The sequence below is a fragment of the Sparus aurata genome, chromosome 19, assembly GCF_900880675.1.
Source record: "Sparus aurata chromosome 19, fSpaAur1.1, whole genome shotgun sequence".
NCBI classification, from domain to species: domain Eukaryota; kingdom Metazoa; phylum Chordata; class Actinopteri; order Spariformes; family Sparidae; genus Sparus; species Sparus aurata.
The window spans coordinates 23,648,504-23,911,431 of record NC_044205.1 but is presented as its reverse complement, the minus strand read 5'-3'; the positions used below and the strand labels follow the sequence as shown (position 1 = coordinate 23,911,431).

Genomic DNA, 262,928 nt, shown 5'->3' with positions numbered 1-262,928 from the left:
GCAACAAACAAATAGAAGCAATGAAGGACGGAGGAGAAAAACATCACATGGGAGGATGAAGAACAGATGAAGAGCAGTAAAAGAAGGCAAGTCTGTAAAAGTGGGTTTTAAGAAGTGATTCAAACGAATATAACTAACTTTTAGAGACCGACAGCCGACTGATTGAGCGCTCCAGGGAACTCATTCTTTATGGTGATGTTACGCCATTAATTTCATGGGACAGCTGGAAATGGTTGTGTGATTACAGAGTTGGTCTTTTGGAGATTAAGAATAATTTATTACATCCATTACATTTGGATTCAATTCACTGACTATAAAATATGAGGCAAAGAATACACTTCCAGTCTCCTAAACCTGTATACTTTCTAATGGCCAGCAGGGGAGCGACTACTGGTTTCAAAAAGAAGTAAGATTGCATGTAAGCTTATGAGAGGAGGACTCTACTTCTCACTTGATTTATTACCTCAGTAAGCAGATTTCTAAATAGTTTATGATCTCAATCTCCAGTTTCAAGTCTTCCTCCACACAGCGTGATGTTCATTTAGTAAATTATGGTTCAATCCAGAGTAAAATAGACGATAGAAACGGGTATGCTTTAGGGCGTACCTCCTTGATAAGTTGCTACAGAGGCGTGTTCTAGTGTTGTCAGTAAGATCCAATCAGGATAACCTCCCCAGCGCCACCATCTTGTCCAAATATGGTCACTTCTAACTCCGAAAATCAATGGCGGTGGCTTTAATGCCAAACTTGTAGCTTCAAAAGTCCTCAAACCAATGGGTGACGCTTACCTTTTGAAAACAGAGTTAAAAACCTATATTTAAAAAGATCAACAGTAGGCCTTCAAAGCTGTATATGACCCATCCAACCACCTGACTCGGGGCAGCTGTAGCTCAGGAGGTAGAGCGTATTGTCCAGTACTTGGAGGGCTGCTGGTTCGATTCTCCTGGATCCCCTGGCTGCAAGTTGAGGTATCCTTGAGCAAGACGCTGAACCCCAAATTGCACCTCACATGGCAGCCTCTGCTGTGAATGGGTGAGTGTAACAAGTATTGTAAAGTTCATTGAGCTGTAGAAATTTAAGTCCATTAACCACAACTCAGTCACTATTAAATACCGCACTAGAGAAGCGCTTTAAGTAGTGACGCTAGAGGCTACTTATTTATTCATTATTTGCTCGTTATTTGAGTGAAATGGCCTTATATTCGTACTTCTGAGACATTTTATTCCAACTTTTTTTCATGCAAACTCTCAGCCTTTTCCACCACGAGTATAATCCCTAAGAATAGGGCTGCTTTGTGCATGTGTGAGTGTGTGAGTGTGTGTGCGTGTTTGGGTCTGTCTGTCTGGGCTGTAATTATAAACACTAAGGAGTGAAGCAGCCGCGCTCTTATCACTTGCCGAGACACAGATTGTGTCATCAAACAGATTAAATGTGGACTGATTATCAGCTCCAGACATCCAAACCAACAGCAACAACCTTTATGTTATATTGTCTTCGAAATTGTTACTGTGTCGTGATGGAAGTTCACATTTTTAATCGAATTACACAGGAAATAAACTCTGCACATCTGCGACTGCTTATACACTGTTTTGTTTTTTTAAGTGGAGAAATGAAGAAAAAAAAAGTGAGCCTATCAGATCTGATCTCACCACGTAAACTCCTGGAATCACATTTCTGCCATCTGTGTGAATATTTGTGGTTTGTTAAGCTCAAAATTGTTCCGTATGTACGCGACTGTTGACAAGTTTTTGCGCTTTTGACACGCGGCCAAGTTTAATTTTTGTTGAAAATGATTTGCCACCCATCCTTGGACCCCTTTTTCCGCCTGAGAGATCCAGATAATGAAGTAACATATGATATGTTCGGAGCCAGATAATTATCTCCATGGAAATGAAAGTTTTTTTTATTGTACTGAGGGGAAACTTCACAGCTGGATACTTTTTACACAGGGCTGTGTTATTTAATGCATGATGTCCCCGTTTTTACTCTTACCTGCACTCGGCTGCAGCTCACACCTGCAAATTGTAAAAACTTTGTGTGAAAGTTGGTCGGTAGGGACCCGAATCAGATTAAAAGTTCCACGATTTCCACCCACTCTTCTTCTTCTACCTAATAATTATCTCAGTGTAACATCAGTTTGTCAAATGTCATCAACAGCTTCCCAGAATCTGCATAAAAGAGAGAGAAAAAGTACAAGTAAAACCGTTTTTATGATGGCACAGTGCTAAAGTTTGTCAGTTTGTACAGTCAGTGGCACTTACGGGACACCCTTGAGACATCAGGATGATAAAGAAGCCCAGATTTGATGTTGATGTTCATCGTGAACATTGCAAATGAGATGCAGCTCTCCACGGACTATTAATTTTATCACTGTGATTACAACAAATGTAGATAAACATTGATCCAAACACCGAAGATGAGTCGGAAAAGATAAATGAGCTCATTTTCCGGTGTCCCTTTGTCGCCAGAAACCACTTAGCAGAGCCTAAAAACTAGGAAAACACCTCCATTATTAACAATTTATTGTTTGACATGTCCTCAGCGTGTCCCTGCTATGACTCCGTTGTTATTGGACTGAGCAGAAAAGCTCTCATCACGTCGTCAAGTCATTTATAACTGGACCAAGTCCAATCCTAGCGGGAGTCTATCGGAGAAGTGACTGTGTATCTCCACTAAATCGTTTCATGCATCCTCATTAGTGGACTGATAAAGAGAGGGAGGTTAAAATTGGTTTTATAATCGCCGCATTTTCAGGATGAATGTCCACGTCAGGTCGAGTGAGTGAAGCAGTTTGTAGGGAGATGATGCCAAAAGGACCCAGAGACATACGTTATAATGGACTGAATCCTCTTCTGTACGAAATGTAATGTAATGATCTTTAGTTTCAATCAAAGGATTCTGCATAATGGATTTAGAAAATTCCTTTTAATGCATACATACATTTTAGAAACAAACCTCATAAAATCTGAAAGCCTGAGAAATATAATCTGTATTCCAAATACTTTTTAAGTTATGAATTTTTCAAGTCTGGCCCTCAAAATCGTTCTTAGCATTTGTAAATGTACTTGTTATTTGTTGTTTGTTCCAACAGCATAATTTAAAGATGTATTTGTGCCACGGACTCCAGTCTCATAACTGTATAAAACCCATTCCTCTCTTGTCAAGACGTTCATAGTTTTATTTTCAGCTTTCAGTTTCCCCCAAATGTCAGCAGTGTTTTAACAGTTCAAACTTTTGCTAAGTGAATCATTTAATTTTAATGAGACCTTTTGAATGCTTTTCAATATTTAAACTGGGTCATTCCTTTGAGGGTCACTGATTAATTGAGGCCAGGTGCTGCTTGTTGAACTGACAGGACTCCATCAAGTGGTTGGATAAGGAAAGGGGAGTTACAGAAGCTTTTTGAACGTTTTTCTTTCTTTCTTTTATCTTCTGCCACAATCAGGGATGCTGGTTGATAAAATGCTCAATTTCTAAAAGAGATGTAATCTGTAGAAAGATGAATTCAATCAGCTGTTGATGAAATTACTTTTTTCATGTACCTGTTGTTGGCTGAGTCCACCCCGTGCGTATTGCTAGTGGTACATTCCAAAAGGTATTTAAACTCAGTGTGTCTGCAGTAGTTTTGACTGTGGGTAGGGAGAATCTCAGCGCCTCTATCTGTGAGTTTTGTTTCATTTTTTTGTATTAATCTGTGGTTTCTCACACAGATTTGACTTTTAGTGACAAAGAAATCTCTTGAAACTTAATTAAAGTCATCATCTGTTCCAGAGAATAAACTTTATTTGGACTACTGAGACTCATTACGCAACAGTCAGAGAAGAAGAATTAAAATGTGCCTCCCTCAGGAGCCCACAATAACAACTCGGTTTGAAGATTGGAAGATCTGCATGTGATGGAAATTACACATTAGTGCACCGTTTCCTTTTTAATTTAAGAAATTTGGGATAATTAGCCTAATGCTGTCTATTTAGAGTATTCACTGTGCAGCTCTTTTAATGTAAAAAAAGAAGGATTTCATACATTATGCTCTTGGTCTTGTTGCAGCACTTTATCTTGCAGAATTTTTCCCTTTTTTATTGTCACTTTATGGTTGTTATGCCCCAAAATACTCCTGCAAACGCCTTCTATATGAAAACTTCCTGGCATTAACTTGATTTTGATTCCTTTTGTAACATCCATACAGATGAGCCCTATAGTTCACATATGTGATGGATCAATGAGGAGATTGTTGTTTAAACATGCAAATATGAACCAGGAACGTTGACTGTTAATGTATCCCAGTGACAACGCTGTGTTATATAGACTTTAATGGGCATAAGAGCATAATTAAAATGACAACTACTGGAGTGGGAGTACAAAATGAATGGACTGAATTGATCAGTCTGATTTATTAACTTTGAATGGGATCTGGGTATTTCTGTGACTCCCTGTACAGACTGAGGGCTGTTAAAAACTACTCTCGTTGACTGCAGCTGTTTTTTTACTGTCGCCGTCTGCTCTCATTCACTTTCGAGGCGAGGTTCAAGTTCATCTCAAAGGCTGTTGTCTGATGCCAAGAAACATTTTCACAGTCCATTAAAAATGAAGGTCTACAATTCTAGATCATAGATTGGCAGCCTTTCAATCCCATTGTAAGTTAAGGTTGCTGAGGTAGACGCATTCTCACTCCCAACACTTCAAATACAACCTAGTCAGTGGTCCTGTGCTTTCAATTTTGACGACGTAGTTTCCCCTCTACTGTAGTAGAATAAAGAGCAAGAAAAGTTCATGATACAGGGGCAGCTGGGGTTGTGCTACCTAAGAACTTAACCATAACGTACATAAATGATGTTTGACAGGTTGCATCGCAAGTTAGGAGACTAAAAGTTGGTGTTTTAAACCCCAAGTATGATCTCTCCTAAACCCAACTAAGTAGTTCTTGGAACCCAAACCAAACCAACAAAGTACTTTTGAGTCCAAACCAACTCAACGAGGTGGCGTTTGGAGCCCGAACCAGCCCAACGAGGTGGCGTTTGTAGCCCGAACCAGCCCAACGAGGTAGTGTTTGGAGCCCGAACCAGCCCAACGAGGTAGTGTTTGGAGCCCGAACCAACTCAACGAGGTGGCGTTTGGAGCCCGAACCAACCCAACGAGGTAGTGTTTGGAGCCCGAACCAACTCAACGAGGTGGCGTTTGGAGCCCGAACCAGCCCAACGAGGTAGTGTTTGGAGCCCGAACCAGCCCAACGAGGTAGTGTTTGGAGCCCGAACCAACTCAACGAGGTGGCGTTTGGAGCCCGAACCAGCCCAACGAGGTAGTGTTTGGAGCCCGAACCAACTCAACGAGGTAGTGTTTGGAGCCCGAACCAACTCAACGAGGTGGCGTTTGGAGCCCGAACCAACCCAACGAGGTAGTGTTTGGAGCCCGAACCAACTCAACGAGGTGGCGTTTGGAGCCCGAACCAGCCCAACGAGGTAGTGTTTGGAGCCCGAACCAACTCAACAAGGTGGCGTTTGGAGCCCGAACCAGCCCAACGAGGTAGTGTTTGGAGCCCAAACCAACTCAACGAGGTGGCGTTTGGAGCCCAAACCAACCCAACGAGGTAGAGTTAGCAGCCCAAACCATGAACATTTGTCAATGTTGGTTAGAGTCCAAAAGTCTCAACGTATGTGAACTGTTTGGCAGCAAGCTTTATTTTGAAATTCTAACCCTCATTTTTCCGCGAGGGTCACCGGATGTTGCCGCTTTTTATCCCCCTGAGGGGTTGCATGGCTTACTGGGGCCAAATCGCCAAATTCAGTATCTTGCTCAAGGATACTTAGGACATGTAACTCAGTCCCGCCCCAGGGGAGCCAGGGATTTGAACCAGCGACCTTCTGATCACTGGTCCACCAGCTCTACCCACTGAGCTACAGCCGCCCCATTCAAATTCTTTTTTTTTTAAATATTTTTTTGGCCTTTTATGGCTTTATTGATAGAACAGCTAAAGATATGACAGGAAACAGGGAGAGAGAAAGGGGGAGTGACACGCAGCAGCAAAGGGACCCAGGCCGGGAGTCAAACCCGGGTCCGCTGCAGAGCCTCGGCACATGGGACGCGCGCTCTACCCACTGAGCTAAACGGCGCCCTCACCCCCCATTGAATTTCTAACCCAATGTTGAATATTACGTATTATTGCTCACTTGACCTTTCACATGCAAATGAGTTGGGAATGAGAATCTGTTGGAAGTACCCTGTACCGTTATGCTAAGGAGAGTCAGAAAACGCCTGTCAGCTTCAAGGACTCGGAGGGGTTTTCACTGGAGGTTGCTGATTGGCCCACAGGACACAAGGGTAGAGACCTTCTGACAAATAACCCTCACTCAGCTCAACACTCCTGGTCAATATGATGAGACTGTGGTTACAACATCAGGTCAAACACTGATCACTCTCTTCTCCGATAGCTGCTGATGAGAAATCCATCACAAAGCCACTGTTCACTCACTCAGCAGGAACCGCAATTAAAATTAGTGGTTTATGTCGTCAGGGTAGAGCATTGATTCCTTCTTCCTCCCTGAGCGCATTAGCTCTTGATAGGGAAGTGGGATTAGGGATGCTTTAAATCTGCCAAAGTAAGTGATAAATTTGGCTATTTGTGGTACGATAATTATTTTTGCTAAGACAAATGAACACACATCAAACCGGGTTGTCTGTGAGCGGGAGAGATAGAGAACTGATGAGTGAGAGATGACGGAGATGAGAACAGAGATAAACAAACATGGGAAATCAGTTAATTAAGCTTTGATTATTCAGGAAGATCTCCCTTGCAAAACGGAACCAATTACATTAATTCAAGAGTGCATTAGCTGTCTTGAGTAATGAATGAAATGGCTTTGATAAATGGCATCCTACAGGTAACAGGTAGCGGCAGCAGCACGAGCATATACAGGAGACCGACTTCTGTTCTGAGAGTCCAATTAGTCTCTAGTTTAACTTAAAGTTTTTCAGTCTTCTAGTATTTATAGTCAGATGTTATGAGAGGAGACAAACGACCTGAAGCATTTTGGATATAAAAGGTCCATAAAGGTTTTTTTTCTTACTTTAGAGCAAAAAAACAACTTCTAAGCTTTTTTATTTAAAAAAAAAGAAACAAACAGACTTGACCAGATGATTCTATACATGCAGATTTTATGACCCAGTGACCACTTAAAGTGAACTTATGACTCTTGACCCATTCATTTAGATGTGGCCTGGTCTCATCAGCCTGAAACAGCTGCCTAGGGGTGATGCCAAGATGGCCTCTGAGTGGCAAAACTCGCCTAAAAACTTTGTTATAATGTTTTACCATACTAATAAATCTTTCTTGAGTATAGCATGGGATCAAAGGCTGGTTACATATGAGGTTTGTCCTGTTTGAACTTAATTTAAAGGATATCTGGAGTGAATATGGCATCATTAGCAGTAAAGTGGGCATTACAGCTCTGAACTGGAAAATATGAATAAAGGGTACTAAACAGGGTGTATTGATCCAGTAAAGGGCCATGTGGCTGCAGGTTTTCATTCCAACCAAGCAAGAACACACCTGATCCAAATGAGGTGTGTTCTTGCTTGGTTGGAATGAAAACCTGCAGCCACATGGCCCTTTACTGGATCAGTTTGACACCACTGCTTTAAGGGCATTGTTTCAGCATGGTCTATTCCCAAACTCCAATTTGAGTTTTTGGTTTAGTGGAGGGATTCAACGTGAGTTTTGTTTGACACTTGACAAGTATTTATAATACTGTACTGTGGGAACACTCTTAGTTAAAAATCTTGACGATCTTGATCTGTTTGTTGGCGTTAACATTGAAAGATCTGGAGGTTGTCAAAAGCAGATGGTGACCTGGAAAAGTAGTGATTTGCAGCAGGAATGATTGCAGACAAGATGGTATCATCAGCATAAAAGTTGATATTGCAGTACTGGAAAAGGAGCTGAGTGTTTGCGATTGATCTTTGTTGACACCTTTATCATCCCTTAAGATACTTGATATGAAACCATCCATTAAACGGTTTCAGTTCCAATGCTGATTTCTCCCGAGTTAGCCTACAACAGCTGTTCCTCTTCAGCCTCCAAACAAACACACACAATAGCATTTCAATATGTGTCTGTGCATTAATTATCTGGCCAATTAATTCTCGACAGTGACTGACTGTATAACACATGGAGTAAAAGCATTCCAGACATGAACTGATGAGTTCTGCTAATTGATGTGAATTATATCTGATGACCGATGAAACTCTCAGATGTGGCTGAGTGCTGTTTTTGATATTAATCACTACGTTGCTTTAGATTGTAAAGCCTCACTTTCCATCTCTTATGTCTGCCTCATTATACTTCATCATTAACATGATGAACTGGTGCAAATCTGCCTTTGACTCGCTTTGATGTACTTTTTTTTAAAATCTTTTTTGTTTGACCACTTTGCTGACCAAAACATCCGCGGCCACCACACATTCTCCCAACATGCAAAGCAGTCTTTTTTTTCTAACTCTCACCTCATGTAACCCCTCTCTCCTCAGTGCTTAAGCTCACTGTTTATTTCTCACCTCCCAGTGTGATCATTAGCACTTAACACGCTCCATTGATTCTTACACTTTTACCCTCTCATGACCACATCTGTCTCTTTTGTGATAAATACTCCTGTGTCCTCACATCCCCTCCTCTTTTGTGTTCTCTCAATCACTCCATCCTGCCACTTCCACCACGTCCACACCGAGAGCCGGCTAAATCTGATGATACATGCGTACGTTTGCGGACACACGAACAGGAGAAGTGCTAATGATCAGGGTATACTTGAATTAAATAGGTTTGAACAATGTGTCATCTGACATCATCTGAAGGCTAAAGATGGGCTCTTATCCCCACCCTGATTGAGAGGGAATTTAGTCTTTGTTTACAGCTCTACTTACGTCAGGTCACATCTGACATTAAAATGCATCATGACATGCATCCTGAGTGACGGCTTACTCACTTCCCCGCTCTATAAGCAAATAAATACATATATTAGTGGGACATGATACGTTTTTCACAAAGAAAGAAATATCTTTGTTTGCTGAATTTACAAGAAGGCCCAAATAGTTATAACCGTGGTGACAACAAACTTCTACAACAAATTAACGTTTCTGTTAACACACCAACTCATAAAATGTAGTGTTTTTTTAAGGGAGTCTGGTGACTTTCTCCACGGGGCATCTGTTCTGCTGCTGTGGCCTCTTCTCTGAATGTGGTCCGGGGAATCCAACTGTACAAAAGTGGCCGAGCTTGTCAGTTTTTGGAAAGTAACAGAGCTCCCACACAAGAGATGCTATAAAAGAGTTTGGATAGGAGGTTTCAGATGTTCCTTAATAATCCATCAGGCGCTTCACTTGAAGTATACTCAGCCACTGAGCCTCTCATTTGCTTGTTGAGAAATCTGTTCCCTCCAGCCAACATCTGGTGAGACTGAGTGTCAGCTGGTTAAGTCTCTCTTCTGCACCTCAAATGCTGTGTTTTCAGTAGCCAAACTCGTGTTGTATACATATTTTTTCCCAATTCTGTTGTCAGACAGCTGAATTGTGCACAAAGTAATTTGTATGCTGATGACAATGCCAATCAAATAACTACTTTTACTTTACAAAGTTTGCAAAATGAATGCAAAGGTTAATGACAGATTGGCATAAGGAAAAGTGTGGTCACAGAGAAAGCTACACACAACAGGAAGCTATTTGTCTGGCTGTCAATCAGCTCCCAGCCATGTCTGTCAACTCTCACATTGTCTAAAACATGGTGTTTTCAGATTAATCCACCGTGAAAAAACGTCTTGAAAATGTTGTGTATGTTGGGTTTGCTGCATTACCAGAGTGGAGAAAATGTTATGTCACACAGATTGCACCACAGTCGGTCTGGCTGCAGCGAAACCATTAATTAGTGCATCTGTTGACAAGTGCGATTTCTAGGACCACCATTATCAGATTGTTTACCAGAGATTTTACATTTCTCCCTGAACTCATTTTCAATGGGAGTGCTTGAGGCAAATTAGCGATAGCATCAAATCTCTATTTTTATAACACTAAGAAGGCTCGACACAACATGAAACTTTGCTCGTAGTATCACCAGGGTCTCTACACATGAACATGTGCATTGAGAACATTGTTTGTGTACACAGAGTTTACTAAAAAGAGGGTTTTTGAACAACTCACGTTAGCAGTAGCTTGTTCTGCTAGGCGCCATCATGGCAGCCGAGAAGTGTCGATCTCAGAATGTGGCGTAACCTTGAGGACAGTTAAGGTGGAAATACTGTCTTCCAGCAACAACTACCCACGATAGCTCAAGTGACTTTTCCGGCTTTTCATTTTAGTATTGTTTCTTATATGAGGCTCCTTTTTCAACTTCAAGGTCAATATTGTTTTTCGCTAACGACAAAACAATGAATTATCCGTTCATTTATATGGAACTAAGCTTTAGGAGCGTTCCACCTTAACTCACCTCCAGGTTACGTCGCATTCAGAGATCGATTCTTCTCCACTGGCAGGACGGCGGCGAGCGGAACAAGCTACTGCTAACGTGAGTTGTTCAAAAACTTTCTTTTTAGTAAACTCTGTGTACACAAACAATGGGCCTCATTCACCAATATCTTCTTAAGAATCTTCTTAGATTATTTCTTAAGTTGTTCTTAAGAGGTTCCTTAAGAAAACCCTACGTCAGAATCACCAACTCGTTCGTAAGCCTCAGAATTGTTCGCAGCTGTGTTCTTACATTTATGAAAGCCGCAGGAGCAATATATATGACATTGTTTTGTGGGCCTTGGATGGAGAAATGCCACGTATAAATAGGGTGGGGGGGTTACTAATTGATGGCATGTTTCCAGTTTACTTGATTTATCTTAAATCATTGGCACATTTAATTTATTTAAAAATTGTAATTCTTTGTAAATTACCAAAAATATGAAATGAATAAATAAATGAATAAATATGACAGAATTATCACTGTAATATTGCATTTTATTGAACTACACAAGAGAAGAAAACACAACCATGCCAACATTTCAGCACTGAAATGTGCGTAAGAGTACTCCTGAGTGTTCGTAGGATTTGTTCTTGCCTAAGAAAAAATCCATGATTCATGAATGCCACAATCTTCGTAAAATCTTCGTAAGTGGGACTTAAGAACAAATTTGTTCGTAAGAACAGTTCATGAATGAGGCCCAATGTTCTCAATGCTCGTGTTCATGTGTAGAGACCTCGGTGATACTACGAGCAAAGTTTCATGTTGCGTCAAGCCTTCTTAGTGTTTTAAAAATAGCTGATGTCGCTAATTTGCCCCAAGAACTCCCATTGAAAATGAGTTTGACCTGAAAACGAAAATACGGTAAATCTTAAAAGTGCCTCTTTCGTCGTAATTATGCTTTTACACAAGGGTTTGACTCATACACATTCACAAAAAAAGCCTAGGTTGCATTTTGGTGAGAGTTTCACTTTAAGTCATCCAGGGAGAAATGTAAAATCTCTGGTAAACAATCTGAAAATGGTGGTCCTAGAAATCGCACTTGTCAAAGACAGACTAATTTAGTTTCGCTTTAATTGCTCTTATGTCTTTCATTGAGTTGAGGGGATTTATCAGGCTGAAAGTGAAATGCGCTTACTGTAACGAGCTCATGACATCACTCATTACAGTAAGTGCTTTAAAACCGTCATAAGTAAAATAACAATACTGGATCAATACACCTGTTCAGCAAGCATAATGCTGCTCATCTGTAACCACAGCCGTGAGCTAATCTGGTTTTTGCTGTAAATAGACTTTGAACACACACATTCACTCACTCATCAACTTTTTTTCTTCTTTGCTCTCAATGAGCTCCCAAAAGAAAATGTCAAAGGGGGCGAGTGGATGACTGACGATGTTCATCTCGACACATTACTCTTAGCTTCACGCTCTGATCTCCACCTGGGCGCGTTCACGCACACGCAACGCGAGCATGGAGCCACGTGACGACTTGTTTACCATCCTGCCGTCCTCTTCCATCCATCATCTCTCACCTCTGTCCTTCTCTCCCTCCTGAGGCTGATCACAACGATAAAGACAAATGCTGCTGCTCATCCTCACCTCGTAAAAACGTCTCCCCGATATCCTTGACCTCTCGGGGTCCCGCCAAGACGTCGACATTCCCACTCTTTGCTTTTTCCTCTTCCTCATCGTCTGTTTGTTCACCTTGTAAAGAGTCACAACAACACTCTGTGGCCTGGACATGCGGGAATAGTGTGGGAACAAAGAGACAATATATAAAGGAATAAAATTACAAAAGCTTTAGTGCTGCTCAAGAGTCAGGACATGATTAACTAAAGGTAGAAAAGCTTCCAGCAGTGTTTTGCATTTCACATGTTTTGTTTAGCTGTCCAGGTGACATTATCATGTGATTTAGGGCCACTCATGGCGCCGCTGCATACAATGCTAATTTTCTCATCGATGGCGAGGTTTGATTGCTAGTTAGATGCTTACCAGCTGTGAACATCTTTGCAAACAAAAACAATGAACAAGACCAGGCTAGCCGAGCTCAGCGGGAGTGTGATGGATCCTGCGGGGAAAATTGTCAGAGACTAATTACGCCACTTCTCCTGTAGATTGAAAAATGTATTTATGGTGTTCGGCATCTTCTTCTGCTCTGAGAAGTTGCTTTTATTTATTTATTATGCTTTGAATTTGGATTCTTATGCCCTCATATCCACATGAAGAACAAATCCAGTTCAACTGCTGCCAGCTGTCCGAGAAGGAAAAACCCCCAAAAAAGATTGTTTAACGTTTTCCTGCAAAGAAATTATGACTCTGCTCGATTCACAACATGTGGATAAAAAGTCTGAAAAGCAGGTAAACAGTGGCTACCTCAAACGTCGATGCATCCGGGGCACAAAATCCGGGGTACAAACACGCATGGAGAGTCCTGCCAAAACATTTTCAGACTCTCATTCCACTCTTCAAACAACCGAAGCAAACAAGAACACTGTCATTGTCGAATTTGTGTACAAGGAAGAGAATGTGAGTTTGGACAAACCAGGCAGCAGCACTGAGCTGGGATTTATTAGAAAAATGGTGGATAAGCATGTCAGGGAAGAAAGTCAGAGAAGATGTAGCGGAGAATCAACAGGTAAACAGGGATGAGGAGGTAAAAGCTACAGGCCAAGTACGTACGGATTAGGTTGTTGGCCTTCTGGTGCACAAGCAACTCAATATAACACTCCTGTTAAAAAACCTTCTTATAAATATAAACACCATTAAGAATTTAAAAGATACTGATGGGGGAATAAACATCGGTACCAGCCTATCATTCTCAATATGGATCATTTCATGCCAGCTCAGAATTCAGAACTTTTCCCAGTTCTTGTCATGGGTTTTCTAGAAATATGTACACAAGTTATATTAAATCCATATGTTTTAAATTCTCTGTATTTATTTTATTTGTATTTGATCAAACATCTTTGATTCCTTAATTCCACTGAACTCCTTCTCATTGAGTTTTTTTTTTTTTAGATTCTATTTTCGTGTCTTCATGTTACTGTATGTTTTAGCACAGATATGACAAGCAGTTCAAACTGATTGTCCCTGTTGGGATTAATAAAGTTGTCTGAATCTGAATTGATAAATTGTTTAAAATCTAAAACATTCTACAACAGCAAATAGTTTTTTGTTTATTTTGATAAATGCAGCCTGTCCTCATCAGAAAAACACTGTGAAGCAGCACATTACGACTAGGGGTGTGATATTTCGTCTCGAGGTATGTTATTGATACACTGGCGCCAAATATTGATATATAATAATATTTATATTGTTGTCAGTGTGTGTGTGTGTGTGTGTGTGTGTATTAAGAAGAGGCACTGTGCAGTATACACTGTTTTATTTGGCTGTCATTCATGTGAAATTGGTTGACAGTGTTTTGTAATTCCTGTGAAATGGATTCAGTGTAGTCAATAAATTCTGAATTTCTTCAGTGACACAGATATCGTGATGTATCGTGGATGAAATTTCTTGCAATATATCGATTCTCGCAGAGTTGCTGCATCGTGATATTATCGTTATCGTGGGCAAAATATCATGATAGTATCGTATCGCGAGGTACCTGGTGATACCCAGCCCTAGTTATGACCCATATTTAATTATTTTCCTTTTTTTTGTTATGGGGCTGCGACATCTAGTGGCTGTAGTAATTATGACAACAGCCTAAGGAGGAAGTCAGGTGAAGTTGTATCTGTGTAATTTAATAAAGGGAGGAGACAATCACAGGACTGTCCAGTTTGACAGCAAAACTAAAGTTAGATAACGTTATTTAATGTCTATGTATTTCGTATTACGTATTTCACAATGCTTTCCTGAAAGAAGTAGTTTGTCTTTTTTCTGGAGTACAGCTTGAATTTTGCAAAGTATCAATAGATTTCGTGATTGTTTTCAATAAAAAAAAAAGACATCATACATGATCATCATCCAGACTTTGATCAAGTCTAACTCAGTTCCAGCTAAGATCATGGACAGGTGTGTGTTTTGGGTTGAGAATTAGTCTCTTTACACATTGTTTGTATAGGAAGTTAGTTATGTTGTAGACAACAGCATCCCTGGTGTTAAGCTGCCTAATTATTTAGTCGTCGTTGTGAAGGAAGAGCAGCTGTAAAATATCATTCATACCAGTTTCCCAGCATTTTTATTCCTGTTGTGTGATTGGCAAAACCGTCTTCTTTTGGCTGCAGCTATTCAAGCGTAACTTCCTTCAAGCGTACATCCGTTTTAGATGTTTCCTGTGTTCAAAGTGTCACAGAAAAGTTCCAAAAATTGCTGTTGTGACTGTTATTTTTTGCAACAAAAGTCACGTTTGGATGAGTTTTTATCAGATATTCGATGACAGTGTCTGAAGAAAGCATGACTGAATTCAGGATTTGCTCTACGGATGTGAGAGAACAACTCTCTCTCTCTGTGGAAAATTCAGATTGAACAGATGATCATAGTCACTCAAGTGTTCAGTAGAAAATCTCACAAGAGCTGTTGCGAAGGATTATTGAATACACATTTCTTTTTACTGTCCCGAATACCAAACACTATAGCTGCCAAAAAAAGTCTAATTACCTATCTCATACTTCTCTAAAGTGATGCAGTGATGTCGTGTACGTTCTTCTAAAGTTGTGACTGGAATAACAATTCTGCACTTAAGACTAGTTTAAAGATTTACAGAGACGCATAGGCAAAGCGAGGCTGCCGTGGGGACAAGCCAGGCCTGAAGCATCATTGGAAACATCTTCAAGGACCTCAAATAGCAGGTCACAGATGCACTCCATCTGATGTGAACAGAGCTTGAGAGAATCTGCATGGAGGACGAGAGACACTGTCAAAATCCAGATGTGCAAAGCTGGAAGAAGCTGCAGTTAATACAAATCGTGATCAAGGCTGTGAGTGCTCATGTACTGAGACCTATTTAACCAAATTTAAACACTCTGTGAACACACTATGTAATGAGGCCACTTCTCCATTTCAAGAGGGAAACATGAGGACATATATCAGGACAGTTTGTCATGCATTCCTGCCTCTAATCCAATACACTCTTCAGCTTGAAGTGTGCACGTTTCACTGAAGGTCACGTCCAACAAACTGATAAAAACTGAGAAAATGAAACAACCAAATGGTTTTCTAATTATTGGAGATTGTGAGGGGTTTTTGTCGCCTGAGCCAAACCGAGGCTTTTTACGGTCGCCGGAACCCAACCAAGGCTTTTTACAGTCGCCGGAACCCAACAGAGGGTTTTTACTGTCACCGGAACCCAACAGAGGGTCTCCACCGCTGCCGGAACCCAACGGAAGGTCTTCACTGCCGCCAAAACCCAACAGAGGGTTTTTACTGTCACCGCAACCCAACGGAGGGTCTTCACCGTCGCCGGAACCCAACAGAGGGTTTTTACTGTCACCGGAACCCAACAGAGGGTTTTTACTGTCACCGCAACCCAATGGAGGGTCTTCACCGCCGCCGGAACCCAACAGAGGGTTTTTACTGTCACCAGAACCCAACAGAGGGTTTTTACTGTCACCGCAACCCAATGGAGGGTCTTCACCGCCGCCGGAACCCAACGGAGGGTCTTCGCCGCCGCCGGAACCCAACGGAGTGTTGCCTCAACCTAACCAAACAGCAACAGACAACGGTAAAGATACAGGAAAAAGTCAATAGTATAAATTGTTTAAAACAGGACTACCTAACTCCTATACGTGACCCTCGCTACCATGATGGCTTACTCCAGGTTTTTTTGTTGTTGAGTAACTTGAAATGATGGGCCCGGAATAGCATTTATTATGTTCTAGGAACACCAAAACGGGGGCGGTATAAAATAATCCCTGAACGACAGCGAGTATATCTGTCGTCCTTTCTCATAAGTCAAGTGACAGTGTGTAACTGGTCCCCAACATGAGTTAACTCTTTATTTGTATAAAGCAACAGATTTGAATCTACGTTTGATGCTTAAACGGAAAGCGCCTGGAGAACGATTCCAGGAACAGATTAATTGATTCCTTGAAAAGCTGATCGGATAAAATCTGGACCGCTGATGTAAAGGTTTAAATAACAGTCTGCTTTTCTTTGATCTTGATCTCCGTTGAGGGTTAAATGTGAAAGGCCTCAGGAGAAAGTAGGAGGAGCCATCTGTTGCCATTTTAAACAGCTGCTGTTCAGATGCACACACACACACACACACACCAGAGGCATCGTCGCTCCAGATGGCACGGCTTCATCAAACATGGGAAGTTTGCAAAGAGACACACTAACATAATTCGGAGACACACACGCTTATATATTCAGACACATTTTATTAGAATGGACTTTGTCACGGCAGGCAAACGGCTGCTCCACTTTCACGTCCCTTCAGATATAATTTTCAGAGCGCTCCATTACTTTGCTTTAATTAAATGTGGAAGATGGAAGCGAAGCAACGGCTGCTTCTGTTCAGTGTGGAGGCCAGTTCACAAAACTGTCACACAAACACGTCTACACGAACACACACACACCTGAAAGCGTTTTAAGATGTGATTAATAACTAATCAGACATGCTGTTTGCGAAGAATGTGCCTCCTTTTGAGCGGTGGGATGATGAATGAGAGCTCACGGTGAAGGATAGCAAGATAAACACCGGAGCATAGGCAAGACGACAGCGGGAGGCGGGGGACATCTATCACACCAAGGTTGCCACGACGACCTGTCGCCGGTTGTCGCCAGGCGACCGCTCCACGCAGCTCACCTCCAAGAGCCCCTCGAGAAACACATGGCACCGGATCCAACTAATCACCAAGTTATACAATGACGAGAGGAGACAAAACGGAAACACACACACACACACACAGTGTGAGTTTGAGACATCTGGCCTTCAAAAACTCTTTTATTGGTTTGTTTTCCAGGACCCAACAACCAGATGAAGCGTGGCCTCACATGGGGAGCAGAAACAAAATTACATTAACATAATAATGTCTGCATGTGGATCGTATAATTGTTTCCAACATACCAAATATCTCCCAGTAATTAATAGTAATTTTCATGTAAATTTGGTATGAAATTAGCTCGTAGGTTTTTTTTTCTCTCAGCGACCCTGTTTCACAATGATAAGAAAGCCGCCACCCCACGTCTCTTTCTGTTGCTCTCTGTCTCCACAGTTTTCTGTTCCTTGTCCTTGTTAACAGTTTCGCTGTTTCCCCGGGGAACGAGAGGAACCTTAATGACTGAACTAGAAAGAGAAAAGATCCCGCAGCATGTCTCCAGTAAGAAAAGCCCACTCTCTAAAAAAAATATTCTTTCAAATGTAGAGAAATGTTTCATTCAGTTTATTTGGCGTGTTCTTTGTTTTATTACTCAACTGCAGTGGGAACAAGATCTAAATGTCATAGGAGCACCCCTTCAAACCAACAACTAAGGCTGTGCTCAGCACTTCCATGGTTGTTGCTGTTGCTGTATTGGTTTGCTCACTCTCTGAAACTTATTTCTCATATCCTACGAGTTTGCAGTTGGATGGGTTTTCAGCCTGCAGTTACTTTGCTGTCCTCCTTTTTTTAATCCACCAGAACAGAGAAGAGGTTTTGAACGATATGGGCAACCACATGGTGGTGATGAAGGGGGAGAATAGACCAAAAGGAGGAGAAGTGCAGTGGGTACACAAGCCCTCAAAGAGAAAGCTACACTTTAGTCAGTGATCCACCTGCGTCGACACAGGAAGCTTTCAGGGGTGGTACTGAGGGTAGGTTACCTGTGTTTTGGCAGTGCTCTGAGCCTAATATCAAGATAATCCCGAGGGTTTAAACATGACACAAACACATCTGAGAAAACACAACAACTTTACCAAAACGTGATGTCTCATGGGATTGAGTGCCGCATGAAAACACAAAGATGTTTCACAAAGCGCAAAGACATTTCAGAGGGCGAAACATTCCCTAAAAGGAAAATGGGGTCTACCTGGATACACGCCTCATACAACCCCACAAAACCTGAGCTGTCCCTTTTTTTTTTTTTTTTTTTTTTTTTATATGTTTCATGAACCCTAAAAGCACACTTGAAAGGATTATGGCTGAAGCTTAGAAAAATACACAATAGAGACAGAAAATTGCACTGGGACATTCACCAGGGACTGAGTTGTCCCAACTTGTATCTAAAATACTGTGTTTTCCAAGATATCAGTGTTTTCTGATGTGTTTTCACCCTCGGAGCCAAGGTACATAAAACAATCAATCAGTCTACTCGGCTGAGTCAAACAAAAGTCATTATGCAAACAGCTGCATTGAAATTAAATAGAAGTTTTAATGTCCGTCTGACATGCGTGAGACAGACGACTCGAAGATGTGGCTGAAATTCCCCCTGTGAGGATGTGACGTATGTACACATGAGGTTCTCGCACCTCAGCAATTACCTGCAGTAATGGCAGCTGGCAGATGCCCAGCATGTGCTTTTCAAAATCTGGAACATCACAATCAACACTGAGCAGCTCCTTGTAGATTAGTTTGTTTGTCTGTGGGGACCCTTACACCACTTCCTCTTCTTCCTCTTCTACAACACAGTGGCAGCAGGCACTGCAAAACACTCCGAACAAAAAGATGCCACGTGCAGCTCTCCTTGATACTGTCAAATTCAAGAGTGACCGGCTGTACGATGATTTCTCCACAGCGCCCACACTCCGTCGAGCAGCTCTGTGGTAATTGGCCACACACTGGGTGGAACAACGCCGGGACCCCTTAAGGTTTGACCGCTCTCTGCCCTGTAGGCTACGATGGCACCAGAGGTTTGAATTGGATTCAAGCTGTGACAGGAGGTGAGTGTAGTGAAAGGATAAGTGGAGTGATGGAAGCAAACCTGGGAAGCTTGAACATCGGACAGGATATAAACATTGTTGGTGAGCTGCAGCGCTGTGATGGCAAAGAGTGTGAAGGACATGCTTTAAAGTAGAGCTTGAAAATTCATTGTTAACCAAGAATCAATCTCAGCGCTCAACTAATGTTGTGTTGTACAACTTCATGTTAGGAAAGCATCTTCTTCTGGCTTGAAATACCCGGTTTGGCACCACAAACTCAACTGGAAAATGTTGCGATGCCTGAATGTTTTTGGGGTTTTTTTGCAACCAGTGTTAATTTCGTTGACGAAGACTATGACGAAAAATATTTGTCAACGAACCTTTTTCACGGACGAAAACTGAATGAAAACTAAATAAAAAGTCAGGTATAATGACGAAGATTGACGAAATATAACTGACACTTTAGTCAATGAATAAAAACTATACGAAAATGTTAGGGTGGGACGAATGGAGAAGAGATCCAATCAGAGCGAATCTCTTGAGGGTAGGTTGACTGATGCAGATTGCAGATTACAGCAGAGCCATTCTAAAAAGCTGCAGCAAGCTAAACAGGCAGCAGCATCTACACAGAAGGAGAACAAAGACGAGTTTGCAGAACTTCGCACAGTTTTGTGGATGTTTTCACAAGAGTTAGATTGTTTACATGATATTTAGTTGCACAGCTTTGGCGGATTTCCGCTGACTTTGCTCGTTTTGCAAGACGGTAGCGTTAACGGTTTGCAGTGCACCCGGTCCGAGTGCAACAGCATGCCTCATGAACAACCGAAATGTCAGAGCTAGGTCCAGGACGAAAACGAATAATTGACATCTGGGCACACCTCACATATGACAGCCAGACCGTCTGCAAACCGTGTGCAGCAAAATCACCACCAAACTGAAGCGACATTTACACAGAGAGAGAGAGAGACATGACATTTCCAGTTGACACAAACTGATTGATTCATTGTTGTTAATTACTTATTGACTGAGATTAATTGATTGTTAATATGATTGAGTCAATCATAGTTACAGTATTACCAACAGTATAGATTATAAGTAATTTGTTGTAAATATAGTTTTCCTTTATTGATGTTATTTATTATTTCCAAACCCTTGCTTTGGCAATATGTACAGTGTTACCTCATGCCAATAAAGCCATTTGAAATTAAATGAATTGAGAGGGAGAGAGATTTACCACTCACTAAGACTAAAAGACTTAAGACTAGACTAAGACTAAAATATTTCAGATGAATAAAATATGACTAAAACTAAATGGTGTGTTATTCAAAAGACTAAGACTAAATCAGAATTTGCTGTCAAAATTAACACTGTTTGCAACCCAATCACCAGAACAAATGTTAGCTAAGTACATTTCAAGCTGAACATTTCTTGACGTGGCAAATTTAGGCTTGTTTCGGTTGTTCTATTTCCCTCTTGCCACAACGCTGTACTTAATATCTGGTTGGGTTAAGGCACAAAAACCCCTTGGTTATGGTTGGGAAAACATCATGGTTTGGCTTAAAATACCTCTTTTGGTCCCCATAAACACAGCTAGAGATGTCACGACGTCTCCTTTTTAAAGATTTCTGGTTTTGTCGAAACAAAAATGGTGGAATGGAGTCCTGAGGTCACGGCAAAAGACTGGCTGACTGTCTAACAGGACTCAAACTCTTGGAAAGTGCAGGTCTCTGATGTCCTTGACAACGAGCGAAGGCAAAGTCAGGGCTCCTGGAAAGTTGACGAGGGGGAGGGGAAAGATATGAATAAGAATAATGAATAATACGTGAGGTAAAAGTTTCTCTTTTTAAATCCCTTCATATTAATATTGTGGACTCTTCTTCAGTCTAATCCTGCAGATATAGAGCCGGTGTAAATCTGCCTGTGAAAAACCGCTGACTCCGTCTTTCTCTGACCTCTCTTTCTCTGATTGTGAAACTACGTACGGTGATGATGCATGAGGCTCTCTCACATATCCATGAATCTTAAAGTAATACACCTACACACCACTAAACAACACCACGACATTTTTATTTTCATGTTTCTGGTGTCAAACCTGGAACAACGGACTTGATTCTAAAATAAAACTTTTCAGTAAGTCTCAAGATATTTAAGGGGTAACTAGGGGTGATACATTTATGTTTTAGAGATCTAAACTTGAGCTCTGTAAAAAAATAAAAATAAAAAAAAGTTTTACCCCAAATATGTTGAATAATTATAAGGTACCGTACAAACAGGAGACTAACTTTATGTCCTTTTACAACAGCTTTGTCATGAACAGGAGTCGAAGCCTGCACCCAAACACAAATTCAGGGTTGGCCGAGCTCACAATTTACCAAATCTCTTGGTTGTTGCTGCAAAGTTGGACAAGCATGACAATAAGAAACATGGAGACGCAGAGCCCGTTCAGCCAGGTGCCGCAATGTTCCTGAGGGAAAAAAAATGATTGAATGAGACTTTTTTTTTTTTTTTCCCTTTTGTGAAAATTTATTTTTTTTATCTGTTTTATCATATTTTTCATTTGTAAAGTGAGACATATAGTTATGAGGAGTGAGGAAAAAGTCTTTTCAAAAATGAAAAAGACAAGTCTCCCGAATTTCTTTTTTTTATTCTAAAAAACGCATTGAAATAAGAATTTTCTCAAAAGAAAAAAAGAAATCTCTGAATTTCTTTTTTTTTTTTTCATGTTTGAAACTGATATACAACAGATTTTTTTCTATAGTGGGCTAATAATTTTCAAGAAATTTTTTTTCATATTTGAAACATTGTGACAAAAACAATTATTAGGGGGGAAAAAATTCTCCCTTTTTTTCTTGTTTGATAACCGAGGTACAAAATATTTTTCAGAAGAAGAAAAGAATCCTGCAGGGAAGAATTTTTTAAACTGAGTGAAAAGAAAATTCAGGAGAATTTCTTTTGTGAAATTCAGGAGAATTTTCTTTTTTATTTTTGAAAATGCATTTAAAAGAAAATTTTAGAAAAAGAATTCCCCTGGAATTTTTTTTTTTCCAAAGTGATAATCTAAAATGGAGTAAGAAAAAAATCTTTGCAGGAAAAAACTTCTCAGAAAAAAATCCTGAAAACCTTTTTTTTTTGTTTTCATTTTTGAGACTGGGTGAAAAGAAAACTTCTCCCAAGAAAACATTTTAGAAGATTTTTTTGTCTGAAACCAAGGTACACAATATTCTGAAAAACAAACTTACAGATTGGCAACAGACTTACAACAAAGTTTTGGTTTGGTTTTTTTTCCCACTCTGTCTCAAACATGATATAAAAATTCTCATGAAAATTTCTTTAGAAAAACTACAATAAAATTTTCATTTTTAAGGGACATTTTTTCATATTTGAAACAGAGTAAGAAGAACATTCTGTGGGGGAGAACAATTAAAAAAAAATAATAATGTGTTGAAACCTGCAGCTAAGAACTTTTTAAACTGAGTGAAAATAACTTCTCCTAGTAGAAAACATTCCACTGAATTTTTTTTTCATGTTTGAAACCAATAAACAGATATTTTTTTCATTTTGGAAAACGCATTGAAACGAAGAAAAAGGAAAAAGAATTACGACATACAACAGATTTTTTTTCTAAAGAAAACATTTTCACAAGAATTTTTTTTGGTTTGAAACAGAGTGAGAAAAAATATCGGCACCTATAAAAAGAAAAAATTCAGAAGAAGATAAAGACATTCCTGCAGTTTTGTTTAGTTTTGTTGTTTGTGAGAGAGAGACCGAGAGACCCCGAGACCTCAAGGCTCTCGTACTGTAGATATAATCAAGAGGTATTTGTTATTATTATGACCTCTTGGCCCGTCCATCAGGGGCTTATATCGCCCTGCAGTCTCGAGTCCTTGCAGACAGCGAATACGTCACAGTATGTCTGACTGACGTTCATGAGGGCTCAGCTCACAAGGGAGGTCATCTTGATTCAGCCAAACGAACACCTAAATATAAACTTTATCAGTGTTCGCTGCACCTACACTGTAATTATATCACTTCTTCTCTGACACACAGGTTTCACAGTACAGTATGTTTCTGTATGACAAACAAACCCCTCTGGCTGTGATAGAAGAGAGAGAGAGAGAGGAGGGACTGATAACTTCACATCATGACGTCTTCAATGCTGAAATTTTTCATTCTTGCTCGGTGAACGCAGCCTTTTCTTAACAAGACGCCTGCTGTGTGTCTGTTGTCCACTGCTCTCACCCTCTTTTTCAAATCTTTTAGAAATCTGGTAACCTACTCTCCACCAGCGTCTCCTTTGCACTTTCTTTTTAGATCAGCTACTGGAAGAAAGAACAGAGGTGTGTCACCCCGGAGATGTGTTAATGTCTTTTCCGGCTCTGAACACAATGTGACTGAAGAAACACCGTCTTTCATTTTCAGTGATGCATCATGCGGACATACTGTCCTGACAGCCTGTGAGTCATTTCCTGCTGTCCATCATGTGGAGGATCTGATGTTATGGCTCAGAATTCATTTCATTTGTTTGTCATCATCTTATCAGATTTATATGAGTTTGTGTGGGAAAGGCCAATGAGAGGGAATACATTTTTCCCCTTTGTGATTTTTCTTCTTTTTTCCTTTTTCATTCTTCCTTTCATGGTGTTCATTCTTTTCTTTTTTCTTTCTTTCTTCTTCTTCCGTTTCATTTTAATTCTTCTTTGATTCATTTTTATTTTCTTCTTTCCTTTCATGATTTTTTTTTTTTTTTAAGCTGTTTTTTCATTTTTTTTTCCTTATTTTTTTCCTTTTTCCCTTTCATTAATTTCTTTTTCATTTTTTTGTAGCTTTCTGTTTCTCTTTTATTTAGTTTTTCTTTTTCCATTAATTTTGTTGTTTTTCCTTTTTGTTTTTAGCTTAATTCTTTCCCATTTTAGTTTTCATTATTTATTTCTCATTTTTTATTCTTTCATGGTTTTTTCTTTTCCTTTTTTACTTTTCCATTAATTAATTTTTAGCTTCAGCTTCTTTTCTTCTTTCATTTCCTTTAATTCTTTCATGATTTTTTTTCTTTTTTTCTGTTTTCTTTTATTTTCATGATTTTTTTCTTTTTCATTGTTCTTCTTTTTGTGTCTAATATACATATTAACAAAGGAAGACATGAACATAAAATCTGTCTTAATCTGTTTTAGTTCTGTCTGAAAAAGCCTTAACATCAAACTTCTTCACCTTTTTTTTGCTCTTCAAAAAGAAATTTCCATCTGCGATCTTTACAACACTCTTCTGTCATATTTCTGTTGGTACAGTCTATTTTTAATCCATTGCTGTATTATGAGGACCGTCTCCCCCCATTTCCCCAAGTAAAATTCTGATTTCAGTTTGATCTCTTGCAGGAAACTTTATTCTCAACAGCAGAGAAAGCTGAACTTATCAAATCCAAAATCTTCCACCACTTGTTCCTTTTGACATTTTCAGAATCGTTAGATCAAACCGTTTGGAGGATTAACATAAACTCTTTTCTATATCAAACTGTAAAGTTTTGAAATATGATAATTAGGAAGCAAGAATTTATTTAGATACTAAATTGTTCTGATAGAAGCGACGCCAAGACACAAACAATCCATACAATTCACTAATAAAGGCATCTTACAAAAAAAGGTGAAATGCACCTAATGGTTGTCGTTTTTAGCCAGGTTAGGTCAATATTTCAGGTGAAGGAAGGCAGTATTTCATGTCCACTGTGAAAATAATTTAACAGCTAATGACAGAGGCGTTAAAGATGTGCAGTAATTAGTCTGACAGTGTGAGCTATTGTTAGTCACTGCTGCTGTCAGGGCTGATTATTCCTTGATGACTGACGTCCACCTTGTCTCCTGTACATCTGCAGCCACAAGAGGGAGTCCTGATTCAGGGTGTGTGTGTGTGTGTGTGTGTCTGTCTGTCTGTGTGTGTGTGTGTGTGTGTGTCTGTGTGTGTGTGTGTTGCTGTGCAGGGGGTATGACTTTGTGTCAGCAGCTGGAAGGCAGACTGACTCAGAGCCTAAATTTAGGAGTGATGATCTCCTCCCCCCGTTACACAAACAGATGAGACTCACGCCATCGTTCACTTCTTCCCACACTTGCATCGAGTTTGTCTCCCGCCGTCTTCTCTTTGATTAGTTCCTCTTTAGTGTCTTTTACCCTGCAGGAGTCCACACACACAGAGGTAAAAGATGGAGGCTCTTGATCTCAACTTCTCTTTGTATTTCATCGTTTTTCTTTCATTTGTACAGGAAACACATGCTCCACTGACCTCCGACTGACACGGTCCATTTAATGTTGTGACTGCCACAGAATCTATGTTTATCATCTTTCATGTTTCCAAAGGGGAGCCACCGACATCTGGTCTAATTACAGCTCTTATTGAAGACTCTGTGCTGCCCCTCAGTGTTGAATACAGATCTTAACAACAGGTGACAGGGTCACATCTCACTCATCAGCCCTGTTTTTTAATTGGCAGATTACATTGGCAATATTTATGTTTGCTTTTGTTTGAATAGGTAATTAAAAGTTGGTTTGACATAGTTCCTCGTAAGTGTGCGGTAGCCCAGCTTGAAGCCAACATTTCCCAAATATCTGAGTAATAAATACTTTTATGGGTGAAGTGACTTGTTTTCTTGGAGATTTACTTGTTTCAGGTACCTGCCTTGAAAAAACATTGCACCTTATACAGAAAAATGGATGCTAATAAGATGTATTTCTAATAATTAGGATATTGTGTCTTTATGAAATTAACCTTCTGATAATATCCAAAAATGTCTTTTTTAAAACGCTAAGGCGCAAAATCAGATAAAAGGGGAGAAAACCAGCCAAATCAATGGGTGCCATCATAACCTCACCGGCAGCGGAAACTTTATCAGCATCAATTAATGAAAACTCATAACGGGGTTTTCCTGCCGCCCCAAGAAAAAAATCTCAAATCAAAGGGGCATCAGTCCAATTCAGGATGATAGTCAAAGACATAATTAAAGGGCTCAGGTTTAGTCTAAAAGCATATCTCTGTTTCTGCCCCAGGAGGCGTACGGCACTAAAGTTACATGATATCAACAATGACTCCACATTTTATGGGCTTCCTGGTGGAGCCACACCTGTCGACGACCCACCGACCATAAATCTTTCGACTCCAACCCAGACCCACTCCACTTGGAACCTCTTGCCTCTATTTGAAAAAGCAATATGTTATTTTTTCTAACAAGGAATCAAGAGTGCAGTATTTTGGTTTTCTAATCCAACCAAGTGGTTTTTGTGCTTAACCGGACAACATAAAGTTTCAACATATCCAAGGTTTGAAGAAACGTATATTGCCAATATCTATTTTGGTGTCCAATAATCCTTTTCCTATAAATTCCTCAGAATAGTTTTTTTTTTACCATTTTACCCACCTTCTTTCCAGCTCTTAGTGCACGCTGGTTCAAGATATTGAGGCACTGATTAAAAGTTAGGGACATGTTTATCTTTCAGTTGTTTTTAGAAGGTCTTTCTGTCAGATTTGACATTTTTTGGATGTCACAACATCCTGAAAGATCGCGTTGGCATTTTCTGAACTGCAGAACCGCCATTTCGGATAATTTAACAGAAGACTTACCTTCTTCAAATACGTTAGACTGCCTCCTCATACATTACATGTTCGATTTTAAAAAGTTCAGTCCAGCCTGAAAGCTGTAAAACAATTTGTAGCTGCCAATCTGATTATTAACTGCCTCCTTCTACATAGTTTACAGTAAAGTTGTACTCCAATGAAAAGGAAACATCTCTCTCTCTAGATGGAGCCACAGTGACGGTGGTGAATTATTTTCAAAGGTAACACAAGTCCGAAGTTTTCTACAACAGTCTCAGCACCACAACAGCTTAACCCCCTTGAGGCTTCTGAATGGCCGCTGCTGTTAATGTGTTTGAGAGCTGTCCGATCAATGGAGTCAAGCCTCTGCTGTCTGTGACAGCCTCTGACTCATGCTTTGTGTATTTGGAGCAGGAGAAAACCTGCACGGCAAAAGAATGATGTCAGAAAAACGGTAAAATGACAGCAGAGGGGCGGAGAAATCTTCCACAGACGAGCCCACAGAATGTTTTTTTAAGTGTTGTTTGACTTTGCTGACAAGTCAACCTGAAAATCAACTTGTTCCCGTCTCAATGTTTTGGGAAACCTACGAATGAACGGAGAGTCAAGGTTTAGATCAAGGAAATCCTTTTTAAAGGTGAAGAAACTCCATACTCATCCTGCAACTAACTTCTTTATTAAAATGCTAGACCACCTAAAAGTTAGCCTGTTGTACAAAATGGCAACTATGGAAACCCATTTCTTCCAGACACTTTCTTGGTAGACACTTCAATAGGAATGTTTGTACACCTCCTCTAGTCACCGACTTTGTTAACGTGTTCCCTGGTGCTCCTTTGCTGCTGTAATAATAACTATGGCCACTAGAGGTCCCTGCTAACAAAGGACATAAATATGGGTCGTAATAAGCTGCTTGCACAGTCAACCTATATTTATCTTTTAAAGATGGGCTCTGTTAGAGTAGTGTCTCTGGCTGCTTTGACACTTCAGGATTCATTAAACATCAGGAGAACAGGGAGTTTAAGACTGAGCTTTATTTGGACTGAAATTTAAAGTCTACGTCAACCTAAACATCTAGAATTGTAAACTGTCCAATGACCAGTGAATATTATGGCTGTGTCAAGAAAATTAGGTTTAGTCAAATGTCAAGATTCGTTAAATAAAATGCAGAAAAACAGCTTTCTAGAGCTTTTTATTAGAACATTCAAAATGAAAAAAATCTTTACATAATCCATCACTGACAAAAAGCAACAAACAAATATAAAAAAAAGTGAGATGCGTAGAAACAGAAGCGAAGCTGAGCACTGAGAAGTCATTACACATTCCAATGATTTGAGGAGCTGGAAAGTGGAAAGCAGTAGGCCAAAGCAACAGGTCTAAAGCTGCGAAAGAGCAGAAGAGTAGAAAACATTTCTGGAACACCCTCGGCTTTCTGAGCATGTGGATGTACGTTTGTGTACTTGCTCACTGGGTCCATAGACTTCTCTCGAGTCCCATATCTGGTCCACGTAGGACTTACTGCGTGAGGCGATCAAGGGCTAAGCTGCAAGAACGCGTGGGACTGTGTATTCATGTCCATCAGCATGCATGTGTGTGTTGGCATGTTTATTTCTTGCGGTAGTCGTCTGCGTAGGCTCTGTGATCGTACTGGTCAGGGACCTGGTCTCCGTAGCGCCTCAGTATGTCCTGGAGGCTGGGCATACCCTGTGAGAGTTGCTGGAAGGGCATGAAAGGCTCCTCCTGGCCGCTCTGGTAGGGCTCCGCCTCGTACTGGTCCTGCTCTGGCTGCTCGCTCTCTGCTGCCCCCTGGCTGTGATTCTCCTCGACCTGACGCTCCGGCTGGACCTCAGGCTGGGTCTGCTCGGGCTCGTAGCGACGCAGGCGGCAGTCACGGTCGTACTCAGGGTCGCAGTCTTGGTTGGCAGGCTCCAGGACGCCTTTTCGGGTGCCGTCAGAGTTCAGGTGGGGCTCGTAGGCTTCAGCGGGATAGGGGATGCGACGGTGAAGTCCAGAGCGTGGCTTAACGGGGAAGCATTCACGATCGTAGCCAATGAAGCAGTCGTAGCCTTCCTTGGTTTTACCTGGGGGACCCAGAGGGTGGCGCTCCTCCTTGGGAGGCTCTTCATGATTGGGGTTAGAAAAAGGGTACTGTTGCCTGGGAGTGGGAGGTCCGCGGCGATGCATGGCAGCAGCTGCCTCACGGATTGCATGGAAAGGATCATTGGGGTTGGACTCTGGTGCAGCTTCCATGCGTGGTGTATATGGGTCATTCACTTGAGCCTGGGACATGTATCTGCGCAGCATGGCGTACGGATCTGCTGCTGGAGGAGAAGCTGGGGCGCTAGCCTGGCGGTACATAGCATAGGGATCAGTAACCCTGTTAGCGTTAGCATTAGCATTAGCATAAGCATCCCTGAACATGGCGTAGGGGTCGTTGTTCTGCTCAGCAGGAGGAGGAGCACGAATGGCAGCAGCCTCTTCTTTGTCCTCGCTTCCATAGGACTCAGGGGGAGTGGCAAATTTGGTGGCGGTAAGAGGGTTGCAGCCTTCTTCGAAAAGAGGGTTGCAGGATCCAGGGCCAGCAGGGGCAGGAGGGTTAGGAGCACGGGGTGCCTAGAGGAACACATAAAAAGTAATGAGTGATAATCAAGGCATGAACGCAAATGAAAACAACACAAAAAAATGCAAGCAGCTGTTAAAATCAAACTGACCACAAGGGAGGCAGCATAGGCACAGAGCGGATCCCGAATTGGATCACAGTTGGGGTACTGCACGTAGAGACCAGAGGGGCCTTTCTGCACCAGTTTGGGTTTGCAGTTGGGGTCTTTCTTGGGGTCACAGCCGAGGTGAGCGTAGGAAGGCAGAGGTCCGGCAGAAGGTGCGTACCCGTGTGCTGCTCTCAGGTGGTATTGCAGACACTCCACGTCGTCGGAGGCGCAGATACGCAGCAGTTCAGCCTTCTGCTCCTGAAACATGAGGAACAGAAGCAGATATAACCTTGGTGTTGAAGAAACTACTCTATCCTGCAGTTAAAAGAGACACTGAATGTCAAGAAAATCTGCAAATCCAGGTGAAAATTAAAGCAGATAAGTGTTGTTTCCAGCCATTTATTGTCAAAATCCCTACACTGAATTGATTGGATGAGGTACACTGGGATATTGTCTAAACTACCACTACGGGGCAACAACGTCCAATATTTTCTGAAAATACTGGATATGGTGGCTTTTAGATACGATCTCCTACTACTAAATATACTTTGTATACTTTCATTACATCATATCCTCCAAAAAAAGGTGATATCAGACTAATATCTCAAATAAATTGCAGTATAATGACTGTCTGAAGTCATACCTTGGAGAGGAATGACGTTGCTGAGGGGGCATAGTAGTGATACCCTGACTGCGGGTCCTTGGCTGGAGCAGCCGAGCGAACGTAAAGAGGTGCTGGAGCCTTCACCGGTGCTGGTGCAGGGGCGGCAGCCGGGAGCACCAGGGGCTGGTAGGGACTCTTTCCCTGAACCAAAGCAGCATACAGGCAGTAGGCGTCCTTGGTGGGGTCGCAGGTTTTCACTGGTGCAGGCTTTGGGGGCTCTGGTTTGGGCCTGGTGGTGTGGGTAGCCACGCAGTTGGGGTCGTCAGAATCGGCGCAGGTCTTGTAGATTTCGCCCAGGTGGCGCAGGTAGGCCTTGTAGGAGCGACGTCCTTCAGCGCGGTTCTTGTTCTGGAGGTAGGCCAGGTAGATGCGGTCCATCTCCTGAACCTGAGAGGGGAGGAGGAGATTACTGATGAGCTTATTCAGATGACAGATTAGAAACAAAGAAAATACTTCCATCCATCCATTCAGAGACAACGACAATCTTTTTTGGGGGGGTTTTGTGGGTCTCTGTGTGTGTGTGTGTATACTTACTGCCTCAGCGTTGCCGTTTTCGGTGAAGTACTTGTACCAGCCCCAGAAGTCAGAGTTCTGTTTGTACCAGCTGATGTTCCTGCGGTTGCGGATCAGCCTCCGGTGTGACTCTGCAACAGCCGCCATCTCTCTGATACTTTCTCCCCCTGAGGCATTAAAAGGAGAGAGAAAAAGACACTTCTGATCCCGAGGCTTCTGTACTCAGACATCAAATTCAAGGACTTTCTTGTGACTTTAAAAGTTTATAGCGAGACATTCAAGGCCCGAAACTTGACATCATTAAGCCCTAATTGTTTTAAGGATATTGCTGTTGTGTCCGAAAGATATCGATCACAGGGTGAAGTGTTGATGCTGCTGCACTGGAACGAGGTAAGGTGATGAATTTGGCCATTAATCTTTAATCAGAAAGCGGTTGCATGGACTCATTTTTCTTTCATGGTCTTTCACCTCTGGCAAACTACCACGGAGTACTTTCTAGAAACAAACACCAGAGTGTTTAAAGGTGTAGTGTGTAGATCTTAGTGGAATCTAGGTAACCACTAAATAACTACTGATATTATTATAGTAATGTGATGATTTTTATGGCTGTTTTTTTACATTTTAAAACAAGTCCCCAACTACTTCAGTTGTTTAGCAGAAGTCTGAAAACTGTTTTCCTGAAGCTTCAGAAATGATTACGAAACGTCACCTGACTTTTCGTCAGCTTGAAGTTGAGTGGATAATGACTGAGAGGTAAAATTAAGATATTTACCATCTCCTTTCGACTTTTGCACAATGGGTCCGGCAGACAAGAACGCTGCAAAAACAGATGGAAAAACAAAAACCAGATGTCAAAACCAGAAGCTGCTGAGGTGAGGATTAAAAGTCAGTTACAGTAAGCAATTTCCAGGAGCTAAACACGTCCGTAAAAAACGTAAACGATATAAGTGACATTAAACCTCAAACACCTTCCAGCCAGATATTATTCAGTAAACAGGACAGGGGTAATTGGCTGAGCCCGAGGCGCTGGCGACTGCAGCTCTTTGTAGATTTTATAGGTGAGCCTGGAACATCAAACCTCACGCTGTGTTTTCAAAGAGCTGCGTGTGCACTCTCGCAGGTGTGTGCGTACGTGCACTGCTTGACCCCATGCGGCTGAGAGAAACGGCGGATTCAGCTCTGCTACGCGTCGCTTTCATCTCCGCGGGGAAAAGGTGTTAATGCCTCACAGAAGGAGAGGAAGAGGAAGAGGAAGAGGCGGAGGAGGAAGAGGAGCAGATGACAGGTTTAAAAAGAGAGATCCAGAGGGGATAATTCAGGGTTATGTGACGCGTGCCGGCAGCGGGGGGGAAAAACCATCAATCTCCTGATTAAAAAACGAGTTTTCATAAGCTTTGATGGACTAATCAGGAAGATGTGAAGCGCACTGTAGCGTGTAAGGTCACAGATGAAGAAGCAGAGGCATGAGTGTGCAGAGAAATCAAAGAAAGGAGGTGAAGGTGACCCGAGGTGATGGAGCGATATGCTGGAGGTGGAGGAGGAGGAGGAGGTGGAGGAGGGTGGGCTAAATGATGCTGTCTCAGTGTATCCGCCGTGTTGTGCTTTACGAGCCTGTAAAAGAAAAAAAAAAAAAAAACTGGCTGGCACATCTGGAAACAGCCGAGCTTTAAGAGGGCAGAGGAGGAGGTGATGCTGACAGCTAGTAATTTTTTAACAGGAGCAGAAATGATGAAAGAAGCTGTGCCTCCTTCTCTTTCTTCTACACACTTTCCCTCCCTTTTAACCATCACACGGTGCAGTTTTAAAAAAACATTTTTTTTTAAGGGAAGATGAGACCGCGGCCCCGTGTTAATATCATGTGTCATGTGGAGAGCAGAGTGGAAACAGGTGGCGGAGGAGCAACCTGTGTTCATGTGGAGGGATTACAGGTGATATATGAACTCTACGTTCCGCGGGACGTACTGTATGATGAGGTACGTCTGTGTCCGTGACCTGGTGAAGGACTGAAACCCTCCGCAGCAAAACTAACCCCTCACCTTCACAAACCTTGAGATGTAGAGTATGAATCAATAAATCAAATATAATTTATTTATAAGGGTTCTGAAGGAGCAGGATCAAAACAGGCCGTAAACCAGGAGGTGAAATATGAATGTTAAGCAAATCGTTTTGCGGATGATGAGAAAGAAAAGTGACGAAGGAGGGAACATTATTAGAGATACTGAAGGAGAGGGAGGAGGAGGAGAAGGTGATGAAGAGGGAGAAGGAAAGGACGTAAAGGAGGAGAGGAAGCAGGAAGAGAAGGAGAAATGGAAGAGGAGAAGAAGAAGTAAAAAAGGGGGAGGTGAGGAAACATGAGGAGAAGAAGGAGAATAAAGAGGAGATAAAAGGGGGAGAGGGGGAAGAAAAGGGAGAAAAGGGAGGAGGAAAGGAAGCAGAGGAAGAAGTGGGAGGAAAAGAAAAAGGAGGAGAAGGACAGGAGGGAAAAGAGGGTCAGAGGGAGGAGGGGAAGAAGAACAAGGAGGAGGAGAGGGAGAATAAAGAGGAAAGAAAGGAGGAGAGAGTGGAATAAGGAGAAGAAAAAAGGAGGAGGAGAGGAAGTAGAAAGGGTAAAAAAGAATAGGGAGGAGAAGGACAGGAAGAAAGTTGGTCAGAGGGAGGAGGTGAAGAAGAACAAGAAGGGGGAGAAGGAGAATAAAGAGGAAAGAAAGGAGGATACGGAGTACAAGAAGGAGAAGAAAAAAGGAGGAGGAAAGGAAGCAGAAGGGGTAAAAAGAAAAGGGAAGAGAAGGAAAGGAAGAAGGAGGAGAAGACAAAGGAGGAGAGGGAAGGGATGGAGGAGGAGGAGAAGGAGGAGGAGAAGAAGAAGGAACCATAGAAGAAGGAGGAGAAGAAGAACCAAACAAATGTGTGAATTGACTGTATGTGATGTTGCATGTATGGAAGTACAAAAGTTCAAAATTACACACACTCGTCAAAATCCCCTTTTCATTTTAAGACTGTCTTGATGTGCAAGCTCTAAATTATGGCACCGCTGTGTAATCAGAACCTGACTGATTCACGCTCGACCCAGAACCCACAGCGCAGTCATCTAAAAGACATTCGTCCACGTCGCCTCGGACTCTCTGAGGGACTTTTTATTGGGTAAGTCAGGGATTTTTCAAAGTCTGAGACAACTCTTCAACCTCACTCAGTTCTCGGACGCCTACGGGGTCATTTGGAAGCAAATATAATACTTTTATAGTTATTGGATGACTTAAGTTACGAGTTACTTTGCAGATTTCATGTTGACTCAGAACCAAAGGAGAACATCTTTGAATTAACTTATTTAACTTCATGTAAACTGAGGTTAGTTGAGTTCCTTTTACATTCCAGTCAGTACAGTTGAAGCCACAAATGCAGCCAAACAATTACATTGATTTCACGTAACTTTAGTATACATTTTAAGTGTGTATTACTTTTGTACATGTATGAAGAAGATGGGCTGTCATGGCTGGATCAGATTAAGAAAACAAAACTGATACTGATAATAACAAATGCTGAATATCGGATCTGATAATCAGCCAACATATGTATCATTTATTGCCAGAATTTGTATTTGATAGTTAAATAAAAGTCTTGAAGAATCTGTTATTAAATGTATTGGAGTAGTATTCATGTGTGACTGAAGTTTGACTTTTGGGTACTTTTAAAAAAAACTGTTTAAATGAAAGATCGTGAAAATAATATTTTGTTGCAGTGTTAAATTAAAGGTGCTTTACGTAGTTTTGGAAAAGAAATTCAAACTCGGAAAGAACATTTGTACGTTATTAATGAGGTAATTATTCAAACTCACATAAATATTTACAGTATTTGATATTTTACAACTGAATAAACACGACGTCCTCAGTTGGAGATGAGGTCCCCAGAAGGAAGGTTACTTTTGCAGGACGCTTCTAAGTTGCCATGTTTGTTGCTTCAAAGTAAAACAGTTAAAGAAAGTGTGTTATTTCCAATCCAAAACTAACAGGGAACCTTTAAATCACCCAACAGTATATTAAACACTTTTCTGCACTGATTACTTTTACAGAGTGGTTTTGCAGAGGATCTCAGTACTTCTACATCATGAAATCCAAGTATTCAGATACTTTAAACTGCAACCTCGACTGTCCGGATGGTGACGGATATCTGACACGTGCACTCACCAGGCAGCAGCATCACAGCCAGCACAGTCGTGACGAACACGCCGGAGAAACTGGTTCTCCTCCTTCCAGCCATGACTTCACCTCCTCCTCTACCTGCAAAAACAGAAGCACACAAACATTCAAAATGATGCTTTTTACTCCCAAAACTACACCACTTTCATCACTTTTATGACTTTAAAATCTTGGTGCACAGCAAATGTCTGCAGCTTGGCATGACTTGTACGCTGCAGCTGCACATTTAGAGGCAGATCTTCTTTGCCACAGAGCTCCAAGCTCGGCTGACGCTGCGGCTTTGCCGCCATAAAAACAGAACCAGGTGTTGTTCAGCGGTAAAACTTGACTTCGACCTGAACTTGAATCCCTGGAAAGTACCAAAGAATCATCACCGAGTCTCTTACCTGTCGTTATCTTTTCGGCGTGGCTGTGTGTGGATCCAGATGTGGACTCAAACGAAGCCTCACAGTCCACCTGGGCTCAGACACTTGTGAGTGTTTGTGGGTGTGTTGGAGGCTCCTGGTGCACCCGGTCCCTGCGGCCCCTTCAGACTGACTGCCCTGACGGAGGGTTTCGAAACACGGTTTTAAACCCGACACAAACGCAACAAGCACTCATTAACGCTCGCACACAAAAACACACACAGGGACCACCTGAGGGGGTCAAGGGCCACCTCAACAAGATGCCTGATTGGTCCGATCTGCCGGAAAGTTTCAGCCAATCGGAGGCACCGTAATTAAAGACAGGAGAAGGGAGAAGGTGGGAGGGCTCGGAGCGGAGATGGAGACGTGGAGAGATGGTAGAGAAGTAGACTCAGTGAGTATTTTTTGATTGATTCATTTATTCCTGTTTATTGGTTCAGTTAGTCACATTCAAGGTTCGAGATCAGAATCTGGATTATTGTTTCTGGGTCGTAGAAGCCGTAAAAACAAAAGGCAGAAAGGGAAAGAAAAAGAGAGAGAAAACCTCAGGGAATAATGACGGAGCTGAGGTGCCACATAAGCAACTTCTCAGAGACCCTCAAACCACAGCTTCTGTCTCAACACACACACACACACACACACACACACACACACACACACACACACACAGGGACAGCTGGTCTACACATGAGGAATTTGATAATCTACAGTTTCCTCCTCAGTTTAACTGTGTTCGGGCATGCCAGCCTTGTAACACACACACACACACACAGTAATCTTAGATGGTCTCTGAAAAAGTCCCTATGATGGACGATGCAAACATCAGCACGTCTGACTGGAGAAGACGTTAAGACCTTTATGACACTCAGCAGTCTTATCATGTCCAAATAAATCATGTTAATGTGGAAAGAAGACACGTTTCTCTGTTGTGTTTCTGGCTCCTGTGGGGATTTCCTTTAAAGCACAAAGACTAAACTTTATTATTCCCTGTTTTATATACACTGAGTCATATAGCTAAAGTACAGTTATTGTGTTTCTTTTTTTATAGTCTGAGGTTTAATTCCAATTAAGGGACATCTTGAAGCCCCTGAACATTTAGATTCAAATCTTCAGTTTATCTCATTTAACATTAAATATTCAAAACAGTTTGAATTGATCCAAAACATTTCACTTTGCTGCATACCGTGTAGTTAAATGTAAAGAGTTTAGCACACTTTGCTTCTCTGCTTCATCAGGACTGTGTGGGTTCAGGTTTTTTGAGTTCTGATTGGTGCTCTGAGGCGTGTGACATCACGGTTTGCCCAACTGAGCCGCGCCCGTTTCAAACCTACGGGACGAGCAGAGAAAAACGGAAATGCAGGAATCTGTCGCGAGACCAAAACTGTCCCTTATTTTGTCGGAAAAAAATCTTCGTGTCGGCTCGCTGCTGCAAGTAAAAAGTTTGCTGGGAAAGTATGGTTTCATTTGTTGCACAAAATATATCAATTCAAGCACTTTCACTGATTCCCATCTATTTCGATCCGTTTTCAAAAACTCCCAAGGCCTCGATTTTCTTGAATCTTTACAATTTGAAAACTTTATAAAGATTTCAAGGACTGGTGGAAACTTTGGCCTTTCCTTATGAAAAGGAAACACAAAAATCAGGTGCCAGATGAGGATTCAAAAAATTTATATAGCGCAAAAAAGGCTCTCTGGCAGCAATTCTTCAAAATAAAAGTCCTCTCTATGTTGAGGGGGACCTTCCTCCTCCACCATCTGAAACCTACATCAGTCTGCATCATCTAAGGGAAAATAAAGATTCAATACATTAAAATTTAGCTCCAGTCAGGTCTATACAAATAGCTGAAGACCGTTGAGGCACATAAATTGATTTAATCTGAAAGCAAAGTCAAAGCTTTTCCATTTTCCCCCTTTTGACTCCTGACTGCGTCTCCGGCAGCAACACCATTTTACTGCTCTTCATTTCTTTTTTTTTTTTTAGCATTTCCACATTTTTCTGCAGCCCCCTTTTCCTGTCCCGTCCCGTCGTGTCCAAACTGAACATTTAGCGGTCATGTTAACACTGTATCTCGTATGTAATTAACATTTGCTAACAGGTGTTTCGCAGAGACCACAAACCTACAATCCAGCCGGGGAGCAGATTCAAACACGACGACGCCAAAACTATACTCATAATTTTCTCCAGAGCAGGAATGTGAGGGATTCTCAGAATTCACAGACACCTGGTTCACACCAAGACAGCTTCTTTTTTTTGTGTAAAAACAAAAAGACTTTATTTCAGTTTCATGGTGAGTGACATGGAGGAGGAGGAGGAGGAGGAGGAGGCGGGCTGTACAAGAGAACTTCAGGATAAGCTGTTTTCATTTTCTTATCTACAAGTTCACAGAAACACGCAGACGCTGTCGTCACTGCAGGTCATCGTCGTCGAAAAGATCCTCGAAGTCTGCGGAGAAAAGAGACAAAAAAGACAATTAGCCGTTTCCCAGAACTCCTACATTCTTCAGCTAATTACGCTATACACAATGATTCGATTTATTCATGAGTTTAGAGCGGCTAAAACTTCTAAAGTTTAACTTGTGTTCAACTTTGTTTGAATTTAAAATGCAGCAAAACACATGGAACCGTTTCCTCGAAAGACAGAGGTCCCTATGGTGGAAAATCCCCTAATAAACCCTCTTTATGACCCAGTTCTCATGGCGTTAACGAAGCTAGTAAAGAGGGCCGGCTGACAATGAGCCGCTTCTGATGCCTCCAACGATTATAAAAAAACACATTTATTCAAGGAACGGGGTTGAAAACAGGAGCCCAGCTGAGGAAATCCCCCACATCAGGTGAGGAAAAATAATCATAAAAAGAGAAAATAAACAGATAATAGCTTGCTGATCCCTCCAGCAGCACGTCCACGCAGTCAAACACGGCAATTTCAAGGTCAGGCGATTAGAGCTGAAACCGATTAGAGCCGGTTAATAGATAAATACGTTTAAATGATGAATAGATTCCCCCCGCGGCTTTCATCTCTGAATTGTTTAGGTTATGATTTTTGTTGGTTTTTCTTCATCTGATCGCCGAAGGAGAATAACATGAAAGCACAGTCCGCGTTCTCTTGACATTTTTGCAATTTGTAGTTGCCACAGTCCAAACGGAAACTGAGGGAAAAAAGGTTTTAACTGCCACGAACAATCACCAGACTGAAATTAAACTTCAGATTATTGCACCACTGAACAACTTTAAACCTGTGGTCTGTGTGAAGATGTTTCATCTGCAGAGTTTGGTTTGTTTTTCTGTTAGTTTACTGCTGTGGCTCTGTGTTGGCCAGGTATTCCTAGTAAAGAGGTCCGTGATCTAAATGGAACTAAACTGGTTAAATAAAGGATAATCTAAAAAAGAAAAAAGGAAAAAAGGTTGCCTCTGGGCGTCGTCTTCCCTTTAATCAATGGGGAGTTTCCCCAAAATTCATGGGTGAACGATGGCTGTCGAACCCCTTTTCATTTGACATCAACTGCTGTAATTGTAAGTCCAGAATCTTTCTTTTCAGAGTTGCTTGTTATCTTTGGTCACCGACTGTTCGTCTCTGTTCTGTGTGACGTCTTTGCAACAGCAGTGAAACCATCTGTGTTCAATCCAGACTCTCCTCAAAGCCACACACTCTCATTTCTTTCACCACTAATGTTGTTGTATGAAAACGTGTGAGTTTGTGCTTGATTTAGGTCTTCAACATCTACTCAGACCTGTTGAGCTGTCTTGCTAAATCATTTGTCACAGGCTGTATCCACCAGGCTCTAACTGTATATACTGTAATATTTCTGGAGGATGTGTTTTGTTGCCACAGATAGACGATATACAGCAGTAATCACGTATAATTTGCTCATATATATTCACATTAATCTGCTGAATGTCCACAGGCTGAAACTGATTCAGTACATCAGGCTTCACGACGCTGTGGTTTCCCGAAACAGGACATTCCTGTTTCACCTAATGAGGGACAGCCTGAAAGTCAAACAGATTGCCCCTCGGCTACCCATAACCCCTTGCAACTTTGAACACAACGCACTCCAGCATCATTAGGGAATCGGAGGCTTCTTTAACACACTATATATATATCACAACACGGTCTAAAAAGAGTGACGTTTCCCACTGTTCAGCTGACCTATTAACGTGACTTAACATCACCTCACCGTCAGCCTGCAGAGCCACGGTAAAGAGCATTTCCTCTTTGAAATCAACGGTTCTAACATGTATCGTGATGAGACGTAGAAGATTTTCTTTGGCCTCTGCTGGACAATAAAGTTTTAAAGTCACGCTGCTCTCTTGCCATGAACATTTCTTAAAGTTTCCTCTAAAGTCACCAAACTTTTTAGGCAGTATTCATCAGATTTGTCTGGTGATTTTACAGGGTGCTCACTGTTTTCTACAGACATCTTCAGTGATGATGTCACTGGTTCGACAGACAGAGAGCGCCGCTCATGCTAATATGTTCCTTAATTTATTAATTTATAACCCCAGTGCCCTTTTCTCTTGTGAAGTACTGTGTGTTGTCCATGGCTGCCCATAGTGAACACTGTAACTGAAGTTCTGACTCTCTCCCCATTCATTTAGATTTTGGCCTTGTGTTGTTCGACTGAACTCACTGCCTGTAGGCTTCGCCAAGATGGCTGCCGAGTGGCAAGTCTTGCCTAAAAAGACTCCGAGCTTCGTTTGATGATTTTAGTGTGTGCCTGTGTCCTGGCACTGTTGTAAAATAAGTGTTCTCCCTCAAATAAAAATGAATGAAACAGTGACTGCATTCAATATTTGTATTTGCCTTGTTAGCGCCATGAGCTACAACGTTATACACACACGAGAATTCACTGAATGGCAGTTTTAGGTGTTTACAACCAAAATGATCTAAAGGAGTGCATGTACGAGTGTGTGTGTGTGTGTGTGTGTGTGTGTGTGTGTGTGTGTTTAAAGCAGCTGACTGGCGAGGTGTCCCGCTGAGTTTCAGTCTGACAGCAGCTATAAACTCACTTTACCATCCTCCTCTTCTCTCCTCCTTTCCTCTCCTTTTTAACAATCAGCTCTTTTCTTTCTAGGTCATGAGCTGCTGTGCCAAAATTGTTTTTTGCCTGCAGCCGACGCTGCAAGACGGAAAACTGATTAGCGGCGTAGTGTGTTTTTTTTTTATGTGTGTGTGTGTCCTTCGTGTGCGCCTGCTCACACATAAACTGCTGTTTACAGGAGAACAACAGGATTTCAGAGGGTTAATTTGAGAGGACAATGTGGTTGAGGCAGGAAACTGGATAATGTGCTTACAATGAAACTCCAGCCTCCACGCTTTAAGGCCTCATCACTGGAGAACAATCTTAAGTTTATTTGAGTAAATATGTTCCATAAGCCTTTTTTTACTAACAAATAAGACTTTACGTGGCCCAGATGTGCAGGTTTTTCTAAGAGAGATACACATTTGTTGCCCAGGTTTCTGTTGATCATTAAAGGGAACTGGGTTTTTAAATTTACATGATGTTACAGATGTCCAATTAATTAGGGCTGGGTATCGCCAGGTACCTCGCGATACGATACTATCACGATATTTTGCTCACAATAACGATAATATCACGATACAGCGATTCTGCGATAAGCGATATATTGCAAGAAATTTCATCCATGATACATCACGATATCTGTGTCACTGAAGAAATTCAGAATTTATTGACTGCACTGAATCCATTTCACAGGAATTACAAAACATTGTCAATCAATTTCACATGAATGACAGCCAAGTAAACAAAGAGTATACTGCACAGTGTCTCTTCTTAACACACACACTGACTACAACTATCATTAAATATCTATATGTGTGGGTTTCAGAGCTACTTAAACCATTTTTTAAAATTTCATTTGGTTGTATACCTATGTTTGAATAAAGATAAAGCTGTCCTCCGAAGAGGGGTTGTGGTGGTGGGCCAAAAAAAAAGAAAAAAATTATTATTATTTTTTTTTACATTTTTAAATATCGATATTTGGCACCAGTGTATCGATAACGTACCTCAAGACGAAATATCGCGATATATCGTAGTATCGATATTTTGGCACACCCCTACAATTAATACCAAAAACCAGGAATGTTCTGATAACTCTAATTCATGTGAGTCTTGTAGCAGTCTCATTGTGTGTCACCTGCTATCTTGTCTGGTTTTAGCTGGAGTGACTGCAGTGGATTCAGACAACATGTGTGCAGGTTGTGAACACTGGCTCCTAATTAATGAGTGGAAGCAGTTTCAGGAGGCTTCCTGCATCAGGGCTTTGCTTATTTGTGCATGATTGTTGCTTGACTTTTAATAGTCTGGCATCTGCAGGTTTCTTTTTTTGCTTTCTTAACTGAACCCCTAGATATCCCTCCATTCCCCCCCCCCCCCCCCATTTCATTTTGTTTAAAGAAGTATATTTCAGCTTCATTCTTCTGTAATCAATGTATTTGTGCCATTTTGCATTCTCCATAAATATGTATAATTTTGTTGGTATCTCTATGTGGCTCGGGGCTGCCACAGTCTACTGACGAACGTGCTAATGAGGAAACAAATGATGTTTTGTGTTTGTCACGCCATGTGGTTCTGATCACTTTAATCTCTGGTTTTCACACTGGATAGAAGTGTTACATAAAACATAAAAAGTGCTGCTATGTTTCTGCTCAACTGTGAAAGCTTCCCTCTAGTTAAACCTTGTCCTGCTAACACACTCTGCTACTATTTTAAAATGACAAATTACTTCAGTGGTGCAGATCCAATAATTAGCAGATGAATGCAGATAAAACTGTGGTTTACCGTTAAAGAAATCAGAGTGCACTGCTTTTTCATTGGCTGCCAGGTCCATTAGCAGGCCGCTGCTGCCTCCTGCCTGTTAACGCACAGAAGTACAACCAGTTTACGGCAGCAAATCTCACACACACACACACACACACACACACGAATAACACTAAATGTCTAGTCATAGAGTGTTTGGACATTGTAATATGGCATTAGTGTCATCTTTTCTTGGTTTTAAAGGCTGAATTAGTCATTATATCCACAACACTGATGATTTTATTAATGACTCACGGTTAACATTTAGTGAAAGTACCAGTTGTCATGTCTACACGGCTGTCATAATGTCGATACTGAGGCAAAAGAAACAGACTTTGATGGAAGATGTGTTTAACTTAGGCCCTAATATGTGTATTGAAATCAGTGATCTAATGTAACAAAGTATTTAAGTACAATTTTCAGGTATTTGTATTTGAATATTTCCATTTTCTGCAACTTTATACTTCCACTACATCTTAGAGGGACATATTGATCTTTTTACTCCACCATTTATTTGATGACTTTAGTTACTAGTTACTTTGCAGATTACCTTCTGCATTAGAGTCAAAGTACAACATTAACATTATGAATTTATTAATTCATAAATCATATAAAAAGAACACTGATCCTGATCCATAGCATACAGTATATACATACACGTAAATATATGTATAATTTATCTGTACTTTTAATACCTAAGTACATTTAAAAGCAGATCATGTAAGTGCTATTCATATGTGTGACTTTCACTTCTACCAAAGTCATACTTAACGTGATATCTTTACTTTTACTCTAGTTTGACTTCTGGTCATTTTAATAAGACTAATTAAAATAAGCACGAACCTAACAACGTTGTAATAATGATAATAATAATAATGTTATTCAGTAACTTCGCTAACTGCCACGTAAACGGCTGCAGGTCTTTTCAGCCAGAGAACTATTTTCTAGCTAGCATTAAAACTCTACACGGCTATCTAACGTTAGCATTAGCCGGTTTTTGACCGATTGTTTGGCCGTTTACTGTTTAAATCTTTAAACTCACCTCTTCCAGATCCACATACGGCCCAGCTCCTTCAGGAAACATCTCATCCACCGCAGGTTTCATTATGTTTCACTTCAGCAGCAGTTCAGTAGTTAAAATGTATTGTTTGTTTGTAGCTTGCTATGCTAGCTTCTCAGGGCACGTAAACAAAACAATCATGTGCAACACTCAATTGTGCTCGGGTGGGTGCAAGCTTGACGCGATGTGTCCGCTCTGGCCGTTAAAATTAATTATAAAATAAAATACGATAAAATAAAACAAAATTAAATTAAATTAAGACATTTATGATCAAAAAATAAAGATGAAGACAAAATGAATGAAAATTAAAAAAAAAAAATGGAAATGAAAATGTATGACAAGAAGCAGTTTTCGAGTTTTTCCCGTAACAATTAAGGAAATTAATTATAGGACCATAAACCATGGAAATGTATGCATATTTTACTATATTATTGGTGAAAGACGTATTAGGTAAAAACAAGTAAAAATAAACGTTTAAAAACGTGTCTGCTACTGTAAAAGTTCAGCAAAATAATTTGCAACAAAACAACTAACAACAAATACATATTTTGTAAAAATCTTGACAAAATATAAAACTGCCAGACACTAGTGACACAGTGAGACTTTTAATAGTGGTTCATTTTGAGGAACAAGTGTTATTTACACTTCAATCACACTGGAATTTAGCATTTCAACCTAATCTTTATAGTTTAATTTCAGAAAGATTAAGGAAAAGAGACATTTTGTGATTGAGAAGAATTTGAGTAAAAAGGGAGGAAAATTAAATAATTCTGCCGACACAACGTATTTGTAAAATGTTTTATTTATGCCACACTGCATGAAGATATAATACAATCCTACAAAAGATCTACATACATTACATGAGTAGGTTTATTCTATATGTACGGCTACGCTACAAACTGTTACATACTTGTTATGCATTACTTTCCCTTCCCCTTATTTAATTTCTGTATTAATTTCTGTCTTCTGTATTAATTTCAACTCCTTTGAATCGGTTATCTCAACAGCTCCATCCAGCTCCCCTCTCAGTGTTCGTGCCCCTGATTGGACTCATATCCCAGAGTGTCTCCGAGGGGCTGGTGGGCGAAGAAGGCCCGGGCCATCTCGTTGATGTGGTTGTAGGCGCCGATGGATCTGAAGTACTCGACGTAGTTCCAGAAGTCAGAGGTGGAGTAGGGCCAGTAGGGGACAGCTGGTGGTTCGTCATACGGCACTAAAAGACACACAGGAGGCAACTTAAATAAGATAATTAATGATGATGTGGTTCCACCTTCTCTACATCAGATCATCTTTCGGTTTTAAGTTTCCCCTTTTTTTTCCCATTTAAGTAAAAATAAGCTTCAAGTCTCTTCATTTAAAAGAAAGGTGGCAGTTTTAACACAAATTCTTTGAGTGCCTGAAATACTGACACCAATACTTGACATTTGTGGCTGTGAGTGTTTGCTGTTTGTTTTTTTGGGTTTTTTTTTTTGCTCTCACGACTTAAAAATAAGCGTGATTCAGATTTTTGCCAATAAGAAAAAGTAAACCATCAGTCAAGAAAATGTGCACAGAAAGTTTCCCTTCCGAAAAACAGATATTTTCACAGTATTATTCAGAATAATGTAAAACATAATGACTTTTTAACCAGCATTTGGAAACGATTTTGATTTCGTGTCATGATTGCAAAACATACTTAATGATGCAGCTACTTTCACCATCACTTCGAGGCATTAGATTATTTATCTGTGCTGTATTTTTGTGTCGGCGTCAGAACATCTGCTGTTTGTAGCTCCTTGTTCATTGCATTAAAGACAAATCGTATTCCTTTCTGGATTAAGAGAAGAGCAGTGGTGGAATGTAACTCAGTACTTTTCCTCAGGCACTTGCAATGTCTTTCTAAACTTTTCCTATAAGGATCCAAGGCTGCAGAAGAGCAAAATAAACGGAAAACTCTCACTAAAATCTGAGCTATTTTGAGTTTGAAGGCATCTTAAAGAAAAAGTGTTATTTATACACATTACCTCCTTCTGGGATGACTCTGGCCTCTGTGAAGGAGAGAGGGAGAGAAAAAATTAACATTCCCAAACATTCCAAGACTTCCTAAATACAAAGACGGGATTCAAGTGAGGAAAACTGAGCTTTTTTTCCCAGAGGGCTGCAGGATAACCTGCTCCCTCCTCAAATATTATGACTAACCGTTTCACACACACACACACACAACACACACGCAGAGTCTGAAGCGTTAGGAATTCATCGTGGCACAGAGTCGCCTTTGTTCACACGCAGTCGCTAAAAAACAAATGCTCTGCTGTGGATGCATCGGCGTCACGTCTGGGAGAATCACACATGATTCACTCACAGCTGCTCTGATGATAAGCGTCTGTGCATCCACACATCAAACTTTTATAACGCCATCATCACACGTTCTGGATGTAGAGGCTGAACTTCATTTGCAGCATATCACCTGTTGCCTCTATGAGAATGTTAAAGCATAATTCACAGATTTTAAAAAGGAGAAACTCACCGGTGAGATGACAGACGAAGAGGCCGAGGAGAACACCGATCGAGACCAACAGCTTCATCTCGTCCTCCTGTGGGAACACAAACGTCAGCGAGGTCCAGCGATCAGTCTGCCATTAAACACAACGATCCCTAAATCCTGAGAAACGTTGTCCTACCCTCAAAAAAACGAGACGCAACTACAACGCGTCTCATTATTTGAGAGTTAAATGAGAGTTAAGATGAGAGAAAAGTGTCCAGATGTTTACCTGTAGATAGTTTGTGAAGCCGTGCAGAGAGATGCTGCCTGTTCATCTGCTGGTTCGCTGTGGTCTGAGGGGCTGAGTGCAGGAAGAGCCTCCAACACACACATGCAAACGCACACACACACACACACACAAGCAAACACACACACACACACACACAAGCAAACACACACACACACACACACACACAAGCAAACACACACACACAAGCAAACACAGCCAAGCCATGCCCAGATTATTCTGTATTTACACAGCGAAGTCCTTCCCTCACTTTTCCAGGTGGTATAAAAATCTGTCCACGTTTTTTTTTTTTTTTATTAGAACTTATTTGTTGGTGAGTATTTGTCATATTTTACCCACTAATTGTTTGGTACTTACAACCAAACACATATTATGAACTCTTCATATATCTTGTGTGCAGAGATCTTATGTGGTGAAGTAACTGTTAACTTAAGATGTCAAATAACTGCTGTAAAAAGTGCAGTTTCCTCATGAACTGTAGTGGAGGAGAAATGTTCAGTAGCATGAAAAGAAGAGACAAAATCTCTGCATGTTACTGCTTGAAGGAAACTCTGCTGTCATTTAAAAAAAAATATCTCTTGGAGTCGGCACAACGCTCACCAGATAAATGACGAGTGACCAAACAGCTGATTAATGAATACAGCTTTAATAGACAAAGAACTCATTCCCAGGCTTGTTTACATAATCTAACAAAAATCAACACAGTGATGAACGATGAATACAATGATGTAACTTCCTGGAACGTTGACGTAACGTAGATTTCACTCCCCTAAATCTTTATACCCTGTTGTATCTGTTACACTCTAAATGAAACCAGTGTTTGTCAGCTACACCTGCAGGACAGTCCCGGAAAAATAACGGAAATTAAACCAATAATTGCAATACGAATGTTTCCAGTAGGTAACATTTTAATTAAACTATGTTGATGATATAAACGATGGATTTAAGTGCAGTCATCGTACGGTCAACAAAAATATGAACGCAGCACTTTTGTTTTTCGGTCCCATTGTGACCAGTTCTACTAATGTGCAAAAATCATAGTGTTTTATAGGATTTTTAAGTAGATGGATCATCTTGGGAATGGAGAAGTGCTCGCTAACACAGATTTTTAACAAATTTGTGCTCAAAATTTGAGTGAAATTAGCCGTTGGTGTGCGCAGAAAAGGTCTGAAAACTATCTTTCGCTTCAGTTTGTGAAGCATGGGAACCCAAAAACGTCAGTGTTGTGTTTAAATCTTTACGATTATTCAAAAAATATAAGGCAGCAACAGTAAGATTTAGATATATTATCAAAAACTGCATTCTCTTGTAACTAGCAGTGAAAAGATCGTCAGACTTGAGGACTCGACCGTGCCTCGGTGCCGGTTCACAAGTCTCCGTGGATCCCTAGTTGTCCTTGCAGCCCGTCTGATCCGTGTTCTTCATCTTGGACAGGTCGATTCCTTCGTTCATCAGCAGCTCTTTGGCGTAACTCACGGTCTCTGGAGGCAGGAAGCGAGACCGCCCGAGGATCCAGGCGAACTCGATGTGGAACAAGCGGAGGATGTCCGTGCAAGAGTACACGACGGTCAGGCTGGTGTAGTCGGTGGTCAGGACCCAGTACGGGCCGTAGGGAGTAACTGGGAGCAAAGGTCACGGAGGGGAAAGTAAAAAACTGAAGACAAGAAGAAGACGATAAAGATGACAAGGACGAAGAACTCACAATACGAGAAGCTGACTCCCAGTTTGGCGGCCTCTCTCGGGTCGTGAATCACCGCCGTCCCCTCTGCTGTCCTCACTTTGTCCTTACTGAGGGACAGAAACAGGTTTGAAATTCAGCGAACTCATGTGAAATCAGCAGAACAAACGACAAACAAGCTCAGCAACTCAAGTCAACCGTCTCCCGACAGTCCTCCAGTCGTCCCTCTGTTTAATAACACATTCTCCATCTGAGGTGTGAAAAAAAAAAAAAGTCCCGTCAGTACTCACTAGAACTGAGAGTTGAGCACCTGAATGCTGCCGTCTTTCCTCACAGCGTAGTTGGCCTCGATGCACTTTCCTCTCTCGAAGGACGCGGGGAGCTTGGCGATCTCATACCACCGGCCGAGATACTGTCAACACACACACACACACACACACACACACACACACACAGAGAGGCTCCATCAGCTCTGTGCGGTTTAGACGACAGCGTTCGCGATTGTTCCTTTAAACTGTGTTCACCTGCTGGAGGTTGAAGCCCGGCTGCACCTGAGGAGTGGGACATGGACCCCAGCGATAGGTCTGTGCCGACACCAGAGGGAGCAGCAGGAGGAGGAGGTAGACGGAGGACATGACTCCTGCGAGAGAGGAAGGAAGATCAGAGAGTCTGTTTACAATCGTCGACGAAGCACTCAGAGCTTTGACTCGAGATACAGTAGCGATCTAAAGTCTGAATCATTACAGTCTCCCATCAGGATGTTGCAAACTGTACAGTTTAAGTCCACTGAGGCAGTTATTTACACTATTGATATAAATGGGTTCAAAGAAATGTGTGGTGTGCACTGTCACACCTTTACATAAATGCATTAACTGTTGTAGTGATCTGCTTTACACAACTGTTGCCTAAAGTCAAAAACAGGGATCACGTAAACAAGTGAGTCACTAGTAGCAGCAATATCCCGGACTCCCTTACGAATCTTGTGATTTTAAGAGTTGTTGCATCATGACGAGAAACTTAACGAACTTTGTGAAACAGCTACGGCACATTTTAAATCTCTGGTCTCATGTTGTGAATTCAGCATTAAAATGCACTTCGTTAGGATGTTTCCTTCCTTGTAAAAGCAGTCTGAAAAGTGCATCCAGTCTGCTTCCGTGTCCGAGCTGCGTCTTGCCTCACATCACTTCGACATTCACACCAAATTTATTATTAACATATTGACGGCAAACATGTCAAATTACAGTAATCCAGTAAACACTATCTAGTACATACTTCTTTGGGGGGGGAAATAAAGTGGAAAAATTCACCAAACTCCCTTTACAAAACGCTCAACTTTAAGACTTGTTCATGAGAAGGAGCTGTTGAAACTTTGTAAAACACTATCCACAACACGTTCTTATCTATTACCACTTACTTCTTCATTCTGCAAATGTTTAACATGAATTTATTTATTTCAAAGTGTAAAAGAATATCCGTTTGTCTCAGTGATGTAGGAGTATACTCTCTGGCCTCCTATTTTAATGCAACAATTCATGTCTAACAGGGTTGTTTCTCAGTACGATATAAATTTTATTCATATTCCTGTCTTGTGTTTTATATTTACAGGCGTAGCTGAGTGCATTTGTCTGTGATCATTTCATGTTTAATCGCCCACATCATCGCCACAGTGTGACTCTGCGGAGGGTGTTGGCCTGCTGCATTCACATACCTCAAGTATCTACATGTACTTTCTATTGTTCCCTACAGACGTATAGAATGGTTGAGTATGAGTTCAGTGTCTTGTGAAATAAGATAAAGAGCTCTCTGGTATGTTTTTTCACTCATATATCTGAGAGGAAAGCTGACAATGTCCTCTCCTCTTTTGTCTGTACACAGTATATGTTGCCACACCTGTTCTGCTGGTTTCACATGACAGCCTCTGTACAGGACACCACCTTCGCTGTTACATGTAACAACTAAACACCTTTTATTTAATGTTTTTTTTCAAAGATTTCAGGCTAATTCTGCTTAAATCAAAGCTGTAGTTGTGAGATAAAATACCAGAATACATATTCAGGAGCACAGAGTGTAAAACAAAGAGGAAAACAAGCTCTGCAGGAAACAATCAGTGTTCAAAAAGAGTTTAAATCAAGTCAATTAATGTTAATTAGACTTTAATTCATATCAGCTCATTATAACATAAAGGTGTCTTACCTCAGGTGTGGAGCTGACAGGTGGAGGTCTGAGGCTGCTGCTGCTGCTGCTGCTGAGGATGACGATGGTGGTGAGAAGTGTCTCGAGCTCTCCGGACAAAACACACGAGCGTGTGTTCACCTTCACGTTACGTCAGCACGAGGCAGCTCATTAGCTAAATTGTCATCACGCGCACATTCCCACGTTGTGACAATGCAGACGCCGCGAGAAGAGGCTGACGTCCCACCGTGCTTTTATTTTGAAACTCACCTTTATTTACTTCTTCGGGGGGGAAATGGACATCATTTTTTGTGTTTAAAGCAATTTTGTTTAATTAAAAAATTATTTAAAGCAACTTTTGATTTATTTATCAGTTATATGTATGTTTGTATGTAATCTGATGGCATAAGAAGCCTAATTAAGAACGTAATAAATAACGTAATGAGGCTATTTTATCATATTTTGGGTATTTCATTGCGTCTCTAGTCTAGTCTCTAAACCTGTTTTCATACCTTGTTTTGATTTTTGCCAAGTTTCTACCAGTGTCTTTTCAAAACTGCCACCAGATGGCGCCAAATTAAGAACAAATCTAATTCAACACAGAAAAAGTTGTATGTTATAAATGTGCAGTAGTTTACATTTATTTCAACTGATGTTCATACAATAAACATGCTGATTAATGAGTGCTATTGTAAAAATGTTAAAAAGTCTTCATCATGTACTGACACTGAGCACAAAGACAGAAATACAAAAAATCATTTAGTATTTATTAATTCAGCTGAGCGATCACGTTTGATGTCATGACATTTTTTTATCCCCATATATGATGATCTCTCTGAAAAGGAAACCTGTAAATAAGTAATAAGTTAAGTTAATAAGTAATTTAATTATTGACATTCAGTGAAAATAATGTAATTAAACAAAAACTATTTTCAACTCAATCAAAAGATGCATAACAAACAAGACAGTTGAGTCACAAGTATCTGATTTATTTACCATTTATTCTCTGTTAAGTCATTTTTTAAGTCATCAGAACATTTACTGTTGCTGCGACTTCAACTCGAGTCACTGAGCCCACATGTCTGATAGTCAGAGTTAACCATCAGAATCTCCTGAACAGCACCAGGACGTGACCTCAGTGTCCTCCGTCCTGCTGACACACAGAGGCTCATTCATACGTTCATCTGCTCTCATTTGGTACTGCAGCTCCCTTCGCTCCAACGGAAACCTTAATTCAATTTTACTCTAAAATATGTTCAACGTTCTGTCAGCAGGCCACGATCCAACAGACAAAGCTGAGTTATATTTCAGACATTTGAGCCTCACACACTGATCAGAAACAGAATCTTAAATCTCTTGAATGACAAGTCTTTTACGTCTTCCTTTTACAGCTGATTGTCAAGTTTACAAGTTTATGTGTTTAAAGTGCATACTATACTAAACTAAACCATTATTACATGAGTACAACATCATGTCATGGTCTCCTGAAGTCTCCTTTTTCTATATCAGCCATGAAACTTCCCCAGTTGGGTGCTTGCATTAATAAAAAAAAATATTTTTTGCGTTACAAGTGTCCTGAATCTGCATATTAAAATTAAATCTTATTTAACTTGCAGATTTTTGTGCAACTTTGCAGAGCAGAAATCTGAAAATTGGATAAAGCCAGGTTTTGTTTTTTTTTAAAACAGTGGGAGTTTGCGATCTTTTTGTCACTCAATAAATCTGAAAATATAGTCAATGGCCATTATTTTTTTGCTGTTTTTTTAGGAAGAAAATGTCAGCATATGAATGATAAATGCACAATCACACCTGAAAAACCCTCATAACACAGATACAAGTCAAACCTGCAAGTTGGGTATATGTATGTGCAACTGAAGACAAGATTTTTGAGAAAAGTATTGTAAAATTTCATATATTTTTTGAATAGAGTACACATTTTGCTCTGTCATATCAACAAAACTTCCCACATAAATACTTAAAATAATTTTTTTGTATCACAAGTTTAGTGATATTTTGTTTAGATCGCCTCATTTCCATATTTAATCAAATACATACTTATTGTCGAACATTTCCAGAACAGAAATCTGCACCAAAACACAACCCAGATATTTTTCTCCACGAGCACGAAAGAAGAAACATTATGGAAGCAAAATGTCCCAAAATCTTAAATCAACTTTCACTAAATTAACAGTAAATACTTTTGCAATCTCTCAGAGGATTGTTGAGTATAAAACAAGGAGACCAAACAGACAGGAGGATCTAATAAAGATTATTTATTTCCAGTGTTTGTTGAGGGAGGGCGTCACACCCATGTTTTGCTGTACACAGGCAACGAGATGTTCACTGTTCAGAAAACATTGTCTCATGCAGTTTGAAAGATAAGCTTGTCGTGTTTTTTTTTGTTTGTTTTTTTTTTTTCCTTTCTCCCAGGTTTTAAGCGCCCATGCATTTTACTGCACTTTGAAAAATACAGAGGGGGGGGAAAGAAAAACAAGAAGTAAAACCATAATGAAACATAAACACGGACATAAATCTGAATGATGTCGCTGTGGGTCGAAACTAAAATCAGGAAAAAAAAAGCACAAAACAAAACAAAACGTCTCTGGAATGCCTGTGAGGTTTGTTTCTTCTAAAAATGTTTTTAAAAATTTCTTTGACAACTGTTTATAAAAACAGTTTTGAAAAAAAGAAAAAAAAAAAAGAGGCACTTTTTCTTCTCGAGAATAAAACAATTATATGTAAAAACTTATTGTTTTTGGACAATAACTGGACAAAGTTTGGAAATAAAAACTACTGTACCAAGCATTACATACTATAGTATCAGCACTTCATCATTAACATTTGCTTTTTTCAGTCTTTATTTGATAAAACTATAATAATTCCTCCAGTTCATCGAGCTAATATCTGGCTGTTGTGAGTGTGCTGTGAAAAAATAAAGTTCCCACAGCACGCAGCTCAGAAAGCAGCCGTCAGTTACATCCACATACTTCAAGTACAGGCAACAAAAAAAACAAAAAAAAACATGTACATATTGTTTTGAAAATGACAATATTGTCATAAGCATCTAGTGTTAGTCCAAGGAGAGTAATACATTCTTCATACCGCTTATAATAGGAAGAACTTTTAAAAAGGTTTTTTTTTTCCTCCTGCGTTCAACCCTTTCGAGTCCGTTTCAGTAAAGTCACATTCTTGCGCTGGCAGGGTTTTCGATGGCGCAGGAGGAAGTTTTCTCCGCGTCTGTTCCAGTACGGCCGCCGAGTCAGAGGAATTAAAACACGTAAACTCTTCAGCATTATTCCAGTAACAATCAGCCTATACACAGTATGTACAGTAGATACATAAAGTATACTTTGTAGAAAAAATATTGTGCAGTAACCTTCGCTGAAATAAACCCACATTCGTACATTTTAAAACGCATTCATTCATTCAAAAAGACAAGAGCTCGACGCTTGTCGTTTCACAGATACTGGTAGAACCGTGAGCGGACGACTTGTGCTCCAGACAGTTTGTGCGGGTGAGCGTCCGCCCCGAGGCTCGCTTTGTTTTTGCCTTGCAGCCCGCCGCCGTTGACGTGCTCTTGAGCGGCAGAAGGAGGAGGTCTTTCTGGAGCTGCGTCCTGCACGTCCGGATCCTCAGGGACGGCTTTGGGCGCCACCTCGACGCTCGAATCGGAGCCTCTGCACCGCTCCCTCGCGATCCAGTCCCGGATGGAGAAGTCCTGAGAGGAACATCTGGGCTTGAGGCGATCCAGGGCGGACAGCTCGGCCGCCTGGTCCACGCCGCCCTGCTCCCTCCAGTCGTTAATGACCGCCAGTTCTGGGAAGTCTCTCTGCCCGCCCATGGTGTGCCTCCGCCGGATGTTCTTCTTCTTCCCTCTTGCGTCTGGGGTTCGGTTCTTCTGCGTGAACATGTCGTCAGCAGACGTGCGTAACCTGAATTTGAGCCGCTCCGTGATCTTGAGGTGCCACGCCGGTTCAGAACGCTCCGACTCGCTGCGTGAGGACGAGCTCAGGCTGCTGGTGGACCGCCCTTTCTTCATCACCTCCAGGACTCGAGAGAGCCGCGTGGAAGACTCCGCCCGACCCTCGCTGCGCTCGCCACTCATGGCTACACCCTCCACTGATGACTCGCTGTCTGTTTTCTGTCTCAAGGACCATCTTCTGGAGAGGGTGTCGCCCTCGATCATCCTGTGTGACGGGAAAAGGCGACGCGCTTCCATTTTCGGAGTGGTGCTCCCCTCAGCTGCTCCACCACCTCTTTGTTCGATCTTTTCCTGATTCTGTTCTGGGCAGGGCGTAGACTGGCTGCTGCCACCGCCTGGAGCAAAAACCGGGAAGTCGCTTTCGCTGTCCGTCTCCATCGGCCGTCCCTCGCTGATGAGCTCGCTCCGCTCGTCGTCCGCTTCCTCTCCGCCCTGCAGCTCCGGACTGAGAGCGCTGGAGTCCGCTCCAGTCAAGAATGTGATGGAAGAAGTGGTGGAGTAGTCTGAGGTGATGGAGCTCACCTCTGCACCGGCGGACGCCCCTAAACCTGGTCCCATTCCGACACCAGCAGGAAGATCAGCGGACGCTCCTGCGGTCCATTTTTTCGGTCTGGACCGCGGCACTGACGCTCCAGAGCTCATGGTCCCGAGGTCGGAGGTGTTTTCATCGAGTTGAGACGGAGGATCAGACAGGGAGGATTTCCCCTGAGGAGCGATGATCGGGGACGGGGAGGGCGAAGGTGACGGGTGTCTGGGTGGAGCCTTGTCCTTCAGGAATAAGGAGTTTCTATGCTCTCTCTTGACTTTAGGCGTGAGATCCACAGCTCTCCCGTTCTCTTTCCTCTCCTCGACTCGTGCTGGCTGCTTGGCGTTGGGTTTGGCGTTGGGGCTTGGACGAGTCTCGCTCTGCACCTCGGTCTGGAGGCCGTGGTGGTTCGGCTTCTGGCCAGGGATTTCCTTTTTGGGGAACACAGCGTCCAGATCGTCGTCTGAGCTGCTAGGCTGCGGCTTCTCCTTTGACTTCTTTCTTTTGCGGCTGGCTGCAGCAAAGATGGAGGAGACCAGGAGCTCTCGGCTGCACTGGTCCTTCCCTGAGCCCCAGGAACCCTGCGAGGAAGAGAGAGCAGAGGAAACCAAAATGAGTCTCTCTGATGCCGAGAAACACAAGGAAGGAGCACAGCATAGAGACCACCTGTCTGGAAACTGAAACCTGTACTTCACCTGCTCCCGTGACGCACCACAAACCAGAGAAGTGGACAGAGAGAGGAACATTAACAGACGACATTAACAGGGAGCACATAGTTGTGTTCATGCCGGCTTTTAAAGCGGAAGCAGGAGAAGCAGCAGCACAAACGTGGACTGAAGCGTCCCTGCGCGAGCTGAAGGAAAGCAGCCACATGACAGCAGTGCAGTGATGAGAAGCACCTGCCTCTGCTGGAGAATCGTTTTTATAACTTATAAGAAGCAACTGCAGAATCCTGAGCATCGTCACGAAGCAGGGGTCTTATGAAAAGCGGCTGTGGGTCAATGGATGTCTGGTACTGACAGAGAACTCACTGCAGTAACTTCAACAGTCGTTTCACCCAAATAAACAAAACACATTTTATTAATCAGCCCAGCTGGATCTCATAATCATGTGTATAATCACCTGGACTAAGAATTGCCCGGTGTTTGTTACCTTAGTATGAGTCTTTTACATCTGCAGAGGGAGCCATGTTTCTACAGAAGCCCAGAATGGACAAACTGAACAGTGGCTCTACAGAGAGACTTCTTAATGTTTAAGCAGCCACAGTAGGACAGCGTGAAGCAAACATCGTTCAGCTGGTTGCCATCTGCAACTTCACTGCTAGACGTCACTAAAACCTAGATGCTGCGCAATTTCATGATTAAATACTGAGTTTCACTGAAGATGTGCGCTGTAGCATCAATCAAACTGAGATGGAAGATTTTTCTTCATGATTGACAAGCAAAGATTTTACCATCTTTATGAAGCCGACAGAGTAAAAAGATTATTTTTCGGCACTGTAAGAAACACAAATTCCATTTGTTTGATTGAAAAGGAGAAATTAAAAGAATTAAAACCCTGCTACCCTCTTTGTCAATATCCACATCTCCATCTTCTGGATTAAGATATTCTTATTCCCTTATAAACACATGGCCTCGTATTTCATTGCCTTTTTGTTTTCTATTTGCTTTTTTCTTTCTTTATAATGTGTAAAAAGCTTTTTTTTTTTTTAAAGATTTTTTATGGCATAGACACCTTTATTAAGCAGCAGACAGATAGGAAATATGGGAGAGAGAGAGGGGGATGTGACATGCAGCAAAGGACCTCCGGCCGGAATCGAACCGGGGTCGGCTGCTTTATATGGCATGCGCTCTAACCACTCGACCACCTGCGCGCCATAATGTGCAAAAAGCTCATGAACAAAAATGGGCACATGTAACCGAGACCACCTGCACGGCTGGATACAACAAGGTGAGTAAGAAAATGCAGTTTTCTGGTGATTTGGGTGAAACAGATCTTTAATTGTAGGTTGAGGTAAGTCTATCTGATGGCCGGAGGCGATCTCTCCCGCTCGTCACCTACCTCCTGTCATCCTACACTACCAGCGGCCTGAGAGGGGTTAACGCCGGGCTCACACTCACCTTTGATTTAGCTGAGTCACTAGTCGGTGAATCTGTGCGGGAAAGAGAGAAGAGAGGGACGAGTCAGATCGTTTACAAGCAGATTAACACATCAAGGAGGTGCAGCATGGGAAAATAAATCGGGGGAGGGGGAGAAAAAAAAAGGGAGAAGAGACCCATGTCGATGAGAGTGAAGAACACAGAACAGACGAGACTGATGACAACAGCAGACAACAGGCCATGCGTCACACAGCGACAGATGAGCTCTATGTTACACTCAGGTCCACGTCCACATGGCGTGTGATGTTCTTTCTCCGACATCGAGTCCACGTTCGAGTACAGATACAACTCTGCTCTTTCCTCCAGTTACTGAGTGATTCTGAGTGCAACGTTAGCGATGAACACGACAACATTCAACAGCAGCAGAACAGTGAGGCAGAAGATGTGCCATGCAACACATGGATGGACGGATGATATCCAAACAGACGTGAACCCTATCGTAAAAACACCTGGAACAACAAATACAAAAAGTTGGGTATTATTTCCTTTTTTTAATGCCTAGTGCTGATATGAAAACAATACTGTTGCTTTAAAGGTTCCTCTACAAAACCCTTTTTTCCCCTGTTCTCAAATGTTCAAAGAGGTCTTGACTAGCGGTTTGCAAGATAATAAATAAATAGTAACTATCTAGTTTGAGAAATATAACTATATAAGGGCACTACAAAGGACATTCACAGGTGGTGGAATCCATGGACTCCAAGACATTTATACCTGGACTGAACTTGATAAAAGAAAATACAGTTAAAAAAAACAAACAAAAGAAAAAGAAATAGCTACTTTCAAAGCGTCTCACTAAAACCACGTCGATCTCCAAAGTAGAAACTCTTCGTGAGCTCGTATAAACAGCTTTATAACAAAGCCTTTTTCTCTGATCTGCTCTGGACTTTTATTACTCTAAAGTGCTACAGAAAAGAAAAGAAAAAAACTCTTGAAGTTTGGCTCCAAACCTGGAGTTTGACACCTCGAGTTTGACTACGCTGAATTCTAGATTTAAAGCCGAACTGACGAAGCAACGTGGGATGACGTGAGCTGCCATGACAACAGTGACACGGGTGATGACAAGAGACGGCTATGGAGGAAAAACCAAAATAATAACAGAGAGGTGACAGGGGGGTCACAGAGGGGCTAGCTATATGAGAAGAGAGGACACTACATGAGAAAGAGAGTGTCGGCAAGGAAAACCTATGATCAGTCCTCACCTGCTCTGTAATCACATCTAACTCATATCATCCGTCGATTCTAGCTAAAATTTGTTTCTGTTTGTTTGTGTGACATAGCCGAGCCCCCCTATACACCCCTTAACAATACACATGATGGCACGATATGCAAGTGCACACTGACCGGGGACGTAGAAACCATACCATGCTATCTCTCCTGTTGGCAAGCTTGCGAGACAGTGAGGAGAGACAGCGGAGAGCCTTTCAGACAGTAGCACCGGCCTCATCAGGTATACTCTGATAGAAAACCTACAACACCGGACTCCGTACCGTACCGTGTAGCCGCTTCGCTTCCACTTTTCCTCACGGTTTTTCTTTGTTTAATGCTTTTCGATTCTCTTTGGCTTAAAAGAACTGCGGGTTCCTGCAGACTAGGCAGCTACACTGCGGGCAACAATCCTCCTTCTTCCTACAGTTCCAGCTGTCCATCACGGACATTATAGAGTCCATCAGTGTCATCATGGTGTGATAGACTCCTCCCACTTGGCCTGTGTCAAGATCAGTATGTGTGAATGCTGGGAAAGCCTTTAGGACACCCGACAGAGCCTCACTAGAGACAAAGGAATCAGAGGTCGCCTTTCACTGTAAAAACATCTATTTCTGACGTGGGAAAGAACATGCCGTGTTAGTGCAACAGTAGGCAGGAGAAGGGAGGGGGGAGTCTGACCAAAACGAGGAGATAACGGGTAGAGGGATTCAAAAACGGAAAAAGGACATCTAAATCTATCAAAAACCGAGGAGGAGCTTTAAAAGCAAATGAGGAAGCCTGACAATTTATTGCATCCTCAGTGCAATTAAATTGCCCACTGGACTCAAGGTTAGCCATAGACATTTCTATCTAGTGGCAACAGCCGAAGAAGCAAAAAGGGGGGAGAAGCTTTGGCCTACAGGAAAAAGCAGCAGTGTTATCATCAACATTTTGTCACTAGATCACACACACCGGTCCCTGTTCGACCACAGCAGAGAGAGGCAGGAGAAAGGTCAACCCACCAAAGAGTCGGTCAGCAGATGTGTTACCTGATACTTCACCCTGCGACGTGCCCGTACGGCCGATGTTGGTGAGCAGGTGGTCGATGTTGGGGACGGGCTGAGACTCCACCGCGCTCTCCTCCTTGGACATGGTCTGAAAGTAGCAAACGTGACAGTGAGGAGCAGATTCATTCGGAGGTTTCAGAGAAATCTGCAGTCCTGAGAGGTTAAAACACCAAGATGGATTTTGGATTTCGTCTTTGCCGCACTGATTTGCATTTCCATTAAAAGTTTAATCATTGCATCTCCAGAAAGCCCTCAAGCTCCAGGCTTCTGTGATGCTTAGCTGCCTCAGTCAGACAACCCTCCTTCTCCACTTCTAAATAGGCTGTGATACTCAACTCTTGTTTATGCAGGAGACCTGAAAAAAGACCTTCTAAAAATGTCTGTGTTCAGCTCTCAGTACTTCTGTAGTTTCTAGCTGAATCTTTAGTTTCTCTGCTGCGTCCTCATTTGTACTTTATTTTACGGTTTCATCATGTTCCCTTTCAGCTGATGTGTTCAGTTACCTCTGGTGAAAACCAAACCTTTTTTTCGATTTTGCAGCTTCATAATAAAAGCTATTAAGTGAAAAAAATAACAAGACTTTCATTGTGAAGAATTTATAGGAAATATAACGATTTTATGAACACATTAGCAAAGGTTTGTTTTTCAACAATACTGCAGGGAGAACGAGTATTTACAGCCACTCGTTTGATGAATAGCAAGAGTCAAAGATCAGCCCGCTGCTTTTAAATGAAGCGCGTCCTCAGTTGAAGCCAAACTTCAAGTCAAACCAGGTCAAACCGAGCTAGCGCGGGTGTTTGGAAAAGCCCCGTGTGTAAACGCAACGAAGGAAGTTTGCTGGAAAGTATTTTTTTGGTTATTATTATGTGGCTGAATTAAATATTTATGCCCAACATTACCCCTATTGTGACAAAAAACTAATTTGAATTGAACTGGAAAGGACAGAGCTGGAAGAAAAAAAATCAATAAATGGCAGTGACGCTGTACCCACCACTGGTTCTCCGTTTCCCTCTTCAGTGAAAAACCAGTCATACTAGAGGAAAGAAAAAACATTGAAAAATTACATTTTTTTGTGTTTGAAATGTTAAATCTGTTTTTGTAACAGCAGTTAAAGATGCTCACATTCTGAATGAGGGTCTCCACTATCCTGTACTGGTCTGGCATGTGTGTCACCATGTGGGTCATGTTGTCCTCGGTGGTGCGCACCAGAGTCGGACCAAACACGATGGCCAGGTTCCTCGGTTCCATCTGACAAACAAACAGCCAAGTTTTTAGTGTAACTTTCTCATCAAAAGTCTAAAAACAAGATTTTTTCTTAAGGGTTTATGCACTTTATTCTTCTCTGAGTTGTCAGCCACAGTTTTGAGATGAGCTGAGAGGAACTTGAGAGTCTCGTAATGATGATCTGGCAACTCGTGAAGCTGTAAGTAAAAAAAGATGGGATAAAATTCTTGTGTCAGATATCAAGATATTAAGATACATTTAGGAAAACAAGCAAACATAATCAAAACTATGATAAAAAAGCAGTATAAGCGATGATACTGAGAGGTCATTGAAAGTAATAGAACCAGAATGCTTTAGAAATATAAACAAAGAAATACTTTAAATAATAAAAGTAATGTTTAACAAAAAAAAGAGATGAATTTAAGTGTCGGATCAACTCACCAGCCTCTTGATCACCTTGAGTCTCTCCACTGGGTTCTCTGTTCTGTTTGCCTCGATGAAATCCGCATACCTATCTGCAGGCAGGAATGAAGGTAGAAGACAGTTAAGTTTCCCGGGTTGTGGTTCATATTTACAACCACTAGATGGCGGACAAGACCTTCAGAAAAGCAACCCTACCATTGGTGAACAACGGCTCTGGAAGTTTACGGAAGAAGGACTTGAGTAAGCTGCTGATCACATTGAGGTCCCTCCATTTCTGTAAAACATGAGAGCACACAAGAATACGTCATGATCCATTATCAAGGTGCTTCGGGTCTGACCGCTGCAACACGAGGCTTCAAGGAGAGTTTAATTAAAGCAACAACGGATCGATGAAGTGGCTCACATCATCCTGGATATCGATGTCGTTCATGCCCTTGTTATTGAGCTCCTCCTGCATGTTGGAGATGGCAGCGTTGTTTCCAGGGACTCTGTAGATGCCTGTGTACTCCAGCCCCCGCTCCTCCACCAGCTTACAGCAGACCTCCACAATCAGAGGCACAAACTAGACAACAGAGACAAGAACAACATGTTGAGCTCATTGGACATAAACTAATACTATGTGGAGAAAAGGTGAGGAAGTCTAACTGTAGTCAAAATGTAAGAAGAAATGCGGATCAGTAACATAGATAAAAAGCCTGGAATCCATCTGATTTGCCCACATTAATATTTTTGTTTAGTGCGATGTCATCTTCAACCTAAGCTAAAAGCATATGCAAGTCAATAAACCTTTATACTATTTAACTTGTGTCATAAACAACAAAAATCTGACATGTATTTTCATCAACATGTATGAAATAAACAGACGTGATTGTTCAACAAGCATAAACAAAATGTTTCTTTACACTTCAGAAGTCATTTGAGCTGTGTGTTTTTTTTTAGTTTCCTGTATATGCTCATTTGTTTATGAGCAGGGTGCAAAGGTGTTTTTTTAATAGTTTCATCTGAAAGTGTCCCCAGTGCCTACACTGGTATCATAATGACTAATAAAGCGATCGAAACCACGTCATAAAACTCTCCACTCATCCAGACACTTTGTTTCCTGCATGCTGTCGACTTTCAAAGAATGAAATAACACAACAACGAGTTCAATACAATTTTATATCAGCTAATTGACTTGCACAAATCTCTAGCATAGTGTGAAATTCATTACTTTTCATTCATTCATTCTTTTCTTCCCCCCATCCACGCCACTGCCCTACTGCCTCTCGATGATGTTTGCGAGGTAGGACCCTCAGGGTTAACAGAAATATCGACGCAACGTATTACACGAAATATTTGCCCGTTTCCTTTAAAATGTCTCTTATGAAGCCAAAATTATTCTCTTCAGGATATCATCTCCTCTCCATTTTTCTGTGACTCTCTCACTCAGTGAGGTGGACGAGATGCAACAGAACAGTAGATTACAGGTTGTACAGTGCCAGAAACAGGTTGTGATAACTATAAGGAGAAAAAAGGTCTGAAAATGTTTCATAAATTTTGAGAAATATGGGAGATTTGTGCCCTGCAGAGGAAAGCATGAGAGGGTTGGCAAGTATGACTGCACGTAACACAATGCAATGACATCATCCCACGCGAACAACACGATGAGATGGAAGACACGAGTTTTTAGCTATTCTGCTGCAGAAGGATGAAATCTCTAGCTTTTCTGATTTTTATCTGAGATTGATTTAAATAGGATTAAATTGGATCACGCTCACAACAATCTCCCACAGCTCGCCCGGGGCTGCCCCCAGGAGGTCTGTTTTAAGTGTGTACAGAGATGCAAAAAAACTCTAATAAAGAACAATGGTTACACAAGCAACTGTGATTTTACATTTTTTTCTCCACAAATGTATTCACTGTTGTGAGTGTTTTAAAAGAAATTAACTCAGTGCAGACCTTGTTGTTCTGCGCAGGAGGACAGTCATCCAGCCTCACTCCAAACGTGACTCCGGCTGGAGGCTTCTTCTCGAAAGGTTTCCTCATCAGCCCTGGGATGCCCTTCCTCCACGTCCCTTTATCCTTGGGAGGGCTGGTGTCATCTGCATGCACAATGCAACAGTGCAAACTATAAGATTACTTGGTTTTTCCTTACGAATGCTAAGAAAGGAGTTGTTTGTTTTTCCTACCTTTGTGCATGTTCTTCCTCTCCTGCTCCGGTTTGGGTGAGTGTGGACTTGTTGCTTTGGTCTCTCCTTTCCCTCCCAGCAGCGTGTGCCTGATGCTCAGCGACTGGCGTGAAGGTTTGGGCGACGGCTCCGTCTTGCTGCCTGTCGGGCTGAATGAGACGTGGACGTGAAACACAAGATGAGTTCTCCAGTCAGAGCTCACCTGTCCAGCTCTGTGTGTCAAATCCTCCTCCCTCCTTCACCCTTACCTCATCAAGGTGTTGTACTCCTTGATCTTCCTGCTGATGAGGTCATGGCTGGTGAAGACCGCGTTCTAAAAAAAGAAAGAAAAAGGAAGGAAGGAAACAAAAGGAAACAATAGGTGATGGTTAGGGCATCAGGTGCAACAGTTCCCCTCTACCCACCCCCACCTGACAGGCCATAACGGATCTTTATGTAACCTGCTGCTATCAGATGACACAGGTAAGACCATTGGAATCCCACAGAGTGGGCAGTGTGGTTAGGTCCTAAAGAGAGGGGGAGGATGATCTTAATTGTGAATGGGGGGTAAACTACAACAGAGTGTAGTCAGTGTATGGTACGAAAAAAAAGTTTTTTTATTTCAGGGTTCGTACACATTTTTCAAGGTCAAATTCAAACAATTTAAGGGTCATTTTCAAGATTTTCCAGCACCTTTTTGCTGGGGTAAAATACGTATCTACAGGAATATATATACTCATGATTTTTTTCTTATCACAATTATGTACATTGTATTATGCTGTAAACATCTAAAATTATGTTTCATAATAGCAAAAACTTCAGAAATTAATTATCCAGTCTGATCCCAATTTTGTGGAAGACAGAGTTATAATGTCAAGCACTTTCAAGCACTTAAACTAAAATCCAAGGACTTTTCAGACCTTGAAAACACAACATTGAAATTCAAGTACTTTCAAGGATTTCAAGCACCCGTACGAACCCTGTTATTTGTAGAGCTAACAGTTATTTTAAATATCGATAATTCTGCCGATAACTTTCACCATTCAGTCATTAAACCATTAAGTCTAACTGACTTATTTAAATGTCTGTTCTTGGTTCGGCTAACAGTCCAAAGAACAAGACAAAGAAAACCAGCAAATATTCACATTTGAGAATTCTGATCGATCAACGTATTTTAAATTATTTACGTAAAAAAAAAAAAAAATAAGGTATAAAGTTGTTTATTCCTGTCATACCATCATAAAAAGGGGTTTCAGTTTTGCTTCACTTTTTGATTCACAAAAAAGGATCATTTCTACATCAGGAAGTCAGCTGACCAGAGACACAAAGAGGAAATGGTTTGACACAAAGTTAAGTGCTATAAAAAAAGTGGGTCATGACTTAGATGGGAGGAGGCCAACTGTCGTTGTAGGACAACAGGGAAAACATACAGCAGGTGATGTTACACTGTCTGGTGTTATAACCTGGACAGCAAGACCCTCAGGCAGCTGCCCAAGTGAGACCTGTATTGGCCGACATCCTAAAGTCTTCTAATAAAATCATAAAATAATAAAAAATAAAATGCCTCCAAACTACAAAATGTCAACCAGAGACAATAATGATATGGTGAACAGATATTCAGTTATTCATTTTTAGGATTTCGGCAGCATTTAATTATATAAATATTCAAATATATTCAGATAAAGGCAGCACAGTAAGTCCAATAAGTGTTTTTCACCTCCTCATCCAGGTTGCTGTTCTCCTGTATGACTCTGATCCAGGCCAGCATGTCCTCTCGGTCCTCGGCCTGGAACAGGTACTCGCAGTCCGACGTGGTCAGCCGCAGCACGTTCTTCCGCTTCGTGTCGCTGTACGAGATGTCGATCAGGCAGGCCTTGATGCTGATTGGCAGGGGCTCGTCCACCGCTTGGCAGTTGGCGTGAGCATGTCCCTCCTTCTTGTCCTTGTACAGGCAGAGGTAGTGACCTCTTAGCACGGCGTACATCTGCTTCCACGGGCGCATACCTCCGCCGACACGCTGCAGAAACAGGTCACGAGAAAGCAAAATGGAGGGAATTAAACGGTAATCTCGCTTAAATGTTCCTATTGTCTGCATCATAACACCTAATCACTGCCTTTGGGAGAATATGGGAAACAATGTGAGATATAATACAAGGAGGTCAAAGGCAGATATGAGTTCAAACAGGTCAAACGTATAGACAGAATGAGGTAACAAGGGCAGACCGGCTACTGTTTACACACCAAGTCATACAGTAGGTCATGTGATACTTATGTGCTCTCTGCTTTTGTGTCAGTGTGTGAGTTACATGATACTCAGGCTACGTATGTACAGTACAGTCTGTCCCCACCTTGCCCTTGTCTGTGTTGAGCTGCTTGAAATGCAGCAGACCCTCCTTGGTGGCATCACAGAAGACGTCTGATGAAGAATCCCTCCTGGAGCCTGAGTCTTCAGACGACCTGTCCACAGCCTGTGACGGAAAAGGAAATAATATGAGGCCTAAAAAAAGACCTGGAAGGCTAACAACCACGGAAGCCGTGTAAATCATTAGTCAAAGACAAGGGTTGTAATGTTCATCAACCAAATTTTTAAGCACATATAAAGGTCGTTTTAAATCTGGAGACACAGACGCCTACACGCTTTGATCAATTATTTACCAGAAACAGCTGACATCTCTGTTTTCCATAATATATTCACATTTCACTGGAACAAGTTTTATCTTCTAGGTGTGAACTAATGAGCCGATAAACCTCCGAGCAGGAAATGCAGATAAACCAGTCACCTGGCAGGTGAGCACAGCTGGCACTGAACCGACCCATGTTTGATATGAATGTGGTGTTTGACTCACCTTCCTAAGACTCTTCAGACCAGGGATTAAGGACCTCCTAGATAGAGGGAGAAACACACGTTTCTTAAAACATATCTTAAAATATGAATGAAGTTTGGTTCTATACCGAGGACATCTTTAAGTGCAGCTAATGTCATTTTTAAAGTACTTTGGACAGAAGGAGTATTGTTTCCTGTTATGCCTGTTTATGACGATACAGCCGAAACTCACCCTCTGCTTTCCTCCCGGTAGTTATCCAGGCCTTCATCGTACGACTTGGATCGCTCTGTTTTAGAGCCAGAATCTGACTCAATAATTGTGAGACGGAGAGAATCTATTAAGAGAGGGTCAAAGGATTATTCGCAACTGTTCATGACGTGTTCTGTCGAGCCGAGTGATTTGACGGTTTTAACATGAAAATACCTTGGTCATGTGACAGCTGTCGTCGAATGAGGGGGGAGGGAGAGGGGGGGCTGGGTGGGATGGTGGTGATGGTGGGCGCTCCGGATATCACGGCAGAGGCAGGAATGTGTGAGCTGTCCAGGTCAATGCTGGGACTCGACGGTTCATCTGAGGACAGAGACAAAAGGGGATGTGATGCTTATTAATATGCACGGTCTCAAATAAATCAATAAATCAGTGAGTAAGTAAGTGTAAAAAAAAAAAAACCCAGACGTTACAGCCCTGGCAACTATCAGGCCTTATGAGAAGATAAAGCTTGACAGACAGTCACAGGGTTCAACGCTGGCTCATAGTCTGCACCAGGAAATATCATAACATACTTTAAATCATGCAAAAACAATGTCTAATTCATCCCTGCTATCTGAGCCTGAACAAACACTTCAGCGACAGCAATAAAATGCTGTGATAAGAGCGTTTGAGGCTGAAGTGATGCAGACAAGAGCCGCAGTTAGTCAGTAGATATGCGTTTCTGTTCTGATAAGCTGCTGCACACCTTCCCTTTTAAATACACACACACTCAAAGGCAGTCAGCTAACATTACATCATCCCAGACAAGGCTGTGTCATAAGGTCTGATATGCATTATCAGCAAGATGGCAAACCCTAAAAACAAATTGAGAGATGCAGGTGATGAACAAACAGCTAAAGACGTGAATCATATCTGTGGCTGTGGTGATGTGGGCTGGCAGGTGAAGCTAAACACCGTGAAATTGTGCAACACTGCACTTCATATATGCACATTCGTGCACATAAAAAAAAAAAAAGTGGTTTCAAATTATAAATCGTTACAAATACATCTCAAGAAAACGCAACTGTCACTTTGACTTTACAAAAGCTTCACAGTGCCGTCAAAAAAAGAAAGAACAAGAGCAAAAACGATTAAATTCCTGCAAGTGCCAATGCACCGATGGAAATCTTTCAATGGTACAGCTTAATATGAAACATCTGATCTGTTTGTTGGTTGTGTACAGATCCCTGCTGTGAACTCTCTCTCCCCAAACCTCAAACACATCTCCCATGACACTGCAAACCTCATTTCTGCCAAGCCAGGCAGATGCCCATTTCATTTAATCACTTGTTTATATACCTCCAATCCCGTTTCTGGGAAGACGGCGGCAGCTAGTGATGTCTGACACGTACAATTACACTTTGTTTTCTAAAGGATGTCGGTTGTCGACATCAAGACTGACCTAGTTCAAAACAGAAGATCCAGATCCAAACATCTTTGAACAAATAGTTACACATTTTTATGCATTTGCTTTGTTCTGAGAGGTAGATGAAAAGATAAAAAACATATTTTTTTCAGTTAAATTTGGAGCTGAAGTCAGGAGATAGTTAGCAACAAAATCCAAAAATGTGCTTAGATGACTTCCTGGCATCTTGCTGTTCCTGCGACTACACAAAGCCACTATGCCGAGAAACATTCCAGCACAAAACGCCCCATTTATACCCTTCTGTACCGAATGCTGAGCCAGAGAATACAGTGTGCAAATACGTCTATAATTTACTTGCACTTTCGAAACTCAAGTAAATTTGTTGCCAGAAATTACCTTTGATACTTACATCAAAACCTATATTAATGAAATACTTTAAGTATCCATATTCATATGGATGACATTCCTTTGATTACCCAAAAAATATTTAAAAAGATATCTTCACTGATGTATGACATAAAAGTCCTTATTACAACACTGTCTTTATCGGCTAATTGAGAGATAGCCTCTTCTTTGTTAGTTTACGTCTTGGTTGTTTCTCTTTCTTTCTTTGTAATTGACTGATGTCATTGTAGATGAAGGTCACCCCTCAATCATCTCTATACACTGTCAGCAGGGTAAAGGTTGAATTAATACAATTTATTTTTCTATAATGTCAAACCTTTATTTAGATATCGAACCTTACATCTTTCATGATCAACAGGAAAAAAGAGATGATTGCTTTAATGTCTGGAGGTGCTATAAACTCAATCTAATCTTGATCTAAATATAGAGAACATAAAAAGCGAGAGCTTGGGTGTGTTTGCGTATATACAGTGGGAAACTGTGCTGGAAGACGATATGAGTAACCCCTGTGGGTTCTGGGGCACATAGACGTATAGGAGTTGCTCTCATTGGCTGCTGATGAGTCACCAATGACAACACGACTGAGGCTGCAAGGTCAAGTTCGAGCTTGTTAGGTTATGTCTGTCATCAAATTGTCAGCAATGTGTAAAGACATGTAAGAAAGGATAACAAACAACTTCAATTAAAAACACAACAAGTAAATACACAGCTCAGCTTCACCATGACACTCACTTTCTTTTGAATGCATCCAGTTTCGTAAGAAAGCCACACAGGAGACACAAGACACCTCTCCTCATCATAAACAAGAGAGGACGTGACATTTTGCATGTACTTTAGCTGTACCATCTGTACTCCAGTGTTCCTAGTACAAAAGTTTGGCAGACACTTAATGTACAGCAGTTGTTCCACTTATTGTTTGGAACTGTACTATGAAATCTAATTGAAGCAGACTGCTGCAGGAATGCTCTTATTTCTCTGTTATGTCACAGTCCATTAGGACAATGTTCTTGGGTTTCTCTTGCTGTACAACACTGGGGGAAATATGAGACATTTCAGGGAGTGGATGGGGGTGTACTGAGTTGTATGTGTGTACGCAGTGACTGCATGTGTCTGTGCTGACCTACTCAGATGCCAAAGGGAGGTTTGAATACGTCATGGTTGCCTGCAGTACAGTGTCACGCTGTCAGGTAATCACACACCGAACTCCGACATACTGAGTTCAAAATGATTCTACTATTCATAAACCTGTACGGCATGTTCTGCTGTGTCTGTGATTTATCTGCCAACACACAGAATTAAACCATCTTTTACTCTTTGTCTCATACAACTTCTCTAACAAGTGACATCACTGCTGATATATTTCCTCTAAGAGAAAACCATTTCATCCGATGACCTGACAGTTCGTTCATGATGGCATTTGGACACAATCGATGTCCTTGTAGTATGATAACAATGAGCGGACTAACACTGGATTTTCGACGCATTTTTGTGATTAAAACCTCAACTACTGAAGCAAAATGGAGCTTCGGGGTGTTTTTTGTAATTTGGTTCTCATGGGGAAGGAGCCTTCACTGTAGATTTTTTGTTAACCATCAGCAAAAAACAGCAACAAATTATAAAACGTTTGTCCCCACATTTTGTGATGGATATTAAGGGGATTAAGAGTAACGCTACACTGTGAACTTAACAGTCCAACTGCTGCATGGAAAATCTACCAGTTCTAACTTGCGTGTTGAAAATGGTGACACATGATATATATCTCAGTATCTTCTTTGAAGAGGGCTAAATGCTCAGTTGTGAGTCAACGCTAGTTAGTTGAAGAGTATCACCAAAGACTATTGTAGTTTGAGACAAAATAAAATTCTGTGTTTGGGGAAGTTTAAGAAGATCATTTGCTTTGGACTTTCGAAGGAAATCTGAATTTTCTTTTTCAATTTATTCTTGATTTTACTCATATATTCATATTTCCATTTTTGTTCTTTCATCCCTGTGTGCATTTGTGTGTTTGCATACATCATATAGGCTACTGGATGCCTACATTTCCCTTGGGATCAATAAAGTTATCTACTGTATCTATCTATCTATCTATCTATCTATCTAATTATAGCACTGAAAAAAGAGAGTGAGACTATAAAATGTCTGTACTGTCACTGCGGCCCTTTTTTAACACATCTTTCATCAGCATCCAGTGCTGCCTCACTGTCATACAATAAACTACAACTACCAATTAAAATAGCGATCCTCATGATTCACCTCGCACAAAGAAGCTCGCAACCCCTTACCTAACACAAACAAGTGGCTCATTTGAGACGGATTTTTATGAATTTTGCATAGCACATGCAGCATAAGGGCCTATCTCGCACTTTAGACTTATTAAACGTGTAATTAAAATAGTCTAGCGGGAACTTGCAGGCGAGTGGGGCGGGGTTTGCGTGGAGAATGTGAGGGAAAAGCTTGGCTGGCTTTACTGAAGAAACAGGTTATATAGCACCCACTCTTGTTTGAAATTATATCAATAAAACTTCAGTCCATGTATTGCTGAGGTCTACTGCATGGCCACCCAACTGCCTCCAATATGCTATATGCTATACACAGACACACAGCGTCTCCTGCTACTGAGTTTCTCTCTTGCAAATCTTAAGAGTTAATGTACAGCCGCAGATCAATTTCACACAGGAAATACTGTCCATCATTTGGAAATAGCCCACTTGGCATGTCCATCTTTTGGATTGAGTACCATTTAAGTTTTCACATACTGGTGCTAATATTTTCAATACAATTTCAATACAAATATCAAAAGAACATCCTTTACATTGAGGAATATGAACATGTTTTTCCACAAAAGCTGTTTCTTCAGCTGACATACTAGCCAAACGTCTTAATGCAGTATTGTATTTTTGTCTTACAGCTTAAAATATTATGATTTACATCTTCAACCGTAGGTTTAGGTACGGAGATATCAGACCTCAACAAGATTACCATCTAGCCAAGCATGTCGATACTTGATGTGGCAAACACATTTCGGTTCGTACTCAACTGTTCAAGGTTCAAAGCCCAGCTCTGACTCAGAAGATTCACATATTATGCTATCAGCTAAATCTCCATTTAGAATGGTGTGAACTTGGTACGAATTCAAACCGGCTCTAAGGTGGGCCATGCTTCCATGCATAAACATACTTTTCACTCACACAAACACATGCTGTGTCATTTTTTTCACAGGACTTGAGTGTGTCCCTACTGTTGCCATAGAAACAGGAGGAGATCAAAGTGAAGCTGGCACAGATACAAGTGCAGTCTTACCTATGAAGGGGATTGAATCCAGGGAGTCGTCCAAGTTGTCGGAGCCAGACTTTTGTCGCGTGTCTCCGAGCCTTCTGACATGCTTCTCCCTGAAGCCGTCATTAGACAACCAGCACATTGCTCCATCTGCAGAGCCGGCCTTCACTAGCGGCGGTGACTTATGAGTCACTCCTCTGTGGTTGTCATTAACAGCTAACACATAGGATGGTGGGCGAATGTGAGGAAGTCCAGAGTTTTTGTCCCTTCTTAAAACAACAACTGTGGCATCCGGTCCTTCTACGCCCTCTGCAAGACCGCCATTAGTCCGTACGGGGGCGTTGGCTTTTGGCTTTTGGGTCACAGCTCCATTAGTGGTGGAGGAACCAGGAGCAGAGGCGACACTTTGTATTTGTCTCTGCAAGGGCAATTTAGAGGATGGACCGGAGCAAGAGGAAGACCTGGCTGCCAACCCAGACTCTGACCTGCTCTCCATTTTCAGACTGTCAGCTCTACCTCTGAGCTGCAGGTGCAGAGGTGAGGGGTACCCAAGATGGTTGCCCATGATGTTAGCTCTTTGGTCTTTAAGAGGGTCTGTGGTTTTAGTGGAGGATAAGGCAGGTGAAAGGTCTGAGTTTTTGACAGGCAGGCGTGATGGTCTCATTATGACACCGTCTGTCCTTGATGTTAGTGCAGAATCCGACGTACCTTTACTAAACACAGGAGCAGCTAACGGCGAGTTAGTTAATCCACCTCCTCGCCCTTCTTCATCCTGTCCAGTGAGACTCCTGTTCAGATGAGGTAAAGCTCTCAGGCCTGCTCCCTGCCTGCTAGCTCTGGCTTCCTCTCCCCGGCTCAGCAGCAGCCTGTCATCAAACCCTTCCCTGTCTCCAAAGACAGTCCCACCTGGCTCTCCAGCCTGCTGCCCCAGGTAGTCACACGACCTCGCCCGGGGTTTGGTGACTCCTGCGGGGGTGGAAAAGGGTAGAGCATCCTCAGATGCACTTCGAGGCCAATTCTTTATTGTCCTCTCTGAACCACCTCCAAGCCTCTCTTGGGAGACGCTACGTAATGGAGTCACTGTAGTACCCTGGGTATTTACATTAACCCCACGATCGTTGGAGGTGCTTCTCCTTCTGAACTGGGAGCCCAGTGCCCCTCTTTGACTGGTGCTAGATGGAGGCGGTGTACGTTGCTGGGTGTAGACGGAACTAGAACTCGCAGCCGCACGCAAGCTGTCCAAGCGCTCCTGGATGGTGCGACAACCATACGTGTGCAGCCTCTTGGCGTCAATATAGTCCTTGTAGGTGGTGTAGTTTTTCCAGTCGATGTTCTGGTGTGGAGAGGTGGAAGGGGCTGTGGGAGATGGTGAGTAGTGGTTTGTGTTGGCAGTGGAGAACGTGTCCGGTGAGGCAAGAGTAAGAGGAGCTCGTACAGGTGTAGATAATGTGTCAGGAAAGACGGATCCGGGTCTAGAAGTTGAAGAGGGGGAATAGACAGGGGATTCTGTTGGACGGGAGGAGGGGTACTGCAGCTGTGCACCGCCAGGTACTGAGGGAATAAGGGGTCTGGGTCTAGCCGAGCTAGAATCCGCTGAAGGGCTGAACCGGTTTTCCTCCGTCCTGTGGCTGGGTCCAGCCCGAGCCACCCGGGACCCCCTGTCAACCGGATCAATAGGCATCGCCACTGTCCTCACGTTCTCATTACAGACGCACACCACTGTCTGCTGGGGTGGAGGGGATGGCGGAACAGGGATTTCCACCCGATAGCTCTTCTCTGTGGCCCCTCCTCGTCGTCCTGGTCCCTGAGCTGGCCCTCGGGGGGTCTCGTTGACTGCGGCGGGCTCTGATGTCTGAGCCATGCCCGCAGCCTTGACTTCTATCCGAGGGTAGCAGATGGGAGGGGGTTCGGGGATGTTCTGGGCATTTCCGCTGTATGCCTCGTTTCCTTTGAGGTATGCATCCTGGGAATATGCCTGGAAGAGATTATAGGACATTGTGTCACTGAGAGGTTGAAGCGCTTAAATAGCTCACATTAAACCCCTGGGAACATCACACCCAACCAAAGACAAGATACATTTGACACTTTTTGAAGACAGATCAGGGAGTTTTGGGCTTTTTTGGGGAACCTCTCCTAGTGCTGGATGACAAATTTACAGCCACATCTTACCTATGACTTTATCTGCCTGACAAGCTTTTCATTCTCAAACACCTCGCATTTTGAAAGCAGCCGAGGAATGCTTATCCACTACTACCATTTATTGGGTCAAGATACATTTGACTTTTCTGTAAGACAGATCAGGGACAGCTGTAAGCTGGTTGAACTCCTGGGCAACCTCTTCTATGACTAGATGACAAATTTAAAGCCACATCTAATCTATGACTTCATCTTCCTCTGACATTACAGCCACAATATCAGTCCTTTCTTTCTCAAATACCTAATTCTGAAGGCAAACGGAGAATGCTTATCCACTACTAACATTTATTGAGTCTTTGTGTGTGCTGATGAGATTATCAGTAAAACGAAAACTGTTACCGCATTCCCTCAGAGGACTGTAAGTGACAGATAGACAACTGGATTCAGCCTGACTGTAACAATAAAACGGCAGCATGCTAAAAATAAACACAGCCCTCCAGTACTGTTTCTCCAAATCAAACTCTGTTAGCAGTTTCACAATCTGTTCCTAAGAGACTGCAAAGAAATGTTACAGCATGCCTTGATACAAGTTAACTGCGCTGAGAAGAAATAGATGTGAAAGAGTGGGAAACAAGGGAGGGAAGGCTGGAAAGTCCAGAATACAACCATGAAGCCAGGAGTGAGGATTAAGCTGGCAGGGGCTTACCCACCTTTGGTACTGGAGAGTGTGCCCTGAGGCATGAGGAGAGGCTGAACGGGGGACGCCTATGTCTGCTGCTGGCAGCTAACGCTACTTCTGTCAGCATGGCTCCACGACTAAGGTACTTTCCTTGATTAAAACTTGAAGAAAAACACTCAAATCTAGCGAGCCGCAAGTCTCCAGCGAATAATCACCACGGACAGCTTCAGAGAAAAAAACCCTGGATGCATATCGGACACGCTGTATTTCCCCAACCCATCAGCGCACAAGCTCTTGAGAAAATGAAAGGGAGAGAGTCGTGGTGTTGGACTTTAATCGATAGCACTCTACCTGAGGTGTCGGGTTACGATTGCGGCTGCAGTGAGTGTGCTGCTTAGAGCCTCCCTCTGGATTTGCATAAGTCATACAGTTACACAGAAACCAATTTCCCCAACACGGAAAGTACAGGGCAGCATTTCTGAAGTCGGTTCAGAGCATTTGTTTTTCTACACTCACATCTGCTATACAGGAAAATATAAACCACACTTGGCATTGGCATGGGATTGGCATTATATCTGCCATTTTTCCAGATTCTAAGTAAGCAAAAACAAGCTGTAAAGGAGTCAGAAGAGCATCTTAGAGAGCTTTAAAGGAAAGTGATTAGTAAGAATAGTTCCCTTTCTTACCAGAGCAGTGATATCCCTGGAAAACTGCAGTCCACAGGTTAGAGAAGGGCAAGCAGAGAGGAAAAAGGGGAATAAAGATAAGTAAACATGTAAGCACAGAGAACTGAGAGATTCAACGCCAACGATGCAAGTAAGACAGGCAACTTGTCTTGACTTCAGCAAAGGCTAAAAATACATTCCAGTGTGGGGACGCTGAACAGAGGCATCACAGTCGAAGAGGAAGAATAAGAAGGAAGAAGAATAGAGTTGAGACTCAGCAGTGTTGGCTGAATATCTTCGTGTTCATCCCCATCGTTTCCGCCTCCTACCCCACGACACAGCTGGTGTAAAAATACATATTCTGCTGGCTTTCTCCCTCTCTCTCGACATACTCAGCATTTCTTTCCTTTGCTCTGTCACTCTCACCTGCTCACAGTGGTACCTCCCCTCCCCCTCCTCTCTGGTTTCTCAAACATTTCAGTGGCACGTACACACTACAACCACTCTACTCTCTCTACACGACCCTCCTTTTCCTCTGGCAGCCTCCCGCTCATCTGTTTCAGATGCCGCTCTATCATATGTTCACTTCTGGGCGAGCATGACGGCACGCACGCCTGATCCGCGCTAGCTTCCTCTCTCACTCGCTCCTGTAAACAGTGAGCTGAGAGGAGTCAGCTGACTGCAGCTGCACTCCCTCGGGTAGTGAGTGGGCTCGATGTCTCCAAAATACAAAACAGACAAACATGAGCACAGGGATACATCTACACCATGTGCTTCATCCAGTTATTTTTATCCAAACTATAACGATGGAATTGTCTAATTCTGAAATACTGCGTTAAATACTGAAATAAAGCCAATTGTAGACAGCTAATGTATTCCCAGACTCAGTATGCTTTTTTCTTAAGGAGGAGTAGAACTGAAACTGTCCAAAATCTGTCTTTCTTCTTGAATAAACATGATGAAGAGGATTCAATAGGTATTTCACAGGAATCACTTGATTGCAGGGCTGCCACGATATCAGAGTTTCACTAAAGATTATCATGGCCATGGCAAATTACTCACTCAACAAAACACTGAATTTATGAGTGTAGCACGGTGGAAAGAGTCTGCACCCATAACTTTAAACAGACTGTTTACAAAAGGAATGACAAGACTTAATAAACAGTTCAAAGATAACCAGATTAAATGAAAAACAAAAGACGCACAAGGCTCGGTACAGTGTGTCCCAACCGTTGGCACTGGAAAGGCCTTGTTGGAGGCTTTTTGGCCAATTTAGGGTGTAGAATCGGCTCGTCTATGAGAGAAATAACTGATTGGCTGTTCAGCTAATTGGATCAGTGCACGAAAAGAGAAACGAAAAAGGAAGGGAAAACCCCTCGAGTCTGTAGCTGCAGTATCCAGGATTTCATATGTTTAGCGTGGTTTCTTCTTGCAACTTTTTATAAGACATATTCTTCATTAGGTGCGACAAAACATGCTGCCTAATCAAAACATCTGTTTGATTAGGTAGCAGAGCAGTGTTTCCTTTCATGCAGCAGCAGAACATACGAGCGCTTTGGCCGCCAGCTGTAGTCATTGCGGTGTGTCCCAGTGCTTTCTGGCTGAGATACAGTCAGCCTTTGTCGCACATACTTATATGATGTCGTAGGTCTTTTGATGACTTTTAAAACAAGTCACCAACTTTTTTCTGCAAATATGAAACTTCCCCCAACTTTTTATCTGCATGGATGTGAGAAAGTGAAGACTGAATGTTCATTTTTGGGTGAACTGTTCCTTTAAGTACAGAGAGCCAAAAAGCACTAAATCATTAACAAAGAGAAACATTTACAGTTGAATCACATCTTGTATTATATCATCCATAATTTTACTTTCATACTGAGGTTCAGAGCACATTACGCAACAGTTTATGCAACCCGTAAATCTGTCTAATGGCTGCCAGATTTTAAACAACTGTGAAGTAAAAAACAATCCCGAGATTGAATTTAATTCTGCCTCATGTTTTCTTCGACGAGAAGAAACAGTTAATTGCTTCATCTGAATCCCTCAGCCTTGTGAGTGCTCAGACTCATTCCAAAATGCCAAAAGCAAGTTTCTGTGGCTTTTCCTGAGCTGCGGCCAAGCTAACGAGCTATGTGTGGAATTTAGCAACACAGTAGGATCTGACTGAGTTCTCTGCTTAGTTTCCCTGAAAAGAGGTGAACAACGTGTGGCGACTGGTTTGATGTGGCTTGGCGCTATTTTATCGTGTGTGGGGCTCTGGACCCTGACTGATGGCGATGGCGTGGGCTGGCTGCAAACATCACGGAGCTCATCGGTATATGGGCGGATGGAGTGTGGAGCCATGGCTTGAAGTCTGACTCTGCTCCTCTTGCTGTTATTAGCTGCATTGTATCTGACATAGTTGGAAACTGGCCCAATTCATTTATCAACTTACCACGAGACAATTAAAGACAGTGTCGATGATTAAGATCAAAAATGCAAAGGCAGGATAGGCAGGTAGCTTGAAAGTCTAACCTTGTATCCACAAAGGAATGATCTCTTGATACTTACAAGTGGCCTGCATGAATCCACTCCAAGACCCAATACATGTCAGGCCGTGTTGTGACCATGTTTCAAATCTTTAAATAACCACCCACTTTGCACAGTCCCGGGTCCAATAAAATGTTTATAGTTCACTCTAGATGGACCCCATTTGCAGTTAATGTGCTATGGGATCAATAGGGATGAGAATCAATACGATTTTACTGATACTAGTGCCACTATCACTTCTGCTTAACAGTCAGATTCTGTATTGATTTCCTTATGGGTACCTGAGTGTCAAATAAGTGGCATTCCTGGAATTTAAGCACATGTAGAATAAGATGTTTCGGCTTATCGCTGGTGTTTCCACCCCAACTTAAAGTGATCATTTTACAACAACTATCAAATCGTTACTTTAAATGATAAGGCGATTGGACGAGGGTCAATTTACGAACACCTGGGTCTTCTTCACAGTTTATTTCCTCTTAGTGCAAAGAAAAAAAATTTAAATCAGTAATTGATTATGGTGATATTTTATACATGCATGCAAACGTATCTTTTAAGATGTTGGATTCGGCAGATCACGGTCTGTAGCGATTTTTCTCTGATTCTGGTTTTCATACACTTTTATGAGAAAAAGTTGGTTGTTCGATTTTGTACAGTCATGGATTGGAACACTGGTACATTTTTCTTTATAAGGTCATTTTGCATAAACTGCCCCCTTCATTTTTTGGTGCAGCTGCAACCTTAGTCATGCATACAAATTATGTACGTTATTCCTCAAACCCACACCCACATCTTGTTGTATTTTAAAAAACAGTCTAAATGTAAAATAATAATTGGGACAGTTCTCCTTCTTGTGTCAATGAGGGTAGTTGCGTGATGTTGACATTGATTTGCAATGAGCAACAGTCAGAAGCGCACCAGCATTGATAAAAAGAACTGATTACATTCTGATCAGATCATTTCAAATTGGTTCTCGTCTGTGAGTCCAATCCCTCGGCCAGGACAGCTTTGTCAACGAAAGCCCGACTGTTATATATATTGGATATTTACCTAGCACAGATATATCAGAATCAGTGAATATGTTATCCGATATCACAGCTTTTAGAGATTATGAAAAAAGAGGCTGGGGTAGATTAAATTCCAGTGAAGATTGTTGTTTAAGTGCACAGAGGTTATTTTGGACAATAAGTTCATTGTTAAAGAGTAATATATCCTGCCCCCTTTACAAGTGTTTGATAACCACATTTGCAGAATTGCTGCAAAAAATGTGGTTATATCGGCCGATATATCAGTATCAGAATTCTTTCCAAAGTTAACATTGCATACTGATCAGGCTCCAAGGTCAACACTTTCCTCACATCTGTTTTCAGAAAGTTTTCTGGGCCACACTTGAAGGAATAGTTTTGGAATTTGGGGGGTATCCCTCTTCGCTTTTCTTATCAGTGTGAGACAAAGAGATAAATATCATGAATGTCTCACGGATGTTTGTTGGGTACATAGCTGGTGGAGAACATATTTAGCCTAGCTTAGCATAAAGCCTGGAAACATGGGGAAAACAGCTTAAAGTTCAAAAACACATCTACAAACAACATATTTATGATCTTGTAGTGCTTTTGAATTGTAATTCAAATGGCTTTTTATCCTGGAAGCACACTCATCTTACTTGATGTATGAATCGTGCTATACCAAGAAACTGAGATGTGTTACAAGAAAACTAATAAACATGCAGTTAAAGTAATATATTGTTTGTTTAACCTGTTCAGAATCAAGAGATAATTTTGTGGTTTAGGGGGAGTTACTCCTTGTACTTCTTGATAAAGAGCAGCGGGATGCAGCATGCCCAGGACTTGTCATCCCCGTAAGGTTTCCAAGTTTAGAAACACACAGTGAGAAAAACCTGTGCTCACTGACTGCCTACGCTTCAGCTTAAGATACAGGACAGAAGTGCTGGATGCAAAAACAGATTATCACTGGAATTCAGTTTCACCACATCAGTCTTCCTAGAAACTACAAATTGTGATTTTCATATTTTCCGTACAAACAAGATGACGCTATATTTTAAAAGGGCTCCAGTCTGGGATTGACACAGCGAGTCATTAAAAAACGTATGGATAGTTTGATCCTGTTTAAACAAACAAGAAAAAGAAAAAAATCAAGTAATATCTACTCATGGGTGAATGCTTACCAGCTGCAAAATGTCCTCATCCTTTGGCATCACACAGAGTTCCAGTGAGGCATCGCTGTGGGAGGTGAGGGAGTCGGGGGGGCGAGAGAGAAAGAGATTGAATGTGAGAGAAAGAGAGAGAGAGAGTGTTTCGACACATCAAACTTGTGAAGTCTTACATTTATAACCACCATTATCGTTGAAGATCTATCTACAGTATGTTGAATATATAATGGTTCATTCAGGTGGATGTCGTAATCTCTGACTTTTACTTTGCTTTGTATGGCGAAGGTTGTTCAAAGGTTGTTTTTCTTACTGTCCTTTAGCAAAGCTGTATGTGTTATTATATTTTCAGGTCTCGCTACAACACTTTTAATAATTCAAAGCTAACATATTGACGATATTCATGAAAGTCTACACAGGAAGATTATATAAAAAAAATTCTGTGAAATTGTTATCAGCAAACTCGGCTCTATTTTTGTACAACACGTCCCCAAATGGCCTACCTCGAAGTTGTTTCTCTGCAGCCTTTCTAAGAAATACTAACTAAAGATGTGAAATGTGAAAAATGTGAGCGCTATTTTGTTATCGCAGATAAAATCTAGACTCCTGACCTAAAAATCCGATGTGGACATTTGAGTAAAAGATTAAGAACACCCTGATTTAAGCGTGAATGAGTTTGTCTGCGATAAGAGAATGACTTTCTTTGGAAAAATGTACGAGTTGCTCCTAAGAAGTTTTGGAACGGCTCTCTGTTGTGTTGGCAGTGAAGAAATTAGGTAAAAAATCCTGGCAGGGTATGAGTCATCCAGGCTCCTTCCCTTTGCACATTTCCCTTAAAAATGAATTATCTCACCTGTTCTGGATCAAGGCTATGACTTGTGAGTATGTCTTCCCAATGATGCTCTCTCCATTCACCTTCACGATCCGGTCCCCTGGAGAGAATTAAGATAATAAATTACAAACCAGGAACGTGACAAATAAACTCTCCACCTCCGTGTTTGTGCACAATGGCCTGTAATCGAGTCAATATGGTTATTGACCACAGAAACCTCTCCGGAGTAGCTGCTTCCAGCACAAACACACATCAATGTTCAGATCAAAAGGAGAGTACTTGTTTATTTGACGGACCCCATGTGAGGATCCATCTCCATTCAAGTTTTCAGAAGATGGCCATCTTACAGGAAGAGAGTTTAGGAGAGAAACCAGATAATTGTGGGAAAACATTGCTCTCCCTAGTCCCCGGAGAAAAGAGTGAACAGATAAAAGCAGACAGTTTAGAGGGCTTGTCCGGGCCACTTAACATTTCCTGTAATACAGAGGGCTAACCTAGCAATGACACTGATAGCACACAGCGCCGAGCTTCAGCTGTCACCTCCATTTCAGGGAAATTCAAAGGAGAAGGGAGTTTGTTCCGGTATTTTTATCCTCGCTGCTTAAAATTAGAAATGATTCACACGTTCATATGAGGGAAAAAAAAAAAAAGTGGGAGAAAGAATGAGGGGAAGGTTGGAATAACAGTGTGCATATTACACTTTGTTCAACCTCCCACAAAGGAGCCATCTGCTATTTTGTAACTCGTATCTGTTTTGCCTGGCGGGATACAAGGAAGTGGAACTACCTACAGTAAAAACGTGAAGAAATCTTGGCATCAAACGGCACTTTAAGGTCAGATGTGAGACAGGCAGAGTTAATCACGAGATCTGCCGGTTTATCACAAGGAGTGAAATGATTTCCTCAGAGACTGTGTGAGTGTGCGAGTTGTACATATATATTTATGTGTGTACCTGTACAGAGTCCAGCTCCGTGGGCGGGGCCTCCCTCCTTCACTTGCTTGACGAAAATAGTGTCCATTGGCTCCAGACGGTTCCTCTGTCTCCCTGGCAACGACAGAGAAAGCACATGCACCGAGGCGATTGGTCACACGGTGAGGAAGCAGAACTAGGCCACATTTCACTGCCGCTGGAGACACAACTGCAGCAACATTGTGGCATCAGTGCACTGATTTTCCATAGTCTTTCAAGGTTTTTACACGTCTGAGGACTCTGATGTTTCTGACTCACTCAAACTATGGAACAATCTGCCACACCTGCAAAGTTATTAAAAGTTATCTTAAAATGCGTTACATTTTAACGTACGTCACAGCTTTGGCTTTTTCACTAGATTGTTGTGGGACTGCCTATGCGTTATCAGTATTCCTCCATGTTCTTACCTTTTATTGAAATTGTAAATTATCTTGGTCTGTTGAGTAAAAAAAAAGATTAACTGATTGACTGATTGATGGAAAAGGCACGGAGAAGTGAATCTAGGTGACTTGTTGGCAAAATGTGAAGTTCTATTTCGTTTATCTAAAGAAAACAGTTTAGTTGTCAATCAAGTCAAGAGGATTATTTAGAATTTAGTAAACCAAATTAATTAATACAATAAAAAAAAAAATAAAAACATGAAAAAAAGCTCAAGGTAATGTTACTAAAAGTCTTTCTTGTCTCACTAGCAGTGCAAAACTGAAAGACACTCAATCAACTAGAAAATGAGAAAAAGAAAAGTGTCAAGCACGAAGCTGGAACTTGGGAATTGTTGCTAATTAATCAATGGTGGTGAGTATTACACCCAGGTTTCTGAATCAAACTACACACACTCCCACTTCATCTCTCAAAATATTCTTTTACGTCCCAAGCAGTAAATTCCTCACGCGACCACATCTGCCGTGTCTTGACTCATCCATCATCGACTCTTCTCTGCTGTCAGACGTATCCTGAGCTGCAGAACAGGACATTGAGGAGAGGTCATAGTGTGCTGACACGGCCGCATGCGAATGAGCCACGAGGGAGTTTGGTTTCACATGGCAGAGAAAGAGACATCACGCCATGTCCAGTAATGTGCATGGGGCAAGCCAGAGGGGGAAACCCGACTCATTAAAACTGAGTAAAAATCGCTCATAACTTCTTTAGAATGCATGTTTTTATAATTGGCAGTTATGTGTAAAGATGGAATGACAGCACAGTGTTTTTCTCTCAGTTGGCCTCAGCTGCCTCTTCGAGCCCACAGGCTTTGAGGAAGCGCAACATCAGAGCATCGTCTTTCCTCAGGGAAACGGACCATGTGTGCTCTTTTCATGAGCTTCACATGTACACAGCAGCAGACAACATGCACGTATGACTCAGTGCAATCAGTGCCATGTTGAAAAACCCTGAACAGCTGGACGGGAGCAGATGTGGGTTCAAAGTGTTGCTGAGGAGCAACTTCAAAGTTAATTTTAATCATCAGTTTACCCAACTTGGAAATAAAACCTCTAACATCCAAGCTTTATTCTAAAATTCCTGATTACTGACACCAGTAAGGATTCCAGTATCTACTGTTTTAATATTAGCACGTCACATTACATGTCAATTTTCATTTTGTAACAGTGTGGTGAGTGCATTTAGTGCTTCAGTCTGCTACCTCCCTCCTGAGGCTGAAAACGTTACTGCAAATTGTTTGAAACAATTTTCTGATTCCGAGATGAACTGCAGGTTACATTGTGACAAAGCTGTCACAGTAAAAGCTTTTTGGTGGACAACATATAGTCTCAATGACTGCATTTTACAACATTACTGTTATCTTTAGACTGTTTTATGCCGCTAAAATAATGGTTAGATAATAGCATTTAATTAAGCATTGAACTTTTAATACTTATATTCAGACACTGGAACTGTGAAATTGCAAAAAATGTTAAATATCCTCATTAAAAGGTGTAGAATGACACTTTTTAGAGAAACAATTTGGGTTAAATAGTCCTCTATTCTCAAACCGTAGGACTTTAGCTAGGCAACGTGCTGTTTTAGTCCCAAATCTCAAAATACAACAGTTTATTGCTCTAATGTTACGAATGTCAAGATGCAGCTTAAAAGTGCATCTTAAATGTATCAGGAGCTCTGTCTTTGTTTGTTTATAGGCCTGTAAAAAAGTTGCATGGTGCAGCAAATAAATAAAGTAAAACGACACATTAAATTAAATGTGAAAGTGGAATGGCACCTAGTCCGGCACAAAAAAACTCTAGTTTAGGGGTTAAAGGGTCTATTCTGGGCCGACCTTCCTCCTCCTCCAAGTTTTGTGAAAATCTCTTCAGTAGTTTTTGTGGAAACATGCTGACAAACCATCAACCAGCTAGTTATCTTGGCATCACTCTTAGGTAAACAAAAGCAAATGTAAATACAACAAGCAAAGTCAGCAAAATTACACTCACACAAAAAGATACCAGACACCTAAACACGCCTGAAAAAGAAAACCTGCATCCATCCCTTTATCTGCATCCAAATCCACACCATACATGAACGGGGTCTATTCTGGGCCGAGACCCATCCTCCATCCAAGTCAGTAGTTTTTATGTAAACGTGCTGACCAACCAACCAACCAACCAACCAACCAACCAACCAACCAACCAACCAACCAACCAACCAACCAACCAACCAACCAACCAACCAACACGCGTGACAGTCCTATGTCGATTAACATCAAAGAGTAACAGCGCCACCTATGTAGGTTTAAACAGATTTCTGGGGCCCATTTTCACCTTACCAGTACATACCAGTGTGTCACTGTATCTCCAGCCTGCTCACCCACTGTGAATTCACTATTAATACACTGCAGAGTTTGATAGGGATGTTCTCAACAGCTGCAGGCTTGTTTTTGATCCAGTAGAAGGCAGTGCAGCCCACGAAATGACTCGTCCTTCTCAGAGAGGAACAGTGTGTAATTGTTAAAGGCAGCACTGTATTTCCATTCATGTTCTTGCAGGTTATGACCTCACTGGTTGACCCACGGAAAAAAATAACCCCTGTCTACACGGAGCATGACGAAAAATCCAATAAAGTATTTATGTGTAGCCTCGCTGACACAATCTAGGACACGACTGACCTGCGGTGGACGTACAGATGTCAACAACTGCTCCCTCCACCTCACCCTCCCTCCTCCTCTCACTCTCTCTCTCACTCTCTCTCTCTTCGTGTACAGGGCAGATTCCCAATCCCGAGCCAATCTCGTCCAGCTCCAACTCTGCAGCACAAATTGGATTCTGGAAGTTTCCGTGCCCTGCAGCTGGATGAACAGGATTAAATGTGGAAATCTAAAGCTTTGGATATTTTTAATGCTCCCAACTGTCTTAGCAAAGCATAAACTACCGTGTGGATTAATGAAATACATCAGCCTGCCTCAAAACGACTTCAACCGGTCCAAAACACAGAATGAGAGTTGGATGACATCGGCTTCTCCCTGGGGCGAATGTTTCAGCACTGGACAAGTCACTCAGTACTGATATTTTACATGTCATTAGCAGCAGCTGCAGCAGCAGCAGGTGTATGCTTGATCACTAAAACTCTATTCAAATAACAATTCCACTACAGAAGATGGCACATGTGTGAAGTTTACCACATCGACACCATCCAGCACAGCATTATGCAAGCTGCCAGTGTAGTAAAATATCAATAAACCGATTTCCTGTCAACTTTCATGCTTGCTTCAGTCATTTATGTGGCAGATTCTTCACAATTTGGCATCTAAAAGACTAAAATAAGCCAAAACAAGTTTGGTAACAGTCTCTGAGTATAACTGAAAACAAACATTTTGGTTGTCTTGAGTTCTGACTAAACCTTATTAGAGTTTTTACAATCATATATGACAAAGAAGAAGCATCACAGACTTCATTTGAGAGGATTGAACGGTGATTTTTTAAAAATATTTTGCAATTAGCTTTCTGTCTAAGAACATCTTGAGAAATGGGCAAACTCACAAAATAAACCTACCATCTAAATACCAATATGGATGTCTGCATTTCCAAAAAGAAGACTAGAGACTGACTGATATTGGCATATCATAGATATATTGATGCTGCCATATGTGTTGTCAGATCCAGCCCACCGGTATAGATTTGGACCAGTCAATTTGGTTTGATCCTGGCTGACATGTGGCCGTGGTATGGCCTGCCTGTGGCTCAAATCTGGCAAACAGGAGTGGACCGCCCAAAGTGCCATCTTTCCAAGCGGCACGTGGTCCAGATGAACGTGGCTGGTCCGGGCCAGATTGGGGCCACAACAATTTTTTCTATCTGGGTTATTATGGTCTTCAGATGCTGTGGAAAAACTTCAGTCTTCAGCCACAAATCAACCTCTTTTGGTTCTTCATCATGTTTTTTGAGTTTTCAAGCACAAAGCAGAAAAGATGCCTCTATGTGAAGCAAAAGTCTAAAAATCTAAAAAACGTATACTATATGAGGCAAAAATTGGCTTTTCTTTGTTTAACTAGCAGTGCACGGTCAATGGCCGTCCACTAGCTGGGTCTCAGCGCTGCTATGGTTTTGGCTCTGGTCCCTGGTTGCACAGCTGGGCCCGGTTGTGTCGGCCAGCTCCCCTCTCCCCTGTTGTTTTGGGTTAGATAATGTTATTCTTCTGAGGGCTGGGCCCGCTGCCCGCTCACTGCATTAACCCTGCTGTAATACCTCTCTGTTCGACTCGATGTTCTCTACCATTTGTGTCACTCTCAGATTCCCAAAAACCTATGCAGATGTGTTGCTTGTTCTTCGCTCTGACACTGAGAGAAGGAGGTTTTCCCACAACTTTCCCAACACTTCAAACACAGAGGAGGAGGAGGAGGAGGAGGAGGAGGACTATGTATGCATTGAGATTCCTATCTCTTTTAGCAGAGAATTATGAAAATGGAGGGCACATAATCCTGGCATAGTGTATCCCCCCATAGTGTGGGAAGGTCAAAGCACAAGTACACTTCACATAAATACATAAACTCCAACTTCCTTCAAAGGCACAGCGTGTTTTATCCTCAAACTCCAGCTCAAAGAAACAGGACAGCAGATGAAGCGATCATGAAAATAAATACTGTAATTCTGTCTTTGTTTCTCCGATTCCCACGAAGACACACTCTGTTCAGTTCACACACAAACTAGTCCAAACACAACTCTGCTTTGAAAGCTTAAACTCTGCTAAAACACCTGCGTACCCTCGTCCTGACCTCTGTGAATAACTTTTAAAAAATCCACATCCAGATGGAGAATCGGCTTGTAGATGCCAGGCTCAGATCGACAGGTCTCATTTCACTAATCGCTGCACTCTGTGAACGGCCTGGGCTTCGTGTCAGAACCGCAGCACACACTGACGGAGGGAACGTCAATACAACTTAAAGCCCCTGTCATCGCCGACACTGTCAAGTCAGGAGTTTGTCCTCACATGTAGGGACTTTTCTCAGCAGCAGTTACACAACAGAAGATGTTGAGTATAGCATTCTGTAATTCTGAAGCCCAGACTGAAATTTTAATCTGAAAGGGTAGTGTAAAAAATCTGATTACAACACAACAAATATAGGCTGAAGCATTAACATAAATACATTGCCATTTAAATGTGGTTATTTACATTAACTGAGTGGGAAATTTCACAGTTGAGAGGATAAACTTGACAACACTGACTTAATTTATTGGTCATGCCGTAGGCTAAGATGTACCATGAAGTACACCCCCTGAAAAATGGCTTTAAAGAAACCACGGCGAACTGGGATTGATTATATTTGGCTGCTTGTGTTTCTCCCTGTAGAAATCATTGCAGCTAAGGACAACATAAAGCCAGTTGGAAAAAGGCGCCTTTATCCCCCACAGTTAACACACAAAATACAGCAAAGGCATTTGATTTGACACTGTAAAATCTTCTGCCCAATGCAACCTCCACTCACTATCACAGCGAATGAACAAATGTAAATAGGGTGACTGACTGCAACAGTCTCATATCCAGTAATGAATAAAAGCACACCTTTCCACAGTCATTCATCTCACAAAGGTATTTAAAAAATGTAGACACAGTTAATTTGGTACTTATAATTAAACCACAATATGGCCTGATTATGTGTTGTGGTGGTGATTTACCTTGTGAGGCAGCTATGTGCTTTCGGCTTGAACGTACACATCTTTAGCATAATGTCAAAACTCTCATTTCTTCACATTCTGTTGATATTTTAGATGTGGAAACACGTGCCTGACACCACCGCTACATCTGTCTTCTCATCACAACAGACGCACACAAACACACACCTGCTGTTTTTTCCACCACACACAGGAAGGTGGTGGCGTACTTTCCATCTATTTTACTTCTAGGAATTCCAAAATCCACCCAGGGGAAAGAGGATATGTACTGACATTACTCTGACCACAGAGGGGGGAAAAAAAAAAGTTGATTCAGTGTTTTGTTTTCTTTTTGTGAAAGAAGCCAAACTATCTACCAAGGGAGTTTGAGTTCAACTGAGGGAACAAGTGACAAACATCTGGAAACAGATGGGGTGATTTTAACCTAAAATGCTGTCTCTTGTTTCAAGAAATGTGTTTAATGAGCCAACTGGATGTGTTACTCTTTAAAGAGTGCGGAGGGTGGTCGCTGTTTTTTCGAGTCTTTCCAAAACCAAAAACCACACGAGCAAAAGTGAAAGGATTGGATTCAGTTGTGTGATTAACTGTTCCAACATCAGCTACAGTTGTTGGCATGTTCAGCAAACTAGCTGAGAAAACCAGGCATGTCATTAACATTAGTTTGTGGTATTACATGTTAAAAAAAAGGCCTGTTAATAGCACATTCCCTCTGTAGTATTTACTCATTGAGTGGGAGTCAGTCCTGGATGCTTTGATTAGAGTTTAAGCAGAGGTTAGCAGATTTGGGAAAGTTAGACTCCCGCAACCGCAGCCAGCTTCACCAGAGATACAAACACATCTGTTAGTCCTCATCATCCTGAAAGACATTTACAATACAAGCCTGAAAGTGATATCATTCTGTTTGAAAACACAAACATGTAAGCCAAGCAGCCAAGCAGGATTATGTCGGGGTGAATTAACGGTCTGATCGTATTTTTCCATAACAAACTTATAATACAGGGATTAACTAGCTCGACACTGCAGTACATGAACAATGCAGCTTTCTGCAGCTTTAGCCTCTGATGTTTAGCATGATATGAACTATGTGACATATTTACAACACTGTGCACAAGATTCTCACTTCAGAACAAGTCCATGAGAAACTGTGAGAAATGAGAAGCCTGCTTTTGTCTACCTGTCGTGCATTATGAAGCTTGTACTTTATCCTACAACACGTGACAACAGCTCACTAAATAAGTATAAAAAAAATTCTTCATGAAACTTTTCAGACAGCATTTTCCATTTTGGGGTACAAATTTTAATCAGAACAGAAAGATCTTCATTGACTGAACTGAATAAACAACATTTTACTTTATTTATATGTGGCGGACCCTGCCACCTTTCTAGTCTCAAACAGTGTTCTTGGGACCTTATTTTCCTCTGACAACAGCTTGTTAGAATAAGTTTAACTGACTCTGATTTCTAGATCTGACTAATGAGGATAGCAACGTTTGGCCTTAATCGACTATTTGACTTAACTGTATACGTATGTCGTAACAAATGAGTTGTCAGATAAAGATATAAAGATAAAGAGAAACTGTTTTCAAAGTGGTCGGGAAATCTAGTTCCAGTCAGAAGTGAATAAGAGTGAAAAATATGCAATTAAATGTATGTATGTATTAAATGTATCTGACTGTAGCAAAACGAAAACTAGAGAAGGTATAGAGAGGGAAAGAGAGAAAGGAAAGGGAGGTTTAGAAGGAAAGAGAGAGAGAGAGAGAGGGAGAAAAGAGGAGAGAGACAAAACTTTGGACAAAGCTTTGTTAAAGAAGGTGGGGCGCTGAAAAGCCCACTGGAGAATTCTGGGGAATTCTGTTTGCTTGTGCTGCATTACGTTCCCTGTGCAGACTTTATGGGAACGGACCAAAATCAAGACAAAAAGAAGGGGGAATAAAGCTCGTATCTGCAAGGAAAAGTTTTTCACGTTGAATGAAAAACAAATATTTGAACAGATGGAAACATTTTTTTATGTTTCTTCTCTCGCTGCGTCGAGGCACCGCAGCTTCATAAGCATAGCACAGAACGCCTCATTCGGATTTCACCCTTGAAAAACTTGCTAAAACACACAGCTGAGAAGAGCGAGAGAGACAGAGATACAGGAAAGGGAGAGACACAAACAACAGGGGAAGTGAGATAGAGAGGAAGATTCGGGATAACAGCCGCTTGGTATGTGGACAACCGCTGTGAAAGGAAACAAACAGATCCACAAACACACAAATCTTTCCTCCGTTACCATGTCTCCACTCTGCACCTACACACTGTATATCAGTGTTTACGTTTGTCTATCTGTGTGCCTACGTCACTGTGTGTGGGTCAGTCTGTGTGTGTTTTCTGGGGGTTTGAAGTGTTTCCAGCGGCAACACCCAGCTAGTCAACATGCGGTCAGCAGGAATCCGACCCCCCCTCTCTCCAAACACCAACAGCCTCATCACACACTGGCCCGGACTCAAGCAAATAAACTGCAGTGCAGCGAGCCGGAGAGGCTGCAGCGAACATCACAGAGCTGACTCAAGAAAAAGCTGCAGAATGCAATTTTTTTAAATAATATCAAAACAACCATGCACATGGGACGCATTATCTGTCTGGGTCTGTCCAAACCCCCGAGTGTTTACGTGGGTTTCTGATGATGTTACGGATGTTTTTGGGGAGTACGTCGTTTGCAGCAGCGTGCTCTGCCGTCACATAGCAACAATAACAACTTTCAGGCATCGGTAAGAAATGCAAATATCTAAAAGTGAAAAAAAAAAATAGTAGTAACCGATGGGACAATCCATCGGCCCAACCCTAGCCAACATGAAAGGAAAGTCTTCAGGATGGCGGAAAATTTGACCACCTACAATTCCATGACATTTCCATTTTTGGGTATACTATAATACAAAATGATCAAAAGCTACAGAACAGCAACTAAATGGACCTTGGGTGAGATCTGGAGAGGGGAGAGGTTGAATAATGTTGTCTTCTGCTTCATTATTCAGGGTTTTTCATTCAAACTGTGTACAGACTACTTTTACTGGAGTTAATTTGAATAAAAGGCTTTAATTTCAACTACTTTTAAGCAAATGAGGTTAGAGTGCAGTTTAAAGGACAGCTTGGCTTTCTAATTTAGAAATTTACAACACATTAAGGTAGGATTTATTACGGGGCTTTTGTATTAGAGTGCATTAGTTTAAGCTGAGTAGACCGACTGTAATAAACTGGCAACTGAGTGCGTGGTTTGATGAGATTCTGAATCGTTACGTTGGGAGATGATTGCAATCTTGACTTACAGAGCAGTTTGGACTCCTGTCCTGACACCTCCCAGTCTTAAAAATAGACAGAAAGAACTGGAAATTATTTAAAAATGTGCTGGATTATTGAGACAATATCAGCATATAAATATGGATATATATATATCAGTGTTTCATTTGTAAATATCAAGATTATCGTCAATCCCAGTTGATCAAGGTATCCCGTCTGTAAATGACATCACTGTGGCGAAGCAGAACTGCTTTCTCTATTTGAATATTTTGATTTGTGCTGAAGTTTATGTTTACAAGATTTATTATTGAAAAGCGGGTCAGCTCAATTTATATGAATCATTAATGAAAAGATCCCTCTGCTCCCAGCGGTCTTTGAAGTGGTCAGACAGTTAACCAAACTCCATTCTAAAAGCAGGTGTTTCAAATTTTGTAGTTAATCCACGGTTTACGTGAGTACCAAACACTACGTCACGTTACACCACTAGTCGTTCCTGACGGCCCTTTCTGACGCTCTACTACCTGTCAGCGTCATCACCACTGCTGGGTCTCGGAGCCCTGCTGAGGGGCAAAGAAGGATTTATGAGACGCTGAAAGCAAGCCAAGTGACTTCCTGTGGCAGCGGGAGAGCTCTCCAGGCGAGGATCATTATTCACCATCTATAGAGCTCAGGGATGAATGGTTCTCATCCACTTACCACATACTATTTAATGACACACACAGTCACACATGGATTTTACATGACTTCTTTCAGGTAGAGTCACACAAAGGAATCCAAGTTCATATAAAGTGTAAGAATGTGTAGCCACACAAACTCCCTGCAGGGTTTTCCTCTTGCCACAGCAGTGCCCAGTGTGTGTGTGTGTGTTGCTTAATGGTTTGAGGCATGCGCTGAATGAAGCCGTCGTACAAGGAGGGGTTAAAATGGGTGAGGCGGGGGTAGTGTGAGGAATGTGACACCGAGGGCCAAGAGGGATGATGAGGGACACTTACAGGAATCTCTCAATTTCCCGTCGAGAGCCGTTTAAGAATCAGAATTACCACAAACTGCTGCGCTCACGCTCTTCTAACCCCGGATTCTTCACTTCTCTCACCGTCCACACACGCCATAACAGTTCACTGAATCACACCTGGTAGGACTTTGGTTTCATTACCAGCCAAACAAACAGCTTATGATGATTAAATTCTGCATTTATCCTATTTAAGAAAACCTGGTGCATTCCCTGGAAAAGTTTGTTTTTAAAAGAGAGACGATCTACCAAACACTGAGCTTGGATACATAAACTAGCGTATGGGGAACATCCTTTTTGTGTTACATCACTTAAAAAACACACAAAGTGGATATTTATTTAAATGAAAAAAAGCGCTGGATTATTTCTTCAAGACCACGCTGTTGCAGTTCTGCCCAAGTACACGTGCTTTGTGCTCCTACATGCACCACAGACATGAGATGCAGGGCTGTTTGAGAAGGCTTCTGATGAGGTGCAGCAGAGAAATCGTCCCGCATTCATGCCGGGCTGCAGACGTGAGCTGAATACTGAGCGACTGGGAGGACGAGCTGGATGCTCTGAGGAATGCTGAGGCCTTGCCAAGCGAGCAGCACAGCTCTGGCTGCCACTCTGAAGAGGAAGGACTAACGCGTATAACAGTGTCTGCAGAAGGGACAGTTTCACCTGCAGCATGTGTTTACACCGACTTTAGCACCATTCCTGAGTTAAATCAGTGCATTCATGAAGCTATCAACGGGACTGAAGTGCCAAAGCTAATGACATTTTCAGACAAAGGCGCCCAACAATCACCAAAATGCATCTATTTCAATCCAGAAGGAGTGAGAATGCATTAGAGTAATGGACTGTCAATCCTAATTTGATCCCTATTCTGTGGAGTTACTGAAGAATAGCTGAGAGTTAATGGCTTCCGTGCTTTTTGTATTGCGACACCTGAGGTCCGGAATCACAGAGCGCATCTACAAAAGCTTTCAGTAAATTAAAAGCATAGAAAAAAAAAAAAAACATGTAATTTTTCAACACTTACCTCGACTGCCATTCTCTTCATCCTATAAGAAAGAAAGAAAAGAAAATGTCAGATGATTTGTGATTCGTTTTCATTCAAGACTTTCCCCTTGCACCATAATTTATAAAATACTATGTAAATTCACGTTGACAATGAAGCTGTTTCTCTTCTGTTTAAAGTTTCATCCCCAAAATGTTATATTGCACCTTTAATTGTAAAACTAACAGTTAGTTACAACCCTAGACAGACTGTCTCACTACTGATCTAAGGACACGAGAGAGGAAAACATGATTCAGATCAATTCCTGTGACAAAAAAAAAAAGCTTCATAGCCATGTTTGTGTTTATTCGACTTCCTCAAACACATAAACCTTGATTTTCCCTGCGAGCCTCAGTTTAAATCCACACTCCAGCTTTAATCCACCTCCCCTCAGTGACACATATGCTCTGCATGTATCCTTTAAGACTCACTGCTCTCCCAAGGCTTTTCTTAAGATGGTTCTTCAAGCTAACCCCAATATCCTCAAATTGCGATTAATCAAGGGCTCCAATCCAAGACCCCTAAAAGTAATTACAATGAAATGTGACCAATGCAGGAGGATGGGGATTTTTTTTTCCCCTCTCCCTCTCGTCGGCTTGGGTTACGTAATGGGAGAACTGGTGAGAGTTTACAGTGAGTGTGACCTGATGGATTGAAATTGAAGGTTTCAGTTTGTATATTTCTCAGGTTTGACAGCGGCTTAAAGGCACACAGACGCATTTCTGCCCGTCAACTGCTTGTTTTAGTTGTTACTTCCATTGAGTGTCACATAATTAATGAGACAAATAAATTATACTAATGCCAACTTCTAATGCAGGAGATTAAAGGCTGAATTCTGCTTTTTAAAGATTAATTTATTGCTTTAAATTTGACTTGGTAAGCATCTTAGTCCTTTTAGGAGGCCAAATGTGCTAATGTCAGTTCAATTCAAGTCACCACAGCCTTCATCCTTTGATTAAATTAAAACAAGATCTGAGACGCACACAATGGTCCAGACTGGACTTTAAAGTAGCCGAAACAGCATTGTGATACCCAAGAAGGCCTCTGGGCCAATCTGTCTATCTTTTCGGTTACACAAATGTCTAAAAATCCTAACCGTCGTGCCACAGTGTCTCCTTCAACATGCAGAAGCAAAGCCAAAAGCTATAAACATAAGGCACTATGCTAACTTTGTAGGACATCCTTCTGTGCAAACTGGAGAGGTTGTCAAAATACACTTCAGAGGAAAGTAAACCCAACTTATCCTGAATTATCACTTAGAAAAACTAATAGCCATGATGCCACGATAAGCTTTGACAGAGCTGACTCGAAAAACACAGGCACATTTTCCCATTAAAAGAAGCCCAGCCATATTTACCCAAAGCCCTTCGGTCTGTGTTACTCTGTGCCCATTAGGAGCAGGATGTGCTGTAATGTCAGGATTAATACCAAAGGGCACATTGGCACTGATGTTATCCAGAGGACAGCTGGCTGACTTCCCAGGTGGGATGATACAAGTCAGAGAAAGGCTCTCACTGAATTACTGACAATACATGTACATATCAATATGTACACTTCCACACCAACACCGCTGCTCCTTAGCACACTGTCAGTGATCACAAGTGATGGCGACTCAGCTATTAAACTCAATAACATCTTCAACAGATTCAATTTGAATTGATTAGGCCCATATTTCCAAGTGCTAATGCTGTGTCTACTAGAGATAACATTTATATAACCTCCATGCTACATATCTATTCTAGCTGGATATTTAGTGTTTGGTTTAATGTGCAGATGATAGACCTTAAATCCAGAATCATTCTGGCTTCAACTGAATAATCCAAATAACCCAAAGATATTCAGTTTAATATGACGAGAAAAGCCGGAGATGGAAATAGTTGTTTGAAAAAATGACAGCAATTAATCAATTATCAAAATAGTTGCTAGTCAATATTCTGTCATTGCAGTTTTACCAGAATGAATAGAGATTTGAATTGGAAACACCATTCATTTTTCCTATGGACAATGTTTTGTGACTTACAGTTGGAGAATGTTTACGTCTTTGATCAGCATGAAAGTCACTTGATTTAATCACAAGTACCAAGAAAATGAAAGACTGCATTAAAGATTGTTATTTTAAAAAGGGTGAAAAGTGAGTAGTTACCAAGGAGTCTCGAAGTGTATTTCTATAAAAGAAAACATAAAAAAACAAAAAATGTAATAACATGAACTGCTAAAGTCGGGCCTAAGCTTCAAATTATGGTTTGGAAAGAACTGGAAACGCAATAGCTTTGCTTTTAAACCCTGGATGAATTCGGATGAAGTCAACAACTGTAGCGGCATGTTTTGTTTCCAGCTCCAACAAAGAAGCCTTTTAAATCTGCTTCAGCTCTGATTCGCTACTCAATGCCAACAACGACCAAGACTTTTGGGTTCTGTAGTATATGGCGCTGTTTGCCATTCTGACAAACAAGGTTTCTCTGAAACCAAATGGAAATAATTATAATGGTGGGTGTAACATAAACTACAGGTGAGGTAATTGAGGATACGCTTTAAGTTTCAAGCTCAGTGGACCTCCATTCCAATAATGGGGTGAACATCACCAATTTTCATAATCATTTTGGTATATTACTTTGAGTTTGCTGTTCAGTGATCCAGATTCATTTTTCAGTTATTTAGGTTTTTTATTACTTTGACTTCTACAGTTGTTAAGAGTTATCCAGGTGTAACTACCACTGAGGATATCATTAAAAGAATAATTTAAAATGGGAACACAGAATGGGGAAAAACCCTTCCTCCCACTTCACAACTCTGCAGCACAAAGGAAACTCATCACAGCTGGAACAAATTACAACATGTGGTGAAAAAGCTTCAGAAAGATCTCAGCAAAAAAATAGTACACTATGATCACTAGTACATACTGTATCCTGAGGACTGAGACACATGTCCCGACAGCACCAAATACTCTGGTGTTTGTTTAGGGCCATGTTCAAATAGCAGCTGAAAGTCATAATTCTGATATTGTTCCTCCTCATGTCACACAAATCAAAAAGATTTCTAATCACTGCAGACATAAAATAAAGCTAAATAAAGTCACAATTCATGATAAAAATCTGCAACACTGACCGGTAGTTATTTAGCTAGTTAGGTTGTAATTTTAGCTCCCTTGACAGCAAGGCCAGAGTTAAAACAAAGGACAAAATCACCACCATCTAATTTTAAGAGTATGAAGTACTGACTATAGTACAGTTAAACAGGGGTATGGATGGGCTATGACATAATGCATTTTGGTCCCAAAAATCTTTCATTTTTTTCTTAAACTATAAATCAAAATCAAGATTTATGTCCTTAAACAGCTGTGGTCTAAGTTTATTTCATCTGCTTCTAATATATCGTCTCCTTAAACAAAGATTTTAATGACAGTGTCTTAAATTAAGTCAGATCCTCCTGCCTGCCTGAGGCTTACATCACTTGATTCAACAAAAGTTTATTTAAGTTGGAAACGTTCATAGTTTTTCTTTCGCCGGCTGTCAGAATTTCTTAGTTATTTTAAAATGTATTCAGCTCCAAACTGCACTAGATGGATGTTTTGTTTTACTTATGTCTAAATGTCGTCAGAGGGGTAGGAGACGATGTTATGTCACCTTCAGAGAGTTGTGGACGGCAGACTCTGGCGGGTAGACGATGAAGTGTCGCAGTGTGAAGCCGAAGCCCTGGGAAGTTCGCTGCAGGTGAAGCGTCTTGGGCCCCGGCCAGGAAAAAGGCTCCTCCTCTGGGCCGGGAGAAGCCGCAGTCGACGCCTCGCTCTGATCGCGCCCATCCTTCTGCTTGGCCTGAAAGCAGCACAAACAAACAGGAATGTCAGTTTTCACACATTTCTGATATTATCAACTAAAGTTAGCTTAGCATGAAGCTTGTTTTGTTTTCAAGTAAACAAGACATTTCTTGGTAATAAGTGAGCTTTAGAGGTACGTTTGTGCGGGTTTCGTTTACAGTGGAATGAACCAGGATACCTGTTTCCAGTTTTTATGCTATGCTAAGCAAAGCTAACCCGCTGCTGGCTGTAGCTTCATATTTAGCAAACAGATGTGAGCATGGTATTCATTTTCTCATCTAATTCTTCTTAACCAAGATCATGAGTGCAAAATCTGGGGAAAAAAGTTTAGTTCAGTGTTACCCAACATTGCTTCTTGCAGCGTTTTTGCCTGCTCAGACTTTCAGAAAGCAATCCCACATTTAACAAGAAAATATCTATCTCGGGACCTCTTGGGCAGTTGACAACGCATGTTGGGTTACGGTTCGATGCTTTGGATGATGCAACGCTCCCCAGCAAAGAAAAACAAATGTGGTTGTGAAAATAATGACACACCGATAGTAAAATACCACATGTTCACTGCTGAGAACCAAAAATTGTACAGTCACTCATTTTGTTTCATCCCCGGTAATTGTGTAAAGAAAAGTGGTTTTGCTAAAACAATGAAAAGTGTGTTTTCACAGATGAAACCGCCCATGGCTCAACTTGATCTGAAAACACAAGAAATCCCCTGTTGAGGATTCGTCACAGTTATCAGGCTACGTCATGTTGTTCCTACTGAATAACAAGGTGTCACCTTGTCAAGGTTTTAGCAATATTAAGAGACAAGAAGGTTTATTGTTAGAAGACTGTAGTGTGCTTCTGTGTTAGGTTATGTTGCATAAATGGATGATTGCATAATGATCTTAGACTGTAAACCTGCCTGTTTTCGAGGAGCACATTTGAGCACATCTTTCTTCTTTTTGTCATCAAAAACTGATGACCAAACAACAATTTCAAAATATATCTTTAACTAAGTTTTATTTCCACCCCATCATTTGTTCGTTGTGGGATTTTTATTAATTTATTTGATTAATTAATGATTTCTATAATCATGTGTAACAATCGCTTAGCATTAAAAACTGCATTTCTAATACTACACTGTCAACGCCAAATGGGTTTAAATCCGCAGGAGGCGAGCTAGTTAGGTGTTAGCTGTAAGCAGCCGGTTGGTACCAGAGTTGTGCAGTGTGTTTGACCAACAACGACAACAGTTAACTGAGCTGAACAAACGGCAGGACTGAGAGTTTCTGTGTCCAGAGGAACATGAAGCCTTAAAACAGTGAATAGCAGTTTGAAAGTTTAGAGTAAATACATGTAGTGAAGCACTTTAGCTTTAGCTAGATTGGGGGTTAAAGTACTTTCAATGCTCATACTTTAAACTAACAACTACAACGAAGCAAAGAAACAACATTTTGATGATTTGGGATGGTTTAAATTGAAAAATGAAATAAAGTTAGATAACCAAATAGAGAAGTAGATGAACATATAGATAAAATTAAAAACTTTCTGCAAGGTGGTGAAAGTGAAACTTAGTCCAGGGCCATGAGATTGCAGAAGACATTCATTCTCGCTCAACACGTCCAGTATCCTGAGATGAAAACGGTTCAAATGTTGGTGACAAAGGCCAAAAACACAGTCAAATAATTTTGTTCCTAAGTTGTGGTTCATGTCAGCGATTGCTGAGCGATCTGTCAACATAATCAGAGCTGTCATTTCAGCCACATTTGTGTTGCCTAGAGCTCCACACAACTGTACATATGGCTTTAGTTATTGCACATTTGGAGCTTTGCAGGGCTATTTGGCGTGTTTGCATGATGACAGACTTATCTCATACATTCCTACTGCGACTAACACAGGATGAAAACAACTCTTAAACGCTGGCAGCTTGCATAACTTTACGTTCATGCCGACATAACAACACATGCTACACATGAGCAGCAAATTGCTGATGTTCAGTGTTCTATAACAAAAAGAACAAAGTGTTTACGCTGACTCAGAGCACCGTGAGTAGGTCTAGTGTACGTTCACGACCCTCGTTTCCTGAAGATGATGTGAGGAGACCAAAGAAAAACACATCGCACAAACACAGAGAGTATGGGTGGTCATATATTAGATCTTATCTGAGTGATTGTATTGCGATGAAAGGCTCCACAGTATGATGAAAGGCTGCGGGTAATGATTATTTTCATTATTGATTCACTGAGAAATATTCCGTGGATTAGTGACTAATCACTAAGATGGTGAAAATGTCCGTCAACAATTCCCAGCATCTAAGGTAACGTCAGATGTTGTGTTTTGTCCATAACACAAAAGATTTTTAGTTTATTATCATAGAGATAGAAAGAAAGATACCAGGTACTCACATTTGAATGGAGAACAGAAGCATTGGAAAAATAACGTTTAACAAGGCACTAAAACAGCCAAATCAGATAGGTAAGGACGAAACGATTAGTTGATTAATCTTGTTAGCTGTTTTACAGAAAAGTCACCAGCAAATCTTTGTTACGGTCGGTGAATTTCACAAGTCATTTATAGAGCTGGGTATCTTACTTTGATGCAAACCTTTATGGCAACCAGCCCTAATCATTTATCAGGCAAAAAAGCCTCCAAAATATTGATCTAATGTGATGGTTGATGATGATGATGTGACCTAACTGATGGTTGATGATGGATGGATCAGACTGATGGTTTTATGAATCAATACATTTCAACATGTCACAATGGACTCTGGGAAAATGCAACGGATATTTTAGAGACCAAACGATTATCTACTCTAATTTAACTGGCAGATTAACTGATGATGAAAATGACTGACAGATGCAGCACAACAGCCCAAAGAAGTACCGATTTATTCACAGTTTCCAAGTGGTATTATTGTTGGCGCTGCTGCTACAAAGACAACTGGATCGTTTCAGTTTTTTCCCCAAAGTCACAAATGACACAACATTTGATAGTGAGGTTTATCGGGAGCCAATGTAAACACTCAGTACGTTTACATGCACAGCTTAGTCGGATTACAGCCATAGTTCGACTATGCTACTCAATCACACAACTGCAATTGTCCGAGTATACATGCCTGTGAGAAAATCGGATAATTGGCCGGAGCATGTCATACCCCAGTACGCTAGGTGGCGCTGTACCCATTTCAATTAGTGGTAACAGAGCAACCTCCAGCCGACCTCTTTACGTCACCAGCAACAACAAACTGCATCGGCATTCGAGAAAGATGGCGTACAACGAGCGAGACGAAGCCACATCTTTGTACATTTCGTATATGGTGTACATGATAATTACACAAACTAGATGCACAATGGCGCTCTTGCTTGCGGATATTTCAGAGGAAAGACGCCGCCGTCGCCGTCCTTCTACTTCCGGCTCACGGCCCCGGGAAAGAAATCTCGCGCCTGCGCAGAACGCAGAATCCGATCCGATCCGATGGAACGTATACATGCACGAGTAATGCGACTATCAATCGAATAATCTAGTGTTTTAATTCGACTATGAGAAATCCGATCAGGTCCGATTTTAGTCAGACTAAGGTACCTGCATCTTAAAAAGCCGATCATTGTTGGACTTACCCAGTAATTTGGTTTTCTCGAGTGTCATGTAAACGCACTGACTGATGGTTCCATCAATCTATATCCAATATATTGTGCAATCAACCTTTACTATATATGACATGCTGAAGCAGAATTCAAGCCAATTCAAGTCATGCAAGACAACAACACCCCATCCAGGATACATCATCCAAGACTTACAACTCCATTTTGAATCTATGATGCTTGGATTTTTCTTCACAAAACATTAGAAGAAACATTAGAACCAACCATAAATGCAGAAATTAGGGAATAATTCTACAACTCTTAATCACAGCAATTTCATATTGCGCCATCATTGATAAACATTCTAACCTCTCCTGCTGCGCTGAGCAGCCTGAGCAGTGAGACTGTCACATCCATCATCAAAGTCATGATGGAGCTGAACCACTGCACCACAGGGCGTGCGTTAGTGGTTATTGCTAACACCACCACAGTGACTCTGAGCTACGAGAGCCTGCCAAGAGTTTCAGCCCTGAACCAGGATCTCTCTACAGGCTCTTCTCCTACCAAAATACATCTTAGGTGTGGATCCAAAACAAAGACGCCCCTCTGGCTTCTCTCTCTACACCTTCTCCTCAGCCTGTATAGAAGCAGCAGATGTAGGGGCCTCCAGAGAGCGGGATGGGTGTGGGCTTAATGGTATGACTGGTGAAATCACCAGCAATACCCGAGTGGTGTGGAGCTGGATGTGAGCCACAGTCCACAATGTAGAGAGGAGCGGAGAGGAGAAGAGCTGACGCGTCAACTCGGCTGTTTGTTTTGATTTCAAGCTTAATATTTAATGCTGCATTACGCAACAGCTTGGCCATTTGCTTTTAAATGCCCCACTTTCCATCTTCTTTCTCTACATATAACATGCTGAATTATACAGCAGGAGGGAAAACTACAGCTGCTACAGATTCCCACAAAACAGCCATATTCAAAAAGGTACAATACTGTAAATCTGCTCCAAACAAGCTCGCACAATTACCTGATAATACGACTCAATTATGCATGCAATCTGTTCATCAAAACACTCACCATTATGTGCACACTGAGGGTTTGATCCGCACGCTGCCATATGGTGCCGTGGCCTGCAGGATGGTGCATTTGCATGCCTGTCCCTGCTTCTTTATGTATATGAGATGAGGAATTTGAATGACATTACGTGTTACTCCACACGATTCAGTTTCTTTTTTTTTTTTTTTTACTTAAAAGTCTGTGAGTCACTCCTGAGCAGTCTGACCTCATGGATCTACCTCTTTCACTCCCTCTTGCCTCGTCTTTCCAAGCTTCTCTCCCTCCCAGACCACAGACTTCAACATTAGTCACACTCATTCACTATACCGTTGGAAAATATGCCTTTGAATCCCTACTTTGGATCCACAATGATTTAATTCCTTTAAGCTTCGGTCCATACAACATTAAAAAGTCATGGCTGTTTGGAAAATAAACAATATCATCTGCTGACAGCGTACAGCAAAGTGTCACTCTGAACCTACCAAAGGGACCAACAATAAACGAAACCCAAAACCAAAACACGCACACACAGACACAGAGACACACTCCAGTTACAAAAGATATCGGTCAGTGAAACAGGACTACCCTGCCGCTGGAGAGCAGGATGACGCACTCAAAATTCCTCAGACAGCACAACAAAGTGTAGCTGCCCTGAACCTCTCCTATGTAAACCTATATGCCTCTGCCACACGCTGATATCGCCTAAACACACATTTCCCTCGCACCTCCTCAAAAAGGATGCAATCCATGTCTGTCTCCATCACTATCCTTACCCGAGATCGTACGCAGTTCTTCCTGGAGGCTTCCCTGAGCCGAGCCCAGGACACACTGCGGTTGGGACTGGTGAGCCCCAGTTCAACCTCTCCCCAGTAGGCTCTGGCCAAAAGCTGGAACCAGAGACAGTACGGCTCCGACAGGCAGCCGTCCACACCGGCCAGACGAGCCCAGGGACACCCTCCAGAGGATGGAGAAGGAGAAAGAGAGCAGCAGCTCTCAGCGTTCACGTCCACATCCCGCAGGTCTTGGTGATCCTTCAGAGGAACTGGCTTACAGCCTGGAGGGAGCCCGTTCCTCTGGGCCAGCATGGCATATCCAGGTCCTCAAAAATGTGGTTTCTGTCTCTTTTACTTCCTATTTTCTTCGTGATAGCTTACTCCAAGTTCTTCCTCAAGTCCATGTTGCACCTTCCTCCTCCGTCAGTCTGTCTTTAACTGTCTATTCTGGTCTCAGTCTGGAGAAACAGGGCTGTTCCTCTGGGCGTCCCACAGACACATGATGTTTCCACTCAGCCGAGAGGAGAAGCGCAGCGGCTGAGTGCACTGCAGAGAAGCCCAGGCCGACTGACTGACGCACCCACCCACTCACCACACAAAACTCTCTCTGAAGTATGCACACACACATTCACATACACACACCAGGCGGCCTGAAGTAAGTCCTCTCCCTTTCCTTTCCTCTCTCCTCTCTCTCTCCCCAACTCACCTCTCCCGATGCCAACCTTTAAAAGTTTTAGCACACGCATGCTAACAGGCTCACGTGTCGAGGCTTATCAATAAATCATAAGAACAAATGAAAGGGGAAGACGGGAGGCAACACACGAGTTAAAAGGTAAATATGGGGAGCGTTCGTGAAGTTTTGAGAGAAGCAGCGCAAAAGTTGCTATCTGCCAGCATAACTTGGATTGTTTTCACAGCCGGGGGGGAGGAAGTCAAGTGGGGCTAATACAGATAAGGAAGCATATGTGTTCTGTGAAATCTATAAAGGCACAAAAAATGTACAGCCGACCCTCCCTCCTCCGCATGCATGCAGCTCATCTGGCAGCTACAAAGGATTAATGTCTGTGTGGCAGACTTGGTGGTCAGAGAGACGACCAGGAGCTGCTTCGACACACAGTGACTTATTTGTTTGTTCAACAAGGACCATACGGATAAATACTGTTGCGTAAGGATGACAAAGCAACAGATGTAATGTATATAAGGCCTCTAGGTAAAGCTTATTGGCAGCTCCAGCCCTGGTTAGGCTTTTGCAGTCACTCCCAGATACAAGCCACCTAAGTATGCCAGACTGTTTTCATCAAGATTCATGCATCATTCCCAGAGAAATTAACAAAATACCATAAACACTGCACTACAGTACCTTGCACTGTTAAAGAAAGTGAGAAACATTTCCAGGATCCATCCCTTTATCAGGATCTGCACCAAGACTTAATGGGGTCTATTCTGGGCAGGGAGCCATCCTCCATCCAAGTTTTGTGGAAATCTGTTCAAGAGTTTTTGTGTCATCCTGCTGACAAATCCACCAACCAGCCAACAAATATACACGGGTGAAAAACATGACCTCTTTGGCGACGATTATAAAAGGACAGCCGTTGGAATAGAGATGACAGATTTTCATGGATCACTTCAGGTGTAAGCCAGCGTAGGCTAAAAATAGTCTTAAGCAGGACTGGGTGATAAACTTCTCAATCAAATGGCAGAAATTTGTAAGCCAGTGAAGAGTTTGCTCTACCAAAAAAAAAAAATTTTTTAAAGTCTCTCTTAAAAGACAGGTTTTTTCTCCTGTCCGTACTGAGCGCAGAAATGAGCCCTTTCTAATAGCATTTACAGCTTTGCCAAACCTCTGTGTTCGGTGGTTTGATTTAATGTGAAACCCACTAGACCGGCATTTGTTCTGGCAAACTAAAATGTTAAACTTAGGAATGCACACTGACTTTTTTCAGCCAAAAGACAATAATTACGTGATTTTAAAGGCCAATATCTTCACTTGAACCTGTAGCTCATTCACAGCTGAGGGTGGGAGAGGCTAAGATGTAGTGAGCATTTGTTTTGTTCAACCTCGTAGGCTTCTTCCCTCCTCTCTGAACCCTTGTGGCAATTGTACCGCAAATTACAATTGTGTTGTCTATATGTGAAACTATATCAAATGTGTATCACTCGTTAAACTCGGCATTTAATTTTTTAGATTAGCAACAAAATCCTGACATTTCAATTCGACTTTTCAACCAAATTAACAAAAACTACTATATGACCTAATATGTTGTGATTCAATACAAACAGCTGCTCTTCTCAAGATTGTCTGGATTACAGACTGCTTGTATGAAAGCTTTTGTTGCACCACTACGTTGACTGTGTGTATATGCCAACGGGAAAAACTGAGTCAAATCTACTGTCACGGACCCAAACATTACACTCTGAATCATCTAAAATGATCCTTTAATGGCTACCCTCACCTTGAACATGATAGTCCTCATTCAGGACAGTCTGCTCTGAATTAGACATTAAAGTGAACATGTAATTCTGAAACTCCACCACCTGAAACCACCGATTCTCCCTTCACATTCACCTCCTCAATCCCTCAAAGCAAGCAAACCCCTCCGAGGCTTGGCAACTGCCTTTATTTTAGAAGCAGTGAGCCTGCGGGGAGTGGGATGGACACCTTTTAGTAACTCTCTCCGGCAGAGAGCAGGGCCAAAACATCCATTTAATATTTAATCGCATTTTCATCTCGCCGCTCTCTGGAGCTTCTGTGCTGCTCCAACGGCAACACCGGGACTCTGAGCTGTGCTACGACCTGTCACTAAATGTTGAACAAAGACAATGGATGAGTCTTTGATCTACAGGGTGAGATATTAGTTTCACAAGATTGTCACATAACTGTAGGTTTGCTGGTTCCCATCCAACAACAGCTTGTGCACGTCCGCCTGGATGACACCGTCCGTAAATACCAATCTATTTTGATTCTGAGGAATATTTGCCATCCGAGACAGCGGCAGCGGCCATGAAAACAACATCAGGAACCCAGTCGTGGAATGTTCCCCCTCTCAGCGTTTTGTTATGAGCATCTTGTTACCACATTCACTCAGCTCAATATAGCGTGTGGTGTTCTGTATGGAAAAGGCGGCAGAAATAGAAGTCGCCAAAGAGACATTTGACTTTCTGGAAGCCAAAGCATGGATTAAAGTCTCACAAGAGTCTGCAGCGTATATGTATATATATATAAGTGAATTTGTGAAAATATGTTCCGTTTCCGTTTTTACAAAGCATTGCAAGCCCACGCGGCCAGTAGAGGTACAACTTCCAGCCAAAGAATACTTCTTACCTCCATTAACACATTTCATGCTGTTACAGGGGTTCGTACCACATCATATATGGTCTCGAAATTCCTCCAAATCTAAAACACATGATAAGAAAAAAGATCTCTGAATGGAATTCCTGTTGGTGCCATGCAGACACCAAAACTAGACATGCCGCCCAGAAACACTGTGCCACAGAGCAGACCACAACAATGTCGGCCGCTGGACCGGGGTGTTCCCCCATGGGCGCTCGTGTGATTTCATGCTTTGTGTGTGTCTCTGTGTACGTTAGAGTACAGGCTGGACATGCTACGGCTCGATGTGCATATACAGAGTAAGGAAGGATTTATGTGTGTGTGCTCTGGCTTTAGACGTTTGCTTTAGGTGAGGAGGGCGGATCATGGTTTAATGTCTAGGCAGAATTTGCACAGCTTTAAGGATAATTCAGGTCACATTAGGTATTCTAGCTGCAGAGGTAAGTAAGCAGAGGAGTCGTGCTCTTGTGTTGAAATGAATTACTGTGAGCAGTGCAAGGACTTTAGAGACGTTTCATGGCAACATTCATTACCTGAACACAAAAGAAGGATAATAAAAATGTTAAAAACTATTACGAAGAGCTGTTAAGCTTATAAAATGGAGCACTACTCATGATTTTACATCTACAACGACCATGGCCCTGTTAACACTTAGACAGCTATCCATCTAAATAAAGAGTGAAGTGTAATTGCATCCAAGAAGCTTTAGAAGAGGAATGAAATCCGACACATTTGAGACAGATGTTGAAAAGTCTTCATGCGTCCACAGGATCAGTCATTTCTACACCTCCCAGTGTCTAAGAAAGCCCTGCAATGCATGCTTGTAGTGCTGTATCACGAGAGATTGGCCGCTCCCCATTTGCCCAAATGAAATCTGGCAACTTTGTGCAGAAAAGCAAGATTTGTTGCCATTGGAAACTTTCATAACCCATGAAAACTAACCGTTGCTGAGTTAAAGCAAAGACAGATTGAGCAACACCATGGCTTCTTTCTCACAGAAAATGTTTACAGAAACTAACTTTGGCGAAATAACACATTTCCAAAATAGCTGCCATGCTAGACCGGTTTGAGCTGCCATACAAAAGTGTTTATCTGATCCCGGATTACTTTGACGATTGACCGATCTGTATGACTAAGAAAAAGTACAGCGTGATTGAGCGCTGCTACAAAATTTTCCTCGCTCATATTCTGCCAATCCGCTTCATCTATGCAAGTATCTCTTTTTGCCAACACTCAGCTATGAAAACTAATCTGCTCAAAAGCTGAAGTTGTCTTCCTCTGTTCTTTTTATCTGCTACCAAACAGCTTCAGGTGCATCACCAGCGCTCTCTGGACTGTAGCTGACGGAGATACACAAATGTTGAAACAAGTGTATTAAACTGCATGTGTTTCGCAGTGATGTGATTCATTGTAATAATTTGTTTAAAGCACCCTATGGATTTTCTCAGAGGCCAAAGTGACATCCTCACATTGCTTATTTTGGCCGCTCAACAGTGCAAAAACTCAAACGTTTTCAGATGACTTTGATATAAAACAGGGAAAAAGCAGCAACAGGTTAATGGGATGACGGCCATGTTCAAACACACAATAAACTGGCCACAGCTCTTTAACACCAGCTAGGAAAAAGCTTTGAAGAAATTTATGAGATCTCACTGAGGTGCAAATTGTAAGCGATGCTGTCCATTCTAGACGAGCGGCCAAAACAAACAAAAGCAGCGGAGGACCGATCGATTAGATCCGCTCGAGCACGGCCAGAGACGCCTGTGAAATTCTACCAGAGGGTGTGGAGGATTTATTGGTGAACGCGCTGTAACATTTAGAGGTTTTTGTCGCCCTCTCGTCACCGTTACCACTCACGGCTGGACCCAACACAGTGAAATTTGGTCTTGGAGTCCCCCTGCTGATAATTCTGGTTATGGCCTTGTGGCTTCACACAACATCACAAGCAGGGCCAAAGACAACATCGAGGCTGCGGCTGCGGTGGAACGAAGACAAGGATGGAGAAATCAACAGGCTTTTTACAGACTGCTGTGGGGTTTTTAAGAGTCTTTGAGATTAAATCATTTTACAAATGGTGTCGGCCCAGTTTTTTTTTTCTGCGATTGCAAAAGGATAAAGAAGCCAAACTGTTTGGTGCAAAAGCTTCTGTTCAGTCACCCCAGAAAAATCTTTAAAATCCAAAACCCTAAGAGCCAAAGTTCTGTCCCCAGAGCTGTGAAACTCATTTCAGATGTTTACATTTCTGAAGAACACAACACAATGAAAGCCAGGTTGTTTCATGATGCCGTTTCATTTTAATCCACTCAAATCTTAGAGTCTCGGATTTATTAGATGATTATCTGCAGCGCTGATTTGTGTAACAAAGGAGAAAAAAGGGCCCGTGGTCTGTAAGCAGCTGACAGGATCTCTGGATGGGGATTAAAGACACAAGGCACCGACAGGCCTCTGAAAACTACAATAAGTAATGTTGAAGTCTCCACTCGGTGCTCGTGTGTGACCAACTTTATGTATCTGTGGCTGTGTGTGTCTGTGTGGGGTAGAAGAAAAGAGAAAGTCTTGCCGGAGGATTAGGCTCCATTCGGGGTGGCTTTTCAGGACTCCTGGCGGGTGTAAGATCTAATCTGGACATGCTGCATCTGGGCTCCGCGAGGTATGGCTTACTGTAACAAAGGACTGGCTAATGAGGGCCAGGGAACAGACTGCTCCCACACCACTGCACACCCATAATGCCCTTCTTCATTCGGCCCTCAGGGGGTACCGAGGGGTATGAACCCCACAATCTGCGACCCTGAGGAGGCAGCAGGCTGATCAGGCAGATACTGGAGCGGATTGATCTCGTTTCAGGCTTAGATAAGTGCCTGAATCTGACTGTAGGAGGCAATCATGGAGTCAGGTCCTGCATATGAGGGCCTATAATATAATTTTATTGCATTCTCGTCTGCCAATACACCAGGAGCAGGGGAGGGTGTTTTGGGTGTACACAAACAAAGCCAGACTTTCTTTCCTGAGGGAAGGGAAGAAACCGAGACAATAAATGAGGAGCTTGAAAGTGAGTGAGAGGAGCTGTTTGCAGTTGGGAATATTGTAAACAGCTTGCTTAAAGCAATGAAAGAAATATGAATCTGAAAGAGGCAGCATGGCCAGACTTTCCTTTTGGACAGTCGAAGGCTTGTAGCAGCAACACAAAACTTATCCCGATAAGATTTTACGCAGTTTTATGTTTTACAAAGTGCTGAAAAATTAAGCCAATTAATGTTTTAATCCTTTGACAGAACATCAAGGTGCCTACCTATCAAATGACTATTTCTCCTGAACCTGCAGCTCCCCTCGGCTTCGCTTTCAGCTCATTGTGTAGCTGCCTGTCCCACTGCCACTGCTCTCCCAGCGTCGTTTTCGTTGAAAAAAGGCCCACTGTATTCGCCTGGTCAGAACCAACAGCAGACAGACAAAGTTTGAGACCAGCTGGATGAACAGAGTCGAGCATTTAGAGGCGAAGATGTTCGATATTTCCCTCAGAGGTTGGAGGAGACCAAAAACAGAGCTAAAAGTGAGTGAATATTGGACACACAGAAAGTGTAATAAGTACAATAACTGCCAATGTCATTCAATTATACTGCTTCTACGTCTATTACGGCAGAAAAAATAGATATTTTTCCTATAGCCACAACTGCAATCACAAAAGGACCCAGAATGGCTTGACTAAACATATATTTACTGTACATACATACCAACTGCAAGTAACAATCAATGTTTTCTCTGTTTAACAAAAGAAAAGTCCTCATTCAGTTATTCAGATCCTCTGACAATACAATGGCTGCCCTTTCTCATGCATGCCTTTGTTGTGAGGAGGAAGTTGGCACCAGCTTTCATTTCACTAGAAGCATCCAAATCAAACATAAGTCATGACGCAACAGCTCACAAAAGCTACCAGTTTAACTCCCCGTGAGTCATGCCCACGACAAATTTATGAGCCAGTGTATCACTTCTCTTCCATTGGCAAAAACAAATATCAAAATTCACAGTTTGCTATGGAGACCATCTGTGGAGAGCTGAAAAGAAAACACAGGACGGCACCGAGCTTCCAAGAGACAAAAAGACAGGGGATTTCCTTCAAATCGAGTCGCGGCTGCAGAGGGGAGAGACTGATTGTTGGACACTCACCCAAAAACTAACAGGGAAGACAAAAGCCCAGAGCCCGTGGGGGTGTTTGCATGAGTTTGGCGTATTAGCGAGCTCCCCAGCGAAGGAGCACTGCTTGATCTGGACAATTGTCTCCAGAGGTCCCTTGACACTTCCAGACAAATGGCTCTGCCAATCAAGCATTCAGTAGCCGGCTCATTCACTCCTCAGCAGCTGCTCTCAGACGGCGAAAAAAGAAGCAAATACGTTTCTGATGACAGCCTCACCCCACCCCACCGCAAACACCTCTTGAATAAAAAAGCTTCTCTCCATCGATGTTTAATCATTGCATCTCTTCTCCTCATCACTCAGACAGTTCTCCTCAGGGAGATACCGCATGGTTAAAAAGACGTGAACTGAGAAAGAGCCTCAGATCATCAGAAAGCGTTAATGAAGACACAGTTATTATCCTGTCAGACTGACGCAGTGATGTCAGATGAGCCTGGCGTGTGAGGACAGTATCAGAGGGTCAGCATGGATCTCCTGACCTGTGGTATCAATTTTTTTTATCAAGATTCAAAGGTATAAAATAGATCCAATTTCATCCACTCGGACAACTAAATTCCATTTCCAGGGCAGCAGCAGCCACACACTCTTTTGCAGCGAATATATTTATATCAGTCCTAATTAGGCAGCGGTCTGAGCTGCAGTAGCAGTAGCAGGTGTTGTGTGAATGACCAGGGGTTGACCTGTGAGAGCAGCGTTTATGAATGGGTCAGATTTAACGCGTCATACGCAGGGTTTAAGTGACAAAGTGATCCTAGAGGCTGAACACACCCATGAGTAGAGCAGGATCCACCCTATATAACAGACACCTCTATTCCATCCAGAACCCACCCGACACCTTAAACCACTCATGTCTGGAAACTCCACGTAGACTTCATCCATCAGAAACTGAGACAAACACCTGATTCAAGAAGCTCGGTTGCTAAAAATGCCAGAATAGGACATATAGACTAACATGTCCGCCCCGAATGTAAACTAAGTCACTCAGGTTTTCCAGCCGTCTGAAAGGCTCCTTTAAGAAACTGTGACACTGCCGTTAGCCAACGTGTGCTTCATAAAGAGCCCATATAGTAGCGGTGTAAGTTGATCTTGGAATTCCCTTGGCTGAGGTTTGAGGTTGGACTGCTGTAGACTCAATGGGAGGGGAAAGGGTGGAGGGTCCAGTCATTCCAGACGCATACCTGATGGAGGCATAACTACAGTGTAACGGGTGACAACACATGGAGAGAGAATAGCACTCAGGAGTATTTAGCTCTGTGCTGCTCAGCACAATGAAACCTGATTTATATATTTATTTGTTAAAAATGGCAAACGATAAGTCCAGTTTGTCTCTACAGCTCTTGACAGCTTTATTTAATTTAAGCAAACAAAGCTTGTTAAACAAATGGCACTGACCAGTGCAACTGCAATCATAGTATGAAACTAAGTGAAGCTCATGAACAGTTGGGTCCTCGGCTAGGATGCTGGGATGGCATTACAGTGATTTTGGGGGACTGTTTATATACAAGTATTTCACATGCAAAATACGGATTTAAATTTAATCCACAAGCTTTACCTTGGCACCAAAGCACATACAGGCTTTTTTTCCACAGTGTAAGTTCAACCCCTTTTTTTTTTGCATATCCAGATTGTGCTCATGTTAGAAAGTTTGGACAGCATCTTTTTTTTCTTTTTTTTAAATACACATGAAAGCCATTTTTGCAAATGGGATCCACACCACATTTGGAGGTGATTCGGAAAGCAGATTTCTAGAAATGCATCTCAGTTCTCTGGCCACTCACGTCGCATGTCGAAGTGTCTTTTGCTTCACTCACAGCACGACACACAACAACAATGTCAAGACCAGAGTAAGAAGTGCATCAGAGCCGCTGAGCAGAGTCAATACTGCTACTAGCTGTGGACAGTCACACTGATATAAATTGTCTGCTCCATGACTTGACAGCGTGATTGTTTGAAATGATGGCTGTCCATTTCTCATGCTTCTGTGGAAAGCTACATCACCAGCGTATGTAATGACAGATGCCTGCATCGTTACCACAACAACCCCAAGCAGATTGGTTGCTGTTGTAGTTGCCTGGGTCCTTAATGGGAGGCCAGTGCTGTTGCCATGAGGAGGTGAACTTGGTCTGTGGCAGTGTTTGGGTGGGTGGTATGGGTCAAGTGTCATCCACTTGAATGCCAGGACCCCAAGTCTCCCTGCAGAACATTGCATTGTGACGAAATTACCAATGCTATTCACTTCAGCTATGAGTCCTTTTAACGTGGTGGCTGATGAGTGAATGTTGTGCTGAAAGGATTAGCGGACTGATGAAGTAGACAGATGGCAGCAATTTAATTGACACCAATTAAAGTAAATGATTATTCGTTAAAGTCCACCATCAAGCAAAAATGCTAAAAAAAAATAATAAAAAATGGTCAATTCCAGCCGGCATATGGGATGCTTTGTCTCTTTTAATGGCTTTTTCACCGGCATGACGTAGAATATACTGTATGTATTTCATATAATGACGATATAGAGAGACAGGTAACACAAGAAAAGAGCCCAGGTAGTGCGGCAGAAATCAAACCCGGAACACAAGATGTGTGTCTTAAACCACTCAAAAACAAGCGAGCCCGGTTTCCAAGTTTAGAATATAATCTGAAGACATTTGGCAATTTTGATGGTATTCCCTCTGTGACCTTGAAAGACTATATAACACTGTAAACAGTAAATAATGATTCCATTAACTTAAATATAATATACAGATGAATAAATAATCCTTGTCATGGCTAAAAACTTGCAAAAGCGAACAGAAGAGTGTAAACACGTCTGACTGCAGCAGCCCGGGAAATGCCGAACATGTCATCTCTTGCATCCAGCGAGGCTATTCTGGTCGTCTGGTGAAATATTCACAGCCGCCATTTAAAATTCATAAGCGACTGGAGAGATGCTACCAATCTCTAAAAATACTCTTTACAGCGTAATGGAAGATGAAATATTCATATTGATATGAACTCTTTCGCCACGTCTGGCAGTCTCATGTTTACCTCCCTCACGTGCAGCGGCTGCAGCTACAGCATGTTGTTGAACGCCGCTGCCAAAACAGCAGCTGTTATTTTCTTGATTGTAATTATTAGGAACTCATCCCACATGATAGCGGGTTGACTCACAGCTCTGCAGATGGTCTATATAGAACATTGTTTCACCACTTTGTGGCTCTTTAATGTGACTGTTTCTGGTTTTCATTTGCCCTAAAAGAATGAGTGGATTAGTCAGTTGAAAATGTATCCAAAAATACTTTGATATTTGATACTTATGCAATTTATCAATTAGAAGTGCCAATATTTGTTTGTTCCAGTGTAAGGATTTACCGCATTTATCTGTTTTGTATCATTATAAATAGAATACATTTTGGGTTTTGACAGTTTGTTGGACAAACAAGCCATTTGAAGGCATCCCTTCTGGTTATGGGAAACTTGTTTTCTGACCCTCTATTTCCCTCAAAGACGCCACAGGGGTTTCGGTGCTCTAGCTTTTATGGACATGTTGCATATATTCTGGTACCATTTTAATCAGCAATAAGAATGCCATTGCGTTTTTGCAAAGGCATTCAGTGGACTGTAACAGATTTGGTATGGGACAGATCTGGTATTGGTTATGAAGAGAGGCGGCTCTGCACTGGAGCCAACACTGATGAGGGCTGTGGGACACGCCCTTTAAACAACACACACACATACATACAGCCCTGGGCTGACCAAGAGCTGTCATCGCTTACATCGCTATTATGATCCAGCAAGAAAGAGAGGGATAAAATGAGAGAAACAGACAGAAAGAGTGAAGAAGAGTTCATGAAAGTGTTGACTCTGAGTCATTGTGGATGCCCGTCGTGTCTGACAGAGGAATGATGGTCCTTGGAAAACACCATGGTGCTTTCCTCTGTGTACACATGGCCTGAGCTGGAGCACATACAGTACTGTGAAGCTCTCCTCCCCTCCTCCTCTGTTCACTTCCTTTCATCCCTCTCTTTCCTGCCAATGGGTGTGTCTTCTGAACTCCCCTATTCTGCAGGCGCCCTTTGCTGCACTTCATCAAACCTCCGGGTTTTAGCCGCAGCAGCTTCATCAATTAAGACGCTGACATGCACGCCCAGGAACCCACTTAGTAACATCATGTTGCGTCTCATCGAATGGACCACGGTGGTGTTTGGGTGTAAAGACTTTGCAAACCCAAAGCTGTTATGAGGTTAAGATCTAATTCAGCTGATAAGCCGAAATGTTGCTTGGAAACTAAAAACTGCAAAGCAAATTGTTTTGAAGAATTGTGGGCGAAAGGGCAGGCAATTAGTCGCACCTTGGAGCCCTGTTGTTTTATGTTTGCAACGTGTTCATTATGTTCTCTATTTTCTGTAATTGCTGAAAACTAAACGTCTTCACATGTTGGACTGTTGGTCAGGAGGAATAAGACATTTAACCACTCCAACTTGGATGCCTGGAGACTAGGACGCAAGATGTTTTTTACTCATTTCTGATATTTTACAGTCAAAAATTATTGTAAAAATAACCAACTGATTAACTGATGATGAAAATAATCTTTGTGATGTGGAATGTAAGCAAGAAAACTAAAATTCACGGCATAAAAAAGCCAAACAATATTCCAGAGATAGCATCACAGTTTAATTTATTGACCTGTCAGTCAGCCGCTTTCGTGCTGCTGCAGGCAAAGGCGTTCCTTCTGAGCTCATTTGGCAGCATCTCTGAGAGGATACGGGTCTGATTTATGGGCCAGAGTAATTCTGTGGATCAGCAAGACTCTAATCAGAGAGTTTATGTACATCTCGTCTGAGCAGCTGCCTAATGTCAGCTGGTGCTTCTCACTGAAGTCAGTGGAGTGACTGGGACCAGAGCCTGGAGTCACAGGTCTGGTGGTGGGAACAAAGGCGGTGATAAGAACTTGACTTGACATATGAAGCTGGGAAACACAGAAAACTGGACATTACGGGTAGGTGTCCTCAGGAGAAAAGGGGCGTTGGAGGTAGTGAGTGAGATAAGACTGTGGATTCGGGGTGAAATAAGGGATTCCAGATATACTGAGAGCCCCAAGAGATGATGGACTCAGCTGAAAAATGGTTTGGACGGTGCGTAACTGTTGCTAACGTCAGCCAGGACTGCCGTTCAGGACGGGGTTCAAGAGGGTTCATGTGACCTGCTGCAGACATACAGACAGACATGGGATTTATACAGGGCGGGGCAGGTGTGACCGAACAGTAATGTCCTGTATTAGCTGAGGAGAGAAGAATGTCGTCTTTCAGCCGAGCGCTAACGTCACTTGGTGGAGAATAGTTCTGTTAACAAGCAGCCAGACACATGTGAGGTATTGACAGGCTTCTTGAGTGAAAGGCTTGTCTCGCTTAATTAAAAACAAAGAGTCCATAACAAATTAGACCAAAGCATTCTTTCAGTGCTGACTGTTTACCCAAGCAGCATCTCCTTCAACGGCTGACATCAGAGGCTCTTTACAGCTACAACAGTCCCTGCTTTTCTTAAGCCTGTTCCCTGTATGTCTGTCCAACAAAACCCGGTTATGTAATGAGGACCTGGGCCAGATGAGCTGAAGAAAAGACCATTTAGCTCTCCGTCTCTCTCCCCGCAGCGTGGAGCAGCTCAGCCATTATTCACTGGAATGTTTTCCTCCCATGTTTGTCCAGGGGGGCTGAAACCCTGAAGCCGCAGGGCTGACGAATCGGGGCTGTTTGTCTGTCTGTATTTTCTTAATCTGGGCTAAATGAGTCCAAGTTGACTGATGAGTAACCCTTTATGGGAAGCACTTGAGAAGAGGAGTTAGTGGTCTTTCTTTACTGATTAGTTTTCTCGTCAAACACACCCTTCACTAAACCTCTAAAGGGTCAAGAAAACATCATTGTGCATCGAGGGTTCATCTTGTCATGCTTCATTAGCAGGCAGTCAGGGTAATACATTTTCTTTGATACAGTCACCAACATTACGAAAACCAAGAGAAAAGGAAACCAAGTCCTTAAAAACACCCAATTCTTACTTATAAAATCACTGTAAATCATTCATATTGAATAGTTTAAAAACGTCATGAGTGGTTTTCCGTCCACAGGACCGATGGATGATATTCAAAACATTGTGGTCCATACGATAAGGCACTGTGTATAACTCAGTTGGGTGCAGTTACACCAGGTAGGAGTCTGACATCATGGGCAGCCAAACATTACACAGCAGTATAATGGGATGACCTAAGCGCTTGCCTTTGATACGGCGTAACAAGCCATAAGAGACTTAACTTGCTTGTTTACAAAATGAGTTTGACTGTCCTGTCGCCAAGTCACAGACTTGTCCAGACCAGACGATTTCTGTCATGCCTCATCTCCTAGAACTTGTGCGAAATGAATGAGAATGTTGTCATGCTGTTGTGAATGTTTGAGCACATTTGCTCATGATGTCGCTCACTGTATAAATTCTAAAGCCCACTAAGGCAATGTGACTTTGATTTTGGGCTATGTGAATAAAAATGATTTGATTTGAGACTCTGAAATGACTCGGAGGTCGTGCAAAAGAAATAAGTATGAACAACTTATGAGGCTGAGTCAACCAGTGTTTATTCCAGGCAGGTAAGGAATAAACATGCACTGCGATGTCTTCTCCCAATGATATGGGTGATATTGGTTACACCTTTCTGCCTGGTTTAGGAATTTACATCCAGCTGTATACAGATTTGTTTCCACAGACCAAACATTATCCAAAAATACCATAGTCAACAACACTGACATGCCATTTAAAGGAGACAAGATAAACACTTCCTGCTGACACGAGACACAATCTACGATGCTTTACACCCACCCCAAGTGTGCAGTACATATCCACAATCCAGTGTTTCCTCTACATTCATTAAATCCTAGCCGCCGCCCCTTCAAATTCCTTTTTTTTTGTTAATTGTCGCAAATACACCATCGCAGCATCATTATCTCCACCTTCACAGCAGAGTCCTGCACTGGGTCGGGTGTCGCGAGTGCTGAGGTAAACTAGATAACTATCTTGCTCAGTATCTACTCTTTGGAGTAGATCCACCCACCCCCAAGACTTTAAGGTCCATATACATCTCAAAATATTGATGCCAGCTAAGTTAAGTAAATATGTACTAATAAGCCCCAGGCACTCACTCAGGTCGTACGGAGTCAACTAATTATAGCATCAAGCGAATAGTACACCTATGATTAACGCTGACTGAATTATTCAGATGACTTTCAATATTGCTCCAAAAAAACACCGTGAATGCGTTAGTCATATCGTTAGCTTTTACTGAAAATGAGGTAGGTAAAATTGTGTTCACAACTTGTAACAATGTGATGAGTGTAAATATATCACGTACTTTTATGTATCTGCTGAAGCAAGTACATTAGAAGGAGGACAGTGGAAAGTGAAGAGAGCAGAGTACAGCAGGGGGAGAGCCGTAGGAGAGCAAAGTGATGGTGCAGGAGAGAGAGATGAGAGTAGAGGAGAAAAACCTAAAGGAAAGCACAGGCTATCAGGCTGGGACCCTAAATTAAATTAAATTAAAATTAAATTAAATACAATTTTTATTTTATTGTTGTATTTTTTGTTATTTATTTTTTATTTTTACATTCAGCCTTTAAAAAGCCATTTTCCATGCCAGCCATTCAATAAAAAGGGGGAAGTAAAATCTGCAGTCAAGTGTCATTTGTTTTCACCGCCACGGCTCCCCGGAGAGCCTGCCCCCGCTGCTGAAAAAAATCCTAGAGGAAACACTGCAATCTTTAATAAATACAAATAAACACAATCTGTCCCCACTAGAAACAGCTACTACCAGACCCAAACAAACTGAGGACCTAGACCTAACACTCTCTTAACGATACAGAATGATTGCATGCACCAGTTGAACAAAAAAGTGTCCAGAACTGTGACTCAGCAGCGATTGTTTGTGCAGGGATGTGGCTTATGTGTTGAGCTTAAGTGTTACAGTAAGAGGGAAAAGAGAAAGGGCTGCTGGTGGTACTGCGAGCCCAGATTGAGGGCCAGATGGCTTCACCCGCAAACTCCACCGACTGCCACTTGCTCGTGTGGGTGGGAGGAGGGGCAGGAGTGTGTGTGTGTGTGTGTGTGTGTGTGTGTGTGTGTGTCGTGTAGGAGAAGAAGTCAATGATGGTGATGGGGCTGAGGCTAGAGCAACTGATTAAGCATTAAATCTGTTTCTAATCTGTTGGCAGGAGAGTGGATGTTTTCTACTGCATAGCACCAACAAACAGAAAACAGAGGTACGAGCACACGCGCGCACACACACACACACACACACACACACACACACACACACACACACGCTGAGCTTTAACTGGCAAGTAAAATGGAATTAGGTTTCAAGGTTAGGGCTAAAGGTGAAGGGTTACATGTGAGTAGCACCAGACAAGACACTTTGCCTTACTTGAGACTTGAACAGATGAAGCCTCTTTATGTAATGTTGCGCTGAGTCAGACCAGGTGAGTGTGTGTGCGAGTCTGCAGGCTCAGCAAACACACCCTTTATTTCAGAAAACTGCAGCAATTATGCTCCTACTTAAAAAAGAATAACTGCAGGCTATAAATCTGTAACAGACTCCAACCACAAATGTGTTTTTTTAATATTATGTCTGGCGTTCAATGACTTTGAAGACTCATCACATCTATCCAGGACTTCAAACAGCAGGAGGTTCTTTCTTGCTGGCTATAAATGTATCCTCCCATAAAAAGTACTATTACATCACAGTAAAGAGCTTCCTGCTTTTAACCTGTCTGAGTCCCCTGCCAAGGAAAACGCAGTGATACCAGAGAGGAACAGTAGTGGGTGCAATCAAATCCTATCAAGAGTACACGGATCGTCTTTGAAGTGGCCATCAACCTGCCAAGTGGCACCAGTAAGAGTGTTGGGGATTGTTGACAGGGCAACAAGTCATGATTAAATGGCTAGCAAGGGGAAAGTGTACGGAGAGACAATGAGAGAGAGTAGCAAGTGGATAGCTAAATCCACAGCTCATTAGTTTAGCACTTTGCCAGTCTAAATTCACAAATTGAGCACCTGGGCAAGCGTACTGGTGAGTTCAGGACATCTTGACAGCATTTAAGCTACAGTAGCAATCATGAATGGATGCCCTGAGACTTTCTCAGACATGCAACCACTCTAATCCTTTTAGAGGAGCTGAGATCAGCTGCTAAACTGAGCAAACCTCACTCAGTCAATCCCATTGACGGGAACGTTCCACCATGGTGGCAGGGATAGTGGCAGAACTCACTCTGTGTCCCAGCTCTGCTGCATCTTTGTTGCTCCGTAGGAAGTTTAGGTGTTAGAGAAATAGAAATTGGACACAAACTTTCTGACTATTTGACCAAAGCCAGGATAACAGAAGTTTGCTCTTTGCCCAAAAACTGTCAAGTCCAAACCCTTTTTTCCTTGTATCCACTCTTCTTGCACTGCCTGCCAATCGAGCACCATGGGGTAGCTCGTCGTGCAACATTTTGGCACCAAACCACATTCTCAGTGTGGGGACAGGAACCTCTCTGCTGGGGATGAGCTTTGAGGAACTACTCAGCGCTATGTTAGATCCCATTCCACTCAAAATATGCGAGACTATCCCAGACGTTTCCTGTAGTGCGGATGTGTTGTGACCTTCACCCAGGGTGTGCGCCCTGTGAGTATTAACCCAACAGGCCTGCGCTCAGAATGAGGCGACGTCAGCCCCTGTAACGAGAGACTGCAGCAGTCAGTGGGAGAGGTGACGAGGGGAGAGAGGAAAGGGGAGATTAGTACTATGGTATCCAGGTAACGGTCATAAACACTGTCAAAGCAAGACTGAACACGGAGCGAATCAAAGCACGATACTGTATAATGACATGCTGACAAAGACCAGCTATTGTGGTCATTTAACAACTGAAGCGATGAAATTACTCTGCGTGTTTATGTGCTTTGGCTGCTATGCAAGAAAAAAGTGAATATTACACCTGCCAGCAGGGTTCTTGACATCATGATCTAGCTTTGGACTGATAAACTTTCAGACTCAGGACTTCTTGACCTGTTCTTTTTCCCCATCTTCCTTTTCTTTCCCAATCTAAACTCAATAGGACGTGTGGGATGCTGATCCGAAACGATGCTGGTACATCCACAAAGTGTTATTCCAACTCTGATTAGGCTGACATATACTGGGCTAAGCTCCTCCATGCACATTCTGCACATATTTTGTCTTATGGGCCGCATGCGCAAGATCAAGACATTCTGTACTCAGTGAACTCACTACTACAGACATCCCTGGAAAATAAACACTAAATTGCAATGTACACCTACAGCTTTCCTCAGACTGTAAAAGCACATCCTGCGGTGATGCTCTCCAAAAGCACACAGTGCTCTTTTCAAAACACTCGGAGCATGCAGTCTGACGATGGAAAATGTTAGCTAGTAAAAACGCTGGAAAAGTAGGAGCCTTAGAAATGCATGCGCTGAATATGGCAGGACCAGTGTAGCTCAAGCTGTCCAGCACGGGTCTCTGAGGAGGGTGACGCAATACAGGACGGGAGGGGATGTTAAGGATGGGGGGGGGGGGGGGGGGGCACAAATATGTTGACTATTACGAGCTTGAGCCCCCCCCCCCCTTTTCTCCACCACGTCCCCAGCAGTCCCACCCAATGCTGAGGCCCATCTGGAGTGCCTCGTGACCCGACTGATTAAAAGCAGTTGGGGCCTTCGGTGAGATACGGCCAGAGGAATGTTGAGACTGTGGAAAGGCCCAGAATAAGTGTGTCTAAGAGGTGTGTGAATTTCCACAATGTGTGTGTGATACTCTGCGCATGCATCCTTTTGTGGGTATTGTATCACATGTGTGCATACAGCCACATGTCCATTAGTGCCCGTCATTAGCAATCAATCAAATCAGAGAAGAAAAAGCCCCGGAGCTTGGTTGATGGATGCCCCCACTGGGACTTCATGGGAGCATCACTGCACCTGAATCACAGCTCTATACCCTACTGTTTCCTGACCCCATTAGCCTCTACACAAACACAGACAAAGGCCAATACAGAGGGGTGCCTAGGATCGCAGCCATCAACCTCTACAACTAGTAGAAACTAAATGTCTCCCCCACTTAGGCTAAAATGTCACTTCCTGGATTTCTCCCCATCCATCTGCACTTCTTTCCCCTAAGACCTGGCAACCCGGCTCTTTGCACCCTCCAAACCAGAAGGTATTTACAAGATGCACCCGTCGCGCGGCATCAACCTTGTCCACCGGCGGTCCAAATGGAAACCAGGCTGAGAGTCTCATCGCTGCTGATGGAGCATGATACAAGGGCCCACGGTTGATCTTTACTGCTCGCTTCCCAATAGGGGATCCTCTGTGCGGTTTATGTTAAGCTTAACATGTGTTTTACTGCTTAATTGAATAATGAAGCGATGAGAGAAGAAGAAAAACCACACGACCGAGGACTGCACCAAAAGGCTGCCAGGGGATGATTGTGCGGCGAAGGGCGAATACTTTGGTTTTAAAGCGGCCTTTTTATAAGCGCTGTGGCTACGTCTGTCAGAGACACTTAATACAAGTCAAAATTAAATCCTGAAGGAGCAAAAAACTGACCCTTTTGTCACACTCTATCCATCAATGTGATCACAAAAAGCAACTACGTTTAGTGCAGCATCATGTTATGTAATTAAATCCATGCTTTAAAATTCAGTTTGGCCAATAAAAGGCAACTAAAGCCATGTTAACTGACATTTTCTCTAATGGAGCCTTTTCACAGTCCATCTGGCTGCATGTTTTCTTCCCGTAACTGTTTGGATGTTTGGCTGTTCGAGACGTCTTTGTTGCTTTTTCCATCCCATTTGTACACTGTGTCCAATTATATTCAAAATGTGGCGAAACACAATAACAGGGAATGTCTCCATACAAATTAACTTTTGAGTACTGATCAATTTGCAGGTGTTTGTTCCTTTTCGGGGAAACTAAAATGAGGCAGGGTTTTTTTTTCTCCTGTGATGCAACTCTTTCGAAATGCAAAGTGTCTCTCAGTCACAGAAAGAGAAGACCCTGATGACGCTGTGGATTTATGCCAGCCTAGACAGGAAGTGCTGACAAAGTTACACCCCTGTCACTACCTTAGCTGAACCTCAACCGAGAATAAAATATGTCAAATACTGACTGTAGTCACAGCAAACAAAACAAAAAAATGAGCACTGTCCAATTCGATTTACAGCCTGGAAACACTTGCTGGGTTTCCTACTATTTGAACAGATTATCCTGTAATGGAAATGGCACCAGTTTGATTCCCTGCAGCAGCTGATGTGTATCCTGCAGCCCAACTCGTAACCCGTAACAGAAAAAAAATAAACCCCGATATGTAAATAAATCAACATGAAATAACAATAATAATATCAGTACCATTAAATCACCTTTAAGTAAAATACATGCAGGAACATATGCAGACCCAAAACAACACACAGAGAAGACATTTGGCAGAGGGGTCGGAGACTGTGAAGGAGGACTCGGAGCGGCGCTGAACACAGCAGGTCTCCGGGCCATGATGACCACACCCAGGCCCAGCTGGAAACAATAAAAACCTCATACTCCTCATCTCTTCCTTTTTGCCTCCATCTCCTGTCCCTTACTGTCGCCCCTTCACACTGCACGTCACATCTCACACCTCAATCTTTAGTCTTGTTTCTCCTTCACCTTCTCTCTTTCTTTAGTCCTCCTTTATCAGACTATTTTCTAATCATTCCTGGGCCCCATACAACAGAGAGGGAGTGTCCACTGCATTCTCCATCACCACAGTAAACACTCAGTCAACTAGTGAGCCATTCTCTCTGGCATGCACGCAGAGGCCCCTTTAAAAAATAAAAGCCAAAGGAAAACAGCGAGGGAGAAACAGATGGATGTCATTTGTGTTATAAAGACAGACAATGGCAGCGGAATAGATTTCCAAGGGCGGGTGTCGAGGTATACAGTTCTGCAAAAATAGCAAATTTGGCTCCATCTTCTCTTGGTGACCTCTGTCAGATTGGTTTTGCTTGCAATTCATCACCGTTGATTAACAAATCAGGGCTCAGCCCATCTCTGTCACGCTGTCAGAGGGCCATAGGTGTCGGAGGTGCCTTGAATGCTAATGTGGCGTCGTCTCATCAGCATCAGAACAAAGCGGCGTGTGCACACTGGCTGACACAGGACAGGACAGAGGGCATCGTTATCGCCGTCTGGAAGCCTGTGCTGCCCAGCCAATCGCGTGCTCTGGCGCTGAGCAGGCAGCCAATTAACACCACTTTTACAGGGATGCCTCCAGGCTGTGTGAGGAAAACAGGAAAATATGCATGGGAGAAGAACATGGGGAAGTTTTTTTTAGCATTGAGACACTTCGGGCAGACTACCCCATAAACGTATTGATCTATGCATCTCAGCTGAATGAGATTGTGGGGGGAAAAGCCGTACAGAGGGCTAGTGTATGGAGAGGGTGACCGACACACACCAGTGATCTATAGATTCTCTGTCAGGGCTCTGCAGAGGGATTATTCATTCCCCCCCCCTGCTCCACCCTCCGACTGTCTTTGCATGACGTAACTCCTCTAGGCTGATCGAGTTTAGATGCACCGTGCAGTACAGTGGCGGCTCTGGCACTCAAGTGCTGAGAAAACAAACATATGCAAAAAAAAAAAAAAAAGAAAGAAAAAAAAAAATCACCATAGCAACCCCTCTTCTCCTCCAGCGTGCCGGTTGATATTTACAACCTCACCGAGAGAGAGAGAGAGAGAGAGAGAGAGAGAGAGAGAGAGAGAGAGAGAGAGAGAGAGAGAGAGAGAGAGAGAGAGAGGCCGGGGGGGTTGGGCAAGAGAGCCAATGTGTAAACACTTATAGATGAAAACAAAACAACACCTTCTAACAAACACAGTCACGCGTGCTCTCGAGCACATACAGCTCCACCCACTGGCAGGCGAGGCTCCTCCCAGCCCAGTCTGCATTGCACCAAAGAGCGCTGCATCTTTTCCAAGGCGGTTTTTCATGAGCCGCGCCAATCCAGCTACTTCGTATTCACCTCCTCAGCTGTCTTCTCTCTCTCTCTCTCTCTCTCCCTCACCGTCTCCCTTTTTCTTTTCTCTGGCTTCGGGAAAGCAGTGAAATACTATAGATGAAAGGCTTTCTTTTTCCGCCTTATCAATGTAACACTCCAAGGTCGAGGTGCTTCTTGGTTTTGCTGAGCGAAGCCTCTGGAGAATTTCTCTCCCGCTTGTTATCTGTAATTCTTTCATATACATAAAAACAGCATTGTTGTACGTTTACTGCAGCTCATGCACATATTGTATGTCACAGGGATTATGTGCATCTACGGGGAGGGGGAGGAGTGAGGGGTTACTGTGGCAGCGTGAGGTGAGTCAGCGTTCTCTTCACTACAAACTTGGCTCAAATTTACGACCGCAGGCAGACCTGGGAGTACGGTACAGACAACGCTGTATTCTGCAGCTGCATATGGAGCGACAATGACATAGCAATAATAGCCACAGGAGGGATTATCTTACATTTCTTGGTGCTGGTGGATCAAATGTGACCTGGTTTTTAAGTCGAGGAGAAACCACAAGCTGATTCATCAAAAGGTGTCCAGCACAATACCTGGAATTCCCACAATACATTTTTTGCACTCCGAAGTGAAATCACTGTAGACTACACATTAACTTAATCAAAACGTATGCCTCCCGCTGATTGCTGCTTGTAACTAGATCCTGCCAAAGTGCTCTGAGGTGCATGTCAGAGGTTCAGGTATCTTGACATAAATCTGCCCTCTGTGTATAAACATTAACCTGTCTCAGTGGGAGGTATTACCTCATAGTTTAATGCCTCAGTACATCCAAACTCACTGACACAGCACAAGATTTACAGTCTGTCCACCATCAAAATGCACCTTTTCTTCTCTGTTTTGGCCCTCTATCTCTATATAGATAAAAGCCAAAACATTATGTATTTGTAAATTGTTTTTAGAGAACTTTTAAATACTATAATATTATAAAAATATATGTTGTCATATAAGGTCAGTTTTTCTATTCAGTTTATTAAAACAACAAGAGTGTGTTTATTCACAGTGAAGATTTTTCTCTTCTGATTGAAATATCTTCCCCGAAACTACATAACGCACCTCGAATACATGCTGCATTTCCAGATTTATCCACGCCATGTGGACATTGCATCTATTCGGACTGCATTAAGATCTCAAGAGAGCGAAGCACATCCTTTAGATTAATCGATTTTATGCCTGCAAGAGGTTTATAAGGAGCAGTCAAAGTCCCCATCAAGATTTGGACATCTTGAGTCGATACCAGGGGCTTTAAAAGACAAGCTTGTCTGTTATCATTGACATGCTGAAAGTGTAAAAACCAAAAAACCAAAGGACAGAAAGAGCTGTCTAACTCTGTTCTTTTAGCAATAAGGTAAAAAAAATAAATAAATGTGCCACATACTGTAGGCAGAAGTGTGAGCATGAGTCTGTTTAAAGTTCTGCTCAAGACTGATCTGGAAGTTTTATGACTCTCCTTCTCTCCCTTTTTCCCGCCTCACTCACTACCCCTCGGCTGCTTTCATATGCTAATGGCCGGGCAATTGTGTGGGCAAACAGCCTGGAATTCCTCCCCACAAAGGAGAAATGGAGATGGAAGGAGAGAGGGGAGAAAGGGACAGACAGACAAGAGGGAGAGACCAGACAAAAGTGGGGCTGATGCACATCAGAGGGCCAAATCACCGTCCCAAAGAGGGGTTCGCTACAAGAGTACAAAGAGCCCAGAGGTGGCTTTCTTGTCTGGTGTATTTCTAGTATATGTTGGTGTACTATATTCTGGTTTTGCTTAGGGGTGCAACAAACGAACAAACAAATTGAGTAATTTTCAGCTTATTTATCTGTTTTATTCAACTTATATTCAGTCTAAACAAAGCCAGAGAGTTTTTCAAGCGTCCAAAACCAAAAGATGTTCAACTGACTATCATAAAAAACTATGAAAAGCAGCAATTGTGGCGTATGAGAAGCTGGGCCTTACTGAGAGCCATTGCAGTTAACATGCAACATCTTGCATTACATATAACTGAAACACTCTATTCATTAAACTGTAGATTGACAGAAAACTAAAATCATTGTCAGCAGAATACCTCTGGGTTTTGGGCTGTTGGGTATGTCCGGACTGCGTGTCAATTTCTAAATGAAACAATCAGTGTTGCAACTAACGATTATTGACATATCTTATTTCTATATTAATTAATCCATCTATGGCTTAGACCACAAAAATAGAGAAAAAATGCTTATCAAAACTCATAGAATTCAATTTGACATCTACAATTGTCTTTTTTGGTTTAATTAAAGTCCAACATAAAAAACTATTTGGTTAACGATGATATAAAGTGAAAAAGCAGCAAATCTTTTTTATCTGAGCAGCCAGAACCGTAGCTCCTAAATGACTGAAATGATTAATTTACAGTCAAAATCACTGTTGTGATTATTTCTCTTACGGTCACGAAGAGCATTAATCGATTAATCATAGATCAGTCAAAAAAATTATCTCTACACAGTGCCTTTCTATTATATCTCTCAATTCTTGTTAATTATTGCTCATCTTTCAGTCGTCTCTTGGTTCTAAGAAGCACTAGAGAGCACATGTGAAGCTCCTCCTGACATGTTTGGGTGTGGTCCATCACTACAGAGATGTCAGTTGAAGTGGTTTCCACTGAAGGGTCCATCCCCCCACACTAAAAGCTCAGAGCCAGAGTCGCTAAACAAAGAGAGGACATACACACCGTCCCCAAATCCAGTCAGCCACCTCAACCCGACAACCCTTCAGAGACAGAGAGCAGGTGGGCCAATTAGAGTCCCCGGGGTCCCCCTACCCAGATGCTGGCAAAGTCTTGTATAATTGGTTTCCTTATCTATGAATTATTAATCCTGGTCGCTCTTTGAGGTTTTTGACAGAGTAGGGTCGTGACAGTACGCCCTCTGACACATAGAGTCTCTCTTGTTTAACCCCCCAGTGCCGTGTTAAAACTACGCACCAGAACAGAGTAGGGACACTCAGACATATAATAACAACATCGCAGTGTAATCCATTGATGGCATGTGGGTTATGAATTGGTCAAAAATCTGCGTGAGATTTTATTTTATCTGTTAGCACAGAATAATAAAACGTATTATCACCACCACTTCCACAAGGCCAAGTTGATGTCTGGAAATGTCTTGTTTTCTACATTTTGAGGTTCAGCTGGCCACTCTTTTATTTACAACATCGTCTTGAGCTCTCCTCTTCTGAAATTATATAATGGTTTCCCAAAAGGAAAATTGGCAGCATCTACCACTTATCTTGATGAACTAACTCCTAGTGATCGGCAAACGGCATTAAGTGGTGGGTGGTATGGCCTTGATAAACAGTGTATATAGTTTGAAATCTCTTCATAAATGCTGGGACTGGGCAACAAAATTAGGTATCAAAAAAATTTCAAAAATTATATTTTTGTTCAATTATCATCAATAATGAATGGATTAGATGACTAAGTGGGTAAAGGCAAGCATTACAACACGTAGAACAGTCTGGAAAATGACATCACTTTACTGTAACGCAGCCTTTAAAACCAGGCACCAAGACCACGAACACCTATCTCATACCATGATACAATGATATCCAACATTTGAGACAGTATATAGTCTCCTACTACTATAAGGATATATTGTATATATTGTCCAGCTCTAACGGTATTGGATGAAAATACATTCATTAGTAATTTGCCAATTTACATGAAATTTGGTTCAGAATTCAAGAAACGTTTGGGTGGAATTTGTCTATTAGGGCGGATTACTTTCATTGTAGATTATTATGGCAATCATTTTCACAATGAATCATTTAGTCTGTCAAATGTCAAAAAATCCCAAAGTAACATCTTAAAATGTCTTCTTTAGTCAATCCAACAGTCCAAAGTCTCTTCATTTACTCTTATAAATAACAAAGAAAAGCAGCAAATTCTTACATTTATGTAGCTGGAACAAACAAATGTTTGACATTTTGCTTGAACAATGAATTGGTTATTTCAATGGCAGGCAATAAACTTTCTTTGACTTATTAATAAGTTTACTACTCATCCACTGGTTATTGAGACTGAAATGAATGATATTGTTCATGAGAATGCTAAAGATCAAACGATAAGCCAAATAGTTTTGGCAGACTATTAGAGCTGCGGCCTTGCTGTTATTGGTGGCAGTGTTGTTGATTCCCTGGCTCCTCTCTCTCTGTCTCACACCAGGTGTTGGCCTGTAAATATTTCATGAGGCCTCTGTGCCGGGCTACTGGTGCACAAAGGCCGTTTTCAGCGCCTCGGACAGCAGAGGCTCTCTGGAAACAGAGGCCTATCAGTTCGGCTTGGGATGCAAACAATTTTCAGCACAGCTAAAATTAAATTAGGGGAAGGGGGCATACCAGAGAGCAGCTCTGCCGCAATGCTTGACACGGCAAGACTTCTTTACTCCTCACATCAGGCATTCCATGGCGAAATGAAAAAGGGGAGAGGGGAAAAAAATGCACGAAACAATGAGCTGCCTGTGCGAGTTTCCAGTGAAAAAGCCGAAAACCATGTCAGAGATATGAAGTGTTGGTCAGGATGCCAAGTTGACTTCTGTGCATATAGAGACAAATGGATACATTCAAGATAGCACCACAAAGACTGAGAGAACGTCCACATTCACATGCTCAGATATACAGGCAAAGATGTCATTTTCTGAACACAGAAAGGCTTCGACCTTTGCACCCTTGCACTAAACATACCATCCCATTAAAACCCACCACTGGATTTTACCAACCAGCCTTTGATCTAAGACCGCACCCAAACTTGGTAGTGCCAAATCAGATGACTAATTTTAGTTTTCTGATGCAGTTATACTTGTTTCAAAAGAGTGCCACATGTCAAAATGAAGCCGTTCATGACAACAAAGATTCAAGGAAGCTGGTTTTAGTCCAAGGATCGCTTGTTAAGATGTAACTTGATAAGCCTGATTTTCTTAAATCAAGTTTACTCTCTGGCCACCTGAGGCTGCATGTGGCACTCAGTCTGCAAGAGCAGGGACACCCAGAGGTCAGCATGCCTTGCACTCCACAATCTCCAGTTCCACACTGCACTACTGAATGAATGCTGGCTATTAATATATGACATGTCAGGGATGCCTTCCCTGGAGAACTCCAGGGAGCAATAGGGGACAGAGGGGATGCTCATAAAGAGGGTGAGGAAGGGTCAACAAAACTGACAGGTAGAAGAAAGGGTAGAAAATTTGCTACTAAAATACTATTACTTTTATGGCTAGCACTGTGAGGGCTACATATGTTAGCCTGATTTTTTCGAGAGATCGTCCTGTAGCCAGAAAGTTTCAAGCTTCGGACACAGTAGCTGCCAGTTTGCAATATGATAAGAAACTACAATGTTCTCTTTAGGTTTGTGGAAAGCTTAGATACTTTTATTTGACAGGGGGTTATTTCATGACAAATGTTCCTCCATTCAATACAAAAATGTGCAATTTCACATCGTTTTAGACCATCGTTATCACCATATCTGTGTAAAAATGGTAAAGAAAAAAGAAAAAAAAAAAGCAGATCATTAATTATTAACACCCATGAAGCTTAATGATTAAACTTGCTGAAGATATCCACTAGAGACTAACCACACCCCTAATTTTGATGCGCTCCACATTGATTTCACATTAATTTAGCTAGGGTGGTGCCCAAAATGGCTTGGGTGCCGCACCTAAGCTTTACATCAGTCAGCAATATCCTGAATAATTGGGCATTGTAATGGCCTAGTGGTTAAATATATGAAGTTATCACAACATCCACAGTACAATTTCAGCGAGGGACCTTTGTTGGAAACTCAACTGTCAATATAAACAAATGACTAAAGATGCCAAAAAAGAAAATTCCAAAAAAAGAAAAGAGGCTAATTCCCTGCTTGCCAAATCAGTGCTTTAAACGAGAACACTGACCTGATTGCTCCAGGCGCAGTAAAGATCGCAGATCAGACTCCAGTTGTTGTTAATCATACAATCAAGAACTTTAAGATGAGCCATTTTACGCTGCGCTGACGAGATCCAAGCTGCCCAGACACCTGCCCCTCAGCTGTGTGTACCAAACCCTGCTGTGCCCGGCGGCGCCCTGCTGACAGCGACGCTCCTCGATGCCACCTTGACGGAGAGGAGGGTGCAAGGAGGCGAGAGGGGAATCATCAGCAGAAGGCGACGGGTGCATCTCCGTGCCCATCTGCGAGCTCAGCGGGCGTCCTATCCGCTGTGGCCATCGCCCCAGCCGCGCTTCATTAGCAATATGTTAATCATGCATGCCTCGCAAAAACTCAGGGGGATTATCTTCGATGTTGCACTAAGAAAACAGCCTCCTTCTTGAGAGTGTGATCCAGCAGAAAAGAGTCTCAACGATAGTCCGGAGCAAAAAAGTCCACCTGGTTATCGAACATGCAGAAGAGGCATCATCATGGTTACCCAGCAGACCGATCGGTGAAGGAGATGACTAAAAAAACGATGCAGTCTCGCTTGTCATCTACCTCTTTTTGAGTCTCTCTGTGTCTCTTCCTGTGATGTCTCTTCCCAGCTGGCTGTGCCTGTCTGTACTCGTCTCTGCCGCGGTACCAGGCTGAGGCAGTCTGAGAATCAGAGCAGCAGAGGCACACTCTAAATCATCACGCATCAGGCCGCAATGCAGGATGCACAACCGCTGAAGAACAGTTTTCTCACCTCTTCTTCTCCTCTCTCTGACTCTTCTGGACACAGCCGAGGAAAGGCAAAGGTCTCTTGTTAAAGAGAAAATGCACCTGAGGCTTTTAACAGCTCAAGAGGTTCCAAGTTGTCTGTGTGATCCTGTGAAGCCTGCAGAGGAGAGGGCTGCACTTTGCCGGCAATGCGGGACTCTATCCCGTCTGAGTTATTTATTTCATTACTCTGCAAAAAATCCTTCACCCTACTTTGCAGGGGGAAGACTCCCCGACACTAGGCAAAAAGAGTGCCGCAGCCCCCACCACTGCACAGCCAAGACTCAAGTCGGCTCTTTTACTGTAAGTAAATCAACATCAAGTTAAAGACTTCCTGTCACCGTGGGATGTCAAAGAAAGTAAGCTTCTGAGAGACGAAAATATGCCGGAAATACACGAAGAACGAATTAGGAAACTACTGGATGCCAGTAAATAGTTGTCTGGGATTGTTTATGTTCCTTCCACCCTTTGATGCTGTGTGACGTCCAGATGGTTGCGATTGTGACATTAGCTGGAAGGCAGCTTCATCAGCGAGATGCTCTGAGCTCACTTCAAATGAGAAACGCCACGTCCACTTAGGAGCAGGGAGGAGCCTGAGGTGGGGATTCAAATATTCATACATTTTTAATAACCTGTCAATTCTCCGTGTCACTCAAGCTTTTTTGCAATTACAGGAATCCCTATGATGTCAGCTAACCACAAAAGCTCAATGTTACATTTGCAACAATTGATCGACTAATGATTAGTTGTCAATCATTAAATCAAAGGTTGTAGAGGCGATTCTGAAGAAGGATGGATGATTCCTAGTCTCATTTCCAAGTCGATAAATACCGACAACTTGGGATAGAGTTTCAGGCCGAAAACCAACCCTGAGCATCTGTGACAACCTGGGAATGCGACTCAACAATCAACTTGTACCAATCAACTGTTTTGTTCATTGATTATTCAGTGAAACTCTCTGATTACAGCTCCTTAAATGTGAAATTTTGTCTTGTTTGTTTACTTTTCTATGACAGCAAACTCAATATCTGTGACAAACAAAACATTTGGGTACGTCATCTTGAGCTTCAGGAAACACTGATCTATATTTTTCACCATTTTCTAACATTTTACAGACCAAAAAACGAATCGAAGAACAGAGAAAATAATCAACAGATTAATCAACATTGAAAACAATTAGTTGCAGCCTGAATCTGTTGATTAATTTCTTTTTGTATGATCTCGTGTATGGTCTGTAAAATGTTAGAAAATGGCGAAAAACGTCCGTCATAAGCTCCCACAGAAGATTAAAACTGACTGGACACTTTGTTATATTGTCTTCTTTGTTGTCTTAACTTTGGAAAACAGTAACATTTTATTGACCAAACAGCTACTCAATTAATCGAGAACAGATTGACAGATTAATCGTCAATGAGAATGATTGTTAATCGGAAAAGGCTATCTACAACCAACACACCACTCGCCTTGCTGGCAACCAAATCTTGTGCAAAAACTGTGACAACATCAATCAGAGAAAGAGATATCACTAAAATAAGGGTAAAGACAACTTGAGTGATACTACAGACACCACACTTTGTGTTAGGTCGGGAGGCTACACACACAGTCTGGTCAAAAAGGTCATCCAAGTCCCACAGGCCACACACTCAGTGACCAGACATGGCAACCCAGGGCCCCACAACGCACTATCAACAGACCAGTTGGGGAGGTGATCACTCACTGCTCTCCTCTGCTTGCCCCCCATAACTCTTAAACCGCCCAGCGTTCCCCATCATCAACACAACACCTCTGTGCTTTCTTTAACTTGTGAGGCCTCCGGTGGGGATGATTCACTGGAAAAAGCGCTTATTCGCATACTGAAGTTAAGAAATAAGCATCTCAGGGGTGTTGTCAGCAGGACAAACCAATACACTGCTGTGTTTTTGCTTCATTGCAGACGGGAAAAACATGCAAGACATGAGTGAGAGATATTCTCAGAGGTCAGTCCAAGCCGCCCAGCTGTCTCCACATTTCTCACAGCTAAATGCAACACATCAAAGTCCCCGTTTTGCCATCTTAGTTCGAAAACAAAACACATAAAAATGTAAATTAATGGCCTTAATTTCTTTTCTTTGGCAAGTGACCATGGTATAAGCCACTTTTCAATAGTCAGTATCATGAGTCATGGAGGAAGTACTCAAATCCTGTATTTGTGTGCAAATACTTAGAACTACGTTTATCATAAGTCCTGCATTCAAAACTTTATCTACCTTAAGAATTAGGCTGCTGAAGTATCCAAAGTAAAAGCACAGGTTCTGCAGTCAAAAGACCTCTGCATAGCTCAAGCATTAAAACATACTTAAAATTCTCAAGAACAACTGACAAACATGACATTATTATTATCATTATCCATTTATTTAAGTAAGTTTTCAAGGCTGTTTATTTAATTGTATTTAATTTTTCATGCAATTATTTTTGTTATGCCCAAACGTGATTATGGAAGGCCTTCCAGAACCAGATCAGGAACCAGTACCCAGCCCGAGCTCTCTAAGAAGACGAGGAACAACTCCCCATGAACCTCAAAAAGGCCTTTAAAGTACATGGGAAGAAACCTCGGGAAAGGCAATTCAGAGAGAGATCCCCTCTCCACGGACAGCTGGGTGTCTATGTGCATTTGTTCTGGGATGTTTGTTTTACACACCTGAGAAAATATCTTTTCTTTTTTTATTTCAATTCAAGAATTTCTTTTTAAATTAAAATTGGCTAACCAGAGCACCTGGAGGAAACCAGTTGTTGCTCAGGGAGAACAAATGCATGTTATTGACCTGAGTTCCTGCGCTGTTTATTTAATTGTATTTAATTTTTCATGCTATTCTTTTTGTTATGCCCAATTCTTTTTGTTATGGAAGGCCTTCCGGACCCAGATCAGAAACCAGTACCCAGCCAAAGCTCTCTAAGAAGACGAGGAACAACTCCCCATGAACCTCAAAAAAGCCTTTAAAGGACATGGGAAGAAACCTCGGGAAAGGCAATTCAGAGAGAGATCCCCTCTCCACGGACAGCTGGGTGACTATGTGCATTTGTTCTGGGATGTTTGTGATGTTTGTTTTACACACCTGAGCAAATATCTTTTCTTTTTTTATTTTAATTCAAGAATTTCTTCTTAAATTAAAATTGGCTAACCAGAGCACCTGGAGGAAACCAGTTGTTGCTCAGGGAGAACAAATGCATGTTATTGACCTGAGTTCCTGAGCTGTTTATTTACTTGTATTACATTTTTCATGCAATTCTTTTTGTTATGCCCAAACGTGATTATGGAAGGCCTTCCAGAACCAGATCAGGAACCAGTACCCAGCCCGGGCTCTCTGAGAAGACGAGGAACAACTCCCCATGAACCTCAAAAAGGCCTTTAAAGTACATGGGAAGAAACCTCGGGAAAGGCAATTCAGAGAGAGATCCCCTCTCCACGGACATCTGGGTGTCCAAGTGCATTTGTTCTGGGATGTTTGTTGTACACACCTGAGCAAATATCTTTTCTTTTTCTATTTCAATTCAAGAATTTCTTCTTAAATTAAAATTGGCTAACCAGAGCACCTGGAGGAAACCAGTTGTTGCTCAGGGAGAACAAATGCATGTTACTGACCTGGGTTCCTGAGCTGTTTATTTAATTGTATTTAATTTTTCATGCAATTATTTTTGTTATGCCCAAACGTGATTATGGAAGGCCTTGCAGCCCAGACCAGGAACCGGTACCCAGCCAAAGCTCTCTAAGAAGACGAGGAACAACTCCCCATGAACCTCAAAAAAGCCTTTAAAGGACATGGGAAGAAACCTCGGGAAAGGCAATTCAGAGAGAGATCCCCTCTCCACGGACAGCTGGGTGACTATGTGCATTTGTTCTGGGATGTTTGTGATGTTGTTTTACACACCTGAGCAAATATCTTTTCTTTTTTTATTTTACTTCAAGAATTTCTTCTTAAATTAAAATTGGCTAACCAGAGCACCTGGAGGAAACCAGTTGTTGCTCAGGGAGAACAAATGCATGTTATTGACCTGAGTTCCTGAGCTGTTTATTTAATTGTATTACATTTTTCATGCTATTCTTTTTGTTATGCCCAATTCTTTTTGTTATGGAGGGCCTTGCAGACCAGTTCAGTTCCCGAGAGTGGATCAGGCCAAACAGAATAGCCTCCTGAACCATTTCCTCTTTTTCTTCTTCTTGCTCAGGAGATCTTCCAGCTGGGACTTCATGGAGCTTTCTTTCTCCTCCCACTCCTGCTCCTTATCCTTCAGCGTCTTCTGGAGATCCTCTGTGGCCTGAATGAGGGATGTCTTTTCCTCCTGCCATTCCACCTGATGACTCTCCAGCTTCTGTTCAGCATTCCTCAGAGCAGCCGCGAGGGTTTTGTTCACGTATTTCTGCTCATCCAGCTGAGCCTGACAGAGAGCTGTAGACTTCTCCATCTTCTCCAGGAGGAAAATGTTCTCCTGCTGCCAGCAGAGGCGCTCAGTTTCCAGAAGATCCTCTGCCTTTCTCAGGGCAGATGCGATCTTCCTGGTTTCCTCTCTGTGCTCCTCAAGCTGGGCTTGATGGAAAGCCTGAGATCTTTCCACAGCCTTCTTTGCTTCCTCTTGCATATAATGCACAGTCTGCTTGAAGTCTTCTGTGGCCTGAATGAGGGATGACTTTTCCTCCTGCCATTCCACCTGATGACTCTCCAGCTTCTGTTCAGCATTCCTGAGAGCAGCCGCGAGGGTTTTGTTCTCGCATTTCTGCTCATCCAACTGAGCCTGAGAGAGAGCTGTTAAGTTCTCCTTCTCCTCCAGCATGGAGAGTTTCTCCTGCAGCCAAGAGAGTCGCTCAGTCTCCAGAAGATCCTCTGCCTTTCTCAGGGCAGATGCGATCTTCCTGGTTTCCTCTCTGTGCTCCTCAAGCTGGGCTTGATGGGAAGCCTGAGATCTTTCCACAGCCTCCTTTGCTTCCTGTAGCATATAATGCACAGTCTGCTTGAAGCTTTCTGTGGGCTGACTGAGGGATGTCTTTTCCTCCTGCCATTCCACCTGATGACTCTCCAGCTTCTGTTCAGCGTTCCTCAGAGCAGCCGCGAGGGTTTTGTTCTTGCATTTCTGCTCATCCAGCTGAGCCTGACAGAGGGCTGTAGACTTCTCCATCTCCTCCAGCAGAGAGATTTTCTCTTGCTGCCAGCAGAGGTGCTCATTCTCCAGAGAATCCTCTGCCTTTTGAAGGGCAGATGTGATCTTCTTGGTTTCCTTTCTGTGCCCCTTAATCAGGGAGCTTTTCTCCTTCTGCCAGCAGAGGCGCTCAGTCTCCAAGAGGTCCTCTGCCTTTTTCAGGGCAGATGCGAGCTTCTTGGTTTCCTCTCTGTGCTCCTCAAGCTGGGCTCGATGGGAAGCCTCCCCAGGGTCCTTTGCTTCCTGTTGCATATCCTGCACATACTTCTTGAAGCCTCCTGCGGCCTTAAAGAGGGATGTCTTTTCCCACTGCCAATCAACCTGCTGACTCTCAAACTTCGGCTCAACATTGCTCTGAGCAGCCACAAGGGTTTCATTCTCATGCCTCTGCTCGTTCAGCTGATCCTCATTGAGAGCTGTAGATTTATCCATCTCCTCCAGCAGGAACATTCCCTCCTGATCCTCAAAGAGAGGTACGGCTTCCTCCTGGTCCTCAAACAGAGGTTCGGATTCCTCACGATCCTCAAACAGAGGTTCGGATTCCTCACGATCCTCAAACAGAGGTTCGGATTCCTCACGATACTCAAACAGAGGTTCGGATTCCTCACGATCCTCAAACAGAGGTTCGGATTCCTCACGATCCTCAAAGAGAGGTTCGGATTCCTCACGATCCTCAAACAGAGGTTCGGATTCCTCACGATCCTCAAACAGAGGTTCGGATTCCTCCCAATCCTCAAAGAGAGGTCCGGATTTCACCTGATCCTCAATGAGAGGTTCCGCTTCCTCCTGATCCTCAATGAGAGGTTCCGCTTCCTCCTGATCCTCAATGAGAGGTTCCGCTTCCTCCTGATCCTCAGTGAGAGGTTCCGCTTCCTCCTGATCCTCAAAGAGAGGTTCGGATTCCTCCATCTCGTCCTGTGACCAGGTCTCTCTGGTATTATCCTCGTAGTCTACTACCTTCGTGCTCTTCTGTCCTCTCATGTCGACGGTCTGATTAGAAATGGCATATGTGTATATGACAGGTCCCCTATAGCCTTTCAACATTCTAGACTTTATGACATCACCGGGGCTTTGATAAGTCTTCTTTCATGTCCTGCTTTGACAATCTTCATTCTGTTGCTATAGCAACAATAACAATTTTTGTTGTGGTTTAAAATAACTTGATGGCCTTTTGTCTATATGTTATTTCAAATTGTAAATATTTACATTGTTTAATTATTGCCTGATTTTCATCTGAATAAATAAACTATAGAAACAAACTATCTTTGTGTTTCCATGTCTGAATAAACAAACTGACTTTAAATTGCACTTATCAATAACTTTGATGAGACAGAGAAATTCAATGACACTCATTTACTCATCCCTAACCCTAACCCTTAAGAAGTCAAAAGGGATTAATACAAGCAAATCTTCAACAGCGGATGTACTGTTCACAAAATATCTAGGCCAGGTCACTCTTACAAATCGCCTAAATGTGGGGCAATGTTCCCAAACAATAAACTACTTTTAAATGAGATGAAAAAGCTTAGTGAAACGTTATTTAATCTATAAAACACTCATGATGCGGTGTGTAAATGAGAACGTGCTAACTTGTTCTAGGTTTGTGCAGCTATTCAGAAAATTAAAGAGAAAAATCCTTGGAATAATATCTATACAATAAACCGCTGTGACATCATGCAGCAACATGTGTACGAGCTGCGGCTGCAACACAGGCCGAGTCAAAAAACACGTGCCCTACCCCCACGCTGTAGCTAACATAATCCAATCAATCCTGAGTTATGGATCTCCTGGCGCTCTCTGGACACACACACACACACACACACACACAAAATACAGTCAGTGCCACACACCCTTCTACAGATTCAAAACAACAGGAAGCACATGCATGTTTTAAAGATGCAGAGGTTACATCACTGCGCTGACGTCAGGCAGGGAAATGTAACTCTATGACCGTCACGAGGGGAACCGGGGTTTATTAAGATGGTTGACAGAGGAGTTATTAAATCAAGTGAAGAAGGAGAGTTATTGAGACAACAGCTTCATTCACTGCAGTCCAGTTTATAAAGACTACAGATTCACTTTTCACACTCAGATCTGTTCGACACTTGATTGTCTTATTTGCTCTGAAAATGATCAAAGTTTACATTTATTAGACACAAAAAATCTGTGTGAATTTATGCGTAAAAATCATCGAAAATTCACCTCTTTTTGACTGACAAGCTGGCCGTTTGACACAAACCCGGTGGTTCTTCTCCCACCAACTGCTTGTCTGTAATCAAGCAGTTGGGGTCAATTTGTGGAGAATTTGGTTTTCTGTCACAGACGACTCTCTGTGAGTTCAGTCATGAACTTTGAGAAGCTTGTACAGGCAATCAGAGAAGACTGGAGCTCTCAAAACAGAGCGGCTTTGCCATTCGGTGGCTTCTCTGCCATCCATTCATGAAATCACTCCTTCATCAGGTCGCCCTTGTTCATTTCCACTGCTGACTCTGACAGGAAATAATGTGGTTTCCTGCCAAGACCTCAAAGCCCACACTAACACCGCGAGTTAAGATATGTTCTGATAACACCCTGTTACATAAGCGGCGATCAAAACAAAATACTGCTAATACACACGTGGTTAAAAGCCATTTTACATGAGGTTCCTTCAAAAGTCAAAGGAAAAAACTTTTATGCAGGATATGGATGAAAGAAATCCGTGTGTACTTGCACTGTCAGCTGAATGGCTGCAATTTATGTATTTATCACCTCTCAACCACACACAGTGCTCTAACTTGTGAAGGACCATGAATTGCCTGAAGTAATTAGCTATGCAGATAAACTGAGTGCGTCATGCTCTTCACACACTCACCCCCTGACTAGTGCATGTCATGTCTTGGAGCCAAAGACAGAGTCAGATAGGGGGTCGTGCTTGTCGGAGATGCCTCGGGCATGTGTAATGGATATCTTCTCAGCCTCGCTGATCATTAGACTGGTTCCGTTCTGCCTCTTCGCCTGCGTCTGCAACCCCCACACCCCTAAACTCCCACCTCTCATCATCATCATCATCTCACTGCCCTCCCTTTATTTTTTCATAGGGACAAGGGCATCCAGGCAGAAGAGGCTGTGACATTGAGCCAACTGGCAAAAGAGAGAATGACAAAAAGATGAGAGGAAGGAGAAAAAAAGGGTGGCATTTTTTCCAGTAGTTTAACTCGCCTGCCTCCACACCCCTGCCCTCCTACCATCCATCAATCATCCTCCATGCCTGTGGTCAATGAAATAATGGTGTCTAGTGTGACTGTGGCCACAGACTGAAGGATGACATGCAGAGGAGCCATGCTGAGCGTGAGCGTCACCTCTCCACAAGAGGAAAGAGATAAAGGGCACGCACATATTCACACACAGTTTGTGTGACCTTGACTCCGACGCTGCACGCGTACAGACTTCCCTTTTCGTCTTTTACAGGAAAAAATAGCCACGATAGCTGGGAGGTTCGATTCCGATAATAGATGCCAAAACACACACTCAGGTTTCAGTTTGACGATCCGGTGTTTCCAAACCAGGGGAAACCCTTCAGAGAGCATACTCCCGGTTATTCCCAGGACACTTTCTCTCTGCGAGTGTACGTGCTAAGACAGAAGCCGGGTCATGTCCAGGTCAGCGTCTTGTTTGCTGAATGGCAAAGAACCCTGATGTGCTGCACGACACACATTTGCTTTTCAAATGTATGCAAATCGAAATGGTTTGGTCGCCGCTCTGATTGATGAACTGCCATGGCTCTAACCACTGATAAATGTGGAGGTCATTTCCTCTTGAAGACGCTGTTTTCCCTCTCATTGACTAAAATAAACCATCAGAATTTTAAAAAGTGAGATCATGGTGAGCTTAATTAGAGCCTGGATGTGAGGCTGGAAATGCGAGCTGCCTTTTGACACCGAGTGTTACCAGCTGCATGTACGTGGAAAAACTAAAAAGAGACTGAGTTTTCCTATTTTCCAAACACAGAACAAGCTCTCACACACAGTCACATTCCCTGACCCCTAAATTGATACCGCGCACACATTCACTGCTTGTAACGGCATTCAGGGGAAGAAAAAAAATTGTTGGCGATTCCAGTACAGTGATTCTATTTTTCCCTCTCAGCATTCATCTTTCCACGGGTTAAATATAGCATCACTAAAAACACGCGGGAATAGAGGACGGGTGAAAGACAAGCATGTGGACGGGGGAGGGAAAAAAAAAAAAGAGCAGGGGTTTATGGAATTGGGAGGGGCTATATTTAGAGCAAAGCACAGAGCATCACCAGCACTCACAGCGCCGCCATTGGTCTCTTCCCCCCCGAGATGAATGAGGGAGGTGATCGATATGTTAGAGAGTGTTTCACCAGTTTGTGTTTCTTTATGGCTCTCCCCTTCTATTTATGCGCTATTTGTCTTTTCTAGTACCCTTGGCGAGACGGATTTATATTCCAGGCTTTTGCCAATTGAGATTAAAAATGTAAAACTGAAACTGAGCGAAGAAAAGAGGCAGGAAGACAGAAAGACCACCAGCTAGAGTGCCCTGAACTGACGTCCATTAGAGCTGCAACTAACGATTATTTTTCGAACGATCTCTTGTGGAAATAATCAATTAATCATTTGGTCTAAAACTGCCAACAATCGTTGCAGCGACATAAATAACAATATGCTAACCAGAGCTGAAACGATTAATCAATGAACCAGACGATCAATAGAAAACTCATTGTAAAAGTCATTTTTAAATCCAAAAGGCCAAAAATGTCCCAGTTTCAGCTTCAGATATTAAGCACATCTTCACCTTTTTCCAACATTTTATGGACTTTCCCTGAGAGGAGTTGACGAAGCAACCAAAAGAGAAATGAATTGATATTAAAATATGTGTTGGTCGCCTCCCCAATTCAAGAAGAAATTCACTTTGTTTATCAACGTCTTTTTTTTTATTGTCTTCATTTTGAAATGTATAGATCTGAGCCTCAGCTGCTTCATAACTACCCTGCTAGTGTCAGCGTGACAGCAGGTTGGGCGAGGCAGAGAATGTGAATGAGGCCTGGAGAGAGAGAGAGAGAGAGAGGCAGACGTTATACACATGGGATGTTTTTCTCTTAATGACTGGGGCAGCTGTGCCGAAATTACCCCAGCGTTCCTACCATCACTCTGGCGGTAGCAGGGTGGGGTGGGCGTCTTGGAGGGGGGGGGTATCTTTCCTCATTAGCGAGCCGAGCCGAGATGATACAGCGGAGTGGGTGGAGGAAAGAGGAGAGCCTCTCATTAGACCCCAGGGGGGACAGCAGTTCATGAGCAGTGAAGCTTGAAAGTTGCGGCGAGATTTGTGTTTTTGTTGTAGGAGGCATCAGGTAGATAAAAAAGACCTGCCTGCTCCCGTGTCGAGCTCCTGGATGCGAACAATCGAGGTAAACACCGGCGCTGACTCACAGGTGACTCACATCTACTGCAGAGATGTGAGCCAAAACCGATCTGAACCTCGGGTTATTAGAAACCTGACGCAGGCAAATTTCACTTTTTTTAACAGGTCATGCTGGTGAGTCAGAGTGCAGCCAGGCACCTGCAAAGTGTTTTGTTTATCCTGCTGTCTTTCTCAATATCTTTCTTTGGTGAAAACAGCTGATAAAATCTTTAAAAATCAGTCTTTTTTTATCTGTAGGTTAACCAAAGCTCAAGAGCATCAGAGTCTATGAAGTTAGTGGAGAAGCAGCTTGCTTTGGGAAGTAATTGATGGATCTTTTATGCTTCTGCTCAACAGCTGGGAGACTGATCGGCTGTGGCTGCTGCAGTTTTATTCAGTGAGGGAGAGTTAAGTGATGTTACGGGAAACATTAATTAGATTGCAGAGACGGATGTGAAGAAAACCACACCGCCATGAGACTTCAAGCAGCCAGTAGGGAGGCAGAAAAACTTCTCACTCCTGTTTCTTTATCCGGTAGGTTCTGTCTCACTTTCTCAATTAGATGGTACACAAAATATTAGCAGACATTGACAAACATTAATCCATCTGAAACACAAATATGTGCCCTGTCCTCCTTCCTTATTCCATAAACGGTTTCATGAAACTCAGCCACTGCGAGGCTGGCGCTTTAACCCTTTCCCAAAGATTTATGTCGTCCATCTTCAGCTAGTTCTGACATAGTAAGAGGATTACAGCGGCACACACACACACACACACACATACACACACACACACACACACACATACACACACACACACACACACAGATTTGTGTGTTGCCATTTTCTGATGATGGATTAATCCAAAACATGCCACTGCTGCAGTGCTGTTATGACATGCGTCAAGCCTAGCTGGACCCTGATGGTGATTATGATGATGTAACCACTGAAGCTACCGTAAGAGGAAAAGGGATGAGCTCCACAATGTGCCATTTATGAGAGGCTGGCATGCAGACCCACAAAAGACCCAGTAAGATTAGCACTGCGAGTATAAAACTCTCTTTGTGCACTTAAACAGTTGTCAGAGGGGGAAGAAATGAACTTAGTCACCCCAAACGCTGGCAGATGTGATGTGCTGCACAACACTTAGCTCACACTCGCTCTGCTTCCCTCTCTGAGTACACGACATAGTTTTCTTCGGCTCGTCACGAGTTTTCTGAAAGCGAGAGCACCTTTGAAACCGCGCTGATGAAGTTAAGCAGTCTGATGGCTTTCATGGATGCTTCACATGTGTCCAGGTGACAGCTATAACTAGTGAATCCACATGTTTTCCACTCCAGTCAAGTAGCACAAAGCATGCATTGTGACAAAAATAGACTTTCCATAAGGAATCTGACAAAAATGCACCACAGTTTAGGATTATAATTCCTCTCTGCCACAGTGCCAAAGGTCACACATGGGCGCATTATCTGATATGTCAGCAGATACCTGTGAATGCACCACAATAGCTTAAAAATTAAAAGCCACGAAGCAGTGTGAGAATGAAGATTGAACCCGAATTGAGATACAGACACATCTCCATCCAAAATTCCTACCTCGCAAGACGGAGTTACGGCTCTGTGTTTACTCTCTTCATTGTCCTGCGGTGAATCACTCCAACGTGCTGCTGCCATCATTTCATTTCAAACCGCAGAGGAGGAAGAAGTCCTTTAGAGACCACATTGAGATGAGGAGGACGAAGGCAAAAAGAAAAAAGAAAAAAGGAAAGATCCTAATCCACACCGTCCGCCTTCTTCATGTCCATCAGACGCTGAAATCTAAACACAAAGTAGACAAGTTAGTGACATTAATGCAGCCAAAAGAGGCACAATCCTCTGCAGGTCACAGGCAAAAATAGGGATGGAACCATATAAGATTTTAGCAAGCTTTAGGATAAACTGACTGTGGTTTGGGATGATCCTAAACTGGGATGATGATGGATTTCCTGATTTATTCTCAGTTGGATGGTCACTATAAACGACTTTGGATGGATTGGGTTGGACTAAACATTTGTTTCTAAACAAAACTTAAGTAAAAGTCCCTCTAGTATGTTTTAGTGCCATTTTAAGGGTTTAAACAAACTATTTCAGTTCCAGATATTACAGATTTCTTTACCCGGGATATGCCTGGACTTCAAGGTGTCGCAACAAGAGCCACTAAAAGACCCCATGATGTGCATTTATTTAAAATACCACAGCCATTAAATGCCACATCAAAGCTTCAATAAGGACCCTAATTTACGATGTTGCTGGTCAACCAAGGACAACCCAACATCTTAACTCTCCTACATGTGAATGAAGGATTCTATTCAGATATTACAGCTAAATTGTGACTGTCTAACAATATGATACACACCTTATACTGTTTACGCATACTTTGATGTTTATCAAGATAAAATCACGAGTTGCAATTATTTTGGCCAGGATGCTTGTGACATAAAATACTGTTTTGTCCCATGCCTTATCCCAAATACTACAGACTTTTACCTAGACTATGCCCGGACTTCCAGGTGTAGGAACAAGAAGACACTTCTGAAAAATACTGCAGCCATTTCATGCCACACCAGAGCTCCAATAAGTCCCTAAATTACGATGTGGCTGGTCAACCAAGGACAGCCAAACATCTTATCTCCTAACAGTGAATGAAGACTGGCATTCAGATATTACAGCTAAATCTTTATGATCTAAATATGAACATATACCCTAAAACTGCTGTAAGTTAAACATCTTTGATATCTGTTTGGATAAAATTGTGAATCACAATGACTTTGGCCAGGATAATCCTGACAAAAAAATACTCTATCCTAAATAATACAGATTTTTTAACAGAATATGCCCGGTCTTTAAGCATTTTTGAAAACACTACGGCCATTAAATGCCACATCTGAGCTCCATAAGCCCCATAATTTATGATGAGCCTGGTCAACCAAGGACAACCTAACATCTCAACTCTCCTAACTGTGAACGAAGGATGCTATACATGTATTACAGCTAAATTACATGTATGTAAAGACACCTATGATATCTTTAACTGCTGTATTTTAGGAATATATTGGTGATATCATGGAGACTTTCAAAATAAAAGTACAATTAGATCAATATAAAGTTCAAACAGGAAAATGATAGTGATTTTTTCAGATGGTGTTACATGCCCTCAGGGTATACATAAAATCAAATTAATGGTTTACATGCAGGTGACACTTCTATTTAATTAACATGGATTGAATTTGGCTCGAACTGGGTAGTGGCAGGTGGATGAAAGAGTTTTTTTTTTTTTGTTTGTTTTTTTGCTGTACTTAAGCGACCCTCGATTAAAATTGTCATAAATGTCTAACAAGTGACACCTTTGTGGTGTTATCTGCACACAATGAGGAAAGAAAACGAGACATGCATGTCAATTAAAAAAGGGGACTTGACGGCTCGAAGTAGTGCACAACAAGACGTTAAGGACTGCGGTGTAAAAAAAAAAAAAAAAAAAAAAAAATCACACACACACCAGCTATCATAAATTAAGCCATAAGCTAAATATATATAAAAGCCAGGAGAAGATACTAAACACTCTCTTCTGAACACGGCTTATGGGATACAAACTCACACAAAAAAACGAGCCATTTTCTTTACAATTTAACCGAGAAAGATTCCGTTTATCGCCGCTAACAGTCCAACGGCTGGCTGTTGACAAACACCAGCTAGCCGGGGCGGACGACAGGTTGTTGCTGAGGCTAGAAAACGTGAAGAAGAAGAAAAAAAAAACCTACCTGTTATAAATTCATAAAACTGCTCCAAAATGACACAACAACAAACACATTGTCCATGTTTCTGGGAGGAGAGAGGGAGGGTGTTCGTTTAAAGGCGTCCGTCGATCCAAAGATGGGTTAAAAGAGGGCTGTCAAGAGATTACAAAGCGGGATATTCAGTCTCCGTTCGCAGCCACACTCAGTGACCGCTGAGCCTCACTACCTGTTAGGAAAAACACACTGGAAAAAACACGGTAAACGCCCTTCGGTGTGCATTTCTCCGTCGGGGTGACCCGGCCGACAATAAACCACGGGTCTTCATTCATTTCGCATCATTTTCGAGCTTCTATTCGATGCTAAAGCGGTCCAAATAGAAACAACAGAAAAAAAGTAATATGTACTCCTGCGTGGTCCCCGGTTGGCGGCGCGACAATCTGTATGCAGATTGACGAATCTCCCGACTCGGATGTAGCCCCGCCCCTACGCTCGTCCCCTTCGCAGGGCGTCGTCCAATCAGGTGGCCACTTTAAATTTGGAATTTTGAAGCGGGCCAATTGGAGGTGTTGTTACATAACAATTCTAATAAAGAGTGGAAGCTGGTCCACTCTGGTCACTGGCTGATGGCTGCAGGTCTTTATGTTGTACTCAGGAGAAAGCAAACTCAAATACTATACTCGAGTACTATTTTGAGGTACTTTATATTTATTTTTGGTTAGTTTTTCTACTTTATGCTACTCTACTACTATGAGGGATAATTATTGTACTTTTTACTTTAAAGATGGGTGTTTTCATACAAAGCAGGTCATCATCTCATGAAATAATGTGTATTATTCCAGATGACATTATATCAGAATTAACATTTATTATCTCATGAAATAATGTTTGTTATTCCAGATGACAAATATGTCAAATTCGACATTTATTATTTATTATATAACATTTTCTGCTACTTTATACTTTCATTACAACCGTAATCGTTTGTCCAATAGTAACCAGTACATAAATGTAAACATATGTGACATTTACTTAACTTAAATACATTCTGATAGCTTTCATGGTTAAGTATGTTTATTGCCAGAAAATTATGACACAATGAAGACTTTTATTTTACTTTACTTACTTTAATTGCTATTTGAATGGGTAACACAATATACTTTGTAGTATTTTATATAGTAATTTCAAACTCTCTAAGGGGCCGTATAATTAATACTTTAACCTTTTGAATGTGTCATTTATAATAAACTAGTATGAGCACTTCTACTACAAAACGAACATGAATCAATGAAGTTCAAAGAGACACACTCACACAATGCATTCAAATCATCAGCCATCCATGAGCTGATAAACACTTTATTTCCACCCTCTGCCATTAAGCCTTTCAGACCTTCCAAGTGAGCAAATGAAATCACAGGGACATCTTTGTGTGTGGCGAGGAAAGTCCCTCAGGCCCACGCATATGTTGAACCCTCCAATTTCCTAACGTTCAACTGGTGAAACATATTTGCCTATCCATTATCAACTGTAACAGCAGTGTCCTTAACTTTATTATGGTGACATGTAGGGCATGGCAGCCACATGGGTACTCCACAGAGCATGAAGAAAAAGCGCTGCACAGCTGATCTGTGCAAAGACAAAGGCTGACAGTGTTCTGTTTGCAGGCTACTCCAGCAGCACAATAGAAGATAGGACAATGGGACTCTTTTGACCCATACTGTGGCGAGGTTTCCCTGGTTTCAGAGAGCAGCTATTGTCTAAAGAGCTGGTGCACCCTCATTCAGACAATGGAGAACTCAAACTGGTGTAAGTGGGACTCTGCAGTGATAACATGAGGTTCATATTCATTTAATGGAATTTGTTTATACAACTTTTTTAAACCACATGTTTAAAGCAGCCTCTACTGAGTGTGGCTGTGGATCAAAAAGTCAGCATGACAACTTAAAGGAGACATATATGCTCATTTTCAGGTTCATAATTGTACTTTGGGGTACAACTAGAATAGGTTATTAGGTTTAATTCTTAGAAAACACAGCAGTTTTCTCATACTGGCCCTCTGTCAATGTGAGATGCTCTGTTTAATCTCCTGTCTCTTTAAGGCCCCCTCGTCTGCTCTGATTGGTCAGCTGACACACGCCTGAGCCAGCGACGCTCTGTCGTGTTTTTAGCTTCCAGTTAACTTCACTTCTACCATGAGTATAGGAATAAATTATGCAAGTGTGCGACATGTAATGTAGTGTGATGTCACAAAGTCACGCAATTAAAGGCAGGATTACTGACGAGGCGTTTCAGGAGCAGTGTTTCCTGTGGGAGAGAGGAGCTTCTGTTGGTGTGGGTTTTTTACTTTCGGTTAAGACTTTTCACATGCATAAGAGCCGGCTGTATGTAACACAATGAAGGGAGGGATAAAACCTAAAAAAGCCTAATAGGTCCCCTTTAAGTTTTCCCAGTTAAGCAAAACAAACATAAGAAAAATTGCTGTTTTTCCCACAAAAAGAACTCCCCCATCTGTATCTTTCTGGATTACATGTGTGCATAAAAATTCACAAGCAAACCATAAAAATGTTTTACTGGGTTACAGACATAGGAGCCAAAAGTGATTGTGTTTCTGTGGTACTTTCCCAAAAAAAATCACTTGGCCCACATGAGTATCTGTGCCAGTAAACTCTCTGCTCTGTGCAGAGAACGGATGCCGCGCAATGTTGTTTTTATGAATGCGAGAAAAGAGGATTTCAGATCAATGAACAAAGCTCACTGAGGAGTTGTAGTAAGTCTGTAGTCCGCCTTAAGAGCTCAACACGCACCTACTGTACAGTTCAAGGTGCTGCTGTGTTAACTTTTTCTCTCTGAAGCATCGGAGCAAGAACTCCATTTGAAAATGTTTCTGTGCCGATTCCTTTAATAATTCATGCTGGCCATTTGAAGTATTTGTACGAACATGCACCGCTAATTCCTTTATAGCCTTCCAAATGTGCAGCCGCTGAGCCAGAGTGACTCAAACGTTCAGCAGACGAGAGATTACGAGCGCTCTCGTGGCAGCAAAATGTTTGGCTGGATTAGGACATCACATGAAGCCCAAGTTCAAAGCCCAGCAGCGTTAGGATTAGGACAGGTGGAAATGACTTTGCAGCACAGCGTGCTCACTCTGTGAAACAGCCTTTCAACACTCCTGCATGCAAAAAAAACATCAAGCAGGGCAACGACAATGTATATTTCATTCATGAAGTGTGTTTTAAGCTGCAGCTGAGTTCAGAGTTTAAGAGGATGGGAATCGCTCCCCACTCCAGGTTGTATAAGTGGATCTGGCACAGAGTCTAATGACTGGATGAAACCCAGCAGCAGTCAATCTATGAAGCCCTGTGGCTGGCCCGTCCTTAACTAGAGCACAATGAACACGCGAGGGGATGTTCTTTCTATTTGTGGACCCAAGATACGTCAGTGAGGCAGAATTTATTCACATCCATACTAGGAATGAAAGGTGTAAACTTTTTAAATTCATGGTCAAATAAATATTATATTCTAATTTAAGGCGCTTTCATTAAGCACATATAAAAGGTATAGAAATGATGTTGATGTGACCCTGAAGAGGTCTTATGTTAAAGAAATAGTGATTCATTCAATAGTCACTCATCTTAAGAAAGCCAATAAGTGTATTTTCTAAAACGGCTAACTATTCCTTTAAGTATTTAGCTTCAACTAGAAAAGGGTTAGCCTAGCTTAGCATAAAGACAGGCGGCCAAACAGCTATCCATGGCGGTCCAACAATAATACAAATCGGATCTTGTTTGTTTGATCGTCACAAAAATGAAAGTGTAGGACTTCAGTCATGGCGTCAGGCTAGCTATTTCTCCCTGCTCCCAGTCTTTATGCAAAGCTAAGCTAACCAACTGCTGCTCGAGCTACACAGGCCCATTTACCCTCGAGGATAATGTGGCATCAATCTTCTCATCGAGAGATAACTCTCAGCAAGAGATCCAATAAGGGAATTTTCCAAAATGTAGTGCTTTTCACATGACGCCACAGCCAGTGACAGTTAGCCTAGCCTAGCATTATGACTGGCACACCAGGCAAGAACTCCTCTAAAAATGTTTGCCAAGATAAACAAACTATCTAGTAGCAGTAATGTAGCTTCATATTTAACAGGTATAAGAATGGTATCTTCTCATCTAACCCTCAGCAAAAACGTGAATTAGTGTATCATGCAAAATGTCAGACTGTTCCTTTAAAGACAGTACGATAGAAAAAGGTTCGCAGAGTACACATGCTCTATCTGTTGATGGTGACGGTGAAATGAAACCCCGCTGCTCTGTCTCTAACCACAGGCTTCATATGTCAAATGCATAGATGTGTGGCCATTCAAATGTACAATTCCCGTTTTGTTCCTTTTGTTTTCGCTCGCAGTTTACCTGTAGCCTACTTTCTGCGGTCGGCCCCGGGGCACTACAAAGACGCAGCATGTGAAACCTGCGAGGCTTTTTGTCCCATCTCGCTTTCACCAAAACCTGCATCAAGGTGAGGGACAATGGCCTCTGGGTTCCCAGGGCAGTGCGGGGGGCATTAAGCGCTGGGATAAGTTAACCACCACCGCCAAGTGCTGATGTTTTACGATAAGGACACACAGGGTTGCAGCTGGAGGTACAAAGGGGGTCTTTGTGGCTGAGGCTGCACAGATAGCATCCGACCAAAAAGCTGTGTAATTTGTTGAGTTTCTTCACTCTCGCTTATCTTCACCTCAGGGGTCACGGACAAGTAATAAAACCTGGCTGAATCGAGGGCTCCCTTTTAAATGTATTAGCGAAGGTGTTGTTTACCTCCGCAGGCTCGAAACCTGAGAGCATTTTGAAAGCACAACATGGAAACCGAGTGCTGCAAACTTTACCAGAGCTCTCTTTTGTTTGCAGTCACTCATATCATCCAAACAGCAACTCATTTATCAGGTCATTTAACTCGGAGAGGCCTCGCTGGTGGAGGTGGACCACTACCTTTGGCTTAAAGAGAAACGTGTTGATAAAATGTAAAATGAAAACACAATGTTTGAACTGCATATTAACTCATTAGTCGCACGGCAGACCTCATGAGAGATGGAGCCTCGATGGTTAAGAGACGAAAACGTCGACTCCAATATTCGATCGTGATGACAAATCATCTGAAACCTTCACACTCTTATAATTCTCGGGCGTGTGAACGCATTCCTGTTACGTGACTTGACAGCTGTTTAGAGTTTTCAGGTGATTGAGAACCGAGAGTGCGTAGCGACATGATAACACCCCCCGAGAGCAAGTGAAGCGTGCTCTGCTCTGTTTGTCGACATGCACAATTGACTCACTTAAGTTACCCCAACAATGGCAGCAGATCATACAAAATATCTGTGTGTGTGTGTGTGTGTGTGTGTGGTGTTTGTGTGTCTGTATTCCAGAGCACTGAGAGTTTAAGCGCAGCACCGTGAACCTTGTAAAAACACAACATCCCCAGTGTTTGTTCATGAGTGATTTAGTGACATTAAGACATCTTTGTGTATATTTTAAATGACTTTTAACTGGCGATGAAAAAGTCTTAATGTAATACTGATGCCTCTATTTGGCCTACCTAAGCAAACAAGACCACCAGCGAGACAACTGGATAGTTTGGTATAGTTATTATAATTATTCTTAATGGCTGTCAGTCTAAAACTATTATTATAATCATGTTGGAGTTCTGAGGGTGAACTGAGGTGAGGGGTTCATAGGAAGGAAGCTGTCAGGAAGTTTAATTTCGGTCTCTGAAGAGGTTGCTAGAATCGACAAAAACTAGAGTTACTTGTATCTGTTTTAAAGGAACAATTCACCCAGTAATTTAAATTCTGTCGTTATTTGCTCACCCTCGTGTTGAAGGAAAGTCTGGTGAAGTTCTGTAGTCCAAAAACACAAACAAAAAAAAACACTGGGGCTTCACAGCTAAACAGCAAGGCAGCATTCTCCTAAACAACTGAAGTAGACGGGGACTTGTTTGAAAAATGTAAAGAAACAGCAGCAAAAACAAAACAAAACACGACTCTATACATCATTTCCGGTGTAATCCAAGTCTCTGGAAACCCAGAGATCTCAAACAGATTTGAAAAGACATTATTTACACCCTTTTTTCAAGCTTTTTTCAGCTGTGTAACTATATCTTTAATAAACAGGATTTTCTGCGATTGCGCCCGAAAAGCTGTATTGAGCCATTTTCTGTTCTGCTTTTGTCCCCATCTCCTGCAACACAGGACTGCAACCCGACTCTCCATCAGCATGAGGGTGAAGCGATAAAGACTGAATTTTTCCCCCCTTTTAGATGAACTGTTCCTTTAAAGGTTTTAAATGACTCAGTACAGACCATCAAAAGTTTTGTATCTTGTCAGTTTGTTCTCACTGGAACAGTATCAGCTAGCTGTGTGTGGCTCTAAAAAATGCCTGTGGGACTGAGTTTTAGCGTAAAAAAGTAGTTACACGTCACCGAAATTACTCCAGGTTTGATTTCCAGGTCAACTTTTGCCAAGTCCTCAGTTGAATGCTCGTGCCTTTTCCCAGTCGGGCCTGATTAAAGTCTGGAACAAACAGAGACGCCGCCTGCTGCACCCACTGTGTGTTTTCCATGAGTCAGAGTGGGCGTCATCCGGGCACGGGGATGCCAGCGTCCATACGCTCTCTCCATCTGTCACCAACGTCCTCCCCTAATGGGCAGCGCTTCTTTCTTTTATCCGTCCAATTTTTCATTTGTTCCCGTGTGCATCACAACAAAATACAAAAAAGGAGGCTGAGGCAACAATTAACATCATATTCTAAAGACTTTTTCTGATTCATTTTAAAGTGACATACAAAAATAAAAGCTTCTTGTTTTCAGCGCAGTCGAGCAAAGGCTGTTACAGAGACAAAACTGAACCTTCACTTGTCACTGAAGAAGGAAGACAGATGTCTCGTTTTGTGTTGCTTCGACTGCATTTCTTTAATTCTTCTCATTCTTCTCAAACCTTGTACTTCATCTTCCCGGTCTTGCTGATGACACAGATGTGCTGAAAGGAGACGAAGAAGAAGTGGGAGACAGAAAAATGAGCTTGTGATACCGTAATGTTTCAACCCTGTCCGACACTTTGCCATCTGACGACGGCAAACGTATTTGTTTAAGATCACCCTGACCTATGGGGAATTCCAGCGTGTCCCGCGCATTTACAGTAAGAAAAGATGAAGCGTGCAATCATTTTTAAAAGCAGGGGAAGGTAATCTGCAGAGATATGACACATTCATTAATCTAAGTTTGGGCGTCCCCGGGGGTTCAACTCATATTTCTTGTGTAGGATAAGGACAGATAAGACGGGAAGCTTTAACTAACCTCCACATTCCACAGGTCGCCCTCCTTCAAAGTTTCGCAATGAAAACCACCCCCCTCAAACACGCGCGGCAGCACATACAGTACACGCAGCGCACACACACACGCCCACATGAACACACACACGAACACAAAGCGGTTGGGAGTCGATCCAGGGCTTAGTGTTGCGCATGAGTCAGAGGTAAATTCGAGGCCACGTCCTCGCAGATATTAAAATGAGACAAAGTTCACATAAGTTTGCGCTTACTAATTTCAGAGCGAGAAATCTGGCTCGGGACGAGATGTCAGGGGCGCGACAGAGAAAACAGAGGCTTGGTTTGCACGCCTGACTCAACGCTCGTGGAGGAGAAAGCTGGCTGAAGCAGTCAGGAGGGAAAGGAGTGTCAGGAGAGGGGGCTTTGATTTTTGGCGCGATGGCGAAATATAAAAATGAAGAGAAAAGGTGAAGGAAGTATCAGCGACTCGTCAGACTACACGTGACCCTGACAATCACCAAAAAGCTGTCGCGCAAAAGCGACGGCAACATTCATCGTTTCCCTCATCTGTCAGAGAAGCTCTCGACAGAGCAAACAGCAGCTATTTGAGCTGCTCTGCCTTCATGTGAAGTCTCCTCAGGCGGGGCGGATACCTGTCGGGTGAGTTTGGGTTTCAGAGAGGAGGCTGCCATCTCTTTGATTTGTGCCGTTCACCCCCCGTCCGCCTCTTTCATCTCTTTCTCTCAACTCCTCCGAAAGGTCATGTGCCGCGTGCAGCAGAGTCGGGACTTACGTTCAGGTCGCGGAAGTATTCATTGTAGTCCAACGCGTAGCCGACAACGAAGCGGTTTGGGATTTCGAATCCAACATCTGTGGGAGCAAACACACGCGAGGATGTCAGGCGTTGCATCACGGGCGTCAACGCTGACATTCATTTGAGGTCGAAGGATAAACATGAAACAAGAAACATGAAATTTGTTACTTACAGTCCGTCAGATTTTCAGCCATGTTAGGGACCCTCTTCACCAACAGCCTGCAACACACGAAATATATTAAAATTTAGAAAGTGATAAAGTTCTGAACCATGACCTCCACTGTATCTCCTATTTAAAGAAAAAGTAATACAATTTCATTTCTGCCTGTTCCTTTTAATCCTAAAAACTCCAATCTAAACCTAAATCTGGTGTCTGGGATGCTGGAGTGAACAGTAACAGCAGACAGAGACAGTGGACGAGTGATATCTTCCTCTCGTCCTCGTCACACGCTCGGCATTTCCCCCGGTGGGGGAAAAAAACACAGACGACCGAACGGCCGGCTCACCCCGCGACCTTGACCATCTTGGGTTCAAAGGTCTCCACATGCTTCAGAAGGGCCTTCATGGTCTTTCCTGTGTCGATGATGGCCTGAGGGAGGGGAGGAGCAAAGGAAGAGGGAGAGATGAAGAAGGGAGGGACGGATGAGGGACACTCGAGTGCAGAGTGACAGACTGTAGGGTGGGAGACTGTTTCTAACTATGATTTAACTGTATGTTAATAAAGAAATAACACATGCAGGGCATATTTCACACATTATAAGGACTTGAGCTCTATCGTTGTTTCAAGTCAAGTGTCTGAAGTAAAGTTCCATCTTGAAAAAGTAAATCAAACGGGAAACTTTAATCGACCCGACTTTAAAGGGAGGCGCCGCTTTTTATAGCCTCATTGACATATTTAAACGTGAAACACCAGAAATCCAGTTAAAGATATTCTGACATTCATATTCTGAAGTTTGTATAGCCTCAACATCTTATTCCCCAAAGTCGTGAAATTGATTTTTATGGTCGTCGACATTTTCCTATCTGACATACGCAGTGATAAAAAGAGATATCTACATGTCTTTGAAGAATGATGCTTTATCCAAATCCAGATTTCTGCACATTATTAAAGAGATAATGCCTCATATTTTGTATTCTGGAGGCTTTTAGGGAAATCTTTGTTGACATATTGTTCATAGCCTGATTTAAATCAACAACTTTATTCCTAAAAACATGGTCAAAGTCTATTTTTTTTTATGGCTTTTGACAGTATTTTCTGATTTATGGAGTTATAGAGAGATATGAAAAATACCCCATGTAGAAACATTTAAACATAAGATGTCATAGCACACACAAATAATTATCAAAGAAAATGAGTGGTCACCTGGGGATGTTTCATGGTGAGATCTATTCATTAAATGCCACCATACTCACCTGTAGCGTCTCCCCTCAAGATGCCACTCATTCAAAAACAACAACAAAACGACCATTGTGATATTGTGAGTGTGTGTGAGTGAAACATGATCTCAAAAAGAGAGAGCCTTTTTTTTTTTCTTTTCGTCCTTTCATAAACCAAGAAAAAAAAAACAACAACGGCACAATAGCCTCTCAGTCGCACTAAGAGAAGGGCTTACACAACACTTCAAAGGCCTCAAACTAGAAGGACGTGTTCGATAGAATTAATTCAGTTAGTCAGGGCGGATGGGCGGGAGATCACTCGCACCGGAGACTCACCTCGACAACGAGCACACACTTTGTGACATGGAGAAAGAAAAGAAAAAGAGGACAAACATCAGTAAAACATCGCCATTGAATGTGAACACAGTTGAAACTATAGCAACACGGCTGGCAGCATCTTCGGCGGCTTAACAATAAAACCACAGACGAGTCATTCTCCTCCACACAGTCATGAACATCTGTGTCTTCAGTGAGTGAGCAAAAAAAAAAACCAGGGCGAAGTGTCCGGGTGCTGCACGCTTTCCCCCGCTGCAGCCTTTCAAACGGCTCCTTGTTCCCTTGGCCGGGTGTATGGGGCTCTTTGTGAGCCCAGTGGAGAGTATCTATGGTTTGGGGAGAGCGATCGGAGAGAATGCAGGCAGCCGGCCAATGTTCCCGGTCCACACCTGAACACTGTTACACAACACCGAGGGAGAGTCGACCAGGACGTGTAAATAAACTCAAACACGACTAAACTGTAAACATACTGTACGGCCAACTGTGAACTGACAGATATTTGACTGTACAGCTTTGTTGTTTGGGGATATGTAGTCCTCGTGGGGGTCGTGTGATTCCTGAAGCTCAAACAATCAATCCTGACTCTGGAGAACAAAGATAAAAAAAAAAAAAAAAAGCTTTGGTGATAATCAAACCAGCTACCGACCAAAGTGCTCTAAAAGTACTGAGAGCTGAAGAAGGAGAGTTCATTCAAAAACTGGTGATAGTTTTAGAAAGATTGAAGCAACCAAACCAGATATTTTCAACAAGACATCAGGTCATTTCCAGCTGTGTTACTGTCAGGAAAAAAGGATATATTTTACAAGATGTTGGCACAATTTCTGCCATGTTACTGGCAACTAAACAGGATATTTTTAACGAGATGTCCAGTTGTGTTTGTGGCGACAAAGCCAGATACTTTACACAAGATCCCGGGACATTTACATGCTGTATTAGTGGCAAGAACACTGGATATTTTTTAGCAAACAGGACAAATTCCAGCCATGTCCGACTTTTGGTGAGACATAGGGACATTTTCCAGCTATGTGAGTGGTGAGAAAACCAGATGTTTTTGATAAGACATAACCGGATAAGCTCAATGAGAAGTTGGGACATTTTCCAGTCATGTTTGTGGTACCAAAACCAGGTATTTCTGAGGAGACATCAGGATTATTTCTATCTGTTATTAAGGAGACAAAACACCATCTTTTCTTAACCCCAACCAGGTTGCTTTTGTGCCTTAACCTAACCCACCTAGCGCAGTGTGGACCTGAAGAAACTGAACCTAAAGAAACAGGCTTCAACATAAAGAACTAAAAAAAAAGATTATTCTGGTGATTTGGTTGGAAAATTAATGTTGCACAGGTATTTCAACCACGCGGCAATAGTTCCTCCTCCAGAAGTTCAAAAACTATTTCACATTTAAAGCTGTGCTGAATTCAAACAGCGACGACTCAGATTAGCATAATTAACACTTCGGATTAAGACATCCGAGGGCGACAGATTCTGGGTGAGGATTGGGAAAGGCGGCTGAAACCGGAGAACCTTATCGCTCTTCAACACAACATTCACCGCGTCAGTGCTGTCATTACATCGTCAATATCAGCAGGTTTTAAAGCAGGAGTGTCGGTCGCATCGCGCTCATAATCTACCTGGAGCTGTGACTCAGCAACCTTTACTGAAAAAGGCTTATATAAACTGATGACTAATAATTTGTCTTTTTTAAACACACAAGACCTCGTGGGAGATTTTAATCGTTGAAGGAAGGATTGTAACAAGAGCGTCAACTCCAGTAACACAAAGTGGATGATTCATGTTCTCTGTGCAAGATGGCGGTCAGCCTCCCGCCGACCTTTAATACCCACGGAGAAAATGCATCTTAGCCACAGCACATTCTGACATCTCAAGTCGAGGGAATTCAGCATCAGTCTTTTTTGAAGCGAACGCGTGTGGGCATATTTGTGCTCCCATTCGGCTGAGTAAGGTTCTGCCTCTCTCAGAGAACGAGGACGGATCATTCCTCGTGATCCTATGCGCTCCAGAGACTCCTCAGTTGTCTGCGCCGGAGCTCAACAGTCGGTAAATCTGCTTTGCGGGAAACATTTGTTTTGCTGAAAGGCCCCTTACAAAAAAGACGTTTATTCAAGTGCGGTAGACTTCTTTTCACTGGAAATAAGAGGGTAGGCTTTCAGTTTACTTTCTGTGTACTCCATCAGATACTTAGACTTGATATACTGGGCACATCTATTCCAAACAAGTGTTGAAGAAGTTCTCTTCCGAGTAGATTTTTCAAGGATCTGTACTTTATTTTTAACTTTTGACTTTGCCTCCCTACATTTAACTGCACAAACATCTGTACTTTCTTCTCCTTACATTTCAAAAACAGGCTCATTACTTTAGTTTTGATACAAGACTGATATCAGCCAATCAGTAAATGTCACACGTAACGACAAAAAAGACGTAGGACAGCGGAAAAAGGCAGAGAGGGAGGCTGGAATGGGGAGAAAAGGTGTGTTAGTGTCTCCTATCTGCAGCCCTCTGCCTGGATTTTCTTATTTTTCACACTTTGTTGCTGCTCAGGATGCTTTACCAACCCAAAATGTCCGCATTTGATTTCCCGGGCATGAGACTCAACAGTAAACTATGTTTGCGGTGCGTTTGCGAACAGCTCAAACAAACCCTACGGATTCTACCTTTAAGTTTGCTAGTCTTTAAATTACATGAGCATGACGTGAGCTCCAGCAAAAACGGTCGGTAGAGTTGTCTTTCAGAGGGATACTTTTATACTTTGAGTACATTTCAGAGCCTGTACTTTATTACTTTGACTTGAGTAAAAAAGTATCTGAACTTCTACTTGCGTAAGGAAGGTGTGGACTTCTGCCACCTCTGCTTGCAGCCGTACGACAAGTACATTGATATCAGTGTACTTACTAGAGTTTGGAGCAATAAGACCAATAAAAAAACAAAACATTATACTAAAAAAATGCGATGTATTCTCAGAAGAAAACTCTTTTGTTCACCTGTGTAAAAGTCCTCACCTACCGAGGGTTTATCTGACAGCTCCATCTTGAGGAAGAGGCAGTTTCTCTTAAAAAAAAAAACCATTCATATACTGACAAAGAGGACTTAATATCCAAAGCTACGTAGGAAGCTTTATTTACACGCACCTTTCCACGCAGGAAAGACAGATCTTGGCTTCCTATGATGTGCAGCTCCTCCGTGGATTGGTCATTCTGGGGAGGAGGAGACAAAAAGTGAAGACGAATCAGAACATACAAGGGTTTTATTCAGCTTTGCGCTTCTTCATCACATCATTTGTGATTGCTTGCACTTTTTCCTCACTCCTACAAAATGGATTGTTTATATGAAACAAGATTTAATCTTCTCAATAAATGTCAGACTGAGACACAGAGTTCCATATAACTCGGCTCTACTGTCTGCGGCATTCACGCAAGCCAAACGCACAAAGGGAGACTCATTTCACACTGAGTGTAAAATATCGTCTCCGCGCCTGTAGGAGGCTCAGCACAAAGCTTTGAAGAGCGACAGCTTTGAAGTCTAGAGGCGGCCGGTTACAGATGCATCACTTGGATAAGAGGGGCACTGACATGGACAAAATCCCGTCCCTGGGGGCAGGTCACGTGACTCCATCATGACCAGCCAGACCGACTAACAAGCAGCGTCATCACTCACACACTGTCGTCTGCTGGAGTAATAACCACTGCTGCTTGTCACCATGTTGTTTGTAGCCGAAAAAATTCAATTATGATATTATTTATATATATTTTTAAGGAGCCTCATTACCTTTTCTATATTCTTAGACAGTTTCTTTACCTTTTTCTACGTCTATCAATGAAAAAGTATAGGTTTATCAACGTATTGTGTGTTTTATGTGTTGATCTGGATGGCAAGCGGCTGCATACAATTGTCCTGACAGGGGTGAATAAAGTTGAATTCATTTCATTTTGTGAAATAGTAAAAATCTCATTTTATTCGCCTTAAAGAAGACTTCAGATGTTTCAGTCTGACCTCAGTGTGGTTTAACTGATCAAACAAGCCAAAAAAAAAAACTACAACCCCAAATCTATAAATCAATTTAGGCCGCCTTTATAGCTACTTAAGCACATGTGTAAGCCAATTCGTAAAGTACAAATAGAGTGAGAGCAGGAATGCGACCACATGCAGAGAAATGTAAATCAGAAACATTCCGGATGAGTTCTGCGCCAACACACAATAAAGAATAATAAGCGACTGTGTTGACAATTGCAAAGCGATGTCATTGTAAGCATCACTACATCATTTCCACAGTTAATTCCTCGGTTTATACGTTCCAGGTGTTAGACGGTGTCGTGGCCTGTTTCTCTTGGCAGCAGCAGCAGCAGCAGCTCCAATTAACAGTCGGGTGTTTTCATGACCTGAGCTCTGCAGTCGCTCCACGATCAATCGTCCTTGAGGTGTCCTGAACTGGATGAGCGCTCTCTTTGCTAAACATGAACAACAGTGACATCTGGTGGATCAGATGCAAACTTTACCTTCACATGGGATGGTAAAAGAGTGTCTTTGGTGCATGAAGAAAGGGGTGTAACTAAGGATTATTTCATTTATCATTAATCTTTCAAACGTTTAATCTATTGAATGTCCAAAAATTATGAAAAATGCTAATCTCAAATTCCTAAAGCCTAAAATGAATTCCTCACATTGCATGTATTGGTCATCCAACAGTCCAAAACACAAAGATTCACTGTGACATAAAACTGAGCACTGATATTTTCACTTATCAAATGACCAAGCCAATCAATCAATTCTCAAAATAGTTGATTTTGTAGCTCTTCCTGTCAGGTTCTGATTCTTAAACATATTGACTAATGAGGGATTTTTACCTTAGAAAAATAATCCAGCATTGTAAATTATCATTTGACTCAATCAATTGGTAACTTTTTACACATTGACAGGCAAATATAACCTAACAGCAGGCCAGCTTTGGCTCACGGGCCACACTTTGGACATTCCTGATTTAGATTTTTACATTTTGCTGTTAAAATGTCAACCCAACAGTCCAACACTAAACAGATATTCAATACACCGGGGTATAAATGTGAGAAATACTTTAAATTCTGGCACTTAAGAAGCTGGAAATAAGAAAAAATTGGCATTTTCCCTCAATAAATGATTTATCAAACGTTGACTATGTCACGATTCCAGATTTGGTGTTGTGTTTTGTTGTAGTTTTCATGCCTCATGTGCCTTTAAGTTCCCTGTTCTTTTCCTGTGGTCTGCCCTCTGTCTCCCTCTGTCTGTCTGTCTTGTTCCCTCCTGGTCTGCTCCTCTGTGCTCCTCCCCTTCGTTACCTCACCTGGCCTCCTCCCTCCTCTCTCTCCTCACCAGTTCCTCGTTGGTTAATCAGTGTCTGTGTATGAAGTGTGTGTGTTTCCTTCACTCCCTGTCTGGTCACTGTATGTCTCCAGCTTGTATTTGGCTGCCCCTGCTCATGCCTGCTCCTGTCGGTGCCCTGTTCCTTCTGGTATGTGTTTTTGGATTTTGAGTTTTGCATTTTGCATTTTGATTTGAACTTTGGTTTTGATTTGTACTTTGCACTTTGTTGTTTCGCTGTTCAGTTGCTACTTTGTTCTTTCGCCCCCGTTTTGTCTGTTTTGGGTTCTGTATTCAGCTTTAAAATAAAGTTTGCCTTTTGTTCTTATCTGATCTTGCCCCATGTCCCCTGTTTTACTGCGTTTGGATCTAACCCCTTTCCCCTGAGTATCCCCTGTTTACCAGAACCTGACAGACTGATTGTTTCAACACTGCATAATGGTCTCACAGAAAGGAAAGACTCAAATGAATTGTTTTGTGGGGCTTTTTTTTTTTTTTTTTTTTTTTTTTTTTGTGAGAGAAATTACATTGAAATAGCTTGCAGCAAAGATTCCTGGCTGGACTCAAACAGGGGAAGCTGAAAGTCATGACTCGTCCTTGAAACACTCAAGACACCAGGCTGCCACTAAAACAAATTCTGCAGGTCCAACAGTTATCTGATCTGCAATAATCTGAGGAAAAATGCTCAAAAAAAAGGCCTCGCACGAAACCTTGTTCACCGTGTGTGGCACTGTGTGAGTAAACCCACCAGGTAGCTCTTCAGGCGGATGAACTCCACCCGCGTCTCCAGGTACTTGTTGGAGTTGCGGCCGAGCACCTTGATGAACTCCACCAGGTCCACGCAGAACTTGTAGCCTCCCTTCAGGACGCACAGCACCATGATGTTGTTGTCCCCGAAGTCGTCCATGATGTAGTGAGCCATACGCTCGATCCTGACGGAGACATCACATCAGGACGAATACAGATGAGCAGGAAGCAATTTTAAATAAAAACTTTGCAGGTGTGTTCATAAGAATGTGTGTTCACCTGTTCATGATGACTCCATGTGGAATATAAACAGTCTCTATGTCTTCATGGTAGTGTTCAGGGTAGGTGAACAGGTCCAGACTGTATCCTGGCCAGTCATCCTTAATCTACGACAGACAGATTACTATCAGGTTGTCATATATAATAGTTAAATGCACATTTTCTTAATTATTTACATTTGATTCTATATATTTATTTATTTTCATCTTACTTTTAATGATCTATTCTCTATTTAATGTTTCTTATAATTTCTGTACATTGTGATATTTCTATTAGAAATAAAAACGAAAATAGAGAAGCAGCATACAACCACTAACTGCTGCAAACTGTGGCTGCTGTTAGCTAGTTAGCTCAGTTAGCCGTGAAGCTAGCAGTTGTCGGAAAGGGGGAGTGTTGGTGTTGGCAATCGTCAGCACTGGAGCTAGCAACCGGGACAGGACGTTGTTTAGCTGCTTAGCAAGCTAAAGATGCTTTGCAACTCAACTCCTTATAAACTGTTACTCCTTCACTTTCCAAGATGTTTACATATTGCACCTTAAAAACTAAAATTCAACTGGGAACAGAACTTAGCAGTTTGGTACTTTAGTTTGATTCTGCAAAAAAGAAATGATGGCAAGTATAATTCTGGAAAAAGCAGCAGCAGAAATAAATAATGATAATAAAGACATAGACATAACAAGGATAGCTAGCCCTTAGCATCTGTAACCTTTAAGCTCAAACAGAGAAGTAATATTATTAGTTATTCACTTAATCATTTATCTTTTGGGTTCATAAAAAACAACCTTGAAGGTTCTTTAAAAGCTGCTTACTGTAAAATTACTCAAACGATGACTTTAAGGAATTCCTTCAGAGAACAAACGTGTTATCTTCTTACTACAGCTGAAACAGCTGAGCTAATAATTACACAAAATAATCATTCTGTGTTCATGTTGGATTATAAAAATGATTTCTGAATTAATCACTGGAACATTTGTCAGGATATTTGATTTAAACATACCACAATTCCTCTTCTGACTCCTGCGTTGTCCATTTCTCAGGTTAGGATGCTGGAAATACACAGGAACAGTTTACTGAACACACACTTGAACAAATAATCAAAAAGTCTTCCACCTCTTCCGAAACATTTGTAGTTTGTGATCACCAAAGTGATACTTACTGCGTTGTGTTGTTTCCTGTCCTGCCAGAGACCATTCACAAAAACAAAGAGCAACAAAAGAAACTGAAAGACGTCCAGAGGGACTCCTGGCCCGGCCACATGTGTTGTGGGATCACGCTCGAGTCATTTGCGTATAAGGACAGCGTTGTGCTAGTCAGGGAAGAATTACAGGGATAATCAGCTTCATGTGATGCAATGCTGGCCTGTGGCCGCATCACAAGCCGCTGAGGGAGAATGAGTAAAAATGAACCACAAATACTTGGATTCGGTTATTAAGTCAGAAAGAAATTGATTTTAAAGGATGGTTTCATAACCTGCTATTTAAAAACTCAAATGAGTTCCCCAATAATTTGTGAGGGAGGTGATAAAGGATGAAATAAAGAAATAACTGTTTGTCTTTATCTGGAGCTCAAAATTGACCTTCTCGAATAAAAGCCCCACTCACAGAAAGCGTTAAATTACACATTTCACTTTAAAATCACATTATCTTTGAGCGAGAGCATCACTGTGAAAGCATTTTTGCCATATGACTAAAAAGCCTCATGAATTTAGAGTGTCCGCAGACGGTGAGAATTATTTTGGTAACCCTGTGTGCTTTACGAACAACCATTTCTTCCAGTTAAAGAAAAAACAAGATGAAAACAAAGCGTTGATGAAAACAATATTACCATGGTAAGTCCTAATTATGAAACAGTAAATCAAAATCACCAGTCAAAAGTCAGGATAATGAGATGAAAAGTCAAAATTCTGAATTAGAAAGATAAAGATTAAGAGATAAAAAGTTGAAGTTGAGACAAAACATTAAACATATGAGGAAAAAAGTTACAAATTAAATTTGTTGGATAACAGGTGGAAAGTACGAGATAAAAAGTCATAATTACGAGTTCGACCTTTATCGTGATTCTGTCGTGTATTCTGTCTGGACCCTGAGTCTGCAATAAAGTTTGACTAAAGTGTGAATTAAAGTAAACCGACACATCATGAGAATATAAATGCCGAATTTTATTTTGCTCAAGCCCGTGTGATATTTGAAGTTAAGGTGGCAGTCTCAAGACAAACAGCGCAGTGTATCTGATCAGTGGTTCTGTTTAAAGTCCTATATGGTGGGTATGAAGACGGTCTGGAACCTCTCGAGACGGTTGATGTCGGTCTCCAGCTGCTTCAGTGCCGCTTCCAGGCGCTCCTTGCGGGCCTTCTTTGACAAGGTGTCTGTGACGAGTGAAAGGCCCAGGTACTCATGGTGCAGCTCATCCCAGTTCTTCTTCAGGCCCTGGACAGTGGATCGACACAGGGAAACCCATCACTTTCACATTAAAGTCAGCTGTTTGTTTACCTAAAAGACTGACTTTGAAAAAAAAAAAAAGACATGAAATCATCAAAATCATTTCCTGTGCTGCTGCAGTGGTCCCAGGTGTCTGTAAGGCCCCCCTGCTGGTTTTAGGGACAGAACTGCCATCGTGCAGCAATGTGTTCGAGTACCTCCAGGACGGCTTGTCGCTCCTCGTCAGACAGGTGTTTCATGGCTCCCTGCTCCCTCTGCTCTTTCACACATCTGTCATACGCCTCCTGAGCTCTCTGCTCCTCTTCATTGCGCTGCTGCAGGTACTCAGGTACCTCTCCATAATCCTGCAAACACAAAACTGGGAAACCTTAGACAGTTTGTTCACAGCGGCCCGATTAACACATTACAATCAGGGCCCAGGGATGGATCAATACAGAGGGGGGATGTATTCTCAAACATATGCAACTGTTAAGCAAAATATGTCTCCATTTTTCTTTGTGTGTAGTGTTGTCGAAAGAAATACCTTTTTCTTGATGTACTTCGGAACAAGTCCTGAATTCTCAAGCAACTGCTTGTGTCCGTTTCTGGAGTCCACACTGGTAGGCTTGGGCTTCATCGTCACAGCTGTAGTGGTCTTTATAAAGTCTCTCTTCGTTTGAAGGCCCATAATTGGGTTGTCTGTCCTCGCAGGAACAGCTGGTTTCCTCACAGTAAAGGATTTACGAGCCTCTTTTGAATCCTGTGTCTCTAAAAGGACGTACGGTAAATATGAACGTAAATGACAATCACGGAGCAAAATCGCACCCACACGCTGGTCAAATACTCTGCAGGAGAACTCACTTTCAGGTAATTTGGGCTCTTTTGAATGCTTCTTGAGGAATTTGTCAGGGAGTGGCACCTCAACTTTTGCGGGTCCCATCGTCCTCATTGCATCCTTGGTTGCCTTGTGCTCAAGAAGGACTGCCGGCCTATGCTTGGATATGTACCTGTAGATGCAACATGAAACTTCAGTCATTCATTTCGAACAAGATGGAGCATTTACTTAAAATCTTGAATGTTTTGTACTCCAACATCATATAGTAGCAATAGCCATAACTTCAATACCAGGCATGCATCGAACAGGTTCCTGTCACGCAAACAAATGCAAGGAAACGTAAATTCATGTTCAGAGGGGTGAAAATGTGGATTAAATTACAAATCAAAACAGTAATAAATGGTTTGTGTGGGTACTGTTGTCACTGTTTTGTTTTGTTAGATCATTTTTTCACCCTGTTGATTATTTGTTTTGTTCCCTGGTGCTTTTTAATTGTTCGTAGTATGATGTAATTTCTTTTCAATTGTGTGGACCCCGGAAACAATAGCTTCTAACTTGGCAGTGGTATCCGGGGATCTTGATAAATACATAAATACTTAACGTAAGGCTGATTACTTTCCTTTGTTCACAAGATACAAGGTAATTCATTGGTCATTATACAAAAACAGTGTTGCATAACAAAGTTGGAAGTTCTCTCATTCATTTCAAACAGATCACAGAACATATATACAGTTATTTATGCACGATTATACAAAAACACGTCCATATTTTTAATTGCTCATAATCTTCACCTCAACATGTCAAAATAAAATACAATTTGTGGTTAATTCAGAGGGAAATTTGAATCAAGAAACCCCATTTAAAATGCTTATTTCCTGTTAATTTATTTCGGAAATGAGACCAAACGTTGGACTACTAGCTAAAATAACACCAACTATCTCAGCTAAATCCTACCTGGTTTGCTTTAAGCTAACAAATGTAGAAGAAGCTAACAGACACAGAAGTAGTAGTCCTCATTTTTTTTCTATGTCAAGCTAACTGTATTGTTTTGACAACTTCACACAATTAAAACTTAACGTTAGTTAGCTTCTCCTGACTATCTAGCTAGCTAACTTAGCTAGTGAATCTAGGTACATTTGACCTAAAACACGTTAGAAAATAAAGGTTAAACTACTCTTAAAGTAACGTCACCTTGGCGGTTTTTCAGTACGAAAATCCACCCTTGGCACAAGACTGTAGCCGCTCTCTGGTGGATGCACAACTTGAGACATTTTGAAAGACTCTGACAGGCGAAGGACTGCGAAGAAGCTCAACTAGCTAGCTTGCTGTCAAACAAATGTTTGCCATGACAACACGCTGCCGGGAGTTGCCAGGCAACTGCTGGAGCAAATGATGCGTTTACATACAGCTGTAAATCGGTTAATTTGAGGTATCTGAGCCGTCCATATGTAAAGCGATCGGACTATGTCTCAGGTACACTTATTCTTCATGTGCAACCACCTTTTTTTCTCTTTTCGAAATCCTCCAGTGGCACTCACTAACTTTGTGCAGCCATTTTATTTATGTATTTATTTTAGAAATGATCACCTGCCACCAATTAGATGTGCCACCGTGTATTTGCTTATTAACACAGAATTTGTTCACATGTCAGTCATTTTCTAATTTGATTTGATACTTTTTGGGTTGTATTAAATTGCTATATTCACAATGAATGCGCGCCCTATTTTGGAGTTCGGCGAAATGATCACAAAAGTTCCGAGGTGCACATGAATGCAGCACAAAGTCACTCGTCCGTTCAATATCTCGATGTAAAATGAGCTGATTGTTTCGAAGCGATTCGCCCTTGTTTGTCGGTAAATGTTTAAGCAATTAAGGCTTGATTGGACAGAAATTAAACATCTTAAATCGTGGCTGGTTTTTCAACTGAAAGCTTGTAGAACTTTCATATATTCACGAAAATCGTGAATTTTGTGCTGACCGTTGTGTTTTGTATCGCCCTGTGGAAAAGTGACCCGCTGTCTGATTTTCATTGCGCCTGAACTACAGTAAATAGGGTAAGCATGGTCGTAGAGCAAAGTGAAGGTCCTAAAAGACACATATGACCTACGTGCTTTTGCTAAGATGTGTTCTTTATGAAGACTGAACATTTTCCTCAAGTTTAATTAGGTGTAAGTTTTATTGTGTCGATCGTTTATCAGACGAATCCAAGTGATTGTTTACTCTGATGTTCTCTTTAATGGTATTAAACCCAATTATTCTCACTGTACCTGTTTGATGACATTTCACAATAAAACACTCTCTTCGCTCTGTAGGGAGTCTGCTGTGTTTGTTTCTCATGTTTTTTAAGGGGCTTTATACGGGTGGGCTTTTATTTTATTTTATTCTTGTGTTGGTTGTTAATAGTTGTTGTGGTCGGTAACTCCAAATATCTTCTCCTATCATGCATGAAATCCAGAAATATTGTACCTGAATTTTGACTTTATGGTCATAACCAAGGCAAAATAACTATATGTAATTCTGACTTCTGACCAAACAAATTCCTTCCTTGGTTAGTTCTCAGAATTTTTGTTATCACTGAGAAGCTCAAAGATTTGAGGTTGTGGGTTCACACCTGGAGACAGTGCCGGCCCAAGCCTTTTGGGGGCCCTAAGCAGAATTTGATTCCTACTTGATTCCCAACTCCCCTCCCACCACCGCGGAGTCACCCGTGCTTGACATTTATTGACCCAAATGTCACACTATGATGTTACATTATAAATTGTATTAATACAGTGACAGATTATGAACTATTGTCCCCCTGGACACAGATGCGGCCCCCAGGCATATTGATCATGAAATCAGAATCATCTTGGCTTGAATTATTCACTAATTCATGTAACTTGTTTAATGTCTTTAATATGTTAAAAAATAAGTATATATATATATATATATATATATATATATATATATATATATATATATATATAGAGAGAGAGAGAGAGAGAGAGAGAGAGAGAGAGAGAGAGATTGATAGATAGATAAGGGGCCCCAATCGGCTGCTTAGTTCGCTTATGCTCTGCCTGGAGAGAATTTTTAGAAACAAAATCTGAATTTTTAGGGGAAAAAATCTGGAGTGTTAGAAAAAAATATCTGGCTTTTTAGAAAAACAAATCTGAATTTTTAGAATAAAATACCTGAATTTTTAGAAAACTAAATTCTATTATTTTGAGGTGACATTTCTCCACATTGCTGCAGTGAAATGTAACCAAATGTGCACCACTAAATTCAAAATTCACAAATTCATGCATAAGCAACAAAAAATAAAATAAAAGCCCATCCCTATAAAGTCCCCTAAAACCATACGAGAAACAAACACAGCAGACTCCCTAGAGAGATAAGAGTGTTTTATTGTGAAATTTCAACAAACAGGTACAGTGGGAATAATTGGGTTTAATACCATTAAGGAGAACATCAGAGTAAACAATCACTTGGATTCGTCCGATAAACGATCGGTAAAATAAAACATACACCTGATTACACATGAGGAAAATGTTCAATCTTCATAAAGAACAAATACACGTAGGCTATGTGTATCTTTTAGGACCATGTTTACCCTATTTACTGTAGTTCACGCGCAACGAAAATCAGACAGGGGCTCACTTTACCACAGTAGGAAACATTGCGCAGAGTTGCACTTTGCCCGTTTAAACAAACCATGTAGCTTTCCACGGCTGCACTAAAAATATATGATTGGGTTTAAAGTACGGGATTACAACATTTCACGTAAGTATCTCGCGCATTAAAGTTATGATAACACGTCATTTTGATCTAGTGACCGGGCTGTAAAACACGTACTGTTCCAGCTGCTCTGAACACAGTGTGTCAATTGATATTTTATTGATGTTTTATTATTATATAGTCCAGTTTTTATTGGTGTTTTATCTGTGTCCTAAATGCAGGATCGTGTCCTTTATTTCCCTGTACTCCTGACTTACTCTGTATACTGGTTGTTGCACTGCTGAGACCAATAATACACTTAATTGTAATTTCTTAACACATTGTGGAAATTTTTAAACCTGAATGAAGGTTTGACACTCTTACCTAATTATTTATTTCCTTCCTTCCTCACTTAATGACATACTGCTTTCTTTCTTTGTTTCATTGTTTGTTTGTTTCTTTCTTTCTTTACCTAATGACTAATTTTCTACCTTCCTCCTTTCCTTCTTCCTTGCTTAATGGCATCATTTCTTACTTACTTACTTCCTTAGTTACTTCCTTACTTCCTTGTTTACATACTTTCTTTCTTACTTAATTATTATTTTTCTTCTTTCCTTCCTTCACTAATGACTTTCTTTCTCACTTACATCCTTAGTTACTTCCTTCTTTCCTTCCTTACTTGACATACTGCTTTCTTTCTTTCTTTCTTTCTTCTTCTTTACTTACTTAATGGCATTATTCATACTTACTTACTTCCTAAGTTACTTCCTTGCTTCCTTGCTTCCTTTCTTACTTTCCTTAGTGACATATATTCACCTACTTAAGGCTATTTTCTGTTTCACAGGAGAAGAGTCTGCTGTCATCGGACTCTTCAATGGGTTTACTGAATGCAGGTTGGCTTGCGCTCAGAGCCGTCAGATGCTGCCTGAGTCCATTTCCAACATCCAGATCATGGCTGTCCACCAGAGCCTCCCTGCTGGGGCACAAGAACCTCCTGCTCATGGGTCCTCCTGGAGCAGGGAAGACCACAGTGGGGAGGATAGTGGCCCACAGACTGGGACTCCCTGTCATTGACATCGACGACGACGTCTTGGAGAAGACATGGAAGATGCCCGTCGCTGCCAAGCTGGCGGCCGTCGGCGGGGAGCGCTTCCTGGAGGAAGAAGGCGACGCTTTGTGTAACTTCGCCGCCTCGGGGTGTGTTGTTTCCCTGACAGGCTCCAACCCTCTCCACACCGCAGCCATGCAGCACGTCAAAGACTCCGGACTGGTCGTCTACCTGGACGTGGGCTGCGAAGACATCGTGCAGCGTCTCGCCAGGATGAAGGTGAACAGGATCGTGGGCCAGGAGGCGGGGTTGTCCATGAGGGACATCCTGGGTTACAGGAAACAGTTCTACGAGAGGTGGCTCGACGTGCGGGTGCTGTGCGGAACTGGGGACACGATGGAGGAAGTGGCAGAGAAGGTGGTGAAAGCTGTGGAGAGGTATCAGAACCGCGATGCAGAAACCTACGTGTCGACCAGGACTGACCAGGGATCGTCCAATCAGAAAACATACTTCAGTGATGTGGTCATCGAGGGCCTGGCCACAGATGGAGGCCTCTATGTTCCCAAAAACGGCTTCCCGAAGTTAGATGCCCGTGAATGGCTGAGACTAGCGGACATGTCATACCCAGAGCGAGCGTTAGTGTTACTGGAGAAGTGCGTACACCCGTTGGACGTCTCTCCTGTGGATCTCAGGACGATGATATTCAACGCATACGTTACGTCGAACTTTTCCAGTGAGGCAGTGGCACCGGTCAAACACCTCACCGGCAATCAGTACGTCCAGGAGCTTTTTCACGGCCCCACCGCCTCGTTCAAAGACCTCGCCCTGCAGCTGATGCCCCAGCTCTTCGCCTACTGCCTCCCCCAGATGTGCAACTACCTCATTCTCGTCGCCACCTCCGGAGACACCGGGAGCGCCGTGCTGAGCGGCTTCAGCAGGCTGAGCGGCTCTGACAGACACAGGACCGGGGTGCTGGTGTTTTTCCCGGAGGAAGGCGTGAGCGAGATCCAGAAGCTCCAGATGACGAGCTACAGGGAGGGCAACGCCAGAGCCGTCAGCGTCCGGTCGGACTTCGACTTCTGCCAGAGAAGCAATAAGAGGATGTTCGGGGAGTCCGGGCTGAGCGGGCACCTCGCTGTGGAGTACGGCACCGTCCTCAGCACCGCCAACTCCATCAACTGGGCCCGGCTGCTGCCCCAGGTCAGTCAGTCGTAGTAGAGTTTTTCACAAGAGATATTTCATCTGATGTGCAAGAAGAAATTGGCAAAATTATGGAACAAATGGATATACTATCATCAATTTAATCTGCCGAATATCTTCACAAGGTGTCGGCAGTCTGTATTAGTCTAAAACTAAAGCCACAGACAACACAGATGGCTTGTTTGGGCCCTTAAGAACTAAGAGGGACCAAATGACGTTGAGTAAAAACTTTGAAATGTTTTTTTTTGTGTCAGGCAGCAGCTCACTTTTATTTTTGAACAGTATAACTGTTGAGTTAACTTTGCGTCCTCTTGCAGGTGGTGTATCACTCCTCAGCCTATCTGGATCTGTGCAGAGACGGTGTCATCAAGTTCGGGCAGCCCATCGATGTTTGCATCCCCACCGGTAACTTTGGCAACGCCATGTCGGCTGTGTACGCCAAGCAAATGGGCATCCCGATAAGAAAAGTCATCTGTGCGTCCAACCACAACCGCATCGTCACGGACTTTATCACCACCGGCGAGTGCGACCTGCGGGGACGGCCTCTGATGCTGTCCCACTCCCCGGCTATAGATATCCTGAAATCCTCCAACCTGGAGAGGTTTATCCACCACGTCTCTGACGGAGACAGCCGTCTTGTCAGGGAGCTGTTCGCACGCCTGGACGCGCAGCAGCACTTTCAGGTGCCCGGGCCTCTTGTTGGCAGGATTCAGCGGGAGGTGCTGGCTGGCTGGTGCTCTGAGGACGACTGCTTGGCCGCCATCCAGAGCGTTCGCACACAGACGGGCTACGTCATGGACACACATACCGCCGTGGCCAAAGTGGTGGCTGACAGGCTGCAGGACGGCTCGTGCCCCGTGGTGCTCTGCGCCACCGCTCACTATGGGAAGTTTGCTCCCGCCGTGTTCGAAGCCTTAGACATTCGAAATATTCCAGAGGACCCCGTCGAGCAGCTGAAGACGCTCGCATCGGCCGCGTCCGGACCAGAAACACACAGGGGCATGATGCGATGCCTGGAGGAGAGCGGCAGGAGGGGACACACCGTCTGTCAGGCGGAGTACAGCGTGCTGGTGGAGGAGGTGGAGAACATGATACAGGACTCCTTCTTGAAAGTGATGTAGGATTATTGCAGCATTTTCCTGATCTAATTTAAATACGAATTTATTATTTTAAAATAAAATATACAATCTATGTCTCATGTTTGTGTCATATTCATAATTTTTCCAGGTTGTTTGCTATGTTTCGCTTAAATTTAAAAAATACGAGGACACAAAAAAAGTAAAAGAGAGAAAAATTCAAACAAAAATGAAGAAAAATGATTAAATATTGATTTCAAAGACTTGAATCAAAAAAGCTAAATCTCGCCCGAGCCTGCAGGAGTGAGAGAAAAAAGCCACACAGCACATTGAGACTGATGAGTCTGTAATGGGGCTCTTAACTGTTTTCGAACTCGATTTAAAGCCTATTGATTATGCAACATTTCTTTACATGACTGAGCCGCGGCCCACTAGATGGGGGTGTCTGCCTCTCGGCCACAGCCGCGTGGGAACACTGCTGGGTGGCAGCGTTTCAGTAACAGTATATCAGGAATTAATTACTGGCTGGAGGTCAAATAAACGAGCATGAGGAAAATCAATATCTGCAGTCAGGGAGATAATCTTTAAGTTGATTGTATGCTTTTATGCATGAGTTGAGACGCACCAATCCACTTTCTGCCTAAATTTGGACATCTTGTTGTTATTTTTGTAGTTGGTATTACTTCTAAGGTTACATGAGGCTGTCAATGAGATTAATCTGCGGATTGTTTGATGAATCAATAAGTTGTTTTGTCTATGAAATGTCAGGAAAAAGTGAAAAATGTCATGTAGATATTCAGTTTCCTATAATAGACAAGTATAAACTAGAAAATATTCACGTTTTGTAATCTTGTACTACGTTTAGTCTGTTTTTATCCCACGTTTTACCTTGAATCTGCTCCAACTCTTTAATTTGCAGCCTTTTTCAATGTGTACATGTTTCATTGACCTCGTCCTTCTTCTCATCACCTGAGCTCCTCCTCTGCTCACGTGAGGCGAGCTGCAGAGCTGTAAAGAGCCACGAGACAGATCTCACAGCGTGGCATTAGGAACACAGCTAATGAATCGATCTCCGGGAGTTTTTGCAGACCGCTAATTGCCGGGTGAAGCTCGAACAGCCGGCGCGCTCGACCTATCAGTGTCCACCGACTCGTTAACCACCTGACTGAAGGTGGAAGGGGTTATTTTTCAAAATTATATATATAAAAAAAAACCTCTTGAGACACACTGTTATCATCGCCCAGCACCATACAGTCTCCTTCAAAGTAAAGCTGTTATGTTAGCTGTTATATTGTTCTTGCGTGCTCTCTTGAGACGTTCTGGGGAAAAATATTCTCTGTATCTCGTCTCGAGTTTCTTGGAAGTGGCTGAACTTTCAGCTTGTGTTATCTCCTTTCTTGAACAAGGAAGTATATTGTGATTATTTTCCTTTTTACTGGAACTGAGATGCTTAAGATTACTGTTAAAATATATGTTATTTCCAATTTAAAGGGTTATTTTCCCTCTTATTTGCTCGGATACAACGTATGAGCCAGAATTACCAGAGTTAAAGGGAAAATATCTCCATTTAAGTCGTATTTACAAGACTTCCAACAAAGCCACATCGCTCTTCTCTGCCGCACATCCGTCCGAAGAAAACATCATGTAACACAGAGTAGGGGGCGGAGTGCCGTCCCCCACCGAGGGAGATTTTCCACCCCTCGGACGTCACGCCATCCATTACAGGAGAGTCCAGAGATGAATGCTGTCTCTGTGGCCATCAGTCGAGTCATTTAAATCCAGGTGCTGCCTCAGCAGCCGCGAGGAGAGCAGAGGAGAGGAGGAAGATACGTTTCATAGATCTCCAGGATTGCTTATGACTGCAGTCTAAAATAGATGGAAAGTCAGGCCAGATTTGACAAAGCAGTCCGCCTGCATGTCCTCTGATGTGGATCATCCTCCCTGTTCCTGCCAGAACTCAGAGGAGGCAGGTTCTCTTCACTTTTTCGCTTTTAAAGAATATTTATCATTGACAAAACTATGTGGACACCTGAACATTACATCCATATTTGACTGTTGAACACATCATTTGCAAAGTTGCTTCCGTTCAGCCACAAGAGAATCAGTGAGGTCCAACACTAATGTTGGGGGATAATGTCGACCTCCCAGTTCATCCTGGAGGTTAAATCCACAATTGAGTTTCTGATGGCAGTGGTCCAAGTCTTCTTCTTCTTCTTCTGTTTGCATTTTGGCTCTTGTAAGCGCGACACAACTGGATATTATTTTAGTAGAACTGGGGACCATTTCCAGCATCGTTTCCGGACTTGGGAACATTTCCAGATGTGTTTGTGGCAACACCGCTGGGAGTTTTTGGGGTGACGTTGGGACATTTCAAACTGTGTTTGTGGCGACCAAAACCAGGTATTTTAACGCCAAACCATGATATTTCCCTAACCACAGCCAAGTGGTCGTAGCTGCCTAAACCCAAACATAAGCGCAGCGTTGTGACAAGAGAGAAATTAACCTAAATAAATTTGCAACATAGAGGAAATGTACAGTTTGAACTTGTACAAATGAACTCTCCAGCATCAAGATTTCCTTTAAATGGAACCAAGACTAAGACTAAGTCCCAAACCAATCTCACACATAGGTAAACTATGTCATGGAGGTTGTCTACATCTCACATCTAAGCAGCAAACATTCCCGGTAAACTTTCTCCCTATTATTTCTTGATATGTACAGAACGGAAATTTTGAAGGAAAGACAAGAAGGGCATCAACATCTGTAGATAAAAAAAAACCGCCTCATATCAGATATTCAGAGTATCAAAATCACAGACATGCGTGCTACAAATGCGAGCACATAGGAAGCTGGGTTTTTTCCCAGTCAGTGTTTGTGTGAAGATGAGCGAGCGTTGAGGAGAAAGCAGCAGCAGCAGCAGCAGCAGCAGCAGCAGTTGGTTTGAAGTGATTCATTGCTCTTGACAGAATCAAAGTCCTTTGCTCTCTGGTGTTATTGGGCAAACGGACAGAGAGGAAGAGAGAAAGGTGCTGAGGGACGTCAGGATGAATTACGACCCGGGCTGTTTTTTTTTTGAATCAGTGCAATATTTTAGATCCACTCCTCTGACTGTACCTCAGTGTGTTTCCATGCTTACGGGATGACGGATCACTTTTTTTGCGCCGTGCACGAATTTTACACAACACGCGGTCACATACTGGAGGCCTCTTTGTGCCCTCCCGTGCTCGCCCTCCCTCCTCCCCTTCCTCCCCTTCCTCCCCTCTGTGTCTGTGGTTCGCTTCGCTGTGAGCATTGGCCTTATTAATCAAGCTGCTTGGCAGGTGGATGTGAGGAATGGGTGGGTAAGTGTCTGAAGGTGGGGGGAGGAGGGAAAGTGTGCAGGTGCGTGTGTGTGTGTGTGTGTGTGTGTGGCGAAGGGGGAGGAGAGAGCCAGCTGTTGCTCGGCTCCAACTGGCCCACGGCTCGGTGAGCAGGGATAATTGCAGGTACCAGCCTGCTCCCATCTCCTTAATGTGAACCTGTGGCATAATGGAAACGGCTTCTTCACAGCGGAGGGAAATGGAAAGGAGAGAGGAGGAAATTAAGGCGTCGGACGAGTTTGGAAAGAAGAACCGGTGACGTGGCTTGATTCGAGGCTCTGCACCGAAGATCCCTCACTCTGTGGTTTCTCAACAAATCCGCAATGTAGAAATTAGATTATGTAAGGCTTCCCCGTGTAGGATTTAAGATCTACTGGTACTGGCTACCTGGAACCTACACTACCCACAATGCAACTGAGCGACATCACTGGAGGATCTTTATCAGATTACATGCAGCTTCGTCTGGAGCCACAAAAGGCTTTATGCTTTTTTTTTTTTTTTTTTCCACATATGCAACAGTTCTCCCCAAAACCTGTAAACACACTTAAATGTGTACAATTGGTGGAGTTACCCTTTAAATCAAGTCTAAACGTGCGTTAAAGTTTTATTGCAGCCTGTCTGTATGTTGTACGGATTTGGTTCAATCACACAATGTTTAATTTTTGCAAGTCAAAATGTCTCCGTTGACAGAGAGTCATTAGAACTGGTTTCAGTGGGATACGACTGTCACATGATGGTTTAAATAAACGCTTCAGAGACTTTCTCACCCCTGCCAAGAATAAAACCCACAGGGGGGGAGGAGATCATTCTCTGGTCCATCTTGGCACAAAAAAATAGTCACGTTAAAAAAGTGCTGGCGTGAAGTACTGGCTCCAAATATTTGTTCAGAAGTGGAGGTAAAACACTCGCCCACCACTGCAAAGACCCGAGTTAAATTCTTGGCAGCAGTGCCGCTGCCTCGGCCAGCGTTCCCTCACAAAGACAGTTTTCAGTATTCAAGTGGGAAGCCAGTGAGGGACCTTGTCCCGGTCCAGCTCACATGTTGGTCCATACCCTCATGAGGGGCCCGATATGACTGGGATTTCACTCAAACAGCGATCTGCATTCATATGTCAGTCTGTGTGTAGCTGCTTCTCTTTAGACTGTTGTCTTATTAAGAGTATTGTTGCATAGTGGAGCGTTTTTTTCTTCTTCATGATCAATGGTTTCTGTCTGGAAGCAACAGCCAAACAATCAGCCAACACATCTCAACAGCGTGTTCACCCGAGGCTTCCCTGCTAATTGCCTATCGCACCCCAACATACCTCTGCGAAGCGCGAGGAAGAGGCGGCGGAGAGAAAAAGAGAGAGCTAATGAAGGTGTCAACAGGAGCTCACCACCAGAAGATGATTGTTATTGGATTGAACTCATTTGCATTTTGATGCAACCTCGGGGCTGAACAATACCCATCTGTACCTATCTGCTGTTAACAGCCTTTGATAAGCACACAGACAAAGGCAGTGATTCAATTCAAGGTGAACAAAATAACTGAAGGGTCCTGAAACAGATTACATTTAACTGATGCCTCCATCAGGCTCCTGGCGACCGTCTGCCAGGATCTTCTCCTCTCTGGGACGAGGGAAACAGAATCCATTTCTCACTCGGAGAATGAGAAATCAATGACCCCGAGATGGATCTGTGTGAAATGAGATATGAGCCCGGTCCCCGAGGACTCTGACTGACAGCTGACTGACAGGGGTTAACTGCCAGGGAGGGCCGACTGGCTTGAAGGTGCAAGACTGACCCTCTCGGACTCTCACTCCAAATATATCGAGGAACTTAAGGTTAAAATGTTACATCTTGAGGGCATGTAGGCCTTTGTCGGATTTCTATATATAACATTTTGCTGCAATTGACTGTTTGTTAAGACCCAGACTTCAGTTTGCTGTTGTAAAGTCCATAAGCTGGCTGAAAACAGTTTCTCCTGCTGACTGATTTCATGTTTACAGATTACTCCATTAACTAGAATCTCATTAAAGAGGTCCCAAATATGCAGTTTAGATAGATAGATAGATAGATAGATAGATAGATAGATAGATAGATAGATATACTTTATTGATCCCAAGCTGGGAAATTACGGAATATACTACATTCATGATAACATGCTCATGATAGCGATTAAGGCTAAAGCTAAATCATGATCCAAGTTGAAGACATAGAAATAAAGAAACTTTGTTCTTGTATTATCATATTTTCAAACCCCAAACTCGAGTCTCCGGCTACCACACGTTATGCATGAACTTGTGGTAGCTGGTGTTTCAGCCCTTAGCAAACCATGGATGCCATGAAAGCAGCAGTTTCATTGCCAGGTAGCAAGGTATGAATAGCCTGCTACAGTCGGGGTGCTTGCAGGAACACTCGGTTTGTTTACTGGGGAAACCACAGCTCACAATCTGCTGTCTTAGCGTGAGTTTTGCAAACTTAATTGGGTCATCATTTGGTCACGTTTTTTCGAGTGTAAAGCTCATGAATCCAATAAAAAAAGAAGACCTGCTAATGTTAGCTTAAACGCTAAACTCTTAAAGTCAGCATTTAGGACTCGCTAACACAACATAGTGAAGTATTACCACTTTGTGCACTAGTTGTGAACAAGGCTTAAGTTGTTAATGTCTTTTAGCATACGTAAAACACAGTTAGCCTACTGCTGTACAAAGTGGGTTAGTTAGCCGGACCTGCTAATGATACGTTCCGTGCCTCTCTTTTAGCCTTAAATGAAACTTTACTGACCTGACTTACGTAATGAAGAACTTTCTGGATTCACAGGTGCCGACATTTACAACTTCTAGTAAATTAGTTGAACTTTAATCCACAGTATAAAAACTACTGTTATCAGATCAGTATTGACACATATTTATTTGTTGTACTCTTAATCAACACCAATAAAAAGTGTATCAAACTTTTTATGAAGCTTAGCAGAGCTACCGTGCCTCGCCGTGGCTGCTAAGCTATAATTTGTCAAGGAGAAGGTTTCACAGTTACGGCCATTTACAACTTTCAGTCAGATGAACTTTAATCCACAATATAAAACAAACAGTTCATGCAACACGATTATCAATATTTTTATTACTGTTATCAAATCAGTATTGACACAGTTACCTGCTGTTTTCTTAATCAACACCAATAAAATTAGCCAATACACACTGACTGTCACCTGTCAATCAAACTTTTTATGAAGCTTAGCAGAGCTACCGTGCCTCGTTGTGGATCTTAAGCTATAATTTGTTGAGGAGAAGGTTTCACACTCACGGCCATTTACAACTTTCAGTCAACTGGTTGAACTTTGCTCCACAATATAAAACAACCATGTTGCGCAACAAGATTCTCAAGACATTATCTTTTTATTAAAATGACCAAATACTTGCTGATGGTCACTTGTGATTACTTGTATTGTAAAGTCATTTACTGGGTCACCATCACCTGAGAGATTGCGGTAAATATTTGTTATCAAAGTCTGACCTCTGGGAACTCATCGTTTCAATGTAAATCTGTCCTTTATCATTTGAAGGGCGGTGCCCTGCCTCTGATATCCTTTTACAGCATCTGTAAGAAGCATGAGATTACCGGTAATCATAAAGCCGTTTCTTGTATGTTTCCCTGTTGAAGGTAAATCATTAAGCCTTACATAAATATGCGTGTGAGGAGTGTGATCTGCACAGCCTTTAAAAAGGGTGCGATTCCTCCACATCTTCACTTCCTCTACTGCATTCCTGAAGATGGGCTGCAGGCGCACAGACTGCATCTCAAGGCCTCTGTCGGGCTTCTTTGAGAAGCTCGGTTCCCTTGTAGGCTCCTGTCCTCTGCTTTTTTTTGTAATCCCCCTCATACTCACAGCAGCGCTCGGAGGAGGCTTCACGTTCCTCAGAGACAGGGAGGACAACGACTTCGAGACGCAATACACACCCAAGAAAGGACCCTCGAAGGTGACGAGAGCGTTCGTCAAGGAGAACTTCCCCTACAATGGCTCGATGTTTTCAGAGGAGAGGCTGTACGACATGGGCCACTACGCATCCCTCATCGCTCTATCAAACGGAAACTCAAACATTCTAGAAAATCCCGCCTTTGGGGACATCCTCAGACTCAACGATAAGATCCTGAACATCACCGTGAACGGGACTTTAAGGTACAAAGACTTGTGTGCAAAAGTCTACGGCGAATGTGTCTCGAACGTCATCCTGGAAATCGTTCAGTCCAACGAAACCCAGATCACCTTCCCCGTGTACACTCACAGATCCATCTCAGTGTTTCTGGGCTCCGTGTTAGGCGGGGTCGTCACGGATGCCAACAGCTCAGTCGTGAGCGCTCGGACTGTAAAACTCTTCTACTACTTAGATAACCTGGAAAGCACAGCTGAGGCCTCGAAATTATGGCTGAGAGGATTCAAGAAGCTCTTATCAGATGAGACAGACAGCAGACACATTGACGTGAGTATCACACTGCTCGAGGCTGCGCTCTGTTTTCTCACATCGTGTTTCTTTTATTGGCCTTTCTGAGAATTGGGAAGGTGTTTCCAGGGATTTTCTGCCCATATTCTCGTCGGGATGTTAAACCTCAAAGTCAAAAATGCCTCATTTTCCTTTTACCTGTAGTGCAGAGAAATAACATTTGAAGAACTCAGGCTCATGCTCTTGACAGCGTGGGATGTAGCATCCTCCTTAGCAGTAGCCTGCTTAGTTAGCCGAGTTAGCTAGGCTGTTATCAGTGAGGAGGTGCAATCTTCCTTCTGTGTGGTGATATGATTGGTGGGTGGAGCTCAGTAGAAAGGAATTCAATCTTTCTTTCTTTCTTTCTGTCTTTCTTTCTTTCTTTCTTTTAAGTTCCTGACTACGACATTATGTGAAGATGAAGAGGTGGAAGTCGGGTGTTTGTGTTTTCCGACAGGGATTCATACATCATATACTCTAGTAATGATTTACTGATGCATGACTCGTGCTGATTCACTGCAGGAAGTGTCATGAATTCCTGCGGCTCACCTTTAACAAAGTACGACCTCGTGTGATCTTTATGCGAATGTTGTCACAGTCACATTCATTGATTGTGTATCAAATTAGCCGGAATGTACATAAAAAGTTCATTTACAAAGCTGTGTTTATGTGTTAATGTTTAATATGTAAATGTTTGCATCTCCCACATCAATTTCTGAATGATGTGACTGCGAATTAACATTTCTTGATCTATTAAGGGTGATTTAAAGACACTAAAGTTGTAAGATCATTATCTGTTAATGGTGAAAAACAGAAAAACGTGATATATTCTCCATTAATTAATGCATGAAATCATCATGAGTCATGTAATAGTGGAGCAATACGTAATAATACCATTTGTACCCTTTATTATACCACCAGCATTAGCATCACCGGACCACAATGCAATGCAAGACTTTTAATTAAAGAGCTGTTGTGGTTGTGTTTTATGGCGGACATTGACAGAGTCACAAAAGTCTGTGATTATTCTATAATTTACTCACTGTTCACTTATATTTCCTGCATATTTATCCCCCTAAACGATTGTCTAACGGCAAAGAAAACCGTTTTAGTAGAGAAATGCTCATTCATATTTTATTTCATGTATGCTGTTTCACTGAGATACTAAGACAAACATCAACTTAGTATCTAAAATAACGTACGAAAAACGAAAAAGCACCTTGAAACAGATTACTCAACACTTCCTCTTGAGATTATGTGGTTGCTGATTTGTCCTGAAATCCGAGCTGCGCTGTCACTGCTTTTACTTCAGCGTGTAAACACAGTCGTCTGACTTAAGAGCTCATGTTGGCTTCCTCTCTCTGCTTCACTCCATCGCAGGTGTCTTACTTCACCTCCAAATCCAAGCAGGAGGAGATTGACAGTCACACCACAGATGGCTTCCCTTTATTCCTCATCACTTATGCCTGCGCCATCACCTTCTCGGTGATATCCTGCCTCAGGTAAGAAGTGATCGGTGACTGTCGCGCACTGAGCGATTTCCTGACTGCAGGCCGAGTCCTGGACACAGAGAGCCGTTGTTTTATCTGCGTGACTGATTCAGGAGGAGAGCTGCAGGCAGGTGACGCGTAGTCATCAGGACAGTTTCAGTACAAAAGCAGCGTTACTGCAAAATCGGATTCATTTACAAATTGATTTTACACTTTAATTTTTGGATATTTTCAATGTAGATTTAGATGTTCTGTGCTTATAATTGGTTTCCGTCTGGCGTAGTTGAGAGAAGGTATTTCATATATATTTATATATTGTGATTGCACAGGGAGTGGACAAAATAATAGAAACACCTAACACAATGAATCAAAAAACATCATAAACACCAAATCTGAAACATTTAAAGTTGAACAATAACTGAACATGAAGCTTTTCATGCTGCAGGTAGAGTTCTATTATTAAATTGTACATCATTTTGTTTTTAAATCTTCTTTTTATTGCCGTAAATTCAAAATTTGACTGGATTCTATGACCAGTAGCTTGCAGCGGCTAACGTTAGCAAACTTTAGATACTAAAACTTCGTAACTGATTCAGTTTGTCGACTTGAATGGCTCCCCTTGTCTCTTGACATTTGCACCTGGAGGTTACAGCATTTTTAAATACTTTCCATTCATCAGACACGACATCAACAGAAGCTATCAACTCAAAGTACAAAAAGCAAAACTAACATCGACATCCAAAAGAGAAAGGGTAATCTTGTAAGCCATGAAATATATTTCACAGGTATGCATGTTACTGTACGATCAACCAAATGAGCCTGGAGGTGCCGGGTTTGAAGCGCTGCATGTTGGTTTAGACTGACATGCGCTGACACTTTGGTAACTGAGGGTTGGTCACAATGCTAACACAAGCTAACGATGCATCTACTGGTTCACAAAGCTAACAACAAGCTAATGATGCATCTGCTCTGTATCGCTTCATGCATGCGGAGTGCCAATTTTAGACTGCTCCGGTTGAAGTTGAAATAAATTTGTAAAATGTTGCTGTGAAAATTGTGTAAAAGTGAACTTTCTTATTGTATATTGTCTCCTTCACTCATTGCACCACTCTGTCTTTACCTCCTTGACAGACGGGACAATGTGAGGAACAAGGTGTGGGTGGCTGTCTTCGGCGTGCTCTCCGCCGGCCTGGCTGTCGTCTCCTCTTTCGGCTTGCTGCTTTACATCGGACTGCCGTTTGTCATCACGGTCGCGAACTCTCCCTTCCTCATACTCGGTGAGAAAAAATCAGCCTCGTCCCCATTTTGTATTCCCTGAGAGTTATTCAGAGCAGTTTATTGTGTTTTATGAGCATTTTATGCTCTATAAACCTGGTAAAATGTTTCAAATCCGTCCCCTTAAAACTGTCATTAACTCTACATCGCTCATGTGATTTCTTTCCAAGGAATCGGCCTCAACAACATGTTCGTCATGGTGGCCGACTGGCAGCACACCAAAGTCAATGACCCAGTCCCGAAGCGAATGGCTCACACCTACAAAGAAGCCATCCTGCCAATCACCATCACCGCCCTGACCGACGTCCTCAAGTTCTCCATCGGCGTCACGTCCGACTTCCCCTCGGTGCAGGCGTTCTGCCTCTACACCAGCATCTCCATCATTTTCTGTTACATCTACACCATCACCTTCTTGGGAGCCTTCATGGCTCTGAACGGCAGGCGGGAAGCCAGCAACCGGCACTGGCTGACCTGCGCGAAAATACCATCAGACAACCTCGATCACCGTTCTGAGATACATAACATCTGCTGTGTGGGAGGTGGCTATGATAAGAACACCGGCGTGGAGAAAAAACAGCCAGCGAGTAATTTCTTTAAGGATTACTACGGCCCGTTTTTGATCAAACCCTGGGTCAAGGGAGCTGTAATCTTCCTATATGTTGTATATTTAGCTGCAAGTATTTATGGATGCTTCCACGTTAAACAGGGGATAGAACTGTATGATCTGGCAGCTGATGGCTCCCACGTCAGGAAATTCAACAAGGAAGATAGGGAGTATTTTTCTGATTACGGTCCATCTGTGATGGTTATTGTAAGTGAGGAATTCCCATACTGGGATAAGACCATGAGGCAGGAACTTCAGCGGTGCATGCAGAACTTTCAAGGGCTCCATATTGTAGATAAAGACATCTACACATCCTGGCTGGACTCTTATTTGTCATATGGGGAAGAAGCAAATTTAAACCTCGACGACAAAGATGTTTTTCTCAAAAATTTAACTCAATTTTTCGATGTCTCCCCCTTTTTCAAGCAAGATGTGAACCTGACAGGAGATGCCATCTTTGCATCCCGCGTCTTCATTCAGACTATTAACATTAACAATGCCAGCATGGAAGTCCACATGCTTAAAGACTTAAAAGCAGCTGTTGGCAGATGCACAGTAGCGCCGTTATTAGTCTACAACCAGAAGTTCATCTTCTTCGACCAGTACGAGGTTGTCGTCAGCAGCACGATTAAAAACGTCTGCGTGATCACGGCTGTGATGCTCGTCATCTCCCTCCTCCTGATTCCCAACCCGCTCTGCTCAATATGGGTAGCGGGTTCGATCGCTTCAGTGACTGTGGGAGTCACCGGCGTCATGGTGTTATGGGACATCTCTTTGGATTCCATCACCATGATCATTTTCACCGTCTGCATCGGCTTCACCGTCGATTTCTCCGCTCACATGTCCTACGGCTTCGCCGCAAGTAACAAGTCCAGCCCGAATGAAAAAGCCGTGGAAGCTCTCGCCCATTTGGGCTACCCGATCCTTCAAGGGGCCGTGTCCACCATTCTGGGCGTGGCGGTGTTGGCGACGTCTGAGTTTCACACGTTCAGAATGTTTTTTAAGATCTTCTTTCTCGTCATGGTTATCGGGATGCTTCACGGCCTCACTTTCATCCCGGTGATTCTGACGTTATGCACGCGCTGCACAGACAAAGATGAAAATAAGGACAAGAGTCTGAAAATCACCAAACTATGACCACGGCAATCATGTTTAGGGTACTTAGGCACACTAGGTATGTAGGTATGTACATTTACAAGTATATTCCATGTTAAAAATGTAAAACAACACTTTCTTTGTACACTAGGAATTTTAAAAGTTGGCTTTGATTTTTAGAAAAGTCAGGAAAACGATTACCTCAGAAGTGAAGTTTTATGTGTTAAAAAGTTTAAACTACCTGTTTCCTCAACTACCTGTTTTTCCTTTTTTTTAAGATGACTTCTCTGAATTTATCCAACTGTATGAACAAGATCGTCTCTAATTCAATGAGGCTTCATGCAAAAAGTTAGAAAGAACAACGTGTAAATTATGGTGTACTGTATTTTCGAGTTTTGCTTTATATTAATATATATTATTCATTGTGTTGTCTGTTTCTTTATGGATGAGCTTTCAACAAGCTTCAGTGATTTTTGTAAATAGATTGTTTTGTATTCAATGCGATATTTGTACATAATCATTACTGATTGCAGTCGATAGTTTGAAGAAACAAATAACGCTGGAGGTGTTCACTGTTTTAAAACTTTGGCAATAAAGTCTTCTGTTTCATATCAAACTGTTTGTTGTTGCTGTGCAGAAAACTACTTGCTGTTTGTAAAGCACTCTTTCAACATGTAAGAGCCATGTTGTAGTTACACTTTTAACCTTAATAAATGCAATTTAACACATTTAATAAAGTGAGAATTAAGATAACCACTATTGATGCTATCGGGCAGTTGGAGCAGTTGGATTGTGGACTTTGTTTTTGACACATTTTTTTGTGTTATTTTTGTTTTTCGGTCATGTCTGTCGAATAAACATCGTGCCTCATCATTGGATATTCAGTCAAGGGGAGTTGTAGGCATGCTTGATAGGTCCAAGTCAGGATTTTAAAAAGTAGCCACAACACACATTTACATGCCATGCTGCAAGACCAGGGATTAAACACTTCAGTGTCACAATGATGACTGACAAGGGCGTTATAAATAAAATAAGGGAAGGATTATAGTTGGATTACAAGTTCAAAGACCGTATGATCATCGCAGCTGCGATTGGTGATCTGAACACCCAGCAGTCAGGGTTCAGAAGCAGTCGGGCTTTTAAAAACCTTCCAGCTCAGATCACAATAACCATATCAAACCAGCCATAAGGTGAGGAAAATCTGATTTTCATTCTTCTCAGATGTCACATTAATTCCTAAAAGTGTATGTAATTAAGTAATCAGCACCATGACGGATGATTTCCCAGTTAGAGTCATGGGATTTAGGATTTTTTTAGTGCTTTAATTCACTTCTGTGCAGGATTTTGGTCTTTAATATTACAGGTAACGATCAAAGTATGGATTATGTGTAACAGTTATTCATTTTTCCCACAGCTGTTTTCATAAACCAGCCAGCCGGTTGTCCAGGATCTTTATTCCAATTACTTTCTGTGCAGCGATGGCAGCTGCTGGGCTTCCTGTGTCCGGCTGATATCAAGATTTTCCAGACAGCACATAAAACCAGCAGCGTGTCGGCTGGTCAAGAAAAAACATCCAGCAGGTCTTCAGGTTCCAACTGGCCTCCCCGGTGGCCGCCGTGCAGCAACGCCGTCCGACTCCCAGCTCCGTCACGCCTGTCTTCCTCGCCCTCCTTCCAGGACGAGATGCCTGTAGCCCACACAGCGTGACGTGACATGCCCCTACACCCAGCGAAGACAGGAAAAAAGAGAGACCTCAGAGCTTGAACTAACAAGAAAGAGAGAGGCTGATAGATTGGTGACGAAGTCCATGTTTGGCTGTTTAATAAAACCCAGCTTCTTCAGTGTAGTTTTCCTGGATAACACGTGATGGAGCAACAGCTTGACTCAACTATATATGAGTTTATTGATTTGAAACATGTCACGTGTGGAAATGCAGGTATGACTGAACTTTCACATCATATATAAGCCCTGTACATTGCAGAAATGTTTTTTTTATGCTCACAACAGAAATACACATCACCATGGTTTAACATCTTTTTTGTATAAGAGTTTGTTTTGGTCCAGTGTAGGTGGAGAAGCCCAAAGGACGTCGATGAAGTTTGCTGCTGGACTTTTTTTTTTTTCAGTTGACGAATCATAAAAATGAATTTTATGACTTAACCTTTGCATATGTATGGCCGCAAAGTATGCAAACTCCCAAACGTTACACCCACATGTGAGCATTGATTTGACTCCTTTAAAAGCCAGCCTGTATTTTCAGTAGTCTCAGGCTTTCCGCAAGATTTTTGAAAAATGTGGCTGCAGAGATTTGCTAGAAGTGTGACTCCACCCATTGGTACGTACTGCAGCGGTACATACTGTTGTCTGCAGTATGCATACTTGAGCTTTGACCCTCTTGCTCCTATATCGGTCGCAGCCTCAGTGCAACATTTTGGAGTACAATGAACGTAGAGACACAACCTTAATGTGCTCTATTCTGTCACTGTGATGTCGGTCATCTGTCGGTTCAGACTGCTGCTTACTGTAGCTCCCATTAGCTTGTTAGCTCAGTTAGCCATGCAACTAGCAGTTAAGACTGGGACCGAGGGACACAGTGTTAGTGTTTACACCACTAGTAGGATTTTTTTTGGACTAGCTGGTGCTAGCTGGTCACTGCAAACTGTGGCTAACTGTAGCTGCCATTACCCAGTTAGCTCAGTTAGCCGTGCAACTAGCAGTTCAGAGAACGACCAGCAGAGTGTTAGCGTTTGCACCGCTAGTAGGATATTTTGGACTAGCTGGTTAGCTGGCCACCGTTGCTAAGTGGTGACAGAGTATAACTAGGTAATGGCAGGTAATGTAGCTGCTATTACCTACTTAGCTCAATTAGCTGTGCAACTAGAAGTTCAGACAGGGACCAGCAGAGTGCTGGTGTCTGCACTTCTAGTGGGATTTTTTTGACTAGCTGGTGCTAGCCTGTCACTGCAAACTGCAGCTAACTGTAGCTGTCATTACCTACTTAGCTCAGTTAGCTCAGTTAGCAGTGCAACTAGCAGTTCAGACAGGGACTGACACTGTTAGTGTTTGAACTGCTAATAGGATTTTTGGGACTAGCTGGTACTAGCTGGTCATTGCTTACTGCTGCCAACTGTGGCTGCCATAACCTAGTTAGCTCAGTAAGCTCAGTTAGCCGTGCAACTAGCAGTTCATACAGGGACTGGAAAAGTGTTTGTGCTTGCACCGCTAGTAGGATTTATTGGACTAGCTGGTTTGTTTGCCAGCGGTCACAGCTGCTTAGCGGTGACTGAGCTAACTAGGTAATGGTAGTTAATGTAACTGCCATTAGCAAGTTAGCTCAGTTAGTCGTGCGACTATTAGTTCAGAGAAGGATCAGCAGAGTGTTAGTGTTTGCCACTAGTAGGATTTTTGGGACTAGCTGGTGCTAGCTGGTCACTGCGAACTGCTGCCAACTGTAGCTGCCATTAGCTAGTTAGCTCAGTTAGCCGTGCAGCTAGTGGCTCGGAAGGCACCATCGCTAGTAGGATTTTTTTGGACAAGCTGGTGCTAGCTGGTTAGCACCCTAGCAGATAACTTTGCAAGTCTAAAACTGCTATTTTTTCGATTTTAGGTCATTTCCGAATGTTTTCAGCTAAAGTTCTTACATTTTGCCCCTTTAAGAGAAAACAAAACAAACATAAACATAATATAAAGTTATTTCAACATATTGCTTAATTGTTTTATAAGTGATGTAATGAGGCTTGTTCACACTGATCAGTGGTGAACTGAGTAAAACCCTCCTCTGTCATTGATCTGAATTAAGGACTCCATCAGTTTCAGCACCGGACAGCTCCACCACCACGCCGACGCAGTGATTGACAGAAGGAGCGGCCATACGCGGATCGATGGCGCCTCTGGAGCTCCTGTGAGATGATGGAGAAGACGGGCTTCTGCAGGCCTACTTAATACTTGTTGTGGTCGGAAGAGGGCGGAGTGCGTTTGTCATCCAAGTGAGAAGCTCCCTGACTCGGTGCCTCTTGAAAGAAATATATAAATATAATAACAACCTGCCCCCTTACCCCTCCCTCCCTCCCTCCCTCCCTCCATCCCTCCACCCCTTCCTTCCTTCCTCCTCGTTTTGATTCAGTCTCTGTAGCCTACACGCAGGAGGAGGAGAGCTGCCGCCGCACAGCGAAGCCAACACAGTCCTGTCTACAGAGAGACACCAGCAGCTGCGAGCGGATTCTCCACATCAACAAGCTGCATGAGGCATCTGTGAAGAAGGAACAAGGTTTTGGCGAGAGGGGGGTTCCTCACGTTTTTTTCTTTCTCCCCCTCTCCACCCCCGATTCTGAAGAACAAGAGGCGGCGGAGCTCGCAAGAATATCCTACAAGTGGTGAAGCGATGGTTTAGCGGAGCAATTTGGCAGATTTTTCTCTCCGCACGCCCAACGACTCTGTAATTCCGCGCAGCAATCTCTCCCCTCCACCCTCCTCCCCACCCCTCCAAACATCTGTGGACGCTTTCCTGGTGGGGAGATGGCTGTTTTCCGGCTGTCGCTGCTGCTGCATGTGGGATTTGTGATCGGATCAGCCGATAAATACGCGGAGTGGTCAGCGCATGGGACCGACGCGGGAGCACGGGAGGCGATCCGCGGCGCTCAGACGCACCGTCGGCAGCTGGCGCATCTCCGCGCGCCTCAGCATCCTCCTCTTCCTCCTCCACTCGGGGAGACGGCGGAGCTGCCGCAGAAAATAGAGGAGCACCTCCCCAGGGTGGTCACGGCTTTCCTCCACACCGGGGACTCGACCACCTTAAAGCACGCCAACTGCTCGCGGAGGTACGAGCTCACCTCTCTGCGGGGAAGGTCACAAGCCGCCCCGCATCACTCCATGGGCAGCGTGCTGGATACGGTGCTGCACGCCACAAACTTCCTCAACATGATCCTGCAAGCCAACAGGTCCAGGGAGCAGAGTCTCCGGCGAGACATTGAGTGGTACCATGCCCTGGTGAGGAGCATCCTGGAGGGAGACGCCAAGATCCACCGGGCGGTCGTCACTTTCAGCGCGGATTCGTCCGTGTCCGGGCCCTCGGTGCTCCTCCAAGCCACCAGGGCCGGCGGAGAGATAGTCCTCCAAGACCTGTCCAGCGTGGCCCACCACCACCTGCACAACCGCACCGCGGAGACCGAGTGGTACCACGACGCGAGAGACAAGAAGAAGAAGCCCAATTTCCATAAGCGGGTGCTGAGCCAAGACATCCGATCAGCTGACAATTCTCTGAGAAGAGGGGAGAGTTTCATCCCGGACAAGACGCACGTGAAGTGGTCTGCGCCCTACCTGGAGTGCGAGGATGGGAATTTTGTTCCTCGCTGGCTTTTGACCTTATCTGCTGCTTTCTATGGCCTGAAGCCCGACCTGGCTCCTGAATTCAGGTAGGCACACACACACACATACACACACACACACACACTGCAACCTGAGCAACAAGCTGGCCAGACAAACATCACACTTGCTTTAAAACACACTGTAAAGAATCATGTGAGAAACACTTCTAAAGGTGAGTTCAGGTCCAGTTCTCCCCCCCCCCCCACCCCACCACCAAACACACCACAGCTCCCCCCTCATCACACACAAAGGAGGGGGGGGGGGTTTCTTCTCTCCTCCAGTCTGACAAGGCACCGGAATGCTAAAAATAACCCCTGGATGTTACTGGATGTAGCAGTGGTGGAAACCTCTGGCTTACAAGCCCCCCCCCCCCTCCTTATCCATTTTTCAAACTCACTCCACTGCATGCTTTACTACTCAGGAAAATGTCGTGTGCCCTTTCTTTCCCCTTCTTCAAGAGGAGTGGGGTGGGTGGGTGGGTGAGGGGGGTGGAGGCTGCTAAATCTGCGATGAGTCAGAACCTTCCTGAGATGAGAGGAAGCCAATTTTTTTTTTTTTTTTTTTTTTAAGCGCAGCAGCAGCAGCAGCAGCAGCAGATGAAGAAATGTTGAATTGTGTCTGGTGTTTGGGTGCCGTCGTACAAATGTCCTGAAGCCACCCCCCCTCCTCAAGCCCTGCTGCAGCCTGCTTCGTGTAATGTGCCATGTTTTTGTGCCACTGGAACCAGTCAAGTGTGAAAAGGCTCCATATGATCCGGACCAACATCTTCCCAATGAATATTTAATCCAGATCACTAGTTGTGTGTGTGTGTGTGTGTGCACCGCCTTCGATGAATCTTTAATTGATACACTCGAGTGGCTCACGCTCGGGCGCGGATTGCAAATGAGTCAAAACCTGCAGTGATTATACTGTAATAGGCTATCAGCTACCTGGTGTTATCCCGGGCTAAAGCCTCTCAGAGCAGCTTCACCCACTTCGCCTCAGATGGGAAATCAGCCGGCTCGCTTGGCTGACGAGCTGTCCAACCTGTTTGGCACACAAAAAACCCAAGTTTATTCAAATTCATGTTTTGCCTTCTTTCGGTGGTTAAAGGAGATGTTTTGTTGCCAGTTCTCTCCCTCCCCTATAAGAGGCCTCCCCCATAAGATTGAAGGTGTGACATGCGTGGGTGTTCTGTATTGTTTAATGTCCCCAGAGAGAGGCCCGGTTCAGCGGCACTAAAAGACCCGCTGTGCTTCAAGGAGCACGAGAGCTGCGGTCATTCAGGGGCCGGCTGCTTGTAGAACGATTGCTCGGAAAGAATTAGTCTAAAGAAATAAGAAAAAAGCACTAATGCAAGTGTTTAACAGCATAGTTATTCACTCTCATGCCAAAATTTAGATGAAAACTGAGAGGATTACACTGAATTAGCTAGAGAAGCTACCATCAGGCAGGCAGTTAGCTTAGCATCAAGACTGGAAAAAGGGGGAAACAGCTAGCCGAGATGAAAACATGTTTAGCTTTAGAGATGCTGGCAGGTGACTTTGAATAGAGCAAGGCTAGTTGTTTTATCCTGTTTCAAGTCTTTGTGCTAAGCTAAGCTAACTAAGCTGCTAGATGTCGCTTCAAGTACACAGTAATCAGACCAGTAAAAAACCCATCTATCTATAAATACAAGTAACCTCTGTCTGTGTGTGTGTGTGTGTGTGTGTGTGTGTGTATTCCTCAAATATCTCTGCGGATCAGGATCAGACTGACCTGAGAGTTTCAACATGGCTGCTGCGTGGTTCAATGGTGTGATATTTCGCATTTGTTTGGATTGCAATGATACCGTTAATAAATTATTTCGTAAATGCTTTACGAATTCCACGAGCATTGTCCACCGGAGCCACTACAGTCACGTGCGCACCAGAGCCAATCACTGCACACCGTGGCCACGCGCGCACCAGAGCCAATCACTGCAGAGCCCACCGCGACCCCCCGCCTTAAGAAACAAGCAGATTTATACCTGCAGTATACCTGCGGTTCGGTCCAGTTCTGTTCTATGCATCTAAACTGACTGTTGTGGATTAATGAGATTAAACGAGTTCGGACCGAGTCTGTTTGGGTCTGAGGAGATCCGGAGACGCGCGGACAACAAAGTGGAATCAGAATCTGTGGATGTTTGTGTGTAACGTTAGCTAGCCGCTAGCCGCTAGCTACACAGCCCACCTCCCGAGGCGACGGACCGGAAGCATCGGCACGTCCAAAACCGGACCTAGGGTAAATAATGTCCGCCACGCTTTTTTGCGAACATCGCCGTCACGTTTGCTTTGTGTCTGGTGCAGGAAGAAACGGTAAAAACGGCTTTTGTCACGAAAGTGTCCAAGCAGCAAGTTTGGTTGTTGAGGAACAGGAAGTTGTGGGAGGGACCTATGCGGATGATTGACAGGCAAGGACGGTCGGTGTGTGTGAGAGTTGAGAGATTTGTGACATTTAGCGTGTTTGGAGTGTGTAGTTAGTGTGTTATGTAGTGTGTTTAGTGAGTAGTGGAGTCGTTTTTTTGTTTAATGAGGAGAAGCTGAATGTGGAGCAGGCAGTGCAGCTCTTCATTCAGCTGGAAGGAGTACAGGCAGACCTGAGCATTGCCTGCATTTAAATGTAAATAGTTACATATAACTTTGTAAATTTTTTAAATGTATGCACACATTTAGATAAACAACAATTTATATTTGCATTATAAGTAAAAAAAAAAAAAATGGATTGTTAAACATATTTGTGGTTAAAAAAATCTAACTTTTTCTACTCGGATTTCATGTTTTTTTTTGTGATTTTAGGTCCATTGTGTTAATACAGTATGTCAAAATAAAAAAAATAACTGTACAGTCACACATGTGAGGTTGTGCTGAAAATAATGACACCAAGTAAATAGCTTTTAAGATGAAATATAATGGCAAAATCAAAAATAGTCAAAAACAGCCAATTATACCCTGGAATATCAGATTTCACAACAAACCAAATATCCCTGACGTCCCACCTTCAAACACAGCCTCATTTGGCCATCCATGAAAAAGCTCCTTAACCTCCCACTTTTTTATAGGAATACACTTTTCTTACGGGCACTGCACTAGTCATGTTAATACGGCAGACATGAAGCTACCACCAGCAGCCAGTTAGCTTAGCATAAAGGAGGGGCAAACAGCTAGCTGGCGCAGGACGGCAGCTCAATGATATTGCTACAGAATTAAGCCCAAGCTTTCAGTTAGCCTAGCCTTCGAGACCCTCATCAGGACTGACAAAATGTAAATTATGAATAGTTCAAAATGTTTTGAAATATGTTATTCACTGTCTTGTGGAGAGTAAGATGCGAAGCTTGATATCTTTCTCATGTTTGTACAGTAAATATGAAGCTACACCAGCATCCAGTCGGCTTAGCTTAGCATAAAACAGCTAGCCTGGTGCAGGACTCCAGAAAGTCACGGCTCCTGGCCAGAAGATAGTCATCTGATCTCACTTTTCGTTTTTTTTTTCTAACTTTGATTTTAGGCTAACTGTTTATATGTTTGTAGCCAATGCTAAGATAAGCTAGTCAACTGCTAGCTGTGGCTTTGTTATTGTATAAAAACATTGAAGACGGGTCTGAACACTGTCCGTTCTCACCGTAAGAGATGAAGAGAGCTAGCTTAAATTGCTCAGAATGCTTTTGCTCTCCCTCTGAGAATCATTAGCTTGTAACGTCACTAACGGATGGGCCGATAAACTGCACTGAAGCTGCAGTCCGCGGACCTTTTTCACGTTTTATTTGGTGTTTTCTGTCGGTCCAGCACCTGCCTTGAACAGTCTTGCTTTGTATTGTGCGGATGTGAGAGTGGTTTTAACTTCTTTCTTCTTTCTGATTGGATTCCTTAAAAACTTTGTAAGCCATAGCTCGATTTATGCGTACGCGCGGCGTTAGACCTGATCAAATCTCCTTCACAAGGATGTTTCACAGAGATAATCACAGGAGTATTTCAGGCTCCTTCTCATGTCCTTATTGCCATGCATCCTCCCGCTCTTAGTTTCCTTCAGACGCTCATATCAAAGTATCAGGCGGCTCATCCTGCATCCTCCCTGCGCCTCAGCACCCCTCGCCAGATAAGAAACAGGAGAGGGGGGCGATAATATAGCTGCCTCAGACATCAGCTCTCCTCCGTTTCCCCTCCAGTTGAATACACAATCAATACAACAATGAATTAATAATGAAAGATGTAGAACAACAACCCGGCATGAGCCATCTTGATTCCGGGCCTTTTAAAGCGTCAGTCACTTCCTGTTTGGGGGGTGATGGTGTCGCCGGGAGCAAGGTGACTCCGCTTTGAGCCTTTATGCATCTGTGCGTACGGAAATGAGCGCAAAATTAAGGGCCGTTTGCTGGGCAGCAGTGTGTCCGCGTGCGCTCGGACATGTGTTTGCGATGGATCGACCTGTTGTTCCCCGCGAAGGTGCAAGAAATCGCACCTCGCTCACTTTTCGTCTCTTCTCTTCGCCGCCTGTCTCTTCGGCTGCACTCGAGTCGCAGGGGAGGCAGCTTAGACCACAGTGGTTGTTTTCAGGCGTGCTGTGTGTGTGTGTGTGTGTGTGTGTGTGCATGCCATTGTTGGAGGTTGAGACATTCCTCAGAATGACTCGTACCGTCCTAATTGGCAGATCACTCAGGCGCAGACTGCAAATGCAAAAAAAAAAAAACACAGTTGGAAAGACACAAAGTGGGAAGAGGAGGCGGTGTGTGTGTGTGTGTGTGTGTGTGTGTTAGGTGAACACACACTGTACTTCAAACTCACCTTTCACAACACAGACCTTAATTGCCTCGAGGCAGCAGCTCTCTGATAAGACAAACTAATTTGAAACTATCTCCCAAAAAAAAGGTAACAACAAAATACACACTTTTTCAGCAACACCCCCTCCAAAGGCCACGCAGGTTCTAATTAGATGGCAGAATCGTCTTCATTTACGCTTGGCTCGGCGCCCTGTTTCGCTGTACAAGCAGCTAGAAAGTCTGGACAGGCTGGCTGCTGTGGGACGCCCAGCCGTCTAACAGAGCGGGAGGCCTCGAGCTCCAGGATGAGCCGGCAGCATCTGCTTAGATGGACACCGTCCAGGAACAAATAGGAAGGAAACCCCACAATTCCCCGGGATGAGCGCGATTATGTGACGGTAAACTGAGACGTAAGGGAGCAGGAGAGAGAGAGAGAGAAAGGAAGAAGCAGGAAGCTCGCAACAAGCTTTTCTTGTTGAAATTTGAAGTGCGCCTGAGATGAGTGTAACCTTGTTGTGCAGCCTGCAGCAGGCAGGGGTTAAAGATCCCCGAGGTGCTCCATCTCTGGCTGCTGACGTCACTGGGACTCCGCTGCTCAGTGAGTTGGCCTGTCAATACGACGCCCTCAGCCAGTAAATGTCAACAGAAAAATCCAACTAACAGCCTCTCCGGCTCGCTGTAAATAGATATTTTATTTCTATTAATAACACCGACTAATTATGGGAATAATCTCAGCGATTCTGGTGCTGGTAATTCGATTCCCTCTCAGAGGATTATGAAGCTGTAATATTGTCGGTGTGGGTTTATCCCTTGGTAATCTGGTGTGGGAAGAAATGGAGCTGTCGTGTTAGAGAGGAGGACCCAGGATGGAGAACGGTTGTCTGACATGTTTGGAAAAGATTTGGAGAAGGAAACATTTTGAGCAAGTGGACAGAAGGTTTCCTCAGAATTAGCAAATTAGCTGTCATGTCAAAAAAAACCACGCAGACTTTTCTATATGTTTTGTTGAGTTGTGTACTTATGCTGCGTTTTATGCCCCGTGTCCACATTTTTCGATCATTCCTAATGAGATAAGAGCGTCCAGGGCTGCATACAGACGAGTTGCTGCACCGAGCGTCTCATTTTGGTGTGGCTGCTCAGAGCGCTTTGAGATGAAAATCTTTCAACTTTTTAGACAGTCACCGGGATTGTCAGCGCCGCTCTTTTTGAGGCAACCAGTCATTTAATGGATTTGGTGGGACTTTGGTTACTATGGTAACCAGGAAAATGGAGGAGAAGCTGGTTGGAAGTTGTGAACTTCCAAGTGTCAGAGGTTGGAAGTTCAAACTTCAGACGTCTGAGCGCCAGAGTTGAACAAAAAACACACATCTGACCGTAACAAGATGTCTCTTTGGCAAGTGTACGCACAAGTGAACCCTCCTTGTGTACATGAATGAAACAAACATCAATATACATTTTATTTTAGGGCACTTTTCTCATATACCAATGTATAGCCTACATCTATACTGTTGTCTACAATTAGAGAGACGCAGGGCTGATGTATTTTTGTCAACTAAAACCAGAAGTTACATGATCATTTATGATACTTGCATGTTTTAGTCAACAGGATAATCTCCACAGATGAACTTTTGTGACTTTCGAAGCGTACGCTAGTAGTAAAAGGCTAATGTTAGGCTATAAACTGGCTAAACGTTTTCTGTAGACTGATCAATCTGCTGGAGATAAGTTGTCCTGTAAAGACGGACCAGTGAGTTAAAGAGTCTGATGACGTTTAATGTCCCCGACAACTTCTCTCTAGTCTCATTTTAGTCACTTGGTAGCAGCCGTCGTTTTTTGAGACACAAATGTGAAATTGAATATAGAAAAAGTGCTGTAACCCAACACCAGACAGATATCGCTTTGTCCTTTGCTTCATTTCGTGTTGTTATTATATTTCCACAGAGGTATCACAACAGTGTCTTCTTGCCCCGTCTCTTCCTGCAGCCGTCAGCAGTGTTGCATAATTTTCTAATTCAAGGGCGAAAACACAGAAGAGGAGGAATCTGAATGCAGTTTTTAGTATGCAAAGTGGATGCAAACCCTGTTTCTGGATCATGTTGGGATAGGTGAATACTGTTTCTGCACGAATCGTGCTGTAAGGACATTATAGGGGGATAAGGGTGGAAATAACAAGGACCGTCTATTAATGGAATTAGACAAAGAAACTGCTTAACTCTGATGTATCTTGTCATCAGCCACCGTCAGGCCATCAATCAGCTAATGTTCTCCTCACAACTGTCAAGTTTCCTTTTGTCAGCGGCTCGAGTTATTGAGCGATCTTCCCACTTGGTGTTTGGTTTTCTGAGGAACGTCTGTACTGACAAGAGTGTCAAGAGTCCAGAAGTGCCAGCTCCCATGAAAAAAAAAGGAAAAAAAGATGTCTTTATTCGCTTTCTGTGACAGACGTTTTGCCGCGGGCGCCGTGCCTCTTTTTTTGATGACCAGCGACAGAACTCAATAAACTGACCCAGGTTGCTCTGAAGCACTGGTAGACAAAGCAGCATCACGCCCGGCGGCTGTACTCGCATTAGCTTCTGCTCGTCCTGTCAGCTTAATGCATTTCCATCACATACGAGACGTTTTCCTTGGGGAGGGCTGCGTGGTTCTTTGCTTTGTGATTGCTCCATGACATTATGCACAAACTGTGCCCTTCTAAAAAGGACAGCGATGTGTTCCTGTCAAGAGGCTGGGGCAGGAGACATGTGCATGTAAGTTCATCTGGGCGTGCGAGTCTCCGGGCTACACGGATCAGCTCGGGGGATACTGCTTAAGCTTGTGCCAGGTTTTCATGTTCACGTCGGCGTCGTATTATTCTCGGTTTATGTGCACGGAGACGTGGGAGCTTATTCCTATTTCGCTTCAGGAACCTCAGAGCTCGTCATTTCTAAAGTATGCACATTGTAAAGCTGTTTCTAATCATTCTCAGACAATTATATATCATTATTTACGTGCCTGGGTTATCATTAATTCACACATCCATTCATTCCTTATCATGTATTTTTGTATTCTGCTATAGTTATGGTGGATTATGTGACACCCACGGACTAAGATTGAAGATCTCAAGCGAAAACAATGATATGAAGACGTAGTAGTTTTAGTTTTCCCCTCAAAATCCCTATTATATATAAATCCTGTAAGCAGGAATTTGTAGTGTGCCCTCGTGTGAAAAAGTGATATAAAAAAACAATAAAGAATATCTTTCTTAGTCCAGAATGGTGATGAATGTGACTTACTAACAGCAAAAACGGTATTTTATAGCATAGTGACCTTAGCTAACGTTTGCTAGTAGCTTGAGGTTCAGCAGGTGCTCATGCTAACGTTCGCTAAAGGCGCTACTGTAAATAATACTGATGAGCTAACGTTACGCTGCTGATATCAACCTCATGTTATCACGAAGAGGCAGCTAATAATCCCCGTTGATGGAATATAATGACGCGGCTGTAATCTGGTGCTCCTAATCCACCCGCTGCATTCGACAACGACAAAAATCACAGGAATGTCTTCTTGCGTCTCCTCTGTGCTCCCGTTACTTGAAAATCCAAACTTTTTTTTTTTTTTTTAACCACAGCCTTTTCTTCACAGAGCTGCTAAGCGTGCGATTCAATCTGAGCGACCGCTTTTCTGGGCCTGAACAGAGACGTACAGCTCAAAGCGCAGAGGCCTGACATTCAGCATTCATTCATGAATACATCAAAGACTGACTCGTAACAAAGAGGGCACACGGAGGCCTTGGTTGAGAGAATGTTTTTTTTTTTTTTTTTTTTGGGTGAATATCCTTTTGTAGCCGCTTAGCAATTACCCAGATATATCTCCAGTCAATCTCATAACGCCGGGGCTAACATTAGCACAGTCCCACCGCTCCCGCCAGAAAGACCCGCGCCCCGTGCCGGTGGGATGCTCCTCTCCTTTCGCTGGCCTGGCCTTTAGACCCACAAAGAATGGAGGATGAAAGGAGAGAGCACTCTGTTTCCGAGGGCACCACTATCTCCTGCTCTCTGTGATAATCCCGTCTTTATGCCCGAGGGGCCTTGATGGCCACCACGATGCTCCTGCCCATGTTCCCCGCTGCCACTCTCAAATTACGAGCCGGTCTTTTGTGCTCGCGCGCCGTTTCAGTCGCCGTCAGCACGCGCGCTCTTTCTCTGCTTTTTTTTTTTTCCATTTCATACGCCATATGGTATACTTTGGCTGCGATGCTAGAGATTGCCTGGAGAGTAGGAAGCAGGAGAAAAAAGAGGTGGTGATTGTGGGAATAAAAGGAGAATGGGGCTGTTTTTTTTTCTGTTGTAAATGTTAATGCTTCAGCTGCCGCTGAAAAAGACATTTTGATACGGTCCCGTTCTCGTGCTTTGTGACTCTTTCCTACCACCTTATTACATAACGGAGAATTGAAACGGAGGTAATTTCTCAGCAAAAACAACAAGCAGCGCAGTGGAAAACAGCGAGGTCAGTTTGCCCCAAGGCAGGACCGGAGCAGCAGTTATTAATAACAGAAGCACAGGCAGCGGGAGCGCTGCACTCGCCCGGCGTCCACTGGGAGCTGGGTAGAGTAAAGCAGCTCCTATACACCTGGAGAACATGCCACAGCAGCAGTATTTGTGTGCGTGTGTGCATATGCGTAAGATAGTGGAAGCTAAATGTACAGAGAGAGTGATGTCACTGACAATAATTTAATTCATGTTATAAATATGATGAGGTATTGAATTGCTCTCATCGCCACATTGTCAATATTTAAAAGAAGTTAAGCCGAATTTGGAGAGCAGAACTCACTAATTTAAACACTGTTTCACATTTTAGACCCATGATATTGACTATAAGGTCTTAACCACTTGATTCTTCCCATGCGCTTCAATCTGTAAGCAAGTATCATGACTTTAGACTTTCAAATTGCCTGCGGTTCATACGCCAAAGTTCAATTTGTGACAGAACCTCTCAGTCCTGCTGTGTGTTTAGTTGTTAGTCGTCGTTCGTATACCTCTCTGGTTATCTCTGATATATTTCACTTTTGGGAGTTCACTTTGTATATATTGTAAATAGTTAATAGTTTGTTTACGTTTATCACATTTTTGAGAGTTCAGCTAGATAGCAACATCACATCTAGCCACAGTAATGCTAACAGCTAACTAGCTCTCTCCGTCTGACTTTAAAACCGATTTGTTGTTTAAAATGTAGTTTAAAATAAGGAGGGGGTTTCCACTGTTAATAGTGAGCTTACTGGATTGTTTTTGGATTTTAATGCTTTATATTTAAAGCAGGTCTTAGCCAGCCGGTGATAGTAGGTAGGCTAACAACATGATAAGATGCTCCATAAGCTTTAAAAATTAACTAGCGCTCAAGATCGTCTTGGAGATTGGAGATTTTGGACTGCAACAGCTGAAGAGAGCGGTGTGTTTACTGGGGAAACTACAGGTCAGGATCCCTTCTGACGGCGGGTCTTTATTCCACTTATTACATCAATAACAGAAAGTTCTCATCGCTTTTAAAGCATCTCTAAACACACAGTTGTCCTGCTGGACTCACTTCACACATTCTTATTATTTGCATGCACACAAATGCCACACACAAAAAAATGTAGGTGACGTAGTAAGAGCGAGAAAGTCCGAACAAATGCAGGACTGTCACCCTGATGGTTGTGTTCTGAGTCAAAGTTGACTTGGCATGTTAGTGAACGTAACCTATTCAACTTAGCTCATCTTTTCCTAAACCTAACCCAGTTGTTGTGTCGCCTGGTATAACACTGATCTTAGCTCTACTGTAACCCTCGGACAGCTATCGCACTGTACAGCTATTTAGTGACGTTCATTTGTCAAAACCGCAAGAAGCCCAGAACGAGGTGCGAAGAGGGCTTGTCATTTAAGAACACGAAGAATCGGCCAATAATGTTCTCCAACCTCAAAAGGCTCTTTAACAAAGTGGCACTGGGGGGGTGGAAATGCATTAATAATACAGCCTTGTTAGCCAGAGATCACCCGTCGAATCTCACGCTCTGAAACAGAAGTGGCGTTTAGATTTCAAACCTGAACTACAGAAGACGAAAATAAGTCTCTCCTGGTGCCACTGAGACACAAATCCTGCAAACTGGGGTTCTAACATCAGTAGCGCTCTCGCCTTTTCTCTTTGCTATCTGTTAATCCCGTAACAAAATAAAACCCCCTGTGAATGTCAGAGCTTAAACAAGCATCACGGCAGTTAAAGGTTATTACAAAGTCAGCCCCTGATTTATTGTCAGCGAGGCAGCTCCGGGTTTTGCCTGATTAAACAGATTATGGCACCGAGTCAGACGGTGGCTCCGGGTGAGAGCGGTGTGTTTTGTCCACACTGATCAAACTGTTGAAAACTACATGTCCACTTTTTCTTTCCCTTTGTTTGACTCGTTCTGCGCTCAAACAGTGTGCATGTTTCACGCGAGGGCAGAGGAACGTGGAGCACATTATCTTAGTGTCATGACTCTGATGAGCGACGTCTCTCGAGTCTGTCTTCCACAAAAAGTTTAAAGTCGGTATAGATTTTCTAACAACACTTCGCCCCGGGCTGCGCTTCATTTTTTTTTTTTTTACATTCTGCCGGGAGGGAAAGCCTGTACGTGGGCTGAGGTCGCCAAAAGACAGTTCAGGGGTTTTCTCGTTTAGCTCCTCGGTGTGAATTGCATCTCGTATTTAACAAAATAATAAAGAAATCAGATTTTCTCGTGCTCGTCCAGATGTGCTGCAGCTGTCAGGCGGAAACGACGACGTGTCCCAGCCAGTAAAAAGAGACGTCAGAATCAGAGAGACTGACCTTCAGAATCAGAGACGCTGACCTTCTCTTCTTAGAGCTTTAAGCAGCTAAGTGGGTGTAAATCCTAGAAGTTGCAGCCCGGCTTAGAAAAGCCGAAAAATGGAGCAAAGACTTCCAGCCTTTCCGAGCTGCCGTCGGTGAGGGCTGCTGCCCTATCTGCAGTTTATCGTCTCTCTGTCAGGCTGAGTTTCAGCTGAGCGGCAGCAGAGAAGATTAAGATGTGGACACATTTCTGTCTGTTTCCCCCCAAAAAAGCACTTTTGTTATGTGTTTTTTACAGTGACTAAACCATCGATATTCCCCTTTTGAGTTCGCTTTATAACCTGTGATTGTGTGTGTCAGTGGTGTGTAGGTGAGTCAGTCAGTTTGTCAGGTGAATGATGCATCAACAGCGACCTAATGAATGTAGAGACAACTCAAAAATTGATTTAAACTAGAAAACAAGCAATAAGAGGCTCAGGATCACTAATATCAATACCAACATCTGTACTTCCTGTTGTGAAAAGAAGTTGATTTGATCACATAAGGAAAAGAAGTATGTTATGATGTATGAGAACGACTTCTGAATGAATCTTAATTTCCAGTTTATGCGTTGCTCTCCCTCAGTCACACGCATGTTCACACACAGTTTTTAATTGCAAATATTTAACGACGAAGAGAGCGATCACGTGCCCGGGATGTGATCGAATGTGACGGAGATGTTTTCTTCGTTTGCACCGATCCTATTGACGCTGAAATCGATACTCAAAACCGGACTTTGCATGAGTGGTATCGATACTTCCTGCTGACACAGTTAATTCCTCAAAACCCCCCCTGTCCTTGAGAAGACGTGTCATTTTTCCATAAGTTCACGGGATGCCGCATGTAGACGCGCAGCATCCTTCACTTTGCACTGACTGTCTTAATTCTTCCCCAGGCGGGTTAATGGTGTCCTCCTGTCTGTCTTGCAGGGGCGTGGTGCGCGTTGACATTAATCTACAGGATGTTGATATCGACCAGTGCTCCGACGACGGCTGGTTCGCTGGAACCCATCGATGCAACGCGACCACTATGGAGGTGAGTGTGCCGAACACGCGGATTAGACAGGAGATTGATTCCCCCCCCTTGAAAGCTGAACTGTGGCGCACACAAACGCGTCCAGTCGCATCTCCACGAGAGCGCCAAATGGAAAAGCAGTAAATCCGTGCATGTGGTGATGGATGGAGGGGAGGCTGATTCTTCTTTAATGACACCGTTACAACCCACCAGCACTTAAGTCAACACTGGAGGCTGTCTTTTAAAATGATGTGCACGGACGGAAGTGTCCTTTAAAAGAATTATTTATATTTGACATTCCTGCAGGAAGTGGCAGCTGCAGGTAGCGCTCTGCTACGCTGTTGCTCACTCTCCTACATTCATCCCCTTGTTGTGCGGAGGATGCAGCGAGAAAAATATGTTTTGGTCACACTTGAAGCTTTGTTAAAGGCACCTGCTCCTCCTCCACCCACCTTATTGTCTCTATCAAGGTTACGTTGTTATGAAATATGATGTGTTCAGCTTCGCGTGAAACTAGGTGGACAGAACCGGACCGAGCATCGCTTCATTTTGATTTTTTTTCCCCCCCCCGCCGGTCACCCGGACACCCATCATGTTTCCAGACATTAGTCATCTAACTGAGATAAAGTACGCGCCGTGCGACTGATTTTAAATCTAAAAGGGTCTTTTTACGGGGTCAAGAAAATATATTTCACTTAATCTTGAATAGATGGGAACGGAGGTGGAGAGCTGGAAACGTGTTCGGCATCGGCGGGAAGAGAAAAATAGCTCCGGCCATTTTCGTACGGATGAAAAATAGCCCGTCTCAAGGCCGGAGGAACATGTGGGCAGCGCTCCTGGACAGGATGATAAAAAAAACCTCTCACGCTCTGCTATTTTTAAGAGGTTGTCGGATATCCACGTCTTCCGTTTTTGAATCGGAGGATTGTCGTTCATTCTTATTTTTGAACGGTGCGAGCTGGAGAAGACGGCAGCTCATTTTGCAAACCTTTCGAGTTTCACAGCAACAGCGATTCAAACGTTGCGATTGGTTTGGTGAAAATATTGATTACGGCTACTTTAACAGATGCAGCCCCTTAAACGAAACATCATTACTCAGCATAACGGGACAGAAAACGAGGATTTTCAGCTTACGCCAACAGTTAGCGTAGCAACCGATAAATCCGATGCCTGAATTGGTAAAACTTTCTGTCATTGATACCTTCCGCCTGCCTCTGGGCCGTCTGGGCCGGCAGCCGTCCCTCCGGTCAGCACTTCCTACCTGCGGGCCGCGTCTCACCGCCCAGAGCGATAGATTTCTGAAGAGGTGCTGTAGATCAGACTGCTTCATAATGCATGTGATGTAATGGATTGCAGTGCAGCCCGTTTGAATAATTAATCACTCTCTTTGTCTGAGTACTTCCATCCCTCCGTGGACAGTCGATGCCAGAGACATTTGACATAGTGTGTGTTGGTGTGTGTGTTGGTGTGTGTGTGGGCTGGCAGCAAGGAGAGAAATACATTGTTACTGGTATGGATTTTAGCTGGGTTTGCACAGTAATGATCTCTGTGTGCTCACAGTGCAGGAGTGTGTTAGGAGTGCGCTTGCTTACAGCAGAATGATGAAGGCCGTTTGCGGTCCGTGGCGCGGCGCGGGACGCGTCCTGTCTTGCGTGACAGCTCTGACACGGTGGAGAGCTCGTTATCGTCATACGTGCTCGATGGACAACGTCGATAGAATGTATGTCGGTAAATACAAGCGGGAGCAGGCAGCGATTTTTAACCACCTCATTACGTCTCGCGATACGCAGAGTCTTGTATTGTAATTCATAAATCAGGAGAGATACCATCACCTAATAGCAGTCTTGGGCAGATGGGAAATTACAGCCGAGCCATCTTCGTATCCATTACAGCTAACAGCCCACCTCCCTGGTCTTAAAGTGCACGACCAGGTAAATCGGAGGTGACGTGGGAGGCTGATGTCTCTCCAGCTATGAATAGAAAAGCACGACCGCGGTGTAATCAAGTCTTGCAGGGCTCTGTGTGTGTGTGTGTGGTAATGTGATCAAAAAAAAAAAAAAAAAAACAGGCATTGGGAGGGATGCCCCGCATTTGCAAACAGGGATTCATTTAGTGTTATTGCTGTGTTTTTTTTTTCCTCGCGCAGGTATTCCCTCCACACGTGGAGCAATTTGTAGTTTAATGGGTTTCTTTGGGGCCGTTAAGATACAAAAGAAAAGTCGTTTCGGGCTGCTATAGATCCGCGTCTGGAGGGTTTTTCTTTCTGTATTACTGGAAACAAAGCGCTTTGTTTAGTTGGTGTTGCAGCGCTTTATTTACTTAAAGTGTTTCATCGGCGTCGTCACATTTACTTTACACCCTCGGCTGCTTTTCGTAGAAGTGTTTCCACTTGCATGTAGACGCCACTTTGTCTTCGGCCGTCGCACACTCGCCGTTGTTCTTCTGGCTCCTTAGCGGCGTTTTAAGTGCCACCATTCCAGCAATTGAATTTGACAAAATGCAGTCGTTCCGTCAGTCCATCCATCCATCCATCCATCCTTCCAGCCGGCCGGTCGGTCGGTCGGCTCCCTGGCCTTCCCTCGCATCCTGCCTCTCAAGCTGCTGTTTACCCAGCCAAGCATGCAGGCAGCCCAAACTCAGATGGAGGCAGATGCTATGGATGACTGATTCACCAGGCGAGCCGAAGAAGGCAAAACAAAATGAGGCTCGGATTGTTGACAAGAAAAATACAATAACCCGACGGTGTCAGAATCCTGTGGTTTATCTGAAGGCAGCGCTATTTTTAAATCCAACACTTGTGAGCAGATTTCTTGATTCTCTCCTCGCTGATCATTTTCACAAAAACCTGACTTTTTTTTTTTTTTTTTTTGTTTTTCAGTGGTGCCACAGTTATCTTACCTAGAAAAAACATTTTAGGATACCGCCTATCGTCAGTAACAATAGTGACGAGATGTAGAACAAAAAAGAAACAATGATGTATCATAGGTAAAAGTAAAAAAAATGCAGGATAAACATGCTGTGGAGCAAAGAAAAACTGAGAATAAAGCATAAAATTAAGGGTGTGATAATTTTATTTCGATCAAAAGCAAGTTGCTCTTACGAAGCTGCAGGTTTTCAAATGTTTTTAAGAAAATAAACGAAACAAAAACACAATTAAAAGACGAGCAGCTAGCTGACAGTTTTTTTTCCTTTTTCAGAGATCCTTTATTGATTTGTGTGGGAAGAGAGTTCGCTCGGAACAGATTTGAGAAACTGAACTTAATATCTTTTGTCGTGTCGTGTTGAGTCCCTAAAGGTGTTCATTTTGAACTCTGTTAACTCTGCAATCTTTATTTTTGGTGAACATTATATAAACCAGGGTAAAGTTAAGCCTTTGTTGTAAATTACCTTTTGCAATACCTGATAAATATATTTTTAAAGAAGACTTTTTGCATCCACGTTTAACTGCAGTAGTGATAGAAAGATGCCACCAAAACTCATGTGTTGATGCTTACAAGCCCCAAAATAGCTTTTGTGATCCAATATTCATGTTTTTTAGGATGATTATCAACAAAAAATTGATCTTGGAGGGAGATGGATATGTTTATCTGGACGCATAATTTCGACTAAGATCTGGTTAAAAACTCAAATTCTTTTTGTGCGTTTGTATTGGAAGGTGACATCTTACATTAGCTGCAGAAATAAAGCTTCTCTTTCGATGACAGACAAAAGCATGACTTGAAATATGCTGCAGTGTAAGTAATGAAACTTCTCAGTAGGAACAAAGCAATATAACATTCCTATACTGTTATAAATCAGTCGTGGTTTTTTTTGCAAGCAGGCACGTCATATATCACCATCCAATCGAGGAAATCAACCAGAATTTGCCAAACGCTGCTGTCGAGGACAATTTATAGCAATCAATGTTATTATTAAGTGACTGCGTTCTCTGAGCGAGCACGCCGTGAAGCTCTGACTTGAGTCCGTCACGGTTGGAGCTGGCTACGTCATTACAAGTCCGAGATTATCAACCACAATCATGACCTGAGAAGGTGTGTACACGCCGCTCGACGCTGACGTTTTCCTGTTTTTTCCCCCTCTCATCTCACACTAATGGCACTTCCATTAGTGCGTTTCACCGTTCTTCAAAAGTCTAGGACTTTGCCGCCCCGGGGGCACCTTTAATACGAGAACGCGGCCGTGGATGATGATGAATGTTTCAATCAATTAGCTTATTGCTCAGAACAAGTGGTGGAGCCCTGGGGGACTGTAGCCTGTGAAAGGCAGTGACACATAACCTGAATGATTACTCCAGCCGCCGCGACAAGGACTCCTGACTCTGCGCTGTTTCCTGTTGAGGGCTGCTGAGTGAGAAGAAGGAGGACCGCTGGGTAGAAATGAACATTTATGAAACGGGGAATGAAATAAAGACACACGACTGACCATATGTAGCCATAATACCTGGATTTTGACTAAACAGGGTCGCTAGCAGATTTTTAGACGCCGACTGCTGCTGTGAGGTCCGACGTTACAGCATATGGGTGGTGCCTGTTCCCACCACCTCCACACTGAAATATCTCAACAAATACTGGAATTTTTTCCATGAAATTGTCACCAGACAGTCGTTGTCCCCACAGGATGAACTCAACTGACTTTGCCGATCCCTTTACTTGCGCTTTTGCACCACCATGAGGTTGACACTTGGTACAGGTACTGAAATTTAAATGAGCTTGTTTCTTGTTGACTTTTGTCTACTTGAAAATCAGAAAACTGCAAAAAAAACAGCCTCTTCCTCAGACTTTTTGGTTTATAATGCAACTTACACCTTAACGTACACTGACACAAGACAGCTCAGGTGATTAACTTGCTTTAAATCGTAGTGATAGTGATTTTTCTTACATAAACATTAGCAAAACTTGGTTAAAATGTACATCCAGCATCGTGTGGATTATTGCAACATAAAGATAATAACTTGTGCAATAAAAACAGAAGTGAAGCTGATATTTAAAAGCAGTGCCAAACGTTTATTTCCCTGCCAACACAATACTTTTATAAGCAGTATTAGCAGCAACTAAATCTTGTCGTATTCTTGTTATTTGGGCCATTTTACAGTTGAGTTGAGCTGGAATCCAGTTCATATGTAGTGTATGGCTTCAGTTTACTCCCATGAGCCTTCTCAAGCAGTCTCTTGATGTCTGCTTTTTTTTTTTTCCATTCGTCTTCTTCTTCTTCATTTTTTTGTCCTTGTTTTCAGCCTTTTTTTCTGCTTCTTGCAGCGATTTCCAGTCCTCGTGTTCGCACATTTAGGAAGTGACAGTCGAGTACAAATTCGCTCAGAGGGTGAGATCAAGAGGAACGGTTCTCACTCCTTCTTAAGAATAAGGGGACGTGATAATGAAACAAATTGTGAGGAAATGGTTGGAAGATGATGCATTAACTCCAAATGTAAATCAAACATGAAGTATAGAACTAGAAGCGAGTTGGGGAAAGACGGGTGAGGTATCCGACATGTGACCCTCCTGTTAGATGTGATGATATAATACATACACGACGTATAGTTTTAAATCTTTACCGGAGCTGAAATATTATAATTACAGTCGTTCTAATGCTGCAGCTAACAAGCCATATGGCTGCCTGTCCACACCAAAACACACACACACACACACACACACACACACACACACACACACACACACATTAGGTGTCAAACCACAGCGTGGCAGGGGACATTTGATGGTGTTGGTGTTTTGTACACTCGACAGCGCGTGTGGTTTATTTTTGCCTCTCCGCGGTGCTCTTTCTGTTGTCGAGGAGCTGAAGTGGATATTTTCCGGCTCTGTCTGTTGACTCACTGTTACATCTTGACCTTGGTTCACAAGGTCGCCCCGGCCCCGGCCGGCTATCATCTCAATCACACGCTGATTTCTCCGCCGTGTACCTTGTGCTGCTGAATTAATAACGCCATCAGTGTTAAACAACTGCTGCCACCCTCCTGCTCTCACCTTCTGTCTCTCTCTCTGGTTTTTCTCTCGCTCACAGTTCTGCAAACAGAAAAAGTGCACACGGCACGTCCTCGCTGTCCTCGCTCGTGAGGACGTTATAATGACTTACAACAGTTCCCCCCGTGGCTTCCTCTAAACGCAACCACTATGTCCCTAATCCCAAGAGTAACCCTTACCTGAGTATGAATTTGAGCTCAACTAAAAAACAATCACTTAGAATAAATACCTTACATGGGTAACAAGGTGGGGGCCACATTTTAGGGACTTTTTCCACGTTTCTGCAAACCACAGATAAGATGTAACCTTTTATTTCTATATGTTGCAACTTCACGCTGCTTTATGTTCAGTTATATCTTGTAACAACGCTGTGCTTATGATCTGGTTAGGTTTAGGCACAAAGAAACACTTGGTAAGGGTTTGGAAAAGATCACGTTTTGGTTTAAAATACCACAAACGGGCCTAGATGTCACAAGGTCTTCATTAGAGTTTGTTGACACAAATTGTGCAAGGTCTCCTTTAAAATATCAAGTAGTTTCACACTTTCAAATGTTGAATCTGAGGCTCGAACTGCCGTCACTGTACCTCCACCATCGTCCCCCCCACCTGCCGATATGAGAGTCAGGATCAAAAACATGTAAAGTGAACGTGATATAGTATGTTTTGTAATCAGAAAACAACACTGTAATGGAGACTAAATGGAAGAAACTCGTGGAAGAGCAACAGTGGAGGAATCCCTCTCCCATGCCATGCATGTTGCAGGTGCAGCAGTCACCATCATAGTCAAATTATAGTGTGAATGGTTTCAATAGATGTTTCCCCCAACTATGTGATTACTACAAGTGCACAGACATAATGACATAGATCCAACAATCAGTCCACCATTGATTGAGACGTCGCTGCAGTCAGGTTTAAACAACAACAGAAAGCAGAAAAAGCTGATTGGCATTAACCTCAGTGGTGACCTACAACCCGAGTCATTCACGTCACGCTTTGTTCCTGTGATTTACATCTCATTGTTCAGCAATCTATACTTGCAGCTGCCTGTAACTTACAAAGATCAGACAAAAAGCTTCGCATCGCAAAGCATGGCAACATCTATGTTTCCAGGATGCACACTTTATCTTCAGCCTCTAGCGATAACTTTAGTGGTGCAGGAGTCAAAGTGTAAAGTTCTCTTATGTTGGTTGGTTTGTTTCCTTCAGCCCGAGAGGGATTTGCTGTATGGCAGGTTGGATTGATGAGATTCATTTAAATCACTTTGAAAAAACTGATTGCTAACTGAAACTCATTAATCAGCGTGTCACAAAAAAGATTGATTTGGGCATCAGACACGTTGCTTCATTTGCATGCAGAGGTTTTCAGGCCTCATTCTGAGCCATAATGAGTTGTCTTTTGTGTTGGCAGTCATTTGCTTTACTAGAAATTGGCCATATTTTTTTTTTCTCCAAGTGGTGGATACACATGAAGCAGCCAGTGTTCCACTGCTGAAATGAACTCATAAAAGGCAATAAAATGCACAATTAAATTGTTGTCTTAACATAAACTCTACTTTGGTTAACCAGTAACCTATTTAAGAGAAGCAGTACGCGGTAATTAAATCTACTTTTATGTGCTTGTGAAGATTTTGGGTTTAAAAAGCAGTTTAATGCAATTATAATAGATAATGAAAATGAAACTAATTGTTAAGTTATCCCCAATTTGTCATTATATTATGCTGTATGTGTTCTTTTTACTGCTTAAAAGATAATAATACCAGGATCCAAACTGTAAACTGTTTTCTTAAAGCAGCAACAATTAACGTCTTTTCCTAGATTCTGGCGCCCCCTGTGGACAAAAACGGTATGAGCACTACCTCCTCCTATCGTAAAGATCGTTATCAGGCGTCACTATTAAATTGAGGCTGTTCCACTCCTTGATTGTTCATCCGACATGATGTATGCTGTGTCAATTTCCCCACACCTCTCTGTGAATGTTGTAGCTACACATGAGTTGTACAACATTTATCTGCCTCATTCTTGTTGCTCTGACGGCTTCCCCTTCCAAGGGTTGCCTCTACACTCATTCAACATGAAGCGTAGCGGGGCAGGGATTCCCACAAGGGACCCGCGTAAAGAGTTGTTTCACACGAGGCCACGGCCCTTTCAACCCTGCTGATCTCGTTTCAGCGATTTGGATGGAGAGAAAAAAGCTTGAAGCGTCCTAATTAACTACATTCCTTGCTATGTTGCCTATGTTCAGGAGCCTATAAATAGGGTAATTGCTAATTATCTACAGTGATCTCACCAAAGCTGTGATTATGCTTCAGAGCTGATAAGGGTGCTTGAAGGGAAGGAACTAGAATACTGCTGTGCACCAGCACCCTTCAATTTCAGCAAATCCTTTTGTGAATCATGAAGCATTGTAGTAGACCTGGGGCCTCATCACAGAAACTTCAGAAGTCTGAAATATATCTTATCTCAGTTCAGGACGATATTTAGGGTTTTTGGTATTACAGAAACATGTTTCATAACTGCGTCTTATCTTTACTACATAGCCGTCCTAACTGAAGAATTATAACAGAAGGATAACAAAGTCAATCAAGATGTGGAGCAACGTGGTTTGAAATATTGTGGTGAAATGCAACTCAAACTATAACTGTTGAAGGAGCTAAAGTTGACCCTATCTGCTAAGAAGCTAACACAGATGCTAACCTGTTAGAGAAGCTAACACAGATTCTAGCCTGTTGTAGAGGGAAGGCTAATATTGCTGTTTTACTCTTTTGGAAAAGCTGACACTCGTGTTAACCTGTTCAAGAAGCTAGCGTCAGTGTTATCTTGATGGAGAAGCTAGCACTGATGTCGGAAAAGCTAATATTGATTTTAGCTAAATGTAGAAGCTTGGCTGTTATTAATGTTTTCCTGCTAAAGAAGCTAACAGTGATGTTGCCCTTTGGAGAAGTAAATATCAGTGTTAGTCTGTTGGAGAAGCTAACATCTATGCCACCCAATTGAAAATGCTAACACTAATGTCAACCAGTTAGAGAAGCTAACACTGATGTCAGCCTGTTTGATAAGCTAATGTTGATGTAAGCCTGTTTGAGATTCATTAGCCTATTAGCTTTCAATTTCCTGAGCCATGTGTGAGGCCTGATGGTCATATTTCTGCTCACCGACATGATTAATGCCTCCAACTATTTGGATATATTTTCAATGCTTCTTCAGCATCAAGAAAATGAAACATCCAGTACCGAGTCGTGGCCAACAAAGTCTGGGTCAGAATACTTGAATGTACTTTGAATGTTTTCTGCATCATTGCCCACATTTCATCATCCAATATCCAAAAAATATTCAGTTTGGATTCAGTTTGTGCTTTTCTGTCATGCTCCACATTTTCATGTTACCAATAAGTGAACCCACTGATATCCAAAAATTCAAATCCCACATTGGACAGCAGAAAGATGCTCTGCGTCCCACAGTCCTGCCTCCTTTGGGGTATTGGAGATGAAAACATCAAGGTTGAGGGCTGTTGGCCATAACGCAGTGGGACGAGAGATCACAGGACACTTCTGGTTTTAACTCTGGCCCCCGGCCCTTGGCAGTGCAGCCCTTCCTTAACCACTGTCTCGCTAATTGGCTCTGTGGATAATGCTGGAACTCTGAATTTACATGGAAACACTTTGAAGACTTGAGTACACTCGCCCTCGGGCGCAGTCTTACATCTGCGCTGCCCAGCCGTAGCAGCGCACGGTAAACCGAGGCAGAAAGCAAACATTCGGTCTGCGGAGGATGGGGGGGAAAAAAAAGTGGAATGCAGAGGTAATGTTTGTCTAGGGACCCATGAGATTGGATGTGAAATGAGTACAGCCGTGTGCTTACAGAGGATAGAAATAGAAAAAGAGTGAGCGGCACAGACAAAAAGATACAGTGACAGTAGCTTGGTTTAAGAGTGACCTGCCTTCACTTCAGTTTAGATCTGACGAAGCTGTTTACGTAAGCCTGACCCTGCACTAAGAATCTGCGTCCCTCCACAGATAGAAACTCCACTGAATCAATCATTTCTTCCACATGAGTGTTTGTACCATCGTTCCATTTCTCGTCACTTATCTGGGTCCATGTCATGATGAATGCAGGCTGAGGGGGAAAAGCCTTGATGTCCTCTGCTCCTCCTGGGAGATCCCGAGGCTACCCCTGACCAGTAGGGATGCATAATCCCTCCAATGTGTTCAGGGTCCCGTCCCAGTTGGACTTGCCTCGGAGTACGTCCGCAGGGAGGCAACCAGGGGGATCAGATGATCCAGATATCTGGGTCTTTTCAACATGAAAGAGCAGAGGGTTGGAGGCTACGCACTGTGCCCCTAAAGGCCGATTCCAGACAATCCCTTTTTTGGCTGCTTGGACGTTCTGACTTCATAGTAAACTGCCACAGGAAGCTCAATTATACATGGACAAAGGCAGTTTCATTTTACTTAACAAGGTCCGCAAACAGCCTCTTCGTCCATGATTGTTCCATTTATAGTGTTGATTCCACAACGTTTCCTCCATTACCTCACAGATAGTAATCGCAAAACTCTCTCCATTTTGTATTAAGAAAGTCGATTTTTGATTCTGATTCCCAACTTGATTGTAGGTCAGGTCACCATTGGAAGGTGTCAGTATTTGACGAGTTGGAAATCAGACTCAGTGAATCAACATTCTTACCAACGGGAGTTTTAATTGAAATGTTATTAACGTTAAAATGTTGGTATGGTGCCTATCTTCAAACTGCGGATATGCTGAAAGTATCAAATCAACATTTCAGGTTTGTTGATGTTGTTCCGATTACGTCTGTATAAGCTGACTTTACTATTAGACGAGAAGGCTGCTGGGCAACAGTGCACCGTTTGAGACCACCGATCGCGAAACAAAAGCAGGTATTTTTGCAAGATGTCGGACTTTTCCGGGTTGAACTCTGTTGGAAACTTTTGGGATATTGTAAGCACACAGCTGAACAAAAAATATAAGTAAGAATAGACATTTTTAAAAGGGAATTGTTACAGGAATGTCTTTAAATCACTTCACAGCTACAAAGTAGGACGACAGAGATTTCAAGGGAGGAATGACTGTTGCAGTTACTGTACACTGCATGAGGAGATTCGAGCAGGGTGAGTGGACAGCGGCGGCAGACTTCCCTGTTATTCATCATCCAACGACACTATTTGTGCCTGTTGTCGCTGGAGGCTGCAGCGAGGATGTCAGGAAACTTTGTGCACTCCTGATCCCTCTTTTTTTAAGTGCTCGTTGTCCTCGCTCTGACCCGAGTGCGCTCGACTATTTGCGCGACTGTCCGTTGCCGGTCGCAAGAGTCAACATAACTGTGCATTTCAGGGTGCGAACACGGAATAAATATGTGGCCGGCTGGTTCACTTTGACACTTACATAAGCTGTGAATGTGATTATGAAAGCAATATCCCAGTGCTGTCTGCCGTGTGTACTAGTCTCAGCCTGATGGCAGTGTTAAGCTCCCTCTAGGCCAGGGTGTTTATCTCACTGGTGTTTAGGCTTTGGTTTTTGGACTGGACCCAAAGCGAGGGCCCTGCTGTCCAGGCAGCTCCGCTCCAGCTAACTCCTGCTAGTTGACCTCGTTTAAAGGCCTGGCTGGGCTGTCGAGCTGTCCCTCTGAGCACCGAGCCACAGCCATCCAGCGCTCTGCAGTGTCTCTGTGTTTGTCTCTATGTCTGAGTAATGCACGGGCCTGAAACTGTGGTCTGAAACAGATCCAGAGCCAATTTATTTATCCCAGTCGCTGCCCGACAGCTGAATAAAGCCCGAGCCCGGCCTGAAGCAAATATATTGACGTCAAAACTCATTTCTCCCTCTCTCTCTCTCTCTCTCTTGGTTTACCCTTCTGTGTCTTTTGCTCTCTCTTTCATACACAAGGCTTCATACAAACACTGCTTCAATTTGCAGTCTTGCTGCTCCAACTTGTGGACCAATTCGTCATGAAGCATTGAGTGACTCCTGAGCCAGATGTGTATAAAACCCTTTATCTATTCAATGACAGCCAGTTAGACAGTTAGGGAGTTAAATATTAGACGTATCTACTTCTTATTGTACTTTACCTTCTTTTGTTTTTACTCAAAAATATGGTTATTTATCCTCTTGTTGTGATTATGCCTCTGCTATCACACGTTACTGTCTATGTACAGCAGCTATTGCATGTCTATCCAGAAGGGTTGGGATGATCCGATCTAATATTGGTATTGGGTTCTGACGCTGGTGTATTTATAACTTATCAGACATAAGACTGCATAACAATCAAGATTACGCAGTCTGACCGATTGATTTTTGATTGCTCGTTGAAATTCTCCCAATACTTTCAAACGTATGTATAAAAATCTGCTCACTAGTAGCTGATCATTCATTGTTATTTCATTGTTGTGCACTTGATTTGCTCTGTTATTTCAAAACAAAAGAGTTTCCTCAACAGTTTGTCCTCTACGGTGTCCTTCCAGTGGACAAACTTGGTCGTGCGCCCTCTGGACTGCCCTACTGCATACAGATGGTGCCCTATTGTTTCTACAAACAACGGATATGTTGGAACTTTATACTTTTTTATGTAGCAACTTTAGTTTCTTTACGTTAGATTTTGAATTGCGGCAGCACTGTACTTATGGTCTGGTAAAGTTCATGCAGGCACTTGTTATTGTTAGGAGAAGATCAGGTTTTGGCTTCCTGTTTCAGTTGCAAGAAAAGCGGCTGAAAATGTCCCAAACGTGCCATGACAGACAGTTGTCTTTAAAACTTTACATTTCTTTCAGTTAAATTTTCAGTTTTATCAACACTGTGCTTATGGGCAAAAACAACTTGGTTGGGGTTAGGACAACATCATGATTTGGCTAATAATAATCTTTTGTGGTCGCCATAAACACGGCTGGGAATGTCCCATGTGCCCTTGAAAATATACAGTTACGTCACACTTACAAATGTTGAAACTCACTCTAGAACTCGCCAATTTTCTCAGCTATAACTCCACCACCATCCCCTCCACCTCCTGATATGAAGTCAGGTCGTAAACATGTAATCTGAATGTGACATGATGCGTATTGTAGGAATGTCAATGGAAACTTATCAGTGGTTTGGCAACTGAGCTGCTTACCTCGAACGCATGCCTTTGCCCGACTTTGAGTCCTCACAATGAGTCCAACTCCAAACACTGTGGAGCCTTTATGTCCGTAAATGCACATTGTTAGCGTCTCATTGTTAGGCCCTCCACGTCTTGTTAACGCCAACTCCTCCCTGAGCCAAAGGTGAGACAACCCCGCTGACAACACCGAGACTTTTACGTCAGACATTATTCAGCTCCCCTTCTTGGTACTCCCTGAGAGGAATAATTTGATCCCAATGTGTGCAGGTGTGCGTTTATTTGATTTAAAGAATCTCATTAGGCAGAGTGTCTGGAAGAAAAGAACCGCAGCAGCGACTTAAACGCCGTTGTTTTGTTGCTCTTTCTCTAAAACAAACAGCATGTTTCCCTGGTGCCTTCGTACACACTGTGAGCTGGCAGCTTACAGCACCGACATGACTGTACTGTACGTGCAGAGTAAATTGCCCTCCAGCCAAATCTTCTCCTTCTCACCTCCTTTTTCTGCACCTCCTATAGTTCAATCTGTAATTATTGGACGGTGAGCTTTCCTCAGGGTTTGTGCTGCACTCTGTAGGATCATTACAAATATCTACAGAGGCCTATTAGCGGTTGATTCGGCACGGCGCTGGACCGGAAGAGCGTGGGCTCATTTTCAAAGAGAGGGAGAGTCGTCGGCAGCCTCTAATTAGCCAGCAGGATTGAGCTAGTTCCTGGTTTCCTGGTCAGGTGGAAGATGCCTGGCCTCTGCATCAATTAGCGCTACTCTTAGAGTTGTTTTTTTTTATTCCCCCGCTTCATGTCACAGAAAGGTGATGGAGGAATACTGCTGCGTTTGATGTCGGTGGAAGAATATGGAGAGTGCGTGCACATTTGTATGCAGCGAGTGCTGCAGTCTAATGTAGATTAATGCAACGATGTACAGTAGATTTGCGCGATGCTGAATTTTTTATATATTTCGTGAGACGCTGATGTTCTCACTGTCTTTTATGCTTGAAATAAGACATATTTGCACGCTCTTGTCACTTCTTACCATTCCATTTTTAGCAGCAGAGACATACAACATGATTTAAATTCCATCCTTTTCATTTCTTTTTTTTATCTTTATGCCTCCGTGCCGGCCGCAGTTGTAGCTGGAGGCATTATGTGTCTGGTTTGTCTGTCACATTCCTGTGAACGCGATATCTGAAAAACACCTTGAGGGAATTTCTTCAAATTTGGTGCAAATGTCCACTTGGACGCGAGGATGAACTGATTCGATTTTGGTGGTCAACGGGTCAAAAGTCATTGTATCTAGTGCGGTCCACAAGATACATTTCTGGCCATCACTCAACCATTCGTATGTTGATTACGACAACATTTAAAACACGTGTCAGTTGGGATAAAACAAAGATTTGATCACATTTTATACACAAAAAGGTTGAATGTCAACATCACTGTGATGTAAATGTTCTGCCCATTATTTAATCAATGCAACAGCTCAGGACCAGCAACTTGATTGGTGTGTCGGGGGGCGTACAACTGCAAATATTCTAGTTTTGTCGATGTATTTATCTTTATTCCAAAAGTATGATAACCTTTGAAACAACTCCAGTTCAAACAGACTTGATGGCTGGAGGTATTTGTCTGCCACAGACTTCCTGTAAAGGTGCCATTTGAACAGGTTTGGTTCCTGGAACCTCGGTGCACCCTGGGGGATTTTTTGGGGGGCCTTAAATACCACTGACTGCTCGAGACGACTCAATCGAGTTAAGTACAAATGATCATTTAACAAACAATCACACCTCAGAATGCGCTCTGCCAAACTTTTCACTGAAGAGCATCAAAGCGTTGGACGTTACACCTGAGTGCAGTTTTAATTCAGTAAAAACAGAAAATGGATTGAATTAAAAAAATCATATTTTTATTGGTCAATGATGATGATGAAAATTGTTGTAAAAATAATCATGGCTGTTATGAGCCTCAACAATTCTTTTGACTAACTAACTAAAATGAACATGTAGTTCAATGTAGCAATCAGCTTGTTTTCCAAAGGATGGTACTTCTCCTAAAAGAGCCAAAAGTCATAAACAAAAAAGACATTTCAATAACTGGAATCCGCCAATAAACATGTCAATTACATTCAAAGTAATGCATTCTGGGTAAATGTTTGATGGATAATGAAATCATTTCTTGAATGCATCTCATTTTCACCCCAAAATCAAATATTTTAAGAACATAATGTAACTGATGTTTATTTTTTTTCAGACGCCTTATCAACATGTATATTATGAGGTTTATATCTATAGTGGAAAACTGATATATATCTTACAAAAAAACCCAACACATTTCTGATATTTGGTGGGTCCATCTCCCTCAGTCCGTTCCTTCTGCTGTGCTTGAATGGTCTCTTTCATGTTTTTTTCTTGGGAAAGGGTCTTTTGTGGGAGTTTTTTCCTCATTTGAATAAATCTGAGGATAGAAAGTGTCGTGTTGTCCAGATTTGAAATCTTTTGAGCCAAAATTGCAAATGTTTTAAATAAAGTTTGACTTTACTTGACAGTTGTGGTGATAATTAGATTTAATACAATTTAAATACACTAAATGGACTCTTCTAAGTTTGTGGACATTTTATCCCGGTGGCTCGGGGGTTTAAGACACTACCCGTGTAACGGCAACATTAAGCGTTCAGATCTCGCCAGGAATCTCTGTTGCACGTCATCTCTGTTGCACGTCATTTCTGCTCTCTTTCTTATCACTTCCTGTCATCTCTCTACTGCCTCTTTCAAATAAAGGCAGACACAACCCCAAAACATGTTTAAAAATGTGCTCTCATTCAGACTCTGACGTGGTCTGAGCTCGACTCGGATCATTTCCTCTCACACTAATTCTGACATGTTTAACTTATGTGTAGGTAAGTCAGCAGACTGTAGGACTCTCAGATTTATCTGCAATTTGCAAGTGATGGTCATTGGTGAAAGGCGCAGTTGCAGTATTTATGATCCGCTTCGGAGCCGCAAATCACTGTTGTGAAACGGGCTCACAGTCCAGTTCATCACAAAGGTGCCGGGTTGGGTTCAGGTCGGGGGTTCTGTGCAGGTCGGTCTAGTTCTTTAGTAAAAACATTTCTCTTTAGCGCTGGCATTGTGCACGTGGGGATTTTTTTTGTCCATGGCTTTAAATCACGTTAAAGAATTTGGATCAGTAATAAATTATGAATCGATCACAACATTACAAACAGCGCTGATGTAAGAAACTGCAGAGAGAGAAAGAGAGAGACTGAGTGTGTGTTGTGTCTATTTTTGATTCCTGCGGCCCTTTTTTTTTTTTTTTCTTTTTCCAAAGAGTGCTCTGTCGCAGGCAAAACCATGCTGGTCTGACAGCGTGACGCACTCCGATAAAAAGGCTCTCGCTCGCGGTCACACACATGTCACCATGGCAATTAGCATGTCAGAGTGCGCCTGATTGACAGCTGCCACAGCTGCGATGTAAACAACAACGAGCGGCGCTGGTGGGGGAAACCTGTGGCGTCGGAAGGCGAGCGGTACAAGCTGTAGGTGTCTCTGTTACACGTGGCTGTCATGAAAAATAAATGAGGCGTGGATCATATTTATTTATCTCTGCATCCACAAATAAAGAGACTTTTTTATCCGTTCTGAAGGGCAGATTAATCTATTTCTTGCATCCGCGTGTGAGATCTTACCAGCAACTTTTAGAGAACACATTATTCTCCATCATAGAGGCCTAATTAATTACCGGTTTAATTTGATGTGATTTCTGCTCTCCGGCTGCACAGTTGATGCCTTCAGCTCATTACGGGAGAAACAACATGGCCGCCCGGGCTGCTCCGCTATCAACAGAACATCATCGCACATAATGAATAGCATATGTCACGCATATAGAAGTAGGTCACCGCCTATGTGTGCTCACACGAAACACTCACAACAGTGTGTTGTGTTATAATTAGAAAAGATTTAGCTGTTTATGTTGTGTGTGTTTGAAAATAATGAGACCATGACAGTATATGATGTAGTAATTCACGCCGGTAAATTGAACAATAACCCTCAGTTTCCTGTTTCCTAATGCAGCAAGAAGCTGTTTTGGAACACAGATATAGAAAAATATCAGAGGATTAAATGCATTTTTTTAAACAGATATGAACAACTGCAACACAGACATCATAAGCTCTTGATCAAATTGTGTTACTGTTTTCCCCCAATAACTAAATATCGACATCAATCATCACAAAAAACAAGTTTGAGGCATTTTACTTACTTGATTCTTGACGAATTTAGTTAAATAAAGCAAAGAGATGAGCTCGAAGGGAAGTGTGCTGGTTGTGTGAGTGGACCCGTAGATGCATTCACTGTCCCCAAATATTGAGATTATAATCAATATTTAAGGGGACACACTGACTTCATTACCGACTCTTTTTAGGATAGCTGAAAAGATTGCAGCTGTGTAAATTAAAGGGTTAATGATTGATATATTTGATTATCCCAGAGCCATATATGATTAAGTTACTGCCAAATATATGACAGTAACACGCATTTCAGAAGTTGGAATATGTGAATGTTTGCTTGAAAACCAAAAATATCTTTATATTTGCCAATTAAATTACTTTCAACTCACTTAAATTCACTATTTAGTGTCAGGTATATGGATCTCAGTCACACCTGCACCTTTAAGTTAAGCCTGTAAGCCACCTTACACATTGAAATGTATCCCAGACCCAGAGATCTGGTTCCAAGGGCTCCACTTTTATTGCCTGTTGATGTGAGTCCGGCCCCCTCGGCTGGACCGCTGCCGCCGAGCTCACATGTGACTGATGGCAGGTAGCTGGGAGGCAGGCTGGGCTGTCTGGGTCCGCTCCGCCGTTCAGCACACTCCACAGCCGAGCCCCCGCATCAATCACCACACCAGGCAGGAGTGGAATGCACTGCCGCGGCTATTTCTGGCTCTCCCTGTCACACACACGAAAAATATGCATGCTCACACACACTCACACAGACACACACACACACACACATATACACGCACGCTCACACCTGTCTCAGGCTGTTTCTTCCAGTGTCTCTGTGAGGTGGGCATATTAACAGTGGCAGGCAGTAGCTGCAGCACGCTCCACCTGTCCTGAGGAGACGACTGTCGGGAGATGAAATCAGTTACCTGCCTCACGTTGCACCACAGTGCTCATTTAAAGCTGCACCGGGCAGATTTTTTTTTTTATGAACGGAGACACAACTGAGAAATCGAAGCGAGAGGCAACCAACATGGTGGAACATCTATCCTGCAGATTCATCCCCAGTTTGCCCAGATAAAATGTGCACTAGTATTTCTATTTTCAGGTACTTCAAACTTCCACTCGGGTACATTTCGGAGACAAAAAAATGTATTTTTGATTCCACTGCATTTATCAGTTTTTAAATGAATTTATAGAAAAGCTATTGCACAGCACACAAATAGATGTAAATATATGTGTTTATTACTTTAACCTATGTTTCTGATATTTAAAAAGTATTTAATATCAAATACTTTATGCCTTTTTACTTAACTACAATTTCTATGTGTGCCTTTCACTTTTACCAAAGTAATATATTTGGCTACAAAATACAACAACTTAATTCAGAACAAACTGAAAAAGCACGGGGAAGTGCAACACTGGAGACACACGAGGAGCAAACGCATGACCGGGAGAGCTGATGTAGGCGACCTGACAACTGAAAGAAAAACTCACGTGTGAAGAAGACAAAGACGGAAAGTGTCGAGCAAAAACATGACACATGAGGAGGGACTCTTTCGACCTAAAATGGGGATATACGAACTAAAACCAAGTACCGTGACAGAATTGGGGGGATTATTCTACTGTATGTGGGATCGTCATCGTAGCATTTAGATGTGAGTTATTTGCCTCAGTTTGCCCCCGATCGTTGAAAAGGCAGCTTAAAAATGTCGCTTCAGTTGAAGGCATGCCACAAAAACAAAAATGTCAGCGCAAGTCCCAAAAGAAATTGGCCATAATGTGGTATTTGGCCAGAAATATTGAATATTACAGCACCCTTCTGTCTGGTTTTTAATGAGACATGATGAAGTAAACTTGGAAAAAGAAAAAAAATCATGGTGTCAGGGACCTTTTATCTATCAGGGAAAACTAAAAAAGTGGCGGAGAAGCTGCGGTACATGATGGTGGTAATGTTCAAATATTTCAATATCAGTCTGTAGAAGTCTAAACGCGCAGCTCCAAAGTCCTGAACACAGGTTCACGATTGCCTGATCAAAAGGAGCTTTTCAAGGCTGTCACCGCTGAATCGAGGAGATTCGTGTAGTGCCACTTTAAATGCTTCGGTCTCTTCAGCGGAATTTGTTTGAGGAACTTGTTCTCTGAATGGTAACCTGGTAATTACCTTGTGCTTTCGAGACCCGGCCGGCCTCTCCAAGGCTTTAGCTGAGGGGCCTCCACTCTCAGACTGACAAAAAAAAAAAAAAAAAAAACAGTGCTCAGACCTCAGCAAGGACCTTGAGAGACAGTCAGAAATAGCTCTCCTCTTAAGACGTGCAGAGTCCATTCGGCTGTGAGGAGCATCGCGGTGACTGATGCTTCATTTAGACGCTGCCACCGGCCTCGCCGCTAGATCTCACAGTTCGGGTCACAAACACTTCATGGCGTGTCAAGTGTCAGCTGAAGCAGCGTCGCTATTCTTGGCCCGTCGTCGTTTCTTGGGATTTCATAAGTCATTATCGTCTCTGTTTAGAAAACACGCGTGAAAATACGACGGTTATGTAGTTTTAGGGAGAGAGGGATGAAAATTAGAGCTTAATGTCAATGACCCAAATATGTTCATACAGAGGAGGGAGATGGAATCTCATTCCCACAGGAAATAGAATTAATGCTTCTGCCTTAATCATGCAAATAAGTCTGTTCTTAATTTAGATATTAATTATATCTTGTAATTTGGCAAACAGCACACAAAGTCTGCCAAGGATGCCCCTTGACACCCCTCTGTGTTTTTTTCCCCCTCAGTCTGTTTCCTATCAGACTTTCAATCAAATGGAAGAAGCTTCACTGATTTAATATCGAGTGGTGAGAAGGCTCAGTCAGTCAGACGGAGAGAGAGGACGCTTGCAACTTAAATAATCAGACGCTCGTCCCTCCCACCGGACGTTTGATCCCACTGAGTTTCGGCTACAGGCTTCACGTTTTGGTTTCAGTATTGACATATTTTAATTGCTTTTGATATCGGTGTCGTATCAGTCCTGCATTACAAGGCGACGTGTTTGAAATTCTTTCACGAGTTATTAAATCCACCGTCCTCTTCTTCTGTTGTTGACGTATACGTCTGTTTCCCTTCACAGTGTTCGGCGATGCACGGCCACGGATTCGTCTTGGACAAGTACAAGTGTCACTGCAAGAAGGGATTCTTCCACCCCAACAGAGTCGCTGTCAACGGCTTCACGAGTGAGTCACCTAAGCTAGTGATAACAGATAAGCTGTATTCTTTATTACTGTTCTGTTAGATGATTGGTGCCTGAGAGGTGATGTAATTGGTCCCATCGGAAGAATTTGTTTTGCTTTTTGCCAAATTTCTGACCTTGAACAATCTCCGTCTGAGTACTTTGTGGTGAAGGTGCAGTTGGTGACTTTGGCAACTCAGTCAAACTCTTTATATAATCAATAAATGCTTGAAAGCAGAACAGCTGCAGTCTTAAATAATTATTTTTAAAATCCCCATTGAACTTAGTGAAGGGCAAAACAGGAAGTCTCTGTATCCAGGTTCTCCGTAATACATCCGCGAAGCCAATTTACAGTCATACTCAAAATCACATGACTTGTTTTTACTCTGGATATAGATCTTTACTTTTGCTTAAACAAAACTTACTATTACAGCTTTATTTCAGGAGCTTTTCCTCACTCAGTAAACACGGATGATGTTTATGAAAACCATGAGCTCAGCAAAAGGCTAGTACGTTGAGCTTGAGTCACTGTTTTTGTTTTGTTTTGCAAATTTCAACGTACCGAAATTTAAACAACCTGAATAAACCACATGGTTTCGTATATGTCTCTCAATACCTTTTCTTCTCGATGCCATTATAAAATGTAAAACAAACCTACGTCATATTCAAGTAGAATCCATAAGAAAATTGATTTATTGAGTCTCCACTGCAGGAAATGTTTTCCTTTCATTTTATACATTTTCCCTTTCTTTCCAGTTAAGCTAAATTAGCTTATAATTGCTTTTTGAGGAGTGTAAAGATCAAAAAGTTGTGTATTGAGTTTTCACACTTAGAACCTGATGGACGTATAGTGTGTCATGATTCATACCCTTGTTTTGCCAAATCTATCGTCAAACTGGTAAAAAAAAACAAAACAACGTAGCGTTCCTGGGGAGCAAAGAAAAAAACAAAAAAGGTCTCTTTCTAATGTCATTGTTTGCTCAGTCCTCGTGCCCAGTGTCAGTAATAATCAGATATTGAACAGGATTGACCTTTAGACACTTTTTAGACTTTGAACTCATCACATTCAGGTAATTTGCCAGGAAAGCTTTTCCTCTAATTTAGTTCAAATGGAGCAGATGTGCTGAAATTATCAGTCAGACTCATCCTAAAAGTCGTGCATACGTTGGATATCCATCAGCTCCCCCTAAAGAACAGTATGCTCATTTATATTTCCCATCATATCACATGCTCATTTTATAATCAGGTAATGAACGAGACATGTATTGGTGCCCCGTGTGAGGATTGAGGTAGTCTCAGTGCCTGGGGAGGCTAATCAGGTTCAAGGTGGGAAATATCTTTTTAATGGTAGTCACTTTTTTTTCCCCAGTTTATTCTGTCTGCTGTGAGTTAATTAAAAAAGGCTTTTGCAGACACAGAACCCCAGTGGTTTTCACCTGCCCTCCATCACTCTGCCATACTTTCATTTCGATCCACTCTCCCTCCTATCTCATTCCACTCATCCTCACTATTCCTCTGTTTCCATCTCAATTTTACCCCCTTTTCTAACACTCTTCTCTCAATTTGTACCCCTAAAATATTTTTCCCTCCTTGCACAGAAAAAGCTAAAAAAAACAAACAAAAAAAAAGGCTGCTGCAATTTCTTCTTTCCTGCCGGTGCTGTCTGCTTCTACCCTGTTTGTGCCGTTCACACGAGCTCATGTGTGCAAGTCTGCATGAAGGCTCAGTGTGTGTGCGTGCGTTGCGCGAGCGTATGTGTGTGTGTCTGTGACAACACAATAATAGAGAGGAGAAGCGAGCCTGTTAGCGAGGCGTAGTGCTGCAGTCTGGCCCACCATGGGGCCAATAACAAGCCTGTTAATCCACAAGGGGACATCCTTGACACTCCTTTGCAGAGAAAGCCAGTGCGACTCACTTTCCCTTTGTCTCGCAGTGATCTTCCACCGTGGATGTTGCATATGAATACGTGGGAGAGGAAGTTACTATAGCTGTTACTGTCAGTCAACTGTAGGAGAAAACAAAACGGATGAGAGCGAGCTGAAGGATATGACTCATTGCTACGGAGATAAGTAGTCCTTTTGAAGGGATCAATGATGTGCAGAGTCATAGCTTTGAAAAATAGGCCAGTTTCTTTTTAAAGGCAAAATCCCTGCAAATCTCTGAGACAATGGCCTTTTCCAATAAAGCCTCCATAAAAAGCTCCATATAAGTCCACCATTCGTTATCTGTCCAACCATATGGGCATCTCTCAGGGGATTTCCACACAAACAAATAGCTTGTTGTCGTCCCCTGGGTTTGTTTGGGTTCTTACCTAAGTTTACCCTGGGAGGGATTTTCACCAGCAGGTTGTTTTTTTTTAGCATTCATTGTGACCAAACTCCTCCACTGGTTGCAGCTGCTCTTTGAAGCAGTTGGTGGTTTAACGACTGGTTTATACCTCGACCTCAGTAATTATTCTTCAATGCATTTACTTTCCCCATCCAGGTCTTGTATAGGGTGACATTCTTCTCCCGACACAGTCGCCTGAATAAATGTTGGCAAGGTTTTTTTTTTTCTGCAAATCATCGATATGTTAAAATTTTCTATGTCTTTATGTTTCTCTAGGCTCCATTTTCTTTTTTATGTTGTGATAACTGTGCTTATGATCACATTAGGGTTAGGCTCTAAAACCACTCAGATAGGGTTTGAAAAAGATCATGTTTTGGCCAAGAATACCTGCTGTGGTCGTCAGAAATATTACTGGAAATTGTCCCGAGGTGTCCTTAAAAGTATCCTGGTGTGTCATGCTTAAAATTCATTGAAACGCTGAGGTCTCCCCCGCAAAAATATTCAGTGGGTTCTCACTCCAAAATTTTGAAAACAGAGTCTAGAGGAAGTCACTAGTCTTGGGTTGTATTTTAACAGTTCCGGCCGATGTGCCCTGTCTTTAGATTTCCCATCTACCCTGTCCTTGTCGGACGAGAGTGACTTAGTCCTGGCATGTCCTCTGTGTGTGCATTCTCCCGTGGACGTCGCAGTTATCAGCCTTGTATGATATGCCAGTGACGGAACAAGGTGCAGCAGTGTTGACTTTTCATGTTCACACATATAGATCCATCTCTCCGGTGTTGACACAATGTCGATGAATCCTTGTAAGGTCAGATGGGGATAAGCATATATATATACACTGAGGAAGATTCAGTCCGTCATAGAAGCACTTCATCGCTTTTATCTTTTGGAGCTGGTCTGAACAGAGCCAGAGGAGACGTCTGTAACAAGGAAATGTCAGGAAATGACGGTTACAGCACCTGAATATATTTTCTGTATTATGGAGAAATGGTTAGGACTCACTGTCCTAGAGCACAAAAGTGATCAACTCTGCAAGAAGCTGGTCAGCTTGTTAATCAATCCTAATGGCTCACTGATTTCTGGGTCTGTTGCTGAGATTTGTACCTTAAATATAAGAGATTAAACTGTATTTCTTCATCGTATTTTTCCAACAGAGATGGGGAGGAAAGGCAAAGCTGCAGACAGCGGTCCCAATGCAGACGAGGGTTCGTCCAGCGACTGCCTGCCGTGTCAGGAGGGCTGCGCCTTCTGCAAAGACGACACGCCGTGTGTGGCGCGAGAGGACGGCGCCCTTCGCATGGCCGTGCTCTCCTTCCAGTGTCTCTGCTTGCTGATCGTCTTCGTTAGCATGATACTCATCTACCACTTTCGCAGGAATAAGGTATGTGTACGTAATTATAACAAACATCCACCTGCAGAGTTTAATCCATTTATTATACTGTAATTGAAATAGTTTGCGAGTGATTAACGAGCTGTTGGACAGGCCTTGTAAGGGCGACTAGACCGCGATTGCTCAACACTAAAGCTCCGTGTCTCTTTTATATCACTCCAGGATTAAAATCTTTACGACACAATGATATTTTACAGTCAGCCATTTCACCTTTCTGAGTGTTTAAGGTTTAAAAACTTCAGCAATGTGTAAAAGTAAAAGAGGACGACACACATTCAATTCACAATTACAACATCACACCAGTTACCTGTTTGATGTTTCCTGGGCGGTGCGGTCATCAAAGCCCCTTTGGATCAATACGGCAGTGATGTGGGTCCGTATGTGGGTGGTCACAAATAAAGCTTTGAAATCATTTCAAACAGCTCAGACGCCACAGATCAACTCGACATCAGCAAACCTGGACTGTGACCAGCGTCCATTACCCTCCGTATAGATAAAATAAATGAATAATAAACGATGATATGAAATAAAGGAAAACAAGATCTATAAGTAATAAAAAAATGACAATAAATTATTAAACACTAGAGATAACAGTTACATTTTGCACATGATATTGCACAGAAACAATCGGTAATTATGGAGCATTGAAACAGAGTTGATTCTTGCTGTCGACACTCAGATATATTGGCAAAATCCTGTTGTGTTTATTGAAAAAAGGACCCAACTTCAAGACGCCAAGGCAGGAACGTTGAATTAGATCTTCAGAAAAACCAGCTCAAATCAAAAGAACAGAAGATATGCGACAAAATCAGGCTGACACGAATCCACGACAAAGCCCGGAGGACTGGAGAACAAAAGTATAACCTGAATAAACTTATAAAAGACAGATGAGTGCAGGGAAAAAAGACAAAGACAGGAAGCGTAAAGAAAACTATGACACAGGAGGAGAACTTTCAACTTAAAACAGGAAATAACTGAAACTAAAGAAGAAGTGCTGAGCTCAGTTTAAAAAAGAAAGTTTGGGATAGTCGTAAGTTATTTATTGAGTTTACTTTCTGGCCGAGTAAACTTTTGGCTGAACTTTTTAGAAATCCTCCGAGCCTCTGGTTGCTCCTGTCAATTAATTCCCTTAATTGAAGTCTTTGTCTTGAGCTTTAGACATGCGAGGATAAGCCTTGAAGATTCACCACCTTCCCGACAGCCTGAACATCCGGCTGCTCTATCTCCCGCACACCTGAAGACTCCGCCATCACATCAAGCGGAGCTGGAGCTGAACAAAAGATCGCTCCCGTTAATAAAGTAGATGAAACTTTGAGATACTCCAGGGCTTTGTCGTAATTATGTAATCCCCCCTTTTATGTAATCTCCATTATTCTTATCAAACTAAGTTTAAGAGCTTTAGTTTCAAAGCTCCTCGCAGACTTTCTGATAAATTAAAAACGTTTAAATTCTCATAAACAATCGAGTTCATTCGGGTTACAGATTTATGTTATTGAACAAGATAAACTTCAGTCTTCTCGTCTACACAGCTGAGATTTTGTGTCTGCTTTTTCTTTTGAGTGCCACAGATGTGTTCTGCTGTTTGAAAGCCCCCCTCGAGCATCACGTCAATTATGGGACGATATGTTTGTTAAATATCCGACACAAAAGGTGCACACAAAGTGGCTGGAAATTGTGAACCCTTCCATGAAAAAGTCCTTGAGGCGAAAGCTTTCACTTCACTTTGTTCTCTTTCAACCGAGACAGAAGGAAATGCTCCACTCCCCCTTTTTCAAGTCCTCCTGGAATATTTGTCCTGCTGCTTTAGACTGGTTTAGACCTCCGGGGCGTTTTTAAAAGCTTTATTCAAAACTCTACATCCGTTTTGTATAAAGGAAAGAATTGGAATTCAGAGATTTTGGGCATTTTGATTATGTAAACCAAGGACATACAATAAATCACCTTCTATCCTTAACTTGCAATTTTCCTCCAAGAGGATGGCCATGCTATGTCAAAAGTGACTCTTGGCATTTTATCTTGTACATACACAAGTCAAAATGAAAGTTAAAGTGTCTGTAATCAATATCCTTACATCAGCAATGAATCAAATAACTCCATGAAAAAAATTTTGTTTATTCAACCCATGTGTCTTTATGTTACGTTATGTTTCTTCATATTCAATTCTATGGCAAAATACCTGCGTTGGTTGCCAAAAATTATATTGTATAAAGTTATATGTATATAGTATTGTATTACAGATGGTTTATCAGAATGTACATTAATTTGTAATATATTCTTACAGCAAAATGTTTGGCATGTAATTCATGTGGACTCCTTCCATATATTAAAGGGGCAGTATGTAGTTTTGGAGATAAAATTTTAGCATAATTAAAATATTTACAATATAAATGCAGTAATAGTACAAATTCAGAAATATGTCTTTTCCATAACTGAATAAACGAGCTCTTTCAGATCACCAGAACACCGTGTGAAGCTAGCGAGGTGGCAGGGTCCGCCACATATGAACAGAGCAGTTGTGTTGTCTTTCACAAAAAATCTTTCCTTTCTGATTAAAATATCTTCCCCAAATCTAAATATTACACCTTTAAAATGTATTTTGACTGTAATGAAATAATATAGTTGGATTTTTTCAGTATATGTCGTTATATCCTTGTTCTGTGAGGGAACGTTGCTCCATGTCAGATGAAAGTGCCGACGTGTTTCCCATAACAACTTAAAAGAAAATCCTAAATGCCCCAAAAATCTTTAATTAATGCAGGTTTCAGTAAATGATGCATGAATAAGTAGTTTAATAACGGGCGTATCTTTCTTTCTGGCAGAGTATCAGAGCATCCGGTCTCGTCTTACTGGAGGCCATCCTGTGTGGAGCTCTGCTTCTCTACTTCCCGGTAAGCCTGAGACACTCGCTAGTTCCTGTGTATCTGCCTCTGTGTGTGTGTGTATTTGTGTGTGTGTGTGTGTGTGTTTGTGTGTGTGTGTGTGTGCGCGTGTGCATGTGCGTACACGTGCAGACTCCTTTCATGTGCTCGTTTCCTGACGTGTTTGCTGATAATCCTCGTGCCACGCTCCTTTGAGCCGAAAACAACAATCTTCTCCTCGACTGAAGGTTGGCATTCAGTTTGACCTTCAGTTCACTCTGTCGCTCATTCATCTAAAGCAGAATCAGAGCTCAGAACAAAGTTTCATATCTGCGGCGGCTACGGAGCACGATTGTTTGCCTTGTCAGATAGTACGAACCTCAGTGCATAAATCACACCGTTGTGGATTTTTTCTTTTTTTTTTTCTTTTTTTTGACAGCTGCACGGAGCTGTGATAAGCAGCGTTTTCACAGGCAAGGTGTGCGTGAGATATAACGGGAGCGACAGAGACAAACATCCCAGGGCTGGTCGGTGACCCCCTGCTAACTGTGCACAGAGCTGGTCCATGAACCCTGCAGCCTGTCAACACGACCATCTGTTGACCAGCCACTCACGCTGCTGCATACAGACGGCGATCATTCAGACCGTCCCACAGAGCAAACTCCTCAACCTTTTCAAGAGTTTTACAAATCTTAATTCATACGCTTGGCTTTTATTAATGTGGGACTCGGTCACTTAAATGAAATGTGTGTATTTTATTCTTCAAAGTCATGATCCTAGAACTTGCCATTAACCTTTTCACATCCATCTCACGTTCAGGGATGATAATTTAAACAAAGTGACTACTTTTTAGAGCTTAACGTAGGAGGTCATTTCATTGTGTATGTTAGTTATCGAGCAAAAATGTCAAACATCCTCTGGTTATTTTTCCAATAACAATATTAGAAATTCCTTAAAATATTACTGAGGTAAAAATATGCTATCAGTCATATGATCTCTTACATAATCCCCACAAATTGTGCTTTGCTGTCATATATCATTTCCTCCTACAGTTGCTATAGCAAGCTAGTAATGCTTCGCCTTCTTCCGTTTTGTTGTGGGTTGCGACCGGCGTTACCGCGCATCGCGTGCTTCAGGGATTTTGTAGGCTAACCTGGAAGTTGGTATCAAAATGGTTCCCTTGACAAAAGATTTTGGATTATCACAGTAAATATTTCACCTTATTTCAGCCAGTTAATATAAACCAGAAGTGCAACGATACTCATTTATTTCTGTTGTTTGGGAAGGGACTCATCACTGTAGCGCTCTATTACCACCACTAACTATGACAAAGCGAGAATGGGAATACAATTTAGGAGGCACCGCATTATTTGCATGATTTTATCATATTTGTATAATAACATGGCGTCAATATTTCTTTGCAAATATCACGGCAACATCGGTATGTCGCAACGCTCCTTATTTGGTATTGGTTGGTTAAAACAGTTTGTCTATTAACTTATTAACAAAGATATAAATTAATTGAGGAAATGACTATAAAATGATCTCAGAATGGGAATAATCATCAGTTACAACTCTACTGTTGTTGAATATTATACCCTTACCTTACCTACTATAACATGAATGTCTTTCCTTTTGAAAATGATGATCGACAAGACAAGAATCTCATTGATCAATACACATAAATACTGATAAAACTTTTCACACCAGCTCTCATAAAGTTCTACGGACTGACGGAGTCCTGCAGGCAGAGCAGTAGGTGGTGAAAGGTTAAAAGTGTGATGTTGTGTAAGCATGCAGAGGCTAAAACTAGTGGATGTCTTATTATAGAGGAAACAATCAATGAAAACAACATTGCTCCAACAACTCCAACAAGCTTCATGTAAGACTGAGACTCTTCATTTATTGGCTGGAAGAATAAACAGTGTAACAGAGCTGCACCATGCGGAGACAATAACTTATAATCAGCGAAAATCCATCCATGTAATTTTGCATCAATTAAACGAGAGATTCATTGTTTTCCAACTTGTGAAGCACCTCATTATTCCTGCATGATGACCAGACTCTGTCCGACACCCACGTACCATTGATTTACATGAATCTGCCATTATGTCTTCCTCCCGGGCGCTCGGGGGCATCGGCTAATTGCAATTTACTTGCAATCATGTGCAGCTATATGCTTAGCGAAGCAATGCAGGGTAAATGTAATTAAAGCCAACTGATTTAGAGCCGGCTAATCAATGCAATTTGCTGCGACAAGGTCCTAGAAAGTAATAATGTTTGGAATTTGCAGAGTGAAAGCGAGCCGGGAGTCAGGTTATTGGTTGGTGATTCTGTATCCAGCTGGTGTAAGCGATGATGGCACCGGGCTGCTAAAAATAGACCGCTTATAAAAAGATCTCTACAAAGGGAAGTTTAACTTTGTAGCTCACTCTTTTAAAACCCTTCCCTCAACGCTTGATTGAAATTCACTCAGATTATTCCGACGCTGTGATGCTGAGACGGTCACCATGAGCAGGACTTTGATAACACATCCCGGCCCGATCATGTGAAAACAGCATCTTTGTGCGCGGCTCTGTGCGGCACGCTAGATTGATCTCCACCCTGATGCATCTCCATGTCCCCCCCCCTCCCCACACCCCCCACACCCGCCCGCCTGCGAATCCCACATGAGCCGCGGCTGCGAGGGTGAGACGCATCACTCCCAATCTAAATATAGATTCAGAAATATTCCGCCGCCGCTGCTGCTTCTATTTTAAATAATTCCACTGTTATTAAGCAGCGGGAGATACATCTCATCCTGCTCCCAAGGCATTCGACTTTTGTGGTGTAATGCAATTCTCCCCCCCCTTTTTCTCTCCCGAGTGTGTCACATGCAATAACTTCAGCCCCCCCCCCACTGCTTTGAAATGAAAGGGGAGGAACAGGGAGTGCAAGGAGGAGAGAGGCAAAAATTATGGCAGCACCAAAGCCGGCTATTTCCGTCTGGCTGTGGAGATGAGAGGGGGGGGGGGGGAGCGGACACGCATTTACGATTCACAATGTGATCCCTGGATTAGCTTGCCAGCCCTGCGTTTGTCTCTTTGCAGCTTCTTATTGACGCTGCTGGGGAGGCTTAGATCGGTGGGGTAAAGTGACAGAGTTTGGATTACGATTGCCACTTGTTCATTCCTTCAGATGCCACCATCTTCTCGAATCAGGCCAGCAATACATTCAGACGACAGGGGGACGCATCAGAGGTGTTGCGTTTTGGATCCACCTGGCCTCCGCCTGCCTAAAGGCACTCTGATACCGCACAATAACGAGGACAATGCAAAAAGACGATCAGCTGAACGTGACTTTACTCGTCCAAACTGCAGCTCATGTGTCAGGCGATATCTTGCAAAAGAGAGATGAAACAGTTAAATCTTTAGTACACAGTTACTCTTTTTTCCCCAGTCGGCTGTCTTGGTTTATTTTTGGCACTTCTTCCTTTAATTCCTACAAAAGGTGTTAAAAACAGGTTAAGGCAGGAAACACTGTAGTAAAAAAACCTTCCCATGCCCGACCACCATCAAATCAAATCAAATCAATTTTATTTATATAGCCCAAAATCACAATCACATTGCCTCAGTGGGCTTTACAATCTGTACAGTGAACAACATCCTCTGTCCTTAGACCCTCGATTCGAGTGAGGAAAAACTTCACATGTTGATGGAAAAAAAACCTTTTAACAGGGTAAAAAAAAAACAATGGAAGAAACCTCAGACAGACATGACATGCAATAGATGTTGCGTGTACAGAAAAGAGCAACAATTCACAGTTTACAAGGTACATCAACAGAAGATCTGATACAAGTTATGCAACGTTAGTGGAACCAGGAGACGACCGAGCAGGACGAGGCATCACCAAGTGGAGCCCGAGCCAGACGACCTCCTGTCCACCATGATGACCTGGAAGAGGGCAGGCCACACAAGATAATTAGTAACAGACAGAGAGAGGCATCAAGATTTACAGAAATAAAGATATGAGGAGATAGTGAAGCAGAGGAGAGCAATGATCCAGCAGAGCCCGGGGTGTGACGATCCAGATCAGTCAGTATTTCAAGGCAGCAGGAGCCCGGAAATGGTAGATGGTCCCAGGGGGCCGTGGTCCATCACTGACGAACCTCAATCACGCGGTTACACACAGTACTGTAACCATGACTGTACCAGAATCTAACCAAACCACATCATAAAGTGGTTCGACTGCAGAATCCGATCACATATTTTGCTGCATTGGCTAAATGAGCAGGTGGTGACTGTCTGACAGCAGCTAAACTCTGTAAATCACCTCTGTACTGGATTCCCTGTCGTCACAACACCACAGTTGGTAACAAGTTAAGCCGTATGTTCTTTAGGAAACTGTGTTGATCACAGAGTGTTTGTGTTTATTCATCAAATCTTTGCTTTGCGCTACTCAGTCACTGTTTAAAATTGAAGATAGATTGATGGATTGATATTATTGGTTGAAATTCATTGGTTCCATCTTACGTTAGCACACATGGCATAGAGTTTTGCAAGAAGAGCAAACATGACTGGATTTGGGTACAAGAATACAAAGACATTGGGTTTTTGGGAGAGACATATTGGAAGAATTAAACAAAAAAGAAAAAAAGAAATACTCTTATTACATTGGTTACCCTGGCTTAAATTTACGAGACTTGTTCCATGCAGATTTCCCCACATTTTTAACTTTCGAGTGAATTAAAACACAAACAGATGAGAAACTTGATGACTAAAGCTCTTCCGGAGGCTCATGGTGGCCCAACATCTTATTAATCACCTTATGTTGCTTTGTCCTTTAATTTGTGGTCCCATTTGTAGCGTTCTTAATCCTGAAATATCAGCGCTGTATTAGGAGAGCACACAGTTTTTTTCTCGTGTGTGCACAAATGTTTGAAATTTGCAGATGGCCTCCTGTTGAGCTGCGGGAACTGACTGAGTTAATTAGCTCCAGTCAAACTTTGGATGTTCTTCCTTTCCTCTCTGTACTGCTATCGCAATCTGTCTGAAAGTTTTCATGCCCATGCGAAAAAAAAAAAAAAATGTTAAAATACTGTCGGAGCGCATAAAAAAGGCCAAGAAATCAGGTTCTTCTCCAGCAGAAATCCCTCGCCCTTGTTAAAGAAGTTTCTCTAAGCATAAAGCTGACATTAACAAAGTGACTTCCCTGCATGTAAACACGCCATTCGAGGACGCATGAGACTTATTCTCCCTTCGCTGCTTCCTGCCCATCTGTGTGTGCAGCAGTGCAGGCCGCCCCAGAGACGCCGCTCGTCCTCTCCCTCCCATGTTCTCCCCTGCGAGACGTGTCACGCCTCCCGCTCTGCTGCTTACGCATTCATTAAATGTTAACTCGCATGTTAAAGTAATAATCTGCGAGCTTCCCATTTATAATGTTGCCGACACCTCTTGTGATAAGCCGCTGTTATTTTTTTTTTTCCCCCACCGCTTTGTGTACTACCGAGGTTCTGAGGTTCTTGTCGTATGATTTGATTAAAACGATTACACAGGAAGACTTTCTACTCGGAGGGGGGAAAAGCCTAACACATGTTTAGCAATTAAAAAAAATTTGGATTCACAAGTTCACGCTCTCATGTGATCTCGCAAATCGAGAGACCTGCAAGGACTCAAGAGGTTAGCGTAGCTGTTTTAAGCATCTGTTATATCAGAACTGGAGAGAATGTTTCATTGAAAGAAAAACATGTTTTCTATCTTCTCTCGACTGGCTTCAGGAGGAGTTTGTGTCATGATGCCTTGTTGATTTCCTGTTTTATTTTGTAGCTGGAGCTCACCTGTGTTTCCCTCTTGTGTTCCTGTGCTGCTGTCTCACATCAGCCTCGTTAGCGCTGACCTGTTCCCAGTGTCTCTCCGCCAGGACCTCACCCCCTCGTTAGTCTAGTTTGTGTTTAAGCCTGTGTTGTTCCCTGACACACTGTCGGTTCGTCTGTTTCGTTCCTGGTGTCTCCGAGTTGGTCCTCATGTTTTCATTCATACATGTATTACCAATGCTTCTGGTTTGTACTTCTTTCCCCAACCTGTTTTTTGACTTTGGATTTTGGAAATACTTGCCATGTGTGTCTTGCATTTGGATCCTCATCATTTTTTGCAACCCTGACAGTTTGATTCACTGACTGACTGCTGGTGGCAGCGCTCGAATATTGTTGATGTTATTGGTTTTAATAAGCCCGTGACAGACAGATGGTTCATCAAATCGTCTGCCAAGTATTTTTTGAAAGCGCCTGCCCCCTTTTTTTCCAAACAGTTTTTTTAGCGGCACCTTTCCAGATGGTTCTGTTTAACAAACCATCTGGCACGTCAAGTGAACTAGTTTGAGCAGGTGTTTCAATTCCAATCCTGAGGACTCGTAGTATTTGCCCTCGATTTTAAGTATGTTTAATGGCACTAAAGCACTTTTACAAAAGGTGTAGTCTTCCAACACGTACACAGCTTGTTAGTACCTTTCTAAAAAAAACTCATATCAGCCTTACATAAAGATTTACATGAACATTTTTGTCTTGCCAACTGCTGAAGTAAAGGGTTGGAAGAAAGTAGATTTTTAGATTGAGGCTACGGTATGACATACAATCACCAAGAGTCAGTTGGGAACAAAAAACAACTTTCATTCAAAAATTAAAGGAAATTCTTTGTTGCTGTTGAGCAAAAACCAACGTCAACTGCTGTTCAGAAGAGGTTTTGTAGTTCACGCTTCACTTGTATCTCGATGTTTAGGTCATGTGTCATGATGAGAACAGACCTGGTACAGTTTGTTCTGATCTGCCAGTCCAAAATTCTGAAAATACTCTGACACGCCTCAAATCGCTCCACTTTCTGCTCGTAACCCAATCTTTGTTTAGCGGCAGAGTAGGGAGCTTCAAGTCAAAACTTTGTGTTTTTCAAACCGGTGACCTTTGGGTGCGATTCCCCCGTCCCGCGTTCCTTCTCTTTCCACCTGTCCGATCTCAGCATCGTCTCGGTGCCAAGCTGGGCCAAGGTGCCACCTCAGCCCAACTCAGGGCTTTGCCGTTGCGTGGCAGGCAGGCAGGCAGGGCTTCACAGCACATCAGGGGGCTAATGAGAACCAGTATGGCCAGGGGATAATGTGTCCTGACCTGACAGGCCATGAAACACAGTCTGCCAGCCATTTCTCTCCCCCTTGCTCTGCTCTGCCTTCCATCCAAGCTGTTCTGACACTTTCAATCTGACTTAAGTGAATCTTGAGGGTTGCTGTTTGCATTTCCAGCCGTGCCTTCGTAGCACCGCTTCCCTGCTTGCTTCTGCAAAGTGCTGTCGAGTCTCCCAAAACATACGGCGGCCAAATCGAAGTTGAGGATGCACGGATGCAGCTGGAGTGTTCCCAAGGAAAAAGATAAGATAGCATCACCACGTAGGTTATTCCCTCTCTGATATGTCCCTTTGTGCCGAAGCAAGACGGGAACATCTCTCGGGATCTAACTGGTGATGAGTAGAGGAGGGAATTGTGGGCGGCGGGCGAAAGCCAGCTCTGGTCTCGACTGTGCAGAGGCCGAGCTGGATGTAATTTACACTCGGCCCACCTCAGGGAGAGGCGGGAGGAGAGAAGAAACCATTACCTCCCTCCAGAAAGCTGCCCTTCCCATGTGGCATTGAGTGTCGGCTTTCATATAAAAATGGATCCATTGCTATTACAACACCCCACCTCCCCTCTGCTCCCACCTCCCACTCCCTCATACTGGAGGTGTTTTGTAGATTAGGAAAAAAAAGAAAAAAGGAGATGAGCAGGAGATGATGACCAGGAAAAAGCGAGGCATGGGCGGACCGGATGGCTGTCACTATTTCATGTCAAAACATTAAAAGTAGCACGAGAGCTTTGTTGTGACAGGATGATTCCCGAGGCTGCACCATCCCATTCTCCACTCAGATGGAGACAGACGCACTAAATGGCTGAAAGTCATTTCTCTCCCCTTTAGCTGGTGGCAGTTTCCAAAGAAACTGTGATAACAAAAGGCTGGAAATTCGGCAGCGTCTGTTCTTCTGACTGGAACTGGCTAACGTGTTCTTCTCTTCAAATCTAAAAAAGCTGATTTGTTTCCACAGCGTCATTGACAGATGACTAATATATGATATTTTATTTTGGCATTTTCATTTCGGTAAGTGCTCCATTAGTACGAGTTTGCTCGTCTAGACGTCACAGCTGCCAAATCTGATATTAGTTCGCCATTCAAACCATCATTTTAAAGTTCTGCCGTCTAACAGCGGCACAATTCAAACCAGTTGGGTCGCGCTATCAGGATCTTAACTTCATTAAGTTCTGACCGCAGTGATTTAGATATATTAAGAAAATGAGTACACAAGAGTCTACACTGCAAAACTCCTGCATGTAAACCTACAGCGGCCAAGTGGTAAAGTATCATCTTTGAGGTGATGTAACTAAGCTAAAATAACTCACCGCTGACTTTCGCTTTTACACTGGATCTGAACCGCCGTCTCCTGAATGAAAAGTCCAGTTCTTGTCTAACCCGACCTCCTCCCGATACGGACTTGTTGCTCTTAATGCTGCTTCGCCTCACTTCCTCCGTTGCAGCCGTAATAATTACTACAGCCACTGGAGATCAAGACCAGACAAGAAACATAAATATGGGTCGTAATAAGCTGCTTTCGTGCATCTGTGCTGGTTGAGACCAAAAACAGAGCTCAAAGGAGAGCGAATATTGACTTTCCCATTCAGCATTAAACCCTGTGCAGACGTGGGATCATCAGCACAACAGAGTTGGAAATAGTACCAATAAAAACACTTAAAATATGCAAACACAGGTTTAACTATGTAGCTTACCCGCCCAAAGTACAAAATAAACACAATCTGAGCAATTCAGCAATAGGTAAGCATGACGCTCCACTTCTGAAAAGCTCCTGGTTCACAAGTCCACAGAGACGTGAGCGGTGGAATCAAGGCGTCAGCCAATTTAACGCCAATGTTGTGATGCAGCTTGTTTTACTGCCCCCAAGTGGCCCAAAAAACAATCAATTAATGCAGGTTTAAGAAGGCTAACAACTCATTTTCGAGCTTCAATTAAATCTCTTAATATATTAAAAGAATGTATTGGATTCAAGAGTGAAAACATTTAATATATTAACACAAAAACGTGGATGATGTTACACATACAGAAGTGCAGTTCGTCTGTTGATCATCAAACATCAACAGTAGGTGAAGTAAGAGGATGAGCCTTACTCTCACAATGTGTGTAGGAACATATGATATTTTCATTGAATGCAGTAAACTCATTTCACAGCGTTGAGGGGAGAGGTCTGACATCCTACGTGATCGATACCCTGTGGGACCCTGACCTTCACGGTGGAAGGGGATCAATCCCTGAAGCTCTCAACCTCTGCATCGACCCTCGTGTGCACACGCGCATTTGCATTTTTATTGTCTACACATTACAACTTAATTACACACTGCTGCTTTTTGCTGCTCGTTCGCTAACTGCATTAGTCCAATAAAAGAATCCACCCACTTTGTTTTATTTTTTTTCTTTAAGTGTTATTCGCTGAATATCTCTGGTTTGCCCTGCAGCGAGAGATAATTATCTAAAGCGGTCTAGCACAAAATTATTTGTGTATGCTCTGTGGTGCATCCAGTTGGGCGTCATGTTGTGTTTGTGGGTGTGTTTCCATTCTCATGAAGCCTTTGGGGACTGCAGAGTGCCAGACTTTGTGTTCGCATGATATTAAAGTTAAGCACCAACACTAGCTGTGTTTCTCCACTTAAGGTCACTATTAAAGGTTTCAGTGTGCTTCAAATAAACTAGGTTGTACGATGCGGCTGCAGGTGAAAAACCTGCGGTCATGAAGACATTCATGGTGTTGTACGACGTGTAAACCCACCGTCGAGACAAGACGTCAAGGCCTACGAAGCCTTGAGTTTATGGCCTGATGAAAAGTTTAAACCCTGTCTACTCTGAATAAAAGACGTTGAAGTTGAATTCAAAAGAAATAAACAAATACCTGCTCCGCTAAATATCGTATGAGTGAAGCTTCAGCTTGACGCTCTGACGATTCCCTTCATCTTCACCCACATAAATAAAAATCCACAGGACCACTTGATAAAATTGAACAGTTGCTTCAACAAAAGAAAATGTGGCACAGGAGAACTGTCCATTTCAGAAGTTATTATTTACTGAAGCAGGAATCGTTTGTCAAACAAACTGTCAAAACTACTCTCATGAGACTTTCAAAATAAAATCTCAGTTACTAGGGAATGAAAATCGTAGTGACCATCTTCCAAAATATCACAAATGCAAAATAAGTGAGATTTTACACATCGTAAACTAAACTATCCGCACATTAAGACATTTTAACTTATTGAATTGCTGCAAATATGAACTGTGAGAATAGCAAAAACGTAAATGTTCTTATTAACTTAAAGTATTAAATTAACACTAATTACTTAGACTCCTCTTAGGAGTTAGACTCCTACACCCTACGTTGGTTTTTACTGCTAAAGCATAACTAGGACTGTAGCTTATAGTGGCTAATATTAGCAAACATTAGAAAAAAATGCTGTGTTTCTGAAATTACCGAGTCAGATTATAACTTTTGACATTTGTACACCCTCAGTAGTTCACATCAATTAATTAAACACCAAATAACTTGTGCATTTACCAAGAAACCACAAACACAGGAGTTTTAGTTTCATCCTCACAATTTCACAGAGGTTATGTTAGACTAAAACTCCTCATTTATAAAAGACTAAATAGGTCAGTCCATTCACAAAAAGACTCTTTTGACCTGATTTTGACACATGTTCAGTAAATCCTGCTGTACATTATTGTTTTTGGGATAGACAAGAGTTCTTTTGCTGAATTTACTTGAGATGGGAATTTATTTTCACAGGGATTTTTAAAAGAAGCTCTTGGGATTCTTTTTTGTAAACAAGTAATCTTGATGTTTACATTCAGTTTTATTCAGCAAAACCAATTTGTGTGTTTCCTCGAGGCCACACAAATGTGTTGAATGCATTTCCTACACAAAAAATAGGAAAATGTTACTGTCTACCAGCCTTCGTCTTCTTCTTCTCTGTCTTTGTTGGTACACAGCTGTGTGTCACTCAATAACTACATAGGGTATATTGAAAATATTGACTTTTCCAGAATATCTTTGAAGTTTTCTGTATCCCTGTGTGTACATTTTTATTAATCATGACTATACTTGTGTGATACAGCTATCTATACCTTCTATAAAACATTCGGACAAGAGGAAGAAACAACAACTTGTGTGTTGAAGGGTTCCTGAACAAAAACTGTTCTGGTAGTCCTAAGAGACGGAACAATTCTCCCTTTAGTCACAAATAAATGCAACAGTTGGAGAGCGACAAATTACTGAGTGTCAACACGACAACAGAACTGAAGAAAGAGATCCTCACCTCAGCATGAGGCAGGAAATGTCTGGACATAGTGGTAGGCGCTGCAACAGAAAAAAAATCACAATGACTCTTTTGTGTTCCCGGCTGGTTAAAGCACCAAAATCTAACTTCCTGGAGAAAGACAGCCGATTGTCGAGTCTCATCGTTGGGTCGTCAGATAGCCGACTGACACTTCAGACTCATGATCGACTATCTTCCTCCGAGGAACTCAACAAAGAAGGTGACAGCTATGTTGGAGACGCATGGAGAAACACACTAAAACCCAACATATCCATGTCGTATGGCTTCTGATGAGGAAATACTCACACTTCGGAGAGTAGGCTAACCACTGACATATTGCTCCTTTTCTTTAAATTTGTGGAGGAGAGGCTTGTGTTTGTGCTGCTGTTAGTAGTGTTGGTGCCATCTCACTAGCAGAAATCAGCCCAGTCGATTTGGGGGGGAAAAAAATCAGTCGTTAACCTTCTCTGTGATGTGTAGTTTTTCATTTTCTGGCGGTGTTTCATCATCAGAAGTCACACGACGAAGATATGTTGGGTTTCAGAGTTTTCGTTGGGTGACGCAATGACCCTCCCTTTTATTTTAGGTCCCTTGTCTTCTTGTTAAGACGGCCTGAAGCATTGCATCACGGAGGAATCATATATTAACTTGATCTATACTAAAAAGAAGTCTCTTATAGACGTGTTGTGCTCTTCAAAAGTATGACTCACATACTGCACTTGATGAAACGCAATTTTCTGCAGCAATGTTTTAAATTATGCAAGACTTAAGTTAACTTGTAGAGGAAGAACAGTGTTTGGTTGTAGTTTGAGTTTAGTTTGAAAACCAGCTTGCTCCAACATGGCTCCATCCTCCAGCCAGTCTTTTGTTCAGCTGCTACGACAGGCTGCTGCCCTCCTCTGTCTCCTCGGTGTGTCTACACTGTAAAAGATGACAATAAGGAAGAGGAGGCTGTCCACACTTCAAAATGGTCAAAACAAAAAGAGAGAAGTCCAGACAAACGGATGAAGAGCTGAATGCAGAGGTAGCCGACATCACTGCAGCTCCCTTGAAAGCTGCTGCTGCTGCTGATGCCGCCGCCGCCGCCGCTCGCACCACAGCTGGCCGCCTTGCGTCACCGTCGTATCGACAGGGACAAAACTCTAGCTGCTAACCAACCCACTGAATCTGTGTGTGTGTGTGTGTGTGTGCGCGGAGCCAGCTGGTGGGTGCTGAAACGAGAGATGATTAGGAATGAAAGATAACTGCAAATTAAGTGACTGAGTGTTGATTGAATGAGTAAGTGGGTGAGCGTGTGAATCGCGCTCTTGTTCCGTTTGTCTGTTCTTCTTCGTCTCCCATCGCTCCTCGTTTCACCAGCGATCGTTGTTCGAAAATCCTGATGGACGGATGAAACATACGGAGGGAATCTGCTCGGATGTTTTTACAGGTTATACGTCTGTGTTTCAGTCCTGATTTGTCTTAAACTTCGGAGAAAACAAACAGCGTCTTTGTGGAACATTCACTTTCTCTTTCGGTCTCGCTTCCACGTTGATGTGGCGGTTAAGCGAGGCCGCCCTGTCCATACCATCACAGGTTCACCCCCCCCCCCCCCCCAAAAAACAGCTGATGTTCCCATCAACAGCCATCATGTCCAAAAACCTAACAACTGCTGAGTCACTGTCCTCACAAGTCAGTCCTGATGAGAGTATTAACGCAGCCCCTAATATCTGTTATAACATCCGCTGTCAGGTTGATATCTCCTTCTCAACAGTCCGCGTGCGTCCTCGATGAAAGAAAATGTCAGCTAACGCGTTACGTAATGCGTGTTTATAGAAATCAGGTGGGATGCAGGGAACTTTAAGAGCTGATGTTGGAGCTTTTGTGCTTCTGCTGAATTGTACTGCATCGCACCGACTGGTGTTTCAATAAGTTTGTCCACAACATTTATATGAAAAAGGTCCATTTCTTCCATTTAACAAGGTGTACCTAACCTGTTTTCGCTTGTTCGTTCATTTGTCGAGTCTTACCTCGTCTTTCTTTTATCAGTATTGTTCCTACCACGTCTCTCACTTGTCTTGTGTTGCGTCACAAACTAACAAACAAATGTCTAAAAGGATAAAATGGTGAAGTGATGACATACAGTCGATCCAGAAGGTCAAAGTTTGAATGTCTCCAAGCAAACCTTCAGGTTGACCTATGACCTTTTGGATATTAAACTATCACTATTAGATATTTTTATGCAAAGTTGACCTAAATGGAGTCACAGCATGTTTCTTACTGGGAATTATTCACTGGAATTATATGTGTCAATAAAGGGAAAAGTTCCAAAGAAACAGAAAAAAGCCAAGGTGTACCCAATAAACAGGCAGCTGACGCACAGTAGTTCTTGAGAATTCAGATAAACAAGTATTAAATTGTGAGATCTAAAGGTGGATTTTGGAGGATTTGGTGGATTTGGTGGATTTAGCCAGAGCCAGCCGAACTGTTTCCCCTCTTCCCAGTCTCTATGTTGAGCTAAGCTAACTGGTTACAAGCTCCTGCTACTTATTTCCAATGCAGATACAGTAAGAGAGTCTCATTATGTCTACCGAAATGTGTAAAACTATTACCGTAAAGGTTTGGATGGCGATTATGACGAATAGTACGGGAGAAATTTGATGCAAAAGACATCCAAGGCTGATGGTAGGTTGAGAATAATTTCATGGAAAGATAGCAAATACCTGATCTGTACACCTGAAAGCTTCCGTCTGAAGGACTCGAGACTCTCTCCGTCTCTTTTTTAGGAATATCAATACAAAACCGAAGCCTTGAACGAAAGATGAACCATGCAGTGCTTCTGTCAGCCAGTTAGCTTTCTTTTGCTCACTTCCACGACTTCCACAAAAGTTTCATCTGCCTGTGGAAGCCGAATGTTACCCTCCTCAGGTGTGCGTCTGTAGAACACTCTGTTCTGTTTTTTAGTTTCCGCATGACAGGGCTGTGTTTTGGAGGGGCGGTTGCGCAGCCGGGTTGTGTTAAGTCAGGTGTCTGGGGAGCCGGGCGAACCAGGTGAGCAGACGAATATAATGATCGGGGCAGACATCCAGCTGGGACGCGCTCACCTGCCCTGCCCAGAACAACCAAAATAACAGCCCAGATATTTCCTGCAAACCGGTGTGATGCTGTTAAACTCACAATAAATCAGCAAATTTTCAAAATGTTGGCTGCGGATAGTGCTGTTTGGCAACGCTCACTCAGCATTTCCAGAAGCCTTTACTCACGCTGTAACTGAGACGAGACAAACGGGGGGAGGCAGGCTGAAGAGTAGTAAGTGTGTTGATAATTGTCTCCTCCATATTGATGTCCATTAGATAGTTATACAGCACCCTGATCCTCTCAATCCCTGCATGCACGCACACACACACACACGCACGTTCGGGAATAACACCCGATCCTTTCCCTTTCCCACGGCGCTGAATCTAAGATTCCCAGCACTTAGCATTGATTATTAATGGCAGGTTTGAAGAAGAAAATGAGGAGGTGGGGCAGAGTCTGATCGTACGCTCGCTGGCGTTAAGAGAAATCTGTCAGAGGTTCAGAGCCAGGTCTCTTCCCAGAAACACCACTTATGGAAAGTGCATGGCTTGTGTTGTGAACTTCTGAGGGTCATGATAGCGCTTGAGGACACTGGCTACGCTTATTTTTGGCCCTAAAATATGAGTATCGACACTGGTCGGGGGGGGTGAGGATATACCTTATTGTATCAGATGAACTGCGGAGAGCTGAGAGTCCACAGGGAGCGTGTCGTTGGGTTTGTGTTACGGTGAGTAACTGGAAGCGGGACGTAATATTTTCCTCTTCACGGACAAAAATTTAGGCTCGTCAGAAACTTCACTGGGTGTTTTGAGCTGCTAGAAAACTAAAGCATATTTGGAGTTTTTTTGTTTGAAAAACAAGTCAAACAAAGGTGGTATCAAATCTCAGCAGGCCGTCTGAAATGTCATTCTATGACATCGTAATGCTTGTTACATGGTTTTTCTCGTCCAGTAGTTCTCATTTCAGCAATTTCTGCATTTCTTTTTACCTGAAGAAGAAGAAGATATCAAGCGGAAAACTATAGTGAAACTCCCCGTGCAATCTTCCTTTTAAAACCTCTGGATTCGCCCCCTGCTGGCCATTTGAAAGAACGCAGGTGTAAGGCGCTTCTGCATTGGCTTCACGTTTTAGACTCGAAAGTTTTGCAGGCGTTTGGACATGATGGTGGTGCCAGAGAATGTCAGAGGGTCACCAACCTTACGTAAAGTACATCCATCTAACAGTTGTTGAAACGTTTCACTCAAAAAAAAACAACCAAAAATCAACATTATGCTGGTACTGGAGGAAAAGTGAGGCCCAGGTGGACTCTTACTTTCAACCATCTGTGGTATAATGACAGAGATTTAATTTGCTGGCACTGACTCACGCTTGGAGGGCTTAGCATGGCAAAGTTAAACGATAAAGTGAAGGCAGATTGCCTGCTGACAGCGTATGAGCAGCCCTCTTGTAAAGAAAAGGGGATTTTAGGAGAGAGAAAACGCTCCGAGCGATGATCATCTTCCACTGGCACGGTCCGACGTGTTGTTTTTTGCGAAAGGTGAATAACTACATCCAAAAACTTCCCCCATTGTGATTTTGACGAGTGAAAACGAACAGTGGGTGAGATCGCACCATTAAACGGCTCGACGTGTTAAAAAACTTTTCGCGGCGACTCGTTCGGATCTGGTTGAGTCGGCCCTCGAGGGAGCGGTGCTGCCGCCAACACCTCCCCAACAGCACCGGCGTTAAACTGGCGTGTGACAGCAATCCAGCTGCTGTTTTGTAGTTTGTCCAAAAAAGAAGTCACGAGCTGGGTTTTTCCCCCTGGTGTGCTTTCACTCGTTTTCCTGGTGCCCTCTTCTGTCCCCGTGGACATAAATGTGCGTCAGCATGTTGCTCAGCGCTGCAGTCTCTTCATCGGCTGCCGTGCTTCTCCTCTCAGGAACACATTATTTAGATATTTCCCGTAACCTCACTGTGAGTTTTTGGCGTCCACGGATGGTCTGAAAATACAGTTCCAGAGGCGTTTCCATCCTCCCTCGAGTAAAATTCATCATGAAACACCCTGTGTGCATTCAATATTAAACGCGGAGCACTCATCTATTCATTATTTGCTCTGTGCCACATTCCCTTTTGCAAAGCTGAGTCAACTGGAGCGGGCTTTCATCGAGTCAGAAGTTTTTCTGCATTGGGTCGGCCAGCGTCTGTGAGCAGATGAGGATGTGGGCCACCCGCTCTCCCGTGGGGTCCTCCGCGTCCCTCGACTGACTCAAACCTAGCGAGCAAAAATATCCACATAGCTGCGTCTTCTCCGCAGCCTGAGGGAACGCAATAATGCCTCGGCTAATCCGATTAACATTAACAATCCCACTGGGGAAATCGCTGCACATCTGCAACGGACAGATAATTATGTTGCCTCAGATGTTTGTTTCTTCCCTTTTTGTGTGTGCGTGTGTGTTTGTTTTGGCGCTTGTGTCTTTGGAAGACCATCAGTGTTTTTTTTTTATTGTTTTTTTTTTTGTCGGCTTGGACGTGCACCATTTCAGCGTGTTTCTGGGTCTTCGTAGCAAACACGGGTGGATGCCCTCCTCTTTGTCTCAAGGGCAAGCTTTGCATGGTGTTAGCAGCCTCACATGGATTAGTGTTCTCTGAGAAATGCCAAGGATGGTTATAAAATGACACTGAACCTCGCTGTTCTACACTGTAAAATCACTACTGTCATTTTACACCAAATTCACAGTAGTAAACTGTGTTTTTACAGTCCTAGACACAATTTACAGGGAAAATACAGTATTTTGACTTAAAATATGCAAGTTTATTGTACATTTATGGTAATATTACAGTAATTTACTGCGTTTTAATGTCATATTATATATATATTATATATTGCATGTTAGCCTGTTAGCCTGTTGTTTTGTTAGCTGTGTACCTTGTTTGACCACTTGTGGGCTTGTTAGCCTGTTGTCAGTGTGTTAGCATGTGTGCCTTTTAGCCTGCTAGCCTGTTGTTAGCGCGTGTAACTCGTTGGACCACTTATATGCCTGTTAGCCTGTTGTTTAGCATGTTATTCGCCTCTTGGCATGTTAGCACGTGTACCTTGTTTAAACTACAATACTTCATTGCTCAATTACTGTATGGAGCTGTAGCACAATCACAGTATTTCCTTGTAATGAACCATTTATTTTTTTATCGTTTCCCAAAGAATTAACCATCATGCATTGTAAAAGCATAATAATAGCTTAACAAGTAAGGAAATGTTCTCTTTGATGGATCAGGCGTAAACTTCTTTAGAAAATGGCTCTACAAATATGATTTTACCCCCATTAATATTAGTAATAACTGTAGTAAGCAGCACTGGTAGAAGTATCAATAATAAACCTCAAAGTAATTACAGTGACTATATCAGAGCATTTCCTGGCCTTTCATCCATTAAACCGAACATCTAAGACATCACACTGACTGTTCACAGTAGGCTACATGCCACGATGCTTAATTGCCGCATTATGCAATGATTGCACATTAAGGGCTTGTTTTCTTTCTACAACTTAAAAGGGACATCACAGTGTCGGCATCACCATTGTAATGTATTTGAGGCAGTTTAATGAAGAAGTGGGAGTGTGTATTTCAAGCAGATAATGGCCGTGTAAGAGGGCGACCAATGGTGAGAAGTGTTGGCAACTTACGTTTCTGCAAAGCCGCGACTTCACTCTTCTTTATGTTCGGTTTTTAATTTCATGTAGTGACAACGACCAGGTAAAGGCAGGAAAACCACTTAGAGTTCGGAAAACATTGTGTTTTGCTTGAAATACCTGTTTTGGCCGCATCAACGCGGTGTTACACTAACTCCATCACCGTCCCTCCACCTCCCGTTATGAAACACGTAACATGAATGTGATATGACATGTATAACTGTGGATTCATCAGTGGGTTGCAGGAATGTTAGCTGCCAGCTGGGCTGGATAGTGAGTAAAATCTGGAAAGGCCTAACAAGTGGAGGTCGTGTTCTGATTGTTCTGTCAAATTCCTGTTTCTGGGTTGACTTACAACATTTAAAATTCCCCTACGATGGTTTGATGGTGGCACAGAAGGTAGAAAAAGTAGATGATGTCAGTGTAAAACAACTTCACGAGGTTTTAAGGATGGAAATATAAATGCTAAGAGAGCATAAATGGAACAAAACCAATATTTGTATCAGAGTACTCCACCGTTCAGAGAGCCAGACAGCTACTTCCCCTGATTTTGCGTTAAAATTTCTCAGGCATAGAGGGCCCATTATCATCTAGATGGAAAACACTCACAGTTGGAAGGCTCTCTGACTTATTCCTGATTTAGTTTGTTTGTACAACCTTTGTCATCTGAGGCTCCTTCCGTCCTCTTTGCAGGTCGGGATTCTCTATTTCCAGCCGAGTGTTTTCCGCTGCATCCTGCTGCGATGGGTTCGACTGCTCGGTTTCGCCACCGTCTACGGCACGCTGACTCTCAAGTTGTACAGGTAACACACACACAAGCACACATCTACACAAAACCACTTGTCCAGCATCGTCATCCATCCCAGGAAAACGTCGGAAATCCGATTACATTGACCTCTTCAAGTGCGATTACTGCGTCTTACATCTTAATTCCCCGTAAAAGTAAAAGACTCTTATGAAGCCGCTCCTCGCCTAATTCATCACCCGACTGCGGCTGCTGCACAAGTTTCGATGTGGATTCACTGCCTCATTAAGTGGGAGAGAGAAATGGCAAGTAAAAGTAATTAAGAAAACACGGAGGGGGGGGAAGCGCTCCGGCCACAAATGATCACCACATATAACGCGGTACTGAATGATGTTTGGCGAGAGACAAATGTGTGTGAGATCAGCGGGAGTGGGGAGTGGACTGCTGGAGGACACAGCGAGCGAGAGGCAAGAGGGGGGTTATCCGGCACTGAAGAGCCAATAATGAGACAAGGGGGTCTGCTGTGTTTAAAGCAATGCACTTGAAATTGTTCATCTGTGGTGGGGGCTTTCTTTCTTTTTTTGTCAGGTGGATCTGTCAAAAAGGCCTAATGAAGATGCTGATAAAGAGGATTGTGTCTTAACGCGGGCGGGCGCTCGGTAAACCCTTAGAGGTGCGAGTTAACATATTGCACCGATCAATTTTTGATGGGGGGCTCATTAGTGGGGAGCGCGGTGGACACTTCATCAATGCGCGTGAAGGGCAGAGCCTAAGAATAGCGATGGCTGGTCATGCGTTTGAGCGCGGTCTAATTCCTGCAACACAGTGTTTGTGAAATTCGAAGCTACATCGTGTCATGTAGACGGATTGACGCGATTGATGCTGACTGTTGTGTTGCACTGCAAGAATACATCCTGAGGTACTTCTGGTCTTTCGTGTTGTAAATCTACTGGTTCGAAGTAGATAATCTGCCATCACGATAAGATATTTGCATTGTACGTCCTCGGAACAAAAACAACAACAACGCGTGTTATTTGTTCATTTGTGCATCCGCCCAGCATTGGACAGTCACTCATGATCATTTTCTGATTCCTCAAATGATGATTTTATCTACGCTGATTTTGTGTAACGTTTTTCTAAAAGCAAGCTTCTCGTCTCCCTCCCCCAACAGGGTGCTGAAGGTGTTCCTGTCTCGCACCGCCCAGAGGATCCCCTATATGACCAGCTGGCGAGTGTTGCGTCTGCTGGGCATCATCCTGCTCATCGTCTGCTGGTTCCTGGTGGCGTGGACATCTGCCGTCTGTCAGAACCCGGACAGGAAGTTGGCTCTCATCGACGTGGGCTACACGCCCGACGGGCTGCAGTTCAGCACGTGCCTGCTGGATCGCTGGGACTACATGATGGCTGTCGGTAAGCCCCGCTCTCGCTCTCCGCCTCCACGGGGGGTGTTTCTACCAAGATTAATTCGCTGAACTCCGCATCTGTGAGAAAACACGGGTTGTTTGAGGTAGTCGTGGCACAAAATCAAGGGGTAATTTGTCAAGCGTGATAGCATTTGGAGTTCAAAAAGCGGGAGGAATGTGAAGTTGGATGAGTGAGACCGTTTGCCTCCATCTACATTTGGCAGCGCTTTTGAATTTCCCAAAAGAAGACATTAATCCTCTCCACCGGTGCTGCTGCACTTTTGGATGCTCGCCTGCGTTGTTGCACCGAGGAGAGGGGACGACCGGCGGCGGATAAAGACGGATGAGGAATCAAAGACGCTCAGAGGGGGAGCGTCGTGTCGCGTCGAGGAAATCTTCACGCTGCTGACTCAGGCTTCAAGAGAGGAGAACCGAGGGTCCTTTCTGACTTCAGGGAAAACAGATGGACCCCCAGCAGAGCCTCCATGCTGTGATACTGTATGCTGAAGGCACATTCTCCTCCTGTTTTATTAGGGGGTAAAAATAGGCCGGTAATAGGGGAGGTGCGAGTCGGCACCGACGTCACCGACATGCTACCCATGAATTACACAAACACACACACATCAGACTTAATAAATCATTTTGATTTAACAGGCTCAGTCAGGGGTCTAATTCTGAAACATAACACACAACAAAAGTGTATATATACATACATATACACACACGTAGGCTGGTAGCGTGATGGACCGTGCCTAAGGATCCACTTAAGGAACTACAGCTCTGATCTCCTGTTCCTCCTGTACTCAATTTTAAGATTTTCCGACTAATTGAGGCATAAAAGACACATTCATAATCAATTTAAGAATGTGTCCTGAGTTCAAAGATTTAAAAAAACTTGCAAATATATTCTTAAGTAAGACGGTTAATCTTGAATTTCAAAATCTAATGATTAAGATCTTGGCAACTACATTAAATTGAGGTGAAAGCAGCCCCGAAAATGAATCGGTATTTCCTGAATATCCGGATGCAGGTCTGGTTTCATTCATTTGAGATATTTTGACCATCACACGAGCTCAAACAAATACCGCTTCAATCCGATCCTCGCCGTTCTTCCTGCTGTGAGGAAAAACATGCGATTCACCCGACAGCCTCGCAGTTCAAGCAGCAGCGCCGTAAAAGTCAAAATAACAGCACCAGGTCTTGTTTTTTTGTTGTCTTCTTTCATGGATAAAGCGGCGTGTTTGTTGCTGTGGAGCTGGCTACCAAGGAGACATTACATGCAGGATTCATTTATCGTCCAGAGGATACAGCCACAGCTGTTACACATGGCTTGGATAGCCTCTGTTAAACAGCGACTCTTGTACCTTGTGTGCACGTGTTGTACAACATCTCTCTCTCTCTCTCTCGTTGCTTCGCAGCTGAGTTCCTCTTCCTGCTGTGGGCGGTCTACCTGTGTTACGCCGTGAGGACGGTGCCGTCGGCGTTCCACGAGCCTCGCTACATGGCCATCGCTGTTCACAATGAGCTCATCCTGTCGGCGATTTTCTATGTCATCAGGTAACAGATTATAGTTAACATCATGCTTCTTGTACGTCTTTTTTGGAGCCTGAAACTATATCTTGCCACAGTCCACAGTGGATGTTCTGCCTTATTCTGTGTCTTTTATTTAGAATGATTATAAAATAAGATTGTCCGTTATTAGTCCCACAACAGGGAAGTTTGCATAATAACAGCAGCAAAGGGGAAAGCAAGAATAGCGAGCATCAATTAAAATGGTAATAATAGATAAGTAGGCAATATATAAGGACAGAAGTAAAAGAAGCAGTAAGATCAGAAAAGTTTAAATTAGACACAAAAACTCAAAGACATTTACAGTATTGCACTGAAATTGCAGTTGCTTATATCATTAACTATTGAACAGTTTGATTATACAGCACTATTAAATAGATTTAATTTGTAAAAAGACAATTTTTACGTGAACACAGGCCCGCTGTGGATGGTATTTCTTTTTTTCCTGTCTGATTTACTGAGCATATAATGATTATTGTTGTTGATTAAGAGTAAAAACAAACATTAAAAAGTATTGCTGTGTTAATAATTCATGCACGAAAGGGTTAATACATATTTATGATGCAGAGACACCCACCCACCCGGGGCTCCAATGAGAATAAAGCACAAATAATTACCAACAAAGACGTCGACTTCAGCATACAGATGCAGTCACTTAAGTTCCACATTTCCTATATATTTAATATCACAGTGTTTGATTTGATCTCTGCTGTCGTCATTCTCACATATATGTCTTCCATTTCCATCACATATAGGCGACGACGAGCGTGTCCGTTCATCTGGGAGTTGTTTTTTTTTTTTCTTATTATATTGAAGTGAAATCGTCCCTCTCCCTCCAGTGTACATGTCAAAGAGCTGCACCATGCAGTTTTTAAATGAGACGTTTCAGCTGACACCGCCTCAGACGTTCCTAGCTGGAGTCCCCCCTAATTGAGAGCTCAGCTCCATCACATTATTTACTAATGAACCGTGTCAGAATGATTTATGCTTTCTCAAGACAGCATAAATAGCTCCAATTATTGGCAGCCATATTCCAGTTATAAATTAACATCCATCACCAATAAATTGTGGCAGTGGAAGAAGCGTTCAGCTCGTTTACTTTAGTAAATACCACACTGGAAATACTCCATTACAAGTCAAAGCCCTGCATTCAGAACCTTACTTGTATGAACGTTAAAGAAATCATTTTGCAGTCAAATCTTTTCTATCAGTGTTTTATTATATCTAATGTTCTGGGATTAATATGAACAAACAAAATGGTAACAAACTAGTAACTAAAGTCAGTTGAAGCATAATATGTGCCTTCAAAATGTGGTGGAGTGGAAGTATAAGGGAGCTGAGCATGGAAATACTCAAGTAAAGTACCTCAAGTACACGGGTAAGCACACTTTGGGACATGAAACCACTAATTAATCGTGTGTTATTAAATTATAGTCGGATCGTTTCTGGGAAGAAATCAGAGTCATTTTGAATATATTTGAATATATTTGAACATCTGGCTTTTGGTGATTTCTTTGCCAACTCCCCTTTTTCGTGCTCTCCAGCCTTGTTGTGAGGCCTTTCCTTGCGGAAGAATATCCAGACGAGACCTCTAATAAATTGGAAAGTTGCCTGGTGTGGCTAGTTATTCTGACTGGCTGCCACCAGAGACCGCGGTGTACACTGGGGCTTGTTAGAGGCATCTGGCTTCCATTTGTGTGGCTCACAGATCCTGTTGTATTTGCTCCCACAGTGACCAGTTAAAGCTTCCTTCTTTCGCCGCGATAGGCGTCGGGCTCTGTCCAGGTCCAGGTGTAAACTTGAAGCTGAGGAAAATGAAGGGATTGTAATAGCTGGAGGGTGGAGGCGTGAGTTACGGGGGAGTGTTTCAGGCTGAGAGGACGCAGCAAGCCAAGGTTATTAAATCCTCATCTGCACAGAAAAAGCGCTCACAAAACATGAATGAGGGAAGACTTCAAAGCTTTGGGACATTTCATATGCTGGACCTTTGCCTTCATTCATGCCTCTGAGCTATTACCACAGTAACTGTTCCTTAATTAGCCATTTGCCGACTCCAACATCGTAATGAGCCTGCTAGATGACATTTGCTTGGATGGAGGCTCTCTAGTGGTTGAATTAGCATCCGACAGGACATACCTTCATATCCTTAGTGCACACGAGGTCTCACTGTGCTGAAAGGCTGTTAAATAAAAGGCTGGAGCTGCTCCTCGCGCCGCTATTGTTTCTGCCTGTAATTATCTCATTTTCCAGCGACTGCTGCGCCACAGTCAGCCCTCTTTATTACCGTCTGATGTAAAAATAGGCCGAATCTTGTGACCAGATCAAGGTCACTCCGCTTTTATTGTGAATGCAATTGAAAGAATGAGGGAAATATCGTGTCCTTGTTGGCAAAAGGATCACCCAAGTGGAGGATTTTATGAGGCAGTGGAATTGACGCCTGGACTGACAGTGTATAAATCTACTTTGGCTGAAAACACATTAAGTCTGCTGGTCTCTGTGTCTCCGGGCTCCGGGCTCCATCTGCGTCTAAGAGGTTTTACTGCAGACAGAGCTACGTCTATGTGTAATTTAGTTAGACTTCACTGCATTTACTGTATGTACATTTGGGAATTTGACAATCAGAAATCTGGTTTAAGGTTGTCCTAAAAAAAATGCTGTGAGTTAACATCGAGCAGCTTCATACCAAGTCATACAAGGTCAATGTCGACAATAATTTTTAGACAGCTATACTCGATGAATTACACATTTTGTGTACAATGTAGAGGAGAGGAACTGAGAGGGTTCCCTTTGTATCAAACCAATTGATGCTGGAATCGACCCGAGTATCGGTAATATCGATATTTTGGGATTAATCCGCCCATCCCCATCTACCATTGCAGACCAAGTACACTCCTTCAGGGCAACAGCACTACCTGATGGCAGTGAACCCCACCCAACAATACAATGCTCCCTACCACACCACAAAAACTGCTCAGGAATGGCCCGAGGAACGTGACAAAGAGCTTTTTAGGCGTCAACCTAGCCTCCAGATTCCCCAGATCCCAATCCAATTGAGCATCTGTGGGATGTGCAGGAGCAAGTTCAATCCATGGAGGGCCCACCATAGATCAGACGTGGTCCTTTGAGGCTTGTGGTGAGGTAGGTCCTCCATAGATCTAACTGGATCCCAATCAGATTTGGATCTGGTGGAATTATGAGGCGTGCCATTCCTGAGCAGGTTTTTCAGTTTGGCAGGGCTCATTGTCCTGCTATGTAGGAGTACCATTGCCATGCAGGCGTCATCTTGGTCTGCAGCTTTGTTACTGTGATACTTACAAATATTGCATTCTGCAGCAGGTAATATATCTGATGAACATTAACTAAATGTCTGTGAATCAAACTAGGTTAGATTTCTTTAGTTTTCCTGCTTCTAACATCCTATATATCTTCCCTCTTTGTTTCCCCTTTACATCCCGACAGGTTCACTCTTGCTCCGGAGCTCCATCCAGACTGGATGCTGCTACTGTTCTTCACCCACACCCACCTAACTGTAACAGTAACACTGGGTCTACTGCTCGTACCAAAGGTAACCTTCACAAGTCATATTTTATCTTACTTTACTGTCCTCAATAAAAAGTAAAGTAGTTGTATTCTTAATTTTAATATAATCTGTTTATTTTCATTTAGTTTCTTTGTCAAGCATTATTTAACTTCCATTTGAGAACGCTGTCATTATTATATATTCAGCTTATAGTCAACAAAATCACACCATACTGTTAACAGGTACTGCCTGATATATCTTAGTCCTCTGTGACATAAATCTCCATTGTTGTCCAAAAACTAAAATTAAAAACGAAACAAGAAGTCTTGCTTTGGGTGCCGTGTTCCTTTATTACAATAAACATGGGACCAGTAGTTTATTTTGAGTTAATCCCACATACACCATCTTGCTGCTGTGAATATGTGCTAGCACCAAAAGTGAATTAATGCACAGCTGAAAACAGTCCCACAACAAATGCATTATTTATTCCTGTCTGATTAATGTTTAAGAACTACAATGCCAAGCTGTTATAGGAAACTCTGAAGCTACTGTATATAGTCAAAGATTTTTAAAGATTTGCATATTCAGTGGGAATCAGTGGGCTTTAGGGTGAGAGCCACAGACATGCAGGGGAATTTAGCTTTTCATGAGACTTGTTGATGATTCAAAAGTTACAAGATATTATTGATAATGAAGAAAAACAACATGACACAGGATGGACCGTTCAAAATAAAACCAGGACAACTATACAACCAAACCAGAAAAGAACTAACTGTTTTTTCTTTATGTCACTCCACCAGTTCCTGTTTGCTGGCACCCAAATGAGAGATGATATAGCCTCTGAAGCCTACGAGGACGAGCTGGACATGGGTCGTTCTGGGTCATATCTCAACAGCAGTATCACATCAGCGTGGAGCGAACACAGTCTTGATCCTGAGGACATTCGGGTGGGCATTGTTTCCTTAAACCTTTCGTTTTCCATTGTTTAACCTGGTGAAAATCAAATACTGAGCCATGGCAGTTTTTTATTGCAGACACCTGAGGAAATGGGCCATCTCAGTTCTATTAATGGCTGTGGCGTAAGGTCTTGCGACAGTCTTTGGGAAAAACGTACCAACGTGAGCAGAGATTTCTGTTTGTCTGTTAGAGCTGAAGAAGTCTCTCTACCAAAATATTCAAAGCCTCTTCACCAGAGGGACTGATCTGAAGATGCATCCTGCTACTTGAGAGCCTTCATTATAAGGGATGAGCGGAAATACGATAAATTTAAGAGCTTAGAGGCTGTTTCAGACCTAACATTTAAACACACTCCGTGTCCTTCTTTGACGCCGTCCAAGACTGTCCTGTCTTTGTTTTTTTCAGCACGCATGTGGTAACCCGTAGTGCATCATTTAACAAGCATTTGTAGTCACGTGTTATGAACTTGTACTGCATGTTCTCTGTGCAGTAGAATGTCTGCTTCTTTTGTAACAGTGTTTTGATTAGTAATCCCTTTTTTAAGACAATAATTTTTGTTCGAAACAGGTAACTGATCACTTTGCGTCTGTCCTATATGTAGGAGGAGCTTAAGAAACTCTACTCCCAGTTGGAGATTTACAAGAGGAAGAAGATGCTGGCGAACAACCCTCACCTCCAGAAGAAGCGAAGCTCCAAGAAAGGGTTGGGACGATCACTGATGAGACGCATTACTGAGATTCCAGAGTCGGTGCACCGGCAATGCAGCCGTGAAGACAAGGAAGCTGGAGAACACGGGAGCAACCGCAACAGCATCTGCATGTTGAAGAAGAACCCCTTCGATCAGACTCACCAAGGAAAGCCAGCGAAGGAGGAGACGCTTAAGAACAAGGTTTTCTCTCTCAAGAAGTCCCACAGCAGCTACGATCACGTACGCGACCAAAGCGAAGACTCCAACAGCTCAGCGACAGACAAGATGGAAGTGACCACTGCTGAAGGCTCCCTCCTGGATACACTCATGGGCAAGAAGTTGGTGAAGAAGAAGTCCAGTGAGAACATGAATGCCCCCAGTGAATCTACGGAATCAGTTCCTTTGGTTTGCAAGTCAGCCAGTGCCCATAACCTCACTGCAGACAAGAAACCGATTCATCCTAAAGCCTCCATGCTGCAGAAGTCCCTCAGCGTCATCGCCAGTGCCAAAGAGAAGACTTTAGGCTTGACAGGAAAGACCCAGGGCATGGAGGACAGCAATAAGAAGAGTCAGCCAAAGAGCAAAGACACAAGGGCCAATGAAGATCTAGAGAATGATACCCAACCCAAGATGATCATCAGCCAATCGGTTGAGTACAAACAAAGTGCTGCAAAAGGCAGGATCATGAAACAGACAGTGGGTGGCAGCCAGCCTATAATCTGCTCCGATCCAGTCAAGGGAAAGGACCTGTACGATCTGTCAGAAGTGTGTCCCTGGGAGGTGGAGGATATCCCAACTCCATCTGAAAACAAAGTCCAAAAGCACGTTTCCATTGCACCAAAGGAAACTACAACAGTTCATGGAGGTAGCACCAAGGGTGGCAAGTCTCAGCAGAAGCAGAAAGCTTCTGATCAATCTCCATCGAGTGGCAGGAATTCAAAGGAAGTGCAGAAAACATCTGCTGTACGAACGGAGATATGTCCATGGGAAGATGACGGTGAAAGTCAAAGCAGTCAAGTGGATGGGTCAAAACAGCAAATACACAGCCAGTCAAGCAAATCTGCCAAGACCCAGCAGCCTCATTCTGCAACAGAGAACTCCAAAACAAATCGGGTAGATGTTTGTCCGTGGGACTACGAAGAGCCTCAAAAGACAACAGAGTTAGCTCATTCACCAGACACGACAAAACAAAGAAAGGGCACCTCCCCTGTGGATGGGAAAGGGAGAAGTACCCTTTCAGACCCGTCTAAAACAGGAGTCTCACTCCAGCCACAGCCTGCAAAAGCTGATGTATGTCCCTGGGACTACGACAGCACTGCTGTGTCTCCAAGTTCTGAACAGAGGACACCCAGCCCCTCTCGAGCACCCAAAACCAAGGAATCCCCTTCAAAAAAGAAGGGTACTCCTTCCACAAGAACAGTTGAGAGAGAGAAAACAAAAGACACTGATGATGATAAAAGTAGAACAAAAGCTAAGGACAAGAGTAAATCTTCAGAGAAACATGTGAGCCAAGAAAAAATGGCTGAGGTATGCCCGTGGGACGCAGAGAGTCATCAGGAAGTGCCCATGGTAGAAAAAAGGAAAAGCGCAAATGTTGGAGCAGCCAAAGCAAAGGTGGCTGATGTCTGTCCATGGGATTTTGAGGATACGTCAGATAAAGGTACAGACAAAAGTGCTTCTGTTGTGAAACAGAGCAATCAAAATCCTAAAGGCAGTGCTCCAAGTGCTGCTAAAAAGGCAGATGTTTGTCCCTGGGACTTTGACGATGGCACATCGAGCAAGAAGGCATGACACTGAACCTTAATGGACCACTGAAATTATAGTTATTGATGTATACTTTTTTTCACTTTGAAATCGTTAAATATTACCTTTTACTATTAGTACGGTGACTTGGAAGAAAAGTTGATCAAGTTCCACAAGTTGCCTTCCTTTCCGAGGTTTTGTTCCTGTTTTACCTGTTTTAAAAATAAGTAAAATGTACAAAAAACAAGACAAAGTCATGATGAGCATTCCAGATTATTACAGGAAAAAAAATCCTGAAGATAAATCTTAGACTAATTATGCAACTTTTGATTCAGCCTTTCCACTTTCATGAGCAATGTTTTAAAATCTGCATTTATCATGTTCTGTAAACAGTTCTTAAATGGTTCTTTTTGTGCATTAACATCATCCCTTAATGGACTTGGATGAGACACGGCAACAGAAGGTTTAGAGAAAAGAAGCAAAAGTGAAAGCCAAAGAATAAGGGAACATTTGCAAAGAGGGATTTAAGGCGATGTAGTTAATTTATTAGTTTGTGTCCAACTCTTGGCACAGAGGTAAGGACCCAGTGAGGAAATCAGTCTATAGCACTTTAGCCAACTCCATAAATTCAGAACTGAGGACAGACTCTGTTCTTCTTGTACATTTTGTCTTATTATTTTCAACCTTATGGCATGATGTCACACACCAACCAAACTTAGACATGTTTTCTTTTTGTTCAGATCTATTTAATTGTAGTTCTCTGCAGATTAAAATGCTTCCAAGTCTGCAGAGATGTACTGTATGTGCCTAACTAACTAGCGTTGTCTTGTATCTGTCTGGAGTGAAGCGAGTGGCTTCATCTTCAGCACTTTGTGACGGTGAATTATATAAACAGCATGCACAGTCAGGTATTGAGAGTAGTTGGATCCTACCGGTTTGTCAACTGACGCAGTTAATGTGTTGACAAATGTATAATGTTGTTTTTTTTTAATACCAGAATGACAAATTTTTCCTGCTTTCATATTTCATAGCACATTCAGGATGGCAACGATTATATGAGAGCAGCACTTACATGAATGTGTGTCAGAATGGCTCATATGTACACTGTAAAAAGTAGGGATAGACAAATACTGAGGGGATAATTATTTGCACCAGCTTTGTTTATGAATCCAGCATGGGTCTTTGTGTTGGCTTGCACCAAGTGTGTGTGTGTACGTCTGTCTGTAGACACAATATCATGAATTTAAAGTAAAAATGTAACACCAAATCCGAAGAGTTGGACCTCTGGAGTCTCCGTCAAAAGTTAGGCAGGTCACCAATTTCATTTTACAAACAGGTGATAGAATCTGCTTCTTAAAGGATGATATTAATTCTTCATAATTGCGTCTTTGGCTTATTTCTTTTTGTTTTGGCTATTATTGCAATTCAGAACAGTAAGATTCTGCTTGCTGAGAACAGGAAATGAGGCAACATCACTACAACAAAGTCCAATAGGATAAGAAACACTGTAAAATTACATTAATGTGAAACCTGTCTGTTGTAAACATCAGTCACTGGTCACAAACCCATTTTCCTGGTTCCACTTCGACCTATCACACTTGCCATAATTGTGTGCGCACACAATAAGGGGTAAATAGCCTGTACGACCAATGTCATTTTCTTTGGAGTCAAGGGGACAGCTGTGGTAGCAGTTCAGCCCAGTCATCAGAGTACATGTTGGCAATGAGTGTTTCTGCAAACCACTAATACAGGCAATTATGTACATGACACACTTGACCTACCATATAGACATTCTACAACCTGTCATAATGCATTCAGATTATCAACATTTTTAAGCATGACACCGCTAGATAATTTTAGGAGACCTCCGGACATCTCTAACTGGCCTTTTGGCAAGAAAACCAGGTATTTTAAGACAAAACAGGCTCTTTTCCTAACCTTAACCGAAAGTGTTTTTTTGTGGCTTAACCTAACTGGATCTCAAGCACGGTGTTGTCACAACATAAAATACAACGTTTAACCAAACAAAACATACATTTGCATGATAAAGTAATATAATCACTCTCAATTTTATGGTCAAATCAAATGGTTTTGATAATCTGGCTAAACTGTTAGCTTGTTAACAACATCTTGATCATGTGACTTGTTGTGTTTCTTGTCGGACTTTGTTGTTGTAGGGATGTCGACTCATTTCTACAAAAGAAAATGAAACCCAAGTTTTCTTTAAAAAGCAGAACCATCTTCGAATATTTTTTAATATTATTACTGTGCAGCCATTGCATGATGTGAGTAAAGTGCTTATACTTGATTATTGTTAAATATTAGAGGACAAGCACTAAACTGCCTTCAGTTTTTAGTGAGCGTGATGCATGTTCTTCCAAACTGATTAAAGCCCGATTGATAATTAAATGGATCCATTTTTAGAATTAGGTTTAGTGACGTCAATTAATAATCTGACTAAACCTTTTGAGGGTTTTTTGATTTGTTCAGTGTTTTGTATCAAAATGTCTAAATATTCATCATGCACTGTTCAAGCTGGGATCCCAGTCGAGAAAAAAAGAAAAAACGGAAACCTCCCACTTTTACTTAACCGCTGAACACCTGACAGTAACTACAGGAAAAACTATGTATCAATATAGCATCTACAGTACTTTATGGTATCTTGTGAGAAATTACATGAATGTCGTCACTGATTGTAATTATCTATAACTGCTGTCAAATTCCTCAGTGTCCGAGCTCTGTGGGAGTTCTTTACTAACCGTGGTTTTAAGAAGATACAATCTGCTTGTCAGTGAGAATTTTACCAAAAAAAAAAAAAAAAAAAAAAAAGGCAAGAAACTACATTTCTTTGGCACGGCTCAACTGAAAATAACCCAGTAACAAATATTTTCAGCCTCTCTTATTTTCTGTTTTTAACGTGCCGACAAGATTAAACATCTCCGCTCCATAAACATGATTTAGATGTTCTTTATCTGCCTCTGTCCGCTGAGAAATTACCTCTGCCATTGACCTGTTGGGGGGGGGGGGGGGAGGGAGGGGGCTCGGCTGACATATTTCATATGTGGAGTGTTTGCCTTACAGCGTGAGATTCGTCACCGCCTCTGCTTTTATGAGCTCCTTTAGGAACGGTGTCTGAGCATGAACTGTCGACGTGCACGGATTGATTGTAATGCTTTGATGGATCTACATGATATTTATGAACCATATGCGAGGTGTCATCCGTCATACGCACCCGTGGATGGATGCGGGATCATACCAGGGGACCCCTCGTATGACAATGGCGACATTTCAAAAAGCCTTTTCTTTTCTTTATTTATTTTTAAGTGACTGTGAAATCACTGCCGCATCGAATTTTACTGCCCTGGGAGATGAATAATATGCTGTATATTTTTAAAAACAGGCTTCTTTGTTCGGTCCTTGTAGGAAAAGCTATTTTAAATGATGTTTGTTTCATGATAACTTCTTTGAAAATCTACACGACCTTCCATTGAGCTCTGAAACGACTGATTTTGGTCAAATTGAATCTGTTTGTTGACAAGCAATATATTATTCTCAAGCAAAGAACGCAACTTATTCTTTATTTATAATGATTGTTATCTTTGACACACTTGGCCAATGAGATTTACCCAATTCTGTCTCCTAGAAATTACATTTATAGATATGTCTAAATTGTTTTCATAATGACATTATGCTGAATAACGTAATTGCTGCCTGGATGTTTTTTTGAGTGAATGAAATGTAGTCACAAGGATGTGTACAAGGTGCAGGAGTCCACTTTGCGTCCACGGTGGTTAAGTTAAGACAACAAAAGCACTTTGGTTAAGGTGAGGGAAATTATTGTGATTCAATTTTGATCAAAAGATCTGATGTCTCCAGTCACTGCTGGCTTTTTATGTATTGAAACAGGCCATGATTCTTCCCTAACCTTAACCAAGTCCTGCCACTGCAGAAATAACACATCCTCTTTCCTAAACGACTGAAGAGGTTGATTGACAGATGACTCCCAAAATGACATGACCATTGACAGGTTTAGGGACTAAAACTACTTGGTTAGGTTTAGAAAAAGATCATTGTTTGGGTTAGAATATACTTACTTAAGTTACTTATGTATCTATTGTATCTATTATGGCCAACAGAGGTCGCCCCCCAACAATAAAACGTAAATATGGGTCGTAATAAGCCGCTTGCTAAGTCGACCCATAATGGTCGTTTTCTGATGAGGATTGACGATAACCATAAAAACACAGAATAATGCTCTCATCACTGAGAGTATATGGATTATTGCAAGACTGAAGGAACTCTAGGGAAACAAATGAAAATAAGTTGTAAGAAGAAATGTGCCAGGTATATGTTGATTGAAAAAAATTTGGTCAATGTTACTTTCCCTCGAAAATGTAATTTCTCAGAGACAGAGCCGGTTCTTCAAATCAGAGATAATTGGAGCACAAAGGAAACACGATTACAGTTTTACTGTCTCAGAGCAGAAAATACTAACACTGCAATATCCCATCCATGTACTACGGAACATGTCACATGTTCAGTCAGTTGTACTCTGTGGTTTGATTTGCATAACTTCAGTTAGCACGCTTGCTGTAGCATCCCTCGGTTCAGTCAGTCCATAGCTGTCTGTGTATTAACTTGTGTATGCATAACCAGTGTCTTAACTGTTTCTCTGGAGATGATCATTGTACTTTAGCCGTATCATCGATGAATCAGTGAAAGTTTGAACCTCAACCATTGTTCTTGTACCATCTCGACATAGACGTAGCTCTTCGTCCACCAGTGGGATCTCTACCACGGTGCGTTCTGTTGGCTAGCCGCTTTCATTTCAACCTGACTTCTCTCGTGACCAAACCAAGTCACCCGATGGCAAATAACTACTACTGCTACTACTACTACTACTGCTACTACTATAACTACTATTCAATGCTGTAAACGTCGTAAATCTTGTGGCTTCTGCATGAATTCAAGATAAAAAAAAAAATATAGGACCGATGTTTCACTGCCCTCTATAGAACAAAAAAGAAAAAAAATGATCTTTTATGGACTGTTACAAGTTGTATAGTGAGTGATAACTGTCCCTAACCCACTGTATTATGTGCTTGTTACGACTATTGCTCTATGACAAGCTTATAGCATCAATATATGGGAATATTTGGTAGATTTATATTGTGTTATATTGTGATAGCATGTACATAAAAGATACCTCCTCTGCAATAAATATTTATATGAAAACGAAGTGCGTGCTCAGTGTGTTTCTGAATGTTTCGTGATTTGCATTTCAAACCGAAACTGTGCCTGCTGAGAACCTTGAAGCAAGGGTAATTTTCAATCCCTTTTCCACTGTGTTCCTACTACAACATTTCCAGTCCCGCTGGGAGGTTGATACGAGACGCACCCATGATGCATTTGTGCTTAGTAATCATCCCCGTCTCAGGTTTGTTTGCTTATTCTTCATGTAGACATGCTGTTGGAGAAAACCCTGGCCTTTTAAAAGCCTCGTGCATCAAGGCCACTTTGGTATATGCGCATCTTGGCGACTGTCCTGAAATGCTTTTATGGCTTGTTGTGGTCTTTTTGGGGCAGAGATCAATGGAGGCATCAAATGCTGACTCCAGAGCCCCGCAGACAAAAATGAGCGCCGTTATTAATATCCAATCCCAGAGTAATTATTGGCAAAAGGTGGAAATATTTATTCCCGGAGCCAAAGAGAAAATTACTTCTTCTTTATTAATACTTTTCCAGCCCTGTGATTTTTTTTTTTTTTGCATAATGAGCTGCACATGAATGAGCAGCGATGCGGCCAAATGACACTGAAAAAAGGGGCTTGTTGTGAAAAAGCAAACATGTTAGCATTGATTCCTGTGTTTCAAGAGCACTTTAAGAGCCTTTCTGATGAATAGAAGATCAATACACGCCGCTGCAGGAAACTAAAAGAGAGGAAGAAAACCGTTTACTATGAGAAATAACCTGCGAGGAGGAGAAACAGTAACTAGAAGACGTCTCAAGAAATTGTGCCTGATGCTTGGTGAGTAAGTATGAATAGAGCGTATCGGGAATACGACGCGAGGACGCGGTTTGATCAGATTTGAACGACTGTGCTGGAAAACAATAAGGGTAAAAAAAAAAAAATTCAAGGGGTCATGTTTTTTTTTTCCCTGTTTATAAGAAAAACAGTTGCCTTGTGCAGCTATGAGGCGGCTGCTAAAGACACATCCACCGTCCTCTGGATCTCCTGTGGTTCGTGTGAGAATCACAGTCGGCCGTTTGTTTGCCTCTTTGTTGTCTTGGCGGGACAGCGGGACACATCCTCCAGCATGGCAGGACTTATTTTTAAAACCCCAGACGGTGATCGGTGCATGAATCACAGCCTTTTGTGTCAGCCGGGCCATGTGGGTAGAGATGGACGGCGACGAGGGAGGAGGAGGGGGAGGAGGAGGAGGGACAGGAGATGAG

The 262,928-nt window shown here is 42.5% G+C and overlaps 11 protein-coding genes across 21 annotated transcripts; 3 read left to right on the top strand and 8 right to left on the bottom strand.

The window, feature by feature from the left end:
• Positions 1-28,006: 28,006 nt before the first annotated feature.
• and1 (actinodin1) lies at positions 28,007-35,483 on the bottom strand. Its single transcript, XM_030397575.1, has 7 exons — positions 35,296-35,483; positions 34,898-34,990; positions 31,489-31,533; positions 30,738-30,883; positions 30,183-30,590; positions 29,543-29,797; positions 28,007-29,444 (listed from the first exon to the last, which is right to left on the bottom strand). The coding sequence occupies exons 2-7, from the start codon at positions 34,968-34,970 to the stop codon at positions 28,437-28,439; spliced, it is 1,935 nt and encodes a 644-aa protein (XP_030253435.1). The 5' UTR covers positions 34,971-34,990; positions 35,296-35,483; the 3' UTR covers positions 28,007-28,436.
• A 2,072-nt stretch (positions 35,484-37,555) lies between these two features.
• On the bottom strand, positions 37,556-43,372 carry cops9 (COP9 signalosome subunit 9). Its single transcript, XM_030397673.1, has 3 exons — positions 43,174-43,372; positions 42,114-42,186; positions 37,556-37,756 (listed from the first exon to the last, which is right to left on the bottom strand). The coding sequence occupies exons 1-3, from the start codon at positions 43,234-43,236 to the stop codon at positions 37,719-37,721; spliced, it is 174 nt and encodes a 57-aa protein (XP_030253533.1). The 5' UTR covers positions 43,237-43,372; the 3' UTR covers positions 37,556-37,718.
• A 603-nt stretch (positions 43,373-43,975) lies between these two features.
• Positions 43,976-46,066, bottom strand: otos (otospiralin). Of its 2 annotated transcripts, none has more exons than XM_030397733.1 (4): positions 45,942-46,066; positions 45,698-45,764; positions 45,195-45,218; positions 43,976-44,404 (listed from the first exon to the last, which is right to left on the bottom strand). In XM_030397733.1, exons 2-4 carry the CDS (start codon positions 45,753-45,755, stop codon positions 44,217-44,219), a joined length of 270 nt encoding a protein of 89 aa, XP_030253593.1. In that variant the 5' UTR covers positions 45,756-45,764; positions 45,942-46,066; the 3' UTR covers positions 43,976-44,216. The 2 variants fall into 2 exon arrangements, with proteins under 2 accessions (XP_030253593.1, XP_030253594.1); XM_030397734.1 differs by having other exon boundaries at positions 45,698-45,803; positions 45,942-46,064.
• A 520-nt stretch (positions 46,067-46,586) lies between these two features.
• Positions 46,587-50,001, bottom strand: apodb (apolipoprotein Db). Its single transcript, XM_030397657.1, has 5 exons — positions 49,831-50,001; positions 48,162-48,277; positions 47,928-48,049; positions 47,662-47,747; positions 46,587-47,578 (listed from the first exon to the last, which is right to left on the bottom strand). Exons 2-5 carry the CDS (start codon positions 48,270-48,272, stop codon positions 47,346-47,348), a joined length of 552 nt encoding a protein of 183 aa, XP_030253517.1. The 5' UTR covers positions 48,273-48,277; positions 49,831-50,001; the 3' UTR covers positions 46,587-47,345.
• Positions 50,002-52,065: 2,064 nt separating this feature from the next.
• Positions 52,066-144,349, bottom strand: arhgap21a (Rho GTPase activating protein 21a). 6 transcript variants are annotated; one of them, XM_030398952.1, is made up of 26 exons: positions 143,905-144,349; positions 141,704-141,925; positions 95,661-95,849; positions 92,020-92,041; positions 80,601-80,693; positions 79,670-79,748; positions 78,835-78,889; positions 74,145-74,168; positions 70,668-72,618; positions 65,771-65,917; positions 65,579-65,681; positions 65,369-65,405; positions 64,871-64,990; positions 64,240-64,539; positions 62,792-62,856; positions 62,544-62,692; positions 62,314-62,456; positions 60,779-60,937; positions 60,571-60,649; positions 60,394-60,467; positions 60,060-60,149; positions 59,851-59,976; positions 59,720-59,761; positions 58,711-58,816; positions 56,438-56,469; positions 52,066-54,898 (listed from the first exon to the last, which is right to left on the bottom strand). In XM_030398952.1, the coding sequence occupies exons 2-26, from the start codon at positions 141,782-141,784 to the stop codon at positions 53,267-53,269; spliced, it is 5,898 nt and encodes a 1,965-aa protein (XP_030254812.1). In that variant the 5' UTR covers positions 141,785-141,925; positions 143,905-144,349; the 3' UTR covers positions 52,066-53,266. The 6 variants fall into 6 exon arrangements, with proteins under 6 accessions (XP_030254812.1, XP_030254811.1, XP_030254808.1 ...); XM_030398951.1 differs by lacking the exons at positions 141,704-141,925; positions 143,905-144,349 and adding an exon at positions 128,762-129,746; XM_030398948.1 differs by lacking the exons at positions 141,704-141,925; positions 143,905-144,349 and adding an exon at positions 101,244-101,808.
• LOC115570397 (uncharacterized abhydrolase domain-containing protein DDB_G0269086-like) lies at positions 131,907-135,702 on the bottom strand. Of its 2 annotated transcripts, none has more exons than XM_030398954.1 (2): positions 135,589-135,702; positions 131,907-135,558 (listed from the first exon to the last, which is right to left on the bottom strand). In XM_030398954.1, exons 1-2 carry the CDS (start codon positions 135,685-135,687, stop codon positions 133,684-133,686), a joined length of 1,974 nt encoding a protein of 657 aa, XP_030254814.1. In that variant the 5' UTR covers positions 135,688-135,702; the 3' UTR covers positions 131,907-133,683. The 2 variants fall into 2 exon arrangements, with proteins under 2 accessions (XP_030254814.1, XP_030254815.1); XM_030398955.1 differs by having other exon boundaries at positions 131,907-135,528.
• A 5,257-nt stretch (positions 144,350-149,606) lies between the features above and the next one.
• On the bottom strand, positions 149,607-162,094 carry prtfdc1a (phosphoribosyl transferase domain containing 1a). 3 transcript variants are annotated; one of them, XM_030399022.1, is made up of 10 exons: positions 161,249-162,094; positions 161,090-161,138; positions 160,093-160,199; positions 159,815-159,998; positions 156,864-156,929; positions 153,718-153,735; positions 152,511-152,593; positions 152,177-152,223; positions 151,984-152,060; positions 149,607-150,901 (listed from the first exon to the last, which is right to left on the bottom strand). In XM_030399022.1, exons 2-10 carry the CDS (start codon positions 161,120-161,122, stop codon positions 150,854-150,856), a joined length of 663 nt encoding a protein of 220 aa, XP_030254882.1. In that variant the 5' UTR covers positions 161,123-161,138; positions 161,249-162,094; the 3' UTR covers positions 149,607-150,853. The 3 variants fall into 3 exon arrangements, with proteins under 3 accessions (XP_030254882.1, XP_030254881.1, XP_030254883.1); XM_030399021.1 differs by having other exon boundaries at positions 161,090-162,094; XM_030399023.1 differs by lacking the exon at positions 153,718-153,735 and having other exon boundaries at positions 161,090-162,094.
• Positions 162,095-162,229: 135 nt separating this feature from the next.
• Positions 162,230-164,692, bottom strand: enkur (enkurin, TRPC channel interacting protein). Its single transcript, XM_030399020.1, has 5 exons — positions 164,536-164,692; positions 163,371-163,516; positions 163,054-163,277; positions 162,728-162,874; positions 162,230-162,518 (listed from the first exon to the last, which is right to left on the bottom strand). The coding sequence occupies exons 1-5, from the start codon at positions 164,613-164,615 to the stop codon at positions 162,345-162,347; spliced, it is 771 nt and encodes a 256-aa protein (XP_030254880.1). The 5' UTR covers positions 164,616-164,692; the 3' UTR covers positions 162,230-162,344.
• Positions 164,693-166,949: 2,257 nt separating this feature from the next.
• On the top strand, positions 166,950-170,486 carry thnsl1 (threonine synthase like 1). The gene is made up of 3 exons (XM_030399019.1): positions 166,950-167,106; positions 167,885-169,288; positions 169,606-170,486. Exons 2-3 carry the CDS (start codon positions 167,915-167,917, stop codon positions 170,407-170,409), a joined length of 2,178 nt encoding a protein of 725 aa, XP_030254879.1. The 5' UTR covers positions 166,950-167,106; positions 167,885-167,914; the 3' UTR covers positions 170,410-170,486.
• Positions 170,487-177,436: 6,950 nt separating this feature from the next.
• LOC115569610 (patched domain-containing protein 3) lies at positions 177,437-183,263 on the top strand. Its single transcript, XM_030397612.1, has 4 exons — positions 177,437-178,183; positions 179,564-179,685; positions 180,805-180,950; positions 181,119-183,263. The coding sequence occupies exons 1-4, from the start codon at positions 177,476-177,478 to the stop codon at positions 182,687-182,689; spliced, it is 2,547 nt and encodes an 848-aa protein (XP_030253472.1). The 5' UTR covers positions 177,437-177,475; the 3' UTR covers positions 182,690-183,263.
• Positions 183,264-186,741: 3,478 nt separating this feature from the next.
• Positions 186,742-261,711, top strand: gpr158a (G protein-coupled receptor 158a). Of its 2 annotated transcripts, XM_030398549.1 has the most exons (12): positions 186,742-188,058; positions 200,531-200,636; positions 221,027-221,129; positions 224,608-224,834; positions 227,663-227,731; positions 246,541-246,650; positions 247,764-248,002; positions 249,414-249,552; positions 253,024-253,129; positions 253,885-254,031; positions 254,119-254,202; positions 254,643-261,711. In XM_030398549.1, the coding sequence occupies exons 1-12, from the start codon at positions 187,163-187,165 to the stop codon at positions 256,518-256,520; spliced, it is 4,104 nt and encodes a 1,367-aa protein (XP_030254409.1). In that variant the 5' UTR covers positions 186,742-187,162; the 3' UTR covers positions 256,521-261,711. The 2 variants fall into 2 exon arrangements, with proteins under 2 accessions (XP_030254409.1, XP_030254410.1); XM_030398550.1 differs by lacking the exon at positions 254,119-254,202.
• Positions 261,712-262,928: the final 1,217 nt, after the last annotated feature.

Coding starts and splice junctions, on each gene's coding strand:
- LOC115569610 (XM_030397612.1), top strand. CDS start 177,476: ATGGGCTGCAGGCGCACAGACTGCATCTCAAGGCCTCTGTCGGGCTTC. Junction 178,184..179,563: donor CAGACAGCAGACACATTGAC/GTGAGTATCACA, acceptor ACTCCATCGCAG/GTGTCTTACTTCACCTCCAA. Junction 180,951..181,118: donor CTCTCCCTTCCTCATACTCG/GTGAGAAAAAAT, acceptor TTTCTTTCCAAG/GAATCGGCCTCAACAACATG.
- thnsl1 (XM_030399019.1), top strand. CDS start 167,915: ATGGGTTTACTGAATGCAGGTTGGCTTGCGCTCAGAGCCGTCAGATGC. Junction 169,289..169,605: donor GGGCCCGGCTGCTGCCCCAG/GTCAGTCAGTCG, acceptor GTCCTCTTGCAG/GTGGTGTATCACTCCTCAGC.
- apodb (XM_030397657.1), bottom strand. CDS start 48,272: ATGTCCTCCGTCTACCTCCTCCTCCTGCTGCTCCCTCTGGTGTCGGCA. Junction 47,748..47,927: donor GTGCTCAACTCTCAGTTCTA/GTGAGTACTGAC, acceptor TCTGTCCCTCAG/TAAGGACAAAGTGAGGACAG. Junction 47,579..47,661: donor GGGAGTCAGCTTCTCGTATT/GTGAGTTCTTCG, acceptor CTTTGCTCCCAG/TTACTCCCTACGGCCCGTAC.
- prtfdc1a (XM_030399021.1), bottom strand. CDS start 161,122: ATGGACAACGCAGGAGTCAGAAGAGGAATTGTG. Junction 156,930..159,814: donor TCCGCCTGAAGAGCTACCTG/GTGGGTTTACTC, acceptor CCTCCTCCCCAG/AATGACCAATCCACGGAGGA. Junction 150,902..151,983: donor AATACTTCCGCGACCTGAAC/GTAAGTCCCGAC, acceptor GTCTCCTTTCAG/CACATCTGTGTCATCAGCAA.
- cops9 (XM_030397673.1), bottom strand. CDS start 43,236: ATGAAACCTGCGGTGGATGAGATGTTTCCTGAAGGAGCTGGGCCGTAT. Junction 42,187..43,173: donor CGTATGTGGATCTGGAAGAG/GTGAGTTTAAAG, acceptor GTGCGTTAACAG/GCAGGAGGCAGCAGCGGCCT. Junction 37,757..42,113: donor GCACTCTGATTTCTTTAACG/GTAAACCACAGT, acceptor TTTTCTCCGCAG/ACTTCGAGGATCTTTTCGAC.
- otos (XM_030397733.1), bottom strand. CDS start 45,755: ATGAAGCTGTTGGTCTCGATCGGTGTTCTCCTCGGCCTCTTCGTCTGT. Junction 45,219..45,697: donor CTTCGTCTGTCATCTCACCG/GTGAGTTTCTCC, acceptor TCTCCTTCACAG/AGGCCAGAGTCATCCCAGAA. Junction 44,405..45,194: donor CAGAGTCATCCCAGAAGGAG/GTAATGTGTATA, acceptor TGTGTCTTTTAG/TGCCGTATGACGAACCACCA.
- LOC115570397 (XM_030398954.1), bottom strand. CDS start 135,687: ATGAGAGGACAGAAGAGCACGAAGGTAGTAGACTACGAGGATAATACC. Junction 135,559..135,588: donor AATCCGAACCTCTCTTTGAG/GATCAGGAGGAA, acceptor CCTCTCACTGAG/GATCAGGAGGAAGCGGAACC.
- and1 (XM_030397575.1), bottom strand. CDS start 34,970: ATGGCTGGAAGGAGGAGAACCAGTTTCTCCGGCGTGTTCGTCACGACT. Junction 29,798..30,182: donor CAACGTCATTCCTCTCCAAG/GTATGACTTCAG, acceptor CTCATGTTTCAG/GAGCAGAAGGCTGAACTGCT. Junction 29,445..29,542: donor CCTATGCTGCCTCCCTTGTG/GTCAGTTTGATT, acceptor GTGTTCCTCTAG/GCACCCCGTGCTCCTAACCC.
- arhgap21a (XM_030398948.1), bottom strand. CDS start 101,555: ATGCTGGCCCAGAGGAACGGGCTCCCTCCAGGCTGTAAGCCAGTTCCT. Junction 78,890..79,669: donor ATAGCCTTGATCCAGAACAG/GTGAGATAATTC, acceptor CACCTCCCACAG/CGATGCCTCACTGGAACTCT. Junction 59,762..59,850: donor TGGAGACCCTCATTCAGAAT/GTGAGCATCTTT, acceptor TCTTTCCTCTAG/TATGACTGGTTTTTCACTGA.
- gpr158a (XM_030398549.1), top strand. CDS start 187,163: ATGGCTGTTTTCCGGCTGTCGCTGCTGCTGCATGTGGGATTTGTGATC. Junction 188,059..200,530: donor GACCTGGCTCCTGAATTCAG/GTAGGCACACAC, acceptor TCTGTCTTGCAG/GGGCGTGGTGCGCGTTGACA. Junction 246,651..247,763: donor CTGACTCTCAAGTTGTACAG/GTAACACACACA, acceptor CTCCCCCAACAG/GGTGCTGAAGGTGTTCCTGT.
- enkur (XM_030399020.1), bottom strand. CDS start 164,615: ATGTCTCAAGTTGTGCATCCACCAGAGAGCGGCTACAGTCTTGTGCCA. Junction 163,517..164,535: donor CGTACTGAAAAACCGCCAAG/GTGACGTTACTT, acceptor TTGCATCTACAG/GTACATATCCAAGCATAGGC. Junction 163,278..163,370: donor AGAGCCCAAATTACCTGAAA/GTGAGTTCTCCT, acceptor ACGTCCTTTTAG/AGACACAGGATTCAAAAGAG.